The sequence below is a fragment of the Schistocerca serialis genome, chromosome 10, assembly GCF_023864345.2.
Source record: "Schistocerca serialis cubense isolate TAMUIC-IGC-003099 chromosome 10, iqSchSeri2.2, whole genome shotgun sequence".
Taxonomy (NCBI): Eukaryota; Metazoa; Arthropoda; class Insecta; order Orthoptera; family Acrididae; genus Schistocerca; species Schistocerca serialis.
This window is the reverse complement of record NC_064647.1, coordinates 142,594,907-142,856,167: the sequence shown is the minus strand read 5'-3', so window position 1 is coordinate 142,856,167 and position 261,261 is coordinate 142,594,907. Positions and strand designations below refer to the sequence as shown.

At 40.9% G+C, this 261,261-nt stretch overlaps 3 protein-coding genes across 3 annotated transcripts; 2 read left to right on the top strand and 1 right to left on the bottom strand.

Annotated features, from left to right (window-relative positions):
* The first annotated feature begins 40,712 nt into the window (after positions 1-40,712).
* On the top strand, positions 40,713-104,024 carry LOC126424771 (ankyrin-1-like). The gene is made up of 7 exons (XM_050087523.1): positions 40,713-40,758; positions 52,418-52,585; positions 52,706-52,753; positions 61,895-62,459; positions 74,788-74,934; positions 97,690-98,156; positions 98,874-104,024. Exons 2-7 carry the CDS (start codon positions 52,498-52,500, stop codon positions 99,098-99,100), a joined length of 1,542 nt encoding a protein of 513 aa, XP_049943480.1. The 5' UTR covers positions 40,713-40,758; positions 52,418-52,497; the 3' UTR covers positions 99,101-104,024.
* A 24,670-nt stretch (positions 104,025-128,694) lies between these two features.
* On the bottom strand, positions 128,695-258,071 carry LOC126424822 (symplekin). The gene is made up of 21 exons (XM_050087616.1): positions 257,892-258,071; positions 257,192-257,388; positions 251,104-251,337; positions 235,763-235,918; positions 233,287-233,438; positions 232,810-232,964; positions 229,778-229,930; positions 214,605-214,751; positions 201,086-201,247; positions 192,922-193,056; positions 191,522-191,723; positions 185,793-186,003; positions 175,678-175,873; positions 158,431-158,717; positions 155,144-155,322; positions 148,889-149,060; positions 145,559-145,677; positions 142,633-142,820; positions 134,994-135,170; positions 132,429-132,515; positions 128,695-128,896 (listed from the first exon to the last, which is right to left on the bottom strand). The coding sequence occupies exons 1-21, from the start codon at positions 257,958-257,960 to the stop codon at positions 128,807-128,809; spliced, it is 3,468 nt and encodes a 1,155-aa protein (XP_049943573.1). The 5' UTR covers positions 257,961-258,071; the 3' UTR covers positions 128,695-128,806.
* Positions 258,072-258,341: 270 nt separating this feature from the next.
* LOC126425055 (N-alpha-acetyltransferase 38, NatC auxiliary subunit) lies at positions 258,342-259,094 on the top strand. The gene is made up of 3 exons (XM_050087965.1): positions 258,342-258,530; positions 258,612-258,783; positions 258,861-259,094. Exons 1-3 carry the CDS (start codon positions 258,501-258,503, stop codon positions 258,971-258,973), a joined length of 315 nt encoding a protein of 104 aa, XP_049943922.1. The 5' UTR covers positions 258,342-258,500; the 3' UTR covers positions 258,974-259,094.
* Positions 259,095-261,261: the final 2,167 nt, after the last annotated feature.

Below are 261,261 nucleotides of genomic sequence, written 5' to 3'. Positions count from 1 at the left end.
TGTTGCGACTTATCACCTCGGAATGTGTTCTACGTATATTGCACCGGCATAGATTTCACCCGTTTCACCTCTCATTACATCAAGCACTCTCCGGTGTGGATTTTGAATGGCGTCAGGCGTCAGTGCCTGTAAGATGATCCAATGTTTTTTAAACGGGTGCTTTTTACTGATGAAGCGACTCTCACCAACCACGGTAATGTGAATTTGTATAATATGCATTACTGGTCAATAGAGAACCCTCATTGGCTTCGACAGGTCCAGCGTCAGCAACTGTGGAGTGTTATCGTATGGTGCGGCATAGTAAATGGCAATAACTATGCACAGTTCCGAAACGTTCTGCCCATTTTGCTGGAAGAGGTACCACTAACTACGCGTCAGTGCATGTGGTTCAACATGACGGCTGTCCTGTTCATTCTTCCCGTGTGGCTAAAGAGTTGTTAAATGAAAAGTTCCGGGATTGTTGGATAGGACGACGTGCTGAAGTGAAGTGGCCATCCCGGTCTCCTGATTTGACCCCCCTTTTTTTTGGGGGGGGGGGGGGCGCAATCAAACATAAAGTGTATGATCAAACACCAACTACCCCAGATGATACGAAGCAACATATCGTCAGAGTGTGTGCTGATATCTCACGTGACACCCTCCCAGCCATTCACAAATCATTCAAACGGCGACTACAAATTTGCATTGCAGCAGAGGGGAAGCGTTTGGAGCACATGCTTCAGTAAAGTTTTGTATCATGTCAGTATGTATTTTGCATCTTTGTGTGTATTTGCTTTGTATTGCGATCAATAATAATTATTTTCAAATAAAAAACAGATACGTATGAAATAATTGTGACCAATAAGGGCCTCCTCATTTAAATTTGTATTTCTGTTACTTAAAATGAATTAACATCTTGTAATATTTTAATACTGTGTGTCGTTTACTATTTTGGTATCACAGTTGTCAAATAACTGAATAATATTTGTGCGATGTCATCAGTTAATTTTTGCACAAAATATCGCAGTATGTATTACTATTGTTGGGCAAATGGGCGTGTTTGTGTAAGGACAGACTTGCGACGTTTAGCATGTACTCTACACAACAGGAAAGGTCGCATTGGACAACGCCGCTTCGAGGGACGAACATGATGTGAGAACATATCTGTGTCTCAAAAACTGTTTGCCTAAATATTATGATATACACATCTTTGAAATCATCTTTTTAAGCCCATCATGTTACACTAAAATTTAATATAGGGTTCCATTTAAAAAAACCAAAGATGGCCTCATATCTCTGTAATAATCCAGCTGTACAATATTATGATTATTACCCTGTAGATCATCCAATAAAAATATATAAATCAAGATGTTATACTAGAAAATGGTGTCAGCTTACAAAATGTAAAGCTGTGGCACATAGAGGATTGTATCATCCAGTGCAAATAAAAATTGATAAAATAAAACCTATTGTTTCCATTATGTGTAAATTGGAGAAGAGGAAATAAATATATGTAATCACAATAGTAAGAGAAATTTTATTGGAATCTGGCCAACTGATGAAGTAAATAAATCTATAGAAAAAGGACGTAAAATTTAAGGCATGTACCAAGTGTTGAATTTTAGAAATAAAAGCAACATATTATTTAAAAATTATGTGAAAGGCTGTATGAAGACAAAAGAAAAGCCAGGTTAAATAGCTGCTGCTAAAATGGCTCTGAGTACTATGGGACTCAACTGCTGTGGTCATCAGTCCTCTAGAACTTAGAACTACTTGAACCTAACTAATCTAAGGACATCACACACATCCATGCCCAAGGCAGGATTCGAACCTGCAACCGTAGTAGTCGCACGGTTCCAGATTGTAGTGCCTAGAACCGCTCGGCCACTCCGGCCGGCTGCTGCTAAGATATGTCTAAATTCATTAGATAAGCTAGAAGAAGCTGTTATATATTTTGATACAGACATTGTAATATACACCGATGATGGTATAAACACTGTAGACAAAGATGCACATTAGGTGAATGAACAGATGAATTAGGAGATAATAAATGGATAACAAACTGGGCTTCAACTGGATCTAAAACTTATTATTTTAGACAAATGATAAAAGCACTGTAATGGAGGTAAAAGGTTTCACTTTAAATTATGAGAACCTTCAAAAGTTGAATGGCAAATCCATGATAAGATTAACTGAGGATGAAGTGAAAGAAAAGATACAATTAGAATAAGGCCAAATAACTATACATGTAAATGGAAATGAAGTCCTATGCTGCTTGACAGAGCATAGGGGAACGATGCAGGAGAGCCACCCTGCAGGGTCCTAATGGAGGTGGTTTGCCGTTGCCTTCCTCCAACTGTAATGAGGATGAATGATGATGATGAAGACGCCTCAACAACACACAACGTTATCTCAGGGTAGGTGAAAATCAATGACCCTGCCGGGAATCGAACCCAGGACCCCATGCTCAGGAAGTGAGAACACTACTGTGAGAGCTCGAGTGGCAGATCTAGAATTTTTGCTCAGTAATTTAGTGTTGGATGACCATCAATCACTGAATTTGATACACCAAAATGAAATTTTTAAATTAATTCTATATTTATAATATAATATAATTAATTTGTACAAAGATTATGCATTAAGAACGTGCCAAGTGCACTCAGTGTACTCACTTACTACTCGTTTGGTTAGAGTTGTCAGTGCTATCAGGCAAGCAACACTGTGTAAAGTAACTGCAGAAATCAATGTGGGACATACGACGAACATATCCATTAGGAGAGTGTGGCAAAATGCGGTGTTAATGGGCTATGGCAGCAGACGACCGACGCGAGTGCCTTTGCTAACAGCACGACATCGCCTGCAGCGCCTCTCCTGTGGTCGTGACCATGTCGATTGGATGCTATACAACTGGGAAACTATGGCCATGTCAGCTGAATCCCGATTTCAGTTGATAAGAGCTGATGGTAGGTTTCTAGAGTGGCACAGACTCCATGAAGCTGTGGACCCATGTTGTCAACAAGGCAGTATGCAAGTTGTTGGTGGTTCCATAATGGTGTGAGCTGTGTTTACATGGTATGGACTGGCTCCTTGAGTCCAACTAAACCAATCATTGACTGGAAATGGTTATGTTTGGCTACTGGCTGACCATTTGCAGCCATTCATGAACTTCATGTTTCCAAACAATGATGGAATTTTTATGGATGATAATGCACCATGTCAGATGGCCACAATCGCTCGCGATTGTTTCGAAGAACATTCTGGACAATTCGAGTCAATGATTTGGTCACCCAGATAGCCCAACATGTATCCCATTGAACATTTATGGGACATAATTGAGAGTAGAGTTCATGGACAGAATCATGCACTGTTTATGTTTTGGCAATTATGGATGGATATAGAGGCAGTATGACACAAATTTCTACAGAGGACTTCCAACGACTTGTTGAGTCCATGCCACGTCGAGCTGCTGGGAGAAAGGAGGTCTGACACGATGTTTGGAGGTAACCTGTGACTTTTGCCAACTCACTGTATGTGTGAATGACCTTCCACTTAACGCTCAGCAAGCAGAAATGGTACTTGTTGCACATGATACTAGTGTTGTAATGAATCCCATTAGAGAGAAATCAACATAAAACACAGTAAATGATATTACTCAAAGAATTATTAAGCGATTCTTAGAAAATAGATTCTCTCTAAATTAAAAAAACGCACTATATTAAGTTCTGTACAGCAAATGGTGTCATACCGACAACTGATGTAGCACATGAGCAGGGGTCAGTAAAAACGGTAGAATGCTCCCAATTTTTGGGTGTACATGTTGACGAAAAAAAACAACAAGAAAAAGCATAAAACTGAGTTTCTGAAACAATTATGTTCACCTACGTTTGCTCTTTGTATAACTGCTAATCTCGGAAACAAACGAATTAAACGCCAAGATATATTTTGTATGTATCCACTCAATGATATCTTATGGAATAACTTTCTGGGGTAACCCAGCACATAGAAGGAAAGTATTTGCTGCACTAAAGCAAGCAGTAAAGGTAATATGTGGCGTTCATCCACAGACGTCATTTAGATACCTCTTGAAGGAAGGCGTTTAAACTGCCCCGTGACAGTATATACATAATCACTAATGTAATTCGTCATAAATCATCCATCACAATTTAAAAAGAGCAATGTGGTCCATACACACAACACTAGAGGGAAAAATCATCTTTATTACCAACTGCTAAATCGTCAATGGCTCAGAAAGGAACAAAGCACCAATATTTTTTAATCACTTGCCCAATAACATTGAATGTCTGACAAGTAGCAAAGCAAATTTTAAATCTATCCTAAAATCATTTCTCCTTGACAACTTTTTCTATTCCATGGATGAATTTAATTTTAAAATTGATAGCTAAACAAAAAAAAACTACTGTTTTAAGTGCATTGCATGGGCACGATTTAGAAAACTAATGTATTCATTAATGTTTCCATTAATCATGTACACATGTTCTGTAAACTGACTCTTTCCACATAATTTCCATAAAAATAGTTAAAATGATCTATGGAACATGCCGTTCACTAACTAAAGTATCACCTGTTCTTGCTGAGAGCACTCAGAGGTGTGGGGATGACAGCCAGCCCAGTCTCCAGCAAATCTCGGAAAATAAATCGGACATTTACATCCAGCGGGACAAAGCAGTTTTTCTCAAATTTGCACACAGTCAGCAAGGTGTTCTACAGGTAACTGAAAGTGATGAACAGTACCAAATTTCAGTATCATGTTGATCAGAAGTGTACTGTAAAATAATCCCTAGCATCTGTTGAAGAAAGAGACAAATATGGTGAACATACCCAGAAACAGTTCAGGGTCACATGTTTATCAGTGTTACGGTAACTTCCTCCTGGATAGTGCCCCGTTACTCATTATTGGGAAACGCAGCTCAACAGCCCAGAAGGTCTTCAGCTGTTTGTTACGTGAACAGGACCAGGTTCAGGTGCTGAACTATATCCTAAAGTAAACTGTTGATGGAACACAAAAAGGGGCAAATTGTGCAGCATTTATTGCAAAAAGTAATGGGAATGATTCCCAGCAGGTCAAGGTCCGTTATTCGGTACTAGATCACACAGTCAAGAATCTGTGGTATTTGTCGGCTGATTGATAACGTTGTATTGCACCAAATTTTCGTATCGTGTTTTGCTGAATTGTATTCTGAAGTACCCTCTAATGTTCGATGAAGGAACTCAGATGTGTTGGAATAAGAAGAGGCCCTTCTTGCAGCATTTCTTGCAAATTCTGTGCGACACAATCTCCCACCACGACAGCGGCCTTCACTCTTGTTTGGTGGCATAGTCGGCAGTCCTGTAATTTTATCTATTTGGAAGTGGTGGCAAGTACAAAACTTGGGTATCATGTTGTGCTGAAGTGTTATCTGAAACAACACCTGTGTGTTCCATCAACAGACACTCCAGGTTACAAAAGTGTTGAGAACACAATCCTCCACGTTTGCAATGTTTCTTGGAAAACGGTGGGATGTAATCATCCAATAAGGCATCACCCCTATACTTATTACTTTGTCACAGTATCCACAGTCCCAGATATTATCTACCTAACACATAGTAAACAACTTCAGGTATCACGATGTGCTACCTCTAACCGAAAGTAACTCCTACTGTTTGCTTATTGAAGAAAGAACTTGGGGAATATAGCCAGGAATGTCTGCAGCATGTCTTGCAAAATCCATGCGACACACATTCCAGTACGACAGTGCTCCTTTTCTCATAACTGGATCACACAGGCCACAATATTACTCATTCTTCAGCTGACCTGAATGACGTACACAACCAGATTTGGGTACCATGTTGCCTGGAACTGGAACCTAAAGAATCCCCCAGCTTTGTTGAGGGATCAAATAATTGTGGCCAATACAACTCGGAGACACTGCAACATTTCTTCAAAATCGAAGGGCCATAATCTTCCAGCAGGATAATATCCCTATACTCAATATTGAGTTACACAGCCCACAATCCCTGACTTTTTACAGCTGAACGGCAGTGCTACACTTGGTTTTCGTGTTATGCAGAACTGTTGTTGAGAAAGAATATCTTCCAGCAGAGAAACGATGCTTTTCTCAATTGTGGATTACGTAGTCGATAATCCCCGAAGTTCTTCAGGTATTTGGTAACCATGAAGAGTACAAAATTTGGGTATCACTATGTGGTGAACGGTAACCTGAAGTAACCTCCGGGGTACGTTGAGAAAAGAATAATGTGTGGTCCTACATGAAAATATTCTCGGAAATGTAGTGGGACATAATATTAAAGCCAGCAACGTCCCCTTTGCTTATACTGTTTCATAAGGTCCAAAATCCTAAGTGATCAGAAAGTTTGTAAGAATGTACTACACTGTAAACTAAAAGTGCTGAAATGTTGCATGAAGAAATTCGAAGCGTGTCGTTAGGAAACACACTGCTGTTGCGAATACTATTCTTGCTAAATGAAAGAGACGTAATCTTCCAGAAAAACAACACACACACACACACACACACACACACACACACACACACACACACACAACATTCCCAGACATTCTCCAGCCGACGAAGAACATCATATTTGGATCTCATGTTGTGCTGAACTATAATCTTTTGTTTTGTGAGGTATGCTGCCGGCAATATCTTATTCGTTCTTTGCAAGATCAATGGCACATAAAATTCTGACAGGACAATTTCTTTTTATCCATTAGTCCTCACAATGTCCACAACTCCAGATGATCTTTAGCTACCTGATAATGACGTACAGTAACAAATTTAGGGATCACGTTGAGTTGCACCGTAACTTACAGTAGCCCCTAGACTTTGCTGAGCGAACACGGAATTGTTGAGTTATCAGCTGTCCTCTTATACACCGTGTCTTGCAAAATCAGAGGAACGTAATCTTCCAGCACAAAACAATACGAATTTACTCGTTACTGACAAAACTAAGACGACAATCCCAGACAGTTTTCCACCTGACTGATAGGGAAGAAGGGTACATCTACATGATTACTCTGCAATTCACATTTAAGTGCTTGGCAGAGGGCTCATCGAACCACAATCATACTATCTCTCTACCATTACACTCCCAAACAGTGCGCGGGAGCTGTGATTTCTCTTATTTTATTTTGATGATCATTCCTACCTATGTAGGTTGGGCTCAACAAAATACGAGGGCAGTTCAATAAGTAATGCAACACATTTTTTTTCTCGGCCAATTTTGGTTGAAAAAACCGGAAATTTCTTGTGGAATATTTTCAAACATTCCCGCTTCGTCTCGTATAGTTTCATTGACTTCCGACAGGTGGCAGCGCTATACGGAACTGTTAAAATGGCGTCTGTAACGGATGTGCGTTGCAAACAACGGGCAGTGATCGAGTTTCTTTTGGCGGAAAACCAGGGCATCTCAGATATTCATAGGCGCTTGCAGAATGTCTACGGTAATCTGGCAGTGGACAAAAGCACGGTGAGTCGTTGGGCAAAGCGTGTGTCATCATCGCCGCAAGGTCAAGCAAGACTGCCTGATCTCCCGCGTGCGGGCCGGCCGTGCACATCTGTGACTCCTGCAATGGCGGAGCGTGCGAACACACTCGTTCGAGATGATCGACGGATCACCATCAAACAACTCAGTGCTCAACTTGACATCTCTGTTGGTAGTGCTGTCACAATTGTTCACCAGTTGGGATATTCAAAGGTTTGTTCCCGCTGGGTCCCTCGTTGTCTAACCGAACACCATAAAGAGCTAAGGAGAACCATCTGTGCGGAATTGCTAGCTTGTCATGTGGCTGAGGGTGACAATTTCTTGTCAAAGATTGTTACAGGCGATGAAACATGGGTTCATCACTTCGAACCTGAAACAAAACGGCAATCAATGGAGTGGTGCCACACCCACTCCCCTACCAAGAAAAAGTTTAAAGCCATACCCTCAGCCGGTAAAGTCATGGTTACAGTCTTCTGGGACGCTGAAGGGGTTATTCTGTTCGATGTCCTTCCCCATGGTCAAACGATCAACTCTGAAGTGTATTGTGCTACTCTTCAGAAATTGAAGAAACGACTTCAGCATGTTCGTAGGCACAAAAATCTGAACGAACTTCTCCTTCTTCATGACAACGCAAGACCTCACACAAGTCTTCGCACCCGAGAGGAGCTCACAAAACTTCAGTGGACTGTTCTTCCTCATGCACCCTACAGCCCCGATCTCGCACCGTTGGATTTCCATATGTTTGGCCCAATGAAGGACGCAATCCGTGGGAGGCACTACGCGGATGATGAAGAAGTTATTGATGCAGTACGACGTTGGCTCCGACATCGACCCGTGGAATGGTACCGTGCAGGCATAGAGGCCCTCATTTCAAGGTGGCGTAAGGCCGTAGCATTGAATGGAGATTACGTTGAAAAATAGTGTTGTGTAGCTAAAAGATTGGGGAATAACCTGGTGTATTTCAATGCTGAATAAAACAATCCCTGTTTCAGAAAAAAAATGTGTTGCATTACTTATTGAACTGCCCTCGTATTTTCGCATTCGGAAGAGAGAGTTGGTGACTGAAATTTTGTAAATAGAACTCGCCGTGACGAAAAACGTCTTTGCTTTAATGACTTCCATCCCCTATTACGTGATAATACAAAACGAGCTGCCCTTTTTTGCACCCTTTCGATGTCCTCCGTCAATCCCACCTGGTAAGGATCCCACACCGCGCAGCAATATTCTAACAGAGGACGAACGAGTGTAGTGTAAGCTGTCTCTTTAGTGGACTTGTTGCATCTTCTAAGTGTCCTGCCAATGAAACGCAACCTTTGGCTCGCCTTCCCCACATTATTATCTGTGTGGTCTTTCCAACTGAAGTTGTTCGTAAATTTAACACCCAGGTACTTAGTTTAATTGACAGCCTTGAGAATTGTACTATTTATCGAGTAATCGAATTCCAACGGATTTCTTTTGGAACTCATTTGGATCACCTCGCACTTTTCGTAATTTAGCGTCAACTGCCACCTGCCACATCATACAGCAATCTTTTCTAAATCGCTTTGCAACTGATACTGGTCTTTGGATGACCTTACTAGATGGTAAATTACACCATCATCTGCGAACAACCTAAGAGAACTGCTCAGATTGTCACCCAGGTCATTTATATAGATCAGGAACAGCAGAGGTCCCAGGATGCTTCCCTGGGGAACACCTGATATCACTTCAGTTTTACTCGATGATTTGCCGCCTATTACTACGAACTGCGACCTTCCTGACAGGAAATCACGAATCCAGTCGCACAATTGAGACGATACCCCATAGGCCCGCAGCTTGATTAGAAGTCGCTTGTGAGGAACGGTGTCAAAAGCTTTCTGGAAATCTAGAAATACGGAATCAACTTGAGATCCCCTGTCGATAGCGGCCATTACTTCGTGCGAATAAAGAGCTAGCTGCGTTGCACAAGAACGATGTTTCCTGGAACCATGCTGATTACGTATCAATAGATCGTTCCCTTCGTGGTGATTCATAATGTTTGAATACAGTATATGCTCCAAAACAATTATCTCATAGTGTTTATTAAGGGAAATGTGGACACTACAGCTGGCTCTGTTTTCAGAATTTCTTCCAGAATGAGTGAGACATAACCTTCCTGCAAGTCAATGTCCCCTTATTCATTGCCGAGTCACACTTCTCCATAAGTCTTGATGTTTAGCTACCTGTTGGTACCTAACCTTGAATTTTATGCTTTGCTCAGGTGTTTCACTTAAGTAACACTTAATGTTTCTTGTGGGAACACAGAAGTGTGTAGATTACAGCCAGAACTAGATAAAGATTCTTGCTAAATCAATAGAACATCATCTTTCAGCATGAGTATGCCCTTTTATTCTTTACCCAGTCAAACATTTCTCCACACCAGACGTTCTTCAGGTAACTGAAAGTGACGAAGAGTATCTAATTTGAGTGTCTTGTTGTGTTGAACTGTAACCTAAGGGAACGCAAAGCATGTCTAGAGCAGACATACAGTTGTGGCCAATGCAGAAAGTACATAATGCAGCTATTCTTGGTGAAGCGATAGGGCACCTTTTTCCTATAGGAAAATGCCCATTTACACGTTATTGTGTCACACAGTCCACTATACCAGGCATTCTCCGCGTAACTGACAGTTATGAACACTGCTCAGTTTGGGTGTGATGCTGAAGTGAACCACAATCTAGAGTAACAGCTATAGTTTGTTGAGAGAAGGAGGAAGTGTGGAGAATAAAGCCAGCAATATCTACACAGTTTCTTACAAAAACAGTGGGACATAAATTTCGTGCAGGACACCATACCTTTACTCATTGCCACATCACATATCCGACAGTACCAGACAGTCTCCAGGTAACATATAGTGACGTACATTATCAAAGATGGACAGCACATTGCGGAAAAGCCTGCCAGGAATAAAGAGCAGCGAACTGCACAGTAGTCACATAAATATAAATGGACTGTACTAAAAGGTAATACAAAACAAAGTGGAAAACACAACAGCCTCCACCTACAGTATATCTTTCAGAAGCAATGTCATTTAATTTGCAACTGGACAACACCACTTTACTCATTACTGGTATATGAAAGTAGTAGGACATAGTTTGTATGGCCACACTCTGCATTCTTGCCAAATTTCTTCACGATGGCAGATCCAAGATGACAGCGATAGATATGGCAACGTCGCAATGGCGTCATGGTGGGAAGTTCAAATTTTGGCGAAAAAATAGGTCAACTTGGCTACCTCCCCTCCTCCCCCTCCACCAGAAAATAGTGGGAAAACAAGGTCAATTGGGCCACCTCCTCTTACCTAAGAAAATGGCGGGAAATAGCTCTCTTCAGCTCCTTCTGCTAATCTAAGTCATCTGACCAACCCCTCTTCCTTAGAAATTGGCAGGAAAAGGACTCAGCCTGTGGTGCACTGCTGGATAGGATGGACATAAGTCTTTATTTTGCTTGCAGTGTTTATTTAAACAATTTGAGTTGTCATAGTAGCTCAGTCCAGTGCGTTCACCATGAGGTCCAGAGTCCAGCTGACCTAGTACACAGAACTGCCACTAGAGGGCACTATCGTCCCATGGCAGTCTGGGGGAAAATGGTGGGACTCACTCTGTGAACAACGGCTGGAGAGAGGAAGGACTTATTTTTGAACAATTTATTTAGGGATTGGCTTAATACCATGTTCCTTTGCTGAATCACTTTCTAAATTCAGTGATTTTATTGTGAGCTTAAACTCATCAGGCACATGTAACTGCACTGTTGATTTGATAATATACTCATCCGGTGATCACCATCTATATTCAGTGTCACGATATTTGTCTGGAAAAACCACTTCATTTGGAGATAATGCCATACCTCGATTTATAAATCCAGTATAGCTTTTAATATGGATACTTGTACGCGCTGGTAGAATCAAGACCAATTGTGACAGTAACATGATCCTTGCGATCGTGTTTTTAACACTTGGCAGCTTGTAAGACGATTACGGCAAAGTGGTACAACTCGCAGGAAAAAGTTATATGTCCACCCATCACTGATTTTCGCTCAGTATCGTTTTGTATAACCAGCAATCAGCTATTGGTGAAGTATGATACTCAGTAATAGGGGATGCATGATAGGTTCACCTTGAGCGTCAAGCTTATAAAGTATGTGTGTGTGTGTGTGTGTGTGTGTGTGTGTGTGTGTGTGGGTGCGCGTGCGTGCGCGCGCATGTTCCGACATGTGCAAAGACAATGATTATGTCCAGTCATAAGGAAGATATGGATTTGACATGGAATATTGCGATAGAAAAGGAAATGAAAGATTTTGCCTGGAAAAGTATGTCAAGTTATAAGAATGGTACAAATATCCCTATTTCCAGAGCTACAGCCATCAGTAGGGATATTTCCAATACTTTGCTCATTGTTGAATGTTATTCGATTGAGGCCATGGTCGTAACATTTAATTGTAAGTACAATTATCAGATATATATGTCATCAGTGTCCTAGGACGATTCTGTCTAGAGTTGTGTGGTGCGCAGAGGCGGTGGCTTGTGGGGGGAATGATTCGTGTTTCCCACTAATGGCAGGAGCCGTTCTAATTCCAAGACCAGTTGGGGCCCAGAAATGTTGCTGACCTAAGCGTGTCGCCCTCTAGACGGTTGAATAGCGAACTAATACTCAGTATGTGTTGGACAGCCTACGTGATCATCTGTGTACTCCATGGAAATTTGAGAAGATCCAATATGGACTTGTGTTTGCACTGGACCCTTATTCCCTCCCATGTAAATTGTCCAGTTGACTGCTTCTGCACAGTTCCCATCTTTATTTGGTTGAGACAACATCGATTGTGGTGTGTGTTGTGTGCATCTAGCAGGTAAAAGACAGGTGGAAGGCACGTTTGCTGTTTCTCTAGACATGATAACACCTTAGTTACTTTGTTAATTATAAGGATGATTAGGAATCTGTTGTATCACCGACATCGGTATTTGCGAGTGGAAATATCAGTTTCCTCTATTTTTTTCGAGTTTTCACGTAAAGGTCTTCGCAGACGAGGTAAGTTTCTAGTTATTCAGTGGTTCACAATATGCTGCACCTCACTAAAGTTTCGGCTTCTAGAGAAATAATTTCCAGTCTATATCTTCAGAATTATACCGTGCAAGCAATTGGTAGCATTCTGCTACGTGCTTCATATCGAAAAGTATCGCGAAAATTGTATGACATTCTGGTAATCCATGTGAAAATACATATGTTCTTGTAATCCCAGGGTCTGGAGATGGCTTTAGCATGCAGGTAGGAGCCGTTGTGGCCGAGCGGTTCTAGGTCGCAGGTCGCAGGTTCGAATCCTGCCTCGGGCATGGATGTTTGTGCTGTCCTTAGGTTAGTTAGGTTTAAGTAGTTCTAAGTTCTAGGGGACTGATGACCTCATATGTTAAGCCCCCTAGTGCTCAGAGCCATTTGAACCATTTTTGAATAACGCCTTTGTGCCGAGAGGAATCGACCCGGCCTTTGTACAAAATTCTACACGGTATATGTACGACTGTCTGATGGTCGATAAATATATGTAGGATGCAGAAGTGGTGATTTTGTATGGCGCAGGATACAAAATGTGTGTTTACTACATCGATATCGTACATGGAGATCGGTTTCACACTGAAATATGCAAGTTTCCGTCGTCAGTGGCAGAGCAGTGTAATTGAGGAAGTGTTTTTCTATATTTGACGATCTGTAGGCCGCTTTTGCAGGGTTTAACTGTTAGTGCAGTATGGCAACCTGTACAAAATAGTTTTGCCGCTGGAAGTCTCGCCTGCAGAAAGAAAAAGGCGGATAGTGCTTCCACACCAGCAGCATCAGCAATTTGACGGGTAAATTCAGTAAGAGCCAAGAATGCTCCATTCATTCACAAGACATCTTTTGTGCTGGGACATAGGAGCCTCTACATGGCGGTGAGAACGTTTGCCGTATCGAAGATATTTGTTGAAGGCAGGAATTCATGTTTTCCAGGAAGGGTAACACATGATGGATGGTGTGCCTCGTTAGGACCATCAGCAAGAATGCATTCAGTGTTATTCTGAGCTATTTTTGTGAAGAGGTCCTGTTAGGATAAGAATTTCCATGCAGAGAAGCTGAGACATCACCAAAGCTCCCACAGAAGTGGCCGCTAACTATTTCTGCGACAGTTTATGAATTCTGAGAAGGGGCTGATGTGTAATGGACAGGGTCACTAGGAACAATCCATCGTGCGTCATTCTGGGAAGCATTGCAAAAGATTTCTATTGCGCAACCAGAGGGAGACTTGGCTGTTATTTACACATTTACATGTGACGTCAGTATACCACCGAGACTGATACTGTGTCCTTTTCCCACCAATTTTCCCCAGACCGCCATGGGACGACGGCACCCTCTGGTGACAGTACTGTGTACTAGGTCAGTTGGACTTTGGACCTCATGGTGAACACACTGGATTGTGCTAGTATGACAACTCAAATTGTTTAAATAAACACTGCATGCAAAATAGCGACTTATGTCCATCCTATCAAGCAGCCCACCACCTTTTCCCACCAATTCCAAGGAAGAGGTGGTGGCTAGCTGACTTAGGTTAGTGGAAGTAGCTGAAGTGACATATTTTCCCACCATTTTCTTAGGTAAGAGGAGGTGGCGTAATTGACCTTTTCCCCACCATTTCCTGGGGGAAAGGGAGGGGCACGGAGGGAAGGGCGGAGGGGAAGGGTTAGGTTACTGATGGAAACTCAGTTGACCTATTTTCCCACCAAAATTTGAACTTCCCACCATTATGTCATTACGTTGCCATATCTATCGCCGCCATCTTGGATCCGCCATCTTAAGTAAATATGGCAAGAGTGCAGAGTGGGGCCATATGTACTTTGTCATCCTTCTCACGAAGTCTTCAATTCTACACTTTTTCAGCTTACTGGTACCAATGAAGAATAAAAATAATGATTAGAGCCTTGTGCTGAAATATAACCTATGGTACACCTTAGTATTTGTAAATGAAACAACACAAGTTTGGAAAATACAGATGGCCAGTCGTGCAACACTTCTTGCAAAAACAGCGAGCCATAATATTCCAGCAGGACAGTGCCCATTTATTCTTTAATAGCTCACCCAGCTCGAGAATCCCAGATGTTGTTCCCTTAACTGGTAGTAACCGACTTTGAGTACTATATAACTGGAACATAATGTAATTCCTAGTGCTTAAGGGAATATAGAAGTGTGGCGAGTGTGACGAATACAGGTAGTACTTGAAGCAGCCTTTCTTGCTAAATCAGTGGAACAAAAACATTCAGCTTGACTACACCAGTTTACACACTACTGAATCACACAGTCCTCAACCTCAGATGTTCATCACGTAATTGTTGGTGATGTGCAAAACCAGCTTTGAATGTCAAGTGGTGCTGAGCTGTAACAGAAAGTATCTCCTAGCATTCGTTGAGGGATCACACACGTGTGGAGAATGCAGGGGGCGCTTCCAGCAGCGTTTATTTCAGGATCAAATAGACAGTGCTCTAGTAGGATAATGTCCCTTAACTCATTATTGGATCACAAAATTCAGATTTTCTGCTGCTAACTCGTAACGACGTATTGCACTATGTGTACATGTTTCATATTGTACTGCACTGTAAGCTAAAGTAACCTCTAGTGTATGTGTAGGGAACACAAATATATGTGTAATACAGATGACCCTTCCTGCAGCGTTTATTGCAAAATCATTGAGACATAATCTTTAAACAGGAGAACGTCCTTTATTTGTATGCGTGTCACGCACGCCATAAACCCACACATTCCTCACCTAAGTGGTTATTATAGAATGTAACTAATTGGGTATAATGGTTTCTTGAACTATAACATAAGGTGCCCCCGAGTGCTAGTTGAAAAAACATAGCCGCGTGTGGAATACAGCTGGCCCTGCGGGAAAGGAATGAAGGGGGATGCCACTTTGGCGAATTTTGTACAGAGCACACAGTCAGTTCCACAAGAAGGTGTACACTGTTATCTGTATGGAGTAAAAGACACTATTATAAATATAGGTTTACATGATAATACGTGTTATTACAAACTTCGCACCGAGTAAGGTGGCGGGGTGGTTAGCACACTGGACTTGCATTCGGGAGGACGACGGTTCAATCCTGCATCCGGCCATTCGGATTTAGGTTTTCCGTGATTTTCCAAAACCGCTCCAGCCAAATGCCAGGATGGTTCCTTTGAAAGGGCACGGCCGACATCCTTCCCTGTCCTTCCCTAATTCGATGAGACCGATGACCTCACTGTTTGGTTTCTTCCCCCAAACAACCAGACCCAGCTAGTTGCGCAATGGCCTAACATTTAATCAAATTGCCGCCGTTATCTAGTATAGTTTGATACCAGTTTGGTACCTTTTTGGAATGCTTTCCACGAGATTTACTGAATATTCTTTCGGTAAAGATCTCCATATCGTCCTGATTTTATATGACAGTTGCTTCAGAGTATATATAAACTTTCCTTTAGGCTTCATCTTAATATACGACCAAAAGTTTTCGATCGTATTTGCATGCGGAGACAATGCAGGCCAATCCATCGTGGACACCCGATTGTCTCGTTTCCACAATGGACAGAGACGGCTGCGATGTGTCGGATCATTATCCTCTTGAAGCACCCAGTTTGACTCGTTCGAATTAAATAACTTCTTAATGGACGTCATAAGGCATTTTTGATAAGTATAGCACATTTTGCACTAATCTTAAACTGCAACTGATAAAGCAAAACATTCAACTCTTACACTGTTTATCTATACACTGTGCAAAAGCGCACTGATTACAGATTCGAATCACTACCAGAGATGTCGCTGCAGACGTTACATTTAAAATCATGGCGCACACTTTCTTGTGAAACTGGCTGTAGTTGAACCGTTGGCAACACTTGTTTTAAGGATCATGAAAGAAGGTTACATTCGTAGAAGAGACCCGGAGAGACCACAAGGTTTCAGATTCACTACGGTATAAGACAGAAACTTTGGAACCAGATTACATAAGCCAAAATATTTTCACTGGCACTTCAGGACTGTCACCATATTTTGTTGGCTATGAACTGCAATTTTCTCGTGTCGTGATGGTTAGCCTCATGATGTCCGGATATCAGCTGGGTGGCAGATTTTCATCACTAGAAGACTGTTGTCCCACTCACTTCTTGTCGTCTTCATCACAAAGATGTGGAAATCGCGGCACAGGTATCAAATAAGAAAACTTTCATCAGGTAGTTGAATGCACCCAGACATAGTCTTATCGCCCGTAATGCCATATATCGTTTTATTTCTCCAGATTAAAACAGAAGGAATTGTACAAAGTTACGACTTTTTTTGTATAACACCTGGATAAATTTAAAAAACACACTGATCGTGGAGATTTTGAGGTGCAGAATTAGGGAACGATGGACTGAAACAGAAGAAAGGAATTTTGTCGTAACATAAGAGTTGGCAAGGAATTGTCTGTGACACGGTTTGCAGTGGTGGGAACACCTTTCCTCTTGTTCTTGTTTCAGTTTTAGAGCTGTTCTTACGCTTTTTGCGATTAGAGTTTTCGTTAGCACAGCGTCAAGAATATGGTCTCATTTCTTGGTGTTATGTTGTTTCAAAACACGGCGTGAAGTCAAGGCACGTTCAGATTCTCGCAAGGGAAGCTCCCCATCGCATGCCTCTCACAGATTTAGTGATAAAATGACCCAGTAAATAACCCGACAAAAACTGAACACTGATCAAGCATGAAAACAGGAAGAAGGTGAAATGGAACTGTGGAAAAAAGGTGAAATCGGCATTGTGGTTAAGTGGTCACAGTGCTGGACTGCCAAGCGTGTATTCAAATTTGTGTCTGAGTCGTGGTATAACGTCCGTTTGCAAAAGCGAGGTGTGGGGAAGGGACAATTGATTCGCATAACTACTCTATTAGCAGCCGAAAGGAAGTGGCTTTGCCGGCCTCTGTGGACGAGCGGTTCTAGGCGCTTCGGTCCGGAACCGCGCTGCTGCGGTCGCAGGTTCGAATCCTGCCACGGACATGGATGTGTGTGATGTTCTCAGGTTTGTTAGGTTTAAGTAGTTCTAAGTCTAGAGGACTGATGACCTCAGATGTTAAGTCCTATAGTGCTTAGAGCAATTTTTGAGGTGGCTTGCGAATGGGAACCGCAAACGTTTGATGACATGGCCACAAGTCAACCTGGCCATCCCGATTTAGGTTTTCCGTGATTTCCTAAATCGCTTGAGGCAAATGCCAGGATGGTTCCTTTGAAAGGATACGGCCGACTTCCTGGACCATCCTTCTCTAATGCAATGAGGCCGATGACTTAACTGTTAGCTCCCCTCCCCCAAACCAATCAACCACAAGACAACCGAATTCTCCACCAGTAAACACGTCTGGTGTGTCATACGCGGCATTAGTGACAGTAGTCTCGTACGATAGGAATCTCTTACGGACGCACCTAATTTGTACGACTCGTAAGTGAGTGAGAAATGCCTCCTTGTCCGATTTAGGAGTTCGCATGATGTGATCACTCCCAACGAAATGATGAAAACAAAGAAGTTTGTCACATAAGCTGCAACAAATGAACACAGCAGTTTCACAATCACACAGCCTCTCTGAGCTCTGTCAAAACATATGTTTTTAACGTTTCTGAAGTCGCTTTCCGTTTTGGTAGTTTTGACTCTTGAAATCCTTTGTTGTAACTTAGTTGACACCAGTTTATTTGTTGTTCTCGTTTCTGTGAGATGTGTATGCGGTATCTCGCCTGGTCTCACTATTCATCACATTTACAATAGAACCCCTCTAATCCGACCTTGGATGGCCCATCACTCCGGTTAGTCCGACCAAGCTCAGGCTCGAAGCCTGTGCCGACTTGTCAGTGACTGGACGCCTGTCGGGCCATTGTTGTGGTGTCTACCGCTGTGCATGTTGTTATACCGTACATTACTGTGCAGTTTTATCCTTTGTTGGAATTAAAAAAACGTCGATGTTTGCTTTATTCCGTGTTCTCTACAGTACTTATTACTGTAGATTCATTGTATGGTGTCACCGCCAGACACCACACTTGCTAGGTGGTAGCTTAAATCGGCCGCGGTCCATTTAGTACATGTCGGACCCGCGTGTCGTCACTGTGTGATCGCAGACCTAGCGCCACCATAAGGCAGGTCTCGAGATACGATAGAGCACTCGCCCCAGTTGTACGACGACATTGCTAGCGACAATACGGACGAAGCCTTCCTCTCATTTGCCGAGAGACAGTTAGAATAGCCTTCTGCTAAGTCCATGGCTACGACCTAGCAAGGCGCCATTAGCCTTACCTAGTTTGAGAGTTATCGTATAAATGTCTCAAGAAGAACGCTGTATTCATCAAGGAATAAAAATTAAGTATAAAGCAGCTACGTACTTTTCTTGCTACCATTCAATAGTTATCCTGTTCCAGACTTGACGTCAGTCGGCGTGTGTGTACGCGTGCCTTTCTTTCGGCTCCCTTCCCAGTGTGGCGTAGCAAGCTTGTTACGCCACAACACATTGCGTGTACAGTTATCTGTTTTTCAGCATGTATGGATTCAAACGTAAACACCTAAATCTTTCACTAAATGAAAAATTAGCAGTGCTACAAAGACTGGACGAAGGAGAATCGCTCCAAAAAATAGCAAAGGAACTGCATGTCGGTGTTACGACAGTTAAAGATTGGAGGAAGAATCGGAAAGAAATTGAATCACATACAGTTACGATTGACGGTGAAAAAACTCTGAAGAATCGCAAAACATTAAAAAAGCCTAAACTTGAACTGCTTGACAACGCATTGTGGATGTGGTTTTGTCAAGAAAGAGGGAAAGGAAGTCCAATATCCAGGCCAATTCTCAAAGAAAAGCGATAGTTTTGCACAAAAAGCTGGAAGCCGAAAGTAAATTTGCTGCCAGTGAAGGCTAGATTCATCGTTGGAAAACTTGTCATGGTGTCCGATTTGTTTCTATTTCCGGTGAAAAGCTATCTGCCGATGCCGCAGCTGCTAAGGAGTTTTCTGTTAAGTTTCAAGAAATTGTAGAAGAAAATGAACTTTTACCCTGCCAAGTGCGTTACATCGACAAGACAGGACTGAACTTTAAAATTTTGCCAACAAAAATGCTCGCAGCTTCAAATGAATCCGTGTTAGGAACGAAACTTATAAAAGATAGAATAACACTCATTCCTTGTAGCAACGCAGATGGTGCCCACAAGCTCCCCTTGTTCGTCATTGGCAAATCTAAGAAGCCAAGGGCATTCAAAAATATAAACTTATCTTCCTTGCCGATTTATTACCGCAATCAAAAATCTGCTTGGATGGACTGCAACCTTTTTAAATCCTGGTTTTTCGACGAGTTTGTGCCATCGTCGAAAGAGACTTTAAGCAAAAAAATCAGCCTGTTCGTGCTCTACTGCTGTTGGATAACGCACCATCACATGCATCTGAGGAAGATACGGTGAAAGGGGTCATAAACGCTCTCTTTCTGCCTCCTAATGTGACCTCACTCATCCAAACAATGGATCAGGGCGTTATCGAATGGTTAAAAAGGCGATATCGCAGAAAGTATATCAGCTCAAGCTTGGAAAAATCTGAAGGAGGTCATAACTTATTTGAGGCAATGAAATCCGTGAACACCAAAGATGCTATCTACACAATCACTGCAGCATGGGATGAACTGAAACCTGACACACTGCGGAAATCGTGGCGTAAGCTTTGGCCACAAGTTTTGACTGAAAATGAGCATACCGAAGATGAGCAAAACATCGACGCATTGGAAATCGTTAAAGACCTACAAACTCTGGAGCCGAGCGTCCCTGCCAATGAAGTTGAACAGTGGATCAACGAATGTGACACTTTTGAAGATCTCAATGACGACCTGTTAGCCAGGAAACTGTGAATGAGGACTCGGACGGCGAAGACGAACCCCCAGCCCGGATTTCACACAGCGATGCAAAAAACGTATATTGCTTAACACTGTAAAAAACATCTTTTTATATTACTATAGATGTCTTTTAGTTCTCAAATCGTTTAATTTTTTGCACTAAATGTCTTTATATTTTTTGCAATAAATATTAGATTTTTCGGATAATCCGACCTTTTTTTCGTTCCGACTATGGTCCCGGTCCCGAAGGTGACGGATTAGAGGGGTTCTACTGTACTTGCGACCGTACCGTATTCTTACCACACGCCTCATACTCTATAACTAATGTATAGTATGACAACTGCCGAGACTACAGAAAGAGAACGAACATTTCAATCACCGGACGGATAGTGCATAATGTTGAAAAAAAATGGAAATAAATACGGCTCGTCCGGTTGACAGTTCAACACCGTGAGTACTTTACCACGACGCCAAGGTTTTTCAGTGTCTCTCGGTGTTGCACTTGTAAAATTTCGACCGTTCACTACTTCTATTTTGCTTCTTTTCTCACAGTTTAGTACACCTTCTTCCTGTTTTCACTCTTGATCCGAGTTTAGTTTTTAACGGGCTATCCTCTGGGCCATTTTGCCACCAAATCTGAGGGGGGTGCGATGGGGAAGTTTCCCTTGCAGACCCACGGCGGACGCGTCCGCTTTGTCCGTATGACGTCAGACGTCGCCGCTTTAGTGAGGGCGAGGCCCGCCTTATCGCCGCCGACCCAAAGTCCTAGACCTGCGACCCGGCAAAGCAATGCATTCGTGACAGATAATGACTCACTCGTGCAGCTGGTCAATGGATTGCAAACAAGTTACGAAACCGAGGATAAATGATTCTTTTACCGTTCTTCTACGAAAGGGACTCCGCAAGGAGGGGGGGGGGGGGGGAATCGTAAGAACGCCATCTCTATTACACAAGCATTCTGTAATTTCACATCACTGTATTTCATCGCTTTCACTATATGAAGTTCGTTCATTTACGAAAATTTAATTTATTTAGTTCAAATCATTTTACCCTGATTTTTTAAATTTCGCTACGTGTTACTAAATATACTTTAACAGCAAAATAATAAAAATCGTAATTTTTACAAGTATAATTTCATAGAAATAAGGTTTCCAGTCACAACAGATAGCTACAAGTTAAGCATTATTAGAAAATGACGTTTACTTGGATATAACAGCGAGATCAAAATTTTGGAAATGACACATTATTTTACAGACGAAATGACAAATGATTTAACAGACTAACTTAGGCAAAGAGTTGAAGACGTAGCATGAATGAATAAGGCAAATGAAAACAAAATCTACAACATAACAAGGCAATTATTAATTAAGAGTAAAGAATATTAAGCAAACGATAACAGGAAGGTAAGATGATGCGCTAACGTAAATAAGCAGTCTTCGAAAGGACATAAAATGATTATAATGACATTCTAGAAGTAATGCCACGTTGTGTGAATTACGACATCGTGGCGTGCAGAAAGAAAAGACGCCAGCAAATGATAATGTTTCAATAGAAATCGCAAAAAATTAATGCTGGAGATGGTATGTGCACAATACCCTTGAGGCAAATATTTCCCACATTCTGCAACAATGCTGTAATTGTCTTTCTTTACAGAAAAGGATACAGTCAATACATAAGCAATTACTCACGTGTCAGCTTCATTTCCACTATATCTACAGTATGTCATCAAAAGTATCTGGACACCCCCAGAAACATACGTTTTTTATGTTAGGTGCATTGTGCTGCTACCTGCTATCAGGTACTCCATACAGCGACCTCAGTAGTCATTAGACATCGTGAAAGACCAGAATGAGCGCTCCGCGGAACTCACGGACTTCGAACGTGGTCAGGTGATTGGGTGTCACTTGTGTCTACATCTGTACGCCAGATTTCCACGCTCCTAAACATCCCTAGGCCCACTGTTTCGGATATGATAGTGAAATGGAAACGTAAAGGGACACGTACAGCACAAAAGCGTACAGACCGACCTCGTCTGCTGAGAGACAGAGACCGCCGACAGTTGAAGAGGGTCGTAATATGTAGTAGGAATTCCAAAGTGCACCAGGATCCACTGCAAGTACTATGACAGGCGGGAGATGAGAAAACTTGGATTTCATGGTCGAGCGGCTACTCATAAGCCACACATCATTATGGTAAATGCCAAACGACGCCTCGCTTGGTATAAGGAGCGTAAGCATTGGACGACTTAACAGTGGAAAAACGTCTGGAGTGACGAATCACGGTATACAATGTGGTGATCCGATGGCAAGGTGTGTGTATGGCGAATGCCCAGTGAACGTCATCTGCCAGCGTGTGTAGTGCCAACAGTAAAATTCGGAGGCGGTGGTGTTATGGTGTGGTCATGTTTTTCATGGAGGGGGCTTTCACCCCTTGTTGTTTTGCGTGGCTCTATCACAGCACAGGCCTACACTGATGTTTTAAGCACCTTCTTGCTTCCCACTGTTGAAGAGCAATTCGGGGATGGCGATTGCATCTTTCAACACGATCGAGCACTTGTTCATAATACACGGCCTGTGGCGGAGTGATTACAGGACAATAACATCCCTGTAACGGACTGGCCTGCACAAAGTCCTGACCTGAAACCTACAGGACACATTTGGGATGTTTTGGAACGCCGACTTCGTGCCAGGCCTCACCGACCGACACCGATACCTCTCCTCAGCGCAGCACTCCGTGAGGATTGGGCTGCCATTCCAGCACTTGATTGAACGTAAGTCTGAGAGATTGGAAGCTGTCATCAAGGCTAAGGGCGAGGCAATACCATATTGAATTCCAGCATTACCGATGGAGGGTGCCACGAACTTGTAAGTCATTTTCAGCCAGTTGTCCGCATATCACTACAATTACATTCAGTGCTTACAAAAGAACACTGCACTTTAAAGGCACACGCAACAAGCTGCATTTCGAAATGATACGGGGCGGTGGACCAGTTACTAGCCGTCGACGTAATTGCCGAATAAAGGACTGTGAACTGACACTTTTTTCTGGCCTTCATAGATTTTAGACTCAGTTTCACAACTACCTGTACTGTTTGCCTTTGGGGAAGAAGAAAGTGATCCAGTCTGTGTTAGTATTCTGAAAAGTATACGAATATGTCAGAGACACAGTTTGCATGGCATTTCATCAGGGCAGTAAGACAGTAGTAGGAGTAGCGACAACGCGTGGAGAACTCCATATCAGCAGAACTATTCGTAGCGGCCTTTGGGGAAGCTGTCAGATCCATACAATGATTACATCAATAATGAAACAGTGCAAATTAACAATAAAGTCATTTAAACAGTTCTCGTATATTTTGGAATTAAGTCAATTGAAGACAACGTCTAGACGGCGTGTGGAATAAATAAATAGAAAAAAATATATGGTACGGAGAGCTTTTGGTAATATTAGCTGGGTTTTCAGCACTAAATCTTGGTTGAGTCTGAAATAGTAGTTTACAACCATCTTGCACAATGAGTTATGAATTATGGCAGTACAGCACGGAGTTTTCATCTGAAAACCATAAACAACTGAATGTTATTCAGGGAGCAACGGAGAGATGCAGGGGTGGTACAAAAAACAAAACAAACGTAATTGAGAATAGACGTGAGTGGAAGACGGAATTACTGTACTCAACACACAACGACTCTAAAGTGAAGTGAACATGTATCTCGGTGAACAGCTGCCTTAAACAAAAGGAATATAAAGGAGGAGTAACTCGACGACAGAATGATACGTTAGTGAGAGAATAATTTGGCGGAGCAGTGAATAAGGCCCCTGCAGTAGGCGACACTCTCTCAGAATTACCTCAGATACTTTGGAGAGCCAGACACAACAAAACTACTCCACGTTTTGTGCACGGTGTATGAGACAGCCAAAGCAGCCTCAGATCTCAGGAGGAATGCAACAATTCCAATTCCAAAGAAGGCAGGTGCTGACAGAATTAAATACTACTGAACTATCAGTTTAAAAAAGCGTGGCGGCAAGTTATTGACACGAATTATTTACAGATGACTGGAAAAGGTGGTAGAAGTCGACTTCGGAAAAGATCGGGCTATGTTCCAGTGAAATGTAGGAACTTGCCAGGCAATATTGACAATACTAGTTGCTCTAGAAGATATGTTACAGAAAGAAAAATCTACTTTCACGACACTTGTATATTTATGCAAAGTTTTTGACCGAGTTTATTGGACTACAGCCTTCGAAAATTTGAAGGTAGTAAGCGAAATATACAGAGAACGAAGATTTATTTACAACTTGTACAGAAACCAGACTGCAGCAGTTGTAAGAGTCTAGAGGTGGGAAAGGACAGATATTGTTGAGAAGAGAGTGATATAAGATTGTAACCTATCTCTACTGTTATTCAATCAGCACACTGTGGAAGCAGTGAAGGAAACTACGGAGAAATTCGGAAAGAGAACTAAAATACGGGGAGAAGAAATAGAAACTTTCAATATTATAGATGATATTGCAGTTTTGTCACAAACAGCAATGACATGGATCAGCAGCTAAAATTAATGTCCTGTGTCTTGAAAGTTGATTATTAGACAGCAATCAACGAAAGTGAAACACAGATAACAGAATGTAGTCAAATTAAATCAGGGAAAGCTGAGTTATTAGATTAGGAAACGAAACTCTGAAGGCTGTAGAAGAGTTTTGCTACTTGGGTAGTAAGGCTGAAAGCTGGCGACCCTTTGGGCACACCATCTTTCACCCTTTGTTAATTACGTAGACCCTACAGAGGCACTGCAGCCATTCAGCTAAGTAGTGAGCCATCAGGAAGAGTAATTATGACAGCGAATGAAACTTTTGTAACTAGTAATAATATTTGTGGCACTAGATATTTTCTGTGTCGGCGAGGAACGAGGGAGACATGGAAAGGGCAGCAGAAGTTAAACAGCTGTAGGCTCTTCCGGCTTCTACAAAAGCGTGACCACATTGCTTGTGAGCGCAGACGGTCGCCTCCCGCCATAAAGCCGGCCCACGAGGAAGGCCTAGTCTTCACCAGGACAATGGTCAGCGGCCTACAGTCCGGAGGTGTATTGTCCACCTCGAGTGTGGGACCGACAAACGGGCGCCGAGCTTTATGATTTGCTCTGGGAAGGGGAGCATTGTCCGCCGCAAGCGTGGACTGCATGCGCGTTTCTCAGGCTCCAAGTTTAGCTGGGGAGAGCAGAGATTTGAGCGGCAAACTTTCTCATTGGAAGAATAGCGCTATGCTGAGTCTAGGCGGGAACTCTGGTGCGGCGTTGTAAGTATACCAATGTCGCAATTTGCGCGACCAGTTTAGTCATTGGAGGGGACAGTTTTCGGCGACTTCACATGGATTTGGTGTGGAGGTGGGAAGAGAGGAGAGATTTCTATGGCGTCTGATGGATGTCCACCGTAGAGGACGGCCTGGGCATTTCGGTCGAGGTACGCTGTACGCTTCGCAAATTGGCAGAGAGCCGCCATAGAGGACGGTCTCGGTGTTTTCGGTGTCCTGGCTGCGACTCCGTGACCTTTGCAGTAGTGCGCCTGCGTCCATTGGGCATTTCAATGGTGAGCTTGTCGGCAGCCCTGGACTATCAGCAACCTTTGTCTGAGGATTCTTCACTGCAGCGCGTCCATCTGACCAGCAGCCCTGTATTTCATCCAACCTATGTTCAGCTAGCGCTTCACGATCTCGGTCAGTACCTCTTAAACAGTCAGAAAAAGCGTTTTTGATATTATATCAAGGAGGCATAGTTTTAATTGACCCCCATCCACTTTGATAATTTTGCCAGTCAATCAACATCATCTGTCACCATGTATTTTGTTTAGTGTTTTTTTTATTTATTTTTTTGTTTTTTTTTTTTTAATTTGATCTATATCCTGACTCTGGAAATTCGCGTGTTGGCATTGTAATAAACTAAGTATGAAAAGGGCAATATTTCATTCCAGCACCATTTGGATCATACACATAAAAAAATTTTGCATCACATCGGTTCCGAGAGTTCCAGAACCTGTACAGAATATTGATCATTTCCGCTCTTTTTATTGCTCATGAGAACCACACACTGCATGTTGTGCCACAATACAGTGAGACCTTCAGAGATGGTGGTCCAGATATCTGTGCACACTGGTACCTCTAATACCCAGTATCACGTCCTCTTGCATTGATGCGTGCCTGTATTCGTCGTGGAATACTATTCACAAGGTCATCAAGGCACTGTTGGTCCAGATTGTCTCTGTCCTCAACGGCGATTCGGCGTAGATCCCTCAGAGTGGTTGGTGGGTCATGTCATCCATAAAGAGCCTTTTCAATCTATCCCAGGTATTTTCGATAGTGTTCATGTCTGCAGATGTGCTGGCCACTCTAGTCGAGCGATGTCGTTATCCTGAAGGAAGTCATTCACCAGATGTGAACAATGGGGGCGCGAATTGTCGTCCATGAAGACGAATGCCTCGCCAATATGCTGCCGATGTGGTTGCACTATCGGTCGCAGGATGGCATTCACGTATCGTAGAGCCGTTACGGCGCATTCCATGACCACCAGCGGCGTATGTCGGCCCCACATAATGCCACCCCAATACAGCAGGGAACGTCCACCTTGCTGCACTCGCTGGACAGTGTGCCTAAGGGGTTCAGCCTGACCAGGTTGCCTCCAAACACATCTGCAACGATTGTCTGGTTGAAGTCATATGCGACACTCATCGGCGAAGAGTACGTGATGGCAATCCTGAGCATGTTGTTGGGCCCATCTGTACCACTCTGCATGGTGTCGTGGTTGCAAAGTGGACCTCGCCATGGACATCACAGTTTGTCGTAACACAACGTCCTGTGGCTGCACGAAAAGCATTATTCAACATGGTAGCGTCGCTGTCAGGGTTTCTCCGAGCCATAATCCGTAGGTAGCGGTCATCCGCTGCAGTAGGAGCTCTCGGGTGGCCTGGGTGAGGCATGTCATCTACAGTTTCTGTCTTTATCTCCACCATGTCCGAACAACATCGCTCTGGTTCACTCTGGGATGACTGGACACTTCCCATGTTGACAGCCCTTCCTGGTACGAAGTAACAATGCGGACGCGATTGAACCGCAGTATTGAGCATCTAGGCATGGTTGAATTACCAGACAACACGAGCCGCGTACCTCCTTCCTGATGGAATGACTGGAACTGATCGGCTGTCGGACCCCCTCTGCCTAATAGGCGCTGCTCAGGCATGGTTATTTACATCTTTGGGTGCGTTTAGTGACATCTCTGAACAGTCATAGGGACTGTATCTGTGATACAATATCCACAGTCAACGTCTGTCTTCTGGAGTTCTGAGAACTGGGGTGGTGCAAAACTTTTTTTTATGTGTGTATAATAAATTTTTGTGAGCTGAGGGTACGTAAAACGGTTGAAACAGAGGAGATATAAAACACAGAGTGAGAGTAACAGCCAGCCGCTGTGGATGAGCGGTTGTAGACACTTCAGTCTGGAACCATGCTGCAGCTACAGTCGCAGGTTCGAATCCTGCCTCGGGCATGGATGTGTGTCATGTCCTTAGGTTAGTTAGGTTTAAGTAGTTCTGAGTTCTAGGGGACTGATGACCTCCGATGTTATGTCCCATAGTGCTCAGAGCCATTTGAACCATTTGAGGCACACATGACAGCAGCAGAGCTGTTGGTATAATTATCAGTAGACACCGGATTATATGCACCATAAAAACCTTAAAATATGCATGCTAATGTGTATAAAAATGCCTGAAAAGTGTCGAAATATGCAAGATCAAATAATAAAAAGCATGGTATATACTGCGTGCAATATATCTCAAAGCCGAACCTGTGCATATCAGTTACGAGGATGAGCGCGGGCCACGCAAAAAATCGGTACATGTAGAACGCTGACATCATTTTATGAATACTTTCTGATAGAGGTTAAGAAGGGGACCTTTCTGGGATTATTTTCTAAAAATTTGCAAAATGGAGACGCATACTGTGTTTCCAGAATTGTTCCTTCTTTGCTATTGTTGTCGGTAACAAGTGGTTGCGATGCGAGTGAATCGCAATGAAACAGTCGATATGTACAGAACCAACTTCGAGATATATCGCACGCAGAGGGGTATGCTCAAAAACTCCGTAATATTTAAAAAAAAAAAGACATACAGTCATGAATTTGTTGAACAGCATTAACTTTTAATTAATACTATTGGACCAAAGCATCATTTACAATTTATTTTACATTTTCCTATTATTGTAAACATAAGCGACCCGGTACTGTTACATATGTTCGTTAGTAAGATTGTGTCTTCGATCACTCAAAACATTTTTATGAGCAGAAAAGGACAGTTCTACATCAACTGAGGCAACTGGGCAGTATTTGAATTTGGGTGCAATGTGGCACTTACTGTTTCTGTTAAAATTTCACCCATCCCATTAATAAAACTGTCAATTAGGACAAGGGTTCAAAGCCTGGGGTATTGTTAAAATGTTTTCAGACTCTTCTGTGAGTTTTCTTGGGAATACCTCCGGCAATCAATAGCTCACTAGACTAATTTTCTTCATTAACTGAATAGATTCATTCCACGCCAAACTTTGGGTTTCGAGCTTTTTAATAATTGCAGGTAGATGGTAAATAATGAGTGCTAATGACAGCAAAGTCTTTTAATACCGGAATCATGAAAAACTTCATGCACTGGCAAAGTGCCAAAGCCTCCGCACTGTCGAAATCGTTTACTACCCCTCTAATGGCACCAAAATGTTCACTGTTAAACAACACAGTTTCGACCCACGTACCCCAACGAGTTACCACTGGTTCGGGAGGTAAAGGCACATTTGGTAGTTTTTCCTTGTACGTCTTGATTTGAGCAGAGCCTTTAGAAACACTTCCTTTGTAGATGAAATCAGTTTATTTACATTCACAAACGTGGAATTTACTTCTTCAGCAAGGTGACGTACTCCATGAGCAAAGCACGTCACATGAGTCAAATTGGTACATAATACTCCGAGGGCTTTTCCTGCTTTGATCATATAGGGAGCAGCATCTGAAATAAACACAAACACCCTTTCATCCGCAGAAGATTCTGGAAATATATTTCTAATACCCTCATTCACAAATCTGGCGAGCGTAGAATGATTTACTTTTTCAAATTCTTTGCAGGTCGCTAGATAGGAAGAAGAAGGCTGTTCTTTTAGAGCACCAACAATTAAATTTGCAATGTAACGGCCATAACAGTCTGTAGTTTTGTCAACTGAAATCCAGATATTGCTGTTTTTGAGTTCACTGCATATCTTTCAGAACATTTACATAAATTGTCGGTATGTAAATTTTACGCAATGTTGATTCATCTGGTATATTTTGATTTAAGCAATATTTGCACAGGAAGCCATAGAGGATAGGGTTTGTAACTTTGTGAAGAGGAATATTGCTTGCAATGAATGATTCACATAGATCCATGTTAAACCGTCTGTTTTGGTTACCTTTGGACAAATCTCTGCTACTGCAACTTGCTGTTGTCAGAAGCTGTTGTAGTCGTCCTTTCTTCTGCATTCCTGCTATATGAAGACTTGTCTTGACATGCTGGTCTGTTTGAAACGTTTTTTTGCACGAAATGATTTACTCGCAAACTCGACAATATAAAACAATTTCGTCATATGTAAATGTTCCAGGATGGTCAGCTATTCACGAAACGACGTTTCTTTTTTCGGGCGGCATGGCGCACAACACCTTACACACTACACGTCGTAAACACGTTCAGCTGTGTACAAGTAAATAGAGAGCTAAAGTGAAACAATGGACGTGCGACTAAAAGCCTGCGTACTTTAATATAGTTATCGCCCACGCATACGGTATGACAGCGGTGGGGCTCAACCGGGAGCGCTGGCGTAGGAGCATTGACTCTGTCTTCCTATTCCTGTTACTCTTCTGTAATGATTTCGCTAGGCAGTGGCCTCTTGGTTAGCAATTGCACCGCCATCTATCACAAAGCGAAAAAAGTGGTCCAATTAAAACATTCATATTTCTTTACGTTCTACACGAATATGTAATAAAAATGGAAGTTTCTATTAAAAAAAAAAAAAACAAAAAAAAAACGCAGTTGATATCCGTTTGACCTATGGCAGCGCCATCTAGCGGGCCAACCATAGCGCCATCTGGTTTCCCCCTTCAAGCAACAAAAGTTTCGTGCTTTGTAGTTTTTTCGTTTGACGCTTATTTCGTGATATGTTTGGCCCGGTCACGATCAATGGACCACCCTGTAGACACTCAAAATATTTTATCTCTGGTAGTTTCTTTGACCATTGGAGACTTCATTGGTATTGGCAAGGAGACAGCCAGCATGATTATTAAAATGACGTGTATGACATTGGACAGCATACACAAAAGACATTGGCTCTGAGCACTATGGGACTCAACTTCTGAGGTCATTAGTCCCCTATAACTTAGAACTAGTTAAACCTAACTTCCATGCTCGAGGCAAGATTCGAACCTGCGACCGTAGCGGTCTCGCGGTTCCAGACTGCAGCGCCTAGAACCGCACGGCCACACACAAAAGACATTCTTTTTAAAATTATTTAAGTTCTCTTGTGCAGTTACAAGAAAAGAAAAGAAACAAATGAATATGGATTAATATATGTTTATTCTGAAATCTTTTGTTTTAATTTTTATTGTCTGATTCAATTTTTGAGCTTTATGGCTTTTTTAACCAATACAATTGTTCCTCCCTTCTCTGGTTCTTCTCAAGCTACTTTTGAAGCAGCACCATCTGCAGCACTGCTAATTCTTTCTCATTTGAGAACAGCTATTTTTATTCTGGAAACAAAACTGACGGTTCGAAGGTGAAATGACCAGAAAAGAAGGATGAACACAGTGTGGGAGTCACACCTCCAGTTACTTCCTCTTCCCCTCTCAGATTACACATAGCTGCTAGAGATGACTGCACAAATCAAAATATTTGTGAAATAATTGCTGTTCCTCAAACATTTCAGGTGAGATATGTGCCATAGTACATTTCTACCCCAGGATTATAAAAAAAATAATGATTTGTTATTGTAAATGTTGCCATCTTATTCCTCATTGATACCCTCAACATAATTAATAATCAGAATTTATATATGTCCAAGAACTTCAGAAGTGGATGCACAAATAGTGTTCAATAATTCAAGAAGGAAATTTTGTATAGATCAGCCTTTGCTGCTGTAATGAATTAATCATTCTAATTGTAAGAGGTAAATACAGCATCAAGCTAGGCAGTCAGTCTCCAAGATGTCTGTATTGTCAGTTTATTGGAGAGACTGAAATGACCACCTATTTCACAAAGCAGATCGCATTTCACAGTTGCTTCTATATTATGCGCCTACTTACAATTGACCATTTACCATACAGCAACATTTAATCGAATATTTCGTCTAGAAATGTTGTATTCGAATCGAACTCTGTGACGTCCTTCTGTTGAAAACTTTACCAAATCGAGTACTTCATTGCACACAATCTGTAACTTGCGTTCCACATATGAGGCACCACCAATCTGTGGCCTCTGCTTACTTTCGTGTTGATAATATTTACGTGTCTCTTTCTTTAAATGATAATAATAATCGTAAGTCTGTTGTAGCTGATCTGTCGATCTATGTGAAGCTGTTTGTGAATGGAAACAGTTTCAAACTTTTTCCCATGCTTTATTCGGAAATCTAGTAAGATCTCTTAGCGGTCAGATAACAAATATCTGATCATTTAACTAAATTCAAGATAGATCGTTATACATGTAAGTACCCTACCAGTTTAGTTAAATGTTCGCACTAATATTTTTACTACACTCTTGAAGTGATTTACAGTGTCTACGAGCGTCATAGTGTCCTCATGCAAAAAGTTTTTCGATCTCGAACGCTTATCACTCATGCTTGCCACGCTATTTCTGCAGACGACGGCTAAGTAAACAACATGAAATGACATTTGTTAAAATACCCAGAGTACTCTTCAGTTGTTGCCAACTTAACAGGGCATGAACGCTATTCCGGGAAAAACTAAACGAGAAATAAAATGGCGACGTACGACGCACACTCTCGTGATTGGCCTATTCCTCGGTTAGCTAGCCCTGGATTTATCTCGAGATCGTACGGAGCATGCTAAGTTCACCGGACTTGGATACGATGTGGCGTCATTATGACGTATACACGCTACATCGAAAACGATAGAAACCGTATATCGACTATTCGACTTTTGTGAACTTTCGAGAGGTTGTGACAGGGTAGCGCTGTGCTCTGCGCCATTCGCTTGTGAACAGTAGACACCAAAGCTGAACAGAGTATATGATGACCAAACACATTGGTTCTTCGAGTAAGAGACCTTTACTGGTGCCATCTTCTGCAAGCTGCATCCAGCAAAAGTAACGAGACTTCTGCATAGTTTAAGGTATCCGCTCATGTTGTGATGCAATTCGTATTTTGCATAATCTTGTCTAGCAAATTATACTGCTGACATAAACCACATTGACATGGCCAGGTACATGCTAAAACTATTGTGGTTGTATACATAACATAATATACAGTACGTCTGGTTTATCATACCACCATGGAATGCTTTGACAGTGCATTCAATCATTTCATACGTCAATCAGTACTAGACACTGACCTTTGGTTAAGATTACAATGAGAAATCCACTTCCCCTCCTATTTCATCTCCGGTCGACGATTTTCCTTCAACAATGCCTCATATTTTTCTTTTTAAGTTCGAAATTCAATCATTCTACACACCAGTCATTACTTGACACTAAGGTACCCGTCTCTGCGGTCCGAGTGTAAAATTACTTGCAATTATGGTTGATAAAAGACTGTCTTGGGATGGACATATAAATTACTTAGCTAACGAACTTGCACGAGTTCTCTTTCAGCTATATAAATTAAGAAAAAAAAGTCAGCAAGAGTATGCTGCTGCAGTCTAATATGTACTGACAAGACCAATTGTATGAAACCATACTAAAATGTTGATGATAAATAAATATTATTTTCGGCGTAAGCATTCAATACAACAATCACACAATCTATTCTGGTCGGGACATAAGAAGACTTCACTTTTTTACGAAACGTGTTGTCCATGGTGTTTTCAAGGCCACGGTCGGGAATATTTCCATTAATATCCAGCTCTTTTACTTTTATTTTGGAGAAATACGAAATACATATACGCTGCCACACTGAGCTGTTTTCAGAATCGCACGTGTCAAAACAAACAACTAGCTGACAACAGTTTAGAATCTCGAACGTTCGAAAAAGTCGATATGTGTGTTAATCGACTAAAGCGTATATACGTCATAATGACGTCACATCATATCCAGGTAGGGTGAACTTAGCATCCTCCAGATCGTACAGCCGGTCCTGTGCAGGGATACTACGAACGTCAGACGTGTGCAAGTATCGCTGCGGTCAGGCAACGCCAGGTCAGGGGGCACAGGCGTCTAAAGCTAGCGAAATGAGGGATGCTCAACTACCGGACCTACCGATAGATGGCTCTACCGGCTGATTACTGTCGTCTGTATTGCCCGCCATATTCGAATTTGGCAAGAAGTTTCTTTCGGTCTGTACGGTGTATAAGGAATTAAGGATTATCGAAATGGTGATTTCTTGTTCCGCTTTCAAGTGTACGAAGCGATGGAGTAAGGAAAATGACTTACCATTTCACAGGTAATAGGACTACCGATACAATACGACAACAATACAGACTTGTGCGTTTGCTAATTCGATGTTTTTGAACAGGTTTCCTCTAAAGCACCCAGAGCTGCTAAAGAAGTGGATTACTTCCGTGAAGCGGAAAGATTTTAAACCTACGTCTTGCAGTTTTCTTTGCGGAAACCTTTTCCGGCAAGATGATTACGTAGTGAGCCCTGGAACGTGGAAGAAACGTCTCAGACACGAAGCAGTGCCATCAATTTTTGACTTTCCGACACATTTGATGCCACCAAATAAACAGCCATGACGACATGTTAGGATTTTGAGTGACAACGATGCTTCTCCACTTGAGGTAGCTAATTAATTTCCTTGCTATGTGTGTGGTTTTGACTTTTGTGAATTTATTTCGTACGGACACAAATAGGCTACATAGGTCTAAGCAATGTTGTAATACAGTTCCATATTTTTGTTTTTAGCGTTCTGTCCTGGAATCCGTGCTTGATTTGCCCTCTGCAGAGGCTACTGATTGCGTGGAGAATTTTGTCAATGAGAATTCTTCCGTGGAAAGCATGTCCCATTTATCCAATGCAGAAGCTGCGAATTGTGTCGAAATCGTTAGTATAAGGATGTTTTCACACCCCCAAAGTTTTCTTATAATATTTTTTCATCAAGCCTTGAGTTATTTCAATCATATATAACGAAATTATTTCTTTATTTCAGAGTGCAGTTGGTTCTCAAGTAATTGATTGTGGTATACAGTCGAAAGTAGAAATGGAAGAGAAGGCGACCAAAACTTGCAATTTTTTCTCAGACATTGTGCACGAATTAAAACGTTAACTGAAATGTGAAGTGTGTCCGTGAAAAACTTCGAGGAAGAGAGAAGAAAGTGTTTTCCGTGGATGACATCATAAGTTCATTGAAGGAGAAGGGGCATCTTCCTGAGAAGTTACATAACTTCTTCAATCATCAGAAAGGAACACAAGTGGAATTAGTGTGCAATTTAGTGGACAACTCTCTCTCGTCAAAGGGTAATAGATACACAACAAATGTGAAAATGTTTGCAATGAGTGTGTACTTTTATTCACCAGCAGCATATGAATACCTGCAAAAATTAATGCCTCTGACCCATAAATCATTGATTTCCAAATGGGTGGCAAGTGTCGACTGTGCAACTGGCTTCTTAAAAGATGTTTTTAAGTACGTTGATTCGAACCCAATCGTAAGGGACCAGTTCAGCGATTCATGTCTAATTGTAGACAGTGTGGCACTTAGGAAGCAAGTAGTTTGGGACCAAGGAACTAAGCAATACACAGGTTTTTTAGAGTTTGGTGGGGAAGTGCCCCAGTCAAAAGAAGTAATAGAGGCATCTGAGGCTCTGGTTTTCATGCTTGTCTCTATTAAAGGCAAATTTATATGCCCGATTGCATATTTCTTTATCAACGGTGTACAGGCAAATAATCAGGCCACACTGATGAAATCCGCTTTAGAGAGGCTGCATAGTTCTGGCATTAGGGTTTGGTGTGTTACATGTGATGGCTGGAAGGTAAATATAAGCACTTTATGTACACTTGGCTGTACTTTAAATTTTTCCAAGGGTGATTTTAAGAGCTACATGTTTATTGTATGTTGGACATGTCATATGATGAAGTTTGCCAGAAATGCTCTAGCAGAAGTATCTGATATTGAGTCTCCAACTGGCATTATTAGATGGCATTTCATTGAGCAATTGAACAAGGTACAACAAGAAGAAGGTATGACATTTGCCAACAAACTATCAGGACAACATATAAGTTATGTAAATAGAAAAATGAATGTTTCATTAGCTCCACAGACTTTGAGTTCTAGTGTGGCAGATAGTATAGAGTTTTTGAGGAGGGTTGTTGATCCAAATATTAAAGGAAGTGAAGCAACAGTAGAATTTTTGTATAATATTGATAGGATTTTTGATATTCTGAACTCCAGAAATCCATTAGGTAAAGGGTATAAGAGCCCCCTGAGACTTGACAAGAAATCTTATTGGCTTGGTATTTAAAAAAAAAATTAAATTTAAAAAAAAATGGTTCAAATGGCTCTGAGCACTATGGAACTTAGCATCTATGATCATCAGTCCCCTAGAACTTAGAACTACTTAAACCTAATTAACCTAAGGACATCACACAACACCCATTCAACACGTTGGTATTTTCAGACACACTGAAAATTATATCAAAAGCTTAAAAATCATTGGTGTTCCATTGCTGCTCCATGCAAGAAATACTTTTGCTTTTGGGATAATTTTCAATATGCAATCAGTAAGGCACATAGCTCTGACAAGTATGCTTCGTGTTGAATCTCCTTTGAAGCATTTGCTATCATATAAACTGTCACAAGACCACCCCTGCATTCGGTCCAGATGTGGTTGGAACAACAATCCAAATGCATACCAGTTCAAATGTGCCATGAGAAAGTTGCTCTTGGGTAACAGTGTCACTGCAATGAATGGGAATTGCTCAAATTTTAATGTGTGTTGTTTGCCACGTGTTTATGATTTTCATGCAAGAAAGCATGTAGTAGAAAGTGATGAAAGTGCTGCAGAAAACGAAGTAGAGGAGTGGTGTGCACTTCTTGACGATAAGATTAAGTTCTCATTTCACAAGTAAAACATACTCTATTATATTGCAGGGTGTGTGTCATTGCGCTTTCAAGGCGGATCACATGCAAAGACTGTCTTCACATACTGAAGCCACCAGTAGTTAAATCTGCATTAGAATGTGATTCTCTCTATGCTTTTCCCAATATGGCCAGTAAAAATGCATTTGTAAATTTTGTTAACTGGGGAAAACTGGTTAAAACAAGTGACTGCGTGTACTCTGTTGTAGAATACTCAGAAACTGTTTTAGATGTTTGTGACTGCTGGGGATATGTGACAGAAATATATACAGGCCAAGATTTTGCATTGTGTTAAAAAGAAATTTGTAGATTACCCATTTCCTGCTCTTGGTCATGATTACCGTTATGAAATTAGGATTGAGGACTTACATCAGACTCAGCTTGCTTGTAAGATTGCATCCCTATACTCCTGCATACGCTTAAAAACATGTGGAAAAAAAGCCTGCTGAGAAAATTTTAAACAACAAATCAAGTATAAGGCAGAAGTTAAATAAACTCATATTGTTTAATCATGTATAGTGCTCAAATTGGAAAAATTATGTAATGGGACATTCCATGCAGATGGGTGTGACATTTTGACAGATTTTTTAAAACTATTTTGTCCATAGATTTGTTGTTGTGTGATGATGAACTTCAAAACATTGAAGTAAAATTAAGTCTTTACATCCTGTGTAGATATCGTAACAAAATTATAATTGTTTATTATACAAGCTTATTTTAAGATGTTTGGTGTTACAAAATATGCACTTGCATTAAAAACGGGTGATTTGTGTAAAATTAATGAAAAAAAAATGTTCTGAGACTTATTTGACAGATGGCTTTCAGTGTGAGAAAATATGTCCCTCAATAACTATGTTAACTTGAATGTTTCACTTTAAGAAAACAGTTGTTTTAATACTTCCTATAATGAACACAATGTTCCAGTTGATCATAAGCATTCTTATTACTTTATAACCATTCTAGAATAAGAGGACCTGAGTCAGGCAAAACCTAATTTTCTGAATTTTGTCTTTATTTTGCTAGGATGTCTTTCTATTATATTTTCCTGTGTTGAGGGGGGAGAAGAGAATGCAAATAATCATATAGAATTATCTTTCTAGCACTACAAAGTGCAGAATACAGTGATTACAGGTACACGTGGAAATCTAGGAAATTTCAATAATGTTACATGCCTAATTTTCATTAACATTTACCTTAATTATACGGTTACACTTTTTGCTGATTTGAACTGTGTACTACATGTTAAAAAGATTTTGTTTGGTCATAGTAATAAAAACATTTGATTTTGTTAGTTCATATGTCCCATACGGAACTGAAATTATCAAGTTATGATGACAAAGGAAGGAAATAACATTAAGGAATCTTACTTCACAGAAATTATGTAACAATGGTTACACTTTTTGCTAGTTAACTTTAACATAAACCATTTAGTTTTCCATTAAGAGTGAAAGCAGTTGCACAAGTCACGTAAAGAACAAAGTTTCCCATAGGAAACTAAAGTATTTTACGTTTGAGTTATTGCAGACCCAAAGTCTTCATATTTCTATTTAAAAAAGTTTGTAACTCAAATTCACAGACATTCTGGAATCTGTACATACATGCGTGTAGCAAGGTACTTTTCATGTGCCATGTGGAACCTTTAATTTTCTGGTTTAAATATAATTTATTTCATGAATTACCTTTAATACCAGCACTGCCTGAATGCATTATTTACCATTCAGAAGAAGAAATATTAGTGTACAGAATAACAAACCTCATGAAAAATGCGAGAGATTGTTCTGTACAGAACTTGGAATGGCTCTTTATCAATAGCAGGTAAAAAAGAAGGCTTCTATTAAATGTTCAAAGAAACCAGTCAGTACCTCTTAATTCGCCATAGAGGTGATACAGTAGTAAAACAATTTACTTTTTTCAGAATTTCTGCTAAGTATTAAAAGTGTGAAGACGTATTCAGTTAGTATTTGCTTTACCAATAACCTGTAGTACAAGCACACGTATAAGCAGATAATTATGGGAGTCAAGAGTTATGTTAAAATTAAAGATACTGACTGTTATTACTTGCTCACAAAGCATTGTAGTTGCTGTACAGTTTATGCTGTATGTGGTGTACCCAATGTGATTCCTGGAGGACAATATTCTGTTATCCCATGGGAGTGCACTGGTACCACACCTATTGAAAGTACGTTTTGTTGTGGAATAGTTGTATCAGATGTCTGTACCAGAAAACAAATCTCCACTGTGACACCCTTATGTTCTTGGTACGCTATTAGCTATTATTACAGGAATACTCTTCACATGGAGGAGGAAGCATAGTGAAATTTTCTTTTTCATCATTTCCAACATTGTACACAACTTTCTTGCACTTTTATGTTATCACATTTTTTCCCTTGATAATTGAAAAGAGAGAGGGGGGAAAAAAAAATTTAAGCGAGCCTTCATAACTGAAAACTCTACTTGCGTCATTTGTTATTTTCAAAATGTTACTCTCTTTCCAAATACTGTCCTATTTCTTCAAACCAATTTTGAATTTCTCAGGTTATTACATATTATTTACTGTACATTGTCCACCAATACTTCTGTTATTACCAGAAAGTTTGTAATGTGGCACTACCTTTGTGCCACTGGTATTGGCTAGTGTACTTTTGCAGATAAGAAAATCGACTGGACTAGATTGTCCTGTCAGTATATGACAAATTCAGACAATAAGGAACTTCTTACACTAAATTTGCAATATAATGTCACCCTTGTCTCACACAGATTGTAGCAGCCATTGGGGTGCCTGTCTGGCCAGCTTCTGCAGCTTTCACTTTCAGGTTTGTTTTTTGCTTGGGCCGTATACTGACAACCAGTCATTCCAGTGATTGACACCATGTCAAAGACTGGAGCCAAGATTCACAGAAATAGAATTCTATGGTTGTAATTCAAAGTGTAATTAATTTTGCTCACTGACATGTTTTGAATTCAATTTTAAAATTGTTTGGGTGTCAGACTGGAAAATTACAGTTTTAAGACACACCAACCTTAAAATTAACAGCTGTGATCGAGGTTATTTTCAACAAGTTCCTTCACTTCCTACATCATCATGGATCAGTCCAATATAATATTATTACTAGACTTAACTTCCAAATGATACAAGTCAAGCATTTAAGAGGAGCCTTAACGTTGGGCTTTGTGTTTATCTCATTTAAATGTATTTCTTGTCTCGTATCAAAGACTGTAGCACTGTTAAAAACTGGTGCTTCTACCATACCACTCGGTTTAAATACACCGTGTCATGTACAGGCGTTAATAAAATCATGGCATTTAAATTACTGATCAAAGAGAGTGCATGTTGCAATTACAGTGTCAGCATATATGCAGATCGGTAATGCATCACTTCAGATAAAGAAAAAATAACGATTTTTTCTGTTTATAAGTAAGTAATACTTTAATAGTTCAGTTGTAATTTCTGTTGTCAGTAAAGATACCCCTAAGCACACGATGTCAACTTTATTTCAAGAGACGTCTTCACTGTTGTCCACACTTGATTTTCCTTATTATACCAGTAGTTATAAAGCTTCGGCAAGTAAGGTAATTTGTTGATCTCCATTGAATCTTAAATAGTGTTTTAAAACGGGCAAATAAGTAAAGCACTCATAAAATAGTAAACAATTTATAGGTCAGCTTGTCAAACTTTCAAAACACACTCGAATTTAGGAATTTCATAGCAGAACTGTCACTGTTTTTTCTCGCTAGATTAGAAACACTTCATTATGTTGATGTGTAGATATCTAGAACATCCAATATAAAATACTTATGAGGGCGCAGAACGAAAAACATTTTCATCCGTGTTTTGACACTTCGTTTTTTTTGCCAAATTCAGATATGGCGGACACTCAATGATATAATCTCTTGGCGGCACGCGCTAGAGCCATCTATCGGTAGGTCCGGCAGTTGAGCATCCCTCATTTCGCTAGCTTTAGACGCCTGTTCAGGGTGCGGGGGTTCTGGGGGAGAGGGGAGGCTGTGTACAGAATAGGTGGGAGGCGCCAGCCGCTGCCTGGCATATAAGGACAAAAAGGCGAAACTCGCGACCGACTACCACTGCACTGCTGCGGCGCGGGACGTTTTTCGTAAGTCTCTACGCATTTCTTGCATCAGCGTGCGGTGTGCTGTGCGTATCACTTTAAAAATGAGGCAAACTAAAGAAAGGACCGACTTTTTTCCGAATTTATTACAAGACTTGTAGCGCAGCAGTCTTTCTGATGCTTTCGCATATCGTTTGGCATCAGTTATGTTCGTTAATGTCTACTGCGTCTCTCAGCATAATTTAATTGGCCGTATTTATCACTGTTACTCGTTGTATGTGTTCGAAACATGTCCCGTAAGCTTGTCGGATTTGATGAGGTTTGTGCGATGACTGGTGTACTTGGTAGAGAGCGCTAACAGTACTGAACGTAAGGCGCTTGCGCATTGATTGTCGTTTTATTGCGGTATATTGATAATTTTTACTTATGGACCATCTGAAGCAACTGAATAAAACACAATTTTAGTGCCATACGTGTTTCGCCTTTATTTTCTGCGAGGCATCATCAGTGGCGGGTTGCGTGGTCAATTTCTTACATATTACGCTCCTGTTGCATTTTTGGTGTTGTTCTTCTTCTTAGGAATGCCAATTTGCGGTTTTTCCCCACATTCCACAGCACTATGAACTGAACGCTTGTTTCAATGCAATGTTTTGGTTTCTGTTGCCGACTGTCGGCAGCTCGTGGTCTTGTGGCACCGTTCTCGCTTCCTGTGCAGAGGGTCCCGGGTTCGATTCCCGGCAGGGTCAGGGATTTTTCCTGCCTCGAGATGACTGGGTGCTGTTGTGTCGTCTTCATCATCATCATTCATCCCCATTACGGTCGTAGGAAGGCAATGGCAAACCACCTCCTCTAGACCTTGCCTAGTACAGCGGTGCGGGTCTCCCGCATCGTCCCCTACGCTGCTCGGAGTATGGGACCCCATCATCAATCAACAGCGTACCAGTGGACGAACGGGATGGGAAAGACACCGTCAATATGGGACATAGTGCAATCAATTTTAGCAATTTTACCAGTTCTTCCGTAGTTTTAACGCCAGCCAATGACACGACAGCATGCTGCCCAGTTTCTGTATCATCTCTACACCAGATTTTCACTACTTAGTGAGTAACATTTACTAGATTGTGAATGCACACAAATACACTGAAGTATACCAGACAGCGACTTATACCAATGCACGTAGGTTATTTACATATTTCTAGCACTTCGATCATAGTGCGAAATTTGTCACTACGATTGGTCATCTTTTCCCAATAGGATGGGAGTCAGAGTATTCTTGCATTCATAGGATAAAGTTGGAGAGTGAAAGATCTCCCTGCATTGTCTTTGACCAATGCTGTTTGCAACAGTGTCGCCGATTTAATTTCCAACTGACCAGAAGTGGCAGGGTACTGTTCATTCTACATTTCATGTCTCGTGAAGGAAAGAGAGTGAACAGAGTCCGTAACTGCTGTTCAGCAAAGACTGTTCTGCACCTATCTTACAGCACCTATCCAAGTGCACAAGACCTCTCCAGATGCGTGCATGTCGAGGAGGTTAGCACACCTTATTGGTGTAGAGTAGATATGAGAGTGTTGTGGTGATACAACAACTGGTCAAGCAGAAACATGCGGTTTATGCAAACTGGAGGTCCAGATGGACGGGGTTTGAAACATTTCCGCAAATCAACTGTGCTATCGATACTAGAGTATTGTTCTCGTATTGGGGTCAGTACCAAGCAGGTATTGGCAAGAAAAAAACGCTCATAGAACATAAACACGTGCACTCCTAAGGTTGTACGGTTCTGCACTTAAACACTCTATAATGTTAAAGTCGTGTACGAGGGCTATCCACAAAGTACATTACGTTTTGGAATTAAAAATAAATAAAGTATTGGAATTTTTTTTATTATACACAGATGAAAGCCACACTTAAATGCTACTTTTCTCTGTAGTTACCATTTAAATTAAGGCACTTATCGTAGCGATGGACGAGCTTGGAAATTCCTTCGTCGTAAAATTCGGCCGGCTGCGCCTTCAACCACGTGGTTACCTCTTTTGGGACAGAAAAGGTGTGATTTTTGTGGATTTCCTGGAAAGAGGCACTACAGTAAATTCTCAAAGGTATTGCCAAACTCTGCACAACTTCAGAAGAGCAATACAAAACAAGCGCAGGGGAAAGTTGGGCTCAAAGATCTTGCTGATTCACGACAACGCCCGGGCCCACACGGCAAATGCCACTCGTGAAGTTCTCGAATCTTTTAAGTGAGAGTTGTTTCCTCATCCTCCGTACAGTCCCGACGTGGCACCGTGCGACTTCCACTTATTCCCAGCAATGAAGAAGTGGTTGGCTATGCAGCGTTTTGATGACGACGCACAGCTTCAAGAAGAGGTAACCACGTGGTTGAAGGCGCAGGCGGCCGAATTTTACGACGAAGGAATTTCCAAGCTCGTCCATCGCTACGATCAGTGCCTTAATTTAAATGGCAACTATGTAGAAAAGTAGTATTTAAGTGTGGCTTTCATCTATATATAATAAAAAAAATTTCCAATACTTTATTTATTTTTAATTCCAAAACGTAATGTACTTTGTGGACAGCCCTCGTGTGCAATGCTCTTAATACTCTAATGCAAGACATATATGTCTAACACGTAACATACATCCACCCTGCAAGTTTTTTATCCTTCTGACTTCGGTGCCAAGCTTTAAGATGGTAAAACTACTTCCTTCTACACCAAAGAAAAACATAATCTTTGTGACACACGTACAATATAGCTTTCTGGAGATGTATAGTGACCACTGTTCACATCCAGAAACTATGCTGTGCTCCCATCTGTTCTATAAAATGGTCGCCAGCAACGGAAAAAGCATCTTATGGGCAAACAGACAAATGCATAGCAGCGGTGTTTGACACATGAAATTAAACGCCATGCTGCACAAACTCTGTATACCGCACAACTATCAAGCAGATGTACACACATTGTTTGCAGTATCTCACAAACGTCTGTCAGTGATTTAGAATCAAAGTAGTTATGAAAACGACGACTCTATTCATGTCCAAAATGTGACCAGGAAATGGTATATTTCGTATGCTGAAACAGGTTTTCCATCGATTTGGTGGACATGCTGCACTAAATCTCTGAACACAATGCCTTCTTTTCACACACACGCACAGACACAAAACAACCGTCAAGCTTATGTATATACAGGGTCTGCAGTACCTCACAAATCTTTGTCAGTGTCCTAGAATCAAAGTAGGTATGAAAACGACTACTCGATCCATGTCGAAAATGTGACCAGGAAATGGTATACTTCGCATGCATCTTCGTTTAAAGGAAGGCGCCGAAACAGGTTTTCCGTCCGCAGCTCGTGGTCGTGCGGTAGCGTTCTCGCTTCCTACGCCCGGGTTCCCGGGTTCGATTCCCGGCGGGGTCAGGGATTTTCTCTGCCTCGTGATGACTGAGTGTTGTGTGCTGTCCTTAGGTTAGTTAGGTTTAAGTAGCCCTAAGTTCTAGGGGACTGATGACCTCAGATGTTAAGTCCCATAGTGCTCAGAGCCATTTTGAAACAGGTTTTCCATTGGTCTGATGGACATGAGTCGTCACACATGCTTTGGAAGTCCTCTGCTGGTTGTGATGTGGAGAGATTTTATGTTAAGGACTGAAGGTAGATAGCGCTCTTACTCACATCCAGAACAACTTTCTAGATCATCCAGTTCACCAGTCAACTTGTAGGTGTTCCTACCACCTCAGTAGACATACTGCAGAACTTTAAAAAAAAAAAAAAAAAAAAAAAAAAAAAAAAAAAAAAAAAAAAAAAAAAAAAGTGCAGTAACTGCCCTGTAAGGTAACTGTTAGCAGGACCACATGGTTGTGATTGATAGAGAGTACAGAGAAGTACATTGTAAATGCGGTTTGTTACAATTTAAAACACTTAGGCAGTATTGCAATGTGTCAAACACGGGATCTGTTCAGTACTTGTACATCGCAGCCCCAAACCTGGTAATACAACGATCTTCAACCAAGGAGGATGCAAAAGTTTTTTGTAGTCAAATGTCCAGGCACTTTGCAAAAATCTTTTAAGATGGGTGACTACAGATAACTTTGTGATTGCATGTCGGCTTGCGATCTGACATATACAAATTTGTTAAACAGTCTATTACAGCTGTCTTATCGTTGTCCACGATCACTTTACTGTATCCCTGGGCCCCAGTGCTTCCATTTCGATTTTGTTCTCGTATTTCTGTTGCTATCACACACTCATTCCCACGTACAAGAATTTTCCTGCACTAAGCAGACATCTAAGTACTCTCTCATTCTCCTACAATTTTCCCGCATTTTGTCGTATCTTCCCCATTTATATGTATTTTATGTTGACTTTAGTAATTTTTTACCGAGTTTCGGGTCATTTTCTCCAGATTTTTTCGTTATGTGTATGCTCATATTGCTATCATAACCAGGTGTGGTTTGATTTTATATGTGTAATATCCATTAACCTACAAAAAATTCCTGCGAATTTCCCTCTTTCTGATGATCTACATGCATGGATTTCGGATTGGAAGAGCATGAAAGTAATAGAACTAGATAGTTGAAAGTATGCTAACACTCGTTTCGTAGCTATACGAGACTCTATGAGTGCAGAGTGCAAAGAATATGTGGAAACTTGAAGTCTGGAAACAATTCAATGTCTCACACCAATGGTTCAAAGGACGTGTCTGCAGACTCGGTTGTGGTGCAGATAATGGAAAATAAAAGTCTGGAAACAGTTCTGCATGTTCACTTCATTCCAACTACTAGTTGTTGGCAGCTGCAACAGGGAGATTACCTCTGTACGAAGCTGATTTCTCCTGCTGCTGCCTCGATCTTCCATAAGTATGTGCTCCTATTACCTACCACATGTGGTCTGCTGTTTCTGTTTATACCATCCAACTCCGATAAATGCCTCGTCGATGAAATACATGTACATTTATCGATGTTTGGGGTTACAGGGCCGACGTTATCCTGTTGTAAACACACGTGCTATTTCATGTGCAAGATTCCCAGCCTGGACCTCTAGGGGTTTTTCACAGTGAGTACTCTAAGGTTTAGCTACTTTCCATTTTCCTTAGTAGAAAGATGCTTTTTTATTAGGTGTGGCTCATGTGTATGTTCTTTTAGCCCATAACTATGGCATTGTATTCCACGTTGCCGTCTGCTTTCCCACCAAATTAAAATTTGCGTGCCACTCATGGAAAAAAAAAAATTAATTTAGTTTAACTGTTTCATGTAAAAGCTTTAAGTCACCGTCTCCCAGTTAGGGGTCTTGCTACAGTTCTCTACTGCCCCTGTTTCAATATGTTCCTTTGCACTCACAATGTAATCTTGACGTTTTTCATGTAGTTTTTTGTCTACATCTACATCTACATTTATACTCCGCAAGCCACCCAATGGTGTGTGGCGGAGGGCAATTTACGTGCCACTGTCATAACCTCCCTTTCCTGTTCCAGTCGCGTATGGTTCGCGGGAAGAACGACTGCCGGAAAGCCTCCGCGCGCCGTCGAATCTCTCTAATTTTACATTCGTGATATCCTCGGGAGGTATAAGTAGGGGGAAGCAATATATTCGATACCTCATCCAGAAACGCACCCTCTCGAAACCTGGACAGCAAGCTACACCGCGATGCAGAGCGCCTCTCTTGCAGAGTCTGCCACTTGAGTTTGCTAAACATCTCCGTAACGCTATCACGCTTACCAAATAACCCTATGACGAAACGCGCCGCTCTTCTTTGGATCTTCTCTATCTCCTCTGTCAACCCGACTTGGTACGGATTCCACACTGATGAGCAACACTCAAGTATAGGTCGAACGAGTGTTTTGTAAGCCACCTCCTTTGTTGATGGACTACATTTTCGAAGGACTCGTCCAATGAATTTCAACCTGGTACCCGCCTTACCAACAATTAATTTTATATGCTCATTCCACTTCAAATCGTTCCGCACGCATACTCCCAGATATTTTACAGAAGTGCTACCAGAGTTTGTTCCGCTATCATATAATCATACAATAAAGGATCCTTCTTTCTATGTATTTGCAATACATTACATTTGTCTATGTTAAGGGTCAGTTGCCACTCCCTGCACCAAGTGCCTATCCGCTGCAGATCTTCCTGCATTTCGCTACAATTTTCTAATGCTGCAACTCCTCTGTATACTACAGCATCATCCGCGAAAAGCCGCATGGAACTTCTGACACTATCTGCTAGGTCATTTATATATATTGTGAAATGCAATGGTCCCATAACACTCCCCTGTGGCACGCCAGAGGTTACTTTAGCGTCTGTAGACGTCTCTCCATTGAGAACAACATGCTGTGTTCTGTTTGCTAAAAACTCTTCGATCCAGCCACACGGCTGGTCTGATATTCCGTACGCTCTTACTTTTTCAGGTGACAGTGCGGAACTGTATCGAACGCCTTCCGGAAGTCAAGGAAAATGGCATCTACCTGGGAGCCCGTACCTAATATTTTCTGGGTCTCTTGAACAAATAAAGCGATCTGGGTCTCACACGATCGCTGTTCCAGGAATTCATGTTGATTCCTACAGAGTAGATTCTGGGTTTCCAGAAATGACACGATACGCGAGCAAAAAACATGTTCTATAATTCTACAACAGATCGACGTCAGAGATATAGGTATATAGTTTTGCGCATCTGCTCGACGACCCTTCTTGAAGACTGGGACTACGTGTGCTCTTTTCCAATCATTTGGAACCTTCCGTTCCTCTAGAGACTTGCGGTACACGGCTGTTAGAAGGGGGTGGGGCGCAAGTTCTTTCGCGTACTCTGTGTAGAATCGAATTGGTATCCCGTCAGGTCCAGTGGACTTTCCTCTGTTGAGTGATTCCAGTTGCTTTTCTATTCCTGGGACACTTATTTCGATGTCAGCCATTTTTTCGTTTGTGTGAGGATTTTGAGATGGCGTGTAAAAGTTATTATTGGCTTCTGTTTCTTGTCATGTTTTTTCCTTTTGCATACAAATCAGTAATCCGAATTGTGAACGGCCGGGCTCGTTGGTCCTGCGTTCTTCTTCCCATCAACAGATGGCTGTACTTTTGCCAATCTGGTTTACCAGTTTCCTTCCTCCTTCGTGTACGCCACTCCGCACTCTGCGCTCTCTGGTGGTACGCCATGTCTTATACTTTCCAAAGCGGCTCTCGGAGTCGCAGTGTACTGGGGCTCTTTCTATACTTCATTATCCCGACAGTCGTTCATTGTATCGTCTGCTGTCACTTTCCCATTGTCCGTAGCTTGTGGTCTAGTGGCTAGCGTGGCTGCCTCTGGATCACGGGGTTCCAGGTTCGATTCCTGGCCAGGTTGGTGATTTTCTCTGCCTGGGGACTGTGTGTTTGTGTTGTCCTCACCATTTCATCTTCAACATAATCATCACTCGTGACAGGGGCTAGATTGGACTGTGTAAAAATTGGAACTTTCTCTGGGCGCCGATGACCGCGCAGTTGGGCGCCAAGCAAACTGCATGGGGGCTTAATTAAATAAAATGAAATTATTTTTAGTTTTCGTAGCTGTTATGTCCGATTACGCTGTGTCTCGTAATCGGTTGGCCCTGACTAGTATTATTACGCTATCTGACTGCAAAGAACAACAACAAAGAATGAAAATTTTCGTAAACACAGTTAATTAATTAAGTCCCCAGCAACTATAAAACCTACTAAACCAAAGCCCAAGTATAACTGTTCTGTATGTGGGAGTGTGACTCAACGTACACATCTGGCACGGTTCTTCTCCAACAAGACAAGAATTTTTGAATACCAATTATACTGACGTGATAAAAGAAAATTAGAAATACTATAATTGCGTAAGGAAAGCAGAATTACACTCTAATACAAGAACACACGCCAGATGCTTTGTTGACTGAACCTGTAATGACGCATTATTTAGGATACTGAAATAAAAACAAACGGAGTTAATTACCTCATTTATATTGATGAAAATCATTCTAATCCTTACATTATATCTCAACCAGAACTCTCCAATATCACATCTCAGCAAGCACTGCCTAATAGCACATCTCAACAAACACTCTCTGCTACAACATCTCAGCACAGACTACCACGAGACCTCGACAGGCACTCACTACTACGAGCTCTCTCCAAGCACTGTCTTCTACGAGTTCTTAACAGGCACTGACTACTACGAGTTCTTAACAGGCACTGTGGAGGCGGCTTAGTAATACTCTTTGGCGCAATCTCTGGCGCAGTGGCTCAGTGTAGCCACCTTTCAAAACCAATCATCACTGACTTACATATTACAGCGCCCAACCCGAACACTATTTGTTAATAGTGTTATATGGTACTTTTTTCTGTCATTTGTACTTCAAATGGTTCAAATGGCTCTGAGCACTATGGGACTTAACATCTCAGGTGATCAGTGTCCTAGAACTTAGAACTACTTAAACCTAACTAACCTAAGTACATCACACACATCCATACCCGAGCCAAGATTTGAACCTGCGACAGTAGCAGCAGCACGGTTCCGGAAAGCACGCGCCTAGAACCGCTCGGCCACTGCGGCTGGCTTCATGTGTACGAATGCGTATAAATGTTATTATTGGCTTCTGTTTCTTGTTTATTTTCAATATTACACATGATGAGCATGTAATTGCCCGAAACCCATCATGATCTTCAAACTTACAACTGAGGCGATATTTTCAATCTCTTCTGGAATGGTCAGTTGCAGGTGTTCCTCCGGCAGAATTGTTTGTAATTTAGTGAACTATTGAAAATGAATTTAATAAATAAATCCCGTCAAGGTAGTATTGTTCACTAACACAATGGGATTGTAATTAAAAACTCAAATATTTGATAATATTACTGAAATATCAGTGAATGGCGATCAAACCTCAGTGGCCGCACTAAGTTAAAGTGTATGTCTGAGAAACGATTTACACAAAGAGAAAGTTGGTAATCTTTCATTCATTATGGTCATTTTGTTACCTCTCAAAGCATATGCTATACAATGTACGTAAGATATGAATAAAATCGCACATTCTAAGTACAGTTATAAGACTCGAAGAGGCCAGGTTAATAGGAGCATGCTACTGCCCTCTGTTCATTTGTGCTTACAGATTTTACATAGCGTGTTCCATTTATTATTTATTTAGCATTTTCTTCTAGTGCTCATTTGCATATCAATAAACTATTAAATACCATTGATAGATAGATAGACATTCAGCAATCACAGGCCCTGCAGACCATGCACTGCTTCCACAAACTGCCTCCATTCCTTCCTGTTTTGTGCCCGGTTCCTCCAGGTGTCTTCAATTCTGAAGGCTGCTACATCCTTCGCTAGGTCGTCCATCCAGCGCTGCTTCGGTCATCCAATGGGGCGTTTGGTGTTTGGTTTCCCCGCTACTGCCATCTTCGCCTGTCTTCCATCTGGCATACGGGCTACATGGCCCACCCATTGTATTCTTTTGCTCTTTATCTTCTGTAGGATAGTTGGTTGTCGCATCAGAAGGTAGATTTCCTCGTTTTTCCTCCATTCTCCGTTATCTAAAACTGGTCCCCATACTTTCTCTTTACTCTTCTTTCAAATAGCAAGTTTTTCCTTTTCTCGCTTAGTCATGCTGCATGTTTCTGAACCGTACATTACTGCTGGGCATATCACTGTGCTGTAGATTTTCACGTTAGTGTTCACTGAGATCGAGTTAGAGCTGAGCGTCTCTCTGAGGGAATGCGTGCATTTCATTCCCAATGCTATTCTTTCCTTGATGTCCATTTTTATGTTGTTGTCCGTGGTAAACCAAGATCACAAATATTTGAATTGCTGTACTCTCTTGAACCTCTTGCCATCTATCTCAAGAAATACTTTCTGCTCTTGTCTTCTTCCTAATTGCATGAACTCTGTTTTGCCTCGATTCACTTTGAGCCCTACCTTCCGTGCATAATTGTCCATTTTCTGGTACATTTCTTTCAACTCGTGCTTTTATTCACTTAGTAGTACTATGTCATCTACATATGCAAGACAATTGAAGTTACAGTCCACCTCTACTCCAGCCCACTCCTGTTGCCTACACTCTTTTATTACTTGCTCTAAGATGACATTGAACAGAACACACGAGAGAGCATCCCCATATGTGAGGCCTCTCTCAATCTCGAATGTTTCTGATGTGGCTCCTCAAAAGCGTACTGCTGCCTTTGACCCTTCCATATAAGCTTGCTCCATTCTCACTAGCTTCTCAGAGATTCTGAAGTCACGCATTGCATTGTATAGGCTGTTCCTGTGGATGCTGGCATATGTACGTTGAAAATCGACGAACAGGCTGTAGATATCTTTATCATATTCCCAGTGTTTTTCAAATAATTGTCTTAGTGAGAAGTGTGATCTATTGTCAATCGGTTTGGTCGAAAGCCAGCTTGGTACTGCTGTATGTTGTTCTCTATGAATGGTTGCGATTTTCTGATGATAATGATGGACAGCACCTTATACGTTACATTCAACAAGCTGTTTCCTCTGTAGTTACCACATTATATTGTATATTGGGCATATATTATAGTCAGTTTCCAGTATTCTGGCAGTGTCATCTCCTCCCATAGCAACTGAATCAGTTTATATAGTGTAAGCTCTCATCTCCCTCCTTGATTAATTCTGATGTTATTCTGTCCTCCCCTGGGGCATTGTTGTTTCTGAGTCCTTTGATTGTGATCTTCATGTCTTCTTCACTAACTTCCCATTCTTCTTCATCTTTCCTTTCCTTCGTAGCGTTTGCAGGTAATATCTCATCTTGGTCTGGGCGATTCAGCAGTTCTGAGAAGTATTCTTTCCATCTTTCTACAATTCTTTCCTTGTCATTTATCAAGTTGCCATTCTTATACCATTAAGTTTAAATATTTATAACCTGAGATGATAAGCAATGGAAGTGGGGAACTCAATCTTCTTACTGTGTACATCTGTGGCAGATTCAAAACAGTGACACATTTACACAATAATACTAGCTACGTAAAATCAGTTGTATTTTTAGACCAAGTAAAATACATGAAATGCCATTTTTTAAATGTCGACTTACATTAACTAGCAACTGATGCGTGTTATGCTATGATTGAGCAAAGTCTGTGTTAGTAATTGTTTTTCTATGGGCTGTCATAATGTACATAACCACAGACATTCTTAACTGTTGTAATAATGATCGCAAAATCATGATCCCTGTCGGAACGATCATTTCTCGTCGCCACCATCTCTGTAGTGTTTTCGGTTTCATCATAGCGTGTTTTGAGGACTGCATCAGCCATATTCGAGTCAGCGCTCATTAGCGCCATTATATTCCTAAAAACCATAGTTACCCCCACCACCCGCTGTCCTGTGCTTGCACGTGCTACGTGCAAGAGACACACCAATGCATCTCTACTTTTGCCAGAAAAATCAACTCTTAATATCTTACAGCACAGTTCCTGCTGGAAAAGAGTACTTTATACCGGTCTCTCTGCAATAAATATAGGTATGACAAAAGAATACACGCCGTTTAGAGAACACTTTCTAACAATTAATCGGATGTAAACAGAATTACGATGTCTTAAACGGTTTCGGATACATTTAAAGTAAGTAACGTTGCTAAATCATATATATGGTAGAACGAAGCGGTATCAGACTTGCTAAATTGTATAATCCAAGGTTGACTGAAATGTTAATTTACAATAGTAGCTTGTAGAAAGAAAATATATAGTGATTCATTAAATTACAGGTTTTTCATAAGTGTCCAAAATTGATGAAGATATTGTGAGGGAAGCTCTTCACTTGGCGCAACACCTACGTCCTTGTATTATGTTCTGCAAGACCATAAGTTGGTTTATCTGCATCTTTTTGGCAACAGTCATAGCAACAAATTACAATGGCACAGACTCCGTTACAGGTAAAGAATGCACCTTTTTTGTAGATAAGTCTCAGCATCATAACTAATGACAATTTTGCAGTGATTAATGAAGCAGGAGTTTAACGTTTTCATTCACATTTCTACCAATATCTTTTTCAGAATCTGGTCCTGAAGTCACAGTCCATTACGTAAAAACAGACAAGCCAGGTAAGTGTTTCCTTTTGCAGGGTGTAGTGCATCATCACACCGTCGCATGGACACATCAAGTCGTTGCAATTCCGCTCCTGTAATATTCAGCAATACTGCCTCTATATCGCCCCATAATTGCTAAAGTATTGCCAGCGCATGATTTTGTGCATGAACTATCCTCTCGATTATGTCCCACAAATATTCGATGGGATTCGTGTTGGGCTGTCTGGATGACCAAATCATTCGCTCGAAATATCGAGAATGTTCTTGAAACCAATTGCAAGCACATGTGGACCAGAGACATGGCATGTTGTACCCATAAAAAATATATAGTTATTCGGAACAACAAAGTTCATGAATGGCTGCAAATGGTCTCCAGGCAGCCAAAATTAACCATTTCCAGTCAATGATTGGTTTGTTTGGATCCACAATCCATGTAACACGAACCACACCATTATGGAGCTACCAACAGCCTGCATACTGCCTTGACAACTTGGGTCCATTGCTTTACGGAGTCTACGCCACACTCGACCCTACCATCAGCTCTCACCAACTGAAATAGCGGCTCATCTGACCAATCCACGGTTATCCAGACGTCTAGGGTCCAACCGATATACACTCCTGGAAATGGAAAAAAGAACACATTGACACCGGTGTGTCAGACCCACCATACTTGCTCCGGACACTGCGAGAGGGCTGTACAAGCAATGATCACACGCACGGCACAGCGGACACACCAGGAACCGCGGTGTTGGCCGTCGAATGGCGCTAGCTGTGCAGCATTTGTGCACCGCCGCCGTCAGTGTCAGCCAGTTTGCCGTGGCATACGGAGCTCCATCGCAGTCTTTAACACTGGTAGCATGCCGCGACAGCGTGGACGTGAACCGTATGTGCAGTTGACGGACTTTGAGCGAGGGCGTATAGTGGGCATGCGGGAGGCCGGGTGGACGTACCGCCGAATTGCTCAACACGTGGGGCGTGAGGTCTCCACAGTACATCGATGTTGTCGCCAGTGGTCGGCGGAAGGTGCACGTGCCCGTCGACCTGGGACCGGACCGCAGCGACGCACGGATGCACGCCAAGACCGTAGGATCCTACGCAGTGCCGTAGGGGACCGCACCGCCACTTCCCAGCAAATTAGGGACACTGTTGCTCCTGGGGTATCGGCGAGGACCATTCGCAACCGTCTCCATGAAGCTGGGCTACGATCCCGCACACCGTTAGGCCGTCTTCCGCTCACGCCCCAACATCGTGCAGCCCGCCTCCAGTGGTGTCGCGACAGGCGTGAATGGAGGGACGAATGGAGACGTGTCGTCTTCAGCGATGAGAGTCGCTTCTGCCTTGGTGCGAATGATGGTCGTATGCGTGTTTGGCGCCGTGCAGGTGAGCGCCACAATCAGGACTGCATACGACCGAGGCACACAGGGCCAACACCCGGCATCATGGTGTGGGGAGCGATCTCCTACACTGGCCGTACACCACTGGTGATCGTCGAGGGGACACTGAATAGTGCACGGCACATCCAAACCGTCATCGAACCCATCGTTCTACCATTCCTAGACCGGCAAGGGAACTTGCTGTTCCAACAGGACAATGCACGTCCGCATGTATCCCGTGCCACCCAACGTGCTCTAGAAGGTGTAAGTCAACTACCCTGGCCAGCAAGATCTCCGGATCTGTCCCCCATTGAGCATGTTTGGGACTGGATGAAGCGTCGTCTCACGCGGTCTGCACGTCCAGCACGAACGCTGGTCCAACTGAGGCGCCAGGTGGAAATGGCATGGCAAGCCGTTCCACAGGACTACATCCAGCATCTCTACGATCGTCTCCATGGGAGAATAGCAGCCTGCATTGCTGCGAAAGGTGGATATACACTGTACTAGTGCTGACATTGTGCATGCTCTGTTGCCTGTGTCTATGTGCCTGTGGTTCTGTCAGTGTGATCATGTGATGTATCTGACCCCAGGAATGTGTCAATAAAGTTTCCCCTTCCTGGGACAATGAATTCACGGTGTTCTTATTTCAATTTCCAGGAGTGTAGTAACGAGCCCAGGAGAGGCTCTCCAGGCAATGTGATGCTGATAGCAAAGGTACTCGAGTTTGATGCCGTAGCCCATTAACGCCAAATTCCACTTCACTGTCCTAATGGATATGTTCATCATTTATCTCACTTTAATACCTGCGATTATTCCGCGCAGTGCTGCTTATCTGTTAGCACTGACAACTCCACGCAAATGGCTGTGCTCTCAGTCGTTAAGTGAAAGCCGTCGACATCCGCATTATCTGTGGTGAGAGACAATGCCTGAAATTTGGTAATCTCAGCACACTCTTGACACTGTGAATTGCGAAATATGGAATTCCCTAACGATTTTCGTTATCAGATAGATTATATAATTGTAAGACAGAAATTTAGGAACCAGGTTTCAAATTGTAAGACATTTCCAGGGGCACATGTGGACTCTGACCACAATCTATTGGTTATGAACTGCAGATTAAAACTGAAGAAACTGCAAAAAGGTGGGAATTTAAGGAGATGGGACCTGGATAAACTGAAAGAACCAGAGATTGTACAGAGTTTCAGGGAGAGCATAAGGGAACAATCGACAGAAATGGGGAAAAGAAATACACTAGAAGAAGAATGGGTAGCTTTGAGGGATGAAATAGTGAAGGCAGCAGAGGATCAAATAGATAAAAAGACGAGGACTAGCAGAAGCCCTTGGGTAACAGAAGAAATATTGAATTTAATTGATGAAAGGAGAAAATATAAAAATGCAGTAAATGAAGCAGGCAAAAAGGAATACAAACGTCTCAAAAATGAGATCGACAGGAATAGCAAAATGGCTAAGCAGGTATGGTTAGAGGACAAATGTAAGAATGTAGAGGCTTATCTCACTAGGGGTAAGATAGATACTGCCTACAGGAAAATTAAAGAGAGCTTTGGAGAAAGGAGAAGCACTTGCATGAATATCAAGAGCTCAGATGGAAACCCAGTTCTAAGCAAAGAAGGGAAAGCAGAAAGGTGGAAGGAGTATTTAGAGGGTCCATACAAGGGCGATGTACTTGAGGACAATATTATGGAAATAGAAGAGGATGTAGATGAAGAAGAAATGGGAGATATGATACTGCGTGAAGACTTTGACAGAGCACTGAAAGACCTGAGTCGAAACAAGGCCCCCGGAGTAGACAAAATTCCATTAGAACTACTGACAGCCTTGGGAGAGCCAGTCCTGACAGAACTCTACCATCTGGTGAGCAAGATGTATGAGACAGGCGAAATACCCTCAGACTACAAGAAGAATATAATAATTCCAACCCCAAAGAAAGCAGGTGTTGACAGATGTGAAAATTACTGAACGATCAGTTTAATAAGTCACAGCTGCAAAATACTAACGCGAATTCTTTAGAGATGAATGGAAAAACTGATAGAAGCCGACCTCGGGGAAGATCAGTTTGGATTCTGTAGAAATGTTGGAACACGTGAGGCAATACTGACCCTACGACATCTTAGAAGAAAGATTAAGGAAAGGCAAACCTACGTTTCTAGCATTTGTAGACTTAGAGAAAGCTTTTGACAATGTTGATTGGAATACTGTCTTTCAAATTCTGAAGGTGGCAGGGGTAAAATACAGGGAGCAAAAGGCTATTTATAATTTGTACAGAAACCAGATGGCAGTTATAAGAGTCGATGGGTATGAAAGGGAAGCAGTGGTTGGGAAGGGAGTGAGACAGGGTTGTAGCCTATCCCCGATGTTATTCAATATGTATATTGAGGAAGCACTAAGTGAAACAAAAGAAAAGTTTGGAGTAGGTATTAAAATCCATGGAGAAGAAAAATAAAACTTTGAGGTTCGCCGATGACATTGTAATTCTGTCTGAGACAGCAAAGGACTTGGAAGAACAGTTGAACGGAATGGACAGTGTCTTGAAAGGAGGGTATAAGATGAACATCAACAAAAGCAAAACGAGGATAATGGAATGTAGTCGAATTAAGCTGAGAGAATTAGATTAGGAAATGAGACACTTAAAGTAGTAAAGGAGTTTTGCTATTTGGGGGGCAAAATAGCTGATGATGGTCGAAGTAGAGAAGATATAAATGTAGACTGGCAGTGGCAAGGAAAGCGTTTCTGAAGAAGAAAAATTTGTTAACATCGAGTATAATTTAAATGTCAGGAAGTCGTTTCTGAAAGTATTTCTATGGAGTGTAGGCATGTATGGAAGTGAAACGTGGACGATAAATAGTTTAGACAAGAAGAGAATAGAAGCTTTCGAAATGTGGTGCTACAGAAGAATGCTGAAGATTAGATGGGTAGATCACATAACTAATGAGGAGGTATTGAATAGAATTGGGGAGGAGAGGAGCTTGTGGCACAACTTGACTAGAAGAAGGGATCGGTTGTTAGGACATGTTCTGAGACATCGAGGGATCACCAATTTAGTGTTGGAGGGCAGCGTTGAGGGTAAAAATCGTAGAGGGAGACCAAGAGATGAATACACTAAGCAGATTCAGAAGGATGTAGGCTGCAGTAGGTACTGGGAGATGAAGAAGCATTCACAGGATAGAGTAGCATGGAGAGCTGCATCAAACCAGTCTCAGGACTGAAGACCACAACAACAACAACAACAACAACGATTTTCGAAATGGAGTGTCCCAAGTGTCTAACTCCAACTATCATTCCGCATTCAAAGTCTGTTAGTTCCCGTCGTGCGGTTACCATAACGTCGGAAATATTTTCACATGAATCAACTGAGTACAGATGACACCTCTCCGAATTAACTGGCTTTTAAACCTTGTGTACACGATACTACCGCCATTTGTAATGCGTATACTGTTAAGCCAAGACTTTTGTCACCTCAGTGGCTACCTGTTTCACTACCAACTGTATGTGGTAGGTATGTAGTTTAGCAAAGAAACATAGTTCAATGGTTTAATACATGTGATACACACATAAAAATGTTCTGCATCACCTCAGTTCCGAGAGTTTTGGAACCTGTACACAAAATTGGAATAGAGATCAACATAAACATCATTTCCGCCCTTTTTATTGCTCACGAAAACCACACATTGCATGTTGTACCACCATAACGCGAGACCTTCAGAGGTGGTGGTCCAGATTGCTGTACACCAGGCTGCTCCAACCGAGCTCCAGGGAGGCGGAGCGCTCCGGAGCGCTCATTGCGGCAGCTCGAAGCCCGCGTGAAGGGGAAAAGCGATCTCACTGCCCCCTGGCCGCATGAAGCCGCAACTGACGCAATAATCCGTGTTCAATGGCAGCTATTACTAGCCGCGGGAGCCCTGTACCTCTATTGAGAGGGATGGTCGTTCGCAGTGTCTTGTAAGTCATAAAGTATTTAATTATGCGAAGAGGTACAATATACAACGACATTATACACGTCCTCACGCAGCGCACTACGATCACGTAGGGGGCGTTGCACGCAGAGAACTGGTAGCCAAACTTAAGAACAACATACCTGGAAACGTAAGTTTAAAAACGGTTTCGTAATACGGAGGGTATGAAAACATGCAACATAGTTCGTTTTCTGTGATGCATTTATAATTTTCAGCTGAATGAGAGCGGAGAAAACACTACTGAATCTGCAATTCTAGCAAGCTACAGGGTCGCTCACATCATTGCGACGAGTGGAAAGCCGTTTTCGGTGGGACCACTCGTAAAATCGTGCATGGTAGCAGTTGCAGGGCCAAGGGAGGTGCAGGCAATTGAAGGGGTTTGCCTGTCGAAGCAAACAATGTCTCGTCGAATCCTGGACATGGCAGCGGATTTAGAGACACATGTCAGGAAAAACGCAAAGAGATTTGTTGCATTTTCGATAGCGCTTGACGAAAGCACCGACATATCGGACTGTGCTCAGCTTGCAGTCTTTGTGCGTGGTGTCGACATGGAGCTGCAAGTAACTGAAGAACTCTTGGATGTGGTACCACTCGATTACACCGCAACAGGACGTGACATTTTTGAAGCTGTTTGTGAATCAGTGGACAGTATGAATTTGCCGTGGGATAAGCTCCATTCTGTAGCGACAGACGCTGCACCACAAATGATCGGATGTCACCAAGGTTTTGATTCTCGTTTGAAAAATAAACTCAGGGACGAATTCGGGAAAGACATTTTGACTCTTCATTGTTTTATTCACCAAGAGGCACTGTGTGCCGAAACAGTAGAGCTTGGTGGCGTAATGAAAGATGTCGTGAAGTGTGTGAGTTTTGTGCGGCGTCACGGTATGAATCATCGCCAATTCAAAGGATTCCTGAAAGATATGGAAGTGGAGTATGGGGATATACCTACCACAGTACAGTTCGTTGGCTGAGTCGGGGAAAAGTTCTTGATGTTTTCTTTGCCATTCGTGAGGAAATATCCCTTTTTCTCGAAATGAAAGGGGAAGAAATGCGTTGTCTGAAAGATATAAAATAGATATCAGACCTGGCGTTCCTAGCTGACATAACTATGCATCTGAATAATTTAAATCTGTCATTGCAGGGCAAAGGGCAGCTAATCGTTGACTCGTTCCACATCATTACGAAATATCGTATTCATGATCCATGGAACTAGTATTAATCTAATCTAATCTAATCTAATGCACGACCAGATCAAAACGTTCATGGAAAAGTTACGTTTATTTGAGAGGCATATGAGTAATGGACATTTAACGTTCTTCAATCGTCTTGCTTCTTTAAAACTGTGTGAAGGTACTACTTTCCGCAATTACCAAGCAAAGTTAAAGCAGCTCATCACGTCGTTTGAAACACGATTCCGAGACCTCACTAGTTTGGAAATGGAACTTAAGGTGTTCAGCACTCCTTTTTCAGTTTCTGTTTCAGTTTCAGTTTCTGGTGTAGCATGACTTGTCATCGTCACTTCAATTAGAGATTATTGATTTGCAAAATTCAACTTTGTTGAAAGAGAGGTACTACAACACGATGGATTTGTCACGATGGATTTGTCACGATGGTATCGTTCATTACAGCAAAAAACATTTCCAAAGCTTCACAACAATGCCGCTCAGATGATGTGCATGTTTGGATCTACGCATTGTTGTGAGCAGATTTTCTCAGCAATGAAAAGAGTAAAAAGTAAGGAACGATCGTTTCTTCAGGATGCAACAATGAAGGCCATCCTTCGCCTTAACGCTGCGAACACTTTGACGCCTGATATTTCCGATCTTGTAACAAAAAGAAAATGTCAAGCTGCAGAGGCCCGATAAATTTAGTATGTGGTTCCTTGTAAAACAGTTGTTCCTTATTTATTTCCTGAACATCATATTTCCTGGTGTAGCATGTCACCAACGTCTTAGCAGCTAAGAGTATGAGGTTGTCGATCTTGTAAGATGCAGCTGGCACATCAAAACGCTTGCCTTGGCACCTGCCTCAGCCAGCCGTGCCACATGCCGGCGTGCCGGCCCAATTGAATGGTCACAGTGAGCGACACGGCTCCCCGGAGCAGTGAGAGCTCCGCGGCCTACAACGGAGCCGACGAGCTGGAACAGCCTGCTGTACACAACAGTACCTTTAATACCCAGTAGCACGTCCTCTTGCGTTGATGCATGCCTGTATTTGTCGTGACATACTATCCACAAGTTCATCAAGGCACTGTTGGTCCAGATTGTCCCACTCCTCAACGGCGATTTGGCGTAGATCCCTCAGAGTGGTTGGTGGGTCACGTCATCCATAAACAGCACTTTTCAGTCTATCCCAGGCACGTTCGATAGGATTCATGTCTGGAGAACATGCTGGCCACTCTAGTCGAGTGATATCATTATCCTGAAGGAAGTCATTCACAAACGTGTACGATGGGAGTGCGAATTGTCGTCCATGGAGATGAATGCCTCGCCAATACACTGACAATATGGTTGCACAAGTGATCGGAGGATGGCATTCAGGTATCATACAGCCATTATGGAGTCTTCTATGACCACCAGCGGCATAAGTCGCCTCCACATAATTCCACCCCCAAACAGTAGGGAACCTCCACCTTGCTGCACTCGCTGATGTCAAAGACATTCAGCCTGACTGAGTTGCCTCCAAACACGTCAGCGACGATTGTCTGGTTGAAGGCATATGCGACACTCATCGGTGAAGAGAACGTGATGCCAATCCTGTGGCAGTCCATTCAGAATATTGTTGGGCCCATCTGTACCACGCTGCACGGTGTCGTGGTTGCAAAGATGGATCTCGCCGTGGACGCTGGGTGTGAAGTCGCGCATCGTGCAACCTATTGCGCACAGTTTGAGTCATAACACGACGTCCTGTGGCTGCACGAAAAGCATTATTCAACATGGTGGCATTGCTGTCAGGGTTCCTCCGAGCCATGATCCGTAGGTAGCGGTCATCCACTGCAGTAGTAGCCCTCGGGAGGCATGTCATCGACAGTTCCTGTCTCTCCGTATCTCCTCCATGTCCGAACAACATCGCTTTGGTTGACTTTGAGACACCTGGACACTTCCCGTGTTGAGAGCCCTCCCTGGCACAAAGTAACAATGGAGACGCTATCGAAGCATGGTATTGACTGTCAGGGCATGGCTGAACTACAGGCAACAAGAGCCGTGTACCTCCTTCCTGGTGGAATGACTGGAACTGATCGGCTGCCGGACCCCCTCTGTCTAATAGGCACTGCTCATGATTTGTTGTTTACATCTGTGGGGGTATTAGTGGCATCTCTGAACAAAGGGACTGTGTCTGTGATACAATATCCACAGTCAACGTCTATCTTCAGGAATTCTGGGAACTGGGGTGAAGCAAAACATTTTTTGATGTGTGTATTTGCCAACAGACTGGTGCCTGTGAAAAGTTCGTAGCCATGCTGTCCAGGTTTATCAGCTATTCTAAATAGTTCAAATGGCTCTGAGCACTATGCGACTGAACTTCTGAGGTCATCAGTCCCCTAGAACTTAGAACTAATTAAACCTAACTAACCTAAGGACATCACACACATCCATGCCCGAGGCAGGATTCGAACCTGCGACCGTACCTGTCGCTCGGTTCCAGACTGTAGTGCCTAGAACTGGCCACTCCGGCCGGCTTATCAGCTGTCTTATACTCTCCTCCCCTACACCCACAGCATTATGTGTGATTTGTGTTCACATTCGCTTCACCTTCCAAAGTTCAATAAGGGGTACTTGAGAGTATTATACGAGTGGCACCTGTTTCAGAATCATTCACAGTGGATCGAGTTCTGGAAGGTAAGGAGACCTCAGCCGTGGACCTCGCCACCCTCCTGGACGCTGGGGACGGCGCCGTGGTGACTCTGGTGGCGGGCGAGACTCGTCTGGCGGCGCACAGGGCCGTCCTGGCCGCAAGGAGCCCCGTGTTGGCTGCAATGTTGCAGGAGGCCGGCGGCAGCCATCTCAGCGTGCCGGGCGTGGAGGGCGCGGTGCTGCGCCAGCTGCTAGCCTACTTGTACACACTCCGGGCTCCCCAGCTGCCGGCGGTGGCCCCCCACCTGCTGGCTGCCGCTGACAGGTACGGCCTGTCTGCTCTGAAGGCAGAGTGCGAGCAGCAGGTGGCCGCACAGCTGTCCGTCGAGACTGCTGCGGCCACAGCTGTCCTCGCGATGAGGCACAACTCCGACAGCCTCAGGCGCGATGCTGTTGCCTTCGTAAAGGCCCACTTGCCCCGCGTGATGGCCACGCGGGGCTGGGCTGATGCTGTAGCCGACTACCCCCAATCTGTTGCGGAGTTAACTCGCCTCGTTTCACAGCCACCGATGGAAACCAGGTAACTGTGGAAGAAACTCATCTGTATAGCTCAGTTATACATGTGAGGCTACAATGTCTCTCAAAAAATGTGTGTGAAATCTTATGGGACTTAACTGCTAAGGTCATCAATCCCCAAGCTTGCACGCTACTTAACCTAAATTATCCTAAGGACAAACACACACATCTGTGCCTGAGGGAAGACTCGAACCTCTGCCGGGACCAGATGCACAGTCCGTGACTGCAGCACCTTAGACCGCATGGCTAATCCCAAGCGGCATGTCTCTCGTGGAGTTTCGTTAGATATGGCTGTATAGTCAAGTACACCGTCATTGACATCCATTTTCTGTTGCCTCGTGATTCTTCCATCAACCTCTCATAACAAATTCATCGAATCTCCAAAGGAAATGCTTGAACTAGTAATGCTTGTACATGCTTTAGGTAAATCGGAATAAGTGTCATTGCATTGGAGGGCAGCGTGGAGGGTAAAGATCGTAGAGGGAGACCAAGAGATGAATACACTAAGCAGATTCAGAAGGATGCAGGTTGCAGTAAGTACTGGGAGATGAAGAAGCTTGCACAGGATAAAGTAGCATGGAGAGCTGCATCAAACCAGTCTCAGGACTGAAGACCACAAAAACAACAGTTGCTGTCCAAGACTGATATATATTGTGGTGTGCATACTGTAAGACCTTCGGTACACACACCATCAGATTATTTGCCTTGTCGCTCTAACGAAGTAGGCGAGTGTCAGCAATATGTCTCGTGGTCTTATTGTGGTGTGTTTATCTTCTGCCGATAGGTCAGATGATAGAAATGGCGCTTGCACGCTTAGAGTAGCAGATTGACGGTGACCAACTTTAAACAGAACTTGATTAATTTTCACACACATTTATTAAAATAATAAAAAGCATAGACACTACGTAATTTGATTCTGGATGCTGTTTACAATTGACAATCTGAAATCCTTTGGTCTTGGTACGTTAATCTTATTCTCACACATCTCTGATACTTGACAAATTGTCTATACATTTATCTTCATGGCTATGTACAGGAATATGATAATCTTATTAGGTGCATTCAGGTATCATTGCACGAGTGTGATCCGTGAGGAGAAAAGGTTATACGTTAGCAGCAATCTCATTGGCTGTGTTAGATATTAATACGTGGATTGGCGGAAGCAGAATTTGGTCCGTCTCTAAGGCAGCGCCATCTTGTAGTGCGGAGATGGACGAGCGCTGCGCCTGCGCTGTTGTGCTTAGTGGGGAGCGCTCAAGTGGGAAAGTTGTGTGCGCGCTAACTACGCAGAACTATGTACACAACACACACACACACACACACACACACACACACACACACACACACACACAGACACACACACAGATATATATATATATACCATGTGATCAAAAGTATCCGGACACCTGGCTGAAAATGACTTAAAAGTTCGTGGCGCCCTCCATCGGTAATGCTTGAATCCAATATGGTGTTGGCCCACCCTTAGCCTTGATGACAGCTTCCACTCTCGCAGGCATATGTTCAATCAGGTGCTGGAAAGTTTCTTGGGGAATGGCAGCGCATTCTTCACAGAGTGCAGCACTGATAAGAGGTATCAATGCCGGTCGGTGAGGTCTGGCACGAAGTCGGCATTCCAAAACTTCCCAAAGGTGTTCTATAGGATTCACTTCAGGGCTCTGTGCAGGCTAATCCATTACAGGGATGTTATTGTCATGTAACGACTCCATCACAGGCCGTGCATTATGAATAGATGCTCGATCGCGTTGAAAGATGCAGTCGCCATCCCCAAATTGCTCTTCAATGGTGGGAAGCAATAAGGTGCTTAAACATCAATGTAGGCCTGTGCTGTGATAGTGCCATGCAAAACAATATCGGGTGCAAGCGCACTTCATGAAAAACACGACCACACCGTAACACCAACACCTCCGAATTTTACTGTTGGCATCAAACATGCTGGCAGATGACGTTCACTGGGGATTCGCCATACCCACACCCTGCTGTCGGATCGCCACATTGTGCACCGTTATTCGTCACTCCACTCAGCGATTTTCCAATGTTCAGTCGTCCAATGTTTACAATCCTTACACCAAGTGAGGCGACGTTCGGCATTTACTGGTGCGATGTGTGGCTTAAGAGCAGCCGCTTGACCATGACATCCAAGATTTCTCACCTCCTACCTAACTGTCATAGTGCTTGCAGTGGAGTCTGATGCAGTTGGGAATTCCTGTGTGATGGTCTAGACAGATATCTGCCTATTACACATTACGACCCTCTTCAACTGTCAGCGGTCTCTGTCAGTCAACAGACAAGATTGGCCTTTACGCTTTTGTGCTGTACGTCTCCCTACACGTTTCCACTTCATATCATATCAGAAGCAGTGGACCTAGGGATGTTTAGGAGTGTGGAAATCTCATGTACAGATGCAAGACATAAGTGACACCCAGTCACCTGACCATTTTCGAAGTCTGTGAGTTCTGCATAGCACTCCATTCTGCTCTCTCACGATACCTAATGAATACTGATGTTGCTGATATGGAGTACCAGCCAGTAGGTGGCAGCACGATGCACCTAATATGAAAAACGTATGTTTTTGGGATGTTGGGGTACTTTTGATCATATAGTTTATGCCTGTGAAGTCAGATATATTATAACTTTCTTTACAAAACGTCATATTATCGAAAATTACTTTTAGATTCAGAAATGTTGTTCACATTTGCTTTTAATTAGCTGGCCGCTGTGGCTGAGTGGTTCTAGGCAGTTCAGTCGCAGGTTTGAATCCTGCCTTGGGTCTGGATATGAGTGATGTTCTTAGGTTGGTTAGGTTTAAGTAGTTCTAAGTCTAGGGGGCTGATGACCTGAGATGTTAAGTCCCATAGTGCTTAGAGCCATTTGAAGCATTTGAAAGCTTTTAATTAGCAATTTCTAATGCCCTATGATGCTTTCACCGACCTCTCATAACAGGTTCATCGAATCTCTAAATTGAAATGCATTGAACTCGTAATTATTGTACATGCTTTAGTTAAATTGGAATAAGTGTCATTACAGTTACATTAACATGACTACCTATAATGCCCTGATGATAGCTGAACTGTAAGCTGAAATCTGCATCTACAATAAGAAACAGTTTAGTTAAATTGGAATAAGTGTCATTACAGTTACATTAACATGACTACCTATAATGCCCTGATGATAGCTGAACTGTAAGCTGAAATCTGCATCTACAATAAGAAACAGTGATGCTATTATGCCTGATGCTGACCTTTTTTCTGTCCTGGATTACATCACGGTTGTGGGATAACCATTGCCTCGGAATTGAGTGCGGTGGATGTCAATAGTTATGAAGCCTTTAAATCCTACCATCTTATGTTAAATACCGTATCACAGTACAAATACTTTCTACATGTCTACTGCCTAGCAGTTAACATATGTTTCTTTTATTTTTCAGATATATTTGGATATTTACACACCACTTAATGAGCTGTATGACTAATTAGAATTCTTGTCTTTGAGATAATATTTCATAATGACTAACTCCAAACATAACACTTATCATCATACCTTTCTTTTCAAGACATCATATTATCGAAAATTACTTTTACATTCAGAAATATTGTTCAGCAATGCTTTTCAGAACTGAAATAGGATCCACTCCGGAAATCCTTACCATCACCTTAGTCATGGCCTCAGGGTTCACACATGTATGTGTGGAAGTAGTCTGCATGCTTGTCACAATATCATTCTCCCATATATCTTCACATTTCTATCCCCTGACTGGCCACTATGAGCTTAAAGTTGTCTCAATGGTAAACTACAACTGTTAAATCTCGGAACTGCCACACTTTTGGTGAGACAGTCATCACACACACACACAAGCGCGCGCACACACACACACACACACACACACACACACACACACACACAGACACACACACACACACACACACACAAGCAAACAAAAATTGTGTCTGATTACCTTTCAGCTTCCAGACATTTGCCTGTAACTTCTCCTCACTGGCAGAAGATGCAATTGACTTTATCTACTTTCTATGTGAAATCATGGTTTTTTGAGTCTCTACAGAAATATACTGAGTGCATTGCCTTATGTAACCCCTATCTCAGTATTTCCAATCATACTGATTCTCCCAATTTAAAACCTGGGAAAGACCATATGTATCCAAGTAATTATCATAGTGTTGTCATCACTAGCTATATTTGTGTTGGAGTGGATGGTCAACTGCTGCTTGTCTGTATTTTAGATTCCAAGCAATGGCTTAGTCACTTTCACTGTGGCTTCAGGAGGCATTGCTCCACCTTTGATAAGCTGTCCCTCATGGAGGCAGCTATACATCATGCTTCCCTGCACCAGCAGCGCCTTTTAGGTATATCTTCTGATCAAAAGTTGAAAATACCGCTTCAGTTGTAAATTTATTTTATTATCACACAACCGGTTTCGGGCCCTCATAAGCTCATCCTCAGGTATCACAATTGTTCTGTGGCCCCTGAGAGCCCAGCACACGTCCACTGCGGTGCTCGGGGGCCACAGCACAGTTGTGACACCTGAGGATGGGCTTATGAGGGCCCTAAACCGGTCATGTGATAATAAAATAAATTTACAACTGAAGCGGTATTTTCAGCCTCTGATATAATGCTCAGTTGCGGACGTTCATCCAACAGGACTGTTTGTATATCTTTTGACATCGAGAAGGCCTACGATGCTACTGGAGGCATCTTATCCTCAAGCAGCTACACGAATTAGGTTTTCGTGGATGTCTTCCTATTTTTATTCGGCCATTTCTCTCGCCACAGTATTTTAGATACCGAGTCGTTGACGTCCTGTCTGATCGGTTTGAGCAGAAGAACGGTGTTCCTTAAGGTAGTGTTTTAAGTCTGTCTGTCTTTCCCATAGCTATTAACAGCTTTATATTACTAGTGCAAAGTCCTGTCCAGTATTCTTTGTTTGTGGATTACTTCTCTGTGTTTTGTTCTTCTTCAAGCCTTGCAATGACAGCACACCAGTTCCAATGAACTCTTCGACATTTGGCTGAATCGGCACTGAAGAGTGGTTTTAAGTTTCAACTGAGAAGTCCGTATGTGTTGTTTTTAACTGTTCTTGTTCCATTTTAAACTTTCCTTAGTTGAGGATGAGGGATACTGTTCTCGATTTTAAACAAACCGCAAGGTTCTGGGGCTTCATATTTGGCTGTAAATTTACACGGTTGCCGAAACTTAAGAATCTGAAGAAATAGTCCCTTACGGCTCTCTGTATTTTAAGATGTCTAAGCCACAGTAACATGAGGAAAAGATAGGACTTGTCTGCTCTGGTGTTACAGAGCATTTGTGTCATCACACTTAGATTATGGATGCACGGTCTACGGGTCTCCGAGACCCTCTTCTTTAGAGATGTTGGATGTGGTGCATCGTGAAGAGATTCTGTTGGTCACTGGGGCTTTCAGAACAAACCCAATACCAAGCCTCTGTGCACAAGCTGCTGAACCACCGCTTCACGTCAGGCGACGACTGCGTATGGTGCACCAGGCGTATAAAACACTATCCACACCATACACACCTGCATACATTTGTCGCTCAGCGTCTAATGGAAAGGCTTTTACGTTACCAGCAACCTATGTGATTCATGCACAGGATTGCCTTTTAGAGATGGGCATAGCCAGTCTTATGTTTTCGATTACGGTTGGAGCAGATTCCCACCTTGACTCCTCCAGAAGCTCAGACTTATTTTAAACTTGACCAATGTTGAGAAAGAAAGTACACCCAATCTTACATTTCAATCTCTGTTTTTTAACATTTTAGATATACATCACCATTTTACAGTAGCGTACACTCATCGCTCCAAACAAGGGAATCCCCTCAGCTGCTCTGTAGTGTTCCCTGACTATGTAATCAGAATTCGCCTTCGTTATTAGTATACCGTTTTCTCAGTGGAGCCCCAGATGATCCCGAAGGCTCTGGAGCAGATGCGACATATTCAGGGCGAAACATTTCTCATCTGCCTAGATTCCCTTACACTTGTTAAAGAACCCAGCTGAGAAGTTGGTCCAGCTGATACTTGCTGCAATGGCAGAGAAAGCTGGTGTCATTCTGTTGGGTGCAAGAGCGTGTAGAGACACGGGGAAATGAACAGGCCGATCGGGCTGCCGAGGAGGCCTGCAGAGGACGGGATGTGGCACAGTGTCCTATTCCCCTGCAGGCTGTTATTTCTGCACTACACGGGGAGTGCATAAAGTTGTGGGGTGAGGAATGGCTGGTGGTGATAGCCAGTAAGCTGTAACTGGTGAAGTCAACTACCTGACTGCGCTGTTCCTGCTGCAAGTTACTCGGGTGGGATAAAGTGACCCCTCATACGTCTTTGAATAGGGGCACTGCCCTCTTACACATGGCATTTTACTATGGTGAGAGGAACCCCTGTTTTTCGATGCTTTTGGTGTGCAAATCTCTGTACACCATATTTTAACAGAGAGCATTTTACACCGTGATGCAAGGGCGAAAGCAATTGTCGATGGGGATCTGAGCCTCTATTTTAGCTGATGATACGACAAGTGTGACTAAGGTTTTAAAGTTTAGTGATGTGTCGGATCCTTGTGTGTTGTGGAGTGGCTGGCTCCTCCTTTTTTATTGTGGTGGTCAGCCAGCCAGGTCCTTCTACCATATTATTTTAACTCCTACCAATTTCTTCTTGATTTGTTAATGTTTAAATATTAGCGTAATACTTTGTTTCATGCTTCTGTTTGAGTACACACATAGTTCTGTATATTTTGTTCCTTTTAGTTCTTGTGGTGTTTTATACTCTTTCTAGTGTCCTGTTTCGACACTTGTCTCAAACTATTTTCACACTGGCACTTCAGTCCATACTGCCATGCGCCCATCCAAACATATCCATCCTTCCATTATCCTCCATTCCTCAGGAAATTTTCTGATGGTAAACTGAAGAATGTGGTTACACTAGATATAATAATGAAACCAATTTTAGTGGAGTGGTAACCTCTGATCAATCGTCAAGGGTAAATACATATAAAAAAAGCACACCGTCATCAGGCCACAAGTGGCCCATCGGCACTATCCGACCGCTGTGTCATCCTCAGCTGAGGATGCGGATAGGAGGGGCGTGTGGTCAGCACACCGCTCTCCCAGTTGTTACGATGGTTTTCTTTGACCGGAGCTGCTACTATTCGGTCGAGGAGCTCCTCAATTGGCATCACGAGGCTGAGTGCACCCTGTAAATACATATACACACATCAAAAAAAATTTTGCATCACCCCAGTTCCCAGAACTCCTGAAGATAGACGTTGATTGTGGGTATTGTATCACAGACACAGTCTCTTTGACTGTTCAGAGATGTCAATAAACCCACCCAAAGATGTAAACAAGTGTGTATGAGCAGCGCCTATTAGATATAGGGGATCTGACAGCTGATCAGTTCCAGTCACTCCACCAGGAAGGAGGTACATGGCTCGTGTTGTCTGTAGTTCAACCATGCCTGGACGGTCAATACCACAGTTCAATCGAATTCACATTGTTACTTTGTCCCAGGAAGGGCTCTCAACAAGCATCTTGAAGTGAACCAAAGCGATGTTGTTCGGTCATGGAGGACATACCAAGAGACAGCAACTGTCGATGACATGCCTCGCTCAAGCCACCCGAGGGCTACTACTGCAGTGGATGACCGCTACCTATGGATTATGGCTCGGAGGAACCCTGACAGCAACGCCACCAGGTTGAATAATGCTTTTCGTGCAGCCACAGGATGTCGTGTTGTGACTTAAATTGTGCGCAATAGGCTGCATTATGCGCAACTTCACTCCTGACGTCCATGGCGAGGTCCACTTTGCAACCGTGACACCATGTAGCGTGGTACAGATGGGCCCAACAACATGATGAGTGGACTCCTCGAGATTAGTATCACGTTCTCTACTCTGATGAGTGTCGGATATGCCTTCAACCAGGCAATCATCAGATACGAGTTCAACCCAGTCAGGCTGAACGCCTTAGACACACTGTCCAGCGAGTGCAGCAAGGTGGAGGTTCCCTGCTGTTTTGGATGGCATTATGTGGGCCCGACGTACGCCTCTGGTGGTCATGGAAGATGCCGTAACAGCTGTATAATATGTGAATGCACTCTGCAGCACTCTGTGAAGACTGGTTTGATGCAGCTCTCCATGATACTCTATCCTGTGCAAGCTTCTTCATCTCCCAGTACTTACTGCAACCTACATCCTTCTGAATCTGCGTAGTGTATTCATATCTTGGTCTCCCTCTACGATTTTTACCCTCAACGCTGCCCTCCAATGCTAAATTTGTGATCTCTTGATGCCTCAGAACATGTCCTACCAACTGGTAGGACATGTTCTGTGCCACAAACTCCTCTTCTCCCCAATTCTATTCAATACCTCCTCATTAGTTATGTGATCTACCCATCTAATCTTCAGCATTCTTCTGTAGCACCACATTTTGAAAGCTTTTATTCTCTTCTTGTCCAAACTACTTATCGTCCATGTTTCACTTCCATACATGGCTACACTCCATACAAATACTTCCAGAAATGACTTCCTGACACTTAAATCTATACTCGATGTTAACAAATTTCCCTTCTTCAGAAACGCTTTCCTTACCATTGCCAGTTTACATTTTATATCCTCTCTACTTCGACCATCATCAGTTATTTTGCTCCCCAAATAACAAAACTCCTTTACTACTTTAAGTGTGTCATTTCCTAATCCAATTCCCTCAGCATCACCCAATTTAATTTGAGTACATTCCATTATCCTCGATTTGCTTTTGTTGATGTTCATCTTATATCCTCCTTTCAAGACACTGTCCATTCCGTTCAACTGCTCTTCCAAGTCCTTTTCTGTCTCTGACAGAATTACAATGTCATTGGTGAACCTCAAAGTTTTTATTTCTTATCCATGGATTTTAATACCTGTTCTGAATTTTTCTTTTGTTTCCTTTACTGCTTGCTCAATATACAGATTGAATAACATCGGGGATAGGCTACAACCCTGTCTCACTCCCTTCCCAACCACTGCTTCCCTTTCATGTCCCTCGACTCTTATAACTGCCATCTGGTTTCTGTACAAATTGTAAATAGCCTTTTGCTCCCTGTATTTTACCCCTGCCACCTTTAGAATTTGAAAGAGAGTATTCCAGTCAACATTGTCAAAAGCTTTCTCTAAGTCTACAAATGCTGGAAATGTAGGTTTGCCTTTTCTTAATCTTTCTTCTAAGATAAGTCGTAAGGTCAGTATTTCCTCACATGTTCCAATATTTCTACGGTATCCAAACTGATCTTCCCCAAGGTCGGCTTCTACCAGTTTTTCCATTAGTCTGTAAAGAATTCATGTTACTATTTTGCAGCTGTGACTTATTAAACTGATAGTTCGGTAATTTTCACATCTGTCAACACGTGCTTTCTTTGGGATTGGAATTATTATATTCTTCTTGACGTCTGAGGGTATTTGACCTGTCTCATACATCTTGCTCACCAGATGGTAGAGTTTTGTCAGGACTGGCTCTCCCAAGGCCGTCAACAGTTCTAATGGAATGTTGTCTACTCCCGGGGCCTTGTTTCGACTCAGGTCTTTTAGCGCTGTGTCAAACTCTTCACGCAGTATCATATCTCCCATATCATTTTCATCTACATCCTCTTCCATTTCCATAATATTGTCCTCAAGTACATCGCCCTTGTATAGACCCTCTATATACTTCTCCCACCTTTCTGATTTCCCTTCTTTGCTTAGAACTGGGTTTCCATCTGGGCTCTTGATATTCATATAAGTGGTTCTCTTTTCTCCAAAGGTCTCTTTAATTTTCCTGTAGGCAGTATCTATCTAGTGAGATAAGCCTCTACATCCTTACATTTGTCCTCTAGCCATCCCTGCTTAGCCATTTTGCACTTCCTGTCGATCTCATTTTTGAGACGCTTGTATTCCTTTTTGCCTGATTTATTTACTGCATTTTTACATTTTCTCCTTTGATCAATTAAATTCAATATTTCTTCTGTTACCCAAGGATTTATACTAGCCCTCGTCCTTTCTCCTACTTGATCCTCTGTTGCCTTCACTACTTCATCCCTCACAGCTACCCATTCTTCTTCTACTGTATTTCTTTCCCTCATTCCTGTCAATTGTTCCCTTATGTTCTCCCTGAAACTCTGTACAACCTCTGGTTTAGTCAATTTATCCAGGTCCCATCTCCTTAAATTCCCACCTTTTTGCAGTTTTTTCAGTTTTAATCTACAGTTCATAACCAATCGATTGTGGTCAGAGTCCACATCTGCCCCTGGAAATGTCTTACAATTTAAAACCTGGTTCCTAAATCTCTGTCTTACCATTATATAATCTATCTGATACCTTTTAGTATCTCCAGGGTTCTTCCATGTATACAACCTTCTTTCATGATTCTTAAACCAAGTGCTAGTTATGATTATGTTGTGCTCTGTGCAAAATTCTACCAGGGGGCTTCCTCTTTCATTTCTTACCCCCAATCAATATTCACCTACTGTGTTTCCTTCTGTCCCTTTTCCTACTCTCGAATTCCAGTCACCCATGACTATTAAATTTTCATCTCCCTTCACTACCTGAATAATTTCTTTTATCTCATCATACATTTCATCAATGTCTTCGTCATCTGCAGAGCTAGTTGGCATATAAACTTGTACTACTGTAGTAGGCATGGGCTTCGTGTCTATCTTGACCACAATAATGCATTCACTATGTTGTTTGTAGTAGCTTACCCGCACTCCTATTTTTTTTAATTCATTATTCAGCCTACTCCTGCAATACCCCTATTTGATTTTGTATTTATAACCTTGTATTCACCTGACCAGAAGTCTTGTTCCTTCTGCCACCGAACTTCACTAATTTCCACTATATCTAACTTCAACCTATCCATTTTCCTTTTTAAAATTTTCTAACCTACCTGCCCGATTAAGGGATCTGACATTCTATGCTCTGAGCCGTAGAAAGGCAGTTTTCTTTCTCCTGATAACAACGTCCTCTTGAGTAGCCCCCCACCCGGAGATCCGAATGGGGGTCTATTTTACCTCTGGAATATTTTACCCAAGAGGATGCCATCATCATTTAACCATACAGTAAAGCTGCATGCCCTCAGGAAAAATTATGGCTGTAGTTTCCCCTTGCTTTCAGTAGTTCGCAGTACCAGCACAGCAAGGCCGTTTTGGTTAGTGTTACAAGGCCAGATCAGGTATCATCCAGACTGTTGCCCCTGCAACTACTGAAAAGGCTGCTGCCCCTCTTCAGGAACCACACATTTATCTGGCCTCTCAACAGATACCTCTCCGTTGTGGTTGTACCTACAGTACGGCCATCTGTATCGCTGAGGCACGCAAGCTTCCCCACCAATGGCAAGGTCCATGGTTCATGGGGGGGGGGGACAGCGACTAGTCGACTAGTGAGGGGAAAGACGGAAATGACGTCTCGGCTGTCGCCAGTGCTCTGCCAATGGAACAGTGGGTTGCCTTCATGTATCTCATGCTGCGCACAGACACTGAGGTCACTTTCTTTTGTGTTGCTACATCTGCCTTGCCCAGTGCTGGCTACCACGCATCCGCCGGGCTGTTCGTCACGTGTCCATAGGTCAAGGCTAATCCTGGGTCGTGTGTTGATTGACAGTGTTGTCATCCTGGTCCCAGTGCAGAACTGGTGCCAATTGTCTTGTGCTCTCACTGCACGCGATCATCGCTGGGCATTTTCTGGGCCAACAATAGTGTCAGGAAGAGACATTGCACATGCTGTCGACTTTCCACAACAACACATCACTGGTTTAGTTCATATATTTGTCTCCCAGTTCCTCATATTTTGCATTTATTTAGATGTCATTCTTAGATGCACCAGGCACGATGTAACACAAAGAGATTTCTAGCACTCATGTTTCCTATATGTGCCTCCTACAAACCTGTTCATAACACATCAGCTACTAACAACATCTGATGGTCATAGTACCACATTACATACATTAAAGGGTTGTTACTATTCTCCTTCTTGCGTGATTTATGTATTGAAACTGTGATGTCCAATGAATGTCTTTTCACTCCAATATAAGCATTGACCCTTGTATGGATCTTTTGTTTGTGCTTCTATTTGTACAAATTCTTGTGTGATATGTTAAGCTATTGGTCTGGGGAATTTAATACATGCTGTGTGTAAACAGATTAGATATCAGCAGACCTGCTATTTTCATTGGCAGTGTCCGTTCTGTTAGTTGTGTGTGAACAATCCCTCAGGCGGGTTGCCCGTTGTAAGCTGCCCACTGTCCTCTGTGTGACTACATTTTCTCAAGCAGTATCTCTCTCTCTGCAGCTCACCGGACAGCAACAGCAACAGCACACCCACCACTCAGCCCCACAGTGAGCAAAGCGATGAGGACCAGACACCTAGCACAGCTGCCACGCCTGCGACTCCCTGCTGCGCATCACCACCTAATGTCACCGCTCTCTGCCTCCTGTGGTGAGTTCCTTCACTGCATGTATACAGTGTGTACGTAAAGTGCGGGAACACTTTCAATTATTTATTGCACAAGAACCAAACATTGTGCAGGTATCATACATATGTCATTTTGAAAACAAACCTTGAAGGTTTTTTTCATGTTTGGCGCCTCAGCGTAGTTTGATTATTTGGGATAGTCAGCGCTAGTAGCAAACATGGCGAGTTCAGGTGCAGAGCGAGCTTCCTGTGTGTTGGAGTTTGACAAAAACGAGAGTGCTACAGCTGTTCAACGGATGTTTAGAACCAAGTATGGTAAGAAGCAACCAACAAGGAAGGCCATTTACCACTGGCACAACAAAGTCGTTACGACAGGTTGCTTGTGTCCGGCAAAGAGAAGCGGATGTCCCAGTATGAGTGAAGTGAATGTGGAGCGCGTATGACAGACATTCATAAGGAGTCCAAAGAAATCCGTGCATCATGCATCCTGTGAACTCAAAATGCCTCCAATGACAGTGTGGGGCGTCCTGCGACAGAAGCTGTCTATGAAACAATTCAAATTGGCGCTAACGCAGAAGCTCAATGACGATGACAAAGACAAACGTTTTGAGTCTTGTTCGCAGTTGCAACAATTGAATGAGTATGGGAATGCCATCCTTGAATGCTTAATTTTTTAGCGATGAAGCCACTTTTCACACTAATGGGAAAGTGAACAGGCATAATTGTCGAATCTGGGGTACAAAGCATCCACACAAATGCATTGAATTTGAGTGTGACTCCTCAAAGGTAAATGTTTTTTGTGCCTTGTCACTTCAAAAACTGTACGGGCCATTCTTCTTCGCCAAGAGCAGTGTCACTGGATATTCCTACTTGGACATGTATCAGTAGTTGCTGATGCCTCAAATGCAATCAGAGTCTCCATTCATCTTTCAGCAGGATGAGGCTCCACCCCATTTTCATCGTGAAGTTCGTGGGTACATGAACACTGTGCTGCCACATCAATGGATCGGCCGTGCTAAAGAAGGGGACAGTTAAAACTGTGTGCCGGACCGAGACTCGAACGCGGGACCTTTGCCTTTCATGGGCGAGTGCTCTACCAACTGACCCATCCAAGCACGACTCATGCCCCAACCTCACAGCTTTACTTCTGCCAGTACCTCATCTCCTACCTTCCAAACTTTACAGAAGCTCTCCTGCGAACCTTGCAGAACTAGCACTCCTGGAAGAAAGGATATTGCGGGGACATGGCTTAGTCACAGCCTGGGGGATGTTTCCAGAATGAGATTTTCACTCTGCAGCGGAGTGTGTACTGATATGAAACTTCCTGGCAGATTAAAACTGTGTGCCAGACTGAGACTCGAACTCGGGACCTTTGCCTTTCGTGGGCAAGTGCTCTACCAGGAGAGCTTGTGTAAAGTTTGGAAGGTGGGAGGCAAGGTACTGGCAGAAGTAAAGCTGTGAGGACGGGGCGTGAGTCGTGCTTGGGTAACTCAGTTGGTAGAGCACTTGCCCGCGAAAGGCAAAGGTCCCGAGTTCGAGTCTCGGTCCGGCACACAGTTTTAATCTGCTAGGAAGTTTCATATCAGCGCACACTTCGCTGCAGAGTGAAAATCTCATTCTGTAAGGGGGCAGTTGATTCATAAAATGTCCTACCCGATCACCAGATCTCACTCTGTGTGGCTTTTTTCTGTGGGGATACATTAAAGATCTGGTGTATGTACCGCATCTACCACGTGATGTGGCAGAGCTCCAGAAGAGAATATGGGAAGCAACTGCCACATCAACAATGCCATGCTGGGATGGGTATGGCAAGATTTCAATTACCATATTGACATCTGCCAGTCACTCATGGTCCGCATATCGAATGTTTGTAAAAAAACTTTCAGAGTATATCTTCAAAATGCAGTATGTATGACATCTGTAAAATGCTTAGTTCTTGTGCAATAAATAATTGAAAGTTTTCCCAGACATTATGTACACTCTGTACGTTAACCACATGCACAATACAACATATGGTTATGTTAACTGAGTGTAATGGCCAAATGTCACTTTATTGTATTTTTTATATAGGTGAGCTACAGATATCATGAATACGTAGTTATTTCTTTTATAAATTGTAATGCTCAAGGAGGCAAGGATCAAAGTGATCCTCTGCATTCATGGGTTTGCAGTGTGACATATAGTTAGTTCAGAACACAAATGAGTCACTCAATGTAGTTAATTGGGAAAAATGCAACAGAATTAGATTCATCCCGGAAGATAGTTAACGTATTTGTGTGTTGAATGTGATTTCTGACTCAATGATGGTTTCCTTCTGTCCAAATTAATTCCGGAAGGACTGGATTTGGAAAGGAATTTTGATGCGTTGCAGCTACATAAAACTTTGATGTTATGTTAACACAAAACTTTAATATGTCTCTGGAAGTATTCAGAAAGAAATTTTGAAGGTATAATGAGAAGGGAAATATATATAAAATTATATGCAATAGTGCAATAAGGATATGTCATGTTGGGAAGTGTATGTGTTTAAATGTATGAATTTTGTATATTCTTTTTTAAATCACTTTCTCAGGCACTTCTATATGCTGTGACCACTGAAAATTTGTGCCATATAGGAACTCATTTGCAGATTTCTTGCTTATCACAAGCAGTCGCCTTGACGACTAGGCCCCCTCAGCATACATTCACACCTGGCTCAAGCTTCACTTATCCCTTACAATGCCACATTTGTATTCAAAACACTAGACCGAGATGTCCCACAAGGTGTTTGAGAATAGCACCTCTGGAGGAACAGTATCAGTGGAGATACGTGGCTCACCTTACTACTAGAGATGCATGCGAGACTTTCTGGCAGCAGCACTTGGAAATCATTCATGAAAAGTCAGCCTCAGAAAATGTAAGAGTGAGGCCTGTAGACACCCTAGCGATTAAGGTGGCTGTTTACGATAATCTCGATATCCAGGCAGTCTAGTTGCTGGTGTGGCTGAATGTAGACGTCAGCAGCAGCACACGTCTCACCAGTTGTAAAGAAGCACCTGTAGCTCACAGAGTTTCGTAGCTGTGCCGGGTATTTTTTATTCATCATGGAGCAGTTTCCGTGCAAATCCTTTGTACAGTCCACCTTTCTTTTTAGAAATCAGTGACCAATGGTAGCAGATGTCAATACTTGACTTTGATTTTATGAAAAAATACTGTTATGCAACAGTGAATTGGTACAGTCAAAAGATGACTTAGTTGCCATTGCAGTTAATGTTAAAGTAAAAGACAATCCAATCGGTACCTGAATAATACTTATATGGGCCCAGAACTAGCAATAGTAAGATGATTTTACATGCTTTTAGAATTAATCAGAGGAGAATACAACATGCTGTTGTATAACATGAGAGGCTCTGTAACTATTCAAGGAGAGTATGGGAGGGAAACAAGTATTTTATCATAGATAATAGAATAAGATATGTTTCACTGGACTTAAGAAAACATATTTCCTCCTGTATTGTACACTGATTCAGGAATGTCAGGCTTTATTACCTAGGATGGTCAGCCTCTGCTCTGTATGGCCCTCAGATCAAATACATATTTAAATGCCTCATGCAGCATAGGTATATAATAGATGTTCACCAACCATGTCTGATAATTATGGATGAAACAGGACCCTTACGCTGATATTATTAGTAAAAACTAGGCACATTGACTGCACTTGAGGGCTTTTCCATGAGACTACTTTCTTTCGACTCATTCACCTCAATTCTAAGAAAAATAAATAAGTAAATGAGCAGAAAAATGACCAATTTTAGGTATAATATATATCATAGTTTTCATTTTATTTTCTTTATTTATTTTACTTATGTTTTTTTTTATATTTTTGAATCATTTTCAGATCATGGCTTCACATTGCCTGAAATATCACATAGAATAAAGCATAAAAATCTTTAGCAATCAATATATTTTTCTCTTCATGTAAAGTAAGAAAGATTAGATAAAAATTTTAATGGAATTTAGCACCACTTGGATTCACACTAAAAATTACAATTCATGGAATTTACTATTGTTATTTTTAAGTTTATTTTTGTTTTCTTGTACTGCACTTAATATTAACATCTTCATAAAGTCTAAGATCCCAACCAATAATTAATTTATAATAACTGTTTGGCAAAATGATTTTTAAATTGTTATTGAGCTCGACACAAATTTTATCACCAAATCTAGTGTTGGAATATGTATACTGAGCAATGTTATATAAACTGCCTGTTGGCTTCTGTGTAGGGTTCTTCAACCAAAGTTTGTCTGATAATTTTTCTGACATTTCATGAGTGTCTGGCATTGTCAAAGCTTCACCCTCCATTGCTGTGGTTCTCCTCTTGCTACTTGCAATGTTCATTCTCTGCAACATGGGAGTTCAGGATTCGCTTACCTTGGGGCTTTCTTCTTTTTTTTTTGAAGCTGTTCTCATGTTTGTGAATTTCTATAACTTCTCTGAACGAGCGGGTGTGATAGCTCTTCTCTACAGCCAGAATTTTACTATGCCAATTTTATGGCGAATTTTACTATGTGTTTGGTCTCACACAACGTGTACTTTGCCACGGCTGATTTCTCCACCTGCTCCAACCTGCAAAGTTCTTTATATTCTGTGATCCTGGTGTTGATTGATCGTCCAATCATTCCAACATAAACTTCTCCACATGTGTATGGTATGTGGTATATTCCCGAATTTGCAAGTGGGTCCCTTTTCTCATTTTTCCAATCTAAGACACTCTTCAATCTTCTTTGTCGGCTTTTGAATAGGCTTCACGCCGTGTTTGTGCAATATACGGCTGATTCTGTCTGTCGCCCTCTTTCCAGGTGTTTCATTTCGTGTCTGAGGTGTTGCGGCTCACATATTTGACTTGCTCATGTTACAAGTGTATTAATCATACCTTTTTTCTGGCTTGGGCAGTGACTTCATAGTTTGTGTGTGTATTGGTTCACGTGTGTCAGTTTTTGATACACGCTGTGTCCCAGGTTTTCACCTGAATATGAGAAATATAGAAAAGAAGATCAACAAGTTACTGATGAAATCGAACAAGTAAAACTAGAAATTGAAGGTTTAGGTGATAATGTATGGCTCCTATTGAAAGAACCAGGCAAGCTGAAGAAAAAATGGTTCCTTATCAGATATTTGGAAGAATTTAATGGTATACCACCAATTAAACAATGTGATTATACATTAAGTGAATCTGAAATTCAGGATGCATTGAATAAGTATGAAGAGGGGAAAAAGAACAGGATGTTAAAAAAATAAAAGATAAAGAACGAAACATTAAAAAATAATTATAAGCATGACATTGTTGAACTATCAACTATTGTGAAGATAAAGTTTTTGCATTTAGAGCCATCAGCTATTTTAAATATGTTGGTGCTTTGCCAGTTGAATTCAGATAAGATAAATTAACAACTGGTGAAAAGGTCTATGACCCTACAGATGAAATGATGAACCTTTTAACTAAAAATAGATTACTATGGATGGTATGAGTACTGATTTATCATATTATGGAGTGCTTTGTTCCATTCAGGAGCACTATATTCTGATAAGAATCAACTAAATCAACTAAAGGTATTAAATATATTAATTGGCGAAAAGAAATTGTTGATGCCTATTTTGAAAAATTAAAACAATTAGAATGAAGTTCAGATCCTTCAGAATCAGATGAGACAGAAAGTGAAGGTTTGATAAAAAAAAGTTTACAGCAAAAATGGTTGATTATATCTAGATGTGTGAGAATTAATGGATAGATTAGCAGTAATTCATGGAGTAGATTTAACAGGAAATAAAAATTACCATAATGAAAATGTAGGAATGTAACACAAAAGTTAACGAATAAATTCAGTGATTTCATCATTAACAATCCAAGGATATTCCATACTTGATCAGGCTTCTCAACAATCTCATCACATTTTGAAAAGGTGAAAAGCATGGTAAAGGATTAGTAAACATATTAATCAATAAACTATTATTCAAAATCCATCTACCAGGAACCAAATTAGATGAAAGGTTAGCTAGATGAGATAAAGGAATTAATCCATTATATAAAGGTTTCAAAAAACATAATATTGCAAATTAAGACAATAAAAATTTAGATAAAAGGCATGAAGCAGATAAGAAACTTCAGTTAGCTGCAAAAGACCGAATGCACATTTCTGATGCTTCATTTGGTGAAAAAGTTGCAGCAACTGCAGTTAGAGCAATATTGTAGGGTAAATAAAAAAAAAAAAATTCCCCCCCCCGCGAACCATGGACCTTGCCGTTGGTGGGGAGGCTTGCGTGCCTCAGCGATACAGATAGCCGTACCGTAGGTGCAACCACAACGGAGGGGTATCTGTTGAGAGGCCAGACAAACGTGTGGTTCCTGAAGAGGGGCAGCAGCCTTTTCAGTAGTTGCAAGGGCAACAGTCTGGATGATTGACTGATCTGGCCTTGTAACAATAACCAAAACGGCCTTGCTGTGCTGGTACTGCGAACGGCTGAAAGCAAGGGGAAACTACAGCCGTAATTTTTCCCGAGGGCATGCAGCTTTACTGTATGATTACATGATGATGGCGTCCTCTTGGGTAAAATATTCCGGAGGTAAAATAGTCCCCCATTCGGATCTCCGGGCGGGGACTACTCAAGAGGATGTCGTTATCAGGAGAAAGAAAACTGGCGTTCTACGGATCGGAGCGTGGAATGTCAGATCCCTTAATCGGGCAGGTAGGTTAGAAAATTTAAAAAGAGAAATGGATAGGTTGAAGTTAGATATAGTGGGAATTAGTGAAGTTCGGTGGCAGGAGGAACAAGACTTCTGGTCAGGTGACTACAGGGTTATAAACACAAAATCAAATAGGGGTAATGCAGGAGTAGGTTTAATAATGAATAGGAAAATAGGAATGCGGGTAAGCTACTACAAACAGCATAGTGAACGCATTATTGTGGCCAAGATAGATACGAAGCCCACACCTACTACAGTAGTACAAGTTTATATGCCAACTAGCTCTGCAGATGACGAAGAAATTGAAGAAATGTATGATGAAATAAAAGAAATTATTCAGATTGTGAAGGGAGACGAAAATTTAATAGTCATGGGTGACTGGAATTCGAGTGTAGGAAAAGGGAGAGAAGGAAACATAGTAGGTGAATATGGATTGGGGGACAGAAATGAAAGAGGAAGCCGCCTGGTAGAATTTTGCACAGAGCACAACATAATCATAACTAACACTTGGTTTAAGAATCATGAAAGAAGGTTGTATACATGGAAGAACCCTGGAGATACTAAAAGGTATCAGATAGATTATATAATGGTAAGGCAGAGATTTAGGAACCAGGTTTTAAATTGTAAGACATTTCCAGGGGCAGATGTGGACTCTGACCACAATCTATTGGTTATGACCTGTAGATTAAAACTGAAGAAACTGCAAAAAGGTGGGAATTTAAGGAGATGGGACCTGGATAAACTGAAAGAACCAGAGGTTGTACAGAGATTCAGGGAGAGCATAAGGGAGCAATTGACAGGAATGGGGGAAATAAATACAGTAGAAGAAGAATGGGTAGCTTTGAGGGATGAAGTAGTGAAGGCAGCAGAGGATCAAGTAGGTAAAAAGACGAGGGCTAGTAGAAATCCTTGGGTAACAGAAGAAATATTCAATTTAATTGATGAAAGGAGAAAATATAAAAATGCAATAAGTGAAACAGGCAAAAAGGAATACAAACGTCTCAAAAATGAGATCGACAGGAAGTGCAAAATGGCTAAACAGGGATGGCTAGAGGACAAATGTAAGGATGTAGAGGCCTATCTCACTAGGGGTAAGATAGATACCGCCTACAGGAAAATTAAAGAGACCTTTGGAGATAAGAGAACGACTTGTATGAAAATCAAGAGCTCAGATGGAAACCCAGTTCTAAGCAAAGAAGGGAAAGCAGAAAGGTGGAAGGAGTATATAGAGGGTCTATACAAGGGCGATGTACTTGAGGACAATATTATGGAAATGGAAGAGGATGTAGATGAAGATGAAATGGGAGATACGATACTGCGTGAAGAGTTTGACAGAGCACTGAAAGACCTGAGTCGAAACAAGGCCCCCGGAGTAGACAATATTCCATTGGAACTACTGACGGCCGTGGGAGAGCCAGTCCTGACAAAACTCTACCATCTGCTGAGCAAGATGTATGAAACAGGCGAAATACCCTCAGACTTCAAGAAGAATATAATAATTCCAATCCCAAAGAAAGCAGGTGTTGACAGATGTGAAAATTACCGAACTATCAGCTTAATAAGTCACAGCTGCAAAATACTAACACGAATTCTTTACAGACGAATGGAAAAACTAGTAGAAGCCAACCTCGGGGAAGATCAGTTTGGATTCCGTAGAAACACTGGAACACGTGAGGCAATACTGACCTTACGACTTATCTTAGAAGAAAGATTAAGGAAAGGCAAACCTACGTTTCTAGCATTTGTAGACTTAGAGAAAGCTTTTGACAATGTTGACTGGAATACTCTCTTTCAAATTCTGAAGGTGGCAGGGGTAAAATACAGGGAGCGAAAGGCTATTTACAATTTGTACAGAAACCAGATGGCAGTTATAAGAGTCGAGGGACATGAAAGGGAAGCAGTGGTTGGGAAGGGAGTAAGACAGGGTTGTAGCCTCTCCCCGATGTTGTTCAATCTGTATATTGAGCAAGCAGTAAAGGAAACAAAAGAAAAATTCGGGGTAGGTATTAAAATTCATGGAGAAGAAATAAAAACTTTGAGGTTCGCCGATGACATTGTAATTCTGTCAGAGACAGCAAAGGACTTGGAAGAGCAGTTGAATGGAATGGACAGTGTCTTGAAAGGAGGCTATAAGATGAACATCAACAAAAGCAAAACAAGGATAATGGAATGTAGTCTAATTAAGTCGGGTGATGCTGAGGGAATTAGATTAGGAAATGAGGCACTTAAAGTAGTAAAGGAGTTTTGCTATTTGGGGAGCAAAATAACTGATGATGGTCGAAGTAGAGAGGATATAAAATGTAGGCTGGCAATGGCAAGGAAAGCGTTTCTGAAGAAGAGAAATTTGTTAACATCCAGTATTGATTTAAGTGTCAGGAAGTCATTTCTGAAAGTATTCGTATGGAGTGTAGCCATGTATGGAAGTGAAACATGGACGATAAATAGTTTGGACAAGAAGAGAATAGAAGCTTTCGAAATGTGGTGCTACAGAAGAATGCTGAAGATTAGATGGGTAGATCACATAACTAATGAGGAAGTATTGAATAGGATTGGGGAGAAGAGAAGTTTGTGGCACAACTTGACCAGAAGAAGGGATCGGTTGGTAGGACATGTTCTGAGGCATCAAGGGATCACCAATTTAGTATTGGAGGGCAGCGTGGAGGGTAAAAATCGTAGAGGGAGACCAAGAGATGAATACACTAAGCAGATTCAGAAGGATGTAGGTTGCAGTAGGTACTGGGAGATGAAAAAGCTTGCACAGGATAGAGTAGCATGGAGAGCTGCATCAAACCAGTCTCAGGACTGAAGACCACAACAACAACAACAAATAAAAATTGGGAATGGGACTGGATGTGATGAAAGTAGCTGAGGATTGTAAAAAAATTTTCATCCTCATAAATTTTTTTATCTATATAAATGAATAATATCAGCAATAATTATTCTGTGCTATCTAGTGGCAAGACTAAAGCTAAATTAATCAAAATTAAACTCAATAATGAACAGGTGCATATTATGATAATCTTTTTAACCCGCTCAAAAATATTAAAAAAGAACAAAAAATTGCTGAAAATTTGCTCATAACACTAGACATACCTGTCATGCTAAGATTATTGAATTTCTACCAAAAAAGAAAGAAGGTTCAAATCTAACAAAACATTGGTGCCTGCATTACCATTTTTGACTGCTGCTGGCTCAATGGCTGGAGGAGCAGCTGCTGTTGAAAATGTTGTCATAAATAAGAAGAAAGTTGATAAAGAATCAGAAGAGCAATAAAGATGCAGTCTTGCAATGGAGAAGGGGAATCAAACAAAAAAATCCATAAAGTAATTGATAGGTATTATAATGCATAAAAAATGTTGTGAAACAAATAAAAATGAAGCATTTTCGTATTATTTTATTGACTGATGAATTACCTTATAAACCAAAAACTTTGACTCTGGAATATTTAATTTAGATTTTTCTGATAATTTTGGCACTCTTAGGATATGGTGGTCTAAGAACAGTGATAAAAAGTTTGTGTTTGATTTATTTGGAGGAAATATTCTCAAAGAATTGTTTAAATATCTTGGTTCAAGTGAGTTGTTGTATAATGGACAGCAAATACAAAATTTTAATGAACTAATGTGTGGTCATTTGTGTCTATTTGTTTTAAACTACATGCTAGATGAAATTTTGAGTCTGATAAATGAACAATTTTGGAAATATGATAAAATGCGAAAAATACCGGGAAAATAAAATAATTAAAATAAAATCTGAAGAATTTAAGTCTTTAGAATAAAAAATAAAAAATGAATTAGCAAAATCAAAAAAGGAATTAGGTAGTATTCTTGAAGCAATTGAATCAAAAATGAGAAAATTACTCAAACAATTTCAGAAAGGATTAGTTAAAATTTTTAGAAAACTACAGGGTATATCCATTTTAAAGGTAAAAGATTAGTACATACAAAAGATCCTGCAAATTATTATGATGCAGTTAACAAACAATGAATTAAGTAATTTTATTAACAAAACTGAGCACACAATGCAAAAACTGTTACCACAACACATCTCAAAGAAAAATTTTGTAGCTTTATAATGATAATGATACCACTATAAGAAACGTTGATGAAAGGTGGAAAGCTAGCATACATTTGCTTTAGATAGGTGAAACACACTAGTAAAATAAGTGCTGTAAAAAAATAATAGTTGAATTTACTTTTACGACTGGAGACAAATTTTGTGATTAGTTAACTTCTTTTAAAATATTGATTCCACACCTTTTTCCCCCTTAATTCTATATCCTTTTGATTCTAGAAGTTCTTCTAATGTTTTTCTAAAACATTATTTTTATCAGAATATTCTTCGTAGATTTCAGAAATAATTGGGGTCTAGTTCATCTCTAGTCAGATCACCAACCACAGTCTTATTAACCATCTTATTGTTTGCTGTAGTAGTGCATTCTTGAGTGATAATAATACACTGAACATGTTCTGCTGGTATGAGAATATAGTCATATAACCTATTTTCAGTTTCATCATTACTGTTATCATGTTTCTAAAGTAATGAATTTTGTCATTAAAAAACTATCTATGTAATATTTTATGTCATGAAATTTCATATTGTATAGTTCTTTGCCTCCTTCAATCCCGAAGCACGTAAAACCAGATTAAAAATTTTTCTTCAATCACTTTGTAATTGATGCACTCTTTGGTGTGCACATAATAAAAATTATTGTCTGGATGCTGCCCAGAGTTGTTTGTAGATAATCTAGATTTGATTAACTTGCTTGTTGTTCCACCATTAGTCATTGACATTTATTTTGTTCTATACTACTTTCATCCTTCAGATAGTCAACTAATATATCCTTAGTTATTATGTAATAGTCTTTAATTTCATCAGCAACTTTAGTTCTTAAATCCATTACTAGTTTTTAAAAATTTCAAACTGATAGTAAAATCCAAGTTGTTCATGTAAATAATTAGGTGTTATTTGTGTTGCTCCATTTTGTATATAATCATATTATAAAGCTAATGGATCATTACATCTAATTTCACTATAATCTAGGTTTTAATGTTTAAGGATTTAACACTCTAAGCGCCAAGCCCGTAAAATTTACGGGCCTGGGATCGCGCGAAAATCACCAAGCCCGTAAAATTTACGGGCCGCTACATTTAATTTCATTCAAAACACTGCAACGTTATTTCTACGGGTTTGGCCAGCGCTATACGTTTTTCAGATGTTTATTAACAAAATGCGTCCATAGATGTCACGGCAGCGCTGTAATTCATGTTAAAACTTATCTTTGCGTTCTCAGTCTGTATATCATTCAGTTGTTTGTCATCATGTTTCGGCGCGGTTTATCAGACGCAGAAATTGCGGATTTGATCAATCATAGCGACACTCTGGATAATGTAGAGAGTGATTCAGACGATTCTGAATGCAATGGTGTGTTTGAAGGTACGTATTTCCGAATTTTCCACGTAATTGTGCAGTACGCACATATCTGTTGAACATGTGTAAACGATGTATGTAGTTACACATAATGTGATATTCTTTTTAGAAGACGAGATTGATGACAGTTTGTCTTCAGATGAAGACGAGAATGATGTTGAAGGTGTTGCTTCAAATCCAGCAGCTGTGCCGTATCCGAAAGACAGTGAGTGGACTGCAGTTGACACCTACCGACCTCTGCCTGTCAACACGACACCCAGGCAGATACTAGTGGATATTGATGAGTCGAGTTCTGTACTGGATTGCAGTAAAGTGTTCCTTACTGACAGTGACGTAAATGAACTCAAGAGACAGACAAATTTGTATGCATCACAGACAATACAGAAGAAAAGAAGAGGAAATAATCTGAAGCCCCATTCAGTTTTGAGTTCGTGGAAGCCAGTGACTATAAGTGAGATGAGGCGTTTCTTGGGTATTATTTTCCACATGTGTGTTTCGAAAAAGCCAAAAATTGCGGACCATTGGAGCACTAATCCTGTTCTTAGTTGTAACTTTTGTCCCCATGTCATGAGCCGTTTGCGTTTCACTCAGATACTGTCATGCTTGCATCTTGTTGACAATTCAAATCAGAAAAAACCAGGCGAAGATGGATTTCATCCACTTTACAAAGTTTTGCCATATTATAATAATTTGAAGGAGCGATGTATCCAGGCATATCGTCCCTCAGAAAAAGTGACAATTGATGAAGGAATTTGCCCATTTCGAGGTCGTGTGAGTTTCCGTGTTTACATGCAAAATAAGCCTCATAAGTATGGACTGAAAGTATATGCTGTTGCTGAAGCCAGTAGTGGCTATGTTGTAAATTTTGAAGTTTATGCTGGTAAGCATATTGTTGACAATTCTTCGTCTGCGGTTATTTTGCGATTGTTGTCTGACAGCAGCTTGCTGAACAAAGGCCACACTGTGTATTTAGATCGATTTTATTCCAGTCCAGAGCTATTTCAGCAACTGGCAGAGAAAGGCACTGGAGCTGTTGGTACTGTGAACAAATCCAGGAAAGGATTGCCTAAAGATTTAGTATCTGCTAAGCTGAAAAAGGGCGAAATGTCTTTTCGGCGTAAAGATAATGTATTGGCAATGAAGTGGAAAGATAAGAGAGATGTGTATACATTGTCTACAAGGCATCAAGCAACATTTGGTACGCATACTAAGAGAAATGGGTCTGTAGTATTGAAACCACTTCAGGTACTTGATTACAACCTCAATAAAATTGGAGTGGATATTGGAGACCAACGCCTGCAGTACAATCCGTTCCAGCACAGAACTGTGAAATGGTGGCGAAAATTATATTTCCATTTGCTGCTTATGGGAGTATCAAATGCATTTTGGCTGTACAATGCAGTGCACAGGAAGAAAATTACAATAACAGACTTTATAACAGTGCTTGCAGTTCAGCTTGTTGAAGACGACACACTTGAATTCATTCCAAGAAATGAAGGAACTGTAGGTCGGCTAACAAAGAGACATTTTTTGCAGCACATACCTGCAACTACTAAGAAGTATGCTGCTCGTGTGTGTCACGTGTGCAGTTCCAGGAGCAAGAAACAGAGTGGCAAGGCTTCTCGCAAAGAGACACGATACGAATGTGAACAGTGTGGCGTTGCACTCTGCCTGGAACCTTGCTTTAAAATTTTCCACACTAAAAAACAATATGATTCTGTGTGAAATTTATATGTAATACTGTATACTATCAGAAACATGTAATGTAGTGCCACAATTTTGGTTAAAAATAAATCACAATTGTATTCCCTTATTCGTATGACTTTTTCTAAATTCTTAAAACATCTAAGTGATTTCTATAACTGTACCTTAAAGCTGTGCATTGTAAAGTAGTTTCTTTCACTCAGAATTAAAGTAGAAATGTGCAGCTTCAAGATGGTACCAAATTTGCCACAATCCAAACAGTAGATTTGATGCAGTAATTTTTTTAATATTGGTAAAATTGCCCGGTTTCTAGGGACGGGTGCATAAAATAGGCCTGGTACAGAGAGTGTTAATGAAAAACACAGGAAACACTCGAGGTAAGATAATACATTATCAAAAAACTATGAACAGCAATAAGTGAACAACCAGAAGAGTAAATAAAAATGTTAAAGTGGAAAATAAAATGAAGGGGGTCAATACCTGGAAACAGTGCAAAAATTTTGTTGATAATGAAATAATAAAATCACGTTAGCGAGCATATGTATTTTGAGAATGATGATGTAGACATGGTACTAATAAGAATAACAGTGTACAGGGCGAAGAAAGTAAAGACTTTGCTCTTTTTTTGGCAGTAGATGGTTGTAGGAGCTACTAGAAGATCTTACAAGAAAGTTAAATGCTATGGGAAACTACAGTAATGTCGACTACTTTAAATATAAAGAGTGTAAGTAAAAATACAAGCTCTCTAAGAGTATCTCTACACAGTGAATTAGATACAATTTTCTTAAAAGAAATGCAAACAAAAAAAACTTAATTCTTGGTTACGACACAGCATGTAATGCAGCTGTTGTGGAAGGGAAAGCAGTTTTTTTAGAGATAAAGTAATCTGTAAAACATCTGCACTTTTAAGAGATGAGAGGCGCATAGTGGCATGGCATCAGGCTATGTTGCTAGTGAATATTTTTTTACACTCCATGACATAAAACAGAAAAAATAGTTTCCATAGATAATACACACACTGATAAGCCAAAACATCATGACCACTCCCCACCGTGACACTGGTGGCGTTGCGGACATGTGACACAGTAACAAAAGAGTGTAAGCAGAACAGGGGATCACACTACCAAAGACATCAGTTGCAAATAGGGAAATCTACTGAGAGAAGCGAGTCTTACAAAGGGCAGATTATTATTATGCAGAGTATGTAAACGGGAATCTCGAAAATGGCGAAGGTGGTCGAATGTTCATGTGCTACTGTTGTGGTCACTTACAGAAAGAGGTATAAAGACAGTGAAACTACTGCTAGGTGCTAAATGGTTGGACATCCACGACTCTTCACAGAATGCGGGGTTTAAAGGCTTGTCAGCTCTGTATAGCAGGATAGATGGTAATCTGTGGCATCTCTGGTGCATGCACAAGTGTTTCAGAGCACACCTTTTATCGTACTTTGTTGAATATGGAGATCCACAGCACAACACCGCTGTGTGCTCACATGTTGACCCAATGATATCACCAATTACAAATGCAGTGGGACCATCGGGATCTGACCATCGATCAGTGGAAACATGCCCGTTCTTTAGGTGAATCACATTTTTGTTACACTGGGTCGATGGCCTTCTCTACAAACGCTGTCGTCGAGGTGAAGGGCAGTTTGAAACATGCGGCGCACCACTGACACAGGCTGGTGGGAGCAGCTTCATGTCATGGGAGACATTCTCCTGCACTTTCATGGGACTTGTGGTAGTAATCGAAGATATGCTGACAGCTGCGAATTACCTACATCCCCAACGGCGATGTCATTTTTGAGCATTATAATTTTCTGTGTCTCAGGGTCCGAACCGTGATACAGTGGTTTGAGGAGCATTATAGTGAACTCTTGTTGATGAATTGGCGACCAAATTCGCCTGATTTAAATCCTACAGAACCCATCTGGGTCGCTGTAGGGTGCCATCACTGCATATGCAGATCAGCAGCCAATTACTTATGCGAATTACATGACCTGTGCGTAGACATCTAAAGCCACATACCTCCACAAACCAACCAACAAACTGTCTAATCCCTGATACGCAGCAACAGTGATGTATTTCATTCCAAAGGCAGACAAAGAAGCTACGCTACTGGCCATTAAAATTGCTACACCAAGAAGAAATGCAGATGATAAACAGGTATTCATTGGACAAATATATTATACTAGAACTGACATGTGATTACATTTTCACATAATTTGGGTGCATAGATCCTGAGAAATGAGTACCCAGAACAACCACCTCTGGCCACAATAACGGCCTTGATACGCCTGGGTATTGAATCAAACAGAGGTTGGATGGTGTGTACAGGTACAGCTGCCCATGCAACTTCAACACGATACCACGGTTCATCAAGAGTAGTGACCGGCGTATTGTGACGAGCCAGTTGCTCGGCCACCATTGACCAGACGTTTTGTGAGTAATCTGGAGAATGTCCTGGTCAGGGCAGCAGTCGAATATTTTCTGTATCCAGAAAGGCCCATACAGGACCTGCAACATGCAGTCGTGCATTATCCTGCTGAAATGTAGGGTTTCACAGGGATCGAATGAAGGCCATGGATCGTAACACATCTGAAATGTAACGTCCACTGTTCAAAGTGTTGTCAGTGCGAACAAGAGGTGACCGAGACATGTAACCAATGGCACCCCATACCATCACGCCGGGTGATATGCCATTATGGTGATGACGAATACATGCTTCCGATGAGCGTTCACCGTGATGTCGCCAAACACGGATGCGGCCATCATGATGCTGTAAACAAAACCTGGATTCATCTGAAAAAATGATGTTTTCCCACCCAGGTTCGTCGTTGAGTACACCATCGTAGGAACTCCTGTCTGTGATGCAGTGTCAAGGGTAACTGCAGCCACAGTCTCCAAGCTGATAGTCCATGCTGCTGCAAACCACGTCGAACTGTTCGTGTGCAGATGGTTGTTGTCTTGCAAACGTCCCCATCTGTTGACTCAGGGATTGAGACGTGGCTGCATGATCCGTTACAGCCATGCAGATAAGATGCCTGTCATCTCGACTGCTAGTGATATGACGTCATTGGAATCCAGCACGGCATTCCATATTACCCTCCTGAACCCACCGGTTCCATATTCTGCTAACAGTCATTGGATCTCGACCAACGTGAGCAGCAATGTTGCGATACGATAAACCGCAATCGCGATAGGCTACAATTTTACCTTTATCACGGTCAACTGCTGTTTGTGTATGAGAAATCGGTTGGAAACTTTCCTCATGTCAGCACATCGTAGGTGTCACCAATGGTGCCAACCTTGTGTGAATGCTCTGAAAAGCTAATCATTTGCATATCACAGCATCTTCTTCCTGTTGGTTAAATTTTGCGTCTGTAGCACGTCATCTTCGTGGTGTAGCAATTTTAATGGTCAGTAGTGTATTAAGCATGTGGTCATAGCGTTTTGGTTCAACAGTGTAGCTAATTAGTCTGATTCAGCTCACTCCTACAGAAAGTATTTAAATTATGTGATTCCCAAAGAGATCCAGAGGCCAAACCTTAATTTTAGTTAGTAGGTGAAGACTTTGGATGTGCACAATACTTGCCTGTTATTGTACTTACACAAATGCTCATGGTACGACTACATTGAAAATGTACATGTACTGAAGAGATCGCATAATGATGCTCGCTGGTGACGTTGTGGACACGTGAAGTGGCAAAGAAAAATTCTCAATTATGCCGTTGTGTGATAGGTTTTCGGGATTCTGCTTAACAGGTCAGGGGTCTGCTAAACACAGGGAAGCCACTGCACAGGTAGTGGAGACTGGGTCTATTTTCTTATTAGAGGGTCTTGGGAAACAGGAAGGGCGTCAGTCTAAAATGATGCAGGGAAAACACAAGAAAGTAGAGCTAGCAACAATCGTTACTGTAGTTATAAATCGTCGTAGCTGTGTTGGAAAACAACCAGAGCTACATGCGCTAATAGAAAGTGCTGAAGCTCCAATGGTTATAGGTACGGAAAGCTGACTTAAGCTGGAAATAAATTCAACTGAAATTTTTCAAAGGAGGTAACTGTTTCTGAAAGGGTGGATTAAGTACAGATAGATGTGGAGCATTTATTGCAGTCTTGTAGTGTAATTGAAGTACATACTCCCTGTAACGTAGTATGGGTAGAGGCTAAACTTGACAACTGGAATAAACTGATAACTGGTTCCTTTTACTGAACCCCAACTCAAATGATACAGTTGCTGGACAGTTCAAAGAAAACTTGAGTGTCATTTCAAGTAGGTACCCTATTCATACACTTATAGTTGGTGATGACTTCAGTTTATCATCAGCATGTTGGCGAAAACACACGTTTAAAGTTGGCAGTATGCGTAAAATGCCTGAAATGGTACAGAATGCCTTCTCAGAAAATTATTTTGAACAATTAGTTCAAGACCCCATTCGAAACTTTAATGGCTGTGAAAACATACTTGACCTCTTAGCAACAAACATCCTGAGCAAATAGGGAGCATCATGAATAAAACAGTGATTGGTGACGGTATCGAAGTTAAAAAGAGACTGAAAACCGTGACACCCCAACCTACCAAAATAACGCAAAATACATCTATTAAGAAATAGCAGATAAAAATTCGCTTGGCACCTTCCTAAGAGATAGTCCCTCCTGTGTAAACGTAGACCAGATGTGAAATAAAAATCAAAGAAGCAGTATAGACAGCAGTGCGCCATGGCGAATAAAACAAGTCAGAACACTGTCACAGAAGCACCGGGGAATGCACGCTAAATTTATAAGCACGCAAAATACCCAAGATTGCCGAAGACTTACAAAAGCTCTAAATTTAATGCAAACTTCAGTGTGAGATGCTTTTAACTGTTTCCACGAGATCCTGTCTCTAAATGTGGGAGAAATCTGAAAGAGATTTTGTTTGTATGTAAAAGTACAATAGCGACAAGACGCAACAAACACCTTCACTGTGTGAAGCTACTGATGACAGTGCCAGTAAACTATAGTTACTTAACAGGGTTTCCAAAATTGCTTCACCAAAGAAGTCGAAAGAAATAGTCCAGATTCTGAAATAACACTACCTACTGAAGCGAGTAACTTAGGAGGAGATAGCCTCGGTGTAGCAAAGCAGCTTAAATCACATAATGAAGGCAAAGCCTCTGGTTCAGACTGTATGCCAGTGAGGTTCCTTTCAGAGTATGCTTACACAACAGCTTCATACTTAGCAATCATGTGCAACCACTCTCTCTTCGAAAGATCTACACCTAAAAACTGTAAAGTTGCAAAATTCACGCCAATACCCAAGAAAGGAAATAGAAGTAATCCACTGAATTACAGGCTGATACGCTAACATGGATTTCTGAAGGATTTTTGAACATATATGGTTTTCGAACATTATGAGTTAACTCAAAGAAAATGAGTTATTGACAAAAAACCAACTCGGTTTCAGAAAATATCTGTCTTGTGAAACACAAGCAAGTCATTATTCTCTTGAAGTAATAAGTCCTATCAATAGAGGATATCCAATATTTTTAAATTTCCAGAAGGCTTTTGATTCCATTCCTTACTAGCAACTTCTAACAAAATAGCGTGCTTATGAAGTATCGTTTCAGTTGTGCGACTGAATTGGTGAGTTCCTATCAGAAAGGTCACAGTTCACAGCAGTTGTCGGAAAGTCGTAGAGTAAAACAGAAGTAATACCTGGCGTTCCCCGAGGAAGTACAATAGGCCCTCTACTGCTCCTGATCTACATAAACGATTTTGGAGGCAATCTGAGCAGGTCTCTTAGAGTGTTTGGAGATAATGCCATCACTTACCATCTTGAAAAGCCATCGGATGATCAACACCAATCGTTAAATGATTTTGTCAAGGCATCTGTATGATGCGACAATTGGCATTGACTCTAATGAAAAGTGTTAAGTCATCCACATAAGCACTAAGGGGAATCTGCTAAATTATGGTTACACAGTAAATCACACAAATGTAAAGGCTGTAAAATCAACTAGATACTTAAGGACTACAGTTACAAGTAACTTAAATGGCTCTGAGCACTATGGGACTTAACTGCTGTGGTTATCAGTCCCCTAGAACTTAGAACTACTTAAACCTAACTAACCTAAGGACATCACATACATCCATGCCCGATGCAGGATTCGAACCTGTGACTGTAGCGGTCATGCGGTTCCAGACTGTACCACCTAGAACCGCACGGCCACTCCGGCTGGCACAAGTAACTTAAAATGGAAAGATCACACAGATATTGTTGTGGAGAAGGTAAGCCAAAGACTCTGATTTATTGGTAGAACACCTCAGGAAGATAACAAGTCTGCGAAAAAGTTTTCTTACTCTTTGCTTGTCCACCTTCTTCTGGAGTACTGTTGGGCAATGTGGGATCTGCATCACATAGCATTAATGGAGGACATCGAAAAAGCTCAAACAAGTGGAGCTCATTTTGTATCATTGCGAAATAGGAGATAGAGTCCCATGGATATGATAAATGAGGTGTGTTGGCAACCATTAAAACGAAGTCATTTTTCGTTGCAGCAGGAATTCCTCATATAACTTTAATCACAAACTTTCTCCCCAGAGTGGGGAAGTATTTTACTGGTGTCCACCTACATAGGAAGAAATGATCATCATAATACAACAAAAGAGATTAGAGCTCGCACAAAAAGATTAAATTGCTTGTTTCCCCCACGCGCTATTCCAGAGTGTAACAGGAGAGAAACAGATCGAATGTGGTTTGATGAACCTTCTGTCAGGCGCTTAATTGTGAATTATTGCAGAGTAACTATATAGATAGAGATGTGGGTAGATACCAGTGAGGGGGCACATCATCTTGCTGCTAAATAAAGTTCTGTGGTTTAGCTTCTTCTAACTGAGGAATGTGCCACAGGTATAGCACATTAATCTATGAAACATCCGTCCCTGGTAGCTGAGTGGTCAGTGCGACGGAATGTCATACCTAACGGCCCGGGTTCGATTCCCGGCTGGGTCAGAGATTTTCTCTACTCAGGGACTGAGTGTTGTGTTGTCCTTATCATCATCATTTCATCCCCATCGACACGCAAGTCACCGAAGTGGCGTCAACTCGATAGACTTGCACCAGGCGAAGGGTCTACCCGACGAAAGGCCCTAGCCACACGGCATTTCCATCTGAGAAACGTCAGTTACAGTTGCTTCACTGAAAGGGAAAGACACAAGAACATTTTGTCAGGATATGGCACAATAATATTCAATTTAAGGGAGTCTTGTTACAACAGTACCATGCTGTAGCAATTTGACGCCCCCGTTAATCTAGAAAAGTGCATCAGACTTTAGTTTACTCTCGTATTCTGCACGTTTTACCATTGCCCTCAAACATGTTGCAGCCACAAGAATTTTGGTTCGAAGTAAGTGTGTATGTGCAACTGATTGCATGTGCGATGCAAGCACATTTATCTGTAAAGGTGAGCACTTGTGGATGAGCATGCATTAGTGTAGAAGGATAGGAGAGTCGATGTAGCGTCATTGCTATTCATGAAATATTTTGACTTAATGGCTTCCGAGTGAAGAGTACCTTCCTCTATTTGATTAGGATGCTGCCAGAGATTTGCGATTAACAGTACAAAATTTTTTTCTGCCTTCTCTAAGTAGATATTCTTTAAGTACCTGGAGATGTAATCAGTTTTTTGTGTTGCATTTGCAACTGTCAGAAGGCTACTAGTGACTGCATGTGATATCTCTTTTAGTGGAGGGCTACGACTGCTTAACAGTTATATGAAGATGGTATCTGTTCTTTTGGACATGCCCGAAAGAACAGATACCATCAGTGACCATGCAGCTCTCTTAGAATGAAATGATAATTAAATCAAGACCCTAACCTGTTGACAGGAGTTGATGTACATCAACAGGGGCAGTTGAAAATGTGTGCTTCTGTAAAGTTTGGAAGGTAGAAGATGAGATACTGGCAGAAGTAAAGCTGTGAGAACGGGGCTAGAGTCATGCTTGGGTAGCTCAGTTAGTAGAGCACTTGCCCGCGAAAGGCAAAGGTCCTGAGTTCGAGTCTCGGTCCGGCACACAGTTTTAATCTGTCAGGAAGTTTTAATGTGTGCCCCGATAGGGACTCGAACCCGGGATCTGCTGCTTACATGGCAGATGCTCTATCCATCTGAGCCACCGAGGGCACAGAGGATAGTGCGACTGCAGGGATTTATCCCTTGCATGCTCCCTGTGAGACCCACATTCCCAACTTAATATCCACACACATGTCCAAAGGAACAGATACCATCTTCATACAGTTAAGGCTAACCAGCCATTGACCTTCTTCTGTGCTGGATGCACACGCATTGCCTGAACTCTTACAGGACTCGGTAAGATTGTCTGCTCTGAGTAATGAGTGTAAGGGGCACTATGAATGCAGTGTGTGGACATTAAGTTGGGAATGTGAGTCTCACAGGGAGTGTGCAAGGGATAAATCCCTGCAGTCGCACTGTCCTCTGTGCCCTCGGTGACTCAGATGGATAGAGCGTCTGCTATGTAAGCAGGAGATCTGGGTTCGAGTCCTGGTTGGGGCACACATTTTCAACTGTTCCCGTTGATGTACATCAACGCCTGTTGACAGCTTATCATTTCATGCTTAACAGCTTTATGCTGAGCTTAAAGAAAGCCACCGTCATGAATCAGTGTGACAAAATGTGGTGACTCGTTTTACAGGTGGAATGTAGGAATTATAGTGGCGAGTGAATGAAGACTTTGAAAGTACGATACCACTGTCAATCTGTTCCTTAATGTGCTGAGGCTTTCCATTATTCTGTACCGTAGAAGAGAGAGAACGGTAGATTCAGTAATATTGTTTCCAGAGGTCGGAGTTCTGCTTCTGATATCGCTTCTTTCATAAAGTGTATGTGTTTGGAGAAAAATTGTGAGAATGTCTCTGTTTTGTGCAGGAGTCTTTCTGCAGAGGAGAAGGGCAGGAGGTTGATAGAGGCAGCTAAGCAGGGGACAGTGGAAGAGCTGGAGGAGCTACTCGCCGTTGGTACAGACGTGGCGATGGGGGACAATATCAGGAGCACTGCCCTGCACTGGGCAGCAAACAGGGGACACACAGAGGCAGTGAGGAGTCTGGTGGAGGCTGGTGCAGTGGTGAATGCCAGGAACTACTGGCAGAAGACGCCTCTCCACTACGCCGCACAGAGTGGCCACACAGCTGTGGTGGAGGTGCTGGTGGCGTCCTCTGCCGACCCCAACGTCAGGGATGATGACGGGTGGACGCCGCTGCACGATGCGGCATACTACGGCCACGCAGAGGTGGCGACAACACTGCTAGAGGCAGGAGCTAACAGGAGGGCCACAGATGACTGGGGTAGAACCCCACTGGACGTCGCCAGGCAGTACAACCACCACCAGCTGACGGGTATGCTAAGATGAGGCTAGTCTGTGGAGTACGATTAAAAGGGTGAATTCCCGTTATTGTTAAAATAAAGAACACAAAAGAGTTACTCCTGTAGTCATTTTTGTACTCATATTTACAAAGTACATGAACGTCATAACAAGAGCAATAATACAGATGTCTACAGAAATCAAAAATACTCTGTTACTAATAAATACCAGGTATCTACAATATTCAGTTACTGAAAAGTACTCAATAGGAGCATGTTCATTACTGCATGAAACAATCTTAAATTTCATCATACCCATATTACTGGCGTATAATCTGTATAGTGAGAGAGCATCTTCAAACATGAGGTCAAATTTATTTCCATGTCTGCCATGAAGATGGTGCAATAATTTGTGAATATAGTCACAATGTGGCATTGTTAGCAATACTCACACCATATTTGGCCTGATGTGAAACTGTATTTACTCGTGTGTCTGCAGAACACATGGCTCAAAAGCTAGTGTGTTTAATTACAATGTGACATTGCTAGCAATATTAAAGTGATGTTTTGTATTTATCATCTGAAATAGTATTGTCATTTTAATTTAAGTAAAAGTAACTCTACAACTTCTAATCATACACGACACATACAACTGCAGTGTAGGAGTTATAAGACGTATTACCATGTATTGGGTAACACGGATCTACACTCTCACACTACAGGGTGCTACAGAAAATTTATGCTCTTTTCAGACTGTCCCTCTGTCCATCTTCACTGTCTTTCCCTGAGCTCGGCGTCATGTTTGCAGAGCGTCTGCAGGGGCCACCACACAACCATCATGCAACAACTCTGGTTGGACAGGCGCTACTGCCGACAGTGCCCTCATTTTCGCAGAAGTCACACTACCAAACTGTGTGAATCTTCACCTCTTCGCGGTGCAAAGACTGTTCCAAAAAATTTCAGGCATGCAACTGCATAAGTGCGACTTCTTTTTCTAATATTTCGGCTGAATACCATCCAGCCATCTTTAGGTTCGGTTGACGATGAATTTAATTAATAGAGATAGCGGCTTCAGCCTATATAAATCATGGAATCTGGCATTTTCTGTAATAAACTCACAAAGATGTCACGACAGTGCAGCTCGCAGTGACACATCAGTGTCACCATGTGGATCGATTGCGCAGCCATAGATCTAATTCCATGCATATGTGATACCTCTGTGCCACTGATAAACGTCTCTGGTGCTTGTATCTGTGGCCGCAAGTGCAGTGGTGCGGTCCACAGGTTTAAAAGGACGGACCAAGTGACCTCCTTCCCAATCAGCACAATGTGGCTGATGTTTATCCTTTGAGCACCTCATCACAAAATGTGCACAACAAGCTAAATGCTCTAGGTGTGGGGGGCAACACAGCCTCTCACAATGCAGCCTCAGGGAAGAAAAGTGCATTATATATACATAATAGAGGGAAACATTCCACGCGGGAATACCTCGACGACACCTTAACAGAAACAAAAGTAGACTCCATCATGAGTGACCATCTCCCCATCATACTCTCAACAACAGCAACACAACCCCCTCCCACTCACCCGACTAACAGAACCATAAATGTGTACTGGACAAATATCAAAACATGCTAACAGAAGAACTAACTGCCCCCATCAGCATCACAGACCCAGACGAGCTACAACATGTTGCCAACAAACTTGAATCGGCCCTCCAAACAGCCATAACAGAAGCAATACCCACAAAAACAATAGAGAACTGGAAACCCCACATCCCCCCAGACGCATTAAACCTTATCCCACAGAAAAAACAACTACAAAGACAAATGATGAGGAGACAAACCACACCTGAAATGACAGTGGAAGAGATTAAATGCCAGGGTCAAGAGTATCACTTCAACACACAGACAAAAACAGTGGGACGACACATGTGCTCAGCTAAATTACAGAGAGGGCAGAAAATTCTGGAACATAATTCAAAACATTAACAGTACAACGAAAGACGACTCAATCCAGCCTGTGGGTAAACAAGGAACCAATGACCGACCACAAAGAACAGGCTGAAGCATTTAAACAGGTGTTACAAGAAGTTTATTCATTCCCAGCTGACGACAAATTTGACAAACAATTTAGACAACATGTGGAATCCCAACTGCCACAAATACTAGCAACCCCCATGAGCGACACATAAAAACAACCAGCCCTCACTAGAGACATAACAGAGACCGAAATAGAAGATGCAATCTACACAGGAGGAAACTCTGCCCCTGGAGAAAACGGTGTCCAATGACTCCACCCCCAAAAAGTGCCATCACGTATCCTTATCCCTATACTATCCCTCATCTACAACTTCTACATGAATCACAAAATACTACCGACAAATTGGAAAACCAGTAGAACCATCATGATCTCCAAACCCGACAAACCCAGGACTGACCCTCATTCGTATAGACCAATATCACTACTTGACATAATAGGAAAGTCATACGATCACATATTGACGGACAGGATACGAAAATACACAGACGACAAAGGATTAATCCCCCCAATACTGGCAGGTTTTCGGCAGAAGCACTTGACCAACGACTCCCTTTTGAAACTGACTATCAGCATAGCAAAAGACTTCAACAAAGGACACTGTAAACTCTCTGACCTTCTGGACATCAAGCATGCCTTTGACAAACTGTGGCACAACGGCCTGCTATATAAACTATCTGAAGTAGGGCTCCCAACAAAAATGATAAGAATAATAAAAGCCTACCTAATTGACAGAACCTGCATCAGACATGTAGGAACAGGAAAATTCGGAGCTTTCACACCACAAGCAGTGGTACCTCAAGGAGGAATACTATCCCTCTTACTGTATACACTCTATACCGCTGACATCCCCATAGTTAGGACATGTACAGAAACCATAGGTCTGTATGCAGATAATACAGCCTACTGGTGCACAGAACTGAAAACAAGCACCGTACAACAAAAGACGAACAACTACCTCACAAGACTAGAGCAATGGCTGACCAAATGGCCCCAACCCCAACAAAACACAAACAGTTCTCTTCAAACACAGACATTTGATCAAATAATGACAGCAAGACGACAACGACGTCCAGCTATCACTATTGAACATGCCCCTTACATTGAACAACTCAGCCAGATACCTTGGAGTACACCTAGATTGACACCTTAATGAGAAAATACACCTGAATCACCTACTAAACAAAACATGACTAAGACGAGATTTAATGAGACAGGTGCAAGGGTACTTCCATGGCTGCAGCGATGAAACAGCCCTACATACGTATAAAACGTTCATAAGACCAATATTGGAGTATGCAGTCTCCCCACTTGGGAGAACACATGCCCACATAGTGGAAAAACTCTATAAAAAAGAAAGAAGACTTATACGCAGCATCACCCAGCTACCTCCCACAACCCCCAGCAATGAAGTGTACACAATCTCAGGCATAGAACCACTACAAACCAGAATGGCTAAACTCAGGGTGAGGTACGGAAAACACATACTCCACACCAGGACAGACATGGAGAATATTATCACCATAAATGGAAGGGAAAACAGAGAACCTAAGTACAAATACATACCACCCTCACACACAATAGCCCAAAACATAGCCAAAACATTCCCTGACCTCATCCCAATCCTGCAGCCCCTAAATGAAAACACAACAACACCAACTCACCTTGATGAAAGAATAACGGATTAAACACACACACACAAAATACACCAACACAAGAAACAAACAATCTACACAACACCAAACACCTGACAAAACCGATCACCCCCTCTCAGGATCAGTTAACAAATAAAAAGGTCAACCAAAATTGAAAATACCCAAAGAAGAGACACAACACCGCCTATAAATGTACACTACTAAAAAAAAAAATTTGTAAAGCAACTACAGTCAGAATCTGATATATACAACAGATTACCAAAATATATGTATAACGATAAAGAAAATCACCCTCGATACTTACTGTGAAAATTCTAACAATCCACAAACAAATATATATTTCACTCAATTATTTCTTTTGTTTTTAACATGCCTTTTGTTTTTATTATGCCTTCTATTCTTATGTATTTTATTTCTATTATGTTTCTTGTTTTTACTTAAAACCTACATTATATTAAAATATGTTACATAAACTTTTTTGTATAAAAAACGAAATATACTATAGTACTTGATGTAACGTAATTGTAAGACATATATGACAACGCACTTGTGAGAAAAATAAATAGTGTCAAAAATAATAAATATGTAAAACCCCTATGGTTGAAAAGGGATGCCAGCATGCAGATTTTATGGAATTCCAAACTGTGGCTTGCAGGAAATGTAAAACTGCTTTGCGAACTTGTGTACACAGTCCAGGTAGAAAACTGAGCACATCATATGACATGTGAATGGTACTCCACTCCAAAGGATTATAAAGCAATTACACTTATAATATTTTTTTTAAAAAAATGGCAATGCAGCTAGAAAGAACTTAGCAGTTTGTCAAAATGAATGATGAAACGTTATCATCAAAAGTCAGAATTGTCAAAGAGGGCACTGCTGGTAACTAAGAGGTACTAGCAAGTTACCTGTCTTACAAATTGCAATAGAGTAGCAATGTTATGTAATGTTTCTCAACAGTTGGAAAATTCAGCTACAAAGTCTTGAGCTAGCCAAGCTGTCTACACAGAAATATGCACCATAGTTCCACTTTGTTTGCAGTAAAACAGAATTAAAAGACACTACATGCAAAAAATAATATTTCTGTCCTGATTTTGTTGTCATGTCTACTATCCATAGTCAGATTAACACTGTTGAAAGACAAAGTTGCACTTGAAGCAGGAGCCAGGTCATCAGATGTAAACACAAGAGAACGCTACAGATTTCATGACTCTCCACACCAAATGGGATATACATCAGTCAAAATTGTGCAAGTGAGGAGGTAATGAAATGCATGAAACTACAGGAAATAAAATTCACTGTTTTGGTCCATAAATCAAATAAATAGTCATTATTAACTGTATGTCTAATGAGTGAGTTACTGTTTCATCAATTAACTGAAATTTGCTGTCTGTATTTTGCGAGAAAAAATTGGATACTTTGCGTCAGCAAAGTATCCAGTTTCATAGCTGTAAGCAATAAAGACTGCAGATAATGAACTTCTCATACTTCAGCATCTCTATACAGCCATACAAATGATGGCATTCATGTACTGTGTAATCAGCCACAGACTAAAACATTGATGAGGAGTTTTCATTTAAAACAATTTCAAAGTTCTTTTGGTGCAGATTTGTCAGACTTGTATGTGCAAGGAAAATCTGGTATGGGAGTATGGCAGTTGAGATCAATATAAGCTTGGCATGCTTTGTTATACTCAATGAATGAATGGCATAAACAGAATGACACCTTAGATGTCGAACAGTGCTGATTTTGGAAGGATCATTCATGTAAACTCGGACTCACACATTCTCACCTGTCAACAGATCGAGGCTGTCAGAGAGTTGCAGTATTTCTTTATCTCAATAAAGCATATGACTCAGTACCACACTTATAATTATTATCGAACATGGGATCGTATGGAGTACGAAACAAAACTTGTGACCAGTTAGTGGTTTTCATGATATGGATGACACAGCAAAGTTATCTTGGATGGATTGTCATTAATAACCCATCCCAATTCAAAAATAACAGTGAAGTGCATAGCTACAACACTAGAAGAAAGGATGACATTCATTGTTCTGGATTAAATCTCACTTTGGCACAGAAAGGGGGTGAATTATGCTGCCACAAAAATCTTTGGTCATTTGCCAAATAGTATTAAAAGTCTGACAGATAGCCAACCACATTTAAAAGCAAATTAAAAGAATTTCTGAATGACAACTCCTTCTACTCAGTAGATGAATTCTTAGATATGAAGTAGTAAAAAAAAAAAAAAAAAAAAAAAAAAAAAAAAAAAAAAAAAAAAAAAAAAAAAAAAAAAAAAAAAAACAACTACAACCAAGGTTTCCTTTTCAGCAGTAGAATAGCTTCTCTCACAGGAGTTTTCATTCTGCTACCAAAACTTAAAGTTGTTAGTTTTTCTCTCCTTCTTCCTCATACTCCTGGACAGTCAGTTACATATTCAGAAGCAGTAATGGGCATACAGATTTCCTTTTCTCAGAATTCAGATGTCTGAAAATCTTGGAATAGCTAAGCTTGCATTTTACAGCTTCCCACTGTTCCTGACACTCCACACTATGAAAAATGAGCTTTATTTTGTTTCAACAGTTCATGACTTGACTTGGTATGTCCCTTCAGTGAAATGCTACTAAACCTGGGGAATATTTTAGCTGCATCTTATTCTTAGATGGTGGACATTTTCTAATTCCCTCTATCTTTTTTGGTCTAGGATTAATAGCTTGTTAGCTTACTATGTGTGCCAGAAAGTTTATTTCACTCCATCCAAAATGTGTTTTTGAAAACTTGATAGTTATTCCCTGATCATTTAATATTCTCAACAATTTTTCCAGTAATGTTATATGGTCTTCCAAGTTCTTTGCCAATATCATAACATCCTCAACAAAAATGAGTACCTTCTCTAATAACTTGTTCTCTAATATCAAATCAAGTGCACAAATAAATTCAGCCACTGGTACATTAAGGATGAATGGTAAAACTTTATAAACTGTTAACACCTTCCATCAAACATATGCAAATGGCACTTGCCAGTAGTCCTTTGTGAGCTGTACAGTTCTTAAATACTTGGCGTTGTGAAACCTAACCAAAATTTCCTATCAGACCTTTATAGGATTTTCCAACTAACCACCCGATTTATCTCTTTCCTTACTGCTCACATACGTCTGAAGCAATGAGGTAGGGAGTCTTCAAAAATTGTTGTCTAGCTTTATCTTAAGTTCAGATACATATCCTTAACATACCCCTGGTTTATCACTGAAAGATTTCTCATTTCATTTCAGTACCTTTACCAGCTGATCTCTTTCCAATTAACATATCCTGATGGCCTATTATATTTCTCTTTGACCTAACTTGCCAATCTGATACTTGTATCGATTCTAATTACTCTTTGTGTGTTTTCCTCACCCATCAAGCCTATATTTCTATCTAACTTTACCTTCCTACTTTTCAACTTCTCATCAGAATCAGATTCTAATTGTCCCTTATTCCACATAACACAGACCTGATGATCACAATAATGTGTACATGCGTTATGCTCTCATGGTAAGTGCAGTAATACAACATAGCTGACTATTCAGTCTATACCTAACAATATAGATAAGTTAATGTCGTCCATACCTAACAATATACAACGTTAATGTCAGCTATAATCAGCACTATCTGTTGTATCATTATCCCAGAAATTTGAAACGTCTCCTTCTTTTTTACCGTCAGTGTCAGTTAAATCTACCATCTGCGTATTAGTCAGTGGGAAAGCTAGGTATCTAACATTCCTTCTATTCTTCTCCCATATTTCTTTTGACAATAAGCTCACTTGGCTTCCAGTGTCCAAATGAAACTCCACCATCTGATTCTCAATACACCCTTATATCACCAGTATTGAGATGTTCATCTCCTTTCCTTCTGCTTCCATAAGTAATCCCTTATCAAAAGCTTGATGAACTTCACATTTGAGGAAAGCATTTTTAAAACCGTTATAAATTTGCAATTCACTAGGCTTAAGAATGGCTTTTACATTCTCTATGACGTTTTTCATCATGACATTATCACTTTATAATAATACAGTGTCCCCAAAATTCATATGAAATGTCTGATACCAAGCCTGCTCCAAAAGTCATATGAAATGTCTGATACCACCTTTTTTTATATGCATCCGGATAATTATTGGACAATTTAGTGCTTCCTAGGGACTTGTACGTGTGTCTACATGTATATCATTCTGTCCAATTTACTAATAATACTTGATATTCATTGTGAAAGCAAATAGATGGTTCTGAAAAAACACATATTGACATAATTATCAAGAAATTGTTGTCATTAACAAAATTACGTACCAATGTTAAATTAAATGATTAATCAACAAATTGAAGGAATAAATAAAAAGCAACAGATAATAAAATACTGTGGAAGTGTTGGCATAGGTGGCCGGTGTCTAATTACCATAATTACAATTGAGTAACAATTTAATACAAAGAATCTCATTATCTTGAGAAACAGTTTGAAAGTTATTAGCAAGCAATGCATTTTCATTCATTATTTATTTTTATGTCTTCCTCTGCAATTAATAGTCCTTGTAATTACACTTCAAATTAGCTCTCCAATTGTTTGCATCTCACAGTTTTACAATTTTAGAATTTGAGGCTTGATTTGTAATTTTCTTGTATGCAGTTGGATAAAGCACAAGATTTGTAATACCATTACATGTTAGTAACCAAATCCAAACTGTAATTAATTACATAACTAGTTAAAATAATGTCTCTTTTACTGTTTTGAAGTTCAGAATGATTTTCTTATGGAAAACTAAAGATATTACTAAAGAAGATTGTTATTTAAATATTGTATTTTATACCTTATTCGGCTGTAACATCAGTTTCTTTACGTTTTGTAAATTTTAATTGAAATGTTCAAATTATACAAAATTAATAATGGAATATTTTGTGAGCAATTGTTAAAATTCTATAGAGGGGAAAGCAGCGAGGCTGTGACAGGGTCAGTTAGTTGGTGTTGAGTCTGCTAAGGAGTCTGTTTGGAAGTGAAAGAGATCTGTGAAGTCTATGTTTTGTTTACATGATGTGTGTGCAGTTCAGATGTCAATTAATATGAATAAAATTTTGTAAAGCATGAAAATTTCACATTCATTCATCAATGGACCAGGCAGAAGATACTTAAGTAACATTCAACATGAATCATTTCAACTTACAGTTTACTTGACTACCACATTTCTGATTATTATAGTTTGTATTACTACTATTGCCATTAGGATGGTTACCATTATGATTATTGTTTCTGTGATTGTTATTACTATTATCATTATTATTGTAATTATCATATGACGAGTCATTCCATCCTCTTCTATTTCTCTGTTTTGAGTACCTCAGATTTTGATATCCATTGTGGGTAATTTGTTCCTCCTTTCCCCCTTACTTTTTCCTTTACTAAAGCTGTTTTCATTTCCATTTACTTCTGCCCAGTTAGATATACTACTTAATTTTTGCTTTATCTTTATTTAAATAAGCCAACTGGTCTGGCAGTTATAACAGAGGTTGAGCTTGAGTCCACCTGTCACCCACCAAACGTTCTCACACTTTATCAAGCAAATGTGTTATTAACACTTCAATTACATGTAACTCCTGTATGGGCTCATCCACGTACAAAGCTTGGTTAAAATGGTACTCAACAAAATTCTTGAAACCACCCCAGTTAACATATTATCTCTGGGCCCCAAATAATTCTAATCTCAGTTTTCTTTGTGAACTGTCAGACCAGCATTTGGCCTTAAATGCTCTAGAGAAATCTTGGACAATGGTAAACTGGTTCGAAACTTACAGTGCCCACTGTAAACTATCTTCCTCCAAATGACTTACAGTGAACCGCATACTCTTATAGCTACCTGAGAAGGAAAGTACAGCTCCTTGAACAGACTTTAGAAAACTTATTGGGTGCAAAGAACTGCTGGGTGTAAACCGTGGAGAATAACTTCAGTTCCTCCACAATACCCCATCAGCCATTCTTGAATGTAGCAGTCTGATGTCGACTGGTACGATCAGTGGGCCTGTCCACCACTCTCAGGACAACAACTACTTACCTTACTGCAAGGAGTTGAAGTTATGTAACTTCCATTATTTATTCCAGGTTTGCTTGTACAGACACTTCTGTTACCTTAAAAAGTGATGACATTTAGGCTGTGAATAGTGTTCATCAACTTCTCAAGAACCAACCTTTGGATCTTGTCTATTTGAAAGCCCATAATATTTCCTAGTTCATTAATTTGGGTCTGAACCCTTTGACTTCCTCTTATCTCTTGAGCAGAGATGTCCTTAAACAATTAGCTGACCAACATTTTCTGTGACTTCTTGGCTTTTTCCATTTCACCGGATAGTGACGCCAGTTTACCCGGTTTTACTTCAACAGCAGACTTTCTATTGTTTACATCTTCATGTTTACTATGAAAATCAGAATGTATCATCTCTATATACCTTTTATCCTCCTCTAGACTTTCCTTTAACTCCTCCTATCCTTTCTTTAGTCTTCCAATAAGCTGTTCCAAGTAAGCCTTCACACTCTGATCTATTTATAAGAACTGTCCCACAATCAAATGTGAACATGCATATTATAATTCTCCTCCAATGTAGCCTCCCTTTACTAAGAACTCACTTAAAACTAATACTACTAGTAGTTAACATCTATTAAAATAATATTTATCACAACTTAATCTGTGACGTAAATTCCTACACTGCAGGATAATCACACAAGAAAAACTTCTACTAAGACAACCCATATTGTAAAACATTCTGATACTTAAATTTACATGAAAGCCTTGTTCCTAGTCACTCTCTGCTGTAGCCTGGAGAGAGGCTTGGTTGATCTCCTGTTGTGACGTCAGCTAATAAAGTGATGTGCCGCCACACTCTTTCATAAACCTTCACTCTCTTGATATACCTTAGAATAAAGGTAAATGTGCATACTGCTCAACAATATTTTATTCTCCATCCAGTAGAGTAATTATTACAGATTTTGTTCAAATGAAGCTGTTCAGTTATTGAGTACTTGCTCACAATGCCAGTAAATAATGACTGTGTTGGAAGAATGTTGATACGGTACATCACTGCTTACAAGCACTGGTGTTCCACCAGATATTACTACTAAATTGGCTTACTGAAAGAAAAACAAATTGCTACCTTCACACTCACCCTCAATTACCATGATTAATGGACACTTGCCCCATACATCTCTGAAGTGGATGTAATACTATCAGTGATTCATGATAATTGTTCCTTTGGTTCAGAGTTGCATCTTGTGACACAGTGTGCTACCTATGCCATATCACCAATTCCTATTTATCTAGGGCCCCTCCAACAAATTTAGCATTTGAGTTGTACCACAACCATACAGAGCAACGCACTACATCCAGAAACTTTCTCTTCCCTGTTTGAGCATTCTGTATGGGTTTACTAGTTTCAAAAACTATACAAAGGCGGAATGTATGCTGACTCCAAATACCAACCTCATTCAAATACCTTAATTTGCGATAATACAGCTTCATATTTGAAAATCCCATTTGGATCGAAATCCACACAGCTCGTCCTAGCACACCAGCAGAAATGCACAAGCATTGAAATTACATGCTTTAAATGAAATAAACTTCCACAGATGCCCTACAGAAACTGAATAAAACCTGATGGAAATGTCTACAGTCAACAACAGAATCACTATTTCCAGTGATGATTCAATCTGCACATTGAAATGACCACAGTAGTACTACTCCAATGCAACTATACTCAGAGACACGTGTACAAAAGACTATACGTACTAGTCTCTGACCAAATTGGAACTGCCATGACAATCATGTTAAACCATGATGTAACTATGAACTTAGATAAATGAATATTGATAGCCCACTTCTAAGAACACTTTAATTCTTGATTTCTGCCATCGCATTGTGGAATAGCGGCCAGAGGCTGCTTGTATTTCATGTTTGCCACCCAGAATCCTGTTCTGAGGGAATCACTGGTTCCACAACAAACGAGAGCATCTTGCCTCCGCAAGATATCTCTCTCTCGACTCCCCCCCCCCCCCCCCCCTTCCCCCTTTGGGCATGTTAGTAAGAGATTTTCTTCTGATGTCATAGGGCAGGCAAAGTGCTTTATTCCTATTACAGAAGCCATTAGGGTAACTCTTCAGTCTTCTGATGGCAGTAAAGATAAATTAAAATCAATTCCTGAACAATTGTGATGCAGCGTTCGAATTTGCAGGTTTTAGCAAGGCTCTTCGAGGTATTACTTCTGTAAAAGGAACAGTTGAATGTCTCAAACAGTGTACTACCATATTTCAGTGCCCGCCTTAAAAATTGTATCAATGAACCATCTGTGGATTGAAGAACTGATCATAGAAAGATGTGTTCTCAGGAATTCATCATGGTTCAGTTGTAGGGCTATTGATTTTCTCACTGCATTTAGTATCACTGCTGCTGTGTTGTCTGATATGATAGTGCCCTTCACTCAGTGTCACAATGTGTACAAGTACTGCATCTTCAAATAAACACTAAGAAGTTACAGGGCATCCTCATTCATGAAATGATGACCACCAAAAATTTTCATGAAACATTTCTTCCTATACGCTTTGATGGTATGCACTTAACGCTATCCAGACACAATAAATGTCTTCAACATAATCTTGGATTAGCTTATAAGCTGGAATGAACTAACTGCCACAGAATGCTTTTTGGAAATTGGCCTTGTCAAATGAAATTCAAAAATTCAGGAAAATATTTGCACTTATAATAAAACAGGACCTAGTTCCATCTTAAGGTCTGCTGAATCTTCACTTCTGTGGTATTGTAGTTAAGATAACCCTCGTATGTAAGATGTCTGTGTAACAATCCGTTATGTAATGAGGTTACTCTTCTTGTACTGGATATGACTGGACATTCCATGTAACTAAGATATGCTACATGTTATCCATTGGTCTCATAATCACTGCTGTCCCCAGTATCTCTTCTTGCACACCAAAAGTCGGCCACCATTCCACAACTGTAACACAAGGTGTGAGATCCCCTGAGAGATCACAAGTGAAATTATAAGCATTGGTGACACAAACTGCAGAGAAAGTGTAGTCTGCAGTTGCAGATTTCTTCGCACTTAAGTACGTGTTTGACGTATCTTTAGGAGAGGATATGCCATCTCACTGATGGTATATTAATGCATATTTCTGGTGTGTAAATTAATGCACTTTATTGTTATTTTGACTACATATTTGCTTAACATTCCAGTCACATTAACTGTACAGCAAATTAACCAGAGTCCACATGTAGAGTATTTTTGGATGCAGCTGATGCACATTCCAGTGCAATGGAAAGTGACAAACTTGTACAGCCTTAAGACCGACTACCATGCACAAATAGGCCACTGCGCTGTGGTCAGAGTCAAGTGTCGGTGCACGTGTCTGCTATGAAATCATGGCCCCACTGTTTTTCCATGCATAAAAGACATAAACTGCACTTCGCAGGATGCGACTTGCTTTTTTTCTGGAAAGCCAGGTCATGTGCGGTCTGTGCGTTTGCAACATAAAAAGAACTCTACCCACATTCTCTGATGTAAGTGCAGAGTGTCTTCTCACTCAGTGAATGTAGTTTTTTTCCAAACCAGCTACCGGTACTATTATAGTAATTATTAAATTCAAGATGTGCCTTCACCCTGCCCAAGTGCTGTGCAACGACAGTCGGACAAACTGTTGGTGAACTTAGTCATTGCCAAATGCAGTGTGCGACTTCAGTTAGATACTGGCGCATCGATTACATTGCTTAATCGTGCCTCTCTCGCCACAGTTGACAAAATCTTGCACGCAACTTACTGCATATAATGGTCAGGACATTCCAGTGCTTGGTACATGTAGTTTGCCTGCCACGTTCCAGTGTCACACCAGAACAGTGACGTGTACAATTGTGCATTTGCAAGAATGTGAAAATATTTTTGGATTAGATTCTTTTGGTTTTTGTATTTAGGATGATGTACTCTCTGCTTCTGCTTTCAACCTGCAGGACAGTGTTACTCATTTAATTCAGGTGTTTCCTGATTTATTTTTCTGAATGACTTCACTGAGCAAATAATTTTGTGGCACACGTTACAATAAAGGACAATGTGCAACCTATGTTTTATTGGTCACATCCTGTCCCTCATGCACTTAGAGACAAATTTGAAAGTGAACTTAAAGAATGGCAAGATAATGGTGTTATTGCTCCTATCCAGGCAAGTCAATGGACTTCTCCCTTACTAATCTTACCAAGGCCTTCAGGAAGACTTCATCTTTGTGTTGACTCGAAATCCACTGTGAATCCACAAACAATGATTGATACTTATCCATTGCCTCACCCTGAAGAATTAATGGAGAAGCTTTGTGTAGGCTGTTGCTTTTCAGGCTGACTTGTGTGATATGTGTTTGCAAATTCTACTAGATGAGGAATCTCAGAAAGTGTTTTGGTAAATATACATTTAGGGTTGTTCAAATTTTTGCTCTTATGCTTTGGCAATGCTTCTGTGCCTGCCATATTACAACGTTACTTAGAACTTAGTGCAAAAGTTCCATTCTGTTCAAATTACTTGGACAATATTGTGGTGTCAGCCACACACCTGAGGAACATATCAGTGACCATTGTACACTTATTCAAGTACTTTCAGCTGCAGGTTTGAGGTGTCATCTGGATAATGTGCCTTTTTTCAGACTGAAATTCAGCACTTAGGTCATATACTTAATAGACAAGATGTTCATTTCCTTCAATCACATTTGCTGGGCATCCAAAACCTATCTGCCCCATGGAATGTGACAGAATTGCAGTCATTTCTCAGGAAGTTGACATATTATATTCGGTTTACACCCAATGGAGCCCAGATCACTGCTCTGTTGCATCGTTTGCACTGGAAGAATGAGCCTTTTGTTAGGACCAAAGAATGTCAGGATGCATTCCAGAATCTTAAAAATTTCATGTTGAGTGACAGATGCCTTGTTCATTTTGATCCTGCTAAGCCTGTGGTTTTGGCAGTGGACACTTTTTCGTACAGAATCGGAGCTGTGCTCTCGCACAGATTTTGTTCACAGGACAAGCCGATTGCTTCTGCTTCCAAGTTATTGGCCTTATCTGTTTGGTCAGAAGTTTTACCAAGTGAAGGACCATAAACCACTTCAATCTTTGTTTCGTCTGTCAAGATCAGTTCTGCCATGCTCGACTCAGAAGCTGCAACATTGGGCTTCATTATTGTCAGAGTATCTGTATGACTTATTGTCCTGTCCCATGTCGAAGCATGCAAATGCTGACGCCCTTTCTCACCTTCCTGTTAGTCCTGATTCTGAATTCAATGCTACTGCCACACCTTGTTGTCAGATCGATGTGCAGGACACTGAACGTCTACAGACTTTTCCTCTCCACTACAGAAAAATTGTTCAGGCTGCAGAAGCAGACCCTGACTTGAATCTTTTGTTGCACTACTTCCATACTGCTTGGCCTCATTCAATAAAGAACATTCAAAATTCTTTTGTGGACAAATATTTTGCTCGCCGGCATAGCATCTCTGTCCAGCACGGCGTGATTTTATTGCAAAAAGAACTAGACAATTGCGTGTGCTTATTCTTAAAATGTTGCAAAAAGATGCGTTGTAATAGCTCCACCAAGAACACTGGGAAATTGTACGCACAAAACAGATAGCATGTCGGCACTGTACTTGACCGGTTGTGGATGGCCACATTGAGCAGATGATATCTCAGTATCGTCCTTTTGCTGATAATCTATGGACCCTATCGCTTGGCCAAAGTATCAGTCACTATGGCAATTAGCGCATATTGGCTTTGCTAGTCCCTTTTGGTACACTCGTTCGCTTATTGTTGTGGACTCTTTTAGCAAATATCCATTTGCAGTGACCATGAACTCGACTATGTCATATAGTACTATTCAGGCTTTGCCATTTATTTTTTGATTTGCCTCAACAGCTGGTTACAGACAACAGACCACAGCTTATGGATCAACACTTTGAACAGTTTTGTACAGCCAATGGCATCAGTCGCCTTACCAATACTGTGTTTCATTCCTCAGTTGAATGAAGAACCTGAATGATTGGTGCAAACGTTCAAGAAACAGGTGAACAAACTACATGCCTCCCACTGCTGCTCTTCCTTGCAACATACCATTCCTAGCCCTGTGACGGTCCATCACCGGCAGAGCTTCTACACGGCCAGCATCACTGCACACTGCTCCAATTGCTGCACCCACTGCAGCACACAGCACCTCCCACGCTCCACAAGTATTGCTTTGACCATAATGAATCTATTCTTTTCAGAGTTTTTGGTCGCACCAGGCACTGGGAGAGAACAAGCTCCTGCTGAGTTGCTGCACAGCCATTAGGATCAGATTCGTGCTTGCCGTTTGTGAAGTTCTTCCGCAGACTTTCTGTCCCCAGATTTGCATCCTAACGGGATCTTGCGACCGGCCCAGCCACACCTGAGTGCCTCTCCGGCACTGCCTGTGAAACCCATGAAGATGGACGCATTACATTCACTGCTGCACCAACTCAACTTCTCGGATCTCATTCCGGCGTCTGCCACGAACCCAGAACCGTCGTCGTCATCACCCTCACCATTGTTGTTGCCACCCTCTCAGTTTTTTGCTGGACTGGCTTAGGTAGAGTGTGGGAGCCCTTTCGGGAGCTTTCCAACCGACATCCCCCTCAGAGTGCAGGACGCATATCAGAGTGCGGCCGCCGGCTCAGTGTCAGTGCCATTTGTGGCTCCCAGCTCCACATGTCACCCTGCTTCATGCCTTCCCCACGTTATTGTAAGATGGCTCCCTTCTCGACAATGGTGTGGCATTTTGGGGGGAGGAATGTGCAGTCCTACAGCACCGAATGCACACTGACCAGTGCAGCACTGAGAAACGGCATCAAGAAACCGTTAACCTGCTTGCCAACGGATTGAGTAGGTAGTGCCACACCTCCAAGAAAACAGAATTCAGCACCCCCTGTCAAAGCTGATTCAACCAGCCACTTATTGCTGGGTGGCCCCAATTCGGTCACAGACTTCGAGAGCACCAGTACTGAGTAAAGGCCTGGCCAGACAGAATGCGGCCTGGCTGTCCGGCCTGTGGCCTTGAACTGCAGCTGGCAGGCCGCACTGTTGAATCGCTCGTTATCGTATGGCGGCCGTCACACAGAGCACGGGCAACCGGTCTGCAGCACCGGCCGCCGCCGGGTTGTCACAGATTACAGATTCGCCGCAAGCCGCAGCGGCTGCTTGCCTCTGTTGGCGCACTCAGCTGCTCTGTGGTCACACTGGAAGCAGCGACGTGAGGCGGTTTTTGTCTTGCATCTCGTAGTGCATGCATCATAGACACAAAAAGACTTATAGAGGAGGTGAGACAATACAACTTTTTGTATGATACATGCGATCTCGATTTGGAGGTAGACTCCTTTTGCCCTCGCTATACTCTTGATAGAAAGCTGAATTCTCAGAAATAGTGTTGTCACTGTGATGTCCATAACTTCCAATATCAACTATTGTAAACTCGTAGTATGGATCAACGATCGCCAGGAGAAGCAGCGAAAAGAATTGTTTTTTATTGAAGAACTGGGATCCACTATCCTTCGGGCATTTTAACTTGATAAGCTTTCCATCTATGCTTCCAAGGCAGTTTGGAAACCCCCAAAGTTCTAGAAATCCTTCTTCAGATTTCTTCCACATCTCTATTGTAGGAGTACGTAAATACTTGGGCTGTAGAACCATCCATATTGCCTGGCACACTTATTTCACAATTTCTGAAATTTTGAACGTCCTAACCGAAAAGAAAAAGCTATGGTCTGGTGACTATCGCCTGTAGTCAAGTATCTGGAAAAGATTAAAATAAATTATGCCGATAGAATGAATAGATAAGTTAATGACTAAAGATATGTTTGTTTAAATTCAATGACAATGTTATGACTACAATGAAACAAAACAATCTCTTAAATAGAAAGTTCTCTCTAGCGGGACATACGGAACTGGATGTTACTATCGTTTGCTGTATTCGTAAACACTGGAAATAAATTTATCACTCCACTTGTAACTACGTTGTGGGATAGCACTTTCTTCCACCAAACCTTTCATATCATACAGCAAAACTGAAATGGAATAATTTATATGACTTCTGTTTGATGCACAAAGAGGCCACAAATGGTAAAACTTACCTCAAACAAATGGCTAGTCTGTGCCTTGTATCAATTGGCTTTCTCCAGTTCATTCCGCACTTCTCGGTGCTACCTTTTAACCAGGCGATGCAGTTCCTCGAAACATTCTCGTGACATGCGAAAATATTTGAAGAACCTATCTTCGTCAGACACTAGATCAATACACAGACGATGGTATTCTCCTAAGCTTTCTCTCTTGCTATTAATGTCGTGCACCCAACATCTCGGACTCGCACAAAGATAACGTGTCCCGTGTGAAGCTCCCAAATCATCTAACACCATCACAATCGCGGTACACCTGCAAGCTTAATAATGGGGTTCGGCCACTTCCACGTTGTAACGTAACAGATGACGCATCAAGAGTCACTGCGGCCGACCAACTGGCCGTTGCCTGTGTGGCGTCCCTGGTCACTGACGGGCCCTGTCACCCGCTGCGCCATCTGTCGCAGCGGCAGGCCGGATCTGTCTGGCCAGGCCTTAATAGGAAGATGTTACTTAGCCCGGATTCTGCGAGTAGTAATAGAGAATAAAGTACTTGTGTATAGGAGGCACAGGAACCACACGATTCAAGAGAAGTTCAGTTTCTTTTCTTTTTAGAAATAAAGTTTTCTATTAATCAGAAAGTGTTTTGTAAAGATGATTTTGGATTCCTGCCATTGGCCATTGCAACTTCTGTCCTTCCTTGTTTGTGCCAGTGCTGGCTCCCACAGCATCATTATTTTCAATAATTGCCACAGGAGATTTGGCACAGCTTTGTACTTCTTCTTGCAGCGGAAGACTGTTGACCCAGTGGAGATGCGAGTTCCCCACTGTGCATGAAGAACAGCTATCAGCTCTTGCCCAGTCTTTGCATCACTCATGCAACAAAGTTCTTTATATTAAATAATTGGTCCAATGGCCTTGGCACAGTGGTAACAATGATTCCCGTCACATCACTGAAGTTAAGTGCTGTCGGGCTTGGCTAGCACTTGGATGGGTCACTGTTCACGTCTTCCAAGTGCTTTTGACAAGCGAGGCGCACTCAGCCCTTGTGAGGCCAATTGAAGAGCTACTCGATTGAGAAGTAGTGCCACCAGTAATGAAAACTGACAGTGGCTGGGAGAGCGGTATGCTGACCACATGCCCCTCAATATCTGCATTTGGTGATGCCTAAGGGCTGAGGGTGACACAGCAACCAGGCTGTACCATTGAGCCTAGGCCTGTTTGGAAGGTGTTTCCTTTTATATTAAATAATTATTACAATAAAAATTGTAACATATTATATAGCATATTTCAACATATATTGAGGAAGTGGAAAAATCCTCACTGGTACACCCCAACTGGTAGGGGTGAGTACTACTGACAATGAATTTAACGAGTCTCAGTTGTAACATACTAACAAGAATCATTGATAAAAGACTAGGATAGTTGGTAGAAGTCACCTTGATTAGGGTTCGAAAAAAATTAAGGAACATGTGACACAATAAACACGCTATGACCTACACTATGCGATCAAAAGAATCCAGACACTTAGCTGAAAATGATTTAAAAGTTCGTGGTGCCCTCCATTGGTAATGCTGCAATTCAGTACGGTGTTGGCCCACCCTTAGCCTTGATGACAGCTTCCACTCTCACAGGCATATGTTCACTCAGGTGCTGGAAGGTTTCTTGGGGAATGACAGCCCATTCTTCATGGAGTGCTGCACTGAGGAGAGGTACTGATATAAGTCGGTGAGGCACGGCATGAAGTCGGCGTTCCAAAACGTCCCAAAGGTGTTCTGCAGGTCAGGACTCTGTGCAGGTCAGTGCATTACAGGGATGTTATTGTCATGTAACCACTCCGCCACAGGCTGTGCATTATGAACAGGTGATCGATTGTGTTGAAAGATGCAATCGCCATCCCTGAATTACTCTTTCATCCCTGAATTACTCTTGAACAGTGGGAAGCAAGAAGGTGCTTAAAACATTAATGTAGGCCTGTGCTGTGATTGTGCCATGCAAAACAATGGGTGCAAGCGCCCTCCATGAAAAACGTGACCACACCATAACACCACTGCTCCAAATTTTACTGTTGGCACTACACATGCTGGCAGATGATGTTCACCGGGTACTCACCATACCCACACCCTGCCATCGGATAGCCACATTGTGTACCATGATTCGTCACTTCATAAATCGATTTTCCACTGTTTAATCGCCCAATGTTTACGCTCGTTACAACAAGCGAGGTGTCATTTGGATTTACCAGCGTGATGTGTGGCTCATGTTGCATGTAGTTCCACCATGCCTATACGGTCAATACCGCAGTTCGATCGAGTCCGCATTGTTACTCTGTGCCAGGAAGGGCTCTCAACAAGGGAAGTGTCCAGGCGTCTCGGAGTGAACCAAAGCGATGTTGTTCAGACATGGAGGAGATACAGAGAGACAGGAAGTATCGATGACATGCCTTGTTCAGGCTGCCCAAGGGCTACTACTGCAGTGGATAACCACTACCTATGGATTATGGCTCGGAGGAACCCTGACAGCAATGACACAATGTTGAATAATGTCACAGGACGTCATGTTATTACTCAAACTGTGCGTAATAACCTGCATGATGTGCAAATTCGCTCCCGGCATCCATCTTTGCAACCACGACACCATGCAGCACTGTACAGATGGGTCCAACAACATGCCGAATGGACCGCTCAGGATTGGCATCACGTTTTCTTCACCGATGAAGTGTCGCATGTGCCTTCAACCAGACAACTGTCGGAGATGTGTTTGGAGGCAAACTGGTCAGGCTGAATCCTTTAGACACAGTCCAGCGAGTGCAGCAAGGTGGAGGTTCCCTGCTGTTTTGGGATGGGATTACGTTGGGCCGACGTATGCTGCTGGTAGTCACGGAAAGCGCCGTAAGGGCTGTACGATACGCGAATGACATCCTCCAACTGCTAGTGCAACCATATCGGCAGCATATTGGCGAGGCATTCGTCTTCATGGACAACAATTCGCATCCCCATCGTGCACATCTTGTGAATGACTTCCTTCAGGATAACGACATCATTCGACTAGAGTGGCCAGCAAGTTCTCCAGACATGAACCCGATTGAACATGTCTGGGATGGGCTGAAAATGGTTGTTTACGGATGACGTGACCCACCAACCACTTGAGCGATCAACACCGAATTGCCATTGAGGTGTGGGACAATCTGGACCGACAGTGCCTAGATAAAATTGTGGATAGTACGCCATGATGAATGCAAGCATGCATCAATGCAGGGTGACGTGCTACTAGGTATTAGAGGTACCAGTGTGTACAGAAATCTGGGCCACCACCTCTGAAGGTCTCGCTGTATGGTGGTACAACACGCAATGTGTGGTTTTCATGTGCAATAAAAAGGGCAGAAATGATGTTTATGTTGATATCTATTCCAGTCTTCTGTACAAGTTCCAGAACTCTCGGAGGTGATGCAAAACTTTTTTTGATGTGTGTATAAAGTCCATAAGGTTTTTTCTCATTTTCCTAAATAATTATATTTGGAAGATTCAGCATTTGCCACTTCTAGTCTTCAGTTATGGTCCACAATCAACTAACAAACTACATAACAACAAACAACCTACAAGACGAATATAACCAGGTTTCCGTAAACATCACAGCACAATGGTTTTAATAAGGGTTACAGATGGATACACAAGAAGTGACAATCGTGTAATGGTTCGCCCATACCAGATGTCCCACTATCAATGTGTCATGTCCGGCACCATAAAATCACAATGGAGGCAAGTAGTATCAGGTACCCACAAGGATTTGATAACAGGTTGGTTGGTTGATTGATTGATTTATTTGGGGGAAGGAGCCAAACAGCGAGGTAATTGGTCTCATCGGATTAGGGAAGGTTTGGGAAGGAAGTCGGCCATGCCCTTTCAAAGGAACCATCTGGGCATTTGCCTGAACTGATTTAGGGAAATCAAGGATAACCTAAATCAGGATGGCTGGATGCGGGTTTGAACCGTCGTCCTCCCGAATATGAGTCCAGTGTGCTAACCACTGCGCCACCTCGCTCAATGGTAATAGGTCCTACACTCTTTTCATTGTATATCAATGATGCGTCATCAGCCTTGACCTATTGCAAACATCACATGTATGTTTATGACCTCCAGTTGTATTGGAGTGCAAAACCAATAAACTTGAACACAGCTGCTGACAATCTCAGCACCGACTTGTTTACACTGTCAAAATGGGTGCAGGATGTAAGGTTAAAACTTAACCCATCCAAAAACCAGTGGTACTGGTTGGTCATTTGAGGTTCAGTAGCCTGAAATATCAGGAATCCCTACAACCCCTAACCCTAAATGGGACAAATGTCAAATTCTCTCCTCCAGCAAAGAGTTTAGGAGTAATAAAAGATGAAAATCTACACTGAAGAACCAAAGAAACTGGTAAACCTGCCTAATATCTTGCAGGGCCCCCGCGGGCATGGACTCGACTAATGTCTGAAGTAGTGCTGGAGGAATTTGGACACCATGAATCCTGCAGGACTGTCCATAAGCTGTAAGAGTACGAAGGAGTGGAGATCTCTTCTGAACAGCACATTGCAAGGCATCCCAGATATGCTCAATGATGTTCATGTCTGGAGAATTTGGTGGCCAGAAGAAGTGTTCCTGGAGCCACTCTGTAGCAGCTCTGGATGTGTGGGGTGTTGCATTGTCCTGCTGGAATTGCCAAGTCCATCAGAATGCACAATGGACATTAACGAATGCAGGTGATTGAACAGGATGCTTACATACATGTCATGTATCAGAGTCATATCTAGATATATCAGGGGTCCCATGTCACTTCAACTGCACACACACACACACACACACACACACACACACACACACACCATTCCAGAACCTCCACCAGCTTGAACAGTCTCCTGCGACATGCAGGGTCCATGGATTCATGTGGTTGTCTTCATGCCCGTACACACCCATCTGCTCGATACAATTTGAAATGAAGACACGACCGACTGGTCAACATGTTTCCAGTCAAGAACAGCCCAATTTCAGTGTTGACGGGACCAGATGAGGCACGTTGTGCAGTCATCAAGGGTACACGAGTGGGTCTTCAGCTCCAAAAGCCCATATCGATGATGTTTCATTGAATGGTTCACACACTGACACTTTTTGATAGCCCAGCACTGAAATCTGCACAATTTGTGGAAGGATTGCACTTCTGTCACGTTGAACGAGTCTCTTCAGTCATATTTGGTCCCATTCTTGCAGTATCTTTTTCCAGCAACAGCGATGTCGAACATTTGATGTTTTACCGTATTCCTGATATTCACTGTGCACTCCTGAAATGGTCGTACGGGAAAATCCCCACTTCATCGCTACCTGAGAGATGCTGTCCCATCGCTTGTGTGCTGACTATAGCACCATGTTCAGACTTACTTAAATCTTGATAACCTGACATTCTGGCAGCAGTAACTGATCTAATAACTGCGACAGACACTTGTTGCCACATGTAGGCGTTGCCAACCACAGTGCCATATTCTGGCTGTTTACATATCCCTGCATTTGAATATGTATGCATATACCAATTTCTTTGGCAGTTCAGTGTAAATTGGACTGAGCACATAACTGTAATGTGCATGAAGGCCTCAGCATCTTTCTGTGCCCTACAAAAATATAAAAAGGTTTTCCCTCTTTACCTGGAAAAGAAACTTTTACACTTATCCTTCCAATTGTTGCTCACAGTGATGTTATCCTGCAAGGTCTTTCTCAGGAAAGCTCTGGTAACTGGAAATGCATGTGTGTGTTATATCTGTAATGTTCGAATCTTTGATAATATTTCACCATCATATGCACAGCTATCCTGGCTGCGAATATCTCTGGCTTCTCTACTGTCTTATCACACACATTTCTTCCAATCTCTCTCCCTTGACCGTAATGTTCTTGTCTGAACATGGCAGAAACACCTATTCCCATGAGAGCAAAATCCTTTCTGTCCCATTCCATAATTCAGCCAGTTTCTTGAACTACTTGTCAGTAGCAGGAACCCAACTCTCGAATAACCTCCCACATTATATTAGAGAATTAGAAAACATCTCCAGCTTCAGAAGACAGTTAAAAACATAGCTACTGAAGCAGTGATAAGATTGCCATTGTTACTGTATGCAATTGTTGCTCTTGTACATCCTTCTTCCCAACCAGATCTCCCTCATTTCCCAGTATTCTTAGCTGGTGCAGTCTACTTAAATTTCCTTTCTACAGAACTCGGTATATCAGACATCCATTTTATACATGTATAAATAAATTCTTTTCATATTTGCCACTACCGTTAATGTTATTATTGTCAATGTCATCAGCATTATTATTATTAGTGGCAGTAGCAGAAGTACTGCCAGTATTAACTTCTGTAGTTCACAGACAGTATTACTTCCTCACATTGGCACTATAGTCACACAAATCACTTTAATACATTTATAATATTGAAATAGTTTTTTCTTAGGTAACTACAACATAAAACAACTCCTTTATGTGTGAAATCCTTGCCTGGTGTAAAAAAGAGCCGGAGGGCCCAATCAGATCAGCATAAATCCATACATATTATAAAAATGTAGGTATGTAAGCGTGTGTGTGCTCCATATCTCTTCCTAAACCACTAGACCAATTTCAACCATAACTGGTACACATTCCCCTTACTGTTAGGCAACAATCGCTTTGGGGGTAAGAGCCACTTACTTAGCATAGTTCAGGAGGTATGTCATCATAAACACTCAGATGCATGAAAAACTGCCACATCATGCATGACGTTTAAATTTGTTACTTCTTTGTTACTAACTCTATTCACAACATATTTCACTGATAGTATGCACATATGCTACTGAATGTACCTACATACACATATCACTGAATGACACACGGTTCAAAAGATACGATGTCAAGCACTGATGAAAAAAATGCCACGTCATGCATAAAGTTTTAATAAATTTATTCTCTACTACTGAGACGTACTCACAGTCGACTTAACTAAAGGAAGTCCCTGACACCAGGCAGCACTTTTGACAGCTTTCAACAGTAGAGTGCAAATGGCTGTAGGCAAAACGATAGCTGTCTATACATGGCGATTTTTTTCCACTGTGTTCAAACTCCAGGGATTGATCAATGAGAGGTTACAGAACAAAAAAGGTCTAATGAACTTATGTCCAGAAATGTGTGGTTTCCATGCTAGAGACCATTTATTCAATCATATGTTCTTACAGAGACCACAAAATAATATGCACTGTACCATGCAACCACAATTACAGTATGTGTTGTAAATGGTTTTCATGTGTCCCAACACATGCATGTACATGCTGTGGCATGTTCTGTCTAACGTGTTTACATTGGCTAGGCTCCATCTGAACAGTGTCATACACAGCATATATATACTGGTCCAGTGTCTACACATCTGGAATGGGCTACGCATACACGACACTTTTGAGATGACGCTATAACCAGAAGTCTCATAGGTTGAGTTCTGGTGAACGAGCAGGTCATGCAACTAAACCGCCTCATCCAATCTGTCAATCAAGGAAGACACGACTGAGATGTGTCCGGACGTTAATGGCAAAATGGGCTGAAGCACCATCATTTAGCAGCCACATACCCCTTTGAAACATCAATGTCACTTCTTCCAGCAGGGGAGACAAAGTCACCTAGAAGAAACGCCTATAGTTCTGGACCGTTACGCAATGTGGAAGGAAGAGTGGTGCCAAAAAACGGACGCCAATCATCCCAGCCCACACATTCCGACTGCACCAATGCTGATGATTTGCTATCACCATACCATGCGGTTTCTGCATACTATCCCACAGATAACATTTATGAAAGTTGAAGATACCACTCCGCGTAAAGTGAATAGGATGGATGACACAAATCCCAGAATAGTGGTTGCCTGGTGAAGAAATCAGTGATAAAACTGCTCCCGACGTGGAAAATCTGTCGCTAGTAAGCACTGCATACACTGTAAGTGATAAGGGTAGCAACAATTGTCATGGAAAATGTTCCACACTGTCGTCTGGCTTACCCTGTACTGGAGGGCCAACTGCCTGGTACTGACATTGCAGCTGCCTTCCATATTGCTGATCACTCTTTTCTTCAAGTCTGGTGTCTGAACACTTCGGGTACGTCCTTTATAATGGCAAAACACTGTCGCAAAAATTTAATGCTGTGGTGGTTGTTGGCGTGGATAGGTCTCCTGATACAACCTTGCTGCCTGCTACCTGTTGCCATTTGCTTTTTCGTAAGTAAGCACCATATCAACGAGCTCTCGATTCAAATACGGAACCACTGTGTACAATGCTGTATCATGCACTACAAGGTGAGTCAGGAAGAGAAGTGACTCAGACACAACATTGCTAATTACTACGGCAGGAGAGGGCATTAGGACATGACATGAGGAACAGTACCACCCTCTACTAGGAAACCATGCATACTGTAACTGCAGAAGACCACAGTCTCTGTAACAAAGTATGACTGAATAAATGGTCTCTAGCATGGAAAAATGCATTTCCAGACACAAGTTCATTAGATCTTTTTTGTTACATTTCCTCTTATTGATCAATCCCTAGAGTTTGTACCCAGTGGGGGGGAAAAAAAAAAAAAAATCACCCTGTCCATCTATGAAGAGGCATTGACACACGTTTACAAAATTGCGTTGTACACACATGAAGCAACCGCACACAGCATACAGAAACTGTATGGTGTACTGTTTCTTAAGTTGGATACTGTACTTGGAAATTTGTACATTATGCATATTTCTTTGTATGATTGCTTCATAATTTCAAATGTGTGTTCACGAATACATGGAAATGAAATTTTTTTGGTACTTCACTATACAAACATAGTTAATTTTTTGTTATTGCTTCTAATGGAAAATTGGCAAAATGAATACCCAAACAATGGTGGGTTTGTCAGCTAGTAAATAAATTAAAAAAAAAGAAGTCTGACAATTGTTAGTACAGCATAAACTAAAAATTACACTTTTCAGGCTAATTCTTCAGACCAGGCACTGGAAATTCTTTAGTTGGCTTTTTGTTCATTTAGGTTCCCTCTGTCATTACCAGTTGCAGTTAATGGCATCATCAGCATACAGAATATATTTCATGGCATCATATTAGGTAGGACATCAGTATAAATTATAAACAGTGAGGGAGCCAGCATAGAACCACATCTCCTGAAATATTTAGGAATCCAGAGCATGTATCATTAAAGTGTACATTCTGCTTCCTATTGTCAAGATATGATTCCATACAAGAGTTCTGAATCCTGAACGCCATTGTACCTCAGTTTATCTGTTATAATTTGATGACACACACAGTCAAATGCCTGGTTCAGATCAATTAGCAGGGCATTAGCAGCTGAGTTTGATTCAAAGGCACCAAGTATTGTCAAAACACTTTCAATAGATTTCAGTATAGATGAATTTTCCCTGAAGCCATATTGAATGATAGTTAATATACGAACTGTACAGTAGTTATTACCATATGACTTGTCTAATTTTTGTTGTCGAGGGACAACTATAGCAGAGTCTCAACTATCTGTGGCAATGTGGCAGAAGGTCAAGGCCAGGGTTCTATTAGTTCTATCTTCTGATCCCCAGCCATGTAATTCAAAACACACTTTTTTTTACACAAAAACCTTGTTTTATTAACATTTTCTGACTTCTTACGTAATACATGCTATTTGTAAGCGCAGAGCTTACAAATCTTCCAACTCTGAGTAGCTGCATTTTCCTATAGCTACTGCAACATCAGTGGCAGCAGCTTACGTTCACTTCAATGTTTGGTGGTTGTTACAAGATATGAATAACTATCTATTTTCTAGATGTTTATTAGTGTCTGAGTTATAGTTGTTAGTATCACAAATAGTTCTACTGGTATTACAGATTTATGACTTTGTAACTCTCCAATCAGCATTGCATTTGTTTTGCAATCTGAATCATAGTTATTGATGTTATCATTTGCCTTTTGTTTCTGTTTCTTTAATTTCAGTTTCGAACCTTCTCTTTCGTTGAAGGTAATGAACTCTGTCTTCTTCAATGTTCTTCGATTTGTCAGGGATGCATTACCTAAGTTTTTAATTCTTTGAGGTCATTTGTGAACCACTAATAGAAACGTCTATGATTACTTCTGCTTGGTTTCTCCTTGTGTCTCTTAATACTTTCAGGAAATACTTATTAAAAATTATGTAATTGAAAGTGGTTGGGGGACGAGGGAAAGGAAAGAAAAGGAAAGGGAAGGAACTAATGATATCCACTGCGTCAGGACTTCACATGGAATCGGCAGTGACGAGTGAAAATATGTGCCAGACCAGAACTTGAAGCTGGGATCTCCTGCTTTCTATGCAGCAGTCTTAACCACTGTGCCATCCAAACACAGTGTTTATTGGAAATGTGCAAACTATCTCAGCACGCACCTAAATCATGTTCCCACCTGGTGCCAACTATCTGCAGTCCCTGTTCACGTCCCACGCTCACTAATTTTTTGGATATGTGCATCTGCACCAAAGGTTGTGGATTTATTGTTCACTGAGAAGAATTATATGAATGTTTGGCATCATAGCTGTTGATTCCGCACGATGTCTGAGATTTCGGACATGTTCAAAAGAACAGGCACCACACAATCACATAACTTATTAAAAACACTAGCAACTAAATTGATAAAGCTCACAAAAGCTCCATCAACATTTGTAAAGAGGGACAGGAAGCTGAATCACAATTACACAGAGTTGTGATCCGAAAACTTTAATATGAGTATCAGTAGTAATTCCAATGTATTTGTGTTGTTCGCATTTAACAATATCCCTTCGCAATCTGATAAACAGTAAAGCCATATTCCACACATATTTCTTTCTACATTTGTTATAATATTGTTTGTACATTTGTCTTGTTATCTGCACAAAACTAGAGATCGTACAGTGTTTTGCGGTGCTACATCAATCTTGTGACATAAAATTTGATATCCTTACTAACTACATAGGTCCATCAGATTCAATTTTAGTACTTTCCCCAGTAATATTTATGAGTGATATTCCGTAGCTGCAACATAATACTTTCAGCAGTCTGACATACATACATAAAAAGCTGGGTCAAGCACCAGAACCCTTTTGGGGAATTTCTATTCTTTACTTGTAGCCATCCACCATCTGTACATTGTGCTCAGACCCAGCCAAGCTTATGAAGGTCCACCTCACTACTGTCACACCCAGGCTCGGCCGAAAGCCAGCAAGGCTGGTAAACTCACACGACACAGATTTAAGGGCCCCCACCAGCCAACTTTGGCCAACGGGTGCGGGCCACACGTACTGGCTGCTGCTGGGGAGGGGGATGGGGGTTTGGATAGATGCCTTAAAAGAACAGACAAGGAGAAAATGCTATGCTGCAACAATGACTTGGACTGAAAGTATTTTTAATACAATTATTTTTCAATTAGTGTTGTTCTAGGAGACCTCCTGTATTGTGCAGACTTCGTGTAAGCTCCAAGTAGTAGTAAATGAAAAGCAGTAAATGTTCTTCCCAGAGACAGTCACTGAAATCATGGTAGGTCTCAAGAAACATTTAATTCACTTGGAAGTTACAGAATAATTTCCTCATAGGTGAATGAACCTGTGACTGTCTACATCTATTATCTGCAAACCACTGTGAGGTGCATGGTAGCAGAGGGTACATCCTATTTTACTAGTTATTAGGGTTTCTTCCTGTTCCATTCACATATGTAGCACGGGAAGAATGATTGATTGAATATGTCTGTGCATGCAGTAATTATTCTAATCTTATTCTAACAATACCTAGGTGTGTGACACGTAGGGGGTTGTAGTATATCTGTAGAGCAACCATTTAAAGCTGGTTGTTGAAACTTTGCTAATGGGCTTTTTTGGGATAGTTTACATCTGTCTTCAAGAGTCTGCCAGTTCACTTCCTCCAGTATCTCTCTGATACTCTCCCACAGATTAAATAAACCTGTGACCATTTGTGCTGCCGTTCTTTTTTTACATTTAATATCCCGTTAGTCCTATCTGGTACGGGTCCCACAAACTTGAAACAATGTTCTAGGTTTGGTCGCATGAGTGATGGCACCTGTGCAATACATTTGTTTGAAGAATTATACAGTTCGTCCAACATCCTTTAAGGATTTCCTTCATAATGGAATTTGCAGAGCACCATATGAAAATGAATGAATGAATGAATGAAGACTGACCTATCCAACATTGTCATCCAACTTCAACATTTTAATATATATTCTTCTATGTCAATTTTATACACTGTGTATTTGCATGTTACATATAAATGACAATGACTGTGCAATAAACACTGACACAGTTAAAACAAGAAAAATATTCAAGTCATATTGTATGACAATATTTACATTAAATATTTACATAGAATTTTATCAGTGTAACTGATTTAACACTGAAACATGACCAGCATTCTTGACACAAAAATTCCTTCATACAACTATGCAATTAATATTTGACAACAGCGGCAACAAGAACTACAACAGTGTCAACACACACCATTACACATCTGTCCACCATTATGAGTAAAAGCCGTGTCATCTTTCCAGTATGTGTTGGCACTGTCACCAACTGTCCACAATGACCACTTTTGCTTCGTTGTAATTTCTGAATTTCCTGCCTCATTTATATTATTCCCATCTTGAGCACAGTTCACACAGCAGACTGCCTCCATTCACATTCATCCGAATCCTTTTTTTTTTTTACCATATCATGGCAGTAGTGCCCCACAAGGGCCCTAATAAGAGTTTGGATAAACTTCAGATCCGAAAATCGGACCATGAGCTGACCACTATTCCAACCCAGGGGGTGCCGGTTCTGACCTGCTGTTGTAGTCCTCTGGCTCTTCTTTGATGTCAATTGTCAAGTCTGAGGGTGACCTCTGAAAGAGACAAACACAGCAACTCTGCAGTTATGACAATTCAAGACACATCAAACACAAATGTGCTGGTAAGTTTTAAATAATGGCACAGAGGGCTCGTCTACTGCGTCCAAAATCGGTCCTCAAAGAGTGAAGTTTTGAATGAGATGAAAACACTCCACAATTTAAGAAATTTATCGCACACTCTCATACACAACATAATTCATCTTGCTTTGAAGGAAATTTACTTTGACTGTAATGCTTCTCAAACCACCATTCGCAATAGTTTGCCGTGGCATGTTAGAAATGTAAACAGTTGTGATGTCACACTCATTTTAAACAGTTTGTTGTTATGAAGTATTACACGATCTTCGTCCTAAAGCCTCCTGATATGTCAGATGACAAAACAATGTCTATAGAAATCTGCAAAAATGGGTAATCTTGTTTTTTGTTGTCAGATAGTGACGATATTAGATATAAGAGTTATAATACAAGAGAAAAAATAACTGTGACATCAGAAACCAAAGATGACAGCAAGATCAGGCCTACTGATGATTGTAGCTTTGACAACATTCTTCTTGCAGATAGGATTACAGTACTGCAACAAAATACAAAACCTTCAACTAAGGTGGGGAAACCCACAATACATAGAATCACAGGGCATTTGACAGAAGGGATGGTGCAATGAAATTCAATGGAAACACTGTTCTCCCTCAGGAAATATTGGAACTCGATACTTCAGCTATTAGCAGAGTTTTTCCTATCATCATCCAGTAGAATATTTCCAATATTTCTTTACTAAAGACATCATGCAGTACATACTAAACAATCTTACTTGTTACGCAACCCAATAAATGTGTAAATGTTAGTGCAGACGAAACTGAACAATTTTTTGGTGCGGCCTCGTTTAAGTCGGTTATTAAACTCCCAGCAACAAGACAGTATTGGTGTAAAGATCTTTGCCACCCTGCTGTGAGCGACATAATTAGTTTTAACAGCTGGAAAGAAATAAAACATTTCATACTTTTCTGTGACAACAGGAATCTAGTCCCCACTGGTGAACTCATCTGTGACAAACTGTTCAAAATCTGCCCACAGCAGACCGACAGCGTGAAACACTGTTGCAAATACCGAAAACAAGATTTCTTATCTGTCGGTTAACAGATTATTCAGCCACAATTATGAAATTTACACTAGAGCTCAGAGTACTGTTTCAATACCTGGCGCTGTGGATCTAGGAGCTAGCAGCAATACTGTTGTGCGTCTTACACAACCAGTCTCATGACGTGCGAGTGACAAGTTATTTTCAAATAACTGGATCACTCGTGAACCCTTGGAAGGGTTTTTGCACAAGCAAGACATATGATCACTAGGGTGAGTCCAGACCAATCAACTACCTTGTTGCATTTTACCTTAGGGGGCAGAAATGAAGAAGAATGATCAAGACGGCATGGAAGAAAAGGTAGCAACAGCAGATGGTACACAGTTGTCAGTAGTCTCCTGGTTCTGGTTTGACATCATAATAGTCAACATTTTGTCAATGTATGTTAGAGCCAAACCAGAAGGCGAAAAGAAGAGGCTTTTCAGGAATGAAAAAGAATACAAAATGATATTTTGTCCACACTCTGTGATGATCTACAATGTGTACATTGGGCTATGTCAATTTATTCTGTGCTTGGATATTAGAAAATTCAACCTGGATTAAAAAAAAAAAAAAAAAAAAAAAAAAAGAAAGAAAGAAAGAAAGAAAGAAAGAAAGGTACCTGAAGATATTCTTTGATCTAGTTCGCATGAACAGCTGGCTATTAAGGAGAAGGAGAAATAACAATTACATGCTCCTTGTTGATTTCAAGGTAACAGTTGCAGGGGTCCCAGTAAAACAGGGAAATCCTCATCCAAGGAACATGGTAGGCTAAGCAATGAAATCCACAAACAGTTGCACAGTTAGAAGAAATGTCTTATGTATATATTCCAAATATTGCATCACACATCCTGAAACTGGTATCACATGATTTTAGCTTTTATTGTATGCTGTCCCATATATAAAATGAACCCTTAATTCAAAAATTTTATTTATTTGTCTGCATTTACCTCACCTGAATTCCTATGCCTTATTGATCATAATTGTACTTACAACATTGCAACAAACAGCACATCCATACAAACGGAATAACTGTTTGTTCAATATTTCAAATACTGATGATTAAACAAATACAACTTGCATTTTAACATGTTAGACACACAAGTGGAACTCAAGAGCAAGAATAAGCACAAAAATGAAGAAATGTTGCCAAGTTAAGGGGCTCCGGAAAGGCTCAAAATCATGAAAAGTTCAATTTTTACTTTTTTGCGTTTTCTGAATCTGCAGACTATTACCTTTTAATAGATATATAATTTATTCAATTCCGAAGACTACAACTATTTTTAATTTTTTTTTGAAATGTGTTCTACATGGGCGTGACCCACTGTGGCGCTGTTAAACTGCTGTCAAATGGTGTTATTATTAACGTCCGTGTTCATTAGGTACATTTTAGTGATGTGAGATAAAGTATGTGTTGTGGCTAACCTATTTTCAGAGACTTAGCAGCACCTGAACTGTTGAAAAAGTGTATTCACGGAAAAACTCAAAACCTCAATGAAAGTGTAAATAGTGTTATATGGTCGAGAATCCCCAAGACTGTATTTGTTGGAACAGAAACACTTCACTTTGGTGTGTATGATGCTGTTGCGACTTTCAATGATGGCAACATTGTAAGGTGCAAGGTATTTAGAAATGTGGGAATGAAGATAGGTTCTAACATGGTACGAGCGATGCTTGCTTTAGACAAGGAACGCCTTCGGGCTGCAGACAGGGCTGTAAAGAGTCTAGAAATACAAGCAAGAGTAAACAGGAGGAGGAACAAGAGGAAGCTGGAGGAGTAGTTTGCAGAGGATGAAGATAATCCATCCTATGGACCTGGAATGCACTAAAAAGTTAATCCAATCTTTGTCGCTCGATTCCCAAAACTTTTATTTTCTCATACTAATTACATGTTTTCTAAGGATCTTCCAAACATATTTGTTTCAAACTTTCAGTAAATGTTACACAGTACCTTCTGCATAATTTAACACAGCCTTTTTCCAAAAAACTGTATATTTTTGAATATATAAATAAAAAATTGCAAAAAAATGTTGTGAATTTTCATTACAATTGAAAAAAAATCATCTTTAATAACTGAACTAAAATTTTGTAAAATCCCTGTGTTAAGTTGTAGCCCATATTCCAATAAATAATCTGTAAAAAGTTCAACTTCCTACCTCAAATACTTTGTGAGGAAAGATGTAATTTATAAGCTTTATTTTAACATTGCAAGTATAGAGCGTTCCGGAGCCCCTTAATTTACTTGGTAACGAAGAGGATTTACAGCACTAAAAGATACATAAAATGGCTTTAAAAGCTCTCAGAACTAATAATGAAGAGACAGAGTGTCAAAAATATGAACAATGATGTGCAATCCAACATCTAGTTTGTCATAGTCTATAAAGATAACGTTACATGTTTATGTACACTTACAGCTTCTGTATCGACGTCATACTCATCGTTTGATGTCCGCTTACTGCCCAAGAGAACATCCATAATGGATTTGGGGATGTGAGCACGCTGAAACAAGTAAAAGATGAGTCGCATACATTTTACCTTATCACTCAAAACTACACTGAAAAGATTTGTAAAAAAACTTAGAGAATGCAAAGATAAGACGAAGTCCTGATGGAGACAGCTGAAAAGGAAATATACAAATATTGTATGAAAGCAACTCGCCAAGAATTTTGAAAACCGAATACGGCAACATCAGGAATATATACAACTTTAAATATCTAGGTGAAAATATAAACATAAAAAGTGAAAAATGAAGCAATTAAAATCAGACATATGAAAGTGAGAAATTGGTACAGTAACAACGTTTTTCTGAAGCTGTTACATTAAGACAATGTAATAGTTATAAAATCAGAAACGTTTTGTGGCTTGGAAACACTACTTTAATGTGGATGTAAAGAGGCATTAGAAGATTTGGAAAAGACAGAAATGAGAATTTTGTGAAAAATATTAGGTCCAGACAAGAACACCGATGGCAATTGGGTTTGGAGTGGGAGGATTAATTATTCTGCCCTAAAACAGCAGATGAGATCACGAAAAGACATGCTACACTCTATGAACATCTAGTGAGTAAGAAAGAAGACAGATTAACAAGGAAAAAAAAATCATATATTCTTCCAAAACTGGAATATACACACAGAAAGTGGGTGGGTGGGTGGCAAGACAAAAAAGAACTTAGAAGAAATGCAGATTGAACAAGAGACCTTACTCAGAGACAAATTCAGGCTAGAAATAAAGAAACTCAATGGTTTTCAGGAAGATAAAACAAACAGAAAAAGAAGCAAAAATATGGTTGAGTGCTACCAATTACCACTGGACGAACATAACAACCATTATCCTCATTCATAATGGATAATGTTAAAAAGAGAAAAATAATTGGAGTAAAATGGTCAGATGGGAGGAAAAGAACTCATTCTGAGAAAAGTAGACTTTTGGAGAAAGATTAAGGCAAAAATAAACAAACAGGTATATTGATATTGTCCTTAATTGGCCTGGGGAAGGAGTAGGGGGGGGGGGGGGGCAGAGTAGGGGTGGAAGGGCTGGTGTTAAAGACAGTGCACAAAATATAATACCAGATGTTGAGCACTCAGGATTTAAATTTCTTTTTAATGAACGGGTGAAATGTTGGAAAGGGCAGGGAGGGCAAGGGTTGTAAAAGAGGGCAATGGACAGCTGAGAAGGCAGAGAAAAGACATGGACCAAGAAACATGGTGTGAAGGTTGGGCAGGTGAGTAATCTGATGCAAATATAGGATGGAAGCTGAGGACTCCAGGCAAAGGCAGTTACTGACGGATATTTAAAACAAAGTAGTTATTAATAGGCTAAAACACAATACACGACTGTGTGTGCATTTGTGTGGCAAAATAATAACCCAACCTTAAAAAATAAATAAATAAATTTAAAAAAATAAAAAACCCACAGGCGAACAGTGCAGGCCTCTAGGTGATGGCCTACATTGCTGAGTCATGTCACATCTCTCCTCTCCATTCCCACTACCCATTCACCTGCTGACCCCTCACTCAGAGTGGCATTCATTTGTATCAGACTGTGTATCCACAACTTGCTGAAAATTTTTTGGAAGAGCAACTGATTAATGCAAAATGTTGAGTGAAACTTGAAACGACTACCACAAAGAACCAGAGGCCCAAGGACACAACGATTAATGTCTTTCATGCGTTCCACTTTTGAGTGATTTAAATGGCTCAAAGAGGGATGACAAGAGACTGAAGATTAATCATACTTAGGAGACCCTCAATGTCAACAACAAATGAAAATATTGAAAAAATTGGAGGTTTAATCCAAAAAAGCTGTTGGTCGAGTATTCGTGTTGCTGTTGATATTGTACAGATCGACAGGATTCAGTTCGACAGATTTAACATGAGGAGAGAATTTATTTAGTAATGTTGCCCAAGAACCTGACACCTGACAAGTTGTTTTTGGCTAAGCATGACATTGCCGTTTTGGAACGTCCAACCTACTCACCAGATCTTTCTCTGTGTGACTTTTTCTGTTCCAGAAAGTGAAAGGAAAAATGATTTGAGACACTTAAATCTGTGTGTGTGTGTGTGTGTGTGTGTGTGTGTGTGTGTGTGTGTTGAGGGAGGGGGCACTTTATTAATATGAATTCTGAAAACTGATGATTATGTAATAACAGCTGATTTGTGTAGGAACTGCTTATTTAGAATGTTTGTACAAAGAAAATTGTCTTCCTATGCCTGAAAGCCATGATTCCACATTGCCATAAAGTGGATACTTTCACAGTGTGTATCTTGCAAGCTTCTGGATCCTCTGATGTTACCACAAGCCCTGAGACTATCTGCAGAATAAGGTTCCAATGGTTGTCCATTGCAGACAGCCCGCAGTGACTCTAATGCTGGCTAACGGGATAATAAAATCTACCAAAAGTTTGCAAAGTGACTTGTTGCAGTTACTATCCAAACCTAACTACCACAATGCCTTGTTAGGCCTCAAAAAATCACTAACCTGATTATCGGTGAAGGCCGTGACGTGTGCAAGCAGAGGTTGTCTCAAGTCGGGTGAAACTTGGAAAACGTCACTCAGCTGTGCGGGTGGTAGCTGCAGTAGGACTTGGAAGCTTTGTGGCTTTGTTCGCTGGCAGCACTTTATGAAGCCCTCCCACACTTTCTTCTGTTTCCATACCTGTTTAAATGAGAACATTTATTATTTTCACTATTATCATTGGAAAAGAGATGCTAGAAAATGCCCTAAAGATTTTCTTGCTTATTTATGTAATTTACAAGTGCACTACGAATACAGTTACCTAAGACTCCTGCATAAAGTTTTTATTATTGGTTACACATGAGGTTAACTGGGACATTTTGTTGTCAGGGTGTTTTTTTTAATCTCTAATTTTTGTAGCACTGGTGATAACTCTTCACAAAGTGATTTGCAGCTTCTCAGAAGATAGTGAAATATATATGTAATGCACCACTTACAAAAGCCAGACAACATATAGATAAATTGATCACTCTGCTTGAGAATGACTACATTTTATTTTTTCAATCAAATATCTCTCATTTTTTAGTTAGCGCCAAAGATTGCTTTTTCATTTTTATTTTTAAGATGTATTTTTGCTTTTTGAATTTGGCCGCACTTTTCTTTCTCATTTTATTTTCCACCACAGTCAATATAAAACAGCATGTAAATAACCTGCTTTCACCACACGAAAAGGATGTTGTTACAAATATAGTCACTCACTGTTATATGTGCTTATCTGTCTCATTGCAGCTAACCACACTCAAAGTTTTTACATTTTGCAACTGTAACTGCATTTCAAATTAATTACAAAACTTCCTTATTTTGTAAAAATACACTGATGAAAAAACATAATGACCTCATGCTCAGTGGCGTGCTGATCCAACTTTGGAACGCAATACAACAATGATTCCGCATGGCATGGAACTGACAGGTCCTCTGTGGGTTTGCAGAGGTATGAGGCACCAGATGCAAATGCACAGGGTATGCAATTCCTGAAAATTAAATGCACTGGTTTTTGGAAACAGAGAAGCACCAGATACTGTTCCAGGTGTATTCCATTTAGTACACATCAGATGAATCTGGCGGCGAAGACATCAACACGAGTTCACTACCATGATCCTCAAACCATTGTAGCACAATTCTGGCCTCATGACAGAGTTATCTTGTTGGAAGGTGCCACTGCTGTCAAATAATACATCAAGCATGTTCATTTAGTCCAAAGTTGTCATGGTGGGTTTGAATGCTACCACAAATCCAATGGAGTCCTGGTGAATGTCCCCCATAGCATATTACTGCTGCCACTGGCCTGTGTCTGTGACACAGTGAACATTTTGAACAGCTGTTAAACTGGATAACAGTGTAGTCAGGCACTACCATCTAATTGGTATACCGAGAAACACAATTCATTTCATCAGGCGACAAATTTCCATCAATCAACGTTGCAATCTTTACAGTTCTCTGCTCACTGCAATCTTAACTCCTTTGCTGCTGTGGGCATGTATGTGTGCTCCGTTTGGATTTTCCAACAATGCTGTGGACATCTGTATGTGTCCCGTATTGCAAACCTCTCACTGCGACAGACAAATTACTTCCAGGTCTTGGTAAATAAAAAAAAGGTTCGAGTATTCATCATACAACATATGTGCCTCATTGCAGGCTATCATTTGCAAAAACTTTTGTTTTGATATCATGAATCGTTTATGATATATGACAACTGTTATGACCACAGGATTCATGATGCATAAGGATGTGAATGGGCGTGTTGCACGCGAGCCCCTGCTGGTCAGGTATAAAACCCAATAACTTGAAAATGTAGCAAGATATCATTTTGCTATTACGTTTATTTAAGATTCTAATACCTTTTTTACTGGGTGATCAAAAAGTTAGTATAAATTTGAGAACTGAATAAATCACGGAATAATGTAGATAGAGAGGTACAACTTGACACACATGCTTGGAATGACATGGGGTTTTATTAGAACCAAAAAAATTCAAACGCTCAAAAAATGTCCGACAGATGGTGCTTCATCTGATCAGAATAGCAATAATTAGCATAACAAAGTAAGACAAAGCAAAGATGATGTTCTTTACAGGAAATGCTCAATATGTCTACCATGATTCCTCAACAATAGGTGTAGTCTAAGAATAATGTTGTGAACAGCACTGCAAAACATGTCCGGAGTTACGGTGAGGCATTGGCGTCGGATGTTGTCTTTCAGCATCCCTAGAGATGTCGGTCGATCACGATACACTTGCGACTTCAGGTAACCCCAAAGCCAATAATCGCACGGACTGAGGTCTGGGAACCTGGGAGGCCAAGCACGACTGAAGTGGCGGCTGAGCACACCGTCACCAAACGACACGCGCAAGAGATCTTTCAAGCGGCTTGCAATATGGGGTGTTTTTTTGTGGTTGTAATGAAACCCCCATGTCATTACAAGCACGTGTGTCAATTTTTACCTCTCTATCTACATTATTCCGTGGTTTATTAAGTTTTCAAATTTATACTGACTTTTTGATCACTCGGTACATTTCATTCACTTGAATGTACGAGCTAAAACCAACCATACACAAAGTTTATGCAATGCATTTCTACCTCTGCAAACCCTTCAAAATTATGTGCAATGTTTTATTTAATTTGATACAGCGCAGTAGGGATGACAGATAGTGAAAAGAAATGTAGCTCCTTATCGAATGAATATATCAGAAAACAATTTTTTTTTCACCTAACAGTTTTTGAAATATAAGATGATAAGTATATCATATTGGCAGAATGTCATCTCTTAGCATGTGCACCAACATTTGGTGAACAGTACAGCCATAACAAAAGCCGCCCTCATCACAGAACGCAGATACACCTGTAGCAGTGGAAAGGTAAATTAACAATGCTGTCGGGTCACCACGGAAACACCAGTGTTGTCTGCTATGGAGATCCACATTCTACAATTTGCACTGGACGGTACACTCATAAACATTTGTGCCTGCACCTGCTTTGTTGTCAGATCTGTCACAGATTACCACCTACCTTGCCCTAGACAACAGCAACAGCAACACCTCTGACCGCCTCTCTCTCTCTCTCTCTCTCTCTCTCTCTCTCTCTCTCTGTGTGTGTGTGTGTGTGTGTGTGTGTGTGTGTGTGAGAGAGAGAGAGAGAGAGAGAGAGAGAGAGAGAGAGAGAGAGAGAGAGAGAGAGAGATCTTGTCAACTACTCAGGTTTCACCACTCGTGTCTGCTCTGCTTATACAGTTCCCTTACCACATCGCAAGCCTGCGACATCACCAGGTGGCATTCAATCTTGCAGTGGACAGTGATCATAAAGCTTCGGCTCCTCAGTGTATCTAATGCTTGACTGTGTTTAAATGCCTCACAAACCAATTGCACTAGAAATATTTGATAAAATAACTTCCCAGCCTACCAAACCCATTGTATCAGAGATAACAGAAAACATAACTTCCAACTATACTTCTTCAAATAAGAAAAAGATTATGTGAGCTGGACAGTGCCATGTACATGGGACACACTACAGTTAGTACAACCTCCTCTTATGGGTGACACTGTATGTTTCTTATGTCTGTATGGAAATATTTTGCAGAAATACTACATCCAGTCACAACAGTTCTTGTACTACGTATATACACCGACCAAATGGGGGGGGGGGGGGGGGGGGGGAATTCAGATTTCCTGGTTAAAAAAATTCCAGATTTCCTGGTTAAAAAATACACTTTCTCCTAGGTGAAAATACACTTTTACCGTGTTAAGTGACAGTATACTTTCCCTCTGAATCATGAAACTTATCAGTTCTTTGAATGATTAAGGTTTTATACACCGGCATGGAACCTCCCGCCACTTTAGGAAACGAACCCAGAGAGAGAGAGAAAAAAAAAAAAAAAAAAAAAAAAAAAAAAAAAAAAAAAAAAAAAAAAAAAATTAATTAATTAATTTTGGAAAGATTGCTGATTTACAGCAACATGTAAACTGTATATTTTTGTATTATGAAATTATATACAGTATAACCCCACTTTTACGTTCCCGGAATTAACGTTCTCCCGCTGTTTACGACATTTTTTATCGGGCCTGTCAAATTTCCTATGCCCACAATGTTAATTTGCACCTGATTTTGCGTCAACATATTTATAGATTTTCCCGCGATTTACGCATTACGAAAAAAATGTTTGTGGAGAAAAAATGACACTAGCACGATATTGGCTGTCCAGTAGTGTTTTCAAATGTTACGTGTTTAAGTTTCTCGACACCAGGCCACCCTACTCAGCTGATTTAAACCGGTAAACGTTTAAAAGTTGGAACAATTCGTGCTGTATCTCCTGCTGCTGCCAAGCTCTACTCGGCATGTTGGCTGATGTGAGAAATTCGTTCAAATTAAGATACCAGGACCAATCACAACCATTTCCAAACTCACTCTACTGCACAAACACAGTTTTGTGTTTGTTGTGATCGTCGTGACACCTTTGTCAAACCATATTTAGCATGTTTCGGCATATGCCCACTTGGAGCGCTAGTTGACACTGTCATTCACTTTGTGTTGCTCAAATGTTTTTGGTTTAAACACTGCGCTGATACGTATTTAATTCATGCTGAGTAAAACGTGTTTCGACAATTTGTTCTTGGTGTCAAGTGCAGTATTATATATGTATTTTTTGTGATGTTACACAAACAAACAATTTGAGTGATAGTTTGTGTGAGTGTGTGGTTTTCTACATGACTGATGAGGCACAGTACCTGATAACCTCAAAAAGACGACTACAGTGGAAGAGACGAAGAATAACACATATTCAAACACCATAAAAAAACCACCTATTTACATATTTGCATTTGATAAGGAGAAAAAATTCTCAAAATGTGTTGTACTAAGCATGAAAAAATACGTAACTAGTGCAGTATTTCATTATTTAAATACTGAATGACAGCTGCAGGCTTTCAAAAACATAGGATATGACATATGAAATTAAGTCAAACATTCCTACTTCTCAGGCAGTTATCAGTTTCAGTTACATCAACAGTTTTTATTTGATAATAAACTTTCATTAGATAATAAACAAATTCCCTGACAAGTCTTTTGATGACAGTTATGTATGTATATCATACACAAAGTGCAAGGGAGTATCCTATATGTAACTTTTACAGTTTAAAACATTATTTCCCACATTTTACGCCATATTTTTGAAGTCCCTTGAAAAGTGTAAAAGCGAGATTTCACTGTAGTCAAATTCCACCAAACACAGAACATTAGTTTCCGAAGCATTGAAATTGAGATTGTGATGCGCTTTTGTAAGCCAATCATAGCCCATGTCACGTGATCTCGACAGCCGATGACAGCAGATACTCCCCACATTTATATGGGTCTCCCAAAACTCGATTTCATAAACTGATCTCCCAATACCGCTTCTGGGAGGCCATGTAAACACTTCAAAATCGATTCTGGAAATCTGTTTCTGGTTGCCGGCTTCCCAATTCTGCAATCTATTTTTGCTCACATGCAGCCAGTGTTGGAACGTGCATGGGCTGTCAGGTTTCGTCTTGTTTTTAAAAAATTTTGGCTAATACTGATGGAGTGACTTTTTGTACAGTGAAGGATAAGTAGAAATATTAGAGTAATGCTGTTTCAGGGTGTACACATGGCCAAGAGAAAAAATTCCCAGATAAGAATGCACTTTTCCCCCCACGTGAAAATACACTTCTTCCAAGTGAAAAATACATTTTTTCCACGATAAGTGACCGTATACTTTCCATTGGAGATGTAAAAATATCAATCCTTTGACTGGTAAAGGTTTTATACACCAGTGTGAAACTTCAGAGAATGAAAAGCTCAGTAAATAGTTTTGGAAGGATCTGTGATGTGCAGCATCATCTTCACATTATGATACACTGCATATTTTTGTATTAATATTACGAAAGTATAGATTTGAAACAGCATGTTAGTTTCTGAAGTACTGAAGTCAAGATTGAAATGCACTAATGTCATGTGATCTCGCCAGCTAATGACAGCAGATATTCAGAGCATACGACACGTGACGTAGCCAGTCAACAGTAACATCACTGTTAAGTGGTGTGAAGACACAAACAGGAAAAGTTAATGGTTAGTTAAGCTTTCACTTATAATATTGGTCTTGAATATTAATAAGCTACAATAAAATCTAAGCTTTCACCTATAATATGGTCTTTTTTGCATGCGTTACACTTCAAGATACATCAAACAAATGTGCCAGTAAAATTTTAAATAATGACATTCATGTCTGGTCTTCTGGGCTCTAAGTTCTTCTTGGTGGCTAGTCCTCAATGTGTTAAGTTTTAAATGAGAGATTTAAGCAATCATCCAACATTCTCACACGTAAAATAATTCATCTTGCGCAAAAGGAAATTTACTCTGAAACTAAAGCTTCTCAAACCACCATTTGCAATATTTTCCGCAACCTGTTAGAAATAGCTTCGTTTCAGCAGTTGCTCGAGCGTGCCAGAAAACAGGCATTACTGTGCTTGGGCAACTATCACAATGTAGGAAGCCCATCCGTTGATACATAATAGCATTAAGAGATCTTACACGATATCATAAAAGAAATAGGATACTCCAAGCGCATTGCTATTTCTTAACGAACTAAAATGCATAATTCAGCTAAAAGCGCAAATTCATATGTCCAGATTCACAATGAAGTGGGCCCCAACCTGATATTAAGCTTTTCGGTGTGATTTATGGGATGTAAATTTTCATGGAGTACCAGTACTTTATCATCTCATGTTTAGTTCTTTATTATGACATACATGCCAGACAATGAAAATGTGGACTCTAAATTCAGTGAACAGTTGAAACTAGCCAATAATGTGGAATGAAACACTTTGTTTCTAATAAATTGACTGCCTCTGGGGAAAATATTAATAAAAGCCACCTTTATTTAGCAAACTGACAAAAATAACTTCATTGTTCTGCAAAGTGCCTGACTGCCAAAAACATGGAAGTAAAATAAAATCAGAAAACAAACTAATAACACATGTTAGCCATCCGTAATTATGTGAATGTAGTTTAATTCGTTTGATAGCTCCCAACCACAGAAATATGTTTATTTTTCATTTGATGTGAGAAGTGTAAACCAAGAGGAAACAGCAAAATCACTAAATGTAAACACTGCTTATGTGGTGGCTAATCCCTCCACACTGCAACCCAGACTGCTAGGTGCATGTACAAATCTGACAGTTTGGGTGTGCCAGAAAAATTGTTACGGGTCGCATCTGGCTGCTTGTTGCTACTGCTGATACAGGTAAACTCACAGTTCAAGTAGCCAGAGGTGGGAGAAGGTACTGCCCACACAACTGAACTGCGCATGCGCTCGAGTCCGCAGGCAACTGCTCAGATGAATTTAATGTCAACAGGTATGACGCCACACTCATCGGTAGCAGTTTGTTGTTATGAGGTATTCCACAGTCTTCGTCCTAAAAGCTTTGACGCATTTTGCTGTTTATCAGTTCTTACCAGTCAAAATAACAAAAATTTAACTTAAGACTAAAAAAAAAAATGAAAAATTTCCGGGTTTTTCCCGGTTGTTCTGGAGCATATAGAGCCTGTTGTGCATTACGACGATACACAATACTGTTCCTCACAGTAGCACATGTTTACCTGTTTTAGGATCAGTCTCTGCAGGATGTTCATAACGAAACCGATGAGACGAGGATACAGGGACAGTGACTGTATGACAGTCCTCATCAGCAACGTGGGAAGTGGAGTCATTTCCATAAGATGCTGCAGTACTACTGCCAGAACTTCTTGGCTGTATGCTTGCTTCTCTGAGAAGCACAATGAGGTAGCTGCAAAACAAAGAGACAGATTTCAAGGAAACTTTGTGGGACCCACAAACTGCACACTAGTACAAAAGTACTACAGAAAGTGAAGGACAGATGTCACAAGGAGAACATTTAATGTTTCATGCTCATGTTTTGTATATGCATAATAAAAGGAGAGATGAAGACTCAGTTATCACCTAAAGTAAATAGTATGAATTTTTCTTACAATAGAATCCAGCCTACACATCAACCAATGGCCAGCTTACAGATAATATGAAACTTCTTTCTTACATAAGTGTTTGTTTTCCCCAAACCTTACCCCCTTACCTCCCCTCCCAGGGGACAGAAAAATGTTATTGCAGACTGGTAAACACGATCTCAAAGGATAGAGCCATAAAGAAATTGATCATGTCGATTATTGATCCTGCAGAAGACCTTCAAAATATTCCACAGCACACATTTTATGTTATTTTACAGTGACAGTGCCAATCATCTGGCATTTCTTGTAATCTGGTAAGATAGAAAATATGACTAGCTGGAGAGAAGGGCTATTATTGTAATTTTTTTAACCATTTTCAGTCTGTTCACTCTCTATAGCGAAGATCTATACTTAACCTGTCTGGTCAGGTCAGCTTTTCATGTTAACAGGTTTCTCAACAGCCAATGGTATCACATCGGTCAAATGAAAATCTGCATGCTTCTGTCAGAAATGTGGACAGATGCCTGAGGGTAGCAAAGCAGTGAGGAATTATTTTGTCTTCCACTGTTGGTTCTTTTCTTTCGTGCACAACGAATAATGACAAATTGTATGGAGAAATGTTTCAAGATTGTGTGTGGTCAGCAGTGGGACAACTTCACTTTAAGTAGCACAGTGCAGCCCCACATTTATCAAATGATGTTCTCGAGTGATTGCTCGACCATTTCCCAGGCCACAAAAGTGGCCCGTTTCCAGTCCACACCTAATATCTTCTGCCTTTTTCCTGCAGGAATGGGCAAAGGAAAAGGTGCACTAACATAAAATGAGAACCTCAGATGAACTGGAACTGGAAGCGAAAGCCAGTCCTGTTAGTTTGTCAGTAGCCAAAGAAAACAATAAATTTACAGCAATTTAAAATAGGGAATGGTTTATAAAACACCCTTCAGTTTATCTGCACAGTGATATGCCCCACTAACCCGCTGACTATTCACTATCGATTTATTGCCATAACTGACATTCAATTCCAATAACTGACAACACTACTTCCTGTTAAGGTTACTTATAATTCATGACTCCCCCACCGCACATGCACACACAACCACAGAGGATCAGTTTACGAAACTGTGTAAGATTTTTCAGAAGAATTCTACAGTGTGTGAACATAACATGCTTACAACAGTACTCAATTGTAATTTTATTTATTTATTTACTACTGTATGCCTGTTAATGTTGAGCAGGTACATCATTACAGAACAGCTACACACCACTGCAACTATTGACTACTACAATTGGGTTCCTCTCATCCTTTTTACCTGTCGTTCCCCCTCTGAGGAAGGAACAAATACTTCTGATATTTAGGTTGCATATAACATTTACTTTTACACACCCGTCAGCAGTAATACACATTTCACCCCCTTATGGTAAATACTGACCAGAAATTCTGTCCATAATATATCTGACAGCAATAGTTCCTATTTTTAGAAGCCAACAGTGCCGGCTGCACAGGGTACACATTGGTGCAAATTGGCAGAGAGAATGAGAGTGTGCTTGCTGCGTAGCAGGTAGTCAGGATTGCTCCCACATTCATGAATGTAATTGCTGTTCATAGAGGGCACTCTTTAATCTTGGTATGGTAAGCAGTATCATTTTACAAAAACTATAGTTTTATTGAAGTCCATTGCCTATTAAATCGACACAGCTCAGATAAATTTATGTTCACCATTCAGGTAGTGACCTTGAATAATTGTCCACATCCTTAAGTTTCAATTAATATAGGTAAGCACAGGCGCGCAAATTTTGTGATAAGACTGACCTGTGCAGCAGTTCTGGACACATGAAAAATTACAACAAGGTGAACAGGAGTGTTACAGGAGTAATTCATCCACATTGGGGATTGTTTACATATCCCTTGTTTGACAACATATGGACTATTGTTTCGCAGTGTGTGTGTGTGTGTGTGTGTGTGTGTGTGTGTGTGTGTGTGTATTCCTAAGGGACCAAACTGCTGAGGTCCCTAGACTTGCACACTATTTAAACTGACTAATGCTAAGACAGAGAACCCGTGCCTCTGGCGTGAGGGGCCACACAATCCGTGACATAGCGCCTCGACCCATGTGGCCGTTCCCTCTGTAGTCTGGGACCCTTAACCAAGTCAATTTAATGGTTACACTATGGAAAAGCACTGCCCATTGTGAAGAACCTTTGTCTCAAAATGTAAGAGTACACATTCAATATGAGTAAAGAACAACATCACATTCCACCCCCCCCCCCTCCCCCCCTTTTCCACCTGACTGCATAATCCATAATGACCACAAGGGAAAAATTAAGAGAAATTTGGGGCACCAACAATTCATTTTCTGGGTACCAACTCTGAATGGAGCAGGGAGGGGAACACTGTATACCTTTGACAACACACCATACAGTGGCTTATGGTGTACAATGGTGTGTGTACATGTAGATATACACAGCAGATATTGAATATTGAGATAGCTGTAGCACTGTGGCTTGGCAAGAGTTAGTCAAATACTAGACACAGAAGAGATATCTAAATGGAGCTGATACTCACCCTTTATCACAGTCTTTAGTTCACACTTTGAAGGATCTATGCTGTGCAGAGCTATGAGCAATTCAGCTGGGGTAAGTGGAGACATGTGACTAGGCGATTCCGTATGTGTGCCGAGCAACCTGAAACAAAAGCTTTACTTCATTTTTATCTCTCCAGGAAAACTGCAAATGCAGCAGTAAGCAATCTTAAATGGGGTCAAACTAAATCCACATACCAACAAAAACAACATTCTGAAAACAATAGTGAACTCAGTGAGCTAGGGTGTCATTAAAAAGTGTTGCCTGATGAAGGATAGTGATTCATGCCTTCATACTAATGCCGTTTACAGGACAAGTCCAGTGACAGTGGCAAGCTACGTTCCACATTTATGCAAAGGATCCAAATTATGAACACACAATAATATTGTTGACCCCCACACAGTACAGACTTAACTGCAGTGGTATTAGGGGACCAGCACTGGTAAAATTCTAACAACATGGACTACCTTGCTCCTCAAGTCCCGCTTTTGGGAAAGTTACGTTCATACATTTGAACACAAATGTATGAAAATTCCTACAATTTGAGTACATACCACTGCAAGTGAATTGAACAAAAAATGTGCCTCCAACAATTGCAGAACAACAGTGTGAATGAAAAGTACCTAACTCATCAATTTTAGAGTGAAGTACCCAATACGCACATCAAATGGACAATAATATTACTCAGCATATAAACTCTAATAATGCAGCTGATTGTAGATATCATCCTAGCTGTGGTACTGATGTGTGAAATGTTAGTGTTGAATCTCATGTTGACTAAGTACCTCACTATCTTCACATACTTTTTTATCATAAAGTTTGGCCTCACTCTTAACGGGTGGTAAAAATTATGCACATTGCAGGATACTGAACACATTAGAAATCATCATAACTCACTCAAGTTATGTTCTGAAAATAAGGAATTTAATATCTCCATGACAGCACAACAATCTGATACTAAGAACTGAACAAGGACAAAAAGGCCTACTTTAGGAAGCAACCCTGACATTCGTGTTAATTATTCTGGGAATCCAGAGAACACATGATGCTAGATCATCAGACAGGAATAAAAGTCCAGAGCCGCACCATTCCACTTAGCTTTACATACCAACAAATAATCTTTATATTTATGAAATGATTTCTCAAGTGAACTACTCCTTTTAGATGTCAATCACTTTTGACGGTATATGCCAAAAGATGTGCATTTTTGAGACATTTCGAAACACACACATATCCCTTTTATATATCTCAGGAAAGTTTGGAACCATCTATAATCAATAACAGCAAACAAAAATTGATTTCTCTGAACAGAAAGTAAAAGCTATGTTGCAAGTCTATGTTCTAAATCCCTAGTGTAACTGGTGAGCAATGTTTATACAGGTGAAAAATAAAATTATGAAGTAAGAAAAAGAGTATGACTTGAGAATAGATAGTTCAGGTGAAGAAAGATGCTGAAGGATGGATTTGGTGGCCTTTGGTAGGGAACATCAGATAACTTCGCTGAAGTGACACACTTAAACCACAGAAAATATAAATTGGATTGCCAAACAAGGACATGAACTCCACTCCCAACCATGTTTCACTCAGATTGTAATGTAACTGTTAGCAACCACTTAATGCAGTATCTGAGAACCGTTTAGCGAACATCCAGATATGTGTATATTTTTTCATTCTAACAGTAGGCTTTACAGGAATTTGGCATTTTAATATGCATTAAGTACATGGTTAACATTTTAGAATGTTTACGACAGATTTTCACCTACTTATGACATTAAAAAGTTTGAATCAAATGGTGTCAAGTTATGAACAAAAATACCTGACATGTTAATCTTGCACCAAATATAAGTGTAAATTCACAATGTAAAAAAATAGCCTATTATTTCTTTAACATTTAGTATGGCGTACATAAGCCATATGTGCACACTTGCCTTGGCAGTTTACAACCGCCCAATGTATCCCTTATGGGCTAGTGCCTATCGACTCCTTGAAGGTCATTTAGCACGGCATGGAAGCTATTTCATGTGCAGGTAGTACCTTGTTCTGTTCCCAGAAGACTGCACTTATCAGTTTTCTAAACCTAGTGGCAATTGGAAGAAGTATGACATACACATCTTTAGTTCATTCACTGGTGTTTATGAAGGTAAAAGCAGTGTGTAGCAAGCTGACAAGAGACCGAGATCTTTGATATTTTACATGGAGATCCAGGATCAGAAACAGAAGATACTGACAGAGAAGATTCGTTCTCTTCAGATGACAGTACCACTGATGAATAGAATATGTCTGTGTTTCCGTTGTCTGTAAATTGAGTAGTTCGTTCTCGTGTTTTGTACTATAAGCAATGCTCACATCTTCATTTCCATTTGATATACATGTTCTTTCTCTATTCAGACAATGGTACAGACTACTATCAGCCACCATCCGTAGAAGCTGTTTCCTCGCGAGCGTGTGTGTGTGTGTGTGTGTGTGTGTGTGTGTGTGTGTGTGTGTGTGTGTGTGTGTGTGTGTGTGCGCGCGTGTGCGCGCGCACGCACATAAAAAGTCAGCAATTCTGGGCAAAACTTGACAATCGGCGCAACTGCCAATGTTCAGTTTCTTTGTCCACTGCACGATTTGACACGCCAAAACCGAAACAAGCTGGTATTCTGGTAACATTGCAACAAAGAAATGTAAATACAATACAAATATACACTCTGTGCACATGCGCAGCCTCTAGTTGCCAAAAGTTGCTAATTATTGATCAACAGACCTGTTTTCACAGTGAGGATTTGCGAGCTGTAACTTATTCTGCGTTATACTGTCAATTGGACTACGTTCCAAAATGCTTCCACGATTACCATAGCAACATTAACTACATCGGAAACACACAAAATATTATCAGTTAAATGCATCTACCTTTAAATATTACTGTACTATTTTTGTGGATGTAGATAGAAACTATTCAATTTGTAAAATTTTTTCACAATTTTTGTGTGTTTCTTGTTTCAATTATTTTATCTATTTTAAGTGTATTTTAAAATAACTTCATATTCCTATAACATACTTTTATTTCCCTTTTAAATGGTGCAAGAATCATATTCCTATCACATTTCTGTATTTTGCAATGTCATTTAGAAGCAACTCAGAATGATGTCATTTCACGGCCAAGTAGCAGGTGCGAAGAGGCCACTGTTGAACGTGTTAACACTGCCAATTCAAGCACAGGCATGTTGTTTTTGGCAGCTAAGTAGTTTTCATAGAATTATTAATTTTCAATATATTTTGAAGCAATGGGAATGCTAAAATATCGTCAACTATTAGTTTTCAAACTTGCAACCTGTTGAAAACCTCCTTGACAACAACAGGGTTGAGCTTGATGAGCTTGGGCAGAGCAGCGATCACTTCCTTCTTGCTGAGACCATTCAGAACAGGAATCAGGAATCTCACGTCTGACACGCGGGTGTGGTACAGTTCTCGAACACGAGCCACCAGCTCTGCACTTGGTGGTGCTGAAAATAAGAGGCCACATCATCAGCATACAATGCATTAAAATGAAACAAGATGCAGTCAGCAAAAATAATATCAGTGCTTGATCTCTCACCATAGGATCGGATCAATCATTTATTTAAAAATGCAATTATCACACACTATATTTACAAGAAATAGAACAATAAGAAACAATAAATGTAGCCTGTGAACTGGATTAGTAAACAGAATAGAATGTTAAATATTTTGCGTGTACATATTGATGAAAGGTTTTTAAAAATATTTTTAACCCGGCTGTACCTCAGCAACAGTTAGAGATCAGTAAATGAATCCAAAGCAGCCAACAATTTGCAACAAAATATGGTTTTATTCAATCTTTTACCACGCTTTCAACATATGTAAACCCATCTTCTTCGGAAGGGGGGAGGGAGGTCAACATTTAACCTGAAAACAGTGTAAAAGCGATAACTACAAACTTAGAAACATACACGTCAAAATTTTGCATCATACAGAGACTAGATCACCATAAAGGGGTGAGAGTATCAGATATATTATAAAACATAACCAAAGGAATAAAAACTGATGCAGAATTACCTGACAAGTCTTAATCAACGGGAACACATATTTTAGAATGCATAAAGTGTGTGCTGAAAGCATATTTTCACTGAACAAATGTCAGAATGCTTCTTCACTATTTGCTGTATTTCCAGTATAAAATTTTGTAAGTACTACTTTGCATTCTTTTGGTTCTGTTTTATGATATATGATATTTTCTGTTGTGTGGAAGTAAAGACCAAAGTGAGTAAGTTTGCTCTTATCGTAATTCAATTGGACCACAGACGCAGCTGAGGTACAACACGCCATTTCCCTGGAAGGTTGCATTAGCCAAGTGCTAACACAGGAAGAGATCGGTGATAAAGCCACTGCAGTAACTGCAGCATCTACACAGTAAAGTTTACAATGGCACAGTAGCTTGCTACGCACACTATGGAGTAGCAGTTTACCATCACTGATCGAGGCAAATTGCCTCGCAGATGGACACACTGCTGGCTGCCACTGTGGAGCTAGCTGACCACATTCAAGATGCAATTGCACCCACATAGGTAAGTGCAGTAATAGCAACAGATAACTGTGAAGCAACCACATAAGTGAAACTTTCAGGCAGATCATAACTGTGTGCCAGACTAAGACTCAAACTCAGGACCTTTGCCTTTCGTGGGCACGTGCTCTACCAACTGAGCTACCCAAGCACAACTCATGACCCGCCCCCACAGCTTTACTTCTGCCAGTACCTCATCTCCTACCTTCCAAACTTCACAGAACCTCTCCTGCGAAACCCCTGTGAAGTTTGGAAGGTAGGAGACGAGGTACTGGCTCAAGTAAAGCTGCGGGGACGGGTTGTGAGTCGTGCTTGGGTAGTTCAGTTGGTAGAGCACTTGCCCGTGAAAGGAAAAAGCTCCAGTTCGAGCCTTGGTCCGGCACAAAGTTTTGCTCCACCAGGAAGTTTCAGATCAGCACACACTCCGCTGCAGAGTGAAAATTTCATTCTGGGAACCACATAAGTAGTAACACCAGTAGATGACGACTGGCTTGTGGCGAAAGTCAAAATGTTGTGCCCCAACTGTTATAACGTGATGGTGCCAAAAACAGTAGAGGACGATACTGACTATATTCGAGGACTAGGTCTGCCGACGACTCAGTAGGCCGACACACTTACATCGGTACCATTGCTGGGTTGGTGATCAGGCGAAGAAGTGTTCACGATCTTGTTCATTCCCAAATGCAGCTGGCAGTCGGTAGTAGGCACAACTGACTGCCCAACATCCTCCAAGCACGTGTTTGTAACCAATCACGGTTTCGGCACAAAATTCCTGGTAGACACTGGCTAGGACCGAGTATATCGCCTCTAGTGTCTACGCCTCATTGTCAGCCACCGACCACTTTTCATCTGACAGCTATTAACAACTCTTCAATTGCAATGTACGGCAATCTATGGTTAGAGCTTAACTTCTAACTGTGCTGCCCATATGTGTGTGATTTCACCATCACGGACATCATCACAGATGCCGTTATCAGAACAGGTCTCCGGCTCACTACCGGCTGCTAACTGACATGGTAAATGCCTGTTTGGTGCACAGTGTGACTGGCCTTGGCGTTACCAGCTTCCACCACAGTGTAGTAATATACAGCGCCAAGTCAATGAAGATTTCCAGTGGTGAATGAGTATGTTGTACTACTGAGTGACTACCAGAATCTGACCAAACCACCCAGAGACGCATACCACACGATACATTGCACCATATTAAATAATGGACGGACCCCTGTGGTGTGCAGGCTTAGACATTTGGCTCCAGACTGCTTAACTATTGTGGAGCCAGAATTTGAGTCGATGTTACAGGAGGGCATAATAGGACCACCTAACAGACCGTGATTCTCAGCATTGCACTTGGTGCTAAAGAAAGCTGGAGCCTGGTGCCCATGTGGCACTATCACACGCTTATCTCTCTAATAGGTCCTTACAGATACCCTGTACTGCTGTTCCGGGACTTCAATTGTGTGTTACATGAAGCCACCATGTTTACAGTCTTTGACTGCACAAATGCTTACACCCAGATACCTGTAGCCATAGAAGACACATTAAAGACCACCATAATCATGCCTTTTGGTTTACACGGGAGCGTGTTTATGACCTTCGGCTTATGCAATGCAGCACTCCTGGTGGTAAAGCTAAGAACTACTCGACTGCGGTTCACTTGCTATTCACACACGACACTGCACTGTCACTGCACAACACAGCACTTTGCATGAAGGCTTGCTTGAAAACCACTTTTATTGCAACTTGTTGGTTGCTTTGGATTCATTTACTGAAATTAATGAAAATTTGAACTGTAGAAACATATTACTGTGTTTCTGCCTACAGTCCGATGAAGCTCTCCATGGTACCCCATCCTCTGAAAAACATCTTCATAACTACTTCAGCCTACACCGATTTGAACCTGCCTACTGTATTCAAGTTTTTATACCCCTCTACAATTTTCACCACCCACACTATTTCCAATTACAAAGCAGATGATTCATGGAAGCCTCAGGATCGGTCTTACCAATCAATTCTTTTTTTAGTCACATTCTGCCACAGATTCCTTTTTTTCCAACTCGATTCAGCACCTATCAGAAATTATTTAATCTACTTATCTAATTTATAAGTGATCTTCTGTTCCACATTTTGGAAGCTTATATTCTCTTCTTGTCTGAACTATTATTTTCCACATTTCATTTCTGTACAAGTTAGTCTCCATACAAGTACCCTAAGGAAAGACTTCAAAGCACTCATATCTATGTTTGATTTTAACAAATTTTTCTCTTTCGGAAATTATTTTCTTGTTGTTGACAGTCTACATGTTATACCCCCTCTATTTCAATCGTTGTCACTTATTTTGCAATCCAAATAACAATGCACATCAAGTACTTTCAGTGTAATTTAGTCATTGAGAAAGTGAAAAAAAAAAAGGATAATGGAATGTAGTTAATTTAAGTGAGGTGATTCAGAGGGCATTACAATGTTGCTGAAAGACGTCACACCTTTCATTTCTTCTCCTTAAAAATGGCTGTTAGATGACCTTCAACAAATGTAAAGTTAAAGTAATAGAAGGTAGTTGAATTATTTAAGTTGATGCTGACCAAATTTTATTAGGGAATTAGGCACTAAAAGTAGTAGTACTCTTTTGTTACTTTGGCAGAAAAATAACTGTTAAGCAAGAAAGTAACTGATTGTGGCTGAAGTAGATAGGATGCAAAATGTGGACTGGCAACATCAAATTTAAATTTAAGTGTTAGAAAGCTTTTTGCAGGTATCTGTTTGGAGCATAGCCTTGTATGGAAGTGAAATGTGGACAATAAACACTGCAGACAACAAGAGAATACAAGTTTTTGGAGAATGCTGAAGATTTGATGCGAAGATCTAAGGTACAGAATCAAACTGAAGAAAGAAGCCATAGCCTGAGGCATCAAGGGATCAGAATTTGGTAATGGAGGGAAATGTGAGGGACCAAAAATTGTAAAGGTATATCAATACTTTACTACAGTAAGCAGATTCGAGTGGGTGTACAGATGTACACCACCTCCTCTCAGAGCAGCTACCTTCTAGCTTAGAAAAGAAACAAACATGTAATGGGTCAACACGTCACAGAAGTGACACGAAAGTCGATGGCAAGTTGCTAGAAGGACCAGATTGAGCCTCTTCATTCATTATCAACAGTCACTACTCACAACACTGCACAAGGATCAACACTACATTGACAATGGCTACTTACTGCTACAGCATACAATTGTGGTCCCATTTATTTTGCAACATAATTTCCTTTCAGCTCTAGATATTTTTCCCAGCAATGTTCAGTAAGTTCAATATCCTTTTAATAATGAGAACTGTCTAACCCCTCAAAACAGCCATTAACTACTGACATAACATCTTAATTTGTTGAAAATCTTCAACCTTCGAGACATTTATTCAAGTTTGGTGACAGAAATTATTCCGAGGGGGCTAAATCTGGCGAATACGGTGCATGAGGTAGCAATTCAAACTTTAATCCATTACTTGCTATCAAAAACAGTCTTGATCACAAATTATTTATTCTGGTGACCGGTTTCGACCACAACTGTGGTCATCTTCCGACCAATGAGTAAGAACCACCAGGAGGATGTTCTTACTCATTGGTCTGAAGAAGACCACAGTTGTGGTCGAAACCGGTCACCGGAATAATTAATTTGTGATCAAGACTGTTTTTGATAGTAAATATTTGTAATAATGTTGATCACTGTATACTCCCACAATGTATTCACAAGCATTTAATCCATTAATTTTGGCCATTGCAATAATGGACTTGTGAGATGGTGCATTTTCCTGAAGAAACAACACTTTATTCTTGGCCAAATGGGCAATTTTTGCTCGATTTCTTCGGCAAACGTTGCAATAAGTCCGCAAATTTTCCCATTGTCAAGGTAGTCAATGAAAATTATCCCACACACATTCCAAAAAAACGACGCCATGACCTTGCCTGCAGACGAAACGGCATTAGCCTTCTTTGGAGTCGGTTCTCCAATGTGTGTCCACTGTTTTGATTGTTCTTTTCTTTCGGGTGTGAAATGGTGGACCCATGTTTCATCCATGGTTATGAAACGGGGAAGGAAGAGGAGGGGGGGGGGGGGGGGTACAAAAACAGCTTTGTGGCTGTGAAAATTCGCTAAACACCCAATTGAAACATCTTCACGACACTGTTTTTGCTCAATTGAGAGCAGAAGCGGCACAAACCTTGCAGACAGTTTTCTCATAACCAAATTTTCAAATAATATGCGATGTACCACAATTTTTGAAATGACTGCTATGTCTGCTAGCTCGTGCACTTTCAGTTGACGATCATCCAGTACCGCTTTGTGGAGTTTCTTCACCATTTCTGGAGTCGTCACCCCATTTGGTCGACTCCTGCAATGCTCGTCTTAACAGCTCATACACCTCGTCTGAACTCAGCTAGCCAATATTTTACTGTTGTCAACGAAGGAGCACACTATTCCAAAGCAGAATCTACCTCAGCTTTAATATTGGTTGTGCCGAGGCCTTTCAAAAGAAAATATTGTATCACATAATGATGACCAATTTTGTCCATTTCTACAAGTTCACTCACAATGTTCACTATTGATGGGTGCCAAACAAATACTAAACAATGTGGCATCTTCAAACTTTAAACATATGCTTCATAGATTGTATACTTTCTAATCCAGAGATATTTTTCAACAATGACTGCCATCTCTTGGTCAGGCCGGCTACTTATTAGACCACCATCGTACAATACTGTTACACAGCCAAGATTGGCAACAAGTGTAAACATTCCAGTGCAGTCAGCTGACTTTCAAAAATCCCAGAGGGGCCAAGATAAAGTTTGTGATCTGCAAGTTGTACTGATTATGACAGAATGAGGAGGTTTACAAAACAGACGAACTAGGAGAACTGCACGAAAGAAGACTTTAGACTCAAGACCACAACAAACACAAGTCACACAGTCTACACTAGCACATTCGACAACAGACAGTGAGAAGTTAAAGAGTCTGCACTAACTCTTTTCGGTGAGGATGTGGATGACGCGGGTGACGAGCGTCTCGGCACCCTTGGGGCACTCCTCCACCAGCCGGAGCAGCTGCGGGGAGTCCATGCCCATCCCTCTGACCGGCTGCTCCAGCAAGCGCAGGATGGTTCGCTTCATGTCCGCTGCCGTCTGCACGTACACTCTGGCCAGTCTGCAAGCAGGCACTGAAAATAGTTTCCAGATATCTCACACCCCCCCCCCCCCCCCCTCCACACACAAACACACTACAGGCAAAATAAAGCATAGCATTAATTTTTGCATTATCCACCTTACAAACCAGTAAGCATAGCATTACTTATCCCCTTATATATCACAAAAGACCATGACAGCAAAATCAGAGATATGAACTCACACAGACGTTTGTCAACACTCATTCTTCTCACAAATGGATTACAAGTCAAGCAGAAGTGGGAGGGAGTGCACTTGTGTACTTTGTTGAGTATTAATGCAAATGTGGATTCAGTGTAGATGTTAACTCTAAGTGGGCTACTTGCTGACAACCTCCATCAGACCAATTCTTTGTTAATCTTGATAAAATCATTTACATAGTTCCTAATATGACCTACTTATTCTGTTAAGAGTTCATACTATTTGGCATTTAGCATTTCATGCCTTTCTTACTCAGTATTATAAGAGAACAGGTTTTCACCAATTTCAAAATATTACTCAAGACAAACAAAAGTGGCTCTAGTTCTCTGACTTAGGAATTATTTGCATGGCTCTTCTTGATTTTTTTAATTGTTATTTTGTGGTATAAGCGCATGGCTGGGTTACTGGTCTGACTGCAGGTAGAGTAGAGTATTTTTATTTATTTATTTATTTATTTTTGCTGCAGCTTGGTAGCCTGGTGCCCTTGCCCTATTTTGCCTCCAAGAAAGGACCCCAGCGCTCATTTCATAGCAAGCCAAGTGGAGCTGTCCTCGGGGGGAGGGGGGTTCCATTTGTCTGGCGCTGAACCCGGAACCTCCAGGTTCAGAGTCTAGTTCTGCATCTGCTACCACAGCCTTGTCTTCCTCATATTATATGATCTTAATGCTGCACTCTTCTTGCTTATTGAAGGACTACTCTTCAAGGCTGTGGTGATACATATCCTTCCAGAGAAACAACACACATCTCCATATCTTCTTACCAGCGATGAGTCTCCCAACTAAAAATTATGAAATAAGGTACCGAATGTAAAGGCACAAATATTTGTGTGTATGTTATTTTTAATTTCATGTGGTGAGTGATATCTAATGCTGACAATTGTCTTCAAGATGTGATGGTGTTCGAGTGACTTCAAGAGAGAAACTACCTGCTCAGAAGAGGGAATAAAAATTCCACGCATTGACAGTCTGCCTTGGAGATGCACAGAGATCCAAAGCATAGATGTAACTGAACAATGGACGTTAGCTTAGTCGATGTAGTTCAATTAATGTACGATTTCTGAAATCAATTTCACAAGTTGCTTGGTGGATAGTACAAATGTGGTGTAACAATTCTTAATTGCAACATGAGTACAGGTGGAAGGAAAAAAGTAAAGAGGATCTTAACTATACTGAACACTACACCTCAAGGCAATAATTTTTAGAGTTTCAAATCCCAGTGTCTATAGTTGTTCACGTTTAACTAATGAGTAAGCAATCAAGTGCCAATGTTTCCTAAGATACTTATTTGCCAAGACGCTAATTTCAAGCAACAGTTAAGAACTTGAACAAAACTTTTAAATCTCAGTTAAATTAACACACTGAGTAGGTAATAACAATCAAACAATGGAAAATCCAGGATGGACTGTAACAATATTGTGAAAAGGAAAGTTGCTACTCACCATATAGCGGAAATGCTGAGATGCAGATAGGCACAACAAAAAGACTGGCACAAATGTAGCTTTCGGCCAGTGACGCTTTTCTCAAAATTAGATGACAAGCACACACATACACACTCGTGCAAATGCAACTCACACACACCACTGCAGCCTCAGGAAATTGAGGCCTCAGTTGCCTGAGACTGCAGTCGTGTGTGTGTGTGTGTGTGTGTGTGTGTGTGTGTGTGTGTGTGTGTGTGTCTAATTTTGATTAAGGCTTCACTGGCTGAAAGCTATATTTGTGACAATCTTTTTGTTGTGCCTATCTGCGACTCAGCATCTCTGCTATACAGTGAGTAGCAACTTTCCTTTTCACAATACTGAGTAGGTACTAACTGTTGATGTCGAGTCGCTTGCAAAAATCTGTAATTTAATTTTTTACATAACTGGATGAAAAAAAAGATTGAATCTGCAACAAGGTTTGATCACAGGACTATTCCACCCAAAGGAACAGTTAAAGAAGGTGTATATTTGGCATAGTCCACTGTAATGGGAAGGAAGGAAAAGAAAGACTTAAGAACTAAGAGTAGTAAAATTTTTAGTAATCTTGAAAAATTAGTTACATAATTAACTTTTTTTGTTTGCTACACAAATGCTGACACTCAATGAAAAAGCCCACTGAACAGCAACTTGAACATTGCAGGCATGTAAAGCCAATCCAAATGACTTCTTTAGCCACTTAATCACCATGGACAAGTGCTGGGTGTACCGTTACGACCCTGAGACAAAGGAGCAAAGCAGGCAGTGGAAATGTGTGGATTCACCATCGTGAAAGAGCAAATCCAAACCATTGTTGGCCTAGGTTATTAAGTGTTTTCGGAACTGCCACATGGTGCTACTAATAGTTTATGCTCATCATCACAGGAGCCTAACATCAAATTCTCAAGATGAAGCATTGCAGCAATCTGCCTTTGGTCCACAACAACCCCTATCTCATTATGTACAGGAACACACACACACACACACACACACACACACACACACACACACACACACCACCCCTTCTTTGGGCTATCAAACTGCCTCACCCAATGCATTTTCCAGGACTGCTTTACCTTTCCTCAGATGAAGAGACCATTTCATGGCAGGCATTTGCACAATGACGGCAACGTGACTATCAATGTGCAAACATTTCCTGAACAGTGAAAATACAGATTTCTCGAGCTGAGGTTTCTGCCAAGTTGTCCATCACCAGAAGAAATTTGTCTCACTAAAGGGTGAATGAATATGTAGAGAACAACACCAAGTTTATACTCTATAGAAAGAACATGGGATTTTATCTGCTGTGTACTATCCACGAATAAGGAAAGTACAGGATAAGAAACACTAGAACGTATTGATACAAATGTATGCTCTTCCCTCAGGGCTTGCCGAAGTACTGAGCAGTTAGAAAAGGCAGCTTTGCCAGCCACTCACTCGTGAATCATCTCCTCATTCAGCGGCAGCAGTGCGAGGTACAGGTACAGGCAGGCACGCACGGCCTCCTCGCTCCAGGGAGTCGCTGCAACTTCACCGGTCGTACTTCGGCACTCTATTACAGGTATTGTCGACTTCTGGCGGCCGCGGTCCGGTCCGAACAGCACATCAGGTGGGCTCGGCAGGCGGAGGAAGCTCAAGTACAGCATTGCGTACTCCTCGATGATTGATCGCAGCTCCCCACGCTCATAGAGCTGCGTAACGGCATCCAGAGCCCTCGTTCGAACCTGTACAGTGATCAGAACACATTCCAGCAATTGATATATCGGTTCTCTCAGCATGATTGATTAATAGCGGACTTCCGGGCTGTCAGATCGGTTTGCATTTCCACTTCAGGAGGGGGTGGGGGGGAGGCAGATGACAGAAAAAATAGACCCTTGAGAGAATTTCAGGGTAAAAGGGAAGGGAGTGGTGAGATTGTGTGCAGGTGGTGAGACACCATACTATTCCTCACTCTTTTGGCTGCCAAACCCTATTTTACAACATAATCCCTGTTTCGACCAATTGCCTTACGCTACCCTACTGGGAGGGCCTGTATGCGTGCATGGCACCACTCTACTGGTCGATGTCAAAGCAGATATCTTGCTGCATCAATAACGTCCCCATCCTTTATGGACTGCTTCCCACATAGTGCGTACTTCATTGGGCCAAACACAAGGAAGTCGAAAGGTGCAGGATCTGGGCTGTAGGGTGGATGAGGAAGAACAGTCCAAAGATGTTTTGTGAGCTTCTCTCATGTGCGCAGACCTGGGTGAGGACTTGTGCTGTCATCGAGAAATAGAAGTTGGTTTGTATTTTTGTGATGATGAACACATTGCAGGTGTCACAGCTGTGTGTGGCTGGCTGGCTGGCTGGCAGGTACGCAGGAGCTCTGACACATTTATGTGACCTTGTTGCGAAGATCACACACACCTCACACAATAAAGCACTGTGCTTCACTGCCAGATCTCCGCAGACATTCTGCACTATGAATATCTGCGATGCTATGCTTTTCTGCCAAAAGAAACTCTATGACAGTTCTCTGCTGGAAATGCACCTCTATTACAGATGCCACTTTAAAGGCAAAGTAATGTATGTGTGTGTGTGTGTGTGTGTGTGTGTGTGTGTGTGTGTGTGTGTGTGTGTGTGTGTGTGTGTGTTTTCCAGAAGAATCCCAACCCTGATGACTGTCATCTTCTTCAGGTGCTGGCGGTCATGCTGTGACATGTACTCGGTGCCTGGACTCCATCTGGACTGAACTATTGTCAGTCTCTACCTTTCTTTAGTGTGTTAATTAAGAAAAGAGTGAATAGATTCACATGTCACAGTGTATGCAGAATAACCACACACAAAGCACTCTGTCTCCAAACCTTGAGCCACTACCATCCATCACAAAGAAATTCCGTACTAAAGACTCGCATCCACAGAGCTCTAATACTTTCGGACAATGAAAGCAACGACAAGTGAGTGGGTCGTCAAACTGAGCAGGTATTCCAGTCAAAATCAAGAACACCTGAGAAAGAGGTTGAAAAGAAAGATAAAGAGAAGCCAAGAAGCACTATTTACTTATGCCGACTCAATATTCGGAAAGACCAATAGATGCCTACGGAAAGCTGGCATTCAGTATATTTCGCTGCCATCAATAAAGTCCTCTCTGCAATGTTAAAGGCAATCTAGGTCTCCAAAAGCCACAGAATACCACATTCTGTGCAAATGTGGCATGTATTATGTGGGGTAGACTATTAGAACAGTTGAGGAGAGAGACACGGAACATCAGTGACACCCTCAACTAAAGCAACATAGCAGACCAGCTGTTGCCAAGTACTGCCTCAAATATAACCACAAAGTGAAATACGACAAGAGCAGTACTGTGGTGCAAATGCAAAGTTTCTGGAACAGCATAATTGAGGATACTGTAAAAATAAATATATTCAAACAGCCAACAAACTGGGATATAGGTTACAACTGAAAGAACGTTTAGGCTCTGGCATTCAGTGTGCTAAGATCTCAGCACCCATCACTTCCACCAGAGCTAAGAAATATTTAGAGAATGTGTGTTTTCACGGAACAGTGCAGGCTGTGAAAAATGAATGACCATCAGTGGGGAGTTGAAATCAGCTATAAATAACAGTACTTCACAGTCTGGTCGGAGTCAAGATAGCAAATACAAATAATGGTGTAACTAACAGCACTGGAACAAGATGACTGGGTCGGTAGTCTAAATATTGTGCAAAAATGGAAAAATATATACTTGGTTGAACACAATGAAGTAAATCATTAAGTTATAACTGTCACAAAAGAGAGACAACTGAAATGTAGATACATTATATTAAATGCATTTTTCCACAAGAAAAAGTAATGGCTTTACCTTATCGGTGGACTGTAATACTGTTACAGCATAAATAATGGAACCTTGATAAGGTGGCTAGTCAAACCAAATTATGCAACATGTTGTAACTGAATTCTTGACAGCATAATGTGTCGTCCCAGTGAAAATTCATCAGTAAATGAGCTGTTTATGGCGACTCTGTTGAAGAGAGCACTGTGCACCATTGGTCCACTAGAATTTAAACTTGGAGGGAACGTCTGACTTCTGTGACAAACAGTTTAACAGTCCGCGGCAGCAATGTTGGTCTTTAATATGGAACACCAGGCAATTCAGACAGTTACATCACAGTGCTGAAAGCTTCGGTATGATGACTAATGAGAGTCCAAATGCAAAATGCAAATGCTTTCCTTCAAGGTGACAATGCCAAACCACACACACCAGACATTACCACCACAGCACGATTTCAGAGACTGAAGTTCACCACTATATGGTATCCTATATACAGCCTAGATTTGGCACAATCTGACTTGCATCTGCTTCTGACAATGGAAGGAGGTCTGCAAGGGCACATTATAAATCTGATGGAGATGAGAGCTGTGGGGTTGGTGGCAGCAACAGTGTTATTTTTTCCATGCGTTTCAGAAAACTATTTAATTGTTGGATGAAGCATATCTAATTGTCTGTTAACATGGGCAAAAGCGAATATTGATAATTAAAGAGCATATTCTGAGGATTATCTCTGTGCTTGATTTGTTAAAATATTCTCATCATTGCTTTTCATTCAGCACGAGTGCATCAAGAGAGAACAGTACAAACCATTCCGAAAGAGAAACATCATACAAACCTACCCTCTGTATGTGAAGATTTTCAAGTCACAATTATCTGAAACAGCCAGGATCAATTGCAAATAGAAAACAAATCTGAGTGGAGAGAATATGAAACTAGTAACTAGGTTTGGGTGACTAGGTAGCAGAATAAGAGAATGGTAGATCCTGCCAGGTGATTACACATAGAATTGCACATCAAAATGAGGAAGTCATGCTGGTTGGTTTAACAGATTGTTCACTTGTTGCATTTTACTGACCAGTTCCCCTTGTGATTTATGCCCAAAACTGTCACTGTCTCGTGCAATGCATTTTTCAGCTTTTGAACATTTATGTTGTGTTGCTGATCACAGCACATCTCTACAGCTTCCTAAAAATATGCACAAGCATTTATAAAATGTAGGCAAGCACCCCTACCTTTCTTTGTTGTTACACACTGTTTAGAATCATCTTCACAAAGAACAGTCTAGTAAACAAATGTTGAACTACCTCAGTGGACATGCAGGATAGCACAGCCTCTATAGAGCCACAGCCCAGGATAGGTCTGGCAAAAATCACAAGGAATGTGCAAATGCTCCATTCTGTTCCTAGCAGACAATGATGCAGCTTCATAGTAATAAGGAGAGAAGTAGGGATGAGAAAATAACGTGTAGCTGTGTTGGTGGAATAAAAGACGTGTAATACTGGAGTGGGTGCAGGGAAGGAGATAAGTAGGTGGCATACAGGGACCAACAAAGTTTTGTACCAGGGGAATTACAGCAACGAAGGATATGTTGCAGGGACAGTTCCCACTTGCACAATTCACCTCACCTCACAAGCAGTATCTTTCTTTGTTTTTCTGTATTTGTTATCAAATGAAAATGCTAGCCAACACATTTATAACAATCTTTTTAAATAAAGATAACATATTTCAATTTTTTTATGAATCTCAAGAAAATGAATTAAAATTTGATACAGAAATGCAAACTGTCTTATTCGTAAATGGAGAGGAGTGGGAGGAGAAGGGGGGGGGGAGGGGGGAGATGCATACAAGCACACCCATATATCAATAACACTGGTCAATCTATTGACATAAGAAAAGGAATTTATTTTCTGATTTGGATTTGAGTACCATATTTTGATTTGGTGACAATACTCACATTTTCACACCACCAGTGATTAAAATAAAAAAGTAAAAAAATGTTACTTTTATTAAAAAATAAAGCAGGTACTATGAGTGAGAATTCAGACAGTAACTATACATTTAGAAGACTCGGATACTGGGTACTCTGTTAAAATGCTAGGAATGTTTTTCACGTGAACGGTACTGGAAAAAATCTGCAATTTATATTTCAGAGTTTTTTTTAGCAGTGCGTCACTGATTTTGGAAACTGACCAGTAAACCCCTGATTTTTTTAAAGGGTTGAGCTCCCTTACATAAACTGCTTCAAACTTATGATTACTTCACAAACAAGTTAATGTGTTCAATATTTGACATTAATAAGAAAGAAAGAGTTCACAGAAGTTCAAAATTGTGTCTAAAGTTTGTTGGAAGTAGCTAAGTGGTCTCATTACCAAACACTAGATGAGTATAGTTTGCGTAATTTGCACTCTATTTTAAGTGAAAGCTGGTTTTTCATTCATCTCAATGTTTATGTCATCCTTCCTTCTCAACTGCCTGTCTTACAATTACATAATTTTGCAAGTGTCTGCAATGTATATGTGGGTACCATCTGCAAAATGTTTTGCAAATAGAATTACTGGTAAATAAGTAACAAATTGAAACATTGTGCCTGATGCTGAAGTTTACTGCACGAACAGCGAAAACATAGTAAGCGCCAAACTGTTTTTATCATTTTGGGGTGGGATTGAGCAAGAAAAAAGATTTGCGAAGGTTTGAAATTGTGTGTAAAGTTTGTTGGAAGTTGTGTAATTCGTGCACCTAATTTTGTTACCTGACTCACTGTGTTAAACCTTTACCATAAGATTATACATCTTTATGGGGAGAGTATGATGGCATTTTCAATTTTTAAATTAGGCCAATAATTACATGAAATACTGAAAATCAAATTTTTGTTGCCCCCTGATAGCCGTTTAGTAATATAAATGCCTCTGACGGACCTTCAAATCATGCACATGTTAACAAAACTGAAGAGCGACCTGTTTGTAAGATTGCCTTGTTAGCTATTACCTCATTTTATTGAAAGCTGTTTTAGTTTGCACAATTTTACTTTCACTTCCAGGCAGGTCCTATCATTTGAAGATACTCAAAGGTACCAAAATTTCAGTTTCTGCTTTTTATTTTCATTTTATATGTTTTCATACACCTTGTGCATGACTCCTAGGCCTTTAGAATGCTGTGTTCCAATTATATTAACATATATAAGCATAATAATCTAAGAATGGAAAATTCAGGATAGAATAAGGTAATATTATGAAATGGATAGTTGCTACTCATAATATAGGGGAGATGATGCTAAGTACCAGATAGGCACAACAAAATGACTGTCAGAAAGTAAGGCCAATAAGGCAAGGCCTTCATCAAAAATAGACCCCCCCCCCCCCCCCCCCCCCACACACACACACACACTCTTTTTGTTGTGCCTACCTGCGATTCACAATCTCTGCTGTATGATGAATAGCAACTATTCTTTTCATAAAAATCTAAGCATTTTTATGCTTTCCCTTTTGTAGCTGTTCCTTCCTGATATGTACCACTACATGTTTATATTATATCTCCACTGTATAAATTAAACAGGAAGGGACAACATCTTTATACATTCTCACAAGTTATGTTTTGCTGTCTTATTTTGATAACTTCTGAATAATTCATGAAAAGCTGCTCAGTTATTTTCCCCAACTCTGTAATCTACCATAATACACCTTAGAACTTCCATCATCTTAAGCCAATACACACTATGTGATTTAAAGTACCCAGACACCTCCAAAAAACATATGTTTTTCATATTAGGTGCATTGTGCTGCCACATTCTGTCAGGTACTCCATATCAGCGACCTCGGTAGTTATTAGACATCATGAGAGAGCAGAATGGGACGCTCCGTGGAACTCACGGACTTTTAACGTGGTCAGGTGATAGGGTGTCACTTGTGTCATACATCTGTACATCAGATTTCCACACTCCTAAACATCCCTAGGTCTGCTGTTTCCGAAGTGATGGTGAAGTGGAAACGTGAAGGGACAGCACAAAAGTGTACAGGCCGACCTCATCTGTTGACTGACAGAGACTGCAGACAGTTGAAGAGGGTCGTAATGTGTAATAGGAAGATATCTATCCAGACCATCACATAGGAATTACAAACTGCACCAGGATCCACTGCAAGCACAGTTAGGCAGGAGGTGAGAAAACGTGGAGGTCACGAATGAGTGGCTGCTCATAAGCCACACATCATGCCGGTAAACATTGGACGATTGAACAGTGGAAAAACGTTGTGTGGAGTGACGAATCAGAGAACACAATGTAGCGATTCGATGGCAGGGTGTACATATGGCGAATGCCAGTGAACGTCATCTGCCAGCATGGGTAGTGCCAACAGTAAAATTTGGAGGTGGTGGTGTTATGGTGTGGTGGCATTTTTCACAGAGGGGGGCTTGCAACCATTGTTGTTTTGTGTGGCACTATCACAGCACACGTCTATATTGATGTTTCAAGCACCTTCTTGCTTCCCACTGTTGAAGAGCAATTTGGGGATGGCGATTGTACCTTTCAACACGATCGAGCACCTGTTCATAATGCACGGTCTGTGTTGGATTGGTCGCACGACAATAATATCCCTGTAATGGACTGGCCTGCACAGAGTCCTGGCCTATATCGTATGGAACATCTTTTGGGTGTTTTGGAACACTGACTACGTGCCAGGCCGCACCGGCCAACATCGATACCTCTCCTCCGTGAAGAATGGGATGCCGTTCCCTTCCAGCACCTGGCTGAATGTATGCCTGCATTAGTGGAAGCTGTCATCAGGGCTAAGGGTGGGCCAACACCATATTGAATTCCAGCATTGCCAATTGAGGGCGCCACAGATTTGTAAGTCATTTTCAGCCAGGTGTTCGAGTACATTTGGTCACATAATGTACATTGCCAAAAGCTTTATTGAAATCAAATACACCCACAAATGAGAGTCTATAAATTGTGAGCATTTATTCATACAGCTTTCTTAAGTAAATTATTACTTCTCTAGTTCCTCATCCTTCCTGAATCCAAATTGATCTTCGAGGAGGTTTTGTGTGAGATTCTGTCACTTCTGATGCTCACCAACATCTCCTAAATATAGCATAGGAAGCTTGCTTTATTATGATCTTCACACTTGTCTGATGTGATTGTTTTAGGTATTCATAACAGAACTTAATTTTTAACAGTAATGGAAATTCCTGGCTGGAGCAATATGTAAATTTACAGAAAGGCAACCATTCATCATAGCGAATCTATGTGTGGAGCACAGAGACATAAAACAGAAAACAGCATTCCTGTAGGGGTGGTTACCCCATAACACAGGTGTGTTAGTGACTCTAAAATGAGTTTCTTGTAAGGAGATGCAGAACGGTTTCCCCTGGACCAGGAGCTGTATTACTTCCAAATGTGATTTTGTATCCATTTAAATTCCACTGCAACACAGAAGTTCCTGAGGGAGCCAATGATTAGTGATGGTTGGTATTGTCTTTCTCCCTCAGAGGCGGTGATTTAGCCGGAAGGCCTGGGGGAACATTAGCTGGTTCCCGGCTTTCTGGTTCCTCCAACTGGAAGTCCAATCCTTAAGAGCATAGTTTCCACCTGTGAGGGAGAGAGCTCGCCGATCGGTATGTTTAACTGCCACTTTCTTCAACTTTGAACTACTTTTTGAAGACTTTTTCCTTTCTTAAGGAAGGAGTTGGTTGCTTGGGTTGAGGGGACAGCTAGTAGGCTTCCGATGGTGGGCAGTGGCATGTGGCTTAGGTGGTAAGCCCATTGCTGATGGCTTCCGAATGATTTCTGTTTCAAATGTAGCATTTCCTCCACAGATACACCAACAAGTGCATGTGCTCATACTTGAATCTGTGGTCTGTGTTTGTGTTTGTGAGAAGGCATCACACTTGGCGATTGGCTTCTTAAGGGCTGATGCAAAAGAAGTAGCAAAACCAGAGGTTGCATAGCTTCGAAATCTTTCATACCTTCACCATAGCGTATGCACCTCTTGAGTTTCAACTCTTGTATTTTCCTTTCCTTGTTGTAAACCTTACACTTTCTGCTCCATACTGTGTGACCTCCGGAGCAGTTTATACATTTTGGAGGAAATGTACAAGAAGTGTCCGATTCAGAAGCTGAGCCTCCACAATTTGCACCCGTAACCTTCCCACTACATCCCATGGTGGTCTGGTCAAATCTTTGACACCTGAAGTATCGCATTGGGTTAGGAACGAACAGGTGAACATTAAGATGGACACAGCCTGTAGAAGATAATTCTGGACTACTAAACGTTTCAATAAATGTTGCAGATTTTTCCAATGCACCATTGACTCTCTTCATACAGTTCTGCACTTTCGGGACGCCCTAATTTTTCCATCCTTCACCAAACTCTGTGGGGTACATCTTCATTATATCAGAACAGGTAACCAAGCCTTTACCAAAGTTAAGGGTGTTATGCACCCCCAGCCTTGACTGGGTGGTCACCTAAGGCTTTATATCCCAGAAGCTTAGATACTTGGTTTCAATTAGCATTATCAACAGGAAGTGTTCTGTTATGAAGTTGGTTGATAATTTTAAGAGACCTAGCAATACCCTCCAATGCCTGGTGAATAAACAAAGGGGTGGCCTTCTCAAAGGCTCCCCCTATTCTCTTGATTACAAAAAAAGGTGTATGGCACACTAATGCCTTGTTACTACTTCTAAGGAGGACTGACCAAGCGCTCTCTGTGAGTGGGTGTAAGTACTACCTGACGGTGCACTCGTCCCACCAGGAACAGTAGTTTGATGAGACTGTTTCTTAGGGATGACTGTTTTACCTCAACAGCCATTCACCTCATCAGCTTGTAGCACACTGAGGTTCAGGGTTTTTGTACAGAGGCATGTATCTTCTTCGCGGTCCAGCCGGTGAAGCCAAGGCCCCCATTCTCTGAAATACACAACATTCCACTGCCGCGCCGCACCGCACAGTGGCCGCTGAAGCATGCCCGGAGCTTACGATAAAAGAGGACTGGTGGTGGCACTTAGCAGTTCCCTGCTCAGGAAGCCAGGGTCGCCAAGCCCACATGCAGCAAATGTATGCTGAGCCCCTGGGGGTGTGGCCAGAATGCTAGTGCTCGAAAGCTAGTGCGAATGTCGTTTTCAGTGATCCATGCACCAATCTGTTATAGGTGAGCGGTTGCCTTTTCTTATTTTATGTGATGATGATGATGAGGTCCCATACTCCGAGGAGCGTAGGAGACGATGCGGGAGACCCGCACCGCTGTACTAGGCAAGGTCCTTGCGCAGGTGGTTTGCCATTGCCTTCCTCCAACTGTAATGGGGGTGAACGATGATGATGAAGATGACACAACAATACCCAGTCATCTCGAGGTAGGAAAAATCCCTGACGTCGCCGGGAATCGAACCCGGGACCCCCTGCGTGGGAAGCAGTAAGCTACTGCAAGACCACAAGCTGCGGACTTATTTTATGTACAACAAAATTTTTTAATTCTTCAGATGTTCCTGGCTTTTCATACATATCACTGATGAACGCATATACAAAGTTAACTGTTTTATTGCATAAGGCTTCTAGCATTTCTCTAGTTACTGCAACATGTCAAGGATGCTTTTTACCTTTAATTCCTCAACAGCTTTACTGAATTCTTCCCCAAGTATTTTTGGTGCAAGTTTACCTTATGATGTATCTGCAGCCTCAGCAATTAACTAATAATTAATTCGAAGCCCTTTATACCAAATAAATGTGTATGTATAGCCGTGCTGCGTTAATTCGTTATTGTATGTAATACACAGGGCACCCCTGGTTTTCACTGAGTCCTCTTGTGCCTTTCATTCTTAAAAATGTCTGAACTGGATGGTAGGTTTTTTCTTCACATCCTCTCATCACATTTCCTTCATTTTTATCACTGTTCCTCAATTTATACTTCCTTAGGTTTTATTTTATTTTTTACTACAACATTTTAGCCACTTAATCTGCTTCAACTCTATCACTCTTAGCATTTCTGAACAGCATTCTTTCCTCAATCAGCTCAACGGAACCGTGTATCCATGAAATCCTAGTAGTGTTGGCATTTGCTCTGTAGTTTCTATAGTCATATTTTTCAGTCTGTTCTATTAGTCATGTATTGTATTGGTTGCCAATTTATTCAACCTCTACTGTATAGAATTTTTAAATTCTATTCTGGAATTCTCATTCATAAGTATAGTCATGCTATGTCTTAGCCTGGACTTGGTTCTTCTTATTTTCTTCTCATACAAGATTGGCTTTCATGCAGACGGGGCTATGGTCACACAAACTATCAGCACCAGGATACGTCTTACACTGTTTGATTAGGCTGTTCTACAAAAATGTGATCAATTTGGTATCTGCCTGTAATCCTGATGCAACACATCTTTTCTCCATAATCCTGACACAACCAATCTTTTTCCCAGTCCAAATATTCCAAATACTGTATTGCCTTCCAGTCACCAATAATTAAAATATTCCCTTTGTCCTGGCCCATTACTACCTCTAACTGCTTACAATTTTCTCTGCTGGTCCAGTAGTTGGGATGTAAACTTTAATAGTATTCAGGACAACAAGCTAAATCTCCAGTTTTACCAAGACTATTCTATCACTGCACTGAAAATAATACTTTACTTACTTGCCAAACTCTCTTGTTAGTCTCATTACTCTGGTTTTTAATATCTTCAGAAAATTACTTTGTAGTCATTGCTCTGAAGATCTACATCCATAGGCATTGTAATTTCACTCAGACCCATCATATCAACAAGCAATCCCTTCATTTGCATTTTACAGTTATCAAGCTTTCCAAAATATCTCAATGACCCAACATACCACACACAAATAGTATCTCAACAGTCCCTTCCTTGGTTGCAGGATCCATATAATAATCCGATTGAACAACTGAGCTTACTGGACAAAATATTAGATTCCCAATTAAAAAAGCACAATGGTGCTTTGGAGCACTGTAGATAGTGTACAACTGATACATAGTGGTTACAAGACCTTTCACCACTGATACAGGACATGACAGCAAAGTGTTGTGTACATGCGACTCAATTGTATAGAACTGGCACAGCAAGATGGTTGAATGTAACAGAATGGGAGAAAGGAGATACCATTTGTTGGCGTATCAATGCAGACTGTATAATGTGTGAATAAGGACTGGTACAGCATTTTCAGCTTGATAACACTGAGTAAGAGCAGTGGCGGTGTGAAAATATCCTAACCAACAAGGCACAGAGGCAAGTCTCATACCTGCTTCAAGCCGAACTGAAATTGTTGATATCAGAGTACACAGGTCCATTTCAACCAGTTCCTAAGCAAACTTCAGGAAGGAATTTGGATCCAATATACATTTGGAGTCTAGTACCTCACAAAGACCACTTCTCACAGCGACACATGTAATGGGATGATGAAAGTCACAGGATAGCAATCTGCACATATACAGATGTGGTAGTGTCACGTACCCACGGTATAAAAGGGATCTGCATTGGCGAAGCTGTCATTTATGCTCATGTGATTCACACGAAAAACTTTCTGATGCGATTATGGCGGCACAATAGGAATTAATAGACTTTGAACGCAGAATGGTAGTCGGAGCTACACGCATTGGGCATTTCATTTCAGAAATTGATATCCCATAGTGTCAAGAGTGTGCCGAAAATAGCAATTTTCAACCATTACCTCAGTGGCTGATGACCTCCACTTAACGACCAAGAGCAGCAGCGTTTGCATCAAGTTGTCTGACTAGTTACACTGCACAAAATAACCACAGGAATCAATGTAGTACGTACGAATAACGCATGTGTTAGGACAGTGCGGTGAAATTTGGTGTTAACGGGCTATGACAGACTATCAACCCAAGTGCCTTTGCTAAAAGCACAACATTGCCTGCAGCGAATCTCCTTGGCTTGTGATGATATCAGTTGGTCCCTATACTACTGGAAAACTGTGGCCTGGTTAGATGAGTTCCAATTTAAATTGGTAAAAGCTGATGGTAGGGCTCGAGTGTGGTGTGGACCCCATAAAGCCTCGGATCCAAGCTGACAACAAGGCGCTGTGCAAGCTGGCCGTGGCTCCCTAATGGTATGAGCTGTGTTTACATTGAATGGACTGGGTCCACTGGTACAACTGAATCGATCATTGACTGGAAATGGTTATGTTCAGCTACTTTGAGACTATTTGCAGCCACTCATGGACTTCAATTTATCACTGGACCACAATTGTTTGTGACTGATTTGAACAACATTCTGAACAATTCAAGCAAATGATCTGGCCTACCAGACCACCCAACGTGCATCCCATAGAACATTTATGGAATATAATCAAGAGGTCAGTTCGTGCACAAAATCCTGAACCAGTGACACTTTCGCAATTATGGACGACTATAGAGGCATCGTGGCATAATATTTCTGCAGGGTACTTCTAATGACTTACTGAATCCGTGCCACATCGAGTTGGTGCACTATGACAGACAAAAGGAGGTCCAACTTGATATTAGGAGATATCCCATGACTATTATCACCTCAGTGCTCAGTGTGAAGCTGCACTTCTTCAATCTGCCCAACAATACAGAAACTGCAGTAGCTGATTGACAGCATCTAATTTGATCCGACGAATCACAACTTGGCCTCGTTTCATATTATGCAAGGTGTCGAGTGAACGATAGCCCGATAAGACATTTAAACCGTAGTGTGTAGAGGCTATAGTTAAGACTGGAGGTGGTTCTGTGATGTTTTGGGGTGTTTTCCATACCATAATTTGGGCTCACTCTTTCAGGTTACTGTTAACATGATTTTTATTCAGTATTCTCAGTAACTACCTGTTGCCGCCCCCCCCCCCCCCTCCCCCACCCCCTTTTTTCATGTCTTCACAAGTATGCTGTCGATGATCTCAACTTCTAAGATGGCAACAGTTGCACTCACAGGGGAGCGCACACTTTTCACAATTTTAAGAACACACTGACATTCATTGCACCTACAATATTGAACCGGCAGGTCTTAATTCCTTACAAAACATGTGAGGCTATTTGGAACTGCAAGCGAAATGTAGCAATCAAAATCCCCACAGTTTGGTAGTACTACATGATCTAATAATTGACAAGTAGTTCCAGCTGAATACAACATACCTGAAGAAATTTTGGAATTGACTTTCTCCCCAAACTGAGGCTGGAGGCAGTGTTGCACAGTAATATCATGTTACCTCCTGTGGGCTGAACCATTTTTATTTTCATTTTCTCTTTGGTCTGATTATTTTACTTTCTTAATATTTAGTTCTTGGAAAGGTACATTCAATGCATAAATGAGTGAAGGAATCTAAGGGTGTGATTCCTGTTGCCTCACTTGATGCAGAGATAAGACCAGTGGAGCCATCATTTGACAGTTTCTCATTTCCTGTTCTCAAGTGAAGCCTCCACGTCGCTACTGCCACTGCCTTCCTCCACTGCTGCCCTAGTCATCAATAATATCACACCACAACTCGTCCAAATTTCCAGCCATCGCCATCCTTCACAAAGAAATTCGATGCTAAGGACTTTGGTCCACAGAGCTCTAACACTTTTGGACAAGGACGGAATTACAACACCTGCATATATTGTTATATTGTTCCGAAGATCCGGTTCTTAGAACACCAAACTTAACTAACGATGCAGACAAAATCAAGAACCCCTGCTCCCTTCAACTAAGATAAAAGGTATTCTTTGCAACATTAAAGATGATCTCAGTCTCCAAAGGCAAGATGTGTACTGCATTTCAGGTTAATGTGTTACATAGGGCAGATTATTGGAACAGTTAATGAGAGATGCACGAGATGCCAATGACACAACCAACTATAACAACCAAGCACATTAGCTGTCACTGAGCACTACTTCAAAATAATCACAGAATGGATTACGATGAGACCAGTACTGTGGTACAAATGTAAAGTTTCTGGAACAACACGATTAAGGAAACTGTCTTGTTTCATGCCTTGTGGTCTAGCGGTAAAGCACTTGACTGGAAATCAAGAGTTCATGGGATCAAATCCTGGTCAGACCTTGATTTTTCAGTCTGCATTTTAATCTAGCCTTCACCTCTCAACAATGTAAAGTGTCACCAGAAACGACAAGTCGTTCTGATTTCACATTAAACTTTAGGACCCCTTTCCCCAGTTGGATAACAGAGATAGGTTAGTGACACACAAGCTGCCAATGTGCCATCCAATTGAAAGGCTTGCATCAGGCCAGTAAGCCACATAAAATTACAATAAGTAGTCTATTGAAGTAAGGATGTCATAATACTTGACAAACAGGGATGGTGGTTCAATTTTAACAAGGCTTGGGGTTCCAGCACTCATTCTGTTATGATCCCAATGCCATTTCATCCACCACAGTTGTACAATAGAGGAAGAATTTGTGTTACATGAAATGTAAGTGGAAGCTCTGAAAAAGGAAAGAGCATCAGAGGCTGTAGTGGACACCAGGAATCAAACTGGCTATAAATAGTAGTGTGAGCCCAACAATGGTTCACATACTCATAGGAGACTAAGCAGCAGGTACACATGACAGCAAAACTCACAGCACTGAAGAGGACAGCTGGGTCAGTTGTCAAAATATTGTGCATAAAATGCCAACAACAACTTGGCAGAATGCTTAGAAGCACACCATTCTTCGACAGCACCAAGAAAACAGGAGAGATCACATCAATATGACAGTCAAACTACTGACAGTCATGTTCCAACACATCATTGTGGATATCAGTGACCACATTAATTATCCTCCCTTGCAAATCTCAAATTATGTGACAACGGAAGCAGGAACATGTGATCTCCGCCATAACCCCTTTCGAAGAAATCACATGGAATTAAGTCAGGTGATCTTGGGGGCCACTGATTGAGAGGAATGTTGTTGTTGTTGTGGTCTTCAGTCCTGAGACTGGTTTGATGCAGCTCTCCACGCTACTCTATCCTGTGCAAGCTGCTTCATCTCCCAGTACTTACTGCAACCTACATCCATCTAAATCTGCTTACTGTATTGATCTCTTGGTCTCCCTCTACGATTTTTACCCTCCACACTGCCCTCCAATGCTAAATTTGTGATCCCTTGATGCCTCAAAACATGTCCTACCAACCGATCCCTTCTTCTAGTCAAGTTGTGCCACAAACTTCTCTTCTCCCCAATCCTATTCAATACCTCCTCATTAGTTAGGTGATCTACCCACCTTATCTTCAGCATTCTTCTGTAGCACCACATTTCGAAAGCTTCTATTCTCTTCTTGTCCAAACTGGTTATCGTCCATGTTTCACTTCCATACGTGGCTACACTCCATACAAATACTTTCAGAAACGACTTCCTGACACTTAAATCTATACTCGATGTTAACAAATTTCTCTTCTTCAGAAACGATTTCCTTGCCATTGCCAGTCTACATTTTATATCCTCTCTACTTCGACCATCATCAGTTATTTTACTCCCTAAATAGCAAAACTCCTTTACTACTTTAAGTGTCTCATTTCCTAATCTAATCCCCTCAGCATCACCCGATTTAATTTGACTACATTCCATTATCCTCGTTTTGCTTTTGTTGATGTTCATCTTATATCCTCCTTTCAAGACACTGTCCATTCCGTTCAACTGTTCTTCCAAGTCCTTTGCTGTCTCTGACAGAATTACAATGTCATTGGCAAACCTCAAAGTTTTTACTTCTTCTCCATGAATTTTAATACTTATCTGAATTTTTCTTTTGTTTCCTTTACTGCTTGCTCAATATACAGATTGAATAACATCGGGGAGAGGCTACAACCCTGTCTCACTCCTTTCCCAACCACTGCTTCCCTTTCATGCCCCTCGACTCTTATAACTGCTACCTGGTTTCTGTACAAATTGTAAATAGCCTTTCGCTCCCTGTATTTTACCCCTGCCACCTTCAGAATTTGAAAGAGAGTATTCCACTCAACGCTGTCGAAAGCTTTCTCTAAGTCTACAAATGCTAGAAATGTAGGTTTGCCTTTTCTTAATCTTTCTTCTAAGATAAGTTGTAAGGTTAGTATTGCCTCACGTGTTCCAACATTTCTACGGAATCCAAACTGATCCTCCCCGAGGTCCGCTTCTACCAGTTTTACCATTCGTCTGTAAAGAATTCGCGTTAGTATTTTGCAGCTGTGACTTATTAAACTGATAGATCTGTAATTTTCACATCTGTCAACACCTGCTTTCTTTGGGATTGGAATTATTATATTCTTCTTGAAGTCTGTGGGTATTTCGGCTTTGTCATACATCTTGCTCACCAGATGGTAGAGTTTTGTCATGACTGGCTCTCCCAAGGCCATCAGTAGTTCTAATGGAATGTTGTCTACTCCCGGGGCCTTGTTTCGACTCAGGTCTTTCAGTGCTCTGTCAAACTCTTCACGCAGTATCGTATCTCCCATTTCATCTTCATCTACATCCTCTTCCATTTCCATAATATTGTCCTCAAGTACATCGCCCTTGTATAAACCCTCTATATACTCCTTCCACCTTTCTGCCTTCCTTTCTTTGCTTAGAACTGGGTTGCCATCTGAGCTCTTGATATTCATACAATTGGTTCTCTTCTCTCCAAAGGCCTCTTTAATTTTCCTGTAGGCAGTATCTATCTTACCCCTAGTGAGACAAGCCTCTACATCCTTATATTTGTACTCTAGCCATCCCTGCTTAGCCATTTTGCACTTCCTGTCAATCTCATTTTTGAGACGTTTGTATTCCCTTTTGCCTGCTTCATTTACTGCGACTAGCTACGACTTTATGGCACATCACTCCATTCATTTACACATACAAGCGGTGTGTACACCTCAGTGTAAGCTATACACAATATCAGGTTGCCCACATTTTAAATTCATTTCTGTAGATGCAGGTGGTTCGTGAAATGACACGATACAAACCTCTGGCTCCTCGTGGGCTGTGTGCATCAGGAGAGCATTCAGGAAGACAATTTTCCTCGGAGGCCGTCGCACGACCAGCTCCTGGAGCAGGGAGATGCCGGCCGCGGCGCGGCTCCGGTCGCCACAGATCCTCCGCAGAACGTCCACTGCCTCATCCGTCACCAGTGGAGCCTCGAGGAACAGCCGGAATAACAACCTGTACATTTCATTGGTCCTCTTATATACATAAGCAACTTGTGTGTCAGTTACTGGGCAAGGAAGCTTGTATACAAGGTATCGGATATGTACAGATCAAGTCAAGATGACAATATGAGGGTCATTTAATACGTAATGCAATACTTTTTTCTCTCAAAGCAGTCAGTTTTAGTCATGATATAAATACACCGTGTTGTTCCCCAATTCAAAAAACTCTATTTTTCAACATAATATCCGTTTTTTAATTATATCGCCTTATGCTCCCTTAATGTGAAGCCCCTATGCTGTCATGGTACCACCCCAATGGCCTGTTTCTCAGCTAGGTTCTTGGTGCAGCAATAACTTCGCCAACATTGCTGTAGTTCTTCCCACAGAGTCCATTCTTCAGAAGGCCACAGAGATGGAAATCGAATGATGTGAGATCCAGGGTGTAGTGCGGATGAGGAAGAGCAGTCCACTGTAGTTTAGTGATCTCCTTTTGGGTGCACAGTCTCGTGTATCTTGAAGAAAGAGAACATTCACATGTGTGTTACAACAAACACAATATAATCATTTCTTTAATTTACTAAGACTTCGGAGTTAATTGTTTTACCGTGATGGAGAGCCTTTGGAGCCTAAGAATGATGTAGCCTTGACTTTACCAGCTGAGGGTGTGGTTTTGAGCTACTGTTTCTACAAAGGAGACGATGTGTGGTACCATGCTGTATACTTCCATTTTCTTTTAGTTTCAAAGAGGTAAATCTACATTTCATTGTCTGTGACAATGTTCAAAAAGAAATCATCACACCCAGCATCTAAGAGCAACACTGATGATCCTTCTTTCCTCTTTATGATTTTCTATTAAACTTCGACAAACCCAACATGTACAAACCTTTGAATATGTTAACGGTGGACAAGTTTCAGCCCTATGAACAAAGATGTCAAGATGAGCACTGAATTGCTCGAGTGTTATTCCTTGATTACACCGAATAAGTGTATCTGTGGGTCGCAACTGCACGTATCACAGCTCTGTGCAGCAAACCTACATGTGGGGGATCAGATAGATTCCCTCTTCTTCATTCGGATGATGACACATGCTTCTTCCTGTGGATTTATTGGTTATTTTTCCTTGAATGCTGTTAAATGCAATGTAGAGGCGGTAATCTGATATACCCAACACTAAATCTATCACATTGTTCTACATTGCTCCTCTAGACTCAGTGAAACTTGGCATTAGGGTCACGAGCACTCTTTCACTTGTGCACGTTTTAAGGAGCTTCTATGCACGCGCAACTGGCGTGACTTAATTGCCTTATGGGCCAAATACATAGGGATTTGATCAACAATGTGCATGGTTCACAGCATGCACTGCTATCCCTCAATATCAAGTTTCCACCAATGCTACCAGGTGGCAGACTTTTATCCACGTTCGCTTGGCATAAATCTTGCTAGGTGATAGCACACTCGATGTATATGACAATTCACTTGCTATATAGTAAAATTAGACTGGGCATCACTATGTGTTATAGTTATACTCATAGAAAAACCTATTTTTTGGGATTCTGAATTAGATATAGTACGTTAAGATTTGGATTTTATCATACAGTAATCCATTTGAGGTGCTGAGAACCACAGAGTGCATAATCATCAATTGTGAGACTGTAACATTTATTCATGCTTCTGAAATCTGTTGATCTTTTGGTGGATCAGATTTATCTATACTCCAGGCCCACATTGGACATACATCTGAATATTTACGAACAGCTGTCTCACTGGTTTCTCTGCTATTCACTTAAATATGGGGGGTCGAAAACGGTGTGCTTTAGGCACTTATGGCTCTCAGCACCTCACGTGTATTCTATTCAAGTGACCTCGTTGGTAGATGGTATACTTGAATTTAACACTTTCTGCAAATGGCAATTTGTGTTTGGAGTTGGTTGTTTACTGTGGAGGAATCGGTTTTCCTGTGCAGTGTCAACATGAATTCTGCTGAACCTGTATTAAGTGCTAACAGAAAAGAAAATTAACAGGAAACGTTACCCACTAGGGAAGTGGGGCCTCCCAGACCAGATCTGTTGCCTGAGAAAGCGACAAAATCAAATAAGCGTTACTACAAGTGAACATTTAACAAAGAAGTGTGCAATAAGCATTAGCTGTTGTGTGGATACAATGACAGAATTCCTGATTTTCAGCCAGGAAGTTAATTCATTAAATAACAGCTGAATTAAGAGATCTTGTACATTTGTTCGCGAGGGGGGGGGGGGGGCAAGACCATGAAAACTTCCACTTACACAAAAATGTGGAAAGGACAATAGCAAAAGCTTAAGCATTATGTTGTTCTTGCCATAAACTGTACTTAATTATGTACAAAACAACAAAATTCCACAAAACCATTCTTCCTTTTCCTCAGACAAGTTATGTGTATTATTATTATTATTATTATTATTATTATTATTATTATTATTATTATTTTCTACAATCGTATTGGCCAACTAGGATCATGTTAACAACTTCAGTTGCTCTTGTTCCTTGTTGTTTCCTATTGTTCCTTGTTGTTTCCTATTTTTCCAGTACTCCCTCATTTTCTCCCCATGAAGTCTCTTCCTTTCTTATGTCCATGTTGTTCCCGATTTTTTATTTCTCCTGCTTTGAAATCCTTCCAAATTTGGTATTTTATTTTTAAAACATTTTCTTTCTGTTATTTCTGATTCTTTGATTATGTTTCTTTCTAGATCTTTCCTTAGTTCTGTAATCCATGCTACTGTCAATTTCTTCTTCCAGAAATATAGGAGTATTTGTTTTGTTAGTCTATTTCCACCCCTTCGGCAGAGGTGTCCGAAAAAGGTTAACCTGCCTTAGGCCATTACTTTAGATATTTTCTCTATATTTTTGTAGATCTCATTACTACTTAATTTCCAACCACCTGCAGTTTTTATTGTGCCCATTATTTTTCTAATAATCCTCCTTTCCAGTACCTCTAGTCTGTCCATCTTGTAATTCATCGGTAGTCATTCAGATCCATATAAACATTCTGGTCGTACCACTGTGGTGTAGTGTTTTAGTTTTGTTTTTCTAGATATACATTTCTTGTTGTAAACATTTTTGGTCAAACCATATGCTCTTTCCATTTTATTAATTCTTACATCTATTGCAGATTTTTCTAGTCCATTCTGTTGTATACACTCTCCAAGATATTTAAATTTATTTACTCGCTCTATTTTACCTATTTGTGTTTCTATGAATTTTGGCACATTTTTTATATTTGTCATGAATTTAGTTTTTTCAGCTGAAATTTTGAGACCAGTTCTGTTTGCTATTTTTTTCAGAAGATTTATCTGAATAACTGCTTCTGTCAGGTTTTCTGAAAGTATTGCAAAATCATCTGCAAAAGCCAAGCAGTTTACCTTAATTCCATTTGTTTTCCTTCCCAAAGCTACTGGTTCAATTTTGTGATTTTTTAGTTCCGAATTCCAGATCCTTACAATTTATTATAGAACACAATGAAACAGTAAAGGTGATAAACTATCACCTTCTCTAACACCAGTTTTTATTTTAAATGACTGAGATACTTCTCACATAAATTTGACTTTAGATATTGTACCTGTTAGTGTTTCATGAATTATATTTGCTAATTTTGATTTAACACCAATTTCTCTAATGACCTTATCTATTGTTTCTCTGTCTATACAATCAAATGCTTTCTTTAAATCAATAGATGACAATATTATTGGTTTGTTGGTTAACATTCTATGGCGAATTAATGACTTTAAGTTAAAAATTTGTTCTGCACAGGATCTTCCTTTTTGAAAACCACTCTGATATTCTCCCAGTTGTTTGTCTACTCTGTTCAGGAGAATTTTTGATAATATTTTGTATGCCACTGGCAGAAGTGACACTCCTCTGTAATTATTGACATTTTGTTTGTCTCCATTTTTATGCAGCAGGTGGATTAATGCTGTTTTCCATTCAACTGGAATCTTTTCTGTTTTCCAAATGTTCTCAAGAAGCAGTTGTAGATCCTTTATGATTTTTGGTTCTGACCACTTCAATAATTCTACTGTAATGGAGTCTTCATCACATGTTTTATTGTTTTTGAGTGTTTTGATGGCTTCATGAATTTCTTCCATTGGTGGGAAATTTTCCTCTAGATTTTGAGGTGTCACTGGAAATTCCAATTTATCTGTTGAACTGGAAAGTTTAACAGTTTTTCAAAAAATTTTGCTAACATTTTACAATCTTCTTTGTTATTTAATCCCATTTTATCATTTTCATCTTTGAAACAAATACTTGGTGCCTGATATCTTTTACGTATGTGTTTAAGTTTGGTAAAAATTTCTAGTATTATTCTTGGTAAAATTTTCTTCTATTTCAATAAGCTGAGAATTTCCAAAGTGTCTTGATTTTCCGGATTATTTTTGATTTTTTTTTTCTTTGTTGTCTGAATTGTTCAAGGTCTTCCTCTTTTTTCAAACATCTCCATTTTCTCCATTTTTGAGCTCTTTATATTAGTGTTTCTTCACACTCCTCATTCACCCATGTCTTCTTTTTATTCTTGGCTAGTTATTATTATTATTACTAACAGTGGCTGAAGTTGTATAAATATGTTGATAATCATAAATGTTAAACAGCAGTTGCTATTAATTTCACACACTGTTGTTGTTGTTGTCTTCAGTCCTGAGACTTGTTTGATGCAGCTCTCCTTGCTACTCTATCCTGTGCAAGCTGCTTCATCTCCCAGTACGTACTGCACCCTACATCCTTCTGAATCTGCTTCGTGTATTCATCTCTTGGTCTCCCTCTGCGATTTTTACCCTCCACGCTGTCCTCCAATGCTAAATTTGTGATCCCCTGATGCCTCAGACCATGTCCTACCAACTGGTCCCTTCTTCTAGTCAAGTTGTGCCACAAACTCCTCTTCTCCCCAATTCTGTTCAATACCTCCTCATTAGTTATGTGATCTACCCATCTAATCTTCAGCATTCTTCTGTAGCACCACATTTCGAAAGCTTCTATTCTCTTCTTGTCCAAACTAGTTATCGTCCATGTTTCACTTCCATACATGGCTACACTCCATACAAATACTTTCAGAAATGACTTCCTGACACTTAAATCTATACTAGATGTTAACAAATTTCTCTTCTTCAGAAACACTTTCCTTGCCACTGCCAGTCTACGTTTTATATCCTCTCTACTTCGACCATCATCAGTTATTTTGCTCCCCAAATAGCAAAACTCCTTTACTACTTTAAGTGTCTCATTTCCTAATCTAATTCCGTCAGCATCACCCGAGTTAACTCGATTACATTCCATTATCCTCGTTTTGCTTTTGTTGATGTTCATCTTATATTCTCCTTTCAAGACACTGTCCATTCTGTTCAACTGCTCTTCCAAGTCCTTTGATGTCTGACAGAATTACAATGTCATTGGCAAACCTCAAAGTTTTTATTTCTTCTCCATGGATTTTAATACCGACTCTGAATTTTTTTTGTTTCCATTATTGCTTGCTCAATATACAGATTTAATAACATCGGGGAGAGCTTCTCCCCCACACACTGATATTTACTTGAATTTAAAAATTTGTGAACACCCAGAATGCATACCTACGAGCTGCCACTGGTTATAGCACTGCCATCTGATGGAGTTACTAGAAATGACACACCAAGGAAACATTTGAGGATGTCCAAACAACGTTACAATTTTTTAAATCAAAATTGGTTGAGAAAAAAATCTGTTGCATTACTTACTGAACATCCCTCATATATGTAATAACTCATTAACATATTCTACATTTCTATGCACACAAAATTACAGTACTACATTAGGAAGCTAAAAAATATATATATAATTTCTCTACAGCTAGAAGTTTACGCCATATAAAGACTGTAACAGATGAGCATAGGTATACAATTACAGTTGCCGCTGTATAATACACTTCACTTCATAATTTTAAATTTGGTAATTTTTTGCTGGAATATACTAGGGCTATGCTGGAACAAGTTCCATTAATTTCCAAAAAACTCCAGCAGATAAAGATGTTTTTTAATACATACAATTTTGAAGTTACAACTATCAACTATTTTCTATATTACTTCTCCCTATATTAAAGCACTCATAATACTGAGGAACAAGTTTTACAATAACATCCTTTTACAATTTTGCCACCTACATGTGTTTTGATGCTCCTTTAATGCCTCATTATCTTCAAACTGCTGTGTGTCTAGCCATTCTGATTTACTGTAGTGCCTCCTTCCATAATATCCATATGGAGTACTCCATTTCTGTTTCAAAAACAAGTTATCAGGTTTTGTGCAGGAAATTTGTGGTGGCATTTTGCAGGCTTATGTGGCTCAACTGCAGCAACTGATTTTGTCTCTCCTGATTGACGTTTGCAACCTTTATTTCAGCCCATCAAAATATGATCAACAAATTCGTCTTCTTCCCCATGAACCTATCAGGAACATTAATGTGGCTCCCAACCTCTTCATTTTGCAGAGATAATCAGAAGCTTTGGGATCCCATCATGAACAAAATTTGTGATAGCCAAAATTATGAGTCACAAGTTTATACGACACTGTCCACAATATCTAAGAGAAAGCAACTGATGAGTTTGTAGTCATGAGCTCATGATTTTCTCCAATTCTGTTATCAACCTTTGCAGTATGTTCATTCCTCAAAGCAGCCGGTTGCCCACTTTTTCAATGTGAATGACTGTCCAACCTTCCTGAAAAATCTCACCACTTCTGCACAGCACTATCACCCACAGTTTTCTTGCCATATACTCCAAAAAGTTCATTATGAATGTCTACCGATTTTAAATTTTGCACATACAAAGTAAATTGCAGCACATAATTCACAGGTGACAGAATTTTCGGAGACAACACACATTTCGAACAGCTAGCACCATTACACAAGTGAAGAAACAACATCAGCCATTAGTAATAGTGAAATAGAACTTAATAATGGGTGAGCAAGTTGTACTAAGTCTGTCCATCTGTTTTATCACAGTGACAGCAGTATTACAGACAGAATTTAAGCAAAAACATCCACCTCCATCTATAAAGTCACTCGCTATTTTCACCTGAACAGCTTCCTTCACCAAACTTTCCAAAAGACTGGAAGTGCATCCGGAATTTGCTTTATATTTCATCGGATGACCAATACCCAGGCAACATTCTGCAATTGCAGATCTGCACAGCCCTTTTAAGCATGTATGAGTTTTAGGATCTATATACTGGTCCTCCCTGGTCCTGAGGAACTGAACCAATATATGAAACGTCACAACTGCACAGGACATGGTAGACACACACATTACGTAAACTGAGGTCAGCCATTTCAGATCCCAAAAGGACCTTAATTCATAATTGAGTCAAGAGTAAGAAGATCCCACCAGCTATAGTGCGCTGGGTGTGCCTATCTCAAGCTACCACATAATGCAATTTTGTAAATCATCTCCACAGCAATGCCTCAGGATTGTTGCAGCAATATAAACAGCTACTGGTTACACCTGCTGCCATTAGCACTACACAGGTGAGAACTGGCAACGGTGCTGCTAACAGTCAGAACCTAAAAGAACCCTAATTTTGGATGGTAATCAACACAAATCACATTGCATTTCCAAACAATACAACCAAAGCTGTTGTAAATGCTACATGTGTAAGCTACAAAAAAGCTGTAGGCTTTAGTGCTACCTCGATGTCCTCATCACTCATTCAATTTATGGTCAGTGTGATGCCTCTAATTAGTGAAAAAAAAATTACAATGATATTGCTTAACAAAGAATATTTATCACAAGTATTGTACTGAAACTTTAGATTTCTTGGTGACATATAAAGATTCCATGAAGTACTATATAAAGGAAAGCCGCCACAGTCTCTCTCTCTATGATCGCTTGTCTTTCTTATCTTATTGCTTAGCTCTTGTGTTGTCTTGTGCTCGTTGCTCTGTATGCCATTCAATGTATAGAGGCTTGAATTATCATTAAATAATAGTTACCAGAGTTGAATTTTAAAAATTTGTTTTTGTTTTGGAACTGAAACCTTTTCCTCCCCTTACAATTTACATAAATGTGGCCAATGCTTTGTACGAGTGGAAGCTTATGTGGTATTTCAATGTAATTCCAAAAGTAGCTTAAAATTACCTTTTACTTCTCGCACTCTACATTCTGAACAATCTCCACATTAAAGTTATTCACAAAATCTGATTTTCAGTTAACACAGCACAGTTATCTTTGATTGCTGAAAATCTATCTTTACGTAAAACCACACTAGCAGAAGTTTGGATCAACTCTGATTTGAGCCTGACAAAGTAATATTTCCGAATTTAAAAAATTTTCAATTTATTTTGAGCCAGAAAGCAAATATTTAATAGCCATACCAGAGATAATTTTTGTAGCAGTAAAATACTCACGTAACTATGATGACATATGATAATTCCTACCATCGTGATACTTTCACTTTATGTAAAGGATATATTTGATGTGAAAATTCCGCTATCAAGTGTAGGAAGAGAAATTCATAATAATAAAAGGTATTTATTTGTGCTATCCTAATAATTGTTTAGAGAGATATTTTCTCAATTTCCCATAGTAAAATCACTCAAGTCACAAGAAAACAAGGGTAGGGTCTGGTTTATTGGCTAACAGCATGACAAAAAATGGTTCAAATGGCTCTGAGCACTATGGGACTCAACTGCTGTGGTCATCAGTCCCCTAGAACTTAGAACTACTTAAACCTAACTAACCTAAGGACATCACACACACCCATGCCCGAGGCAGGATTCGAACCTGCGACCGCAGCAGCAGCGCGGCTCCGGACTGGAGCGCCTAGAACCGCACGGCCACCGCGGCCGGCAACAGCATGACACTTCTCCTATTTGTCTCTCACTATACCCAGTCTGACGAAAGGTAACATCGAGGTGATATAGCTCAGCTGAAAAACCTTCTGGGTCTGATATGATAAATCAAGGTATGAAGTACTATTTCACACTGAGCCGGATGGTGACAATTACTAGCCTGTATAAACAAATCAGTGTGGGTTTGCTTCTTACAAACTGGCATGTTGCGATGTACCCTCCCCTTCCCCCTGACCAACACAAGGAAGGTAAAGTAGCGTCTTTTTCCACCTCCATTGTGAAGCAAATATTTAGGTTGTCTGAACTCAGGTGTCTCAAAAAGCTGTTTGAATTGTCACTTCCATAAGGCCAACAACAAAAGCATCAACCGCATATCTAAGAAAACACACAAGTTTTAATGTCATCAGGCAAAGAGCATTTTCCTTAAAATCTTCCATAGGAAGATTTGCAAGAGTAGATGACAGAGGGCTCCCCATTGCAACTCTGTCTGTCTGCTCATAGAACTTTCTGGTGTAATGTAATATCTTCTGATCTGACAACTTTATGATCAATAATATTTCTTAAAAGTAAGCTATTAGATAGATCATTTTATGTTAAAAACACTTTCATGTTTTAGCATATAAAATTAGTTTCATACTTCTAAATCAGACATATGTTACTGATACAATATTATGATAATGATAGTTGCTACTCACCATATAACCGAGAAGCTAAGTTGCAGATAGGGACAGCTAAAAGACTGTCAGAAAACTAGCTTTCAGCCAACAAGGCCTCAACACACACACACACACACACACACACACACACACACACACACCAGTCTCTGGCAGCTTCAGAGACTGTGGTTGTGTGTGTGTTTTTTGTCTATTTTCGATAAAGACCTCCAAGTCTAGCTTTGTAATACCTCTATTCCGCTCTTTCATATTAAATCAGCCTCCTATCCTTTGCTGTAAATACCTGTGGTGAATTGTATTCTCAAACAACTGGTGTATTATCACAGATGGAATGACATGAAACAAAGTCAGCAATATGAGCCACTACTACAAAGTATTAAAGACTGTAGGATAAGAAAACTGTTGGCAGAAACTCACGAGCCATCTTTGCCTTCCTGGCCTGGGCGATCACCAAGTGACTTCACCAGAGAACACAAAAGCTTGTCGTACCGATGCTCGGGTGTCTCCTCACGTTTTATAAATGGTGGCAGGCGGCTAAAGCCCTGCATGAAGCTGTACTCTTCATAAAGCCATGCAAATGCCAGGTCTATCCTACCTCTGATGTCTTCGAGGAGGAATTCCAGTATAACTGTAAATAATCAAACACAGGAATATTTCAGACACGATGAGTCTATTACAAAGAACCAAAGCACACTTTAAGGAATGTAGACTGAGTGCAATAATAGATGGAAAATACTATAAATACAGGGTTATTGTAAATGATGGAACCGTTTTCAGAAACTCATATGCATTCAAGTACAAATCCAAAATGAAGATACTTTATATCAATGAAAAGAGGAAGTTTCAAAGTTTTTGGCGGTCGGTGATGGCTTGAGAAGTGGCCGGTAGAGTTTGTGTGGCAATAGGAAGCTGTTTACATTCCGCCTCTACCAACCATTCTGAACAATCTGTGGAATCTGATCACTGTTGCCTGGAACTCAGTAATGGCAGATATGCTTCTGTGTGTGTGGCTACTGTGTCAATGTTTTCCATGCACCTAACAGTGGCCACATCTCTAATTATTAAATAATTATTAAAACTAATTAATAACAAACTATCAAATTTATTAAACTGATATTAAACATTATGAAAAAAAAAAAATACTTTCGAACTTCCTCTTTTTGTTGATATAAAGCTTGTTCATTTTGGATTCGTACTTGAATAAATACGAAGTTTTGAAAATGGGTCCATCATTTAGAATAACCCTGTATTTACACGGGTTAAAACAGTCTAATGCTGAATCTACTTTTCAATTAATTAGAATGCTGTGAATGAATCACAGGAATGACGAAAAAAGACAACCTGTTGAGTTGCACACAGGCACAATGAGAAGTTACACATTGTAACTTCAGGTTAACGATTGCTACCACAGCTCTGATGGTAGCGGTCATGTGTGCATGAGGTGTGATTGCTTGTGTGCAGGAGGTGTGTGTTTTCTTTACTGAAGAAGGCTTTGGCCAAAAGCTGTAATGTGGAAACTGTCTGCAGCACAGCGGGTCATCTTTATGCGGATAAAGAGGAAAGATATACATATGAAACAGAGAAACACCCCATAGTATCAGGCAACAAAGGTTCCTGGGTTATAATGCAGCTCAAAGGAATTACACTGGAGCATCTCGAAACATAGCAAGGCGGAATATTTGCTCCACTTCCTGTACAGCACTCCTACACGAAAATAATTTCTTTTATTTTCTATCCTCTGTTCCATACGTACACTATGCAGATATGAGACCTCCAAACTCTTATCCAAGCTGTATTTACCAAACCATTATTCAAAGTATAGTTAACAGATAACTGATAACAGTGTTAACAAGTCATGCATAAATATTTTCTTAAATGAAATATTCAAAAATTTAAAATTCACTAAAACCACTAGCACTCCATCACTAAGCCCCAGCTAAAAACTTTTTGTTCGTAGGATTAGTCCGCCATATATGAAAACTTTCACTCTTCTTTCATACGAAGATATCTTTTCTTAACTGCATGATTAAAAAGTTAGCTTTATTCAGGACTGTTGTTTTCCAGAATGTTAAAATCTTAGAATGTAATGCTTCAGGAAGTTCAGTGTCACGATATTGTATTTCCAATTTACCTTTTTACAGAAATATCTAATTCTACTTGTGTAACATATTAGTTCATGAAATATGAAAATCTGAGGCTCAGGAAAATTCTTGGTGAGCCTTGATAAATTACCAAGTGCATGTATAAAATTCTGCTACGTTATATAGAATCTAACATTTGTACCTTTTTAAGAATTTTAAACAAATTATTAATCAAATCATCTTCTCTGTCTAATGTACATCTATATTTTCTACTCTCCTGTCTTTTATATTGTAATTTAATGTCCCTAAAAATTATATTATTTAGATTGGGATGAGATTCTCACTAGAATTATAAGAATAGTCTGTCATAATATTTTACATCCACTCTCCTTCATAATCAACCAGTCTTCTGGCGAGGGATGTTTTCATCATCATCTAAAATATCCTGAACTTTGGTCACTTCATTTAAAAGGGCAAACAAGACGAAAAGGGGAACTATAGGCCTATTTCTCTGTTACCAATTTCCTCAAAAATATATGAAAGAGCTGCATCTGATTAGACTGAAAATCGAGCTGCATGAGATTAGACTGAAAATCATAATTCATCCCACAGCATTATTTTACGCAATCATTATGGTTTCAGAACAGGCTGCAGCACAATCTATGAAATAAATGAATTGGTCACTCAAGTTATTGGATATCTTGTTAATAGAAAGTGAGTGTGTGTGTGTGTGTGTGTGTGTGTGTGTGTGTGTGTGTGTGTGTGTGTGTGTGTTTGGGGGGGGGGGGGGAGGTATGTGAATGCACCTCCACAAACTGACTGGTTTTCTGTGTTGGATGTCATGGTATTTAGCAAATAGAAAACTAAGAATACTTGTTCATTTACAGTAGCAAGAAATTTTTTGTCTAGCTGGAGAAACAATTAGGCATTCAACAAGCTTCAAGATTAAGGTCACAACTATTTTTGTATCACGTCACTGGTATGGCACAGCAGCCTACGTCTGATACCATTCTCTATGCAGATGACTTGACAGCGATAGTCTTCAATAAAACTGGTGAAGAGTTAATCCACCATATTGAATATGCACTTAGCAAAATATGGGCATATGCCAAAAATAATAATTTGAAATTAATCTTTGCAAAAACAGTAACTGTTCATTTCATCACAAAACGATCTGCACAATGTATACGTGAAATATACTACATGAATAAAACAATGGAGATTGCAAAGTGCATCAAATGCCTTGGTGTACTACTAAGTAAAAATACATAAGAGTGCAAACATGTGGACACTGTACAAAGTTGATTAAACAGTCTCGTTTGTCATGATTGTCTTATGTAATATCGCCAGTTTAGCATTAGAAACACTAGATTATACACTTTTGTTTCAATCGATAGATACAGTATAATTTTCTGGGGCTCTGAGGAAACAAATCCAGCCAAAGCTTTTAGACTACAGAAAAAGGTCATCCAAGCCACTGTGGGAGCAAAAAAGAAACAACACTGCAAACCTCTATTTGGAAAGCTAAATCTAATGTCCACACCAAGAGTGCGCCACCCCCACACCTCTCCCAACACAGACTTTTTTTTTTAATGCTAACTATTTAAAAAATAGTTGTCTGTAGAAGTAACACCATATGCATTATAACCTTAGATTAATCAATTACATAACCTTAGATTAATGTCATTAATCTGCACATACTGTTAGAACTGACAAGTCACCTATGTCACAATCTTTCATTACATGAGGTGTGTTATTGGATGATAATGATTTGATTGTAATAACTTTGTATTTTAACATTTTGTGTTAACTGTCCTACATACGTCTTCATAATGGGTGCCCCTGGAAGGAACGGTTAATATTCAGGGATATGACAGAAACTATCATTCACTGCAAAAAAGTCCAGTAAACACAGGTTCTAAAGTGCACACCTTGAGTGCTATGAACACTATATCTTCAACACTGTGAAGCAAATCTCTTCTCTGCAAGTTCTTTGCTTTCCATCTTTTGAGAGGTCGAGTATGGATCAAAACAAGGAAAAACTGTGAAGTAAATACGGTCTCTAAGAGTGTACCTTACAAGTTTTGGTACTGTAAAACATGTCACTTCTACTGAACAACTGCCCATAGCTCATAAGATATTCACTTTAGAGCCCATATTTACTTGACAATTTTCTCCCAAAATAAGGAAAACAGATAGCTTGCAGAAGAAGAGATTTGTTTCCCAGTATCAAAGATGAATAAGTGTTCATAGCTCTAGAGGCATAAATTTTGGAACCTATGGGTACTAAATTATTTTGCTTCCAATTATTGTTCCCATTATATACCTGATATTGACCACTCTTTGTGTAGCACCCAGTACAGGCGCTGTACTCAATGCCCAAGTCATCCTGTGATGAGCTACAGTAGAGCACAAATGTATACGGTCGGCCTGTGTTTAGCATCATGTGAAGTTCCAAGTCAGTCACAACTACACAGTCAATTCTTTAAACATTGTCTGCGCCAAGCTACGATAGAGTACAGTCAAATGTATATGGTGACTTCTGTAAATCTCCAATAGCAAATTTGGGTGCAGACTATATATTATTACCTATCGGTATAATTTAGACTCATCAAAGTCTATGTGGTTTACTGATCTGACTTCTTACAAGTGCAAGGGTTAATTTTTAAAGTATATCACCAGCGAATGCAGCTACAAAAATAAAGAAGTACAAAATGAAAATCTACTTTGATGATGTTTTGTAAAGTTATAAAAATCACTCAAAGCTTCAGGCAATCAACAAATGGCCACTGGAGGAGGTCAGTAAGTCTACAACCTCTTCAGTCATGCTTTTTAAGACAATGCTAAATCACGCAAGAGAAGATTAAGAGTACAGGTAACTACTGAACAACTTAGAAGCTCATTGCGGTTAAATGGCGAGTATGAACCTTTGACAAGTAAGCTGCATCTATGACATTATGAAAGAATCAGCTATAGCATCTCCGTTTCCGATATGGATATTTTAAATTTCCCCTGATATAAGACAGCTTACGTTTCACATACAATGACTCGGTGATGTCTTTTTTCCTGACAAACAACACATTTACCAGCACTTCTCCCATAGTAATTAAATTTGCCAGCATTCTTTTCTTAAATGACCAGAAATTTTTGATTGTAGCAGATGCACTACCATTTTTAGACGGCTTCTACAGGTTTTTTGTTTGTTTCACGTATTATATGCGGGTATCAAACAGCGACAAAACAATTTTTTTTCCAAAATATGAATTTGAATTAGAAATACAAAACGTATGTAATCAATCCACACACTCATCCTTACAAAGACTATATGTACTGCCTTGGGGGAACACTGAAGCTCTTTGTAAATAACATTTCATTGTTATGCAGCCTGTTTAAGGGGAAATAGCACATATTTTACGAGGTGGTAGTATGGGCTAATCTAAATAAAACAGTCCATATGACATGTGCTCAGTTATTATCAATTACAGAGATACACATGTTGAGGTGGAATTCCATCGAGGCAACACTTCATGACTCTTAGTAACAAATTTCAAGCTACATGTTTTCTAGGGGGGAGAGGGGGGAAGGGGAGAGGGGGGAAGGGGGGAGAGGGGGGAAGGGGGGGGGAGAGGTTAGAAAGCTACAAGTCTCTTGGGGCTGTTAATCATTTGTGTACACCACACATCAATCAGCTAAAAATAAGTGCTTGTGTTCCCCATTTTTGTTTACTGCTTCCATCCTGATGATTTAGAAATTTCTACTGTTGGTGTCTTATGAACTTTGTCATTCTAATTTTAATCCCCCCCCTCTCTTTACAATCTAGTCTTCTCCAGTTATTAACAATTGAGTATCAAAGTTAGATTTACAATTTTCTTCTGTTAACAATGTACACTACTAATATTCATTTCTTTTGAAACCCTAATCAGTTTCACTCGAAGTCAATGGAGTGTAGAAAGGCGGAGCAGAAATGCACATGTAATAGTAGATGTGTACAGTTGCTTAGGAAGCTGGTTATTGGTAACAATAAAATATTTGACCACTTAAAGCTATAATTTGCCCATGTCTCACCATCTCTAACATCAGTATTGAAAGTCACAGCAAGTGTAGAGATTATTTTGCTTCGGACAGGCATAACTCCGCCCACAGCTGCAGCACGTTCCGCCTTCAGAATGCGCTTCACGGCAGCCCGCATCATGTTTCCACGGGTCTCAGTCGTGAGAGGTTTTGTAATTTCAGACAGCTTCAGTGTGCGAACACGCTGCTTTGGAACCTACATTCGATAAAAATAAATTTCAAAAGAACACATACAATTAGAAGACATCTAAACATTAAACAAAAAAAATACTAAGCCATTACTGGCTGTATAATAAACGTCTTCAGCAGAGTTCATGACAACGTACTGTAATAGAAAAGCTTTGAACACTGCCGTCTCTAACACTGTGCGTCTCTAACACTGCGCAGTACCCTTCACAAATGTTTACTGTTGATATTCTGGCCGAAATCATCAATCACAGTTTATTTTGTGAAACAGCAAGTGTCCTGCCTTTTTTAAATGTTTGCTTTTGTACTTTTATGACTTATTTATACCGATAGTACATCTAATCCATTATCTTAATAGTTTACTGCAGCTTTTATCTTATACTTTAGTACCTAAATGCAGTAAAAGTGATACTTATGTCAGCCTCACTTCCATCATCAAAAGATTTATCACAGATTTACGAAGAGTACATAAGAGCAGTTCTGCTTTATATTACACTGGGGTTACACATTTGAGGCAAGTATGAAGCACACTGGAATAGAATTGCCCCAGAGAGGGAACATCTGGGTTCAACAAGTCCACAAACAGTTTAAATCTGTCAGAATGATTACAGCACTTTGGTCAACTGTAAAATTTCAACTCATTTTCAAAAAACGCTTCAGCCTTATTTTGCTTGATGCTGAAATATAAAGAACTAGAAGTAAAGATCAATGCGCATTCACAAATGAGGCTCCATGTAAAGTGATGTAGGAGTAATTATTGCAATTATCAGTTTGAGTAGATTAGCACTAGTCAGTTTGTTGTCAGAATACTTTACAGAAGAATCCAACAGTGGTTGCTACTGTCTGTTACTGGATAACTTGAATTTATCTATGTCCCTGAAGGCTTTCCTTCATGATGGAATTTGCAGAACATGATGTGTGAATGAATGAACAAACGAACATAAGGAATCACTGAAGATTGGCACCCATGTCTTATGCCATTTCTTGAGGAGAACTCATTTCGGTTTTTATTTACTGTTGTTATAAAACGTACTCACAGTGTTTCTTGCAAGCCTTCTTCGATGGAACATGAGGTAGTTTTTTCACTCCTTTGTGACTTTTGCACATTTAATACATAGCTACAATTATTCTTACACTATACACTAAAATCTCCAATCTTTGACGCAGTACAAACAGTAACCCAAACAGTGAGAATGAATTCAACTCACCTTCACAGTAACCGTTCCAGACTGCTGAGAAGCTTTTGCCTGCTGCATTTCTTTTTCCTTGTCCATCATCTCCGTCATCACCGAGGTGAGAGATGGCTTCACATCTTTTTCTAGGGGACCATCATCTATTTCCATCTGCAAGATCAAATGCTTCCTCAAATCTTACACAATAAAAGCAATTTTTTTGTTTGTTAATGATTTGACAATTCAATTTTGCATGCAATATTTCCACTGTTGTGCTAATTCTCTTTTTTGGGAGCTCCAAGCTGGGGTCTTAATGTGCATAAAAAAGAAATAATGTCAATAACACAAACTGGGAAATAACAGCAGCAATCCTCTCCAAAACCAGTGACATGTAAGGAACGGACGATATTAAGCAATTCACTAGATGCACTTTAACAACAACTAGCTGGGGGAGGGGGGACCACCCGCAATGCCCAGGTATTAATTTTGCCAATTTTCTATTAGAAATGAAAACAAAAAATGAATGCTGCTAGTGTCGGGGATCTCCTTAAGTTGAGTCAGCTGTAGAAGTGTCTTTGTAGTAATGGTATTAAAACATCATGCATTATGTGGCATTATTTCATGCATCTCTATGTTTATGACATCATGTCTCCTGATCTGTGTCTACAATGATAAAACTTTGTAGGTATACTCAGCAGCATGTTGGATACTGTCTGCAAAATGTGTTCTGAATAGAGTTAGTAACAAAGAAGTAATAAATTTAAACATCATGCACAATGTAGCAGTTTTTCACATATCTCAGTGTTTATGAAGTCATATCTCCCAAACTACTATAGGTAGGTGATTCTTACCCTCACAGTGATTGTTGCCTGACAGTAAGCAATTTGTACAAAAAGTTTGGTTGAAATTGGTCCGGTGGTCTAGGAGGAGATGTGGAACATACACACGCACATATACATAAATCAATTTTTATAGTTGTATATGGATATTACATGAATCATTATGATGGGTGCCTCTCAACTTAAGATCCAAGTGTGCTGGCACCTATTCCAAACATCACCATCAGCCCCCTTTTCCAATTACAGAAGAAGCATTTAGTTCAAGAGGTTGGGATTATTATTTACTGGTTTAAATATTTCCACCGCAAGTGTTAGATACTCTAAACTGTCATGGCCAGCTGTTCTGTTTCCTTGTAATCAATGTACTGTACATAATTACAGTAAACGTCGAAAGCGCTGGCAGGTCGATCTATCGACCTCGACCTGCCAGCGTTCTCGTATGGTAAGTCACATCATCTTTGTTTTTAAATATATTTTTCCCGAGTGGAATGTTTCCCTCTAAACATACATCCCCCATCCATAAAGGAGGTTTCTGCTTGAAATTGGAGGGATTGTTTTTGAAGATATGGACATCAAAAGATGATTTCAAAGAGGAGAAGGCAATGAAGCAGCTGGCAATCAATGTTATGGGTTGATTTTAAGTGATCTATGTATTGCAATGTAATGGAAATGGAAGAGGATGTAGATGAAGACGAAATGGGAGATAAGATACTGCGTGAAGAGTTTGACAGAGCACTGAAAGACCTGAGTCGAAACAAGGCCCCGGGAGTAGACAACATTCCATTAGAACTACTGATGGCCTCGGGAGAGCCAGTCATGACAAAACTCTACCATCTGGTGAGCACGATGTATGAGACAGGCGAAATACCCTCAGACTTCAAGAAGAATATAATAATTCCAATCCCAAAGAAAGCAGGTGTTGACAGATGTGAAAATTACCGAACTATCAGTTTAATAAGTCACAGCTGCAAAATACTAACGCGAATTCTTTAAAGACGAATGGGAAAACTGGTAGAAGCCGACCTCGGGGAAGATCAGTTTGGATTCCGTAGAAATGTTGGAACACGTGAGGTAATACTGACCTTACGACTTATCTTAGAAGAAAGATTAAGAAAAGGCAAACCTACGTTTCTAGCATTTGTAGACTTAGAGAAAGCTTTTGACAATGTTAACTGGAATACTCTCTTTCAAATTCTGAAGGTGGCAGGGGTAAAATACAGGGAGCGAAAGGCTATTTGCAATTTTTACAGAAACCAGATGGCAGTTATAAGAGTCGAGGGGCATGAAAGGGAAGCAGTGGTTGGGAAAGGAGTGAGACAGGGTTGTAGCCTTTCCCCGATGTTATTCAATCTGTATATTGAGCAAGCAGTAAAGGAAACAAAAGAAAAATTCGGAGTAGGTATTAAAATTCATGGAGAAGAAGTAAAAACTTTGAGGTTCGCCGATGACATTGTAATTCTGTCAGAGACAGCAAAGGACTTGGAAGAGCAGTTGAACGGAATGGACAGTGTCTTGAAAGGATATAAGATGAACATCAACAAAAGCAAAACGAGGATAATGGAATGTAGTCAAAACTAGATTAGGAAATGAGACACTTAAAGTAGTAAAGGAGTTTTGCTATTTAGGGAATAAAATAACCGATGATGGTCGAAGCAGAGAGGATATAAAATGTAGACTGGCAATGGCAAGGAAAGCGTTTCTCAAGAAGAGAAACTTGTTAACATCGAGTATAGATTTAAGTGTCAGGAAGTCGTTTCTGAAAGTATTTGTATGGAGTGTAGCCATGTATGGAAGTGAAACATGGACGATAAATAGTTTGGACAAGAAGAGAATAGAAGCTTTCGAAATGTGGTGCTACAGAAGAATGCTGAAGATAAGGTGGGTAGATCACGTAACTAATGAGGAGGTATTGAGTAGGATTGGGGAGAAGAGGAGTTTGTGGCACAACTTGACTAGAAGAAGGGATAGGTTGGTAGGACATGTTTTGAGGCATCAGGGGATCACAAATTTAGCATTGGAGGGCACCGTGGAGGGTAAAAATCGTAGAGGGAGACCAAGAGATGAATACACTAAGCAGATTCAGAAGGATGTAGGTTGCAGTAGGTACTGGGAGATGAAGAAGCTTGCACAGGATAGAGTAGCATGGAGAGCTGCATCAAACCAGTCTCAGGACTGAAGACCACAACAACAACAACATGTATTGCAAGATGCCAAGCCTTTACTTGTTCCCTGCAATAACAGTTGCCACTACAAAGTGGCTGCCAGAATGCTGAATTATGTCACATAGTGTCCCACAATGTTATATAATCTTCTAGCATGTTCTAGAATCTTCCAGACTGTCCTACACTGCTTGAGAATGTTCCATTATCCTGTTATGCTGGTGGTGGTATGCTCCATCGCAGAAGTGTGTATGCAGGCGACAACAAGACACACGTGTCATATTTTCAGACATCGATTAGAATGGATAAAGGGAAAGTGAAAATGACAGAAAGTGAAATAAATTTAGTGAAAGTGAATTGTGTAAGAGAGTGAACAGTGTATTAAGTGAAATTTTAATGTGTTAAGTAAGATTAATATTTAACAGGGTTTCGATACATAAGAGAGACGATCTTGCCAGTGGTGAACTGAAAGGAGGAGACAGAACGCACGAAACGAAAGAGATCACGAGTGAGAAGTGCATATATGTTCACAACCTAAAAGAATGAATAGACTGAGAGGAAACAGAGAAAAAATTAGAGAAGAAAATCGGCTGAGACACTCAGCAAACTGATGTAAAGTAACCGCTGAAGAAACAAGATTATGACGAACTAAGTAGGGGTGCAATGAGAAGTTAAAGAAAGGCAATCATCAGAAGTACAAGAACAAGAACATTAGTGTACAAGACGTACAAAGCAGAAGAAAGAGATTATAGTTTGGCAGACAGATCATTCCATTACGATCCCACTTAAGCATACAACAGACACAAACATGTTGTCCTGATAAATGGATTAAGTGTGTCAGTTCCATGGCACTAGGAATGTCATTAGAGAAACACCATGAATGTGTTGCATGAGTGGAAAAATTTGACTGGCACCAATAGAGGTGCCACTACCAGAATTACAGCCTGACTTCAGAAATTCCAGAATAAAAAAATGACAAATTCTGCAATGTTAAAGAGTATATAAAGCTTGTTTTGAAATGATATCATTTGCTGCTTCGTCCATAAGCAGTGAAGAACATCAATTTAGTCCTGTGTTTCCAGAATGAGATTTTCACTCTGCAGCGGAGTGTGCGCTGATATGAAACTTCCTGGCAGATTAAAACTGTGCGCCCGACCGAGACTCGAACTCGGGACCTTTGCCTTTCGTGGGCAAGTGCTCTACCATCTGAGTTACCGAAGCACGACTCACGAGTTCGAGTCTCGGTCGGGCACATAGTTTTAATCTGCCAGGAAGTTTCAGTTTCTTAGTCCTGTGTGTTTTCAAGTACAGTATGCCAGAAAGGGGGGGGGGGGGTCATATGAATGCCAAATGAATCTTATCAATTTTTGCAAGTGTATTTCATTGGCAACAAACAAACAGAAGTTCCAGAGTTCTCTTTAACATTCTCTAATATTATTTATGAAAGTTCTGGATGTTTTAGAATATTCTTGAATGTTCTCTGTGTCCTATAAAGAAATAATGAGTGAGTGAGTGACAGTAAACTATATTTCAAATTAAGTTATTGTTGAATAATTATGTGAATTTAAGAGCACTTAAAAGTATTTTTGGGCATTGAAGAGTACTTGTGAGTGACAAATATAAGTTTTATGATTTTTTTAATAGTTAATTTTGCAATGGTCTCAAATGTTTTCTAGTGATCCGGAAAGTTTTCAGAAAAATAGTGGAACATATGACCAAGTGAAGTGGGTCTTTATCAGCTGCTTTAAATAATAAAGGAAATGGGTTGCAATTTTTACATTAAGTACAATGTACAGGCATTGTCATTTAGTACAACAATTCACATGAACATTCTCAAAGCCATTTTCTATTGAAATATAAGATACTACTTTCTTAATACAGTTGTGCAAAGTGCACATTCTTACACACTTCAATTGCACATTATATATGGCCTATACAGCGTGAACCAGAACTTCAATGACAAACTTTCAGTAGTTTGGACCAAAACAAGAAAGAAATATCTAGGGAAGATGGGCTCTAAAATGCACACCTTAAGAGCTATGAGCACTTTTATAGTAGGTGATGTGTTTCACAACAGTAAAAAAATATATCTTTCTAACTTAAGTTTTTGTTTTAAAGCAAAGTCCATTTTCGGCAATCATGTAATAGGTCAAAATGTTCAAAATTATGACATGCAAATTATACGGAAAGAAGAAGTGTAAGTGTGGAAGACATTGCACACTACATGGAAAATACAAAACCTTTCAGCTTTACTCAGATGATACATAACTGATTTTTTGCAAAAGACAGCAACTTGCACAAGCAGTTCAATTTCCACATCAACAACACACAGTGGTGTATTGCTGACATTACTATAGTAATACCATGTCTTATCAAATTTACATAAATAAACATTACCACTGCTTCACAATAGCACCAGAATAAAATATTTATTTGTACAGAAATGTTCAGAATGCTACTGGAAACCAATGTAACCATTTTTTTTCTTTTTTTTGCAAGTGAATAAAAAAATGAATACTAACAAAGAGATAGAGGGGCTGGCCAGTACTTACCTTAGCTCAGTACAGCCGATAGATACACATAAAACAGAACCCGCAACTATCCCGCAGACCTTGTCCACAAACAGATTTCCCGAGCAATACATTCCTCCCCATCCAACAACAATGTTCCTACCCCCAGACCACACAGAAGCATCCCCCTTGTCACCCAATATTATCCTGGCCTCGAAAACATCAACAAATTACTCCGCCAGGGATATGACTTTCTCAAGTCAACCCCTGAAATGAGATCATCCCTTGACAAAATTCTCCCCACACCACCCAGAGTTGCCTTTCGTCGCCCCCCTAACCTCCGTAACATCCTTGTTAAACCATACAATATTCCCAGACCACCTTCTCCACCCAGCGGTTCCTACCCCTGTAACCGACCCCACTGCAAAACCTGCCCCATGCATCCCCCCACAACCACCTACTCCAGCCCCGCTACTGGTAAAACATACACAATTCAAGGCAGGGCCACGTGTGAAACTACACATGTCATTTATCAACTGACATGCCTGCACTGCACAGTCTTTTACATCGGCATGACAACAACTAAACTGGCTGAGCGCATGAACGGACACAGACGAACTGTCCGCCTAGGAGATGCCCAATACCCAGTAGCGGAGCATGCCCTCCAGCATAATTCTAGGGACCTAGGAACCTGCTACACCGTATGTGCCATTTGGCTTCTCCCACCCAACACCAGTCCCTCTGAACTGCGCAGATGGGAACTTGCACTCCAACACATCCTTTCATCCCGCCATCCCCCTGGACTGAACCTACGTTAAACAACCTCAATCCCATTTACTCTTCAGTCTTCTCCTCTTTCCCTTTCCTCTTTAGCCATTCACGCATCTTTTCATCCTACATAGTTGTGTTTATCTTTATACTATATACCTCTTTACTTCTGTATGCATCCTCTTTGGTTTGAAGCTGGCACAGTACTTACAGTAGAATATCTTTGGCTTCCCTCTGACAACCATGCCTCCATTCTTGCTACCCTCCCTATTTTCCTTTCCCTGTTGCTTCATAACCTGGGTTGTGAGTAACTGAATCTCCTTTCCCTTCTTCCCTTTCTTTCCCCTCTCTCCTCCCCGATGAAGGAACATTTGTTCCGAAAGCAGGAACGTAAATTTTCGGTTCTGTTTTATGTGTATCTATCGGCTGTACTGAGCTGAGGTAAGTACTGGCCAGCCCCTCTATCTCTTTGTTAGTATTTGTTTCACATCTCATATGAGATTTTCCATTAATCATTTTAAAAAAATGAATCTAACACACTGCATGGACAATAGAGTGAATGGAGAACCCAACAAGTTAATAGCTAAATATCATGACTATTTTGCATAAAGCACTGTTTACAAACCAAAGCAGAAGCTAATGTTGAACATCATTTGTAAAAAATTTATTCAAAATACATTTCACACACTTATTCGTATACATTATTTTCATTAATGCACTGCAAGTTAATGCTGGAAAATGTGTCTCCCCGAAACAGGAAAGTCTTAACACTTGCAACTGCAAACTGCCGAAGCAAAAGATATTATTTAATTGTTTTCAACATCCAATGAAACTATTTTTAGACATAAGAGATACGGTAGTGGTCTTTGTTGACTTTAACAAAGCCTAAATTTGGTCGATTGGGGAGTATTGTTTGACATTTTGACAGAATTCATAGTGGACCCAAAACAAAGGAAATTATCATCCAAACTAACACAAACACACTAAAAATCAAAATTCATGGCAGGGCTCTCCAAAGAGTTTTAATTTAAAACTGGGGTCTGACAGGGCTTCTCCTCAATTGTGTGTCAGAGAATGTCGCCCAAGAATGGGGAAAGTAAATAGCTGGAAAAGAGTTACCGAACAAAGTTCGCAATGAAGATTGAAAGAAAAGCATTAGAGTAAAATGCCTTGCATTGGACGATGCTCTGGTAATACTGTCAAGAAACACAGAGACAGCTGTGAACAAACAAACATTCTTAAGGAACAAGCAGAAAAAGCTGGCCTCCAGATTTCTGTCAAACATAAATGACATCTGAACAGTGTTTTATCTCCTAACCATCGAGTATGGTGAAACAGAAAAAAGTGGACAGTTTTAGATACCTCAGTGAAATAAGACATATGGAAACTATTTAAAAATAAGCTGACAACAGCAGGAGAGAGAAGACGGGTGCCAGTTTACATATAGGACAAGCATCCTATACAAGAAAAAGACAATCTTGAGAAAAGCTAAATTCAGGTACTGTAACACAATGATCAAAGCAGAATGTATATATGCAAATGAATATGTCAGAATAATGGGAAATGATGGAATGAGAGAAGCCAAGAAGTTTGAGCACAAGTTCCTGTGGAAAATAATAAGTCCTAAGGAAATGGACTTACAGTGCGAGCTGCAGCAGATGAAATTGTTAAGAATTAATGCTCTATCGACAAATGTTCAGGATGTATGCAGCCTGACAAACAAAGCATATTTTTTAAGTATTGGACAGCAGCTCTGTAGTCTCTGTTGGGAGGGGGGAGGGGAGTAAGCTTCCAGAAATTCCTTACAATTACTTGTCCTGGTGCTTACTGAGTGGAGTGACGAAGTGAATCCACACAAAACAAATGAATTTAATATCCACAGTTAAGGAGGAAGGTAACAGTAACTGTCTTTTAGCTACTGTACCTTAGGCTGTTTACTATGGCCCCCATTGGGATCCATTCCTGCGTCACACAGCAGCTGGGCGAGCATGCGACACAGCATTTTGATTTGCACAGGTGAGCCTGCATTCGGGATAGGTTTGTACTCGGCACAGAATGATGGTGGAACAGCATCGGGCAGCTTCATCTGGAACATAAAAGCGACACATTTAATGCATGAAAATTACGTAATAATTCTATTAAAGGAAAATCAATTTTGGAAAACTGTAAATTACTAATGCTCGATTGTATAAATGAGAATTTTGATCTTAGTTCAGAAAATTAACCCAGTTCACAAATCTGCTGTCATCAATTGAGTGTGATCTAAGGTCTATTTAAATTAACAGGAGATGCACTAAGATACACCACAAAATCTACTACTGTCACATCTATTGTGCTTCAAGTGCAGATATTAGTGTTATGACACACACGCACACACACACACACACACACACACACACACACACACACACACACACACACACACACAGCGTTTATTACTGAAGGTTTTGTGTTGTACAGGAGGAAGAAAACAAGCAGAAGAAAATTCTCAAATTTCTCTGCTGGACTCAATGTCAGGTAAACCACTGTCTCTGCACCTCTACCCAAAAGTTTACCCTTCCTCCATCCTGTCAGTCCCTCCAAATTCACATCCCCATAATGCCTTCAGTGAGTGGTGCTTCCTACCAGCTGCTATGATCATGCCGGCCCATATAACTACCACTCCTCTGAGTTGCTAACCACCAACCCCCACTCCCTCTCCCATCTCACTTCACACTGCTCCCACAGCAACCAGTTCACCTGCTGAAAAAATAGCATTGGCACTATTATTCCAGCCAGCCAGCACCACGTAGGGGCATAAGCACACCGTGCGAGCACTCTTATACAGGGTGGTCCATTGATAGTGACAGGGCCAAATATCTCACGAAGTAAGCATCAAACGAAAAAACTACAAAGAACGAAACTCTTCTAGCTTGAAGTGGAAATCAGATGATGCTATAGTTGGCCCGCTAGATGGTGCTGCCATAGGTCACACGGATATCGACTGCATTTTTTTTTTAAACAGGAAGCTCCTTTTTTATTACATATTTGTGTAGTATGTAAAGAAATACGTATGTTTTAGTTGGAACAGCTTTTTTGCTCTGTGATAGATGGCGCTGTAATAGTCACAAACATATAAGTATGCGGTATCACGTAACATTCCGCCACTGCAGACTGTATTTGCTTCGTGATACATTACCCATGTTACAATGCACCATTTACCAATTGTGAAAAAGGTCGATACCATGTTGATGTATGGCTATTGTGATCAAAATGCCCAACGGGTGTGTGCTATGTATGCTGCTCGGTATCCTGGACGACATCATCCAAGTGTCCGGACCATTCGCCTGAAATTTACGTTATTTAAGGAAACAGGAAGTGTTCAGCCACGTGTGAAACGTCAACCATGACCTGCAACAAATGATGATGCCCAAGTAGGTGTTTTAGCTGCTGTCACAGCTAATCCACACATCAGTAGCAGACAAATTGCGTGAGAATTGGTAATCTCAAAAACGTCGGTGTTGAGAATGCTACATCAACATCGATTGCACCTGTACCATATTTATAAGCACCAGGAATTGCATGGCGACGACTTTGAACGTTGTGTACAGTTCTGCCACTGGGCACAAGAGAAATTATGGGACGATGACAGATTTTTTGCACACGTTCTATTATGCAACGAAGTGTCATTCACCAACAGCGGTAACGTAAACCGGCGTAATATGCACTATTGGGCAACCGAAAATCCATGATGGCTGCGACAAGTGGAGCATCAGCGACCTTGGCGGGTTAATGTATGGTTCGGCATTATGAGAGGAAGGATAATTGGCCCCCATTTTATCGATGGCAATCGAAATGGTGCAATGTATGCTACTTTCCAACGTAATGTTCTACCAGTATTACTACAAGATGTTTCACTGCATGACAGAATGGCGATGTTCTTCCAACATGATGGATCTCCGGCACATAGCTCGCGTGTAGTTGAAGCGGTATTGAATAGCTTATTTCATGACAAGTGGATTGTTGTCGAAACACCATACCACGGCCCGCACGTTCACCAAATCTGACGTCCCTGGATTTCTTTCTGTGGGGAAAGTTGAAGGATATTTGTATCTTGATCCACCGACAATGCGTGACAACATGCGTCAACGCACTGTCAATGCATGTGCGAACATTACAGAAGGCGAACCAATCGCTGTTGAGAGGAATGTCGTTACATGTATTGCCAAACGTGTTGTCGTCATCCTCCTTATAACCAATATTTTAGAGAATGTGTTGTTTGGCAGTTGATAATTTCATAGGTACCTGGGACTAACCATTTGGTAGTGATGTGTTGTCACATCAGGCTATCAGAATTTTGCTGGGACGAAGTAAGGATACACTACATCACTGCCAATAGATTTATGCTGCTTTATGCACAGAGGAAACTAGCAGATAGTGGCAGAGGTTTACATCTGCATTGTCTGCTTAGGCAGAGATCTCTTCAACTCAAAGATTGGTTTGGCCACCAGTGATTTAATGGACACATCCTCTGAGATGTGGTATACTCTTGCCTTCCTCAGACCTTCAGATTTCTCTGGGATCTAACCGTAAGTCCAGCACACTACCACTGAACGCCTGAGAGAATTTCATATACTTATTAGCCAATAATTGTGTATGCTAATTGACTTAATATTTTTTTCCATCACTGTGTGTGTGTGGTTGTCATAGCACTAAGCAAGTAGTTGAAAATTTAATACAAACTGTGGAGTTGCTGCTACTGAGACCTAGAGAGCATTTTTGTGAGACATTTGATCATCATTGGTTGCTGTGTAACACCGTACCCTCTACCATTCACCGAAAATACTTAATTTCACTTTCTTACTCTGCCACTAAGTGTCTACGCACTGCCTCAATGTTTTCACTTCAATTGCAAGTCACCTCCAAGAATTCTTACAGCAATATCCATTATTTGCATTGCCAATATTATCCTTATCCTAACTTTAAGAAAAATAATTCTGAATTTCAGCTGTGGGGGAGTGGTAAAAACAAATACTTTGTTTACCTATTTTCATCTTTTATTTACCCAAAATGTATTTTTTTTTTTTAGTGCCACTGCAGCAGACTATCTACAAAATTTTACTATTCAAAATCAAGCATAATTAAGGAGAAAATCTGAGATTAACATTTATACAATGTAGATTCCCATGTTCAGCTCAATCAATGTCTGTTTCTCTGCTGACTGAACTAGGCTGCTTCATACAAACAGCCCTAAGGATACTGAAGGTAAGCTACTGTGGCGACAGCTACACAAATGATTATACAACCACATATATTCACGTAAATCCATTAGTTTGAAAATTGTATTGAAATAGTACTTAATGTTATCAGAAAGCAATGGAAATACTGACCAATGTATTTCTAAGATATTTAGTTTTGGAGAGGTTCTACATATCTTCCGATACTTCAAAACACTTTTGCTATTGTTAAAATGTATATATGAATTTTATTTTTTTATTTACACAGATTTTCAGAAGGGCCATTTGTGGCATGCACATATTGTGGCTTGCAAGCTCCAATGAGAACTGTGAAGGAAATTGACTGCCTTTTTCAATGGAACTGTTCTGTATTTTTTTATTTAAGGAAACCATAGAAAAAACAAATTTCGATAGCAAGATATGGATTTTAACTGCCATCCTGTAACTGTTATGCAAGGATGCAATATGTAACAAATGAAAATATTAACTTTATAATTACATAGAAAACAACATAAAAGAACCTTGTCATGGACGTGCACGTGTAATTCTGTTAGAGAAAAAGAACAAGCTGGAAAGCTAGTGTGAATACTGATATCTGTTGTGTTTATACGCCATAGATCAGTCTACTATATGGGAACTTAATTCAGCATTTCAAGAATTTTCAGAGTCAATTTAATGAACGTAGCAAAAAACAGTTGGGGGAAAAAAATAAAAAATTGGAACAATGTACAAAGAAATAATATGCGTGAATATCAATTCTGTAATTGTTATATTCATTTGTGTGACAAAATAAGACATATGAGATCTGTGAGAAACGTAAAGAGACTTCTTTTTTATCGTCTCTGTCAATCCTACTTCTGGGACTGCGTTACTAAAGAGACCATCGAAATCCGACTACAGGACGATCTAATTAATAAAGACAGCGGCCTTCAACTTAGTCAGGCTTGGAACCCTGCATCAGCCTGGAGAGAAAGATGCAGTCCCACAGATCGAGGACCACCCCCGACGGCGGCAGCAGGGAGACTGCAGACCCCAGTTCAGAACCAGGCACCGCTTCCCCCACCACCTCCTGTAGCTGCTGCACCAAAGACACCGGGAGGGAACGCTGGAGAGGGTAACGGCTATCATATATAAGGCACTGAGAGGAACAGCACAGTATTCGTCAGGAACCACCTGAAGATGGCAGTGCGTACGTCTGCCGAAATATTGTGGAGAAATTACGACGCTACCCGGTTGGATACCCGAGAACTGTTCAAATTGGAAATACGCCAGGAAAACTTCAGATCGCATGTCATCATATTCTTTTGAATGTTCTCCAGAGTCCCAAAATGATGTCCTTTTAAGGCATTTCTCAATTTCAGGAAAAGAGAAAATTCACAAGTGTTCATATCAGGTAAAAAAACAGGGGGGTGGGGGAAGCTGTGGAATACCAGGAATGCTTTTCGAGGTAAAAAATTCCGTGATGGAGGTGGCTGTGAGACATGGGGTATTTTTATGATGCAGCATCCACTTTTCTGCAATATCTGGTCTCAATATTCAACCTTTTCCCTTGTAATACATTTGGCTGAGAGTTTGTTCTTAGTGTTAAACAGAGGTCTGATTTCACAACAGCACTACACATTCAATATTTTCATTGGTTTTTGACGGTGAAGGTTTCCTGAGTGAGGTTCATCTTCAATGTGTTGTCGGGCTTCCAAAAATATTATCTGTGCTGGCAAAAAACTTGTGCTCTTGATAAGGAATATTCCCCATAGGCCTGTCTCTACTTTTCAAAAGTAGCACTCAACTATTCCCCAAGCGAACACAAAACTTGATGCCATAACATTGCTCTAAATTCCACTGTTCCATTTTCATAAAAAACACCCGCATGATTCCCATATGAAGGTGAAACTCTGAACATCAGGAAGGGACAAATAGATTGGTCTACCCAAGTAGAACACAGCATTGCCAGATCACTCGCAGTTTTGTTAGTCTCATTACTTTTCTCACACACTTTGGAAACCAACAGTAAACAAAGAGAGAAGACGAATAAATACAGTATCTGTTTCTCTTGAAAAAATTCATCTATGGATTAAATAAGTTCTATCAAGTAAATATTTATTTTATTCTTAGACAGAGGATTGTTACTGTTCAGACTTAATGCCACATGGTAGAGAATTATGGGTGTTAATTCTACTGTACTGTATACTTTTTTTATACCAGAAATAAACTGTTTAAGACATGAAAACATCAGCATTCCTTTTTGTGTTATGATGGTGATTGATGAGACAAAACTGTTTTACAAAGAGAAGAATCTTGCATCATCATTCAAGCACATCAACACATAAGCATGTAACACAATGATACAATATTAGTACACAGAGTTACCAGAATTTTACAAAGATGGCTCCAAGAAGTAAAACTGTCCAGATGGCTGAATGCAGCCAAGGTATTTTTTTTTTATCTCAACTGTATGATGTTCCCAGGTGTGGCTATTACCTAGATAGATAGCTAAGAAAACAGAGCAACATACATATTGCTCTTTTTGGCGTCTCTGAACCAGGAAATCTGACAATTTGTTAAAATATCGCCGTGTATGTGAGGATTTGCACACCATCACTGTATAATTACAGTAAAACCCTGAATTATTGAACCTTCTTTTAAGGAAATCCCGCTTTTTATGAGTATTTCCAACAGTCTTGGCAAAATTCCCATAAGGATAACATTATTTCTCCCAGCTTTTAACAAACCCCCCCTTTAAGAAAAAGTCTGCTTTTAAGGAATAGATGCGAAACATTTTGCAAATTGAAATCCAGTTTTTACGTAATTTCTAACATGTCAAATGGTTACCAATTTCTTTCAATTTCATTTCACACGGGTTGTATCTACTGTTGTGTGACACAGTAAATAGTAACGTGATGTCACAGTCATAAATATGAAGCATAAAAAGTGTAGTTGTTAGTTTATTGAATTGTTGAAGTTATGAACTTTACTTTTGTGGAGTTACGGTCTGCAAACAGAGAAAGAAGACGATCATCTGCAACGTCAATTACAATCTTAACATAAATATTTCACACATGGTGATGAAATACGATTACATGCCGTCTACATGTGTAGCATGTTCAAAAATAAGGAAGTGTTCCTAAATGTCAAAACTAACTATTCCTATTGATCCAGAAAGCAGGAATATTCGTACGTCTAAATTTAATGATTGGGAAATATTCTTCTGATGTAGTTTCAAGGATTGAGAACAGGAAGTATTCCTATATGTGGAAACATACTACAAGAGAGAGTTCGTGAAATTGTTTTCGATATCGATACTGAAAATTTCAGTGGATCAATGGCTGGTTAAAAGTTTTTTTTTTAAAAACACCATACTCTGTCGTTCCGAAGTGTAAGTGGAGAAAGTGAGGCTCTGGTCATAAAAAGCATGAACTATTGGAAGATCATTACATTGCTAAGCGTTCTGATACATTTCCAATGCTGATGAAGCTAGTGACTTTTCTAGTTTACATACTACAAAATCATATTCCATTTAATGAGAAAATGCCACAAAGTTAAAAAATAAAATTAAAGAAAGGCTGCCTATTCTATTAATCTCCAGGTGTTTCCAAAACATAAAAACATTATGTTTTAGTTCAGAGTACAACAGCAAACCCTGGAAACAACAGAAATCCTTATGAATTTCTCAAGCATTCAGATACCAAGATGGGTGCAGCAAGAAGGAATTGGACTTATGCTCTGTACATTACAGGGTGACAATTTCTGAGAACTGTGAATATTGTGTTCCTTCCTCTGAACTGCACAAGTCATCTGCAGCCTCTGGACCCCAGCATAATACAATTATAAGGACAAATACAGTGTAGCATATGCACAGAAATCAATTTTATTCTTTGAGAGGAAGGAAGTGATGAGACTCCGCCATGTACAGGGTACGAATGTGTCTGCTGCTGCCTAAAATTCTGTAACACAACATACAACGTTAAACTGTTTCACATAGGCTGGCTGCAGTATATAAGTTGCAGCTGAAGACAACATTGTTCCAGAAGAAGGATGGAGGAGCAAAACTGACATTTGTGAAAATGTGAGATTCCAGCACATTTTTGTGATGACAATGCTCTAAATTTCATGCCAGAGATTTATGCAAGTTATATGCTTATGAAGGTACAAAGATAGGAGCTGGCAGCGACAGTGAAAAAATGACTGCATTGCATCAAGTTTCACTGCTCTTATGAAATCAGTTGATACGGTCATGAATTTATTTTTCTCATAATGTAGATGAATAATTCTTACTTATATTAACAAGCTGAAGCGATGACACTCTACAGTATGCTAGAAGAACAAAACAAACATTACTTCTTTATTTAGAGAGGGAAGGAGGGGGGGGGGGGGGGGGGGAAGAAAAAGAATGTGTTCAGTGAAGAGTTTATTAATTTTCATCTACTGTGCTTAAATTTGTAGTGCATTATACTGGTAATTTTGTAATTAAATAGCAATTTAATCACCTAAACATGCTTGAATTGGAATTTTGGGTCACTCCATGTACCCTGGCAAAACCCTGATCTAAGGAAAAAATATTTGGATCCTCAGATTTGTTAAAAAGAGGTTTTACTGTATGTATAAACACCGAGTAAAAACATTCCTGAAAAGATTTTAGGATCAAACAGAACACTGCTCTTTAGAGCTTAATGACATCTCACAACAATCTAATACTTCCTTGTGCTACTAAAGGGGGGTAAAGTATAACAGCCACAACTCTTAATTTTGTACTGGATGGAATTACAATCATCTACGTCACCAATATAATTTTCACGAAATCTAATATTTTATGGTGTTCATATCATCAGATCTGTGGTGCAAACAATAAAAGAAAAAAAAGAAAAATAAAAAAAAAAAATCATCCAACAATGTCGTGAATCTAATAACACGCACTTGTTCAAAATCATACAGAGTCTTAGGTCACCTATTACTACATCCTGGCAGACCATCGAGCCCAAACTGACAAGCTGTACAACATGGCACAATGTACACAATTTTGGTGGCTGGTGGCATTTATTACCGTATGCTTACAATGATATGCTGAACTGTTATTGACAAAGCTTACTGAAACTTTACTTATTTAACTGACATCATATAGATTTTCTTTTTATAAAAGAATATGAACTTTATATTAAAAACAAAGATTCCATGACTTACCAAACGGGAAAGTGCTGGTAGATAGGCACAATAAAAACACACAAACACACACACAAAATTTCAAGCTTTCGCAACCCATGGTTGCTTCGTCAGGAAAGAGGGAAGGAGAGGGAAAGATGAAAGGATGTGGGTTTCCCTCTCCTTCCCTCTTTCCTGACGAAGCAACCGTGGGTTGCGAAAGCTTGAAATTTTGTGTGTGTGTTTTTATTGTGCCTATCTACCAGCACTTTCCCGTTTGGTAAGTCATGGAATCTTTGTTTTTAATATATTTTTCCCATGTGGAATGTTTCTTTCTATTTTATTTATATCAAGAATATGAACTTTTATTAACAATAAAATTACAAACAGTTCCATGTACACAGATTGTGAAAGACACCAGTATTGTAAGAGTCAACTAAAAAAAGTATAGGAAGAGGGGAAGGCATTTTTATTACAATGAAAGTAACCATAAAAATTATGGCTAATAATATATTCATTTCATAGCATCATAGTCATCAGTCATTCCATTAAGACAAAATATCAATCACCAGTTTTTTATATCAGTCGCTAATACAACACTCCATCCGTACTATGAATAGCATACAATGATCACAAATAATAACAACTTTGTTTACAGCAATACTACATGACAAACTTTAACAACCTATTAAATGCAATAGTTCATGCCATTCTAATTACAATACAATTAGAGGAATTGTAAGCTATGGCACCATAACAATAAAACCTTAGTAATAAAAATTGTAAAAATGTACAAGGAAGGGAGCAAGACACTGCTTAATTAAACGTAACAAATAAGAAAACTATAGAAACATGGTGTGAAATTTCTTTGTTAATGACACCAGTGGGATGCTATCTCTGATCTCAATGAAACAACCAAACCGACCAATATGAAAGACAACTGCACGTAGCACCACACTAACAAAATGTGTAATGTTCAAAGCGTATTCAGGGAGACAACACCTGCATACATACTCCACCTACCATATGGTGCCTGGTGGAGTGTACCTCATACTGCTACTAGTAACTTTCTTGTTCCACTCACAAATGGAGGGGGGGGGGAATCACTTTTCCATACACCTCCATACATGCCCTAATTTCTCTTGTTTTTGCAATCCTTACTCTAAATGTACACAGGGGGGGTGCAGTATATTCTATTGGTCAACAGTTGCAAATGCCATTTCTCTGAATTTTCTGACTAGTATTTCATGAAAAGAATGTCTTCTTCCCTCCAGAGATTCCTACGAGTTTATGAAGCCCCTCCAGAACACTCGTGTTTATCAAGCCCATCGGTAACAAATCTAGCAGCATGCCTCTGAAATGGATTGGCACCTTCATTTAATCTGACCTGGAAGGAATCCCAAACAGTCTAGCAGTACTCAAAAATAGGTCACACTAGTGTTACATACGCAATGTCCTTTATAGGTGAGCTAAACTTTTCTAAAATTCTCTCAATAAGGTGAAGCTGGCCGTTTGCCTTCCCTACTGCCATCCCTATGTGCTCATTCCACTTATTGCTTTCCAACATTACACACAGATATCTAATTGACAGTCATTGTGTCAACCAGTGCACCACCACTACTGTATTCATACATTACATGATTTTTCTACTCATCTACATTAACTTACATTTTTCTACCTTTAGAGCACGCTGCCATCCATCACGCCAAACAGAAATGCTGTCAAAGCTATATTACATCCCTCTATAGTCACTCAATGAAAACGCTTTCCTGCGTCACCAGCAATTTACTACTCAGCATATCCCTCAGATCATTTATGTATAAAGATAACAAGAACAGTCCTACCCTATTTCCCAGGGGCACTTTTGTCTCCAGGGAACACTGGGTTCTATTGCTCATGAAGTCTTTGACCCACTCAAATATCTGGGAATCTATTCCATATGCTAAGATCTTCATTAACATTCTGCAGTGGGGCATCACGTCAAATGCTTTCCAGATATCTAGGAATATTTAACCGACCTGTTGCCCTCCACCCATGTTTCACAGGATATTGTACAACAAAAGGGCACACCATGTTTCGCACAAGTGATGTTTTCTAAATCAGTGTTTATTTGTGAACAAAAGCTTTTCTATCTGAAGGAAAACTCTTATATTCATACTTAAAATATGCTCAACAATTCTACAGCAAACCAATGTTAAGTATATTGGTCTGTAATTTTACAGGTCCGAACTTTTACTCTTCTAATATTTGGGAGTCTTCTGAAATTTTTTCCAGTCGCTTGGGACTTTGCACTGGGCGAGAGATTTCATGTAAATGCAAGCCAAGTAAGTGGCCAAAGCTATACAGAACTCTCTGTAGATCATTGGAATTCCATACGAACCTGGTGACTTATTTGTTTTCAACTTTTTTAGTTGCTTCTGTGTCAGAGATGCACACTATGACCTCCATGTAGGAGAATGAGAAACAGTCAAACAACAGTATGTCATACAATCCTACATAGTGAATGATTTCTTAACCGTGAAATATAGAACGTCATTTTCTATTTTGCTGCCTTTTATTGCCATAACAGGCCAGTTGATGAGCGACTGGACAGACGCCTCCGATCTACTTAGTGATTTTATGCAGGACCACAATTTTCTTAGTTTCTTGGCAAGATCTTTCTCTACGATGTGTTGGTGGAAGCAGTCATATGCACATCAAACTCTTCACACAAGCACGAGTTTCTACTGACTTTGGCCTGTTGACATTACAGAGTTTTTTTTAACCAGGAGCGCAAGAGTCGCTGATTTCCTCAGCATTTTATGAATTTTGTTATCAAACCATGGTGGGTCTTTTCTGTCCTTAATCCACTTACTCAGCACATACTTCTCCATAGTGCAATTTACAATCAGCTTAAACTTTGTCTATAATTCCTCCAGGTCCGTAACATTGGAACTAAATTATGTTCCTTCACTGTCCAAGTAAGGTGGCTGAAATTGGATGGCCCATAAAAATGTTCCACAATTACCTTAAACTTCCCTATGTTAGTTACTCGCGTCCAGATAATTTCTTAGACTGAATTTAGACCTCCGTGAACAATGTTTTTGTCAGCTGTGAAGAACACTCCCCTTCTAAAGATACCTAGTCTTTCTTTTAGATATATTTTCAATGACTAGTTAAATATTTCAGTACTAGTTTCGGTTTCACCCAGCTCTCCGTTCAGAGAATAATTTGAGCGCAACACCTTTCCAGGAGTGTAGTAAATTCGGGAACTCTGTTACAAATGCTTTGGCCGTCTACTGTTAAAATTCTGACAGTCAAAGTGTCTTGTTTTGTATTTGATCTGATTTTGCTCGCTGCATACTGGATGGTGAGCATTCACCAAGAGGACGTCTAACACCTACTTTAAAAAACCTCCAAGTTCACAAGTATTCTGCTATCCAAGTAGCTGCTTCCTTTGTGTAGTGCATCATACAACTCTCCATCTCATAATGTACGTACAGAAATCTGCAGCCAAAACTAACAAAACAGATCCACCAGACTCCAAAACGAAGGAGCCTGATCGATTTCAAGTACATTACAGCAAACTGTGAGCTCTGCATCCCAAGAGCAAAGACAGCAGCCTTCACCACTTACACCAGCCACCCACACAAACTATTGACGGTCTCAGAATGCAAGTGATGGGTGTCACTGGTGCCAACACAAGCTACAATCTGCAGATGACTGAACCCTCAATACCACAGGCAGAGCCGCCTCCACATCTCAGATGATGCCCTCCTGGAAGACACACTGATCACACATTAGACTTCTTTCCAGGCTTCAATACTACTTCCCTAATGGACTCCATAACACGAGTGACATTGGAGCTCCTGATAAATGGAAAAACCCACCCCTCACATGTTTGCTCAGACCCTTCTGAAGGGACAGTTACTTGTCTACTCACAAGTTAAGTGGGCAAGGCCAGATGGGCAGCTTCCACTTTGACACTGAATGATACAAATGGATTACAACCCACCACTCACTCTGTGGATCTCCTGTGATGAGTGCCCTGCAAATTGCCTTGGTAGCAGATTCTATGGGGAGGGGGGGACTAGCAACACATTAGGTGCCTCATGACAAGCCAGATCCTCTGTCACCTCTACAATCCGACAGATTCCGACTGCAGCCAACAGCATCTTCAGCTGTTCACGAACTGCAGCCAGCTCTTCTTGTGTTTGCACACTGCAGGTACACACACTGTACATCCTACTATTACTAATTTATGAATTAGGCTATAAAAGCACACAAAAAGGCTCACTAAGTAATGTGTTTCTTCCCCAATGTACAACAAAATCTGAAACAGTGTCATGCAAAAAGTGTTTAAAAAAACACATATAGCTTATAACTTAAAAAAACATAAATAAGGGGAAAAAATGTGTCACTGGTGACAAGTTCTTCCACAGGGAATCAAAAATTACAAAATGTAACAATATTGTTACACTCAATTCTGGATTTTCCATTGTCGAAAAATCACAAAATGATATTATAGACACTAATAGGATGCCGTGCTTGAGCTCAACTGCCCAAAACATGGCGACCTACGTGACAACACTACAGATAAAAAACACACAGCACAAAGTGCTAATGAAAAATATAATGTTCAAACAGTGTTCAAAGAAACACTTTAAAATGCAAAGGCAAAGAGCAAAATACAATTTGAAACATAACACGAAAAAAGTTTAAAATACAGGTACTGATTGCAACATTTTATGTTTAATGGAAACTTAACTGTAATAAACCCACACTTTATAATACTGAAACAACTGGAAAAAATCCCATGGCATCATGAACATTGTGAACTGTCCGTCGACCCATCTGAATGAATCACCAAGTCTACCTGAAACTTCGAGTCACTGAAAAGTGCATATCATTTCAGAGAATATCTCATATGATTATTAGGCACAGCTTACACTGTGCTAGTCACGAGTGGAGAGTGGACAAACAACAATTTTTATCCATCTGTGTGTGTCTTAACTCTTTTTACAGTTTCCACACACCATAAAGGAAACAATCTGTAAAGACTCAATGACTTGGTATAAGCAACATCTGAAGATTATAGTACTAATTAACGTTTACCATATTTTGGATGACAAGCTGCGTGGCAACTTCTGGTGTCAGACGCTCTAGGATATATTTCTCTGCAGCATCTATGACTTCTTCTGACAAAATAATTGGAGCAGGCACCGTAGAGATAGGTTCCACTGTGGGTTCTGAGTTCACAACCTGTAACATGAATAAATCCTAAAGGTTTTAATCTTGCACAGGTCATTTCATTTGCTCATTTTTGTTTCACATTTCCTCATGCTTATGTATGACTGACTAAAGACAGCATGCTGGTTATCTTCACTGATCACATAAGTAGACCCTAAGAATTCTTTGCAATAATACTGTGTGATATTACTGAAGTTACATATAACATAGTCAGCAAGGCGTAGCAAGAGCAGAGAGCTGTATAAGGGGGAGAAAGCAGCAGCACTTGGGAGACTGCAAGTGAGGAGGAGGCTGTGTGCTGCTGTGGAAGAAATTAGGTCACTGAACAGCACACAACCATAATGTCAGAGGAAGGCCACTCATGGAGTGATACTGCTGTCGACAGCTGTCTTCAGTGGCTTATGAGGGATCACTGCTGCTTGCATTATTACTCTCACTGTCAGTAGCATAGTTGGCTGACAATGAATTGTTACGTCATTCTGTCAACAGTTATTTCATTTCGAACCCAAGGTCTCCACTAATGAGAGGTTCACTTGACTTTATAATAAGATACCGTTTCTTCACATTTCAAGTACCCTATCTAATTCCAATGTAACAGCCTACTTTCTTAAATACAGTTTCACTGCAGTGCAAATTAAAGAGTCGATTTAAATAAGATTTATTTAAGGAGGTAACAGAAAAAAATGACTGGTCATATAAGGCGAGCCAAATCTTTCCTTGGTGACTAAAAATGAGAGCACAGCATTGTGAAACAAAATACACAGCTTCTTGAAAACCACTGAATCATTTCAACATTTATATATATATATATATATATATATATATATATATATATATATATATATATATATATATATATATATATAAAAGATGATGAAACTTACCAAACAAAAGCGCTGGCAGGTCGATAGACACACAAACAAACACAAACATACACACAAAATTCTAGCTTTCGCAACCAATGGTTGCCTCGTCAGGAAAGAGGGAAGGAGAAGGAAAGACAAAAGGATATGGGTTTTAAGGGAGAGGGTAAGGAGTCATTCCAATCCCGGGAGCGGAAAGACTTACCTTAGGGGGAAAAAAGGACAGGTATACACTCGCACACACACACACATATCCATCCACACATACACAGACACAAGCAGACATGTAAATGTCCTTTTGTCTTTCCTTCTCCTTCCCTCTTTCCTGACGAGGCAACCATTGGTTGCGAAAGCTAGAATTTTGTGTGTATGTTTGTGTTTGTTTGTGTGTCTATCGACCTGCCAGCGCTTTTGTTTGGTAAGTTTCATCATCTTTCTTTTTAGATATATTTTTCCCACGTGGAATGTTTCCCTCTATTAATTCATATATATATATATATATATATATATATATATATATATATATATATATATATATATAAGAGAGAGACAAGTAATGGATTAACTTTTAACGTTCTATAAGCATAACCACAATATTCTGTCCTAGACTTTAAATATTAACAATACATTTGCCACAAACCCATTTTTGCCACCTGCACTCGCAAATACCTCCCATTCCCCTCCAGAAATCAGTGTTACACACCACTCCAGTAATAAAAAGAAGTTTATAACGAGCACATAAGTCTCATTATCATTCATGTTACCGAAATTTTCAATCGCTGGGAAATATTACAACCAACTTCTTGAACGTATTTTCTCATTCAAAATTTCCACTTTTTTTGACATTTTTCTCCATCTATCTTAAGTCATTCCTAGTCTCTCATGGAATCCTTGCCTGCAAAGTAATTTGCGCATACTAAAAGGAAAGGCCTCAGTTGAGCGACTTTCAAGCGAGGAAAGTTTCATGTTTTAAAACACTACTTTACAACATACAGACATGAATTATTTGTTGAAGAATGAAGAAATTGGCAGAGGCTGGTACCTGAGAAAATCCATTTTGGTCCTGGAGAAATGTAGGACATGCAAGGCAATACTGACTGCACGATTTAGAAAACCTATGTCTGCAGCATTTGTAGACAAAGTTTTTGACAATGTTGACTACAAAAAACACACACACACACACACACACACACACACACACACACACACAAAATATAGATGGGTAGATTGATTAATTATCATGGAAGTACTGGATCATATTGGGGAAAAACTAAATATATGGCACAAGTGGATTAAAAGAAGGGAGTGTTTGGTATGACATTTTGAATCATCATGGAATCTTCAATTCATTAATGGAAGGAAGAGTGGAGGGTTTAAATTTTAGAGGGAGACCAATGCGTGACCACCGTAAGTAGGTTGACACAGATGTAGGTAACAGTAGCTACGGTACAGATGATAAGGCTTGCACAGGATACACTAGCATGAAGATCTAATCAGTCTTAGGACTGAAAACAACAACAAGTATTTATATTGTCTCCAAAATTTCTAGCTGCCAACCCTATCAACCAGAAACAGTGTGACTTTGTGGAAAACACAAAATGTTTCATTTTCACCAAGTGGCCATGCACAAAGTTCATCATAAAACTGTCCACTCTTCAGGTATGTAATGCAGCAATTCTTTTACTTCGCTCTACTTTGTAGATTTTAACGAGACTCATGCTGTTGGGTATGCTAAACACTCATGGTTACAATGGGCAAAGGTCATCCCAGTAGAGCCACTTCATAATTATGTATTTCTGTAAAAATGCTCATACTTTCTTGAAAAGAAACTTCTTGATTTTACTGCAGTTCGCAACAATCTGATATCTGACGTACACAGCCAACTCGGTCACGTTTCCTTATGGACTGTTTTGCAATACCAAAGTTTCTGTCCCAAGGAAACTAAGAATGACACCTAATTACAATGCCCTCTTAATTCATATTCCTTCACCCTTGAATATTTCAGATAGTATACACCACTGCATAATATTGCATGTCAAATTTCAGTAAGTGTTCGAGCCTGCCCAGATAGGACTCTCTGTTACAATGTGTGAATGTAGATGGTTAACCATAATTCTTAAATGTGCTGTGGAACACAGCTCATAATGAATATGATATTTTTTATGCACTGCCCCATTTCAAAATACACTCCTGGAAATTGAAATAAGAACACCGTGAATTCATTGTCCCAGGAAGGGGAAACTTTATTGACACATTCCTGGGGTCAGATACATCACATGATCACACTGACAGAACCACAGGCACACAGACACAGGCAACAGAGCATGCACAATGTCGGCACTAGTACAGTGTATATCCACCTTTCGCAGCAATGCAGGCTGCTATTCTCCCATGGAGACGATCGTAGAGATGCTGGATGTAGTCCTGTGGAACGGCTTGCCATGCCATTTCCACCTGGCGCCTCAGTTGGACCAGCGTTCGTGCTGGACGTGCAGACCGCGTGAGACGCCGCTTCATCCAGTCCCAAACATGCTCAATGGGGGACAGATCCGGAGATCTTGCTGGCGAGGGTAGTTGACTTACACCTTCTAGAGCACGTTGGGTGGCACGGGATACATGCGGACGTGCATTGTCCTGTTGGAACAGCAAGTTCCCTTGCCGGTCTAGGAATGGTAGAACGATGGGTTCGATGACGGTTTGGATGTACCGTGCACTATTCAGTGTCCCCTCGACGATCACCAGTGGTGTACGGCCAGTGTAGGAGATCGCTCCCCACACCATGATGCCGGGTGTTGGCCCTGTGTGCCTCGGTCGTATGCAGTCCTGATTGTGGCGCTCACCTGCACGGCGCCAAACACGCATACGACCATCATTGGCACCAAGGCAGAAGCGACTCTCATCGCTGAAGACGACACGTCTCCATTCGTCCCTCCATTCACGCCTGTCGCGACACCACTGCAGGCGGGCTGCACGATGTTGGGGCGTGAGCGGAAGACGGCCTAACGGTGTGCGGGACCGTAGCCCAGCTTCATGGAGACGGTTGCGAATGGTCCTCGCCGATACCCCAGGAGCAACAGTGTCCCTAATTTGCTGGGAAGTGGCGGTGTGGTCCCCTACGGCACTGCGTAGGATCCTACGGTCTTGGCGTGCATCCGTGCGCCGCTGCGGTCCGGTCCCAGGTCGACGGGCACGTGCACCTTCCGCTGACCACTGGCGACAACATCGATGTACTGTGGAGACCTCACGCCCCACGTGTTGAGCAATTCGGCGGTACGTCCACCCGGCCTCCCGCATGCCCACTATACGCCCTCGCTCAAAGTCCGTCAACTGCACATACGGTTCACGTCCACGCTGTCGCGGCATGCTACCAGTGTTAAAGACTGCGATGGAGCTCCGTATGCCACGGCAAACTGGCTGACACTGACGGCGGCGGTGCACAAATGCTGCGCAGCTAGCGCCATTCGACGGCCAACACCGCGGTTCCTGGTGTGTCCGCTGTGCCGTGCGTGTGATCATTGCTTGTACAGCCCTCTCGCAGTGTCCGGAGCAAGTATGGTGGGTCTGACACACCGGTGTCAATGTGTTCTTTTTTCCATTTCCAGGAGTGTACAAATAATCACGGTTTATAAAAAGAAATTGTTACTTAGACACCCCTTGCATCACCTGTGCTGCATGCATTGGGAACAAGTTTACTGGCTAGATAACATAGTTCGCTATAATTCTTTTGTACTACTTTAAATTCACATTTCCTATATGAAATAATACTTGTTTACAAAAAGACTTTCGGCTCTCCATCAAATTACCAGCATTATTGGTCCCACTCTCAAGATAAAGCCTATTTTAATGCACGATAATGAAGGTAATATTTACTTTTAGCATTTTAACAACAGACCTCACTCTTCCTATTGTTCAGACACTACAGGGCTATTACAAATGATTGAAGCGATTTCATAAATTCACTGTAGCTCTATTCATTGACATATGGTCATGACACACTACAGATACGTAAAAAAACTCAAAGTTTCGTTCGGCTGAAGCCGCACTTCAGGTTTCTGCCGCCAGAGCGCTCGAGAGCGCAGTGAGACAAAATGGCGACAGGAGCCAAGAAAGCGTATGTCGTGCTTGAAATGCACTCACATCAATCAGTCATAACAGTGCAACGACACTTCAGGACGAAGTTCAACAAAGATCCACCAACTGCTAACTCCATTCGGCGATGGTATGCGCAGTTTAAAGCTTCTGGATGCCTCTGTAAGGGGAAATCAACGGGTCGGCCTGCAGTGAGCGAAGAAACGGTTGAACGCGTGCGGGCAAGTTTCACGCGTAGCCCGCGGAAGTCGACGAATAAAGCAAGCAGGGAGCTAAACGTACCACAGCCGACGGTTTGGAAAATCTTACGGAAAAGGCTGGAAAATCTTACGGAAAAGGCTGGAAAATCTTACGGAAAAGGCTAAAGCAGAAGCCTTACCGTTTACAATTGCTACAAGCCCTGACACCCGATGACAAAGTCAAACGCTTTGAATTTTCGGCGCGGTTGCAACAGCTCATGGAAGAGGATGCGTTCAGTGCGAAACTTGTTTTCAGTGATGAAGCAACATTTTTTCTTAATGGTGAAGTGAACAGATACAATGTGCGAATCTGGGCGGTAGAGAATCCTCACGCATTCGTGCAATAAAATCGCAGTTCACCAAAAGTTAACGTGTTTTGTGCAATCTCACGGTTTAAAGTTTACGGCCCCTTTTTCATCTGCGAAAAAAACTTTACAGGACACGTTTATCTGGACATGCTGGAAAATTGGCTCATGCCACAACTGGAGACCGACAGCGCAGACTTCATCTTTCAACAGGATGGTGCTCCACCACACTTCCATCATGATGTTCGGCATTTCTTAAACAGGAGATTGGAAAACCGATGGGTCGGACGTGGTGGAGATCATGATCAGTAATTCATGTCATGGCCTCCACGCTCTCCCGACTTAACCCCATGCGATTTCTTTCTGTGGGGTTATGTGGAAGATTCAGTGTTTACACCTCCTCTACCAAGAAACGTGCCAGAACGTGCTTTCGAACTCATTGATGGGGACATGCTGCGCCGAGTGTGGGAGGAACTTCATTATCGGCTTGATGTCTGCCGAATCACTAATGGGGCACAAATCAAACATTTGTGAATGCCTAAAAAAACTTTTTGAGTTTTTGTATCTGTGTGCAAAGCATTGTGAAAATATCTCAAATAATAAAGTTATTGTAGAGCTGTGAAATCGCTTCAATCATTTGTAATAACCCTGTATATCATGGCAGTTCCAGGTGTTGGTGTTTTGGTCTATAGTTGCTGAAGTTACTGGTGGAGCTCTGGCCTGTTCCACCACTTTTATAGCACTGCCAACCATTACCGAATGCTCATGTATTGTCCACTTTGTGTTGTGCATTGCTTGTTGCTCATCTCTTATTTTGAAGTGAGTTAAGACACTGTTCCAGGCCCATCAGACAGTTTATATACAACTCCCACTTCTCCTAAAAGGGAAGGGAGATTTGTAGTATGAAGTGGTGCTCATAACATTATGCATAATATGCTGGAGTGCTGCGAGGTGGAAAAGGAAAAAAAAAAAAAAAAAAAAAAAACTGCTACACCCTATCACTCGGGCCAGAAAGAGAGCTGCCATTTACATTGGCAAAGGTGTTTCAACTCTAGATAGGTTTAAAAAGCCCACAAGCTCTCATCCAGAAGAATCGACTGGTAGTCCAAGAAAGAAAAGATCAGTTTTAGCCCTAATTTGTACCGTACAAGGGTACAGCTGCTTATATTTGACAATTCTTCCAACTAGGCAGCTGTTAAATTATTTTTATTTTTTTCCACTTAGGACGAGACACAGTGATACTCAAGAAGCTGATGAATTCAGTAAATTATAAGGAATAGCATAGCAGAAATCTAAGCACAACAGAAAGTACTTCCTAGCATAACAAAACTTCTTCCAGTGCTGCATGAGAAGACGAACTGGAGATGGGCCAGAACCCCATTAAAAACTTTAATCAAGTCAATGGGATGTGTGTGTGTGTGTGTGTGTGTGTGTGTGTGTGTGTGTGTGTGTGTGTGTGTGTTGACAAACGACTTAATGGCCAAAAGCTTTATTTGTGACAGTCTTTTTGTTGTGCCTATCTGCGACTCAGCATCTTCACTATATGGTGAGTAGCAACTTTCCTTTTCATAATATTGTTACATTCCATCCTAGATTTTCCATAGTTCAAAATATTTTTTATTTTGACGAGTCATGGGTCAGAGGCTACAAGATGTACTGGGTTTTACGGCACGGAGAAGTGCCTCCAGAAGTAGACGTGAAATACGTGTGTGTAGTAAGGAAGCAGGATAGACACCGACGGGAAGTGCACCACGGAAATTAAAATAAGGATGTTGTTGTTGTTGTTGTGGTCTTCAGTCCTGAGACTGGTTTGATGCAGCTCTCCATGCTACTCTATCCTGTGCAAGCTTCTTCATCTCCCAGTACCTACTGCAACCTACATCCTTCTGAATCTGCTTAGTGTATTCATCTCTTGGTCTCCCTCTACGATTTTTACCCTCCACGCTGCCCTCCAATACTAAATTGGTGATCCCTTGATGCCTCAGAACATGTCCTACCAACCGATCCCTTCTTCTGGTCAAGTTGTGCCACAAACTTCTCTTCTCCCCAATCCTATTCAAAACTTCCTCATTAGTTATGTGATCTACCCATCTAATCTTCAGCACTCTTCTGTAGCACCACATTTCGAAAGCTTCTATTCTCTTCTTGTCCAAACTATTTATCGTCCATGTTTCACTTCCATACATGGCTACACTCCATACAAATACTTTCAGAAATGACTTCCTGACACTTAAATCAATACAGGATGTTAACAAATTTCTCTTCTTCAGAAACGCTTTCCTTGCCATTGCCAGCCTACATTTTATATCCTCTCTACTTCGACCATCATCAGTTATTTTGCTCCCCAAATAGCAAAACTCCTTTACTACTTTAAGTGCCTCATTTCCTAATCTAATTCCCTCAGCATCACCCGACTTAATTAGACTACATTCCATTATCCTTGTTTTGCTTTTGTTGATGTTCATCTTATATCCTCCTTTCAAGACACTGTCCATTCCATTCAACTGCTCTTCCAAGTCCTTTGCTGTCTCTGACAGAATTACAATGTCATCGGCGAACCTCAAAGTTTTTATTTCTTCTCCATGGATTTTAATACCTACTCCGAATTTTTCTTTTGTTTCCTTTACTGCTTGCTCAATATACAGATTGAACAACATCGGGGAGAGGCTACAACCCTGTCTTACTCCCTTCCCAACCACTGCTTCCCTTTCATGTCCCTCGACTCTTATAACTGCCATCTGGTTTCTGTACAAATTGTAAATAGCCTTTCGCTCCCTGTATTTTACCCCTGCCACCTTTAGAATTTGAAAGAGAGTATTCCAGTCAACATTGTCAAAAGCTTTCTCTAAGTCTACAAATGCTATAAACGTAGGTTTGCCTTTCCTTAATCTTTCTTCTAAGATAAGTCGTAAGGTCAGTATTGCCTCACGTGTTCCAGTGTTTCTACGGAATCCAAACTGATCTTCCCCGAGGTTGGCTTCTACTAGTTTTTCCATTCGTCTGTAAAGAATTCGTGTTAGTATTTTGCAGCTGTGACTTATTAAACTGATAGTTCGGTAATTTTCACATCTGTCAACACCTGCTTTCTTTGGGATTGGAATTATTATATTCTTCTTGAAGTCTGAGGGTATTTCGCCTGTTTCATACATCTTGCTCACCAGATGGTAGAGTTTTGTCAGGACTGGCTCTCCCACGGCCGTCAGTAGTTCCAATGGAATATTGTCTACTCCGGGGGCCTTGTTTCGACTCAGGTCTTTCAGTGCTCTGTCAAACTCTTCACGCAGTATCATATCTCCCATTTCATCTTCATCTACATCCTCTTCCATTTCCATAATATTGTCCTCAAGTACATCGCCCTTGTATAGACCCTCTATATACTCCTTCCACCTTTCTGCTTTCCCTTCTTTGCTTAGAACTGGGTTTCCATCTGAGCTCTTGATATTCATACAAGTCGTTCTCTTATCTCCAAAGGTCTCTTTAATTTTCCTGTAGGCGGTATCTATCTTACCCCTAGTGAGATAGGCCTCTACATCCTTACATTTGTCCTCTAGCCATCCCTGCTTAGCCATTTTGCACTTCCTGTCGATCTCATTTTTGAGACGTTTGTATTCCTTTTTGCCTGTTTCACTTACTGCATTTTTATATTTTCTCCTTTCATCAATTAAATTCAATATTTCTTCTGTTACCCAAGGATTTCTACTAGCCCTCGTCTTTTTACCTACTTGATCCTCTGCTGTCTTCACTACTTCATCCCTCAAAGCTACCCATTCTTCTTCTACTGTATTTATTTCCCCCATTCCTGTCAATTGCTCCCTTATGCTCTCCCTGAATCTCTGTACAACCTCTGGTTCTTTTAGTTTATCCAGGTCCCATCTCCTTAAATTCCCACCTTTTTGCAGTTTCTTCAGTTTTAATCTACAGGTCATAACCAATAGATTGTGGTCAGAGTCCACATCTGCCCCTGGAAATGTCTTACAATTTAAAACCTGGTTCCTAAATCTCTGTCTTACCATTATATAATCTATCTGATACCTTTTAGTATCTCCAGGGTTCTTCCATGTATACAACCTTCTTTCATGATTCTTAAATCAAGTGTTAGTTATGATTATGTTGTGCTCTGTGCAAAATTCTACCAGTCGGCTTCCTCTTTCATTTCTGTCCCCCAATCCATATTCACCTACTATGTTTCCTTCTCTCCCTTTTCCTACACTCGAATTCCAGTCACCCATGACTATTAAATTTTCATCTCCCTTCACAATCTGAATAATTTCTTTTATTTCATCATACATTTCTTCAATTTCTTCGTCATCTGCAGAGCTAGTTGGCATATAAGCTTGTACTACTATAGTAGGTGTGGGCTTCGTATCTATCTTGGCCACAATAATGCGTTCACTATGCTGTTTGTAGTAGCTTACCCGCATTCCTATTTTCCTATTCATTATTAAACCTACTCCTGCATTACCCCTATTTGATTTTGTGTTTATAACCCTGTAGTCACCTGACCAGAAGTCTTGTTCCTCCTGCCACCGAACTTCACTAATTCCCACTATATCTAACTTCAACCTATCCATTTCCCTTTTTAAATTTTCTAACCTACCTGCCCGATTAAGGGATCTGACATTCCACGCTCCGATCCGTAGAACGCCAGTTTTCTTTCTCCTGATAACGACATCCTCTTGAGTAGTCCCCGCCCGGAGATCCGAATGGGGGACTATTTTACCTCCGGAATATTTTACCCAAGAGGACGCCATCATCATGTAATCATACAGTAAAGCTGCATGCCCTCGGGAAAAATTACGGCTGTAGTTTCCCCTTGCTTTCAGCCGTTCGCAGTACCAGCACAGCAAGGCCGTTTTGGTTATTGTTACAAGGCCAGATCAGTCAATCATCCAGACTGTTGCCCTTGCAACTACTGAAAAGGCTGCTGCCCCTCTTCAGGAACCACACGTTTGTCTGGCCTCTCAACAGATACCCCTCCGTTGTGGTTGCACCTACGGTACGGCTATCTGTATCGCTGAGGCACGCAAGCCTCCCCACCAACGGCAAGGTCCATGGTTCATGGGGGGGAAAATAAGGATAGCAATGGCAAAAGAGGCGTTTTATAAGAAAATGAGAATTTCTGCAGCGGCCTGGACAGAGAACTCAGAAGGAGACTCATAAAATGTCCTGTATGGAGTGTCCTATATGGCGCTGAAACATGGACTATGAGGAAAAAAGACAGAAAGACTGGAGGCTTTTGAGATCTGGACATGGCGGAGGATGGAAAGAATAAGTTGGATGGACAGAGTAAAAATGAAGAGGTACTGATAAGAATGGGAGAGAAAGGTTACTAGATGTAATAAAGAGAAGAAAAAGAAATTGGATTGGGCATATATTAAGAAAGAATGACGGACTGATAGAAACAGTTTTAGAAGGTTATGTAGAAGGGAAAATGAAGCGAGGAAGGAAGAGATTACAGATACTGGATGACACGATGGACGGTACAACATACAGCAGCCTTAAGAAGGAAGCAATGGATTGCAGAAAATGGAGAGGCAAAGCACCAGCTAATATAGCAGATAACTGATGATGAGTAAGGGCAGCTTAAGTTCTGGGCAAAAATCTGAGCAGGGAAACTGTCATGGCCAAATGAACTCAGATTTTTGAGAAATGGCTTTCAGAGATGGTGCTCCCAAATATTCTGCCAGATTCTGTTATTGATATGGACAACGTGTATTATCACTATAGGCAGGTGGACAAAACTCCTTCAATATACTCTCCAAGGGTGGCGATAAGAGTTCAGCTGCATAAAAGTAAAGTTAAACATAATGACAACTTGACAAATGCTGAGCTGTGTGCTCTGGTGCAGGCGAATACACCCAGTGAAAAGACGTATGCAGTAGACGAACTGGCTAACCACACTATGGTTTGCCTGCTGCTGAACAATTGTGAACTGAATGCAAATGAACCTGTACGGGCAAAAATTAAACAGAGCACAACAACTCTAGTGACATGTCTGCAGCCAGTCTCAAAAAACAAAGCCAATCCTTCAATTCATTCACTCCAAACGACTGGGAAGGGTACTGAAGAAAAGTGCAAGAGGTGGAGCACAATTACAGGAGGTGCGATGGCGCAATGGAAATTGGAACTGACAATTAATACATGCTAATTACTCTATTGGGGACTCATCTAATACAGACACAGTGGAACTTGGTAGCTTAGTCTGCACATAGCTGATAACCAGTCTTCACCTACTGGCACGGCCGAGAGTGACCGGGAAAGTGACTAAAATAAATCATGAAACATGCAGCATGTAAATTATGTATACAATTAATTACATTGGTTTTCTATCAGAAATTGTGTTTAACTGTAATTTCATATTGTGATGTCACCGCCAGACACCACACTTGCTAGGTGGTAGCCTTTAAATCAGCCGTGGTCCGTTAGTATACGTCGGACCCGTGTGTCGCCACTATCAGTGATTGCAGACAGAGCGCCGCCACACGGCAGGTCTAGAGAGACTTCCTAGCACTCGCCCCAGTTGTACAGCTGACTTTTCTAGCGATGGTTCACTGCCTACTTACGTTCTCATTTGCCGAGACGATAGTTTAGCATAGTCTTCAGCTACGTCATTTGCTACGACCTAGCAAGGCGCCATTATCAGTTACTATTGATATTGTGAATCATGTACTGTCAAAACCGATGTTCATCATTAATGGATTAAAGTTAAGTATCAAACTTATTTTGTCCGCTTTCTGAATTCTAATTCCTTGTCATGTTCCAGACCTCACACCAGCCTGCGTGAGCTAAAAAGCGTACCTTTCGGCCTCCTCTAGTAACATGGTGTTGGCTCTCCTGCCAACCACAACACACACAATTTCTGATAACTGTTACACAATTTGTAGAAATAAATCTGCTTTCGCTGAAGCACGAAACGTGGGTATAGGTTTGCTGCCCTGCAACAGGGATTCGTGACATCCTCCCCACACCTCTCTTCTCCCCCCTAACAGCTGTTGAGTCCTCAATTATTTATACTTGCAGCCAACTGCCATGATGTAGTGTCGAAGTAACACTAAATTCTAATAGATTATTTTCAAAAACTTTCTTGAGACAATATATTTACTTTGTAGCAGTCATTACAATAATGAGCTCCCAAAACAAATGGTTACAACATTATTGTGGCGAGTGATGCACAATATTGATACTGCACCTTCTGTCTAATATTTCCCAGCAATAATGCAAGACTGATTCCATTCATCATGGTTGTATAAAACATAAGTAATACATGTGCTAATTCACTTATTCCCTCACGACGCCTGCAACGAAATTAAACCACTGACAAAATTATTTAATTGGATGGATAAAAATCTACTCACCAAGCAGTGGCAAGCTTTCAGAGCCAGTGACTCCCAGGCAGAAGGAGCCACACTGGCTCTGAAAGCTTGCCAGTTACAACCATCTTTTACATGTGTATGTTCTGCCGCTGCTTGAACAATCGATTATAATAGATCAACATATGGAAGAGTGAGAGAGGAGGGGGACGGGTGGGAGGGGGGGGGGGGGGGGGGGGGAGAGAGAGAGAGAGAGAGAGAGAGAGAGAGAGAGAGAGAGAGAGAGAGAGAGAGAGAGAGAGAGAGAATCTCATTGAACACTGGTCATTCAATAAGTAATGCCCCACATTTTTTCTCTCAGAACATACTTATTGTTAGGAGTCAGAATTTGCTGACAATATATATCGACACGTCTTGTCCATGTCCTGTTTTTCTACGGAGTCTCTATCGTGTTCTATGGCTGTACACCAATGTTGTGGAAGAGCATGCATTCCCTGCTGGTAAAAGCTTCTGTCCTGTTTTCACTGCATGACCGATACTCTTGTCATCTTCAAAGTGTGTCCCCCATACAGAATCTTTAAGCGGTACAAAGAGATAGAAGGCCGAAGGTGCCAGGTCTGGACTGTAAGGTGGATGAGGCAATGATATCCAAACCAAATAGGCAATGTGTTCCCGGGTTCTCTGACTTGTGTGTGGATGTGCATTACTGTGTTGGAGCAAGATTTTGCTTTATTCTTGTCCGATCGTACGTGTCAGAAAGAGTTCTTCAGTTTATTCAGAGTCATCACATATGCCTCTGAATTGATGGCTCACCTTCTTGGTATCACATCCATGAGAATGACGCCATCACAATCCCAGAAGACTGTCACTATGACTATTCTGGCAGAGGGGGTTCTCTAATATTTCTTCTTTTATAGTGAATGAGGATGATGCCACTCCATGAACTGCCTTTTTGTTTCTGGTGCAAAGTGGTGCACCCAGCTTTCATCCTCTGTAACGAACCGTGACAAAGGCCTCTCCATCGGTCTCAAAACACTCCAACAATTCACATGAAATTGTCTTTCTCTGAATCTTGTGGTCCACTGTGAGCATTAGTGGAACCCGTCGTGAGCACCTCTTTGAACATCTGAGAGTCTCAATCATTGCAGATGCACTTCCAATGCTGACTGACAACTGTAGAGCCAATTGTTGAGTTTTGATGCACTGGTCGGTACGAATAATGGAATCCGCACAATTCTGCATGTCTGCAGCAGTGGTTGTGACATGATGTCCTGAGCAAGGCTGATCATGGAGCATTTCCTGAGGCTGTAACTTTCTTCGCCCAACAGTACTCCCATCAAGTGCTGTATTGCAATACACTGCATAGAAACGTTTATGAATGTTCACCATGGTTTCTTTTTCTGGACACAAGAATTCAATAACAGCACGTGCTTGTAACATGAGCTGTATGCAGACACCATTTTGATGCTACACTACAGCTCTGCCATCTTCCAGAACGGTGCAGAACTTCACCGGTGCACAAATCAAACATCAAATGTGAAGCACCAAAATGGACGTTTGCCTATGTGTTTTTTTTTATTTTTTTAAAGCCATTAAAAGTCAGGCATTACTTATTGAATGATGTTTGTACATTTGTACTTGTCAAATTCATTCTCAAGTAGTCTTCATCAGTGTGAAGATTTTAATAAGTACCACTAATAGAAGAGAAAAAAGCAATTATAAAAAGAAGAAAGCATTTCATCAAGAGTTTATTTACTAAGCCCAGGTGCTCATCCACTTCCAATGGCTAACACAATGAAACAGGCATTGCACACCATGGTGAGGTGTAATGGAAAAATTGCAAAGTTATTTCAGGTATCAAGGAAAAGCCAATCTGGTCGTGGAGGGGAGGTGGGGAGTAGAAATTGTGGAGGGAGATGACAGGTTAACTACAGTACGCAAGTTCAGAAGCTGTACACAGATGAAGAGGTTCTAGCAGAAAAGTCTGGTGCAGACAGCTGCATCAAACCAGTCTTCCGACGTATACATTATTCTGATCAAGGACATTGTTCCCACATCAACAGAACAGGGAAGGAAAGAAAATACTGTGGGACAAAGTACTCTTTGCCACACGCTATTGCAATCAGCAGAATACAGTTATATAGATGTAGATATTGCTAGAAATGTTCATCATGCTCACATCAGACCATCTGTTTTAGGAAGGGGAGGAATCGCTGTACGCTGTATTCGTACCTGCACGGTCTCGTCATCTTCTGAAGCCTCTTCCTCGTATTCGACTTTGAGGCGAGATTTCTTGCTGGACGGTGGGGTCAAATCTGGGGCCATCTGTGCCACTCTTTTCTGTCGGCGCCGCAGTTCCTCTGGGTGGGGGAGTGCCCGCATCACCTACAATAAAATTACATATTTCAAGTATGTTCACTGGGCAGACAATTGGCACACGCACGCGCAAAACACACATACATATATAAACATACACAATGACATACGTTTTTTCTTATTTTGGCCCTCATCTGTCTTTTCCTTAGTCCCAACAGCATCAAGTTCCTTGTAGAAATTAACTAGTTTTCCAGATTTCTGACCATAGAATTCAACCATCTCCATAACTTTTATAATTCGACAAATTTACAAGAGAAATGTTTGTTTGATACTTCCAGAAAAATTTCAACTGTCTAGCAGGTGGGGACTCAAACCTGGTACCTTGCCTTTGGTGGGCAATGGTAGCTAACTAGTTACTGAAAAACTTCAAATTCAATGGCTCCTCAAGAATTCTCACACATATTTCAGGTTTTTGCAGTAACTCATTTTACTAGTGATTTCTGTCAATACCAATAACAAAGGTAAAGACATATTTATGTCAGAGATGGCAGAAGTACTTTCATATTTCACTGTACTGGGACAAGTTAATGTATGTGTGGCCCATTACAAGAAAGCATCCAAATACTTACAAGTCTGTGTGTCAGTTCTGCAACCATTATTAAACACCGAACAATTACTGAATGTGAAAGTCAGTTGAATTTTACCAACACCCACTACATACACAATCATTCTGGAACATTTGGTCCACGATAAATGATATTCCAAACCATTTGTGTAGCAAGTTCTGTGAAGCAAGTCTAACATCCTGCATCCTCATGCAGCATATATACTACATCCAAATTTTATTTGGTCTAGTTCAGGAAATGAGCTAGCCTCACTAGGCCTGATTGTAATATATAATTTATGCCATGCACTTGCTGTACTTCACATATTGTTTCGGGAATGTTCCAAGTAGGTGGCAGCATGTATTTGAGAAATGAAGGTAATTTCTGTTTGTGTTTAGTAATTTTGGATTAGGATGTTTTTAGCAGATTCTTTTACATGCTAATATACCCTCCACTATAAAAGAAGTGATTGTTTTATTTCAATACAACAATAGAGTAAGCAAACACCTACTCCACCCCACCCACCCCCTTTCAAAGTAACGTTAGGACTACAGAATAACTTCTACTTCCACATTCTAGTGGCAAGATTTTCATAATATTTCAGTTACTTTCCAACATAAAAAGTATTACATTGAACATGTTCTAAAATTTTGGCATTTCACACCAATTATATAAATTTAGTATTTTAATCATATGTTGATGGTGGTTATTATTATTTCTTTACTTTCTCATACGTTATGTCTGGTTAAAAATGGAAAGTGGCACGGACCTTGATCAAGCGTGACTACCTTTTAACTGTACGGTACATGTTACAATGCCTTTCGGAACTTTCGGGTAATTGAACATGTATCAATAATTACAGGTTTCTGTAGTTGTATATACACGTTTGGATGTAGCTGTATTGCGTTGATGTACTGGTGGATATGATGTGGTATAACTCCTGTATAATTGGTATAATGTCAACTTTATCCTGATGCCACATGTCCTTGACTTCCTCAGCCAGTTGGATGTATTTTTCAATTTTTTCTCCTGTTTTCTTCTGTATATTTGTTGTATTGGGTATGGATATTTCAATTAGTTGTGTTAATTTCTTCTTTTTATTGGTGAGTATGATGTCAGGTTTGTTACGTGGTGTTGTTTTATCTGTTATAATAGTTCTGTTCCAGTATAATTTGTATTCATCATTCTCCAGTACGTTTTGTGGTGCATACTTGTATGTGGGAACATGTTTTATTAGTTTATATTGTATGGCAAGTTGTTGATGAATTATTTTTGCTACATTGTCATGACTTCTGGGGTATTCTGTATTTGCTAGTATTGTACATCCACTTGTGATGTAATCTACTGTTTCTATTTGTTGTTTGCAAAGTCTGCATTTATCTGTTGTGGTATTGGGATCTTTAATAATATGCTTGCTGTAATATATGGTGTTTATTGTTTGATCCTGTATTGCAATCATGAATCCTTCCGTCTCATTGTATATATTGCCTTTTCTTAGCCATGTGTTGGTTGCGTCTTGATCGATGTATGGCTGTGTTAGATGATACGGGTGCTTGCCATATAGGGTTTTCTTTTTCCAATTTACTTTCTTTGTATCTGTTTATGTTATGTGATCTACAGGATTGTAGAAGTGGTTATGAAATTGCAATGGTGTAGCCGATGCTGGAGCCTTAACTTTTGCTCTTGCCAGCTCATGAATGGCACTTACAGAATTGGAAGGAGAGAAATAGTGGCAGACCTGAAGCAGTGAGTTACATTTGCATAGATCCACTGACGAGAACAGTGCTCAGGGAAGCCACCAGTCTAAATTCAACTCGAGGACTAGCACGCAATTTTAACCTATCATTTATTTCACAACACATCCACTATTGGAAAGAGGAATCGTCCTACATTTTTTCCATAAGAAATCCTTGCCTGAAGCATTTATGCTGTTGTTACTGTCTCTATTGCCAATTTCAACTCAATGTTCTGAGTGTCATCTCTGTCCGCTTTGTCAGGAGTAAAACTGACAACTGCCATTAGTAAGACTGTCTCCTAAAATAAAAGTGTGGCCTGCTGTCACTACATGATGGCAATCTCCCCCTCTCTATGGCGACATCAGCTACCAACTCCCATTCCTGTGAAAACTTGAGGAAGAAGGCAAGCAAGCACTGGTAGTAGCCAAACAACACGAGGGGTGATAGCCCTGACAAATGAATGATTTTAATTTGCAAATGACTAGCCATCGAATTCGTAACCTTTCATACATTGCACTAGAATCATTTCTATGTGGGTGATATGTAGCTTTTGGACAGCAAACATGTTCTCTTAGCAGGACTTTTTCACATAAGACTGATACATTACCTCCTGGTGAGTAGCACCCAGTTCAGTCAGCAAGGCAGTAATGTTGTTGTGGAACTCTACAGAAGACGGCTGTTTCAGTAGATTCAGCAACTGGATTTTCAGGTGCTTGCTTACCGAACTAACTTGCGACTTTGACAATGTCGGTGGAAGGTTTTCTGTAAGGAAATTACAAACAATGAGTTCAGATCCCTTTACTCAAAAACACGATTAAAAAGTATATTTGCCAGTGAACACTTCTGATACATGTCAAGAATATTGATTTGTACACATCTATCACTTGGCAAATAGTGTAACATCAATGACATTTCCAGATGCAAATGTCTGGTGTGTTTGCACATGATGCAAACATTGTGATAAATAGTAAATCAAGCAAAGTTTCTGGTCAATCCTTTTTCACTAAACTTTGAAAAAATCAAATCATATGCAGTTCAGATCACTTTACAGGTTTAAGTCAATTATAATAATTATGTAGCTTACGATGCAACTTCTCAAAGGCATTGATGACTTTCCCCATGAAAAGTTGTGGTCGCATCTTTGCTATGAGTGTCAAGGACCCCATGCACGTCATGAGGTTAACACTGCTGATGTGAGGGGATCCGTGGAAGTTCAGGAGCAGCTCGAAGACCATCCTGACAACAGAGAGATTCGAGACAGAAGCCATCAGCAAAACTCAATCGTGAAGTACACTGTTCAATATGTAAAAAGGTTAATACCGCCCAGGAATTTAAATTCAGCACTTAAGCAGGCACTGCTCCCAGTATAGCCGATAACATACAACCGAAGCACAGATGACGTTCAGCGCCAGTCGCAGTTTTTTTTTCTCTCTACGGCTCGCACATTGGCAATGCATCAAGTTTTGCGTAACCAATGTGACAGACAACAATTTTACGTACACAATGAGAGGTGACAAGAGGCAATGAATTTCTAGCACCAAAATTGCATTATTTCTCTTCTTTGCTGTTATCGTAAATATTTGATTTTTTTTCAAATGTGGCAAGAATTACAAGGTGGTTGTTGGTTGGAACCTAATAGCACAACTTAAATTGCTGCAAGTTAAACGAGCAACAATTACATTTATAATCTTGGCTGTCATAAATACCCGACTGTTTCTTATGTATTTGTTAAGACTCCAAAGTTGTGGTTTATTGACCTGAGAATGTCACAATATCTCTCGCTTCGAAACACACGTCTGCCGCTCTCATCAGCTGTGAAGTACCAACAGCTGGCGCAACTCTCTTTCATTCTCATAGTACCTCACAGTTCAAAGCGACTGCTGACAACAACAGTGTGCAAAATTATGTCACTCACCTTGAGCTAAACTTTTATCCCCCCAAGACACACACGCACACACACACACACACACACACACACACACACACACAAAAATACACCACGAAGACAGCATGCAACATATGCCAAATTGGAGCACAACTGCACAGAACAGGGAGGAGTGAAAATAAATTTACTTTCTAAGAAACATCCGAGATGATGCACAACTACAGAATGTTAATGAAAGTATTTGGAATAGGTTCCCAGATACATGAAAATCTGAAACAATGTGAATACAGTTGGAAAAAAAAAAAAAAATAAATAAATAAATAAATAAATAAAAAAAAAAATCTTTCAGCTACAACACAATAATGAGAATTTATTGATGAAATGTTAATCAATGAACAAAAAGTGAGATAACTGTTTCTTTAGGTTTTGAATCAGGTTTTTTCTCCTAAAGTACTTAAATCAGTAGCCTGTATGTCTTACACCATTCAGTGCCCACAGAACATGCACTCTTGTCTAAGAAACTATTAATTCATTTAAAAACAAAGATGATGTGACTTACCATACGAAAGCGCTGGCAGGTTGATAGAAACACAGACACATACATACACACAAAATTCAAGCTTTCGCAACAAACTGTTGCCTCATCAGGAAAGAGGGAAGGAGAGGGAAAGACGAAAGAAAGTGGGTTTTAAGGGAGAGGGTAAGGAGTCATTCCAATCCCGGGAGCGGAAAGACTTACCTTAGGGGGGAAAAAAGGACGGGTATAAACTCGCGCGCACGCGCACACACACACACACACACACACACACATATCCATCCACACATATACAGACACAAGCAGAAATATTTAAATATGTCTGCTTGTGTCTGTATATGTGTGGATGGATATGTGTGTGTGTGTGTGTGTGTGTGTGTGTGTGTGTGTGTGTGTGTGTGTGGGCGCGCGCGCGAGAGAGTATACCCGTCCTTTTTTCCCCCTAAGGTAAGTCTTTCCGCTCCCGGGATTGGAATGACTCCTTACCCTCTCCCTTAAAACCCACTTCCTTTCGTCTTTCCCTCTCCTTCCCTCTTTCCTGATGAGGCAACAGTTTGTTGCGAAAGCTTGAATTTTGTGTGTATGTATGTGTGTGTGTTTCTATCGACCTGCCAGCGCTTTTGTATGGTAAGTCACATCATCTTTGTTTTTAAATATATTTTTCCCACGTGGAATGTTTCCCTCTATTATATTGAACTATTAATTCAGACGCTAAAGAACACACTGTTCCCATTTATTTCATTTCTCACTCTTGACACCCCGTGAGGATATGCCCATTCTTAAACTTGTGCTGTGAACTGTGTTCAGGAGAGAGAGTCTTTAGATTTACATATTTTTTGTTTACCTTTGATTCTGTACATTTTACACAGCAAAGTAATTAGATAGGAAGTAATTGTTTTTATTTTGTATAATCGTATCCCATGAAACAAAACAGTTGAATCCCTTCTCTTGTTATCTATAAGCCATCTGAGATCACTATCTGCTATATGTCTATTATGTTTCAATTTTCAAAATTGCACGCACGCACGCACGCGCGCGCGCGCGCGCGCGCGCGCGCGCGCCCACACACACACACACACACACACACACACACACACACACACACACACAAGGAACAGAGGGAAATTGAGATTTACTTACAAGGCCTCTTCCTCCAGTTTTCTTCTTCTTGCTATCTTAAGTGTCATTGGTACATCTTCTAGAGAGAAGTCATCTCTACGCACCATGCCATCAGGTTCTGGATATGTCTGCAGGAGGACAACATTCTCCAGGAACTTCACAGCATGCGTACGAATACTGCAGGTTTATCAAAAATAGATTTACACACATATATACACAAACTATTTTAGTCACTTACTTGTTCCATAGATCATATTCACATTAAACATTATGAGTTGGAACATGTCAAAGAAACAAATATAATGAATATGTGCAATGCAATGTATTAGGAAGGCATGGCGGGTGTACAGGCCGAGCATGTGATGCACAGGTATCAGAGCCAGTGGTGTGTGGCACTCAATGAAGATGAAGGAGATGTGAAGGTGTGGATCAAAAAGGGATGACAGGACACAAAAAGGGGAAGCTGTTGGGTAGAGGGTGTGAGGACCCAGACCGAGGCCAGCATGATTACAGGAGTAAAGGATGCATTGCAAGGATAACCCTTCACTCCCATCCAGTAGAGCATAAAAGTTGGTGGTGGAGGGAAGGAGCTGAATGGCACACATGAAGTAGCCAATGAACTTCAGCATATTGTTCTCAGCAACACATTGTGCCACCTTAGCATACTTGGCAACAGAAATCACTAATCTCATCAGCGAACGTGAACCAGACAAGGTGTCTGGCAGTTTTGAAAGGCTAGGAGGATTTCCTCTGAAGGGCCTATAAACAGGATGGCACAGGAAAGTGGCATGTGAGCTCCCGTGCTTGTGCCACAGAATTATTTACGTAACTTAAAAAAGAGAAGTAGCTGTGAGGATATAACTGGTACAGTTTATAAGGAATGAGGTAGTGGCCCTGGACTCTAAAGGACATTGGGACAGGTAGTGTTCGATAGTGGCAACCTATGGGTATGAGAGATGTCTGTGTATTGAGAGGCGGCAGGCATCCACGTGTGGGTAGCAGTGATCTAGAGTCTGACGAAAGTGGTTTGTATGTTTGATATGAGAGGCTAGGCAACAAGCAATTTCTTGGAAGTGCTGGTTGACAAAAGCAGAGATTCATTCAATGGGAGCACAGTAGCTAGTTACATTGGGGTATACAGAATTGTTGGATACGAGGGTTTTGAGAAGTATATAGAAGGTTGGTGTGCCATCTCATATACCAGCTATGCTGCAACTTCTGCCACCAAATTGGACAAAAAGACAGCTGACTATCCAGTAAGATAACATGCTGCTGAGTACAACAAAAATAATTCAATGTCTGCTTCATAACAATGTGCACAGATTACTTCTGTAGTAGCCATTTTTGGAAAGGCAAAATTTAATGAGTGGCTATCGGCACTCTTACCTCTAAGTGTGTCAGCAATGCCTGTCTTGAGGAGCCATGGGAAGGTATTATGGCAGAACAGCCAATTTGTAGAGTCAATGATGTAATAATGTTTTTGTTTCAATCATGTGGGAATATTAAGTATTTAACATAGTAACAACAACCTCAAGATACCAGTTGCAATAGTGGACAGAACAGATAGATAGAAATCTGTTAGCTTGGAAGCTAGTAGTTTCATTTTCCATTGTTTTCAGTTTACTTGCAACCAATGTCCTGCAGGGTGTGTGGGTGATTACGCCCTTGTAACACAGTTATACTACTGGAATATGCTACTGCCATCAAGGAAGAAATCAAAGCATGTACAAGGTTTGACAAAGTAATGCCTCCACTTTTGTAACTCTTCAACAGTTGGCAGCATTGTTATGTGGCACATACTGGCTTGTTCCAAACCTCTTCTTTACAGCTCCAGTTGGTGGGAATCCTTAGCACTGAATGGTTGTTGTTACAGTGTAAAGTATGGAACCCTGTGCAGATGGTAGGTCAATGCTATTTAAGGAATGTGCAGTCATTGAATTCTTGACAGCAGAAGGTGTCACCCCTAAAGAGATTCATCAGAGAATGAAACCAGTTGATGGTGATTGTGCTGATGTGAGTACTGTGCTTCATTGCGCAAGTAAGTTTAAAGATGTTGAGGGGGGACCATCTGACCTGTGTGACAAACAGAGTTGGACGTCCTGTGACAGCAACCACCACGTTCGCAAAGAAAATGCTGACAGATTGATTCAGGACGATTGTCGTATCTCTCAGAGAGAAATTGCAAGCACAATCGGCATTTCACAAGAACATGTGGGTCACATTATTGCTTTGCTTGGCTATCGGAAGATCTGTGCACAATGAGTACCCCGGATGCTGCCTCATAAAATGAAAGCGCACAGACTTTAAATCTGCCAGGAACTCCTCTCACGTGAAAATAATGAAGGTGACGCCTTTCTCCATTCAACTGTTACAGGAGACGAAACGTGGATAGACAATTATGACAGAACTGTGAGACAGTGGTTGCGGAAACAGAGTGTCAACTTCTTCCGCGATGGCTTCAGAAAACTTGTTCATCGTTGGCAGAAATGTATCCAATTGGCTGGTGATTATGTGGAAAGGTGAATATTGGTAATTAAAGATCACATTCTGAGGAATATTTCTGCATTTGATTTATTAAAATATGCCCATCCTAACCCAATTAATGAAGATGTAGGCATTACTTTGCATTCAACCTTTGTAGGAATACTTATGGTCTAATGATGATTATGTATTACACAGTTGTCTCACTGCTTTCGTCCACTACCACAAATTCCTTGGAAGTCCACGTGAATGTCCCTCAGTGGCTTAACACTACTCCCATCGGCCTGCACCTGTGGTGAGCTGCATATTTTGAACAGCCATTCGCCTGGCTGACAGCATATCCAGATGCAGCCATTGACCTAATGTACTAGGAAACAAAATTCAACCAACCAGGTGACACTTTTCCACTGATTCCTGGTCTAATCTCTCTCATCCCATGCTAACTGCAAACTTAACCGACAATACTGGCTTGGCATAGGAGTCTTCTGCTGTGGATCCCCATGCTAAATAGTGCTGAACGGTATTCTCTGAAACACTTGTGCCAGCACCAGCACTGTACTCTGTTGTCAGATCTGCCACAGACCACGGACTATCCCAATTTACAGACCAGCCAAGCCTTTGATCACTTTCTGTGATGAGGCTTGGACATCCAAGGCCTTGTCACCTGCTTGTCTTTTCACTGTGTTTCGATTACTTTCTATAGATGCATGTGTACAGTCAACCAGTTTTGCCATTTCCAAAGTGCTTGTTCCCAGGTGCTGGGCCACGACTATTTTTTATTTGTCAAAGAAAGTTATTTCAGTGGAATTCCCCATTTGTGGTCTATATCATCACTAGAATGATTCTTCATTCATATCTACTCTGCTTATGTACTTTCCTTACCATGTCGCACTCACATGCGCATAATGCTACCAGGCAGCTCTCAAGCTCACAGCAGACAGTACACAGAATGTTTTGACCAATCAGAGAATTTTTCTTTTTTTTGTTATGGTTTTAGGGCGCAAAACTGCTATGGTCATTAGCGCCCGGTCAGTGACTTAGGAAAAGGTTAAAAAAAGCAAACTGGAAACCAGCAGCAATGGAAGCGAAACTAAAAAAGTGGGGAAACTAAAAAAAGGAAAGGGTTGTTTGTCCCCAAAAAAGAGCTTCAAATGACTGACCTCTCACTGACACTAATAAACTCAAGAACACGATGGGCTGACCACGTGTCATCTGCTAAAATGGAAGATATACCAGGCGACAGCTGTAGACGGGCACATAATGGAGTAAAATTGGGGCACTCAAGTAAAAGGTGTCTCACCGTCCACAGTTGAGAGCAGTGGGACAAAGCAGGGGAGGATCCCTACTGAAAAGATGTCTATCGCTAAAAAGACAGTGCCCTATCCGAAGTCTAGTTAAAATTACCTCCTCCCGACGACGAGTTCAAGAGAAAGAGGTCCAAGCACAGGGAAGAGCTTTCACGTCCCGCAATTTATTATTGGGAAGTGTCGACCAATGGGCATGCCATAAAAGAGCAACACAACATAAAACAATCCGTAGATTGGCGAAGGGAACCATGCGAACAGCAGGCTGAAGAAGAGAGACTGCAGCCTTGGCCGCTATATCGGCCGCCTCATTCCCACGGATACCAACATGTCCTGGGATCCAGAGGTACGCCACAGAGATGGCCCCCAAGTGGAGCAAGTGTAGGCAGTCCTGAATCTGGTGGACCAGAGGGTGGACAGAGTAGAGAGCTTCGAGACTGAGGAGACAGCTGAGCAAATCGGAGCATATAATATACTGTATCCGCTGATGGCAACGGATGTATTGGACAGCCTGGAGAACAGTGTAAAGCTCCGCAATAAAAACCGAACACTGGTCGGGATGCCGAAATCTAATATGGGTGTCGCCAACAATATAGGCACTCCCAACACCAAATGACGTTTTTGAGCCATCAGTGTAAATAAATGGGGCATCCTTCATTTGTGTGCATAGAGCAGCAATTGCCTGACGATAAACAGGAGAAGGGGTACCATCCTTGGGAAACTGACAAAGGTCACGGAGCAGGCAGGTCCGGGGCCGGAGCCAAGGCAGTGCTGTACCGCAAGTTGGCAAGAAAGTTTTAGGAAAGCAGAAGGAAAGAGAACATAGCAGTTGACGGAAGCGGACTCCTGGTGGTAGTATTTTGTTTTGGTTTTAGAGCGCAAAACTGCTATGGTCATTAGTGCCCGGTCCGTGACTTAGGAAACAGTAAAAAACCAAAAATGGAAACCAGCAGCAATGGGAACGAAAGTCATAAAATTGGAGAAACTAAAAGCAGAAGGAAGGCTTAAAAATCCACTACGGAAAGGGGTTGGTTGTCCCCAAAGAGAGCTTCAAATGACTGACGTCATTTCACTGGCACTAATAAACTTGAGAACGCGGTCGGCTGAGCGTGTGTCATCTGCTAAAATTGACGATATATCAGGTGATAGCCGTAGACGGGAGCGCAACGGATTAAAATAGGGGCACTCAATTAAAAGGTGTCTTACCGTCCACAGCTGAGAGCAGTGGGGACAGAGTGGGGGAGGATCGCCGCTTAAAAGATGTCGATGGCTAAAAAGACAGTGCCCTATCCGGAGTCTAGTTAAAATTACCTCCTCCCAACGACGCGTTCGGGAGGAAGAGGTCCAAGCACAAGGAAGAGCTTTCACGTCCCGCAATTTATTATGGGGAAGTGTCGACCAATGCGCGTGCCATAAATGAACAACACGAAGACATAAAATGCTCCGTAGATCGGCGAAGGGAATCGATTGAATAGCTGACCGAAGAAGAGAGACTGTAGCCTTGGCTGCAATATCGGCCGCCTCATTTCCACAGATACCAACGTGTCCCGGGAGCCAGAGGAACGCCACCGAGACGCCCCCCCAGGTGGAGCAAGCGCAGACAGTCCTGAATCCGGTGGACCAGAGGGTGCACAGGATAAAGAGCTTGGAGACTGAGGAGAGAGCTGAGAGAATCTGAGCAGATAACGTATTGTATCCGCTGATGGCGGCGGATGTAGAGGACAGCCTGGAGAACAGCGTAAAGCTCCGCAGTATAAACCGAACACTGGTCGGGAAGCCGAAAGTGATTTGGGGTGTCGTCAACAATATAGGCACTCCCTACACCTAACGATGTTTTCGAGCCGTCGGTGTAAATAAATGTGGCATCCGTCATTTGTGCACATAGAGCAGCAAATGCCCGACGATAAACAAGTGAAGGGGTACCATCCTTGGGAAATCGACAAAGGTCACGGAGCAGGCAGATCCGGGGACAGAGCCAAGGCGGTGCTGTACCCCAAGTTGTCAAGAAGGTTTTAGGAAAGCGGAAGGAAAGAGAATGGAGCAGTTGACGGAAGCGGACTCCCGGTGGTAGTAGGGAGGAGGGGCGACCTGCATACCCTAAACCCAAGGAGGCGTCGAAAAAAAAGGTCATGGGGCGGGTTAGTAGGCATGGAAGACAGATAGCTAGCATAACGACTCAGAAGGACAACTCGCCGACTGGACAGCGGAGGTTCAGCAGTCTCAGCATAAAGGCTTTCCACAGGGCTGGTGTAAAAAAGCTCCAGACGCTAAACGTAATCCACGGTGGTGGACAGAGTCGAGACGCCGAAGGATAGATGGCCGAGCAGAGGAGTAAACTATGCTTCCATAGTCCAATTTCAGGCGCACTAAGGAGCGATAGAGGCGGAGAAGGACCATTCAGGACACGGAGGGTGTTGAGGGATCACAGACAGCGAGCCGAAAGATAGGAAAGGTGGGAGGACCAGCACAGTTTTCTGTCAAACATAAGACCCAAGAATTTAGTGACGGCCACGTACAGAAGGTTGACAGGGCGTAGATGTAGGGAAGGCAGAAGAAACTCCATACGACACCAAAAACTGACACAAACTGTCTTACTGGGAGAAAAGCGGAAGCCGGTTTTGATGCTCCAAGAGAGGCGGCGATCGAGACATCCTTGAAGACATCCTTCAAGAAGGGTGGTCCGTTGAGAACTGTCGTAGATCGCAAAATCGTCCACAAAGAGGGAGCCCGAGATATCGGGAAGGAGACAATCCATAATTGGATTTACGGCAATGGCAAACAGTACAACACTTAGCACGGAGCCCTGGGGTACCCAGTCTTCTTGGGAGAAAGTAAGGGATAAAGTAGTGTTCACCCGCACTTCAAATGTGCGGTCTGTCATAAATTCAAGAAGAAAAAGGGGCAGCCGATCTCGAAAGCACTAAGAGAACAGTGTGCAGAGGATGCCTGTCCTCCAACAGGTATCGTATGCTCTCTCCAGATCAAAAAATATTGCTACTGTTTGGCGTTTCCTGAGAAAATTGTTCATTATATAAGTGGAAAGAGCAACAAGACGGTCAACAGCAAAACGATGTTTTTGGAAACCGCATTGGGCAGGTGTTAAAAGACTTCGGGACTCCAGCCACTACGCTCCAAAATCTTACTTCGACTACTTGTGAGAGAAATAGGGCGATAGCTAGAGGGGAGATGTTTGTCCTTTCCAGGTTTCAGAACAGGAATGATGGACGGTAGCTTCCCGCCACCATCTGGGAAAGTACTGTCGGTCCAAATTTTATTATAAAGGCGAAGGAGGTAGTGCAGACTATGGTATGATAAATCGAGCAACATTTGGATGTGGATACCATCCGGTCCTGGGGCGGAAGAGCAAGAAGAAGAGAGTGCGTGTTGGAGTTCCACCATGGAGAAAACAGTATTATAGCTTTCACAATTTTGAGAGGAGAAAGCAAGAGGTCGCACTTCCACTGCACGTTTCTTTGGGAGAAAAGCTGGCGGGTAATTTGAAGAGCTCGAAATCTCAGCAAAGTGCTGACCCAATGAGTTAGAAATTGCGACGGGATCCACTAAGGTGTCATGCGCGACAGTGAGCCCAGAGACCGGGGAGAAACTAGGTACACCAGATAACTATTGAATCAGACTCTAAACTTTCTAGGAGGGAGTGAAGGTGTTAAATGAGCTAGTAAAGAAGTCCCAGCTTGCCTTCTTACTATCACGGATGATGCGACAGCATCGTGTACGGGACTGCTTATAGCGGATACAGTTGGCCAAAGTAGGATGGTGGCGGTAAACGTGAAGAGCATGTCCCCGTTCACATATTGCGTCACGGCATGCCTCGTTCCACCAAGGAACTGGGGGGCGCTGGGGCAAATCGGAGGTGTGAGGTATTGAACGAACTGCAGCTGTAAGGATAATTTCTGTAATAGGAGTGACCTCATTGTCGACACTAGGAAAGTGACGGTAATCGAATGTAGCTAGAGATGAAAGAAACGTCCAATCAGCTTGGGCAAACTTCCAGCGTCTTGGGCGCATATATGGCAGTTGTGGCTGCAATGTAAGGACACATGGAAAGTGGTCACTCGAATGTGTATCAGCAAGAGCGAACCATTCAAAGCGCCGAGCTAGCGTAACAGTACCGACCGAAAGGTCCAAATGTGAGAAATTTGTCGTGGAGGCAGACAAAAATGTAGGGTCCCCAGTGTTGAGGCAAACAAGATCTGCTTGGTGGAAGACGTCTATCAATAGTGAGCCACGCAGAGATCCCCAAAGTGGGTGGTGGGTACTGAAGTCCCCAACCAGCAAATAGGGGGCGGAAGCTGACCAAGAAGATGAAGGAGATCAGCTCTTGCCTCTTACATGATGGAATGTATACAGTACAAAGAGAGAAGGTGTATCCAGAAAGGGAAAGACAGACAGCAACAGCTTGGAAGGAATTGTTTAAGGGAATTGGGTTATAATGGACAGTATCATGGAGAAGAATCATGAGTCCTCCATGTGCTGGAGTGCCATCAACAGAAGGGAGATCAAATCGGACTGACTGAAAATGAGGGAAAACAAAGCGATCGTGGGGACACAGCTTTATTTCCTGAAGACAGAACATGACCGGCAAGTAGGATTGTAAGAGGATCAACAATTTATCCTGATTGGCTCGAATGTCACAGATATTCCAATGGATAATGGACATAGGGTGGACAGAAAAGGGAATGTGAGCAAGGTTGCTATCAACTCAACGACTGCTCAGAGCCGGCAGCTGACAGCGTGGAACGACATTCAGCCGAAGGCAGAAGATCCTGATCCATAGGTTGTTCAGGAGCAGCCTCTGCCACCAGCAATCAGCCGGTTGATTGGCCGCCAGCAGTGCGCCTTGGCAACACAGAAGACAGCCGAGGGCGGTTACTGCCAGGTGGTGCTGTAGATGAGACACGCCGTGGCAGAGAAGGAGATGAACTGGGTTTCTTATTAGCCTTCTTGGAAACAGGACGTTGAGATGAGGGAGGAATTGATGGTTGTGAAGTCGGGGTACGTAAAAATCTTCACGAGTAGGTTCTTTTTTGGAAATTCGGGTGTCTGATGTTGGGGCTCGTGATTCAGCAGAACCCGATGAAGGGTGAGCCATAGAGTGAGTAGGTGATAGTGGGGAGGTGGAACGGGCAATCTTTGCACTAGCCCATCTGACGATTGTGGCACTAAAGGTGAGATAACAAGTTTGCGTGCCTGCCTACTTTGTAGGCCTAGGAGAGGCAAGGACAGTGCTGTATTTACTTGTGTGAGGCACAGTGGGCTTTTGGCTGGCAAATAACTTTCGAGCAGCAAAGGTCGACACCTTTTCCTTCACTCTGCCCCATTTTCAAAGATGAACAGCTCATTCAGGAAATCAATCTCTAGAGGAAGCAGAGTGGTCACCCATACAGTTGATGCAACGAGGCAATGGAGGCACCCTCATGGGCATCCTTACCACATGTAACGCATTTGGCCAGATCGGAACATGACTGGCTGGTATGATTGAACCGTTGACACCGATAGCAATGTGTAGGGTTTAGGATGTAAGGGCGAACGGAAATTATCTCATAGCCCACTTTTATGTTCGATGGAAGTTGAACTCTGTCAAATGTCAAGAAGACAGTACGGCTTGGAACCAAGTCCTCGTCAACCCTTTTCATGACTATGAACAGCCATTACACCCTGGTCAGACAGGTAGTTATCAATTTTCTTGTCAGACAATCCATTGAGGGAGTGTGTGTAAACCACCCCACGTGATGAATTTAAAGTGCAGTGCACTTCCACCTGGACAGGGAAGGTGTGTAGCAGTGAAGTACGCAACAATTTTTGTGCCTGGAGGGCACTGACTGTTTCTAACAACAAGGTGCCATTTCGTAATTGGGAACAAGACTTTGCAGGACCTGTAATTGTGTTGACACCTTTCTGAATAATGACAGGGTTGACTGTGGAGAAGTCTCTACCTTTGTCCGACCGAGAAACAACAAGGAACTGTGGCACTGATGGAAGAACTATCCGTGGCTGAGACTCATTTAACTTTTGCTTGTGAGCAGACATAGTAGATGATGAGCAAACCATTGCAGAAGTAGCCCCATGATTACCGGTGTCTCTGATGGTGGGCTCCTTCCTTGTGGGGGGGGGCCCTCTGAGGGCACTCCTGCCTTAGGTTATTGTCCACACCTCCCGAGAAACGGACGGAGGGACCAATTGGCACTTTTGGAAGGTAGCAGCTCGGGTAATCATCTGTCCTGGGTCTGGCCATTACCAGAGGGTACGTACGTGTCCTATCATCTGTCCTGGGTCTGGCCATTACCAGAGGGTACGTACGTGTCCTACCTGTCTACCTGGAGCAGGGAATTACGCATTACCCCGTCACCGGCTACACGTGGGAATGCGTGGGTCAGCCTTCAGACACGCACAGGGAGGAACAAAGAAAAGGAAAGGAAAGAAGAGAGGTCTCAAACGCCACAGCGGAGAAGAGGGTAAAGGGCAGGAGGGAAGGGCAGAGACTTGCCAGCAGCGAAAGCGAAGAAGGAAGACTGTTTGACAGTTTTAAGCGTCTGTCTCTGGACGTAGGCACTAAACAAACACCCAGAAGGGGACAAAAGGAAGGGAAGAGGCGGAGGTGAGGGGGAGGGGGGGGGGGGGGCGAAGATGGGGGATGGGGAAGGCTGTGGAAAAGGAAGGTATGCAGCCCAGAAAGGAAAGAGGGCCACACTAGCTCGGGGGTCCTGTGCTCACTCAACTGCGCGGTCATCAGCACTCTTAGTAAAAGTCCCAGTTTTGCCACAGTCCAATTTTTACACAATTCAATCTAGACACTGTCACGATTGATGATGATGATGATGATGATGATGATGATCATCATCATCATCATCATCATCATCATCATCATCATCATCATCACCATCACCATCACCATCACCATCATCATGACAACACAAACACCCAGTCCCCAGGTAGAGAAAATCCCCAACCTGGCCGGGAATCGAATCCGGGACCCTGTGATCCAGAGGCAGCAACGCTAGCCACTTACCACGAGCTGCGGACAGACAATGTCTTTGCACGACAGGTTACACACATCTATGGCACAAAGTCACACACTTTTATTTTCATGAATAAGCTGTGTAGAGCAAGAGAACTGACACCAACTGGTTAATAGCACAGACAACATTGTTGTTGTTTTGACTGACTATGGAAGATCCCGACTTTTTTCCTTTACCACAACTGCCCCTGCACCTCTAGCTAATCTGATACAGTTCATACAATATGATGAATGCAGACAGACCTTAAGACACTAGAATAGGTCGGTCCAAATCCATGGTCTAAGCACCATCCAACAGCGGGTGTGAGACGAAATACATGGGCGCATTTCAGTGAATGGAGATCCAACAGAGGGAGGTGAGGTGCATTCCAACCGGCAATCCCTGCCCCATGGGCTTACCTCACTTGAAAAGAGGACAGGGTACATGGGGTGGTCAGGGAATCTGCGAATGGTGATGCATAAAAAACCAAGAGTTGGCTTCACCGTATTTGTAGAGGGGGAGAATCCTCGCTTCTGTGAGGAGACTATCAAATGGAGTAGTGAGAAAGGCCCCAATAGCCAGACGCACCCCACAATGCTGAACAGGATCCAGTATTTTCAGTGTGGAAAAAGCTGCTGACTCATAAACCTGACTTCCATAATCTAGGCTGGACAAGACCAGAGCACTGTAAAGATGGAGAGGAGTAGCATGGTCTGCATCCCAAGATGTGTTGGCCAGGAGGTGGAGAGCATTAAGCTTCTGCAGCATGTAGTCTTCAGGCAGCAAATATGGGTTAACCACATCAGCTTTTAATATAATAATAAATAAATTAAAAAGAAAAAAGGCTCAGGAAATGGGACTGTGCTGTAATATCTTGAAGCTGGTACTATGAATGACAATAATGTATAATCCGCATATTGGAAGCTATGGGAGACAGCACACGCAAAGGTCCGTTGGATGGCACCTTGGAGCCGGCACTCAGCAGACGTTACCAAGTGGGAATTGCACCAGGTGAAAAACTCATTGGCATGCCGGGGTAACCTTAGGGCCAACAGAGGTTACAAGCCCATTGATGGCTGTGAGGAGGAGTGTGACACTTAATACGGAACTCTGTGGGATACCATTATCCTGAATCTGAGGGGTGCTGAATGAAGTGCCAATGGACTCCTGAAGAGCTGGTGGTGGTGGTGGTGGTGGTGGTGGTGGTGGTGTGGGGGGGGGGGGGGGGGGGACACCACACACATATGAAAACAGAAGGTGGCCACAAAAGCCCCAGTCACAGAGTGTAACTAAAATGTGAAGGAACCAAACCATGTCATACACCTTATGTAGGTCAAAGAAGACTGCGACAAGGTGCCGAGCGTTAGTAAAAGCCAGTAAGATTGCAGTTTCGAATCTGAGTAAATGGTCAGTTGGGGATCATCCTTCTCAGAAATTACACTGATACAGAGAAAGGCCTTGAGATTCAAGTACTCAACATAATCCGAAGATAACGATCCTCTCAAGCAATTTACAAAGTACGTTTGTCAGGCCAATTGGCCAGTAGCTGTCGAGAGGCTTAAGAATGAGGCTAGCTATACTGTTTCGCCACTGTAAGGGGAAAGCATCCGTGAGCCAAATGTGGTTGAAGACCCTGAGTATGCATTGCCTTCGTGTAATATCAAAATGTTGGATCAGGTGGTTGTGGATGGAATCTGGGCCAGCCTGGGGCCATGTCACGTGAATAGGAAGAGCCTGCAAGAATTCCCATTCAGCGAAGGGTTCAGCTTGTTGAGGGTTGAAACAGAAAGAGGTCCGTTCAGCCCAGAGTTTCTGTCAGAGAAAGGTGGTAAGATAGGGAGATAATGACAAATTCTGTCACAAAGTTTGTCACGAGGTGTTCTGCAAGGACCAACGGATCAGCAGACAGAGCACCTTGGAGGATAAGCCCCTGGACAGTTGACTGTCACTGGTGGCCCAGAAGGCTACAGAGCTTGGACCAAACCTATGATGAAAAGCCGTACGTCCTCAGGGAGGAAACATAGCGCTCCCAGCATTCTTTGTACTCTGCTCAATAAGGTAGTGAGCCTTAGCATGGAGACGCTTAAAACTAAGGAGGTTGTTTAGTGAAGGGTGTTATTTAAATCGTTGCAGCACCTGTCGGTGGGCAGAAAGACCCTGCACGACCGCATCAATGGCAGTTCGAGAGAGAGGTGGCGAAGTGCACAGCAGACATATATAAAGATCAATTGGCCCTGCAGGCGGCAGGGGAATGAAAGGATCACTGGAAAGTGGTCACCGTCACAAAGATCGCGGAGTGACCAATGTAGGCAAGCCAAGAGAGCAGGGGAGAGACTGTGAGATAGAGAGCAGTAAAGGTTCCATTGGTGGCGCTGAAGTTGGTAGGGAAACTGTCACTAAGGAGATACAAATCAAAGTCTGCAGTAAGCTGCTCAAGTAGAAGACCCCTACCCAACAAAGTGGCACTCTCCTACAGGGGTGGTGCGCATTGAAGTCGCCAAGGAGGAGATACGGGGGCAGGAGTTTCTGTATTAAGGTAGACAGTTCAACATAAGGAAGTGGCCTACCTGGAGGGAGGTAGACATCGCAAATGGTGATTGCCGCAGTCATCTGCACTCTAACTGCTATCGCTTCCAGGTGGGTATGAAGAGGGATCCAATCACTAATGACATTAGTGTGAACCAAAGTGCGGGTCCCTCCAGAAGCTATCCCGGGGCAGGCACGGTTCTGACAGAACACTCAATATCACGAAACTTTAGAGAATGGTCATCACGAAAGTAAGTTTCTTGAAGAGCAAGACAGAACGAAGAGTAGAAGGAAGCAAGGGGTTATATTTCCCGGAGGTGGCGATAATATCCGTTGCGATTCCACTGGATTATTGTGTGGTGAGAGACTAGGTGAGACATAATGAAGCTGAGGGGATGTCAAGTCACTTGGTTGGTGGTCTTCACCAATGAGGATGGGGGTGACAAGCATAAAAACTGGGTCTGATTCAGGATGAGGTGGAAGGGCCAAACCCTCCAGGTAGCTGGGGAAGAATTGTCATTTGACTTGCACCACTTCTTGTCCTCATCCTCTTCCTCCTCCCTTGGAAGAAAGGAGGGAGGGAGGAGGCGTTATCAGTAAGGGGATAGGCGGCTAGTGTCAGGATCAGAGAGAGTGACTGGCTTTGGGGCCCTTTGAGTGCAGATCTCTCCTCCGAGGGTGCAAGCTTCCTGTCCTGAGAATGCTGGGGAGAGGTGTTCCGATACGGAGACCCATCCCTAGCAGGAACCAGGGAAGAGGAGGTTTTCCTTGTCCGAGGAGGAGGAAGAATTCCAGGAGGGGAAGAGACAAGAGCCGCCGAGGGTGAGGAAATGGAAGGGGGGCAGGATGGTGGTAGTGGGGAGGGGTGAGGAGGGTAAGGCATAACTGACGCATAGGTGGAGGAGAGATTTACAGGGTGAAGTCTGTCAAATTTCTTCCGAGCTTCAAAGTAGCTGCGATGGTCAACGATCTTTATTTCCTGAATTCTTTCTTCCTTCATGTACACTGGACACTCCAATGAGTGGGGAGAATGGAGACGAGCAGCTTACACAGTAAGGCAGTGGGGCGTAACAGCTCCCAACATGAAGATGGCAGCCACAGTCACCACAGATGAGAGTGTCATCGCATCATGAGGACAAGTGGCTGAACTTGAGGCAATGGAAGCAATGCAAGGGAGGTGGAATGTATGGTTTCACATTGCACCTGTACACGATTACCTTGACTTTCTTGGTCAGGGTATCCCCCTCAAATGCCATGATGAAAGTGCTGTGTCTACACCATGGTCCTTAAGGCCTTTCTGGACATGCTGGATGAAATGAACACCATGTCGCTCCAGATTAGCCATAAGTTCATCAAACTCGAGGAGGTGTCTATGGAAAATTACATCCTGAGTGACCTGTGAGGAGCAATAGTCAAGGGAGTTGTTTCCTAAATGGTCGCAGGCACAGAGAGAGACTGGCTGACTGGCAGAAGTTGTCTTCATAAGGAGAGAGCCAGAGCTCACATTGCTTAATGACTCAACTTCACCGAACTTTTCCTCAGTATGTTCCACAAAGAAAAGGGGTTTAGTGGAAGCAAAAGTCTCCCTGTTGGTCCCAGTACAGACTAGGAACCGTAGAAAGGGTCTCGCCCCAAGCCAACACATCTCACCCTCCTCCCAGGGTGTATCCAAGGAGTGTATGGCTGGAAAAGCAGCGCAACAGGAACTGAGAACTATGTACAGGAAGAGATGCAGCTGCAGTAGAACAGCCAGAGAGTTTAACACTTTTCATGTGCCAAACGTTGGTCCTGTTACCACCCACTTCAAGAAGTGGCTTGCCTTGTGGGCACCACACAGCCACAGCAACGACCACCTGGCACTACGGTTGCTGCCAGGAGCTGCCAGGGTTGGAGTCCTGGTCCAGCCCACAGCTTTAATCCGCAAGGAAGTTTCAGATCCTACCCTTAATGTCTTACAGTTATACTGGCATTAAGCAAGAGTAAGTAATCAAGACTAATTAATATTCAGAAAAGAAAGATACGACATGCCACTTACCCATCATTCTCGCAGTCCACAAGGTAAACAATCTGAGCCTTGATTGCCGTTATTGCATTCCAGGTGGCTTCGAGCACCTCGTGGCTGGTATGGGCATCTGCGAGCCAAGCTAGGGCCGCCCGGTACACTTGTGCGGCCGCCTGCACCACACGCTTCTGGACCTGAGCGCTCCCGTCCTGCAGCAGCAACAACAGGCTCGGCGCCACGCGTGGCAGCACATTTGAATCCTTTTTCCTAAAACAATAACATCACCTTGTCAAACAGTGCCTTAAAGAGGCATGTGCAGTGGCCAGCTTCACATTAACACCCACATAAATTTTGTTAGGAGGTGTCCTGCCCATTAGGTAGGTCCACCACTGCAAGTTCAGCAGTCTCAAAGTTATCCATGTTTCCTGCCACCTTTCCATAGCTGCTTGTGATACATTTACCTTGATGTCAATTAACCCCTCTTCCTTCCCTTTGTTCTACCAGAAAACCCTGATGTCACCAAAAGCTTGTATACTTAATACCTTTTGAATGTGTGTCCTCCTGCCGCTCATCCATCCACTTACATTATATTTCTTAAGGTCAGAAATTTTCCGAGCTCTTTTTGGTGCAAAAGATTTGCAAAAAATGGTTGAAATGGCTCTGAGCACTATGGGACTTAACTTCTGAGGTCATCAGTCCCCTAGAACTTAGAACTACTTAAACCTAACTAACCTAAGGACATCACACACAACCGTGCCCGAGGCAGGATTCAAACCTGCGACTGCAGCAGCAGCACAGTTCCAGACCGAAGCGCCTAGAACCGCTTGGCCACTTTGGCCGGCAAACATTTGCAAACCATAACCATAAGTAGACAAGTGCTTAGCATGCAAACCTGCCAATCTTGCTGAAATATTCTGCATTTATTAACAAACATTACATTATAGTTTTATTCAATAAAGATAAACTTTTGTTTTTATTTAACATTTGTATGAAAAATTAAAATTCATACTCACATGTACAATGCCTTATTGTAAAATGAAACAATAGTATTAAATTTTCTACTTGACTTTTGCTTTTATTGTACCACATTTTAACAAGAGAAGATCCACTTTTGGTTTATGCATCCTTGTCTGCTGCAAAATAAAACAATGGGAGATCCAGACTGGAGCAACAATAATAATATTACAAAAAGGATAGCTCTCGCGCACACGTGACCCCCCTAGCGGGTAAAATAACTAACGATGATGAAAGTAGAGAGAATATGAAATACAGGCCAGCAATCGTGAGGAAAGCTATGAAAAAGAGAAAGTTCTTAACAGTGATTTTAAATGTAAATGTTAGGAAGTCTTTCTTTAAGGCTTTTCTCTGAGTATAGCCTTTTACTAAAGTGAAATGTGGTTGCTAAAGAGTGCTTTTGAAATGTGCTGCTATGGCAGAAGCTGAGGATTAGACGGGTAGATCCAATAACTAACGGGGAATTGATTTGAACTGCGAAGAAATGAAATTTATGGCACAAACCACAACCTGACTGAAGGGTGGGATCAGGTGAAAGGGCAAATCTTGAGGCAAAAAGGAACTGTTAGTTAGGAGGAGGAAGGTTGGGTAGAGAGTGGAGATGAAGAGGCCTGCACAAGATAAGACTAGTTTGGAGTGTGACACTAGTCTTCAGAATAAATAAATAAATAAAATAGTCTTAACTACTGGAGGACCCCAATTGGCTCTTGGTTCTGTAGGAACACCCCAAAACTTTAGCACCAAACAGTACAGATGATAAAACAGGATCTGAACAAGAAAAGTAATCTGAGATAAGAAACAAATGGCCTCAAATGAACATGTCAAACAAGATGACAGAGTGAATGAACAATGCATCTGAATCATGTCTGCAACCTGTGTATGTTTCACAATGTACTACTGCCTGCTGCATTATTTGTTACTGGAACTCACTAGAAGCAGCACAATATCTTGGATGGAGAGTCATCAACAGCAATAGAAGTAACTTCTGATGTGTTCCCAGGGAAGTGTGTAGAGTACTTGTTGTTTGTGTTTAATATAAAATACCTGGTAAGCAATAATAAAAGATACTTCGGGCATTTTGCAGATACAGTGTCTATAACAAAGTACTGTCTGGCGAGAAAAAACTGCAGAAATATCATGTAATTATAAGATTTTGAAGTGTTGGAACAATTGACAACTTCCCTTAAATATACAAAAATGCAAAATTATGCACATGGCAAAATGTAATCAGTATCATATGACTACAATATCAATGAGTCACAATAGCAATGTGGCAGCTCTGAGAAATTCATGAGTTTAGCTCTTTGACTGCTTTGGATGAGTTAACTCTATGCTCCACCAAATATGATGACTATTATGCCAACCTGATTCCAGATGAACAGCGAAGGAAATGATGGCATCACGTGCAACTGTCCACCAACTATAAAATCCAATAACTTGAGAATGATATGAGATTGTTCTGCTCTCAACTTTAAATAATATTTTTGTATCACGTGTACGTTTAATACACAGCACTGACTCAGCTCAAATCAACCAAATGCAAAGTTTACGCTATGCGTCTTTACCTCTACAAATTCTCTAAAATTTCATGCAATGCTTCACGTAATTTGTTGCAGCACATTAACTATGATGAACAACAAAAGTAATTAATTCCTTTATCAAGTAAAAATATTAGACTGTAAGATGTGCAAAAATAATGTTCTTCACTGAAAAATTTTCTTAGAATTGGATAAGTATTTCATTGCGGCCAGAACGCCGTATCACTGCACAGGTAGCAGCGCTGGGCAAGCAGTACAGCAACAAAGAAGTGACTCTGAACATAATGTAGAGAGCACACCTGCAGCAGTCAAAGAGTTAATAATCTGTATGGATATGGGTTGGAATTAACACACAGGCTCAGTTACATATAAGATAGATGGGTAGCAGCCTTTGCTTCTTCATCAGGAGGAGACTGTTTACAAAATATTTCTGTCGACAGTTTTAGATTACTACCAGAGCGTGAGAAACCTACACCAAATAAGGTATACTGAACGTCTACAAAGAAGGGCAATACAAATGGTCACACGACAATGCCACAGGAAAGTTGAGAAATATGAATTGGCAGAATCTTTAACACGGGCACAAATTATCCCATAAAGACATGCTTACAAAACTAAAAATATTCTTCAGCTCTTCCCATATCACTAGTGCATAATCTGCAATGATAATTACAGTAACTCCAACATGCACAGAGGCATCATTCTGCCAGTGCTCCATTTGCAACTGGAATGTGTGGTGCCACGATAAGTACCCTCTGCCGCGAACTTCACAGTGGTTTGTAGAGCATGTGTTCTGATGTAGGAACTAGGTGAGAAATCCATTACATGTTATATTATTCTCTACAAAGCTACATCCTGAACTATTTTTGAAGCATTACTTTTACATAAACAATTTCCTACATTGCTTTCCAATTATTCCACATGGAAAACTAATCAAAAACAGATTTCTGCCTAACTCCCACTCCCCCTCGCACTTTTCTCGTTGGAGTTTACATGGGATATAACAAGTTTAAAGCGGATGTCCCACATACTCGTAAAGTGATGTACAAAATGCACTTTTGACAATCAGCTGCTTTTTTTTTTAATTTAAAACCCAAATATCAACGGTTTCAGTCAAAGACCATCTTCATGGATTAAAGTCACATGTGCCATTACTTAAAAAAATGGCCACGTACCATATGTAGAGCACGTCATGAATGCCAGTATACCACACAGCTGCTTTAACCCTAATCTGCGAAGATAGTCTGTGAATGAAAAAGGTCAATATTTATGTTAAAATGAAAAGCAGCTGATGGTCAAACATGCATTTTATACATTACATGGCTGCTATTAATAGTCACCTTCCAAAAATGTTTAAAGTAAAGTAAAACTGCAGAAAATTTAAACTCTAGATCAAAATCAGACTCCATCCACATAAGACTGACAAATCCAAAGATCTTGTATCAGATGGCCTCTCCCAAAGCTGTAAGAAGTGAATGAAGTGTTTAACTAGAGCTTAGCATGTCAGTAAAATACACGTGAGTGATGACAGTTTTCTGCAAACTTTTATAACACTAACTCAGGAAACAAGAATAGATACAACGTAATGAAGACAAGAAAATCTCTCTAATCTACATTAACTTTTTCCACTTTGTCATATAAGTATAAATTTAAAACTTTAAAAAGAAAAAGGAAAGAAATTTGTATATGAGAAAGTGAATGTCAGCAATGCCACTATTTCTCCATAGTAGCAAAACTGCAAATTACAAATTACTTCTTTCTGGTTGATTCGTAAACAAATACACAGTGTCATCTAGTAGTACCTTCTCATCAAATGATGGCGTGAGTTTATGAATGGGAAGTGATTTTAGTCATCTATCTACATCTGCATCTAAACCCTGCAAACCAACGTGAAGTTCACGGCAGAGAGTCTGTCCCATGGTACCTGTTATTAGGGCTTCTTCCTGTTTGACTCATATACAGAGTAGGGGAAGAATGACTGAATGCCTCTGTGCTCGCAGTAACTATTCTGAATTTATGTTCACGATCCCCATGTGGTGTTAGTATATTTCTAGAGCCCTCGTTTAGAGCTGGTCCTTGAAACGTTGTTAGAAGACTTTCTTGGGATAGTTTACACCTCTCTTCAGGAGTCTGTTGGTACAGTTTCTTTAGTACCTCCGTGACACTCTCCCACGGATCAATCAAATCTGTGACCATTCGTGCTGCCTTCTCTGTACATATTCAATGTCCCCTGTTAGTCCTATTTAGTATATGTCCCACATACTTGGACAATAATTTGAAATAGGTTGCACTAGTGATTTGTAAGCAATCTCCTTTGTAGACTGATTCCATTTCCCAGTATTCTACCAATAAACTAAAGTCTACCGCCTGTTTTACTTCTGACTGAGCCTATGTTATCATTCCATTTCTTATCCCTACAAAGTATTACACCAAGGTATTTGTACAAGTTAGACAATTCCAGCTGTGACCCACTGATATTATATTCATTAGACTTTTTTTTTGAGGGGGGGGGGGGGGGGGGGGATGCACAGTTCTACATTTTTGAGTGCTGTCAGTCTTCGAAATCTTATCACGGTCATTGATATACAACATTAACAGCTAGGGTCGCAACACACTTTCCTGTGGCACATCTGCAGGTACTTCTACATCTAAGGATGACTCTACATCCACGATATCATGCTGCATCCTCTCTACCAAAACGTTCTCAATCCAGTCACATATAATCATACTTTGACAATAAGCGTAGGTGTGGTACAGAATCAAATGCTTTTCAGTAATCAAGAAAGCTGTACAACTATCTTACTGGCTTGATAGAAAGCTTTCAGAACATTGCATGAAGAAAGTGCAAGTTCGGTTTCACATGATCAATGTTTTCAAAAGCCATGCTGGTTGGCTTGAAGGAGGTCATTCAGTTCGAGATACCGCAAGTCAAGATTTCAGAGCAAGCTGAGAGACAAAAATTTTATATTTATTTAATTTTTAGCCCTGAAAACATACAATACCTGCGAAGACTGAACAATCTTCATAACCTAAATAGTGTGCAAAGTTCCATCATGCACAAAGCAAGACATTCAAATATAGCTAAGAAATATAAAAAAAATTAGTGCCAGTAACTACTTTCAATATCTTTAATACTTTCTAATTCATTATTTCATTAACATATAAAAAAATTACGCACACAACACAAACACTGGTAGTGTCACATTAACTCTTAATTCGAGCTGAAATTTATTAATTTATTATTATTACAAGCTGCAACAATTATTCCTAGCTGAACATAGCCTGAAACTACAGGGATGATGTTTGGTTTGTGAGGCGCTCAACTGCGCACTCATCAGCACCCGTACAAAGTCCCAATTCTTACACAGTCCAATCTAGCCACTATAACGAATGATCATGAAGATGATGATGACACAAACTACAGCGAGCTAACACAATGTAAACAATTTGTGACAGTGGTTTTAAGTGATTCGTATGTCCTAGGGTGGCAAGCTACGGTCACAGGTAAGAATATATCTGACAACATATACTTTCACATGCAATTTAACATATCGAAATACGAGACTCACACTGCTTCCTCTATAATTCCAACGACGAGTCTTCTAACATCACTATTCCGATCGCTTTGGAAGGCGATCACCTCGTCCAGGAAGCTGTTCAGTAAGCCTGGCTCTTTTTTTACTATAATTTCCTGTACTTTCGACAGTATTTCTGTTTTTGTAGTGGTCTCTGACGTCACAGACGCCTCATTTAGCCAATCAACAATCTGAAACAATGTCAACACAGGTTAATTTTGCTACTCAATACTCACATTTGGATGGGTACATGAACACCAATTCATGTCATCACAGATCTTTTCTCGCGATTTCTTTATTATTAAAGCCCGATAATTTATTGAATTTGTTTCAATCACACTAGGGGCACCTCGTCTAACAATCAAAGCTTCACAATTCTGTGACAATTACGGAAATTCGCGATACGAAGGGATAAACTGCAACAAAAATTCCTTATAGTTCAAAATATGTGTCAAAACAACATTCGTAAGGTGCGGGACCTTCGAAGTCTGGCAAGCAACTTGCTCTGTTTGACAACATACGTAAGCAGTCAAACTGTCTGGCGCATTGGCCGTCAATCAAAATTTAAGCTGAACACGTTGGACATAGTTTTTGTTAGACAGACATGCCAAACTAAGCGACACATTGCTGAATAACCCGACTAACACGCAAAATCTGACGTATTGTTTGATCGTTTACGAGTGTCTTTTACTACCTTATTATAAGATGACCCATCTTCTTCTGTCGCAGTATCATCTCTTTCCTCAATATCTTGAAGCGACATTGTAGCTTTGTAAATGAAACGGAACACCTAGTTTTAAAATTAAGATATTATTGCTGACTTTTAACGATAGATAGCCACACAGCTGCAGGTGTGGGTTGTGTGCTGCATTTGTTTAGCTTCAATCAATGATGTATAAACACTGAAGACATTTCACTTTATCCTCTCAGATTTAAATCAAATGTTATTTGTTTTTAGGGAGCCTACAATATCTGAAGCAATGATATTTTATATCTTTTTTATTTGCTATCAACGAGTGAATGTTTCATTTCGATGCATAATTTTATGTGTACTGTGTAGTGAATCGAAAGAAGTTGAGAGAATGAGTTCGATGTCTCTCTGGTTCAATTTTCATCTCTTAAAATTGAGCGCTTTGGAAATGTTACTCATTTGTCAATAGAAATAGAATATGTTTATGTTTTCGTGAACTAGAAACGCTATACTGACTAGTGACTATAGTATACCTCGGACACAGGCTGTCGTTGTTCTGTTAATGATGAATTTGTAGTTAGAAAAGAAAAAAAAAAAAAAACAATCGGATAGATGTTTACAGACATGGATGGAGAGAAAAAGGTAGAATTAAAGCCAAAATCGTAAATTGAACTTATATATTTTCTTCGCTGCTATGCATGTTAAGAAATTCTGTTTTCTCAGAGTACACCACCTAACCTGGATACGCCAGGGAAACAGAAGCTGTGGAGTTGGCTTAACAAAAATCTAAAAATTGAAATGACTGATGGAAGGGTTTTGGTTGGCGTCTTTCTATGTACAGACCGAGACGGTAACGTAATTCTTGGCTCGTGCAGCGAATATCTGAAACCTGAAGGTAATAGCCCAAAGAAAGCAATTGAGTAATTTACGAGTGCTCAATTACACCCAACTAAAAAGAATTGAATTTTTCAGATACTGTAAATATGGACGAGCCACGAGTGCTAGGTTTGGTGATGGTGCCAGGTCGTCATATAATATCAATTTGCCTAGATGACGTTACGAAATTTGCTCAGGACATAATGTGAAATTACACGAAGGTCAAGTGATAGTAGAAACGGACCCCTTTTTCTCGTCCAAACGGTGTTTATATGTTTTCATGTTTGTGTGTATATTTGTCAACGTAAATATATTCATTATTGATATAAACCGATCATTTGTTAGTGCTGTGGTAAAACCTTAAAATTATATAATGTGGTAAACCGTGGAATAATGTACACCATTTATATTAAATAAGGCATACCATTTATATTACTGCCGCACATCAAATATAACTGTAACAAACCTTTGTATGACATAAGACATTTGCAAACAGGAATTGTATGAGGTACATTGATTCAAATTCCCTGTGTAAAGATTAGCTCATGTATTCTCACTATAAATGTTATATAGAATTTTGTATTGTTTGTTGATGGTTTACATCGTATTTGTGTTTGGAACAAACATACAACAAAATATTTATCTGTGTTACATTAGTTGCAATGTGACATTAATACCATACGTACTGAGCAAAAGGAAGGTGAAGTCAGGGTCTGACGTGTAGGCCAATTTCCTCAAAACACACCAATGATAGACAGCTGTTTTATATCTGCATTTGGCGGGAAGGGTTTTTAAAAGGGAAAATTTTGTGTAACTTGCTGTATATGAATGCTGGAATAATCTGTTCAAGAACTTCTGGACAGATTTGCAAATTTTTATTTTTTTGCCTCTATTGTTACTAATTTTAATGTGACCTTGTATAAGATAAAAGTGAAATCAACCCAAAGGTTGGCTTCAGTACCACAGTGCTTCTCCAAAATGTCATTAAAATAAATTTTGATGTTTAGCTTACAGCAGTGGAGATACTGCTGTTGCTCCGGTTATAGTAATGTGAAACCAGCTTTCCTTGCCATGCTGACAACAGTTTAGTTGGTACACTACTCCCTGTTCTTGTGGCATCAGTAACCATAGCACATAGTGTGGAGCATTGGTGACTGTAGTGTAGTACCCTTGGCATGGGCTGGCAGCAATGCTGCTATCCATGTGCACTGTCAAATGTCAGAAGTTATTGTAATAACTATATGCTATATGCATGTTCTTGGTGTTGTGCCTTCATCTTTCCTCTGAACTTTGAATGCAGTTTCCCATACAGTTGTAGAGTGACCTAAAATTTAATGACTTTTTCACATCAACAAATCATTGCCAGCAGTGAAAGAAGCACTAAGGGGCAGAAAAATCCAAGGCATGGCTAAAGGAGGAACCCCACACCTTTGGATTTATAGACTGTAATTAGCCTCCAAACCCCATGGATATGACTGTTATCTGCATCTGTCATTGGCTGCCAATGATAAATGAGCATCATCTCTAACACACACAGTAAATATTTTAGACTAGAGAGTGATTCTCCTCCCCCCAGTCCCCCACCCCCTCCCTTCCCCCAAAACCTTGGCTGCAGTGACACAGATCTGTAGCATAGCCCAAGGTCTAGAGTTGCTTGCAAGGTGATTGTGCGTTAGCAGAGTCGGTGAGTTTGGATGCGAAACACAGTTTGTGATAACAGATTTATCTGTAGCACAGCCTGGCATCTACATTCACCCCATATTTAAAGCTCTTTCTCCCATTTTTAATGCAGATTTTCTTACAATAGCTAAAATGACAAGATAAATTCAGAGAACCTATATTAAATAATGGACAGTCACCAAGTACAGGGTGATTATAATTGGAATTAAACTTTCAAAATGCTCTAGAAATGACACCACTGGTCAGAATGACATCAAATTGCAACGGAATATTATTGGAGGAGGAGGAAAATGTATGACAGAAGAAAAAAATAGTGTGAAAATTGATCAATAAATGCGTTGTGTGTGTCAGAATACGTAAATGAAAACACCTGTCATGCGGACGACCCATTGTAGTTGGTATAAACACACGAAGTATGTGGCTTTTCCTCCTTTCCCATCTACGACATTTGCCAGGACTGTCTCAATGCAGAATTGGGCTCTGCTTGTAAAGCTGTATTACAAGAATAGTGATATGCACACGTCTCTCTGCAGAAGTTCTGGACGCTGAAGGGTTTGAAAAAAGGCGTTGGTCTGATGACTGCTGTGGGTCTGGAGAAAATGATTTGGAAATTCAAAGAGATGGGTTCTTTTGGTGTGCAACTTGGTAGACAGAGGAAACGAATTGATTCGATGTCGGTGGAAGCAGTGGCCGCAACAATGCAGGAGGAGACGATTGGTGGTGTGCAAACGTGTAGTGCACAGAGAATTGCCCAAACATTGGACATACCTGTGAGCATGGCGTATAAAATCCTATGAAACATCCTTCTCCTTCTTTG

What these genes read in the sequence shown, in the direction of transcription:
- LOC126424771 (XM_050087523.1), top strand. Translation starts at nt 52,498, where the DNA reads ATGTTCTGCAAGACCATAAGTTGGTTTATCTGCATCTTTTTGGCAACA. An exon ending in CGTAAAAACAGACAAGCCAG is followed by an intron (nt 52,754 to 61,894) that starts GTAAGTGTTTCC and finishes CACCTGTTTCAG; the next exon opens with AATCATTCACAGTGGATCGA. An exon ending in CAACCACCACCAGCTGACGG is followed by an intron (nt 98,157 to 98,873) that starts GTATGCTAAGAT and finishes TGCTCTTTTCAG; the next exon opens with ACTGTCCCTCTGTCCATCTT.
- LOC126424822 (XM_050087616.1), bottom strand. Translation starts at nt 257,960, where the DNA reads ATGTCGCTTCAAGATATTGAGGAAAGAGATGATACTGCGACAGAAGAA. An exon ending in AGCTTGTCATCCAAAATATG is followed by an intron (nt 201,248 to 214,604) that starts GTAAACGTTAAT and finishes TTTATGTTCCAG; the next exon opens with ATGAAGCTGCCCGATGCTGT. An exon ending in CAATACTGATGTTAGAGATG is followed by an intron (nt 186,004 to 191,521) that starts GTGAGACATGGG and finishes GATTATTTACAG; the next exon opens with TTATACTGGAATTCCTCCTC.
- LOC126425055 (XM_050087965.1), top strand. Translation starts at nt 258,501, where the DNA reads ATGTTTACAGACATGGATGGAGAGAAAAAG. An exon ending in ACATGGATGGAGAGAAAAAG is followed by an intron (nt 258,531 to 258,611) that starts GTAGAATTAAAG and finishes CTGTTTTCTCAG; the next exon opens with AGTACACCACCTAACCTGGA. An exon ending in CGAATATCTGAAACCTGAAG is followed by an intron (nt 258,784 to 258,860) that starts GTAATAGCCCAA and finishes TGAATTTTTCAG; the next exon opens with ATACTGTAAATATGGACGAG.